The following is a 280,812-nucleotide window of genomic DNA, read 5'->3' as shown; positions in this document are numbered from 1 at the left end:
AACTGCCAGACTACGGAACTGAACACGAAACCCGCCCTGAATCTCCTGCTCTCTGCTGCCCTTCCCCGCAGTGCAAGCTCGTGGTTTTAAAGCGGGGCTGCACTGCGGGGAAGGGTGGCAGAGAGCAGGAGAATCGGGGCAGCCATTTTTCCCCACAGACAAGTACGAGACTGAGTTTGTAACAACGGAAAGGCAGAGAGTACAGTTTTTTAAAAGTGCATCTTAGGGCTCCTCCACATAGAACACATGGCTGCCCCAAACTACACAAAAAAAGTGGCGTTTCTCGTCAGCTGCAAGCAGGGAGTTTCAGGGCTGGTATTTCAGCGCAGGAGAGAGCAGGAAAGGAGTGAGCGACTGGTCCTCACCAGTCGCTTGTTTTCTGATCGGCCAGCCCAGTCGGTGTGCCTGAGAAATGTTGGTGAATCTCCGCCTTGCTAGATTTGCGTGCCATTTCCCTAATTTGCATGCGTGGATCGGATCGGGTACGGACAGGATTTGCAAGAAGGTTAGTGAATCGGGCTGGGGTCGTAAAGGGGGTCGCAAACCGATCGGTACACAATCGGTTTGCTTAGTGAAACTAGGCTTAGGTGCCTAACTCTCAATTACGTCTAATTAAAGTCAATTATGAGGTGCTAATTAAACCTATCAATTAAGTTAGGTGCCTACATCGGCTAGGCGCACTGATCTAGGCAAATTTTGGGTGGACTACGAGAGGTTGCTGAAAAATTCTCAGCCCAACCATCAAAGTTGGGGCAGTCTTCATCGAGGGTTATACACTTAGTCCAGCGATTTTCTACTTTTTTCATTCCGGATTTTTCTGACAGAACAAAAAAAAAGTGGAAAATCACTGGACTAAGTGTGTAGCCCTCGATGGAGACTGCCCCCAGCTTTGTTGGTTGGGCTGAGAACTCTTCAGCGTCCCCTCGCATATAGAGTTTGCCAGTTAGCTTTTCCAACCATCCAACCAATAAAACAATCCAAATATTAAAGTTAGATGAGAACATTCAGTACTTGTCAGTATAAACGAGGGGGCGCCGATAGGTTCTCAATCCAACCAAGAAGACAATGACCTGGATATGGTTTAATCAATGATATGAGACAATGTCAAAACATAGAACTTCATTTCAGCAAATTGGCACTTAACGAAATAAGATAACATTTTTCTGCTGCAGTGGCAAAATAACGCTCAGAATTTAGGAAGTTAGTTGCTTGTGCTGAGAACTTTTCAGCACCCCCTCGTATGTAATAAAAGTGAGCCAAGTATAGGAAAATCAAACCATTGTGACATCACTGATGAGGTTGGCTCTTATTGGTTGAATGAGGCATTGTGACATCACAATCTCGGCTCTGGTACCAGAGACTGAAAGTCTTCACACTGTGAGGGGGTGCTGAAAAGTTCTCAGCCCAACCGAGAAGAGAATGACGTGGATCTGGTTCAATCAATGACCTAAAACATTGTCAAAACAGAGAACTTTGTTTCAGCAAATTGGCACTTACATGAAATAAAGATAACACTTTTCTGCTGCAGTGGCAGAATAACGCTCAGAATTTAGGAAGTTGGTTGGTTGGGCTGAGAACTTGTCAGCACCCTCTCATATGTAGACGTGTGTGTGTGTATGTGCAAGACGGACTTTAAGTTACCAGGCTGCATATAATAATCATAATAATTTATTTATATGCTGCCATACTGGGAAGGTTCTAATCGGCTATCAACAGGAAAGCAATACATACAATTCCAATAAATACATCAAGATAAAATAAACATGTGAATAAAATTGGAAAGATATGTTAAAAAAGCAAAGAACGTTAAGCTACGAGCCTGTTGGATAGTTGTGTCTTTAGCAATTTTCTAAAATCTAAATAAGAAGAGGCTTTTAATATCATTTTGCCGAGCTATGTATTCAATTTGGCGGCCTGAAATGAAAACGTTCTCTCTGGCCACATCTTCATTATTAGTCCATCTTATTTTTTATTGAAAACTGTGATTAGTCAGTGAATGTTCTGCAATTACACTTTTCAAATTCTTCCAACTTTCTATAGAATTCAGTTCAAGCAGACTTCTAGTCCTGTGGCAGCAGGGCTTCTAGTCTAGCTGAGATTTTATGGTTCATAGACAGTAACGCGGAAGACAAAGGCGCGCGCCGACAACTGAGCGCAAGATGGAGGTGCGCACCGAAGAAAAAGACTGTTTTTAGGGGCTGCGACGGGGGTTTTTGATGGGGAGCCCCCCCCCCACTTTACTTAATACATATCGTGACGGTGTTGTGGGGGGTTTGGGGGGTAACCCCCCACATTTTAGTGAAAACGTAACTTTTTCCCTAAAAACAGGGAAAAAGTTAAGTTTTTAGTCGGAGCTGTTACCGCCGGGGCTGGCACCAAAACCAACACTACGCTTTTGTAAAAAAAAAAAGGGGGGGAGGGTTAAATGAATACTGTCATATGGCAATGGTCTCACTAAAATGAAAGTGGCTTCAGTAAAGCAGCTCTGCATATTTCTAGGACATGCTGCCTATCACTCTACATGGCTTGTTAGTAAGAATACTTCCTTTAACTCAACCTCACAAAGGTCACAATTCTCCCTTGCACTGTAACACCCCCCCTATTTATGTCCTAACATGGCCTCCTCTACCCTAAGGACCAGTGAAATGTCAGGAGGAAAAAGGAAAGGGATTGGGACTCATATTGCAGTTTTTATATATACACAGATACGTATTTTGTACCTGGGGCACTGGAGGATTAAAGTGACTGGCCCAGGGTCACAAGGAGCAGCCCTAGGATTTGAACCCACAACCTCTGGGTGCGGAGGTAGCAGCTCTACCATTAAGCCTCAACAGCCTACATGAATCCTTTTGCATCACTGGGCTGCTTGCACGTAGAGGTCTTGCTGCTTCGTCCTTTGAACTGCACAAGTGCATTTCATAGATGCTAAGTAGCAAATGCTCCTCTCATGGCCATGCCCTCTTTTGAGTTGTACGCAATCCAATTTAGGCTCCCGTTGTTACAGAATGGTTAGGGTTACCATATGAAACCTCCCCCTAACTCATAACCCCGCCCCATTCTGTGTCCAGCCCGGTTCCGCCTCCAGCCACGCCCAGTTCCGCCTCTAGCCCCGCTCCATTATGCCTTCCAGCCCCGCCCCCAGATAGCTTCCTCTCTCTGCGAGGAGCTCCGGCCGCTTATGGAGCGTGCGCAGATGTGTGTGACAGCAAAAGCTAGACAAATGCTGGGCTGCATCAGAAGGAGCTTTATCATTCGTAAGCCTGAAGTGCTACTGCTGTTGTACAGATCAATGGTAAGACCTCACTTGGAGTACTGTGTTCAGTTTTGGAGGCCACATTATCAAAAGGATGTGAAGAGAATGGAGTCGATTCAGCGAATGGCCACTAGGATGGTCTCAGGACTAAAGAATCTCTCATATGAAGAACGTTTGAGCAAGCTGCGCTTATATTCTCTCGAAGAGCGCAGGGAAAGGAGGGACATGATAGAAACATTCAAATACGTCACGGGCCGTATTGATGTGGAGGAAGAAATATTTTGTCTTATGGGTCCCATGGCGACAAGAGGGCATCCGCTGAAGCTCAGGGGGGACACCAGGAAGTATTTCTTCACCGAAAGGGTAATTGATTGATGGAATGGTCTTCCACGTCAGGTAGTCGAGGCCAGAACCAAGCTCGACTTCAAAGGATGATGGGACAGACAGGTGGGGGGGGGGGGGGGTCGCTCCAGAGGAATGCTTAAATGATGGAGGGAGGGAAGAGGGAGGGTTCTTGAGTGGGCAGACTTGTTGGGCTGTCGGCCCTTTTCTGCCGTCATACTCTATGTTTCTATCCGCGCATGCTCAGAGGCTCTCCAGATGTGGCCGGAGCCCGTAGGGGTTTTCCAAAACCCGAACAGAGAGGGACATGTCCGGGTTTTCCCAGATGTCTGGCCTAAGAATAGTGCATAGCCCAAATCATAACTTGTGCCAATTAAGTTATTGTTATAGCTCCAATAATTAAATCATCGGGGCCCATGAAGTAATTATTTTGGGCAGAGGAGCAGTGAAACCTTTTCTGCTCTCTGCCAAGCAATTAACAGTAATGGTCTCTCTTTTTCAGTGCTGTGTGCACTTAGGGCTGAGCAGTGTAAGCAGCCTCTCTGATTGGATGGAGCAGAACTCAGCAATGGTAGCAGAGCCAATTGGGCGCAGTTTCCTCCCTGATTAGATGCAAAAGGAATCTAAGGAATGCAAGAGGACCACAGCATGCTGAAGATGAGGACAAAACTGTTACATTCTCCAAGGTCTTTATAGCTAATCTCATTGCTGAGAAGGCTCCTGACCCAGGTCCCACAGCATGCACGTAGGAGTAAATACCATTTTATTGCTTCACATTCTTGAGGAGAACTGCAGCATAGCCAATCCAGAGAGGTTGATGATGGTTTGATTCTGGTATCATAGGTGCACAAAAGATTGAGCAGATTGTAGCCTTACAATTTTTTATGTCGCGCTATACCTCTTGTATAGCACCATGGCTGAATCTCTACATAAAAGTAGTTAAAATAAATCCCAATAAATAAATATATTAAGTGCTGCTATTTGGCTAGGTGGTGATGCTAAGTATATGTGGAGAGCACATGTTGCTGGTGGCTATACATACGAGAAGGGTAGATTCGGTAAATGGTGAATTCCATACAGGCAGCTCCACTGGTGTAAATCCTCGTGCCTAACTCCTGTCAGAAGTGGAAATGGAGGCAGTCTATAACTCTGTGCCTAAATCCTGGGAATGCCCATGACCCACCGTTGGCCATGCCCTCTTTGGAGTAGAACATGAGGTGCATGTATTAGGCACGCAGGTTATCGAATGGGGCACAGATTAGTGCTCATTAAAGCCAATGATTATCAACAATTTGGTCGATTACTTTATGATCTGCACCTAAAATTGTATGCCTAACTTTGAGCGAGTTATACAGAATATGTAGAGAATAGCGTAGAGAATGACACGGGGAACAGAATTTGTCCCCGCGGAAAACCATCCCATGTCCTTCTTTAGTGTCTGTCTCAACCTCAGTCCTTCTACTCCAGCATTCTTCAATGCAAGGCTTGAGGGTCAGTGGCTGAGCCCATTCATACTCGGATTCTTATGTGAGCCAAGTATAGGATAACGAAGCCATTGTGACATCACTGATGAGGTTGGCTCTTAGGCATTGGTGGAATGAGGCATTATGACATCACAATCGCAGCTCTGGAATGTTGCTACTCTTTGGGTTTCTGCCAGTTACTCGTGACCTGGGTTGGCCACTGCTGGAAACAAGATACTGGGCTTCATGGATCTTTGGTCTTTCCCAGTATGGCAACGCTTATAGTCTTATGTTCTAACCATCCTATGTCATTCCATAGTGTCTATCTCAACCTCAGTCCTTCTACACCAGCATTCTTCAGTGCAAGGCTTGAGGGTCAGTGGCTGAGCTCATTCATACTCTAATTCTTATTTGAGCCAAGTATAGGATAATAAACCCATTGTGACATCACTGATGAGGTTGGCTCTTAGGCATTGGTGGAATGAGGCGTTATGACATCACAATCTCAGCTCTGGAATGTTGCTACTCAACATCAGTCCTGCTACACCAGCATTCTTCAATGCAAGGCTTGAGGGTCAGTGGCTGAGCCCATTCATACTCTGATTCTTCCCTGTCTCCTTAAAGAATGACATGGGTTTGGTTTCCAACAGTTAACTGTGGGGACGAGGACAAATTCTGTCCCCATGTTATTCTCTAGGTGCCATATAAGAATGTGGTTTGTTAAGATGCCTTTTTCAGGCATAAATTAAAAAACAGTGTGGATAGTAACCAAATATTATTGCTATACGTGTGGTTAGATCATGGGGTGGGCAACCTTTACACAGGAAGGGCTGCACAAATGTCTGTATTATCCCTAGCAGGCCACATACAGAAAATGAAGAAATATGCCATATAAGTCACTACCAACACTGAATGCGATGACTGAATTAATATAAATTATTACCAGAACTTCTCAAAACATACTTATTCCGCGAACAGGACCCTTAACTCTCATTCCCCTGCAATAAACCAACTCCCGCCCCACCCCCCTCCTTTCTCTTCCCCTTCCCTCCTTTGGTTTCTCTTCTCCCTCCCTCTTTCCTTCCATTCCAACTCTGATAAATTTCTGCTAAAACTCCAACATTTCCTTCCTTGTTGCTTGTAATTCCGACAAAATGTTGTAAATCCGTGTTCAGATCGGATCCTAATTTAATTGATGTGAACCGCCTAGAACTCTTTGGGTATGGCGGTATACAAGAACATAATAATAATAATATATTTGTCTTTGCAAACAGTAGCACTGATAAACAAATCTTGCCTCAATGTATTCATCAACGGTTTCACTGACAAAACTCTGGTCAATGACATTCATGTGGGCCATTTTCTATGGACTTGTGGGCTGCATAAAATTCAATGGCGGGCCACAGGTTGCTCACACCTGGGTTAAATGGAACATTCTCAATTAGCCCAAAAGAAAAGTAGGGCAATCTTGCCTTGCTATGGAAACAGAACAAACCAAAAGGCAAGAGAGATGTCCTTTTAACCAACAGTGCCTTTATTCCTTAAATGTTCATCCCAACAAGGATCCACGTTTTGGTGTGTATATATGCCTTCCTCAGGGTCTGTGTGCCGTATATGGTGATTCAGTGTAGGATGGGCTGGGGTGGGCATCAAAGGGAACTCCACTGATATGGAACATGAGGATGTTACTAGCCAGGCTTTACGGTAGATATCCTGCAAACAACGGGATGGTTGGATAGGCTGGAGTGAGCTTGGACGGCAACTTCAGCATTTGGAACCTAGGACAGGGGTAGGCAATTCCGATCCTCGAGAGCCGGAGCCAGGTCAGGTTTTCAGGATCTCCACTATGAATATGTATGAGATGGATTTGCATTCACTGCCTCCTTGAGATGCAAATCTATCTCATGCATATTTATTGTGGATATCCTGAAAACCTGACTTGGCTCCGACTCTCGAGGACCGGAATTGCCTACCCTTGACCTAGGACAATACCAGACTTTACAGCCTAGAAATATCAAAGAAGAGACAAGTTAATCTAATCATGTATTTTTAATGGGTATAACTTATGGGCAGACTGGATGGACCGTTCAGGTCTTTATCTGCCGTCATTTACTATGTTACCATGTCTTGACCGTTTTCTATGTAAGTTAACTTGTCTTGACCCGTTCTGTGCTTGTTAGGGAGAATGGAATAGAAAACGAATTACATAAATAAATAAATAAAGATTTTGGAGTGGAGTAGGCTGAATTTGCATTTTAGCTTAGATTGGACTGTGAGGTTATATGTGGGGGTCTATGTAAAGTTTTAGCAGGATCAACCAGGTTTGGAGTTTTGGGGGGAGGGGTTTATATTTAATTTGAATGTATTTTATGTGTTCTTGATTATTACAACATGCTTCACATTTCGTTAGAAAAGTGTATAATCAAATGCAATAATAATTAATTAATGTATTCTAAATTTGGTCTTATTCCCTTAAGTTTTTGCACAGTTATTTTGCATCAGGTATGTGGACATTCTAGACCAGGGAAGGGCAATTCTTGTCCTTGAGGGCTGGAATCCAGTCGGGGTTTCAGGATTTCCCCAATGAATATGCATGAGATCTATTTGCATGCACTGCTTTCAATGCATATTAATTGGGGAAATCTAATCTAATCCTTAGGTTTGTATACAGCATCATCTCCACGTTCGTAGAGCTCGGCGCGGTTTACAGTAGAAGAAATAGGAAGGAACTACAACAGAGGGTTAGAGGTAGAAGTGTGAAGAAAATTTAGAGGACTTGGGATGCCAAGATATAAGAGTTTCCTTGATTCCTAAGTAGGAGGGAGACTTACATTTTTGAGAAAAGCCAGGTTTTCAGATGTTTGCGGAAAACTTGGAGAGAGCTCAAGTTCCGAAGAGGGGAGGTAAGGTTGTTCCAGAGCTCAGTGATTTTGAAGTGGAGGGAGGTCCCTAGCTTTCCTGTGTGGGAAATGCCTTTTAGCGAGGGGAAGGATAGTTTTAATTTGTGGGAGGATCTAGTGGTATTAGGGTTTGAGGAATTCCAAGAAAGAGGGATAAAGAGAGGGAGGATACCGTGTAGGATTTTGAAAGCTAAACAGGCGCATTTATAGTGGACCCTGGTGATTATTGGAAGCCAGTGGAGCTTGGCCAGGAGCGGGGACACATGGTTAAATTTACTTTTAGCGAAGATGAGCTTGGCCGCGGCATTCTGAATCCGTTGGAGTGTGTGGAGGTTTTTCTTAGTTAGGCTTAGGTAGATAGAGTTGCAATAGTCCAATCTGGAAAGGGATGATGGATTGGACAAGGAGGATAAAATGTTTTTGATGGAAATCCTGAAAACCCGACTGGATTCCGGCCCTCAAGGACAGGAGTTGCCCATCCCTGTTCTAGACCCTCTTACGCACAACTTCTTTCTAACATTTCATTGAGTTGTAAGGAATAAAAGGTCTCCTCCCTCAGCTTAGCATATGGCTCTTTTTCACATTGCTCATAAAGGTTTGGACAAATTCCTGGAGGAAAAGTCCATAGTATGTTATTAAGACATGGGGGAAGCTTCTGCTTGCCCTGAATTGATAGCATGGAATGTTGCTATTCTTTGGGTTTTGGCCACGTAGTAGTGACCTGCATTGGCCACCGTGAGAACGGGCTACTGGGCTTGATGGATCATTGGTCTGACCCAGTAAGCCTATTCTTATGTTCTAATTTGAAGCCTCTGGTCTAGGGGTCCTGAACCTAACCGATACTTGTTCAAACAACTAAGGCTACAGTTTTCATAGGGATCCTTTGTGATGTAATACGTAGGAAGTTATATTATTATTCCTAACCAAGGATAACATGGGGGACTTTGTAAATTAATTTCTTGTAGAATGCTTGTAAAATGGAAACTGCTCTTGCAGGTCAGGTTATACTCTAAGGATGTTCTGTAAAAACGAGTGGAGGATGGAAAGAAAAGTCGATCTTTGAAGTGAATAGTATGATGTGTCAGCGGGCGCTGTATCAACAGGAGAACAAGTGTGACCTTTAGCAGTTGAACCAAAGACAGTGATTAGAAAGGCCTTACAGAGAACAGGTGGCAAGGGAGAGAATCTAACGTCTTTGATGTCGACAGCCGTTCATTACAGTGGAAACTGTTTCCGATCAGCCTGTGGTGGTGACTCACACTGAGCAGCAAGTGTCACACTCCTAGGGGCACATTTTCAAAAGCTTGGCTGGGCCTAGAGAGAGAGAGAGACAATTTTCAAAGCCTTTTCCAGGGTAAATCAGTGCTTTATCTTTAAAACCCGTCACCAAAATCAATAATGGAAGGAATAATGGAGGACCCAGTATTAAAATTTAATTCAAACATTTCTTTTTTTCTTTTTCTTATGATTGTCGCATACCTCCATTTTTGTAACATAAGCTAATTGCTACAACTTAATACAGTACTTAGGGGAAAGTGGAGGATTTTTTTGCTTATGATTTATTTAATATAGTAGTACACCAAACTGGCGTTCACTTGAAATCTGAGTGTAGAGAATGACATGGTAGCAGAATTTGTAACCGTCCCTATGGATAACTGCAGGAAACCATTCCTGTGTCATTCTTTACGGAGAGAGGGAAGAATCAGAGTACGAATGGGCACAGCCACTGACCCTCAAGCCTTGCATTGACGAATACAGGTGTAGAAGGACTGAGGTTGAGAAAGACACTAAAGAATGACATGGGATGGTTAGAACATAAACGTTGCCATACTGGGACAGACTGAAGGTTCATCAAGCCCAGTATCCTGTTTCCAACAGTGGCCAACCCAGGTCACAAGTACCTGGCAAAAACCCAAAGAGTAGCAACATTCCAGAACTGAGATTATGATGTCATAATGCCTCATTCCCCCAATGCCTAAGAGCCAACCTCATCTGTGATGTCACAATGGCTTCATTATCCTATACTTGGCTCACATAAGAATCCGAGTATGAATGGGCTCAGCCACTGACCCTCAAGCCTTGCATTAAAGAATGCTGGTGTAGAAGGACTGAGGTTAAGATAGACACTGAAGAAGGACACGGGATGGTTTCCCATGGTTATCTGCGGGGACGGTGGCACATTCTGTCACAGTGTCCAGTGGCATAATCAGGGTGCCCGGGGTGGTGGTGTCCCTCCCCCGCCCTCATCTCCACCCCCTGCTCCTTTCCCAATCCCCTCTCCACAATCGCCCCCTTGTCTTCCCTTCCCCCATACCTCTAGTTGTTCACCGCCTTGAGCAACAAGAACTTCAACGTGCTCCTCGCAACCCTGTTATCTCTCTTGCTGACGTCACTTCCTATGTGCGGCACCCGGAAGTGACATCATCAGGAGTGATGACATGGTCGCAAGGAGCACGCTGTAGTTGTTGCTCATGGCGGTGAACAACTAGAGGTATGAGGGAAGGGGGTGTGCGTATGGTGAGGGGAGGAGTGGGAAGAGGCGGGGCAGAGCGGAGGATGGGTGCTGGGGCCCCCACCAACATGACGCCCAGGGCAGATCACCCCCCACCCCACCCCCTTACTATGCCACTGACTGTGTCCTTCTCATTCTTTTTTTCTTCTCATTTAATTTCAACACCACCCCATAAAAGGGTCGTTAATGGCCTATAATAACAGGTTAGTAACCTATTCCTAGAGGCCATTAACGACCCTTTTATGGGGTGGTGTTGAAATTAAATCTTAAAAATTGCCCTGCGTTTGAGGCAATGCCACAACCCGGGTACTTTTGCCTGTACAGCAGGGAGGTGTCATGGGACGGGTTTAAAGAGAGGGCTGGAACAAAGGGCACTTCTTGTATTTTCCAAAGTTTTATGCGCATTGCTGTTGTTGAAAAAAACGTATCTGCCGAAAAAAGCGTTGAATGTTCACGTGGTCACTTTTCCCTTAGGCATTTATAAAGAGAAAACCAGTGGGAAGTCCACAGGTACAATGAGAGACCCAGGGAAGTTTTGGAACAGCAGCCCGGATGGGGGGCATCCTAGAAGCAGCACAAGCCAGAAGGACTAAGCCCAAGGGTCCTGCCAGAACCCCAGAAGAGGAGTTGGTTAAATTTTTTTTCTTTGCTTATTGTTTATCCCAGGGTTGTATGATGTCGGTCCTTGAAAGCTGCAATCAAGTCTGGTTTTCAGGATTTCCCCAATGACTTTGCATGAGACCTATTTGCACGCACTGCTTCTGTTGTATGCAAATAGATCTCATGCATATTCATTTGGGAAATCCTAAAAACCCGACCTGGCAAGGGCCGAGGTTGGACTCCCCTGATAATCCAGCGCTATAACAGACTAGCACACTTGGAAAAGTCAACTTCCTTTCAGATTTAATTTTTGTAGCATCTTGTAATAAAAGGCACGACTAGAAAAAGATACTAACCACAAAATGATATTCAGAAATTCCTAATATCAGAAATCAAGTACTTTTGTTCTTCAATTTATGACCGCGGAAGAGACCTCAGTGTTTCTCAGGAGAATTCCTGTGAAACCATCTATGGCAATAATAATATTGTCATAGAGAAATACATCCTTGGTTTCTATGTGAAAGGAGGTTGACTTTTCCAAGCGTGCTAGTCTGTTATAGCGCTGGATTTGTAACTGCATACTGCGGTGATTTTGCAATATCAGAAGAAATTATCAAGATAAGTGCTCTTTTTGTCTTCATAAAACACAAAATTTTGAAAAATTAAGAGTGAAAAAGTGATAAAAGTGAAAATAGTGAATTTGAAGCGGGGCTATATGTATTTCTCTATGACAATATTATTATTGCCATAGATGGTTTCACAGGAATTCTCCTGAGAAACACTGAGGTCTCTTCCGCGGTCATAAATCGAAGTACTTGATTTCTGATATTAGGACTTTATGAATATCATTTTATGGTTATTATCTTTTTCTAGTCGTGCCTTTTATCTCTGTATTACAAGATGATGCTACAAAAATTAAATCTGCTAGTGAGGAGATGCAAATTCCAGTGAAAGTACTTCAGTTAGTACCTCAGTTGTGAAAGACAGTCTGATTTTCCATCAAAAATTGAAACAACTGGAAAATCGTTTGCATGTAAATAATAGTCTACGTTTTTAAAATTTCCCTTGTTCATCTTTACTTTCAGCTGAAATATTGCTTTTGGGGAAATTTTAAAACTGGAAATATCTGAGTCAGTTGTATTTCAGAAGATTATATACCTGCCATCATCTCTAGCAATGTCATCTAGAGGAGTGACGGATGTAGCCCCAGCATTAGCAACTGGGAAACTCACTGCCTTATATAATTTCCACTTGTTCAACTTCGTTGGTAATTATCTTGTCAGAAAGAGATAAATTGCTAGTTTTAAAGAATTACTTTAAATATAAAAAAGCTATTTTTTTGCGGGCAGCCAATTCAAATGTTTCCAGATGTAACGAGAGCCACTCAGAATCATAGGAAACAGTTCTTGACCCTGAAATCCAGGGTTTTAGCTTTTGGAGCAACTCTGTTTTCCTGCGTTTTCCCCTGTAGATGTATTTTACATTAGCAGGGTAGACAATTTATATTTTTTGATCATTTTCATTTGGAGAAATTTCTATTGGAACATGAAAAAAGGGTAATTAAAACAGAAAATGGATCTCAATGTTTATAGTTAGGGGACATGATTGAACCATTCAAAATACTGAAGGGAATAGACTTAGCAGATAAGGACAGGTTGTTCACCCTCTCCAAGGTAGGGAGAACGAGAGAGCACTCTCTAAAGCTGAAAGGGGATAGATTCCGTACAAACGTAAGGAAGTTCTTCTTCACCCAGAGAGTGGTAGAGAATTGAAACGCTCTTCCGGAGTCTGTCATAGGGGAAAACACCCTCCAGGGATTCAAGACAAATTTGGACAAGTTCCTGCTAAACTGGAACGTACGCAGGTGAGGCTGGACTCATTTAGAGCACTGGTCTTTGACCTGGGGGCCGCCGTGTGAGCGGACTGCTGTGCAGGATGGACCACTGGTCTGACCCAGCAGTGGCAATTCTTATGTTCCATCAGGAATTATATCCTCACAAATCTCTCCTTGAAGTGGACTTTAGAATTAGTTCCTTTCTATTTGTAATATTTCTTGTAAAATATGTTTCACCAACGTTATTCTTTTTTTGTATATCTATACTTCATATGTATAATTGAAATTACTAAATAAAAAAACAAAACAGCTTTTTACTAATGCTGAAACTTGACTTTCAAAACTTAGTTGGTAATCAACAATTACTCCAAGGTATTTAAAAGTCTGTACTGATAAAATATTTTCCAAAAATAGTTATATCTATCTTTGGCTGTGGATAATGACCTGTTATCCAAATTTCTCAATATTGTGAACTAATTTATGATCTGTGAGCCATTGGGTTATTCCTATAAGGGCCTTCTCTAATTGGATCAATTTTGGCAACAACAAGTATATCGTCTGCATAACCATACACTCGAAATCCAAATTCCTGAATTATAGTAATTAGTGAAGCAATAAAAATATTAAATAGGAACAGTGAACGAAGTGATCAGATTTGCAGATGACAAAAACTATTCACATTTGTTAATTTGCACTACCCTTTTTATGCAATGGGACCTTTATGCGAAAATAGTACAACTTGTGGAAAAATAACCCGTCTTAGTGGTAGCCTATATTAATAACTTCCCTTTTTAGTTTCTCTGCTATGGCCTTGTGCTCTTCTAATTTCTTGACAATATAGCAGTCCCAACTAACTCTCTGAAGGGCTTTCAACTAGAGAATGACACGGTGACAAAATTCATCACCGTTCCCGTCCACGCAGATAACCGCGGGAAACCATCTTCATGTCATTCTTTAAGGAGAGAGGGAAGAATCAGAGTATGAATGGGCACAACCACTGACCTTCAAGCTTTGCTTTGAAGAATGCTGGTGTAGAAGGACTGAGGCTGAAACAGACACTATAGAATGACAGTCTCTGGTATCCAGAGCAGATATTGTGATGTCATAATGCCTCATTCCACCAGTGCCTAAGAGCCAATCACATCAGTGATGTCACAATGGCTTCATTATCCTTGGCTCACATAAGAATCAGAGTATGAATGGCCATAACCACTGACCCGCAGCTTTTTTTTGAAGAATGCTGGTGTAGAAGGACTGAGGCTGAAACAGACACTACAGAATGACAGTCTCTGGTATCCAGAGCAGATATTGTGATGTCATAATGCCTCATTCCACCAGTGCCTAAGAGCCAATCACATCAGTGATGTCACAATGGCTTCATTATTCTTGGCTCACATAAGAATCAGAGTATGAATGGCTACAACCACTGACCCGCAAGCTTTGCTTTGAAGAATGCTGGTGTAGAAGGACTGAGGTTGAAACAGACACTAAAAAATGACATGGGATTATTTCCCGTGGTTATCCACGGGGACGGGAACGGTGATGAATTTTGTCACCATGTCATTCTTTACTTTCAACAAATTATTGCCTCTGTGGCAGGCTTTTATTCAAACTCTCTCTCAGCCTTCTTTATTAGCGCCTTGCATCTAACTTCCCAGTGCTTACACTGCTTCCTGTTTTCTGCATTTAGAACAGATCCCTTTTTTTCCATTTTTGAAAGCTGTCCTTCTGGCTGCAATAGCCTCTTTCAGTTCACCTTTTAATCATTCTGGCTGTCATCTGACCATCCTTCCACCTAGATAGGGTTACCAGACACCCGGATTTACCCAGACATGTCCTCTTTTTAGAGGACATATCCAGGCCTCTGAACTGCTTTTCGAAACCTGGCACTTTGTCCGGGTTTTGAAAAGCTTCCAGCTCGGGACTGCGTTGGGAGGGCATCTGAGCATGTGCAGATGCAACTAGGTGATGTCACATGCATACACACATGCGTGTGATGTCATTGTGTCTCTGAGCATAAGAACAGGTTAGGGGGCGGAGCTGGAGCGGGACATGTTGTGATTTGGGCAGAATGGGGAGGGGCTGGGTGGAACTGGACAGGCCTGGGGGAGCGGGTACGGATTTTACAATAATAAAATCTGGTAATCCTACACCTGGACTTCCAAGATGGCATGATTAGGGTTATTGTACGGCTCCAGAAAAAGGAGGATGGATTGTAACATCCAGGTTTTACTTCCATTGAAAGCTATTGAAGTAAAACCCGGATGTCTCAATCTGTCCTCCTTTTTCTGGAATTACAAAAAATGTATATATTATACCACACAACACTGAACCAGAAAAGTGTATTTAGTTCCAGAGGCCTTAGAGTTGGAGCCTATGCACAGACTGGAAAGATCTGCGTAGTAATGCTCCTATTTGCTCCAATCATTGGCCAAAGGACCTGGTGCTCACACTCATTTATAGCCTAATCTTTTCCAATATTTTTTTTAAACTTTTTATCTTTTTTTATAAATTAAATTTTAAATATTAACTTTTATATATAAATTTGTAACTTCCTCCTCTTAAAATCTACACCAGTGTCTTTCAATTTATAGTTTCTTCTAGTATTATGCGCTTATCCGGTCTATTGAAAAAAATGACAAAAACCCCCCACTTATCTTGGGCAATATTTGTCTCCAGTGCTTGTCTCTGAAAAAATGCCGATGCGGCCAGCGTTTTGCGGACACTGTTGTTGTCCACTGCTTCAGGGCTAGCACTAAGGCATCCAATTCTGCAATTCAAAAAAATAAATTAGCTCTCTATACGAATACATCCTCACAAATAAATAAGAGTATTACTTACATAACTTAATTTCCTCCGTCAAAATTTTCAAACACCCTCCAAACTGGCGACAGGGTTTTTTTTTATACAAGCCATATGGTAACCCTAGGCATGATGGTCCTGGCCACATTAATGTATATTCAACAATTTTGCTGGTTTTACCAACCTGTAGAAGGGATTTGTGGTAATGTTTTGCCATGTTACAGCTACACTTCAGTAAATAGACCTCATTGGCATCAAATAGAGTCATACAAGACATTTTAGGGCTCCTTTTACTAAGGTGCGCTAGCGTTTTTAGCGCACGCATGAAATTACTGCACGCTACACCGCGTGGTACGCTTCTAGAATAATGCCAGTTCAATGCTGGCGTTAAGGTCTAGCGCGCGCTATTCCGTAAAAGGAGCCCTTAGTGTTTTGGGCAGGGAAGTGTATTTGTATCTCATGCCCCTTCTCTCTCCTTTCCATTCAGATTGCCAATATCTTTTGTTCTCTCTCTGTTTCTTCCTTATCATAGATCCTAAGAGGAGAACTGCACTCTTCCTGGCGTTTCAACCCCTGGTAGCCTACATTTGCGTTTCAGTGATTTTTTTTTGGTGCCCTGGACAGCCGTCCCTCCCACCCAGCCTTGGATCAAAAGAGGACAGTGACAGACTGAAAGAAGCATGTGAGGATGCACAGTGAAGGGAAAGCCACAGATCGCCAACTGGAGTTTATAGCGTGGATAAGGCAGTAGGAGAGAAGCAAATTGTGTTTCAAAGGCCTCTGGAAGTGTCTCCATATAGCTTAATCCAGTCCTGCTTTCCATAATAGAGAGTTTTTTCTCTTTTCAGATACGTGACGGCTGATGAGAATGAGAATTAAATTCTAATAACTGAAGATCTCCTGATGAAAATGAGTGAAACGGAGACGCTCCATTGAGCGGAACAAGAGCAAGCATAACCCAGCCAGGAGCCGAGAGCACCTGCTGAGTTACCTTTACAGCCGGGAGCCGCCAGTACGACCATAACGGCTGAATTAAAAAGCTAAGTACTATAGGCTTTATAAAGGCAGTAAGCTTTAATATTGATAAACCTCAGCATGAATAAAGTTGTATCTCCTTGCATAAGAACCTCCTTGCATTCGTTATGAATCTGTCTCCTCTCAGTTTTTCTAAAACAAGAGGTCATTCAGAAAAACTGAGAGGAGACAGATTCATAATGAATGCAAGGAGGTTCTTCTTCACTCAGAGGGTGGTGGACACCTGGAACGCGCTTCCCGGAGAGGTGATAAGACAGAGTACAATTCTGGGGTTCAAAAAGGGACTGGATGACTTCCTGGAAGCGAAGGGGATAACAGGGGTTTACCTTACAGGACATTGAGCGAATAGGGTATGGACATTTTAGGTTAGGTAGGGAACACTTTCAGGTCATGGACCTGGGGGGCCGCCGCGGGAGCGGATTGCCGGGCACGATGGACCCCTGGTCTGACCCGGCAGAGGCAACGCTTATGTTCTTATGTATGTTCTTATCTCCGTTATGAGTAGCACTTGATAGACCACTATCACTATATGAATTATTAAATAAAAACAAAAGAAGGTAATAAAAAGAAAAAAAAAAGATAATAGCTTTAGATATAAAGAGAAAGGCAATTGGGACTAATGAGAGTTCACAAAGGGCTCTTCCGACAGGACTAGTTCCAAAGACAGACAGACGTGAACACTTGAGGTCCTTCAGCCTTACGAATAAAAAAAAAATCCTAAGTTAAGAGGGTTTTGAAAAAAGATTTCTTTCTTATGCCTCGCTCATTGGTCATTGACATAACATTTTCAGGATTAGCTTTTAAAATCAACAGAACACAAAGTTTCAAGCTGTTCCTCATCTAAAATGTTTATTATTTTATTTTTGGAAAGTACTATGGCACTGAAGGAAACAGAGATGGGCTTCATTTTGAAATCTTTTGCAATTTCTGCTCTACATATAATCCTGCTGCTCTTGACTTCAAGGGGGGAGAGTTTATAGGTACACTTCCCACGGTCGTAAACAAATAATACTCTGCAGCTGGCCACCCTGAGGCACCATTCGCTGACAGGATCCATCTTTCTTGTTTTGGCAGTCCCACATGATGTGGGGAGGTGATGACAGTGGGAAAACGGAGGCACCTTGGTTAATGCTGAGAGTCCTTCAACTTCCCTCCTCCGCAGGTATCAGTGCTGTCTCTCTCTCTCTCTCTATTTTTCCAATTGCCTTTCAAATAGGGTTACCAGATTTTCCATCTTAGTCCTACCCCTAGGCCCGTCCAGTCCCACTCATCCTGCCCCGTCACGCCCAGGTTCTGCCCCCATCACACCTCTGATCCCGCCCTCAAGCCTCCCCACCCTGCCTGCTCTCATCATTGTATCATATCCACGTACGCGGACGCCCTCCTGCGTGAAGGAAAGCTTTTCAAAACCCGGCCAAAGTGCCGGGTTGTGAAAAGCCGTCCAGACCCCCGGATCTTAGAAACCAGCTTGAACATAAGAGAATAAATCTGTGAGCCAAGACTTAACCTCCCCTTCCTTCTTTAAAACTCTATACAGTGGTGCCTCGCATAAAGAACGCCTCGCACAGCGAACGATGCACACAATGAACTTCATGTCATGATTCATACAACGAACTTCGTTTCACACAACGAAGTCGCCCAAGCTTCCACGATCGGTGCCGATGTATTGCATCCTTCCGCGCAGGCACTGCAGGCAGTCGTTAGTCACTGCGCTTAACGCGTTTCACATAACGAACTTTTCGCATAACAAACTTGCTCCTGGAACGAATTAAGTTCGTTGTGTGAGGCACCACTGTAATTACGAACTCAATTCATTATTGCTTCTTTCTTAAAAATACTTCAATAGTGGATCTTTGTTTCCCACATTCTACATATATTATCATCCACCCAGCAAAGTAACGACATAACTTATCTTGAATAGATGCAAATAATCCAAAGCCCAACGGGACCCATTTCGCCCTTTTTGTAGGCTTTCTCGAGGGTTGTTGCTGATGCTGCATCCATCTGTAACATATAGCAATCCATTAAAATCATACGCACTCTAAGCCTTATCAGCTTCTGACTCACAATCTCAATGAGGCATCCTGTGTCTTCATCTTACAGATTTAACCTCATATAACATCTCGTACATAAGAACATAAGAATTGCCGCTGCTGGGTCAGACCGGTGGTCCATCCTGCCCAGCAGTCCGCGCCTGCGGCGGCCCTTAGGTCAAAGACCAGTGCCCTAACTGAGACTAGCCTTACCTGCATACGTTCCGGTTCAGCAGGAACTTGTCTAACTTTGTCTTGAATCCCTGGAGGGTGTTTTCCCCTATTACAGTCTCTGGAAGAGCGTTCCAGTTTTCCACCACTCTCTGGGTGAAGAAGAACTTCCTTACGTTTGTACGGAATCTATCCCCTTTTAGCTTTAGAGAGTGCCCTCTCGTTCTCTCTACCTTGGAGAGGGTAAACAATCTGTCTTTATCTACTAAGCCTATTCCCTTCATTATCTTGAATGTTTCGATCATGTCCCTCTCAGTCTCCTCTGTTCAACATTCTTCTTAAGTGGGGCCCATTCACACATCTTTAAAAAAATCTTTCCATTGCCTTTAAGTTTGAAATAAACAGCTCCCAGTTCCATCCCCTTTAACATTTGACAATATTAAAGGGGATGGAACGGGGAGCTGTTTATTTCAAAGTTAAAGGCAATGGGGTGATTTTTCAAATGCTTGGAAACAATCACCCACTGCATCGCAGGGAGAATCAAAAATCACCCGGGGAGATTCTTATACTTTAAATATTTTCTTGTGTTCGAATAGTTTATCAAGTTTATCAAGTTTATTAACAAAATTTGATTAATCGCTTATTGTAATCACTAAGCGATGTACATTACAATATATAATAAGGTAAAAAGAAGTTCACAATTTAACAACAAACATTTGACTAAAACAAACATATAGTTGGGAAGGAAACAATAAAAGTTACAATTTTCGTTTAAAATAAAAAAGTGGAAAAAAACAATAGGTAAGGGTACATAAAAATCTCAGCTATTAAAAACATAATCTGCTTTAGACGTTGAAGGCATCTCTAAATAAATAAGATTTTAAAGATTTTTTAAATATTAAAATGTCTTTTTCATTACGAATATATTGGGGAAGGGCATTCTTATAATATAAAGCTATAGTTATTATAAGTAAAAGCACAGCAGGAGTGAATCTGTGATATTGATTACTCGGGAATTTAGTCACTATTAAAGGGGATGGAATTGGGCGACGTCATTTCCTAGGCACGAGTCCCAGAACTGACGTCAGAAAGAGTGCCGAGGATGACGTGGGCAGCAACCTCACGCCGGGGAAGTAAAAAGATACAGGGGAAGGGAAGGCAAGGGGTGTTGGGGGTTGGGAGGTGGAGAGGAAGAGGGGTGCCACGCTCTTAGAAAGACAGCACCCATGGTCATCCGTCCCTTACTACGCCACTGGTCGGGGGGGGAGGGGGGGAGACAGAGAGTGAGCATTTCTGCATTAATCAGTTAGTGCAGCTACATTACTACGTGGTAACTGATTAAGGCAGGATTATCACATGAGCCCTTACCCCCGACAAAATAGGCGTCAGTAAGTGCTGACCTGGTAATTTTTTTTTAACTGGCTGCACGCTATCGGCGTGGAAACTGGACTCAACACTGGCAGTGTTTCGTCAAAAGCCTTCATTACTGAGGGATGGTTAACAAGACTAAGAATGTTATGCTGCCTCTGTATCGCTTGATGGTGCGACCTCATCTGGAGTATTGCATTCAGTTCTGGTCTCCTTATCTCAAGAAAGATATTGTGGTGCTAGAAAAGGTTCAAAGAAGATCGACCAGGATGATAAAGGGGATGGAACTCCTCTCATATGAGGAAAGACTAAAATGGTTAAGGCTCTTCAGCTTGGAAAAGAGACGGCTGAGGAGAGATATGATTGAAGTCTACAAAATCCTGAGTGAAGTAGAACGGGGGTACAAGTGGATCAATTTTTCACTCCGTCAAAAATTACAAAGACTAGGTGACACTCGATGAAGTTACAGGGAAATTTTTAAAAAGCAATAGGAGGAAATTTTTTTTCACTCAGAGAATAGTTAAGCTCTGAAACGCGTTGCCAGAGGATGTGGTAAGAGCGGCTAGCGTAGCTGGTTTTAAGAAAGGTTTGGACAAGTTCCTGGAGGAAAAGTCCATAGTCTGTTATTGAGAGAGACGTGGGGGAAGCCACTGCTTGCCCTGGATCGGTAGCATGGAATATTGCTACACCTTGGGTTTTGGCCAGGTACTAGTGACCTGGATTGGCCACCGTGAGAACGGGCTACTGAGCTTGATGGATCATTGGTCTAACCCAGTAAGGCTGTTCTTATGTTCTTATGGTATCAGGGAGATGTCGGGATGTGAAAGGGATGTCAGGGGGAGGGGTGTAGGGCTCCACAGCTCAGCTGATCCTGGCAGTAGGAATCCCCATCAGCTGAGCTGCCAGGAATCTCCAAAACCGGAGATTCCTTCTGCCGTGATCGACTGATGGGAAGCCTACAGGGTTTGTTTGATTTTTTTGCTCTTTGGATGGTGGGAGGGGGTCGTGATCACTGGGGGAGTAGGGGAATGCCTTAAATCCTCCAGTTGTCTTCTTGTCAATTTGGGCACCTTTGTGGAACTTAGACGCAACTCAAACAGGTCTAACTGCCAGCGTCTAAGTTCCCTCTAGGAAAGCTTTCATTATGGCTGGAGTACATCCAGGTTTAAGCCCGCCCAGGAAGCTGGGGCTGTTTATCCTTGAGAAGAGAAGACTGAGAGGGGATTTGATAGAGACTTTTAAAATATTAAAAGGATTTGATAAAATAGACCAAAAAGAAGCATTACTGAAATATTCTGATGTGACACGGACAAGAGGACATAGACTGAAACTGAGTGGCAGCAGGTTTAGGACAAATGTCAGGAAATTCTGTTTCACACAGCGCGTGGTGGGTGCTTAGAATGCGCTCCCGGAGGAGGTTGTGGAGACTACAGTTCTGGGATTCAAACGCAAGTTGGATGCACACCTTCTTGCATATCATATTGAGGGATATGGTAAATCCGGGTCTCCAAAAAGGAGTACCTAAATGGGCCGCCGCGTGTGCGGATCGCCGGACTAGATGGACCTCGGTCTGATCCGGTGAGGGCGTTTCTTATGTTCTTATGTTAATTCCCGCCCATAACACACCTCCCAACACGTCCCTTTGCTCCCTGGATGCACAGCAGCTCAGAAGATCTGCTGCACATCCAGAAATTTGGTTTTGATTCTCGGCACTTGGACATCTTTGCCAACTTAGGCTGGTTTTTGGATGTTTTAAAGTTTCGATTATGAGCTCCATAGGTTTTTAGACCTTTAGAAAAGTTTTGGTGTTCCTTAATTGAGCTGGTAAAGGATTCCACCACGGAAGGTAAAATTTTTCCTTTTTCTGCTTTATAGCCCTCCTCGGAACTTGTTTGCCTTATATTTTGTTTTATTGTTTCAGTTAATGATGTCATTCTTAGGGTTAACCAGACGTCTGGGGAAAACCCGGACCTGTCCTCTTTTTAGCCCCGACGGACTTTCCAAAGCCTGGCAGTTTGTCTAGGTTTTGGAAAGCCTCAACAAGCTCTGGCTGCATCTGGAGGGTCTCCGACACACATCTGCGCATGCTCCAGGCCCTTCAGACGTGGTCAGAACACATCGGGAAAGAAAGGAGGCTTTGAGGGGGCAGGGTTGGGGGTATAATGGGGTGGGTCGGGGTCATGTATCCAGGGTTTTCCGAACTAAAATATGGTAACCCTAATCATTCTTGAACAAAGATATATATGTCCTGGAAAGCTTCTGCTCTGGGGCAGAGTGTGAATAAGAAACGTATATTAAATATACGTGGAGTGGCATAATAAAAAAAATGTCTAAGTCCCCTTTTGGCCTAAGGCCTTAAACGTTGAAAGTAGAAGCAGGGAAAATGTCCATTATCAAAAAAAACGTCCAAAAGGAGGTTTTTTTTTGATAATGGCCTGCCTCTACATTCAGCTGTTTAAACGCCCAAACCACCACTACATCTACAATAACACCATATAATCAACTTAAAAAAAGCCTAAGTCCCAAACGTCCAAAACAAGGGCTTTTAGGCGAAGGAGGAGCTAGTCCTTCGCCTAAAAGCTGGATTCTGTAACCGGTGTCTATCAAAAACAACACCGGTTACAGAATCCCCCCCCTACAACGATTGGGGCAGGAGGGAGGCCAAGCCCTGCGGCACCCCCAAACCCCGTGACACAGGGCAAGAGGGAACCCTGCCGTGATGCCCACCCCGAAGTGCTGCAGTTCGGAGGGGGGGGATCACCATCATTGGCAGGAGAGATGAACCATCTCTCCTACAGCGAACGTTGCAGTAGGGGGTAGGCAGGTTGCTGGGGCAACTGAGCTGCAGCGATCAGCACTTATACCTGTTTTGACTTGGTCTAAGTCAAAACATATAAGTGCCGACTAGGCAACATGCCTAAAGTTTTGGCTATATCTGCTGCACACCTAGGTCTAGGTTGGCCCACCGTCCGCCTTTTCCCCTCCTCTAAAAACGCCTCTTTTCTCTCTGTGCGTTTAGAGGCAGGGGAAAGGCCTAAGCTGGTTTAGATATGTCTAAAATCAGCTTTGATTATGGGTACTTGGATGATCAGGCTTTTTGATCGTCCAAATGCCCATTTAGGCCACTTTTTATTTTTTTTTTTTAATTCTTTATTCATTTTCAAACTTACAATAAGTGTGATAAAATGTCCAAACAAATTAACAATATCTATATCACTTAATAATCATCAATGGTAACAGTGATAAATACTTAACTCCCACCCTTTCCCCCCTTACCTATCAAATAATCAATACTTATACAATATATAACTATAAAATTCCCCCCCCTTCCTCACAATTGAACTTGTAAATTTAAGGGAAAAGAAAATTTCATCTAATCAGTACTATACTTTGTTAATGACTCCCAAACATCTTGAAATTTCTTGAAACTACCCCGCTGTATTGCCAGAAATCTCTCCATTTTATATATATGATATAAGGAATTCCACCAAAAATTATAATTTAATCTACTCCAGTTTTTCCAATTATATGTAATTTGTTGAATGGCAACACTAGTCATTATGAGTAATAATTTGTTAGTTTGTAGAAATCTGACTTTTTGCTCTCATTGCCATACCAAATAGCACAGTATCATATGATAATGCCACTGGGTTATCTAATAAACAATTAATTTGGTCCCAAATTGATTTCCAGAAATTCATAATAAATGGACAATAGAATAATAAATGATCTAAAGTCCCTGCTTCGAGATGACAGTGCCAGCATCTATTAGACTTAGAGCTATCCAATTTTTGTAACCGAACAGGGGTCCATAACGCTCTATGTAACAGAAAAAACCAAGTTTGTCTCATAGATGCTGACACTGTACATCTCATCCTCCAAGACCAAATTCGTGGCCATTGAGATGCAGTAATTTGATGCTTAATCTCAATGCTCCAAATGTCTCTAAGACCAGTGTTTAATTTCTTTTTAATAAGTCCATTTAATAATTTATACGCTGGGTGGCCTGGTGACCCAAGAAGTCTGCCTGAAAACATAGGAAATCCATACTATAATGATTATTAAGATTTTTCCAGTCAGGGAACCCCGCCTGAAAGGCATGCTTCAGCTGCAACCATCTAAAACTTTCAGATCTATTAAGTCCATATTTATGTTGCAACTGTGAAAATTCAAGCATATTACCATTAGAAATAACATCATCTAATATACATATTCCTGCAATCATCCAATGCTTCCAGACGAGCCTTTCTCCACCAATTTGAATCTTGGAGTTCACCCATATAGATTGATTTGTAGATTTGTGAATTGGAATAGTTGTTAAATTATTTACATACCACTTTGATTATGAGTACTTGGACGATCAGGCTTTTTGATCGTCCAAGTAGCCATTTAGGCCACTTTTTAGACGTTTTCTTTTTTTGATTATGAGCCCCATAGTTTATAGTTTATTAAAATTTGATTGAATGCTTGTACATTAAAATCTAAAATAAACAAAAACTGTACAAGACAGACTACCGTATTTTCACATAGATAACGCGCACCCGTGTAAAACGCGCACACGGGTATAGCGCGCAAAAAAACACACATTTATGTACAGAAATTTTTATATACCGCGCACACCCGTATACCGCGCATGCTGCCCGACTCTCCCGTCGCCGCCTGACTCTCCTTTCGCCCGCCCCGACTCTTCTCTGGCCACCCCGACTTTCCTTTCGCCCGCCCGACTCTCCTCTCCCCCTTCACCCCCCCAGGACCGCTCGCACCCCCACCCCGAAGGACCGCTCGCAGGCACCCGCACCCCCACCCCGAAGGACCGCTCGCACACACTCCCACCCGCACCCCCACCCTGAAGGACCGCTCGCACCCCCACAGCCTCCTGACCCCCCCATCATGTAGAAGCTCCTACCGGTGTCCTGCTGCTTCCTCTTAGCGGTCCCGACTCCCCGACACGATCGGGGCAAGAGGGAGCTCAAGCCCTCTTGCCCCAGCCAACCGCGGCACCCCTGACACGATCGGGGCAAGAGGGAGCTCAAGCCCTCTTGCCCCAGCCAACCGCGGCACCCCCGACACGATCGGGGCAAGAGGGAGCTCAAGCCCTCTTGCCCCAGCCAACCGCGGCACCCCCGACACGATCGGGGCAAGAGGGAGCTCAAGCCCTCTTGCCCCAGCCAACCGCGGCACCCCCGACACGATCGGGGCAAGAGGGAGCTCAAGCCCTCTTGCCCCAGCCAACCGCGGCACCCCTGACACGATCGGGGCAAGAGGGAGCTCAAGCCCTCTTGCCCCCCCGACTCCCCAACTCCCCGACAATATCGGGCCAGGAGGGAGCCCAAGTCCTCCTGGCTCTTGCGAACCCCCCCCCCCCCGCTAGTTGTTCGGGCCAGGAGGGAGCCCAAACCCTCCTGGCCACGGCGACCCCCTAACCCCACCCCGCACTACATTACGGGCAGGAGGGATCCCAGGCCCTCCTGCCCTCGACGCAAACCCCCCTCCCCCCAATGACCGCCCCCCCCAAGAACCTCCGACCGCCCCCCCAGCCGACCCGCGACCCCCCTGGCCGACCCCCACGACCCCCCCACCCCCCTTCCCCGTACCTTTGGTAGTTGGCCGGACAGACGGGAGCCAAACCCGCCTGTCCGGCAGGCAGCCAACGAAGGAATGAGGCCGGATTGGCCCATCCGTCCTAAAGCTCCGCCTACTGGTGGGGCCTAAGGCGCGTGGGCCAATCAGAATAGGCCCTGGAGCCTTAGGTCCCACCTGGGGGCGCGGCCTGAGGCACATGGTCGGGTTGGGCCCATGTGCCTCAGGCCGCGCCCCCAGGTGGGACCTAAGGCTCCAGGGCCTATTCTGATTGGCCCACGCGCCTTAGGCCCCACCAGTAGGCGGAGCTTTAGGACGGATGGGCCAATCCGGCCTCATTCCTTCGTTGGCTGCCTGCCGGACAGGCGGGTTTGGCTCCCGTCTGTCCGGCCAACTACCAAAGGTACGGGGAAGGGGGGTGGGGGGGTCGTGGGGGTCGGCCAGGGGGGTCACGGGTCGGCTGGGGGGGCGGTCAGAGGTTCTTGGGGGGGGCGGTCGTTGGGGGGGGGGGGGGGGTTTGCGTCGAGGGCAGGAGGGCCTGGGATCCCTCCTGCCCGTAATGTAGTGCGGGGTGGGGTTAGGGGGTCGCCGTGGCCAGGAGGGTTTGGGCTCCCTTCTGGCCCGATATTGTCGGGAAGTCGGCGGTCCTTCGGGGTGGGGGTGCAAGTGGTCCTGCCGGGGGGGGGGGATGTATCGGACGTCGGGGAGTCGGCCGGGCAAGAGGGCTTGGGCTCCCTCTTGCTCCGATCGTGGATGCGGGTGCGGGTGGGAGCGCGTGCGAGCGGTCGTTCGGGGTGGGGGTGCGAGCGGTCCTGCTGGGGGGGGTGAATCGGGCGGGGTGGGAACTATGTTTAAAAACTTTTGTATACCGCGCTCACGCATATAACGCGCGAGGGGTATGCGCGGTAGGTAAAAACGCGTATAACGCGCGCGTTATATGCGTGAAAATACGGTAACTTATGGAGAGTGGGGTGGGCGGGGTTTAAAAGAAATGCATCAGAACGATGCATGGCCATGAGTTCATGTAGTAGCCAGTGTTTCTAAACTCTGGACACAGTGAAGGAGTTTGCTGAATACTGGGGTTGCTCAAGCACTCGCAGAACTGGTTCCAGCACTTCAGACCCGACAGTGTTTCAGGAGAAAACCTATATTGCATATCTGATGGAAACATAACGTTGGAAGCATCATGTCTCTGGTTTATTAATACACTTACTGATGCTTTTTCATGTAATAAATAATAAAATCCATATTAAGAATAAATCATCTTGCATTTAGCTGAGGAAAGAGCTTAGAAAATAAAGGTCTTATGCCCCCTTGTGGTGGTTGTCTGTAATATATAGTTCAATTTTTCCTGACTTCTATTCTCACAAAGCTTTTATCTGGTATTTTGCTTTCAGGAAATATACAACAACCACAACCAGAATTTGTTATTTCTATAGCTTAAAGTATAGAGAACATAACTGGGTCGATGATAGCTCACCGAATAAGTCACCAGCCTTGAGAAACATCAGGCTCCTGACTGTGAGCGCTTGAGATTCCTGGTTTGTCTCTAGACTATGCATTATTGAATTTACAGACTTGTATGATAGCCTAATCTTAAGGATTTTAGTGATTTCTATAGCTCTACCAGGTGTATGCAGTGCTGTACATTGTTCATGCAAGAGACAGTCCCTGCTAAGAAAAGCTTACAATCTAATTATGACAGACACACAGAGGGGGATAAAAGGTGGTAGGGGACTATTAAGGGAATGACAGACAGATATGATGGCTGGGTCAGTGTTTAGTTTATAACATTTTATTGAAGGAAACAAGTAAATATACAATAATATAATACAATTAGATATGCATTACTATTAAATTCACAATTATGTTATTTCCATACATATTTCTATCATTCCTCCAAAATATATTTCCATATGACCTATTTCAACCCCCTACACCCCCCCATTCCTTCCCTCCCATCCCATCCCCTTCCCCCCATTCTTTTTAATTTTATGTTCAATTTATTACATTATAATACATTTCCGTATAACCAATCCCATCCTACTCATACACCCCCTAGTTCCCTCCCCCCTTGAATGGAAAGTGACACAAATACCAGGTATTAGGATGCAATGAATGTTTCCAAAGCTTCAGTGTAAAACATGAATAATCATACTTTGTGCTCTAGATGAAAGATTTTGACTATAAGGGTCCCAAATTTTCAAAAAGTGATGAGTTCGTCTAGGTCTAGGAAATCTACGAACCTCCCAAACCTCAAATAACAATAAATGATGGAATTGATTCCTCCAATGCCAAAAACTAGTAGGATCTTTCTGTAACCAATATTGCAAAATACATTTATGACCAATCATACATGCCTTTTGAAATAAAATGCATCTCCATTGTCCATATACCCCACAAGCAGCAGCTTTCCCAAAAAACACCCCCTTGGGGATTCCACTAATGAACTATCCCATAATGAACCCAAATATAATATAAATATAATAGGATGGCAGACCAGAATCCTCTATAATAAAACCCTAAGTGCGCATGCGCACTTAGGGTTTTCTGATCGCTGCCGCCGTGCTGTGTCCTTCCGTGCCAAATTCCATTTTGGAACACAGAGGCAGGTAACATGCCGGCGACTCTCCCCTCCCGCCCTCACTCACCAACTGCTGCCGACAGCGCTTCTCCTCTTCAAAGCAGCCTACAGAAGATAGCGGCCCGCTGTAGCGAACCTCACAGGCCGCTCTGCATCTTGGTAGCATGTTCCCTCTGACGTACGTGATCATGTCAAAGGGAACATGCTACCGAGGTGCAGAGCAGCCTGCGAGGTTTGCTACAGCGGGCCGCGATCCTCAGTAGGCTGCTTTAAAGAAGAGGAGGGCAGACTTAAATGACAAGGAAGCCGCATGCTGGACAGGGAGCAGATAAGGGGTGCTGCTGGACAGGGGGAGCAGGGAAGAGGGACAGGGGATCAGGTAAGGAGTTATGCTGGACACAGGGTGCAGGGAATTGGTGCTGCTGGACAGGGGAGATGTAAAACAAAGGGAGAACGGCTGTTGCTGGACAGGGGGAGCAGGGAAGGGGTACTGCTGGACATGGGGGAGGTAAAAGGAAGGAAGAAGGGCTACTGCTGGACAGGGAGAGCAGGCAAGGGGTGATGGTGGACAGCCGAGGAAAGAGAGACAGAAAGAAAGACAGACAGAAAGCAGCCAAGGAGAGAGAGAGAGAGAAAGAAAGACATACACACACATGTATTCTAGCACCTGTTAATGTAACGGGCTTAAAGACATAACATAAGAACATAAGAAACGCCTTCACCGGATCAGATCTAGGTCCATCTAGTCCAGCGATCCGCACACGCGAAGGCCCAGTTAGGTGCTCCCTGTTGGAGACCCGGATCTCCCATATCCCTCGATATGATTTGCAAGAAGGTGTGCATCCAACTTGCACTTGAAACCCTGAACACTAGTTTCTGCCACAAGCTCCTCCGGGAGAGTATTCCAAGCGCTCACCACTCGCTGTGTGAAGCAGAACTTCCTGACATTTGTCCTGAACCTGCTGCCACACAGTTTCATGCTATGACCTCTTGTCCGTGTCACATCTGAAAATGTCAGTAATGCTTCTTCCTGCTCTATTATGTCAAATCCTTTTAATATTTTAAAAGTCTCTATCAAATCCCCCCTCAATCTTCTCTTTTCGAGATTGAACATTCAAGTTTTCGGAGGCGTTCTTGGTAGCTCAAATTCTCCATACCTTTGACTAGTTTAGTGGCTCGCCTCTGCACCCTCTCCAGCAGAGTTATATCCTTCTTGAGGTATGGAGACCAATGTTGGACACAGTATTCCAAGTGTGGTCTGACCATCGCTCTGTAAAGTGGCATTATGACGTCCTCCGTCCTACTCGTGATCCCCTTTTTAATCATGCCCAACATCCTGTTTGCTTTCTTTGCAGCCGCCGCACATTGTACTTAATAAGAGGACATTGCCACAATGCATGAGATAGTGTATTATAGAGCTTTATCACATTTAATACAATTGAGAGAACTAAGCCCGCTTGAAAAGCTTGCACCTGTGAAAAATACACCCTATGTACATTCCCTCCAAACATAGCCCGTAATAATTTTAGGCAACCAATGAATAGCTTGATTAAAATCAGGAAGCGATATTTGTATCCCTAACTCATCTTACCATTTTTGTAAAATGCTATCATATGATTGATCTGGAAGTAAACTCCACCACCACTTATGCAACAAAGATACAGAAATTGGAACATCTATAAAGTGGTCAGTGTTTAAACACAGCTTTAAATAAGGGGGCTTTTAGTCTGGCTTTAAATACCACCAGATATGGAGCCTGATGTAGTGAGCCAGGCAGGTTGCTCCAAGCATGCGGCACAGCAAGCTAGAAGGGATGGAGATGTGAGTTGACGGTAGAGGAGAAGGGTACAGAGAGGTGGGGCTTATCTGACAAGCGGAGTTCCTAGAGAGGAGTATAGAGAGTAACAAGAGAGGAGACATACTGAGGAGCTGCAGAGCGAGTACACTTGAACATCAGTAAGAAGAGTTGGAATCATAGGCGGAGAGGGACAGGGAGCCAGCGAAGCCACCTGAGAGGAGTAATGTGGATATAATGACTCTGGCGGAATATGAGGTGTGTAACAGCGTTCTGAACAGATTGAAGTGGAGAGATATGATGTATCAGTAGACCAGCGAGAAGCACCTTGCAGTAATCCAGACAAGTAACAAGGGTGTGGATGAGGATCTTGGCAGCGTGCTCAGAAAGGAAAGGATGGATTTTATCAATATTATATAGAAAGAAATGACAAGTGTTGGAAGTCTGTCAGATATGAGAGAAGGAGAACGATAAGTCAAACATGACCCTGAGGTTGCGAGCTGAGCTGATGAGACAGGGAGGATGAGGGTGTTATCCACTACTGTAGAGAACAGGGGAAGGGGAGAGGCAGGTTTAGGAGGAAAGATAAGACGTTTAGTCTCGTCTATGTTTCACTCTAGTTGGTGGCGAGACATCCAGGTAGCAATGTCAGAGAGGCAGGCTGAGACTCGGGCCTGGATTCCCGTAGCAACTTTTATTTAGAGAAGACAATAGAAGGTGCTTGTCTGTCATGAACACACCAGTGTTTTCTTCCTGCAGCTGCTGAATATGAGATATACAGTCAGTGGCATACCTAGGGTATGTGGCACCCGGGGCCCATAATTTTTTGACACCCCCCCATGTAAAAAAATATTTTTTGTAATAACCATGAAACTGAATAAATGGTCATAATAGAAACAGGCAGTGAAAATTTTCTTTTATTGAACCTCATATATGTAACCATTATTCCAAACATACCATAACATAACATAAATTATGTCTGAATTGTCATGACATCAGAAGTACATGTGGAGCAGTTGCAGGTGATGATTGGGACAGTTCTGATTGTGTTAGTTCGGTTTTATGTGTTTTTTGAATAGAAGGGTTTTTATTTCTTTTTGAAGGTTTTGCAGTCTGTGGTCGATGTCAATTGGTTGTAGAGTTGGGGGTCGAGTGTTGCAGCTCGAATGGCTAGGAGGTTGTCGAACTGTTTTTTTCTTTTGACGTTTTTGGTTGGAGGGTGTGTGAATGAGTGCGTGAGTTCTCCTATGTCTGGTTGAGGTGGATTGAATTATTTAGCTGAAGAAATTAGTTACCCCCCCATTCCACACACATTAATTCTCTTCCATTTTTGTTCCCATTATAAAAAACACTGATAAGTTCCCAGAAAAAAAATACATTAAAATAAGAAGTGAAAACAAAGGCCCCTACAGATGAGAACATAACATAAGAATAGCCTAACTGGGTCAGACCAATGGTCCATCATGCCCAGTAACCCATTCTCATGGAAGCCAATCCAGGTCACTAGTACCTGGTCAAAACCCAAAGAGTAGCAACATTCCATGCTACCGATCCAGGGCAAGCAGATGTTTCCCCCATGTCTTAATAACAGACTATGGACTTTTCCTCTAGGAATTTGTCCAAACCTTTCTTAAAACCAGCTACGATATCTGCTTTTACCATAACTTCTGGCCACTTCATTTTTAAGCTGGGATCTTTCCTTCCAAACAGAGACTTTGCTAGATGTCAAATACAGCACAAGGTAACTTCACACGGACTTAGCTGTGCAGGAAATGTGAATCTCCTCATACACCCACCATATAGTGCAAAAATGTGCAAAGGTCTGGTTTTTTATTTCGATCACTACGTAGACCTAATGCCACACAAGCAGCGCTGTTACAAACATATTCTGTAGGTCAGTGCTAAGGTTAACAAAGTTTCCTTCCTTGGACCAGAAGGAGATACTGACAAACCACTGGAAGAGATCCCAAAACAACTACCCAGGAACAACACCCAAAGACCCACTCAGTGTGTGAACCAGTGGAGTGGACTAACTGGGGGGTGGAAATGGGCCCGGAGTTTACTCAGCAGAATTTCCCAGATCACCTCTTCCTCTCAACACATTGACAAGCTGCCACCACCACCACTAGGAACACCTCACCGGGTAGGCCAGCAATGCTATAAACTTTATAAAACACATTATTATATTTTCTTATAAAGCACATATTTTAACTGAACTCTGACATTTTCAGCCTTTTCATTCACAAAAATAGAAGGAAGAAAAGTTCCCATTTCCTGCTGTCTCATGTCCCCGGCCTATACAATATTTTTCTTCTGCAGACCCTTCAAAAATCTGACCAAATCCTCATTTCACTTGCATTATAAAGTACTGAGGATGCCATCTCTTCCCAATCCCAGGTCCTAAAGTCTAAGACAGTAGCGCAAACTAGTGCTGCCAGAATCAGGAAAAAAACTTTCGATTCGATTCAGCCTATTGAATTGGTTTATCGATTCGATTTTCCTGCCCAATTGGGTTTTTCTTCAAACATCCTGGTGGGTTTATTTTATAGCTTTTTCATCCCCCTTTGGCTTCTCCTAACCACACTGGCGCTGTGGTGTAAATAAAATAAAGAAACAAAAAAGACTTTTCTTCTCTCTGTTAAATCCTAGCTCACGTTTGCGGTCTAACACCAGCTCTGGCAGGATACACGTTTCAAATCTGACATATTGTAATCACAAAACAGAAAATAAAATTAGTTTTTCTACCTTTTTGTTGTCTGGTTATTTTTCAAATCTTGTTGGTCCAAGGTTCTGGTTGTCTTCTGATAACTTGCTTGCCAGGGTCTCCTTTTTTCTTCTTTCTCCGTGCTAACCATCCATCTGCCATCTCTGTCCTCCCCTTCCGTTTCCCTTCTCTCCCCCGGATGTCTGGCATCTTTCCTTTTTTTGTCTCCCTCCACAGATCCACCTTTTCTTAACTACCCTTTCATCCAGCAGCTCTCCCTCTTCCCCACCACCCCAGGGTCCACCATCTCTCCCTTTCTTTTCCCAACTACCCTCCTAACCAGTATCTCTATCCCCCCCTCCACACCATCCCTTGTGTCCAACTTCTCTCCCTTTCTGTTCCTTCCCTCCCTAAAACCCATGTCCATCATCTCTCTCTCCTCTATTTTCAGACCCATTATTTCTTCCAGTCCGGCATATGCACGTCTCTTTGAACCCCTCCCCCTTCCCTCCGTGTATTTCTACACCAGGGCCCCCCCTCCCCTGAAGGCCTGTCCTCCCCTTAAAGGTCTGCATCCCACCCCTGAAGGCCTGTCCCCCCCTTGAAGGCCTGCCTGCCTTCTCCCCTTGAAGGCCTGCCCCCCCGAAGGCCTGTCCCCCCCTTGAAGGCCTGCCTGCCTGTTCCCCTTGAAGGCCTGCCCCCCCGAAGGCCTGACCCCCCTTGAAGGCCTGCACCCCCCCGAAGGCCTGCATCCCCCCGAAGGCCTACACCCCCCTCGAAGGCCTGTCCCCCCTGAAGGCCTGTCCCCCCTTGAAGGCCTGCCTGTTCCTCTTGAAGGCCTGCCCCCCCTTGAAGGCCTGCCCCCCCCTAAAGCCTGCACCTCCCCGAAGGCCTACATCCCCCGAAGGCTTGTCCCCCCTTTGAAGGCTTGCCTGCCTGTTCTTCGTGAAGGCCTGTCCCCCTGAAGGCCTGTCTCCCCCCCTCAACAAGGTCTGCCTGCCCCCCCCCCCACCCTGAAGGCCTGCTGCCCCCCCCCACTACCTCGAGAGACCGCTCGGCCCGGCCCCATCACCACCACGAAGCACTGCTCATTCCCCCGGCCTCCACGCTTCATTTCCCTGGGGAAACAGCCTGCAGCAAGATCGCACGATGCCAGCGATCTTTGCTTGCTTCGGCTGTTTCCTCCGCCACGGTCCCGCCCCTCCTCTGACATCAGAGGAGGGGCGGGACCGTGGCGGAGGAAACAGCCGAAGCAGGCAAAGATCGCTAGCATCGCGATCTTGCTGAAGGCTGTTTCCAAACGCGACACCCGGTTCAGGGGGGGGAACCGGACTGGACCGGGAGCACCCCCTCAGGGCTTGGCACCCGGGGCTGACCGCCCCCCCACGCCCCCCCTTGGTACGCCACTGTATACAGTATATACTGTACTATGCTGCAATAAAGGCTGTACAGTCCTTTTAGATTATGGAATGAATAAACAGAATACAGAAAACACAATTAAAAAATTTTTTTTTTAGCTATTACATTATCCAAGTTTCCAAGTTTATTCCAAATTTGATATATGTCTATCAATGTGTACCTAGATGGTTTACAATATTATAAAATTTAAAAGGTTAAAAAAAAAAAGGAAAAGCTTTAAAGTAATATATATCTATAGACTGGACATAGTCACACAGAATCAGGAGGATCTGGGGCTAGGCAAGAGAAAAAATACATCGAGATAAAATAAATAAAAAGAGTGGTAAAGGGGGAGGGGGAAAAAAACAAAGGTTTATGTTTCTTAAAAGTGGTTGGTATTCATTTCTGAGTACTTTTCTTATTCATACTCTGCCCCAGAGCAGAAGCTTTCCAGGACAGTCAGGCAGCGATCTTCAGGCCTCACTGATGTTCTCTCTTGTGTCCTAAGAATGAAATCATCTCAGCAAATGAACCCATGGCGCCACGTTTGGAAACAACCTACTTTTAGGATTTACTTAAGATATTTATTAGGTACAAGCAGTCTAAAATTAAAAAGAACATATTTTTACTGGAGCTCATTTAGGTTCAGGATAAAGAAGACTGACCATATAACAACAGGCATAAGAATCGCCGCTACTGGGTCAGACCAGTGGTCCATCACGCCCAGCAGTCCGCTCCTGCGGCGGCCCTTAGGTCAAAGACCACTGCCCTAACCAAGTCTAGCTTTACCTGCCTACTTTCTGGTTCAGCAGGAATTTGTCTAACTTTATCTTGAATCCCTGAAGGGTGTTTTCTCCTATAACAGCCTCCAGAAGAGCATTAGTTACCTGTGTCAGCAAGAATTACTTTCAAATTTTTGTGTTTAAGGTTTTAAGAATAGGTTCTCCCAAAACATCTTTCAGATATGTTAATACAGCAGGTGTCTCAATGTCATCTACAGTCTTCTCAGCGTTTTTCCCTTCAATATCCCACGTTAGCAATGGTTAAATTGATATCAATGAGGAAATGAGTATTTTGTTATACCTTCTATTTGGAATAAGAACATAAGAATTTAAGAGTTGCCGTACTGGGACAGACCAAAGGTCCATCAAGCCCAACATCCTGTTTCCAACAGTGGACAATCTAGGTCACAAGTACCTGGCAAGATCCCAAAAGAGTAAACAGATTAACTGAAATTAGCAGCTATTTAGGTTTATATAAGGTTGTAAAAACTTGGCTGTTTATGGAATCATTCAATAGGAAGCTCTAGAACAGGGGTGTCAAAGTCCCTCCTCGAGGGCCGCAGTCCAGTCAGGTTTTCAGGATTTCCCCAATGGATATGCATGAGATCTATTAGCATACAATGAAAGCAGTGCATGAAAATAGATCTCATGCATATTCATTGGGGAAATCCTGAAAACCCGACTGGATTGCAGCCGAGGAGGGACTTTGACACCCCTGCTCTAGAATGAGAGGGCACAGGATGACGTTAAGAGGTGGGTGAGGGAAGAGAAAAAGAAAATTCTTGGACATAGGTGTGTGGAGTGGGAGGGAAAGAGATGGTATACACAGGGTAGAGGGAGAATTGTTGGACATGATAGTGGTGGAGGGGAGGGAGGGAGAAATATTACACCGGGAGGGAGAAGAGATGACCCAAAGAAGGGAGAGATGTCAGATTCCAGAGAAGGGTGATGGAAACTAAATGTGAGCTTAAATGGCTTTTGAGAATCCTTGAAAAAGCTATTCAGCGAAACATGTTGGATGATGACCCATCAAAACACATGGGACATTGCCGCACCGACTATCACACACTGACAATCCTGCGCAGGACTTTTGCATGCTGCCTAAAAACTGTTCCTGTTAGTGCTCAGAGTGGGGGGGGGGAACCCCCCACTAAACTCGCAACTGTTCAAGCTGAAAACTGCCGATTACCCGAAAACCGAAGGAAAACGGCAGTTTCCAGTGGCAATGCAATGGGGGGGGGGGCTCTCTCCATCGCACTCCCCCTACAGGAACGTGAACACTTGTCAGTTTACTGGGGAGTTCCCCCCAAACCCCCATTCACAGCGGTAACAGGAACAGTTTGAATGCGGTGCGCATAAGTCCTGTGCGGGATTGACGGCGCACCAATGTCCTGCGTGCTTTTGTTACGGAACCTCTCAGACTGTAGACAAGGGCACTTTAAAAAATAAGTTAACACTATTTATTAAAAAAAATATTTAAAGTATTTAAATCATTGCACACTAGATGAAAGTTTGATATATCTAAAGCAGAGGTGCCCACACTTTTTTGCCTTGTGAGCTACTTTTAAAATGACCAAATCAAAATGATCTACCAATAATAAAATTTAGAAAAACACAAAGCACACTGTACGCAGAGAAAATGTTAATTATAATTTATATTCAGGGTTTTTTTTCCAAAGAGGTCAAGGCAGATGACTTTAAAATATGCAATGTCACCTCAGTAAAAACTATACAGAAATAGACAAATATACCCCCTCCCCTTTTACTAAACCACAATAGTGGTTTTTAGTGCAGGGATCTGCGCTGAATGCCCTGCACTGCTCCTGACACTCATAGGCTTCCTGTGCTAAAACCTGCTATCAAGGGAACCATAGTGCAAAATATAGACAGTAGATATAAATTCTCAAAATGGGCACATTTTGATCACTAAATTGAAAATAAAATCATTTTTCCTACCTTTGTTGACTGGTGATTTCATGAGTCTCTGGTTGCACTTCCTTCTGACTGTGCATCCAATATTTCTTCCCTTCTTTCTGCCTCCTGCATGCTTCCTCTCCTCCAGACCTCATTTCATTCCCCAACCATCTCTCCCTGTCCCTCCCATGAGTCAAACTTTTTCTTCCTCTCTCCCTGCCTCCCTTCCCTTTCTTTCTCCCTCTCCCTGCCCCCTTATTTCTTTCTGTCTGTCTTTCTCTCTACCTGCTCTCCCCAAAGCCACCAAAGCTGATTTCTCCTTGCTTCCCCACAGCTGCAAAACCTGCACAAGTGCCAGGTCCACAAGCCTTCCCCCCCTGGACATCAATTCTGACATTGAAGAGGAAGTTTTGGGCCAGCCAGGCAGTGATTGGTTAGCCCGGAACTCTCTCTCAAAATTGATGTTGGTGGGGGAGGGGGAGGAGGGAAGGCTTGTGGGCCTGGCACTTGTGCAGTGACTGCACGGGCTTGGTTTTGCGGCGTCAGGGAAGCAGGGAGAATGCAAAGGCAACGCGAGTCGATCGCAGAGCCCAGGATGGGCTCTGCGATTGACTCACGTTACCCTTGCGATATACTGGTCAATAGCGATCAACCTTTTGGGTACCCCAATCTAAAGGAAAAATACATATAATATATATATAAATATGGATCTGTGATGATAAGACACATAAAGCTAAATCAGAGTGAGATATTTTGAGCGGTGAGTGGTGATGCTGAGATCCTGAAGAAAATTAATTGAATATGTGTGAAATAAATATAAAAATTGAAGTCTTCATATATTATATGGAACACCGTTGAATATGGAATATTGTTGAATTTGAGATTTCCTATTTTCTGTCTTTTGTGGTGTATGCTTTGCAGAAGTTCCTCAAGTATAAACATACTAAGTTAATGCTCTCAGCTATAGTTTTCTCAGTTAAAAAAAAAAATTTAAATTTTGAATATCATCCACATAAATTCTTTACTGGAGTCTCAGGCCATGTAACAAAATGCATAAAGGCCATAAGAAGATATTAAACAAGTATGGTTTACGTTGCGGAACCCTGAGGTACTCCACTAATTAAACCCCCCCCCCCCCCGCAAAACTGCGCAAGAGGATTTTAGTGCGGCACGCTGAATGCTCTGATGCTCATAGGAAATGTATGACTGTCAGAGTAGCGCAGAGCTTTCAGCACGCCAGCTGGCACAAAAAAACCTTCGGTGATGGGGAGTAGTCTCTTAACTGCACTTCCCCCCATACCTCTTAAATGCTTCTGTTCTTCAACCTTTCCTCTGCTGTAATTTCTTAGTCCTGCAAACAGGAAGTTATGTCATAGGGAAGGCTCAGGGTTGGGCCGAGCAGAGGGTAGGGTCCCGGTGAAGAATAAAAGCATTTAAGAGGTATGAGATAGGTTTGTGTGCGGTCTCTATTATAGTATGTCTCAAACTTTTTTAGCTCCAGAATACTAAACGGAGTGCGTGTTTTTCATGGCACATTATAATTGAAATTATAAAATTGCAAAACCAAAAAAAATAAAAAAATTAAATTTGAGAGTTATTTATTGAAAGTTTTTCAAGCTATGTGTGGGTAACTCTAACAACGGTAAAATTAAAGTAGATAGAACTGCTAATGAAAGTGATGGATGTGCTTGTTTGTGAGTAACTCAAAATGCAGCTCGATTGTCAACACGCAAACATGGATTTAATCATCTACCATCTGCATCTTTTTTAAAATTCTTTATTCATTTTTAAAACTTTCAATAAATGCAGTATAAGATAAAATCATTTTACACTTTAGCATCACTTAATATTCTACAAAAGTCTAATTCACATCAAATATTCCTCCCTTCCACATACCCAACAATTGTCCTTAAACATAAGAAACCATAAAGTATCCCCACCCCATTCCCTCAACTTGGACGTATATGTTCAAAGGGAAAAAATAATATTCATTCTTTACAATATTTTGTTAATAGCTCCCAAACATCACTAAATTTCTTAAAATGCCCCTGCTGTATAGCTATTACAAACTCAATTTTAAAGATGTGTCATAAAGAATTCCACCAAAAATTATAATTAAGCCAATTTTTCATAATATGCTGTATGGCAACCCCTGTCATAATGAGTAAAAGTTTATTATTATTAGAAGATATTTGGCTCTCTTTTTTATTGATTTAATTTCTGTCAGAGCTGAAAATCCAAGTTCGCAAAAATAAGAAGATCCAAACGGTAACAAAGCCGTGATTGCTTTGTTGCTCAAGTTAGGGTAAGTACTGCATAAAAAATTAAAATAAAATTACTTGCCATTAATTTTCAAGGACCAATCACTTTAGAATTAAATCTTTTTATTAGCCAACAAGAAAACCCTCAACATTACAAAATATACAATAATGATAGTTGTCTGGGTGGTTATATCCTTAATAAAGTTGTATCCTTAATAAAATAAAATTCTGGAATCTCTCGTGGCATATCTGGAATCTCTTCAGGGCACACCGTTTGAGAGACACTGTTCTTTTGTATGCAAGCCTTTTTCATGCTTAGGAATTGTGGATATCCCCAGACTGAATAGGAGGTGTTCCAAGATCAGCCTGAGAAATGCATTTGTAAGCTAAAGTGAAGTTAACGTATGTCCGCATGAGCTCCACAAGGACTAAAATACTGCAGGTTGTCCTCTAGTCTAGAATGTTCTGTATTGTTTTGGGAAAGATTTATGAAAAGTAATTCAGCCCTTTTTTTTTTTTCTTTGTAAGGAATGACATGCAGACTATGCTATTATGAATGCTACGATTTATCATAGCATACCACTGGAGTTCTGTAATCAAACCCAGAAAGGACTATTTAGGCTGTTTTGAACAGCAGTGCCCATAAATCTGTTTCTATGAACTTTTATATGCTCTGCCTGTGCAGGAATTGTTGGCAGACAGCTGGATGGAGGAAAGGCGATTGTGTAACAAGACCATAATGTTAGATATGAGATCCCTTAGGTGTCTTCAGACCGTGCATGATTATGACAAATGTGGTTTAAAAAAAAAAAAAAATCCATAACAAAACCCAATTTATAAAGCAGAAAATCACTATAAGGCTGATTGAAACCCTGCTGGCTCTGCCCGTCCTAGTGAATAAAGCCAAAATATATAGCCACATATCAGCATGAATAATTTCAATCGATTCCAGAAACAATAAAGCAGCCAGTTCTTCAACATTCCATTTGTGAGCAAGGTCTTTCTCATCATCTCAATGTCACGGGCCCTTTTATACACCATTAGGATAACATTCCTTCATCCCACTCTGTTAATTTTCTTCCTAGGCCATGTGTGTATTAAGCACTTGTCCCCCTACCGATAATTGGGTGCTAGCAATCGGTTATTGGCATTAATTAGCAACCATTTGGATTTGCGTGTGCATCTTGCTTCTTGCTATTCCACAAATCTTTTAGTATGTAACTGAAAAGGGATGTGGATGTGGGCGGAGCTTAGGCAGGTCAGGGGTGTTCACTAAAGATGCGCGCAGTATCATAGAATTCGGATCGCCAGGTCTAGTTTATTCATGAGGATTCATACCAGGTTTCAGTTGGTGTAAATCCTCACGCCAAGAGTTGGGCACAGATCCCAGCACTACACACTATTCTATAAGTCAGCGTCCCACAAACATTTTGTTGCTCCAGCACACAAACGGAGCAAATGTGGTTTTTTTTGTGGCACATCCACAACCCCACCTTGCGCCACATGAACCTCATCTCATTTACCTTGAGCTCAAGGTCATGTCTGGCAGGCCTCCGGGCATGAGCAGATGTCGAGGCAAATGATATCGCAAGCATGTGCGCGTTGTTAACACGTCAACATCCACGGAGGCCCTCCAGACACGGGGAAAACAAGACGAGGTTCATTTGGGGACGGAGAGGCGCCAACGCTAGAAGTTACATATCATGTATCCTTCCATCCCTGGTAGCACACCTGGAATCTCGCCACGGCACAGAGTTTGCAATTCACTGCTCTAAGTGGTACTCAACTCAGAGTGCCGTTTCTAGAATAGCATTCAACGCATTTATTTTTGGCACCCGAATTTGGGCACCATTTACTGAATCTAGTCATTTATGTGTGAAAATGGTTTATTTAGTCAATCAGAGTGGAGAGGGACTCAAAGTACAAGCCAACAGGAAGCACAGATAAAAAGCACAAAGGGCCTTCAAGTTCCAGGCAATCCAATTTCAGCTTATTGATGGACCCGACACGGGCCGTGTTTCAGCATACCCGCCCGCTTCAGGGGTCGTTCAGCTCAATGAAATGGAAGAAAAATGGATGAAACAACAACAATCCAATCAAAAAATACCAAATTAGAGAACCTTTCACAAGTTACTCGAAGTGAACTTTCATTTCCAAAACTTAAGTCTATGTTGAAAAGGCATTTTTTTTTAAATTTGGCATTTAATTTGATGGGTTTTTTTTTTAGATTGTCAGTGTATTCAGGAGACCATAACATAAAGAGGTTTGGGGGTTGGAGTTTTTTCTCTTCAATATTTAGATTAGGTCTTTCCTATTGATTATGGTGTCCTTTTCTTGTTTTAACTGATTTTATTGTATTTTCTAAGCCGCGTTGACCTGTTGTAAATTGCAGGATATCAAATTGTAATAAAATAGAATTAGGAGGTAAATATGCAGTAAGGGTCTGATTCTATAAATGGTGCCTATCTTGTCGGCACCGTTAGGCACGGTAATCAATCATCGGCTACGCATCATTTATAGAAACACACCTGGTAGCCCCTAAGCATTCTTAGGCTCCAGTAAATGTTAAAATCTTAGGTGAACTGCTATTTAGGCCAGGGTTTTCTTGGCCTACATGAGTGCACCTAAGTGAAACCACCCTCCAAATCCATCCCAAATCTGCCCCTAACCATGCCTACTTGCCAGTAGGCACCTTGGTGAAGATGTCTATTTCAAAGTGGTAGGCACCTATCGAGTTAGGTGCCTACCAGCTAATTAATTTTAAATGTTTTTTTTTAATGTTTTTATAATGGAGCTTTCAATTATCAGAGTTGATTAAGCCAATTAAACTAAATTAGGCACCTAGATCAGCTAGGCGCATCGATCTACAAACGTAATTTAAGAACATAAGAATTGCCTTACTGGGTCAGACCAATTTTCCATCTAGCCCAGTAGCCCATTATCACAGAGGCCAATCCAAGTCACAGGTACCTGGCATAAACCCAAATAAGAGCAGCATTCCATGCTACTGATCCAGGGCAAGCAATGGCTTCTCCCATGCCTGTCTCAACAGCAGACCATGGGCTTTTCCTCCAGGAACCTGTCTAAACGGTTTTTTTTAAACCAGCCACATTAACCGCTCTTACCACATCCTCTAGCAACGCATTCCAGAGCTTAACTTGTGCCTGTCTCGGATGCCCGAGTAAACCACGCTATTCTCCACCCATAACCTTGCCTACTTTTCAGGTAAACATAGAAACATAGAAGATGACGGCAGATAAGGGCCATAGCCCATCAGGTCTGCCCACTCTACTGACCCACCCCCAAGTCTACTATCCTAGGGATCCCACACCTGATGGCAGGTTTCCTTAGCTTAACCCTCTAAGGGATTCCACATGGGCATCCCATTTGCTCTTAAATTCTTGCACGCTGTTTGCCTCGACAACTGTCACTGGGAGCTTGTTCCAAGGATCAACTACTCTCTCGGTGAAGAAATATTTCCTGGTGTCGCCATGAAATTTCCCGCCCCTGAGTTTGAGCGGATGCCCTCTTGTGGCCGAGGGTCCCTTGAGAAAGAGAATCTCTTCTTCCATCTCGATACGGCCGGTGATATACTTAAACGTCTCGATCATGTCTCCTCTCTCCCTACGTTCCTCGAGTGAGTAGAGCCGCAAAGTTTTCAGCCTTTCCTCGTACGTGAGATCCTTGAGCCCCGAGACCATCCTGGTGGCCATCCGTTACACCGACTCTATTCTCAGCACATCTTTTCGGTAGTGTGGCCTCCAGAATTGCACACAGTATTCCAAATGAGGTCTCACCATGGTTCTGTATAATGGCATTATGACTTCAGGCTTCCTGCTAACGAAACTCCTGCGGATGCAGCCTAACAACTGTCTTGCCTTAGATGAAGCCTTCTCCACATGATCAGCAGTTTTCATGTCTGCGCTGATGATCGCTCCCAAGTCTCGTTCTGTTGAAGTTCTAGCTATGATCTCACCATTTAAGGTGTAGGTTCTGCACAGATTTCTGCTGCCGAGGTGCATGATCTTGCATTTCTTAGCGTTGAAGCCCAGCTGCCACGTCGAGGACCAAAGCTCCAACAAATGTAGATTCTGCGTCATACTGTTGGGTGAATAGCTGTCGCTCACTATATTGCATAGTTTGGCGTCGTCCGCGAATAACGTTATCTTACCTTGAAGCCCCTGAGTTAGGTCCCCTATGAATATGTTGAAAAGGAGCGGGCCCAAGACTGAGCCCTGCGGTACTCCACTGGTCACCTCCGATGTTTTAGAGAGGGTACCGTTAACCACCACCCTCTGAAGTCTGCCACTCAGCCAGTCATTGACCCATGTAGTTAGTGTTTCTCCCAACCCCATTGATTTCATCTTGTTCAACAGCCTGCGATGCGGGATACTATCGAAAGCATAGTAACATAGTTTGCTGAAGTCCAGGTATACGACGTCCAGGGATTCTCCCAAGTCCAGCTGTTTTGTTACCCAGTCAAAGAAGCTGATGAGATTGGATTGGCAGGACCTACCCTTGGTGAATCCGTGTTGACTGGGATCCCGTAGACTCTCCTCATCCAATACTGCGTCTAATTTACGTTTGATTAGTGTTTCCATGAGCTTGCATACTATCGATGTGAGACTCACCGGTCTGTAGTTTGCAGCCTCTGCCTTGCAACCCTTTTTGTGCAGTGGAACAACGTTAGCTGTTTTCCAGTCTATGGGGACTCTCCCCGAACCTAGGGAGAGATTGAAGAGTCCTGATAGCGGTTCTGCCAGGACATCACGCAGCTCCCTGAGGCGTCGTTAGGCATCGCTAGACACCTTGACTTAGATGTCGCCAGGTGTCCTAAGAGTTCCATGTGGAACTCTTAATTAGTAAGTGGTTGAAAACTAGCACAGTCAATTACCACGCCGATTAAAAAAAAGTGGCACATGGATTACAAAGTTAGGTGTTGCTAGGTGTCCTTGATTATTTATTTATTCAGTTTTCTATTACTGTTCTCTCCAGGGAGCTCAGAATGATTTATATTAATTTATTCAGGTACTCAAGCATTTTCCTATGTCTGTCCTGGTGGAATCACAATCTATCTAATGTACCTGAGGCAATGGAGGATTAAGTGACTTGCCCAGGGTCACAAGGAGTAGCATGGGTTTGAACCCAGAACCTCAAGGTGCTGAGGCTGTAGCTTTAGCCACTGCACCACATTCTCCCCTAGTGACACCTAATGTAGGCGTCTTGCACATAATCCAGCCCTAAATCCAAAAAGCGTTGCACTTTAGTAAAAGGTCCCTATAATTGTAAACTGCTTAGCTATACTCTGTGTGCAGAGGTGTAGCTAGGTAGGGTGCAAGGGGAGCCGTCACTCCCCCAAATGGATTTTGAATAAAATGGTGCCTATGCAGATCAGCCCTTCAGCTTCACACTGACGCCTACTTTACAAATGGTCTGCTTCACCTGACGTCAAAATCTGGCTATGCTTTTGCCTGTGTGTGATTGGCAGTATATCAAGTCTTGCAAGTGGTTGAAGTCTATTAAAAAAAAAAAAAAAAGACGTAAATAAAAATGTTTGAAAAGCAAATATCTGTAGGTGGGATTGCAGCAAGCAAAAGTATCTGCTTATTGTCATAAGAACATAAGAATAGCTTTACTGGGTCAGACCAATGGTCCATCAAGCCCAGTAGCCCGTTCTCATGGTGGCCAATCCAGGTCACTAGTACCTGGCCAAAACCCAAGGAGTAGCAACATTCCATTCAGAATCCTACAGAATAGCAAGATTCTGGAATCCCAAAGAGTAACAAAAGATTCTGGAACCCCAAACAGTAGCAACATTCCATGCTACCGATCCAGGGCAAGCAGAGGCTTCCCCCATGTCGTAACAACAGACTATGGTCTTTTCCTCCAGGAATTTGTCCAAACCTTTTTTAAAACCAGCTATGCTATCCGCTTTTACCACCATCTCTGTCAACGCATTCCAGAGCTTTACTATTCTCTGAGTGAAAAAATATTTCCATGTAAAAAAAATTTATAGGATTCGGTGCGCCCTTAAAAATCTGTTTTTCTTTTGCCCTCTATGCAGTTTTCCAATAAGGAAATTAAACAAGGATATGTGTTTCAAGTTTATTAAAAAGGGGAACAATTAACATACTTGTTGATGACAAGACTTAACATACATAAAAAGAAGAGGAGAATGGGAGAAATACAATTTAAAAAGAAAAGAGTACAATTAAGGTTAAAGACCAAAGGGCAGTGAGGGAAATCATATTCAAAGTTGAATGGGATCAACAAGGATATCGGCTAGGTTAGACCCTGAGATCATTTAGCATTCATATGCATCTCTAAAGAGGAAACATTTGAGGTTTCCCTTATATTTATCTAAATTTTGTTCAGCCCTTAAATGTAAAGGTAACGCGTTCCAGATGGTAGGGGCTGTGGTTGCGAGTACTAATGATTTTTAAAGATGGGATGTGAAGAAGGTGCTGAGATGCTGATCTTAAGTTCTCGAATGATCATGAGGGTTGAATGAAGACAGGTTTCTTTGGTGTGTACGGTTTTTAAAGGAAATGAAAGCAATTTTATATGTCATTCGATGAGGAACTGGCAACCAGTGTGCACTCTTTAGCAGGGGGGGGGGGGGTAATGTGATCTCATTTCTTCTTGTTCATGATCATTTTTTTGGCAGTGTTCTGCTCATTGTTGTACTGTTCAAGGAAACTATAGAAATTGCTATCGTCTAAGCACTGGAAAAGCTGAGCTCAAGTCTGGCTTTTCAATTTCTCTAGCTTTCCCTTTTTGCTGTACAGAAGGTCTGCCTCTCTAAAGCCGAGCAGTCTGAATGTCAACGTTAACTTTTTAAAAATGCAAGGTTTATAGCGGTCTCAGTTGCACTTTTAATGACAGCAAACACTCGCATACAGAGCTGCAAATCTTTACTGCAAAGCAAACATTTAATTTGGATAGCTGGCTTAACTTTGATCATGGGCTGTTTTCGCAAGCCTTTGTCACAAATGCTGCCGTGCCAACTTAAACCCTAACCATTTACCGAGAGATTGGGCTCAGAAATCACCTCACACAGACAGATGGCCTGAATGGAATGCAAATGTTGACACTGCTGGAGAGATGAGGAAACCAGAGCTCCAGCGAGAGCAGAACAATTATTTAAATAGAAGTGGGGAAAGGAGGACAGCGTGCCAAGGCAGGGCTGCTAACTACCTGGAAAACGACAGGCCACCGAAAAGACATTTTCCTCCAAACACGGTACGTGGGCTTGTCGTGCCGCTGGGGCTTGCGCGCATCTGTGAAGCTGAAAGCTATGCCCTCAGTAGTTTCATTACCGACAGGGCCTCCCAGGGCGGACAGGTTGCAGCGGAGACGTCAGACTAACGATGTACCACCCATCTGGGCGGCAGCAGCAGATGGGCAGTGCTGGAGGCGGAGGATCGCGTTTGATGCGACAAAGGCGACAACATCGAATTTATACTGTGCAGAAGAAAAGTCCGGCAATCTACTTCTGTATTCTGCCACGAAAACTTGACCATTTTCATCAAGTCACTAGGACTCGAGCATGAGCCGATAACCCCTAGCAAAGACAGGTGCGTGTCTTCCTTTTCCCTCCCATTATTCTCTCCTGGCATACAGCCATTCCCTATACACAGTGACGTAGTATGGGGGTGGTCCTCCCGGGGTGCCATCTTGGTGGAGGCACCAGCACCCATCCTCCTCTCTGTCCCTGCTCCTTCTCTGCCCCCCCACTACTACCTGACCCTTCCCTCGTACCTCTAACGTTCACGATGCAAGCAGCAATCCCAACCTTCTGCGTCGGCTTGTCATCTGACATCATTTCCTGGATCCGCACCTAGGAAGTGATGTCAGATGAAGAGCCGATGCTGGCGTGAGCAGCAGGTTGCACCGCAGACGTTAAGGAGATATGGGGGGGGGGGGGAAGGGGCATGCGTGTGTGGCAGGAGGGGGCAAGGAAGGAGTGGATGGGGGGTGGAGAATAGGGCAGGAGAGGGGTGTCACCGTTCTCACCCTCGCTAGGCCACTGCCTTTACACAAGGGAACCTGCTATACTCTCTCACCAGGGCCTACGAGTACAGTGTCTACCACGCTCCCATTCCAGGGTGGACCAAGGAGACAGCTCTCCGAAGTCAGCAGAATAAATCGGACATCCCAGACTTTAGCCCAGGGTTACTCGATCTCGGTCGTCGAGCTCCACAGGCAGGCAAGGTTTTCAGGATATCCACCATGAACATGCATGAGAGAGATTTGCATACCAAGGAGGCAGTGCAGGCAAACCTCTCTCATGCATATTCCTGATATCGTGAACGTTAGATAATGCTGCAGAAAATTAGTGGCTGGCTCTGGTGACCCACTCATTCCAGGTAAGTCCCACTGAATATCAACCCTCTTATTCTTATACAGTATACATATATGTGATGACATGATAAAACATCAGATACAAAATGGAATTTGACAAAAGTCAATATTCTGTTAGGCTTTTGCCACTTTTACTTTCATGAAAATAACGTTACAAAATGCAGCTGAGCTCTCTTTATCAAAGTACTTCCAGCAAAAAAGCCAGGCTTGCAAGCATGCTTATGAAAGATGGAGAGAGAGAGAGGGAGAGACAGAGAGAGAGAGAGACAGAGACTTTCTCATTAGTATAAGACATATTCCAGAATGAGAGACCAGGAAAGGGTTCAAGATCCTAGATAAGACCTAGGAAAATATGTCCAAAACTGACATTATGCATTCGGAACTCAGGCCATTTTGAACAGTCCATGGAATGTAACCGGAATATTTGTTTCCACCTCAGCCCTGGCAATTTCACTCAGATCCTTGGCATTCAGCACAAGAAGGAAAGCTGGCTTCTGTCCTTCACCAGGGCTTACGACAATGCTCAGCAGAACGCCTAAGGGACAGAAATAAACAGTGAGGAATTTCTACATAGTATCATAGTAGATGACGGCAGATATAGACCTGAATGGTCCATCCAGTCTGCCCAACCTGATTCAATTTATTTTTTATTGTTTTCTTCTTTTTAGCTATTTCTGGGCAAGAATCCAAAGCTCTGCCCTGTACTATGCTTCAGTTCCAACTACTAAGTCTCCGCCAAAGCTCACTCCAGCCCATCCACACCTTCCCAGCCATTGAAGCCCTCCCCAGCCCATCCTCAACCAAACGGCCATATACAGACACAGACCGTGCAAGTCTGCCCAGTACTGGCCTTAATTCTTCAAAATTTACTATTATTTTCTGATTCTAGATCCTCTGCGTTCATCCCACGCTTTATTGAACTCTATCACCGTTATCCTCTCCCCCACCTCTCTCGGGAGCGCATTGCAGGCATCCACCATCCTCTCCGTAAAGAAGAATTTCCTTACATTGCTCTTGAGTTTACTACCCTTCAGCCTCAAACTATGCACGGATCCAGGAAGTGATGTCAGAGGAAGAGCTGACGCAGGTGCCAGCAGCAGGTTGGGGTTGCTTCTTGCACCGGGAATGTTAAAGAAGGTGGAAGGGAAGGTTGGTGGTGGGGAAGGGAGTGGGGGGGGGGGGGGGTGCTGGCATTCCCACCATGGCGGCATCCGGGGCGGACATCACTACCCTGTACTCTGATAAATTCACTCATACCTAAAGGGTATAAGCCAGGAAAAAAAAACAGGGGAATCATTGATAGGAAAGGGAAAAGGGGTGGGATTTGAGAGGCTGCATTTACATATTATATACACGTCTTTACTTTGTACCTGGGGCAATGGAAGGTTAATAATAATAATAACAACAACAACTTCATTCTTATATAACGCCAGACCATAGCAGTTAAGCGACTTGACCAGAGTCACAAGGGGCTGCGCTGCACCAGGAATCAAACCTAGCTCTAGCAACTTCCCTTTCTAGTATTGCCTGCAAATTTTTCCAGCTGGTAGCATACGGGGATCTGAGGCTTTTTCTTCCTGTTAGTATAAAACATGATAAAATTAAGAAGCAGAAGATAAGCGGAGATTATAACGAGAGAAAAACAAATTTGAAATTAAAAAATAAAAGTGAACGAGGGATTTCTTTAAAGAATTTAATCCTTTCATGGAGGAAAAAAAACAACGTGTAAAGCAAGAGATGTGAAATCAAAAGACACTGTGGAGCAACAACGTTCCTGAAATGGACTTCATTGAAAATTTAAAAGTTCCAAAAGTCAACATAAACAATCCACATCAAAGTAAAATAATCCACATAAAAACCTTAAAGACCTTCCAAGCAAGAGATACGAATCATAATTTTTGAATTTGAACTCCAACTGGGAAGTATAGTAGTGATAGTATATGAGATTTTCCCGATATTCTGCATAGTATTTTTCGCGATTGGGGAATCAAACCTAACTCCCCTGATTGTTAGGCTATGGTTCCACTTATCTGTTCAGTGATCATGTCCTTTAAAACAACCTTTTGACAGCTATGGACTGGCGGAAATAAAAGAATTATTCTGTGGACCAGCAAACTACTAAGACTGAAATAAAAAAAAAAAAAACATCTCCACAGCTCGGTCCCCGTGCAAGACACACTGTGCGCTGTCCCGGCAAACAAGTGCAGCTGGCACTGAAGATGAGGAGCAGCCAAACCAGAAGGAAGATGGACATGCGCTTGCAGGGGACTCTAATTTTTCATGGACAGGCAGGAAATCTTTGCGGACCGGCACCGGTGGTTGAAGAACACTGTTTTAAAATACTTTACAGTATTCAATATTTGCCCATTACATGAAACATACGACTGGTCCTTTGATGAAGGCCTATAGATGTGGGGTTTTATTTTTAGCAAACCAAAGAAAAATCCAACAAGTCTGCAGTAAAAAGCGAACACTATTTAAAGGTTAATCAATAGATAAGAACACAATATTTATATGATATTTTTGATTGAAATACTTGAGGGAAGGTTGGGTGGGAAGAGAATAAATTTATGTATTTACGATGACAATGGAAAGAAATTCAAGTGATGTGTAAAAGTTTTAAATGATGTGATATTGTGTACTTGTTGTAAGATGAAAAATGAATAAAGAATTTTGAAAAAAAAAAAAAGCGAACACCCAAAACAAGAAAGAAACTGCAGATGGGAATGTAGAAGGGCATGAATCTTTATTTTAACCATATAATTTTGTAATCCTTTAATCATGGAATATGGATCCTACATGGTCCGTGTTTCAGAGAAACACCTCCTTCCTCAGGGGTCCGAGATGTATCACTTGTAGAGGGTGATGCAGAAAACAATGTAGTAATATGGTCATCAAAATTTTCAAGTCTGATGTGGAAAAATCTCCTTCCCATCTGCAGTTTTTTTCTTGTTTTGGGGTATTTTTTTAGAGCTTGATATTTCGTTGTAGCAGCCCCCACCAGATAATATCAAGCACTTTATTCATTGGAATTAGGTCTGCTTTTTGGCTAAGCTACACTAAAACAAGTCCTCCAGGAAGAGACTGAATTACCACTTTCTGGACAACCTTTTGACAGCCACAGGCCTGATCCCACCTCCGAGCACACAGACAACTTTTATTAATGCACCTTATTTCAGCACAGTGAACAGACAAGTTACAGTATCTCGAAACCTTATGCAGAAGTCTTTTTGAAAATCTTGCCTGTTCAGTTCACTTATTGGCGTTTGCTTTCAGACTGTACTTTCTGCAATTCTTTTGTATAAATAAAGCAATGTCTTCATGTACCAGTTCTATTATGAACTAGTGGTTCCCCAAGTCCATGGTCTCAGATCACTTCTATAGCTCTTGCATCAATTGATAAATTCCCTTATGTGCGAAGAGTTTGTTTTGCTAATTGATGGCATGCTATCAAACTAGATAACTAATATTGCCTTTCACAATAACTATCATTCAGGAAAAATAAATGTCACTGCTCACCGTCTGTAAGCCAAAATAACTGGAAGAATAGATTCTTCGGTGTTCAGGTACAATCCCCATGAGGCATAGAAATGCCCTTTTTTTAAAAACATTTGCATTTCTGTTGAAATATGTCAAGATGACAGACGTTTAGCTGCGGCATGGGAAGCAAACTTAAAAAGTGCAACGAGGTCTGTGGGCGTGTTCAACAATCCAGAGTTTCTGGCAGGAGGTGGCTACCTTTTTGGGTATAACTATGAACACCGCAGTCTCTCTCTCACGCCTGGTATGTTATTCTGTCATTTTACTTAGTTAAATATGCATTCAGCTCAGGAAAAATCGTTTTTAAGCAAGTGTTATGTCGTAGGGAAGAAATGTATTATGAACCACTGGCTGTCTGGTCAGCCTCCTTCGGTATGGTATTGGAGGAATAAAATGCATACTCTGATGCGGTGGGAGGCGAGAGCTGTAGCTGGTTCCCGGAATCGACATACAACTTTCCTTCAAGTTTGGACTCCTTATTTGAATGTCCCGACTCTGCGAGAGGCCGCAGTCAGATTCTGAATAATCTGTGACTTGATGATTTGTGTTTTCTGGAATGTTTACTTGGGTTGCCTTCTGTATCTCTGTGGAATGAGAGGGGGGAGGGTGGGGCCGACGGGCAGAGTGGTCCTTTATGGTTGGGGGGTTTGGGGATGGGTATGGGTTCTTGTTACAGAATTTATTATCTTGGTTGGATGTCGTATTTTTCATTTTTTAAATTAAAAAGTGCAACGACATGAACATCTGAAGTTCCTTACCATCATCCTCATCCACAGCATCTGGCTGTGAAACGAATATGGGCTCTGAAGGGTAGCTGCCCGGTTCCTGCCATACCCACATCTCTTTCGTTTTAACATTCAGTTTAGAAAGCTGCAAAGATGACAAGAGAGGCTTCATTAATTCACTAGTTGACAGATGGACCAACTAACTCTTCACTTTTCTTTTGCTTTTACCCTGTCTGGAACAAAGTGGTTCAGTCCAAGCCCAAATGAGTAGGTGTAAGGCTTTCCAGAATATTTCTTATAATTAATCTGTGGAAACTCGAAGGCTGAAAAATAAAGCATAGGAACAATGTTTCGATGTTTCAACATCTTGGGTTGCCTCTCTGTTAAGTGTAAAGTAGACATCTTACCTAGACGAGGCCCTGAGAAAAGCACTTCTGGTTCTAGCCAGATAATTTCATCACAGCGCAGCACTGCAGTGGCTGTTGTGTAAGGCAAAGTAACTAAATTTTTGCCTGTGTCATGCTGTGGGGAATTAAAAAAAAAAAAAAAAAAGACAAAAATGCAGTTGCAATCAACTGTGCAATTATAGTTAAAAGAGTTAATAAAATTAACAGTAAATCATGATTTTATATTAGCTGATCCAAAGTATGTTTACTATGTGAGCAATATAATAACGGGGAGAATGTGGTGCAGTGGTTAAAGTTACATCCTCAGCACCCTGGGGTTCAAACCTATGCTGCTCCTTGTGACCCTGAGCAAGTCACTTAATCCCCCCATTGCCCCTGGTAGATTAGATAGATTGTGAGCCCACCAGGATAGGAAAAAATGCTTGAGTACCTGAGTAAATTAATGGAAACTGTTCTGAACTCCCCTGGGAGAAAACTATAGATAACTAAATAAATAGAGTGATACCCAGAGCTGATATTGTGACATCATAATGTCTTCTTTAACCAATGCCTAAGAGCCAGCCTCATCAGTGATGTCACAATGGCTTGATTGTCCTATATTTGGCTCACTTTTACTACATTTTAATTTCTAGAGTGGAGTAGTGGTTAAAGCTCCAGCCTCAGCACTCTGAGGTTGTGGGTTCAAACCGCAAACTGCTCCTTGTGACCCTGGGCAAGTCACTTAATAACCCCCCATTGCTCCAGGTACATTAGATAGATTGTGAGCCTGCTGGGACAGATAGGGAAAAATGCTTGAGTACCTGAATAAATTCATGTAAACCATTCTGAGCTCCCCTGGGAGAATGGTTTAGAAAATTGGATAAATAAAATAATGAAGGAAGTAACAGTACTGTTAGATGACAGGAGGAAACTTATGCTGGTTGAACAGGGCATAGAAAATGTTCCCACCCTTTCTTCAGCTTTGGAGAGGAGGTGGAGAATGAGTGTAGCCTGGTGAGACCCATCCTAACAGTAATTAAAGAGAAGTTGTTCCTTCACAGCCTCCTTCTGACAGTAGGAAGTAGATTCTGTAGAGTAGGGGTGCCCACACTTTTTTTGGCTTGCAAATTACTTTTAAAATGACCAAGTCAAAATGATCTACCAACAATAAAATTAAAAAGACAACAACACAACGCACACTGTATGCAGAGAAAATGTTAATTATCATTTATATTTGAGGTTTATTTCAAAGAGGTCAAGGCAGATGACTTTAAAATATGCAAGGTTACCTCAGTAGCAACTATAAAAAAAATAGACAAATATACCACTTCCCCTTTTACTAAACAACGATAGAAGTTTTTAGCACAGGGAGCTGCGCTGAATGCCCTGCGCTGCTCCCAACATTCATAGACTTCCTGCGCTAAAACCCGCTATTGCGGTTTAGTAAAAGGGGGCCATAGTGCAAAATATAGACAGCAGATATAAATTCTCAAAACGGATACATTTTGATCACTAAATTGGAAATAAAATCATTTTTCCTACCTTTGTTGTCTGGTGATTTCATGTCTCTGGTTGCATTTCCTTCTGACTGTGCATCCAATATTTCTTCCCTTCTTTCTGCCTCCTGCATGCTTCCTCTACTCCAGACCTCATTACATTCTCCAACCATCTCTCTCTGTCCCTCCATGAGTCAAACTTTTTCTTTTTCTCTCCCTGCCCTCTCCCCTTTCTTTCTCTCTCTCTCCTTGCCCTCTTCCTTTCTGTTTCTCTATCCCTGTCCCCTTTCTTTCCCTCTCCCTGCCCCCTTTCTTTCTCTCTCTTCCTGTCCCCCTTTTTCTTCTGTCTTTATTTCTCTTTTCCTGCCCCCACCATGCCACCGCCGCCGATTTCTCCCTGCTTTCCTGACACCAGGCCAGGCACATACAAGCACCGGGTCCACAAGCCTTCCCCTCCTCCCGACATCAATTCTGACATCAGAGAGGAAGTTCCGGGCCACCCAGGTAGCGATTGGCTGGCACGGAACTTCCTCTCTGATATCAGAATTGACGTGGGGGGGGGGGGGAGAGGGGGAAGGCTTGTGGGCCTGGTGCTTGTATGTGCCTAGCTTGGCGTTTGGGAAGCAGGAAGAACAGAACGCAAAGGCAACACGAGTCTATTGTGGCTCTGTGATCGACATGCGTTGTCTTTGCAATGTACTGGTTGATCACGATCGACCTTTTGGACACCCCTGCTGTAGAGGGTGCCCATATTATGCGCTCTGTGAAAATGCACGCTACATGGCCATTTTATAATGGAAAGTATGTGCCTACTCTCTTTAGAGAATAATAAATAAGGGGTTCATTTTCAAAACAGAAAGACATCCAAAAAATGACATAAAGTGGCACTTTGACATTTTTCTCACCACAACATCCAAGTTGCCATTTTCAAAAGGGGCCTTAAGCAACCTGGGTCAATCAGAGCCTTAGGACTCTCCCTGGTGCATCCCGGATGCACCAGGGAGGGGAAGGCCCATCATTTTGAAGAGGCGGGCCTGCTGGCCGGAGGGAGTAGGCACCCTTCCGGCCAGCCATCGTGGGCATTTCTATGGGCGGAGCTTGACTTAGGCACCACTAAGTACAATTCTTCAAAAACTTGGATACCGGAGGCCCCCTGACCCCTCCTTACTACACCCACTTCACAGAACCACCAATCCAGGAACTCTGGAAATACAAGCTTACTTTGCTAGCACATTACCTTATTGATATTTAGAGGGAGGACGTATCTCCGGACTTCTGGCTGAGGAGCCTTCTCAGCATGTTTCTTTACTTCTTCCCAGTTACCACGCAAATTAGCTAAATATAAGTAATTATAAATAAACTCAAACCTGCAGAACAGAGAATCAAACATGATTACTTCAAGGTACCTATTCAGGTTCATAAATAAAAACAAAGATTGGAAATAAAGTGTTATCTTTGTACCTAAAATATTCCTCAGGTCATAGAAACATGATAGCAGATAAAGGCCACTTGGGGTCAGAGTGGCCATTTTGAATTCTGGCTAATCTGGAATGGGAGCGGAGGAGGACTGCTCCTGCCCTGGTCCAAGATCATCAGAGAAAACACCAGGTTTGTCTTGAGGGGGGTGGGAATGGGGAATGTCATGATATGGTGTTTTGTTTTGGGATTTTTTTTGTGTGGGTGGCTACTGTTGAAGGTGGGTCTGCTCTGGAGGGATTACCTGTTGATGGTGTCTGATCTTAATGTGGGGGTTGACTGTGGGAGAGTTTACTGTCTGGAGGATTCAGAATTGGTAGGGTGTCTGGATTAGGGAGGATGATCTTGGGGGTGTTGGATGTTATTGGGAAGGGTCATGACTGGGGAAACTACTATCTGGTGGGAGATCCTTTTTGAAGGAGTTGTGTTGTTGTTTTCAATTTTGCACTGGGGCCTGGTACCCACACACTACCTGCCGAGTATGGAATGAAGGCATCTACTCTGTATGGTAAATGAAGGGCAGATGCTGGGCATATCCTTTATTTTTACTGCATGATATATGTAAACTCTTGTTGCACTTTAGTGTTCCATAGTTCTGGAAGCGCAAATGAAAAAAAATCTCCCATAAAGCATCAAATAAAAACCAAAAAAAGAGGCCAAGATCTACACAAGCCAAAGCTCAGAATACCACAGCAGATCAATTATTCACTTATTGTAAATGTTATAAAAATGAATAAAGAATATTAAAATAAAAAAATTGTCCAAGCAGATAAAGCAGGTTTATTATGTCAACTACAACACATAAAAACAGATTAAAAGCATAACTGGACATGGCCATATTTTTCTCCATCACAGGCAGCATCGTGATTGTATATGTCTATTGTTTTGGATTTTGTCTTCCCCTTTTTATCATTGTAAAACGCCTAGAATTTTGGATAAGCGTTTAATCAAATTTTAAATAAAACTTTGTAAAAACTTGATAACGAAATAATAAAATAAAGACATTCAAATAAATAGTGATCAGAACATTAAAAAAAACCAATAGATTATCAAAATTACAGAACACATACACTAATTAAATAAAAACTTATAAAATAGTGAACAAAACATAAAAACCTGAATGTCACAATGGAAATAACTAAAACAGATATAGATGGATGAAAAAGGACACACACCCTTTGAACAGTTTGACTGCAATTTGTACACCAAATCTAAACTATTTCACCTCTACTTTTATACTTAGAATTGTGATTCTTCAAAAAAGGTATTGAACGTGAAAAGTGGCAGTGTGGTGGTAATTCCTTGATTGAAGATGGCGACAGTCATTAGATACAAGGTCATCTGATGTAATTTCTCAGTAACTGAAAAAGTGTTGATGCAGATGCATCTTGAAATGTACCCTATGAGGAAAGGATGTAACAGCATTAGGAAGAAAGGAAGGCACCATATGCAGTAGGGTGTGTCAATTTTGGAAATATAATTTTAAAAAGCTCTAGTGAAAAATATGGTACAATTTCAGGTGGAAAATCAACACCTGCCAGAGGTTGTGGTAAGAGCAGATAGCGTAGCTGGTTTTAAGAAAGGTTTGGACAAGTTCCTGGAGGAAAATTCCATAGTCTGTTATTGACAAAGACAGGGGGGAAGCCACTGCTTACCCTGGATCGGTAGCATGGAATGTTGCTACTCCTTGGGTTTTGGCCAGGTATTAGTGACCTGGATTGGCCACTGTGAGAATGGACTACTGGGCTTGATGGACCATTGGTCTGATCCAGGAAGGCTATTATTATGTTTTTAACTAGCTTTAAATGTTATTTACTTACTTGGAATTTCTAGGAAATTATGCATAAATACACAAATTACTGAAATATGTTTAAGTGCTCTGATGTTAGTTTTTATGTGGTTGCATTGCATATTAATGACTTTTGTCAATTCATCTTACTTTTTACCAATATTGACACTAAAACATTAGCTTCATTTTCTCATTCACAGGTTTTCAAATAGCATCATCGTAGTAATAATCTAATACTGAAATGTCCAAAAGAAAAACAAGACTGCAAGTTTGGACTCATTTACATCAGACATCTTCAATCAACGGATTATCACGTAGCCAAGCATTCATCTCCAGGATGCGAGCTTCTCTGCCTTGGCCTTTACCCTCGACGGAGGATGGACGAGAATATCACCTGCTCACCTGACGGCTTCAACTTCTCTCCCAGAGCCACAAAGTCACTTTTGACATGTTCGCAGGGGTACCTGGCAGGATCGTTAGTGCCAATGTGGATGAGCAGCATTGGATAGTAGTCATCAGGCTTGATGAGTCTCGGTTACTAAAATGGTATGTGGTCTTCATTATAAGGCATATGGGGACACAGATTTAAAGATCTTAATCTGTATACTTTGAGGAAAGGCGGGAGAAGGGAGATTTGATAGAGACATTTAAATACCTATGTAATGTAAATGTACATGAGTTGAGTCTCTTTCATTTGAAAGGAAACTCTGCAATGAGAGGGCATAGGATGAAGTTAAGAGGTGATAGGCTCCGGAGTAATCTGAGGAAATAGTTTTTTTTACAGAAAGGGTGGTAGATGCATGGAAGAGGTGGTGGAGACAGAGACTGTGTCTGAATTCAAGAGGGCCTGGGATAGGCACGTGGGATCTCTGAGAGAGAGAAAGAGATAATGGTTACTGCAGATGGGCAGCTCTATGACCTCACAATGCAGGTGCACAGAGCCTTAGCCTATAGGAAGAGAAGATGCAAATGGTAAGAACCTTAGCCAATAGAGAGAGGGGAGATATGATGAGACGTTTAAATGCCTACAAGGCATAAATGTGCATGAGTCGAGTCTCTTTCATTTGAAAGGAAACTCTGCAATGAGAGGGCATAGGATGAAGTTAAGAGGTGATAGGCTCAGGAGTAATCTGAGGAAATAGTTTTTTTACAGAAAGGGTGGTAGATGCATGGAAGAGGTGGTGGAGACAAGAGACTGTGTCTGAATTCAAGAGGGCCTGGGATAGGCACGTGGGATCTCGGAGAGAGAAAGAGATAATGGTTACTGCGGATGGGCAGACTAGATGGGCCATTTAGCCTTTATCTGCCGTAATTGTTGAATGTACAGCACAGTGTACACCTTTCAGCCCTTTAGAAATGATAAATAGTAGTAGTGCCTATTAGGTGTTTCTTTTGTATTATGCTGACATTGTATTATACCTGTATTATCTGAATGTTCTTCCATGCTATTATGGTATTATTTGGGGAGAGTGTGGTGCAGTGGTTAGAGCTAAAGTCTCAGTACCTTGAGATTCTGGGTCCAAACCCACACTGCTCCTAATGACTAGAGAATGACACGGGGACAAATTTGTCCCCGCAGGAACTCAATTTTGCCGTCCCCGTGAGTTTTGTCACTGTCCCTTTCCCATTCCTGTAAGGTCAGCCTTAATAATAATAATAACTTAATTTTTGTATACCGCAATACCACAAAACAGTTCAGAGCGGTTTACAGGAGAAGAGACTGTACAATTACAATTAATCTCACAAGTCTCGAGCACTTATGGTTTTAAAGTGTTTGAGGCTTGTGCAGATGAGGACAGAGCTTGAAGGGATGGGGCAGGGACAGGAAAAGAACTCGCCGGGACGGGAAAATGAGATCCAATGAGGATGGGGAAAAATTTGTTCCCATGAAATTCTCTTCTAATGACAAAACTTAGGCACTAGTAATGTAGGCCAGGGTTTTAAAAGGACTACATTTCCAGCACCTAGGATTGTTGTAGAATCACGCCTAGCGGGTGCTAAGTGCCCCTAAACACGCCTATTAGGCATGTGGCATCACTAAGCACTGCTAGGAACCCAGGGAGGCACCTAGATTTTTTTAATCGGTTTTTAATTTCATGATCAATTATTGTGCTTTCGATGATATTGACAGGAGTTGCCATTCAACAAATAACGTATAACTGGAAAGATTGTACAAGGTTGAATTATTGTTTCTGGTGGAATTCGGTATGTCATGTGTTTAAAATGGAAAGAGCGTTGGCAGTTCAAAATTAATAAATTTAAGGATGTGTGGGGGCCATTTTTAAATTATTATAATGAATAATTTACACTTTTCCCAATTTTAATTCTTACAGGTGGATCGGGGGGAATGGATTTCTATTAAAGCACAGTTACTTACCGTAACAGGTGTTATCCAGGGACAGCAGGCAGATATTCTTGACTGATGGGTGACGGCACCGACGGAGCCCCGGTACGGACAATTTTAGAGTGATCTCACTCTAAGAACTTTTAGAAAGTTCTAGCTCGGCCGCACCGCGCACGCGCGAGTGCCTTCCCGCCCGACAGAGGCGCGCGGTCCCTCAGTTAGTATAAGCCAGCTAAGAAGCCAACCCGGGGAGGTGGGTGGGACGCAAGAATATCTGCCTGCTGTCCCTGGATAACACCTGTTACGGTAAGTAACTGTGCTTTATCCCAGGACAAGCAGGCAGCTATTCTTGACTGATGGGTGACCTCCAAGCTAACAAAAAGAGGGATGGAGGGAAGGTTGGCCATTAGGAAAACAAATTTTGCAAAACAGATTGGCCGAAGTGACCATCCCTTCTGGAGAATGTATCCAGACAATAATGAGATGTAAAAGTGTGAACTGAGGACCAAGTAGCAGCCTTGCAGATTTCCTCAATAGGAGTGGAACGGAGGAAAGCTACAGATGCTGCCATTGCTCTGACTTTATGGGCTGTGACAGAACCTTCCAGTGTCAGTCCGGTCTGAGCATAACAGAATGAAATGCACGCTGCAAGCCAATTAGACAACGTACGTTTAGAAACAGGACGTCCCAATTTATTCGGATCAAAGGACAGAAAGAGTTGGGGAACTGATCTGTGGGGTTTCGTACGCTCCAGATAGTAAGCAAGAGCCCTTTTACAATCCAAAGTATGCAGAGCTTGTTCCCCAGAATGAGAATGAGGTTTTGGAAAGAAAACAGGTAAAACAATGGATTGGTTGAGATGAAATTCAGAAACAACCTTGGGGAGAAACTTTGGATGTGTACGCAGAACCACCTTGTCATGGTGAAAAACCGTAAAAGGTGGATCTGCAACCAGTGCATGAAGCTCACTGACCCTCCTGGCAGAGGTAATGGCAATAAGAAAAAGCACCTTCCAAGTGAGAAATTTGAAAGGAGAGGTAGCTAAAGGTTCAAATGGAGGTTTCATTAAAGCGGAAAGAACCACATTGAGATCCCAGATAACCGGAGGGGCTTTAAGAGGTGGTTTCACATTGAAAAGCCCACGCATGAACCTGGATACCAGGGGATGAGCTGAAAGAAGTTTTCCATGGACTGGCTCATGAAAAGCTGCAATGGCACTGAGGTGGACCCTGATGGAAGAGGACTTCAGGCCAGAATCAGACAAAGAAAGAAGATAATCCAACAACGTCTCCACCGCTAGGGAAGTGGGATCAAGATGATGAAGAAGACACCAGGAAGAAAACCTCGTCCACTTTTGATGGTAACATTGTAGAGTGGCTGGTTTCCTGGAGGCATCCAGAATGGAACGAACGGGCTGAGACAAAAGAGTATCAGTCGAGTTCAGCCCGAGAGATACCAAGCCATCAGGTGTAGAGACTGGAGGTTGGGATGCAGAAGGGTTCCCTGCTGTTGCGTAAGCAGAGAAGGAAACAGAGGAAGAAGAAAAGGTTCCCTGGAACTGAGTTGAAGTAGAAGGGAGAACCAATGTTGCCTGGGCCACCTCGGAGCAATCAGAATCATGGTGGCTCGTTCCCTCTTGAGCTTGAACAAGGTTCTCAACATGAGAGGTAGAGGAGGGAAGGCGTACAGGAACAGATTCGACCAGTCGAGGAGAAAAGCATCTGCTGTGAGACGGTGTGGAGAGTAAAGTCTTGAGCAGAAACGGGGCAGCTGGTGATTGTGAGGAGCTGCAAAGAGGTCTATCTGAGGAGTGCCCCATTGAGTGAAGATAGACTGTAGAGTTACAGGGTCGAGTGTCCACTCGTGAGGCTGGAGAATTCTGCTGAGTTTGTCCGCTAATGAATTCTGTTTCCCCTGAATGTAAATAGCTTTCAGGAAGAGATGATGATCTATGGCCCAATTCCAGATCTTCTGGGCTTCCTGGCATAACAGGCGAGAGCCTGTCCCACCCTGTTTGTTGATGTAGTACATCGCAACCTGATTGTCTGTGCACAACAGAAGGACCTGAGGAAAGAGAAGGTGTTGAAAGGCCTTGAGGGCGTAAAACATCGCTCTGAGTTCCAGGAAATTGATTTGATGCTTCTTTTCCTGGGCTGACCAAAGACCCTGAGTCTGGAACTCGTTCAAGTGAGCTCCCCATGCGTACAGAGAGGCGTCGGTGGTGATGACTAGTTGATGAGGAGGCTGATGGAACAGAAGACCTCTGGATAGATTTGAGGATACCAACCACCATTGCAGAGACTGACGAAGAGATGATGTCACAGATATGTGTCGTGAGCAAGAGTCCGACGCTTGGGACCACTGGGTCGCAAGGGTCCATTGAGGAGTGCGCAGGTGAAGACGGGCATGAGGTGTGACATGAACTGTGGATGCCATGTGTCCCAAGAGCACCATCATTTGTCTTGCTGAGATGGACGGCAGAGGAAGTACCTGGTGACATAGAGACTGAAGGGTCTGAAGCCGATTGGATGGCAAGAAAGCTCTCATGAGGAGTGTGTCCAGGATCGCTCCAATGAATTGAAGTCTCTGAGTGGGAATGATATGAGATTTGGGTAGATTGATCTCGAATCCCAGAAGTTGCAGAAACTGGATGGTTTGGTTGGTGGCCAGAAGGACCGCTTGGGCAGAAGTGTCTTTGATCAACCAATCGTCCAGGTAAGGAAATACCTGCAGGTGGTGAGAGCGCAGAAAAGCCGCCACCACAATGAGACATTTGGTGAATACCCTTGGAGATGAGGCAAGACCGAAGGGCAGCACCTTGTACTGGTAATGACAATGATTGATCATGAATCGGAGATATGGTCTTGAGGTTACATTGATCGGTATGTGAGTGTAAGCCTCTTTGAGATCGAGGGAGCATAGCCAGTCGTTTTGATTTAGAAGGGGATAAAGTATGGCTAAAGAAAGCATCTTGAATTTTTCTTTTACTAGATGAATGTTGAGATCGCGAAGGTCCAGGATGGGTCTGAGATCTCCTGTCTTTTTGGGAACTAGAAAGTAACGGGAGTAGAATCCCTGCCCCTTTTGATCTAGAGGAACTTCCTCTATAGCGTTCAGAAGGAGGAGGGATTGGACCTCCTGAATAAGGAGGGCTGATTGAGGACTGTTCAAAGCAGACTCTTTTGGCAGGCTTTGAGGTGGGAGAGTCTGAAAGTTGAGAGAGTAGCCGTGGCGGATGATGTTGAGGACCCATTGGTCCGAAGTGATTACTTCCCACCGGCTGAAGAACAGAGAAAGTCGACCTCCTATTGGTTGAGGCAGGAGAACAGGAACAGGGATACTGGCTATACTGCGGAGAAAGAAGTCAAAAGGGCTGTGACTTCTGCTGAGGAGGTTGTTTCGCAGGTTGCTGCTGTTGCTGCTGTCGGGGAGGCTGACGTTGCTGTTGCCTCTGACGTCGAGGTTGTTGAGCAGTGGTAGGCAATGGACGGGCTGTGAAACGGCGTTGATAAGCCGATTGCTGCCTGTATGGTCTCGGTGGAGGAGGCTTCTTTTTATTCTTGAGCAGGGTATCCCAGCGCGTCTCATGAGCCGAGAGCTTTTGGGTGGTAGAGTCCATGGAATCCCCAAAGAGCTCATCCCCTAGGCATGGGGCGTTGGCTAACCGATCTTGATGGTTAACATCAAGCTCGGATACCCGAAGCCAGGCCAAACGGCGCATAGCCACCGACATAGCTGTCGCTCTGGATGTAAGTTCAAAGGTGTCATATATGGACCTAACCATAAACTTACGAAGTTGGAATAGAGACGACAAGCAGGAGTGAAAAGATGGATGTTTTCTTGAAGGAAGATACTTCTCGAAGGAAGCCATGGTGGTAAGGAGATGCTTTAAATAAAAAGAAAAATGAAAAGCATAATTACTAGCTCTATTTGCTAACATAGCGTTTTGGTAGAGCCTCTTACCGAATTTATCCATGGCCCTTCCTTCTCTGCCAGGAGGGACAGATGCATATACACTGGCTCCTGAAGTCTTTTTAAGGGTGGATTCGACAAATAAGGATTCGTGTGGAAGTTGAGGCTTGTCGAACCCAGGAATGGGAATTACCTTGTATAGAGAATCCAGTTTACGTGGGGCCCCTGGAACAGTTAAAGGAGTCTCTAAATTTTTATAGAAAGTTTCCCTCAAGATGTCATGAAGGGGAAGCTTCAAAAATTCCTTTGGAGGCTGATCAAAATCAAGGGCATCCAAAAAAGCTTTAGACTTTTTGGATTCAGCCTCCAAAGGAATGGACAAAGACTCACACATCTCTTTCAAGAAATTGGAGAAAGAGGAAGTGGTCTGCTTGGAGGATGGGTCAGGGAGAGCCGAATCCTCCTCCTCTGAGGAACATTCTCCTTCAGAAAGAAAGGGTTCCTCTGAGTCCCCCCACAGATCAGGGTCTCTGACATGGGAAGAATGGTCCCGAGACTCAGGTGTCGATGTTTGCATGTGTCGGGTTTTGCGTACCGACTTACCCGACCTCATCGATACCGAGTCAGGCGATGTTATCGGTCGCACCGGTGCCGAAGTCTGTACCGATTGATGGTGAGCTGTCGGCTCCGGTGCAAGGACTGGCATCGATACCGATGAAGTTAGGTGAAGCGGTACCGAGACAGTAGAAGCAGGTAAAACAGGTTCGACAACCGGTACCGACACGGGTTGATGTACAACCGGTACCGATGGCTCGGTGCGGACTGGCACCGGAAGGTTCGGTGTCATTATAGCAGGAAGGAGTCGTTCTAATTGCTCCTTAAGCTGCACATGAAGGATGGCCGTAATGCGGTCATCGAGGGATGGCACCGGTACCGCTTTTTTCTTCTGCGGTACCTGCGGTGCCGCTCTACGCCCCGGAGATGAGGAGCCCGATGTCGAGGGACTCACCTCAATAGGGGCGGAGCGCTTCCGCTGGCGTCTAACCGGCGGCAGGACTGGGCTCACTGCACTCGAGGCCGGAAGACGTTCCAGCGGGGAAGGCTTCTTAGCCGGCTTACCTGACTGTTGGGATGCCGGTGTGGAATCACGCGGCGTCGAAGACGAGGGTGCCGACTGAAGCGGTGCCGAAGCCGGAGTCGAAGGAACGGGGTCGGACATCTCGGCACCGAATAACAAACGCTGTTGAATTAAGCGATTTTTTAATGTTCTTTTCTTTAAAGTAGCACAGCGGGTGCAAGAAGAGGCCTGATGCTCAGGACCCAAACACTGCAAGCACCAGTTGTGTGGGTCCGTGAGAGATATAGGCCTAGCACACCGCTGGCACTTTTTAAAACCCGGTTGAGGGGGCATGAAAGGGAAAACGGCTTCCGCCAAATCGAAGGCCGAGGCTTCGATGGTGGCAGAAGGCCCCGCCGGGGAAAAACCGAAATTGAAGAAAAAAGAAGTTTTTTTTTTTTTTTTTTTTTTTACCAAAATAAAAGTAAAGTAATAAAAGAAAGTAATAAAGTCAAAAGTTTACGCGAGCGGGAAGGCAAGTTATAAAAAAATTTCAACAGCCGTTGAAAACGCGTCTTCTTAGCTCCGCGGAAACTAAGAAACTGAGGGACCGCGCGCCTCTGTCGGGCGGGAAGGCACTCGCGCGTGCGCGGTGCGGCCGAGCTAGAACTTTCTAAAAGTTCTTAGAGTGAGATCACTCTAAAATTGTCCGTACCGGGGCTCCGTCGGTGCCGTCACCCATCAGTCAAGAATAGCTGCCTGCTTGTCCTGGGATAATAATATATATGAATGATAAGATATATTCATGTGGTATATTTTTTTGTTGTATATGGAAGTGGGAGGGGGTGGGGGTTATATCTTTTTGTTGTATGATATGGTAGATTTTCAAGTGATATTGTATTCTAATTGTTTGATATTTACTGTACACTTGTGAATTATAAAATGAATAAAGAATAAAAAAAAAAAATTATTGTGCCACTTAAAACCGATTAAAATAATTGTTAGGTAACTTGCTGGTGCCTAACTTTAGGTAGCCCTTCCAGAATTTGCTCCAAGGGGGCAGTTCTGTCACTAGGAGCCTCCACTTAGGTACCCCAAGGCTGGGCAGCTTTTGAGACATTAACAGTAAACAATAGTCTTGCATATTCCTCAACTAAATTGCCTTCCAGATTTCCAGTATGAATGAAAATTTACTAGTGAATATCTGAGAGCTCCTGTCTATTACATAGTGACATAGTAAATGACGGCAGAAAAAGATCTGAATGGTCCATCCAGTCTGCCTGACTGTACATGCTCTATAAATTAATAATTTTATTTAAATAGTCCTTTTTCTTAGATATTTTTGGGCCGGAAACCCAGAGTCCTGCCCGGTAGTGTGCTTAAGTTCCATCTATTGGAGTCTCCGTCAAAGCTCACTCCAGCCCATCTTAACCATCCCGGCCATCGAAGCTCTCCCCAGCCTGTCATCAACTGAACATCCATATACAGGACACAGACCGTGCAAGTCTGCCCAGTACTGGCCTTAGTTCCTTCAATATATACCTATTTTCTGATTATTTATCCTACCAAAGAATAAGGTTTGTTTGGACATCTGCTAAGATTCCTTCACAATTTTCTGTTTCATATCTGGTTTACAGCTAGCAATGGATGTGTCATTTTCTGATTTGTCTTTATAGCATTACCCTTTCCAGCAGCAGAGGTCTGCAACAAGACAGCCAGCATCTTCAAATGTATTGATGTGATGGAAAATGTTAAAAGCAGAGGTCCTGTATTTGAGATTAAGATATTCTCCAGTGTGTTTTTCTGCTACATGAATCCAGACCTTGAAAACAGAAGATAATTTTGGTTTTTTTTAAATTCTTTATTCATTTTTAAAACTTCAATTGTACACAAACGATGATGCATTTATTTAAAATATTATCATTACAGCACAATATACTTAAAAGAATAAATACAAGACTTATTTTCTCCCACCCCCTTTTCAATTAACCAACACCTCATAAAAATACTTGTAATCAACCCTTCTATACTTCTTAACAAATGCCAAAACATACCCCCCTCCCATCGGATATGTATTTTTCCTCAGTTATACAAATAAATCAATCTTTACAATATTTAGTTAATGGTTCCCAAACTTCCATAAATTTTTTATAACAACAGAAGATAATTTTGGATGTAGTTAAAGAAGAGATAATTTTTTTTAAAATTCAAGCTGCATTTTCTACTTTTATAAACGGCCTGATGGGCCGCCGTGGGAGCGGACCGCTGGGCAAGATGGACCTATGGTCTGCCTCAGCGGAGGCAACTCTTATGTTCTTATGATTAAATCTTAGATAAAAATGCAAGGACATGTCCTTTACACTTACTCCCATTGTTTCATTGGATTCAAAGCAATCCATATAGTTGGTTCCCCAAATAGTCCAAGAAGAAAGGAACTTGATCAAGTTAATTTTCACCGGCTGTTCCACAAATACTATATAATTGGGACTCAAACCAAAACTGTAAAAGCAGACAAAAGTTATGTGTGTAAGATTAAATATGCAACATCTTCTACATAATAAAATATGTCCTTTGCACATTTGTTAAAAAGTGAAGTTTTGTTTTCATCCTATGAATTTATGAAATTGCAAGATTTGCAGTAGGGCTGACTTTGAAGCTAGGGCTTCCTAAATCTCTTTGCTAAGAGCCAATAGTACATTTTTCCTTCTTGGTGACATCAGCAGCTGGTGTGTCCACCACAGCTATCATGCACCTTTTCCAAATATGTATGCAACCATCACTACGAAGAGTGACACATAGCCAAAAAAGGAACGAGTAGAATATTCTCTTTAGCAAGAACAAGGACAGGGCTTAGATACCACAAAAAACCCAGATCCATGCTCCCCTTCCTGAATATTCCGTGAGAGGAGGCGTGGCTTAGTGCTTAGAACTGCTAACACACTGCTCTTTGTGACCCTGGGCAAGTCACCTAATATTTTGTTGTCCTGGTACCATACAGGGGCATAGCGAAGGTGAGAGGCACCCCTCTCCTGCCTTCATCTCTTGGCCCCCCCGCTCCTTCCTTGACTCCCCCTTCTGCATGCATGCCCCTCTTCCCTTCCCCTGTACCTCTAGTTGTTCACCGCCACGACCACCGTCAACGTGCTCCTCGCGACTGTGTCGGCTCTCCCTCTGAGGTCATTTCCTAAGCGCAGCACCTGGAAGTGATATCAGCGGGAGCTGATGGGGAGGGGAAGGGAAGGGGTTGCGCGTGCGGTGGGAGAGGTGTGGGGGGGGGCAGAGAAGAGGAGGGGTACCGGTGCCACCAACATGACAATGCCTGGGGCAGACCACCCCACACCCCCCCCCTCGGTATCATAGTTAAATTGTGAGCCTACTGGGACAGATAGGGAAAATGCTTGGAGTACCTGACTATTATTCAAGGTAAACCATCTTGGGTGAATCTCTTCATTAAAAGGCAGTTAATAAATACAGTGAGCGAATTCTTACACAGCTCAGAATTTTCCAGATCAAGTTCTGCCTTTGCTTGTAGAAGAGCAGCTGCCAACAGTTGCTGGCGCCCCAATAAGACCTATGGTACGCCCCCTACTGAAAAAAGAGCTCCTTTGATGAGGACAAGCTCGAAAACTACCGACCAATCTCCACCATTCCTTTCCTGGCAAAACTTAACTCAACGACTGGCTAACTGAAAGGAATTATCAATCAATCTGGCTTCCAAGCTGGGTAAGGAACAAAGACTTCTTGTGTCCTTTGACAGGGGATCTGCCTCAATACTAGTGTTACTGGATTTCTCAGCTGCCAAGTAAGGATGGGGATAGGAGGGCGCGGACCGCCCCAGGCGCCATCTTTGCAGGGGCGCCAGCACCTATCCTCCTCTCCATCCCCTAGCGAACCTCTTGACGTGTTCACTGGCGTGAGCAGCATCTTCTGCTTGCTGCTCGCGCTGGCCTTAGCTCCCTTCTGATATCACTTCCTGGTCGCGGGACAAGGCCCTGACATCAGAAGGGAGCCGAGGCTGGTGTGAACAGCAGCTGCTTGTGCCGGCGAACATTTCAAGAAGTGTGTGTGTGGGGGGGGGGGGGAGTTCAAGCAGCGGGGTAGAGCAGAGGGGGGGAACACAGTGTGCAGCAATGCCAAGTGCCATCACCCTAGGCATCAACCTCCCCAGTTACGCCACTGTAGCAGCCTTCGACACTGTGAATATAAGCCAACTTTTCAAAATTATTGGGGGTGTTAAACCCAATGAAAATGACCCCTCCCAGGACACAGTCAAGGAGTTTGTTCAACATTAGGGGTACTCTAGCACCTACAGAGCTGGCTTCTATGTCACTGTGAATCATAATATCATGCCTACAAGACTGGCAGAAACAGGTATCTAAGGTACAGTATTTACATGGTTCAGATCCTATTTGTCAGACGGACAAAAATCAGTTCTGTTCTGCAATAGCACATCATTACCTCAGGCACTGAATTGTGGGGGTGAGATAGGGCTCTATACTGTCTCCCATGTTACCGTATATACTCAAATATAAACTGACCTGAATAAACCAAGGTAACCTTTTTCCCCCCATATAAACGGGAGGGGGGGAAGGGAGGGTGTTAATATTCAAGTGCAGTGCCTTGTCTTGCCTGCCAGGCTCTGAACCCTTTTCCCCCTCCTTTGCTGCTCAGCATCCAGCTCACTCACTCTTTCCCTCCCCTGCCAGTCTCTGCACCCAGCCCCCCTCCATCACTGCCAGGTTCTGTACCCTTTCCCCTTCCCTCCCAATGCCTTGCTGGCTTCTGATGGGCCTTTCTTGAGACCTAGTGGTCCAGTGGTGGCTAAAACAGGAGGTTTCCTTCCTGCCTCCTGTCCCAGCTGATTCTAATTATTGTTATCTCCCTCCTTCCTCCCCTGCGCACCTTTAGTTTCCCTGGTGGTCTAGTGGTGAATCGCGGCAGGAGCGACATTCCTTCACTCCTGCTCGTGCAGAGCCGTTAGCTAATTGGCTGCCATTAGTGACTTTGCCCGTGCCCTTTAGTATCTCTGGTGGTCCAGTGGTAAATTGCGGTAGGAGTGATCTTCCTTCACTCCTGCCCATGCAGAACCGCTAGCTAATTGGCTGCTGCGAGTTCTCTCAAGACTGCGAGAACTCCCGGCAGCCAATTAGCTAGTGGCTCTGCACGGGCAGGAGTGAAGGAAGATCACTCCTGCCTCTGCAGACGCTAGCTGATTGGCTGTCCATGATTGGCTGGCGCCTCTGCACTACAGGGCATGGGCAGAAAAGCTAACGGCAGCCAATTAGCTAGTGGCTCTGCATGGCAGGAGCGAAGGAAGGTCGCTCCTGCTGCGATTCACTGCTGGACCACTAGGGAAACTAAAGGTACGCAGAAGAGGCAGGAGGGAGATAATAATTAGAATCGTCTGGGACAGGAGGGATCCCTCCTGTCCCAGCCACTGCTGGACCACTCGGTCTCACCGCAGGCTTGGCAGAGGCCTGCAAACAGGTTTGGGAGGGCGGTGGATCTGCACTGACCCAAATATAAACTGAGACCCCATTTTTGGGCCCCAAAATCTCGGTTTATATTCGAGTATATACGGTATTTAATATCTACCTTAAGCTTCGGGCTGAGCTTTTTTGATCAATGTACACTAAATTCTCTTTCTACGCCAATGACGTGTAACTACTTATACCCATTGAACCAGATCTACCCACAGCCTTGAGTACACCGACTGCCTGTCTAACTGCAACTCAGGAATCTATTTATTTAAAAAATTTCTAACCTGTCTAGATCTAAGCGCATATAACAAACATACAAATAAGTAAACATATCTAAAACATCTTCAATCAAGATCTGACCTAGGTCAATCAAGAGAATGCCTCCACAAACAAAGTTCTTAAATTTTTGAAAAACAGAATGCAACCTCAGCTGTCCTGTTAGATTGTTCCATAATAAAGCACCTTCCATTGATAGTATAGATGTTCTCATATTAGCATAATGTACATTCGCTAATCAATTTGTTGATAATCGTAGCTTTCCCTTTGATCTTCATGAATGGGCAAACAACAACAAACTCTGACTGAACCCAAGCAAAACAGTGATTCTTTGGGTTCCTAACACAAGTGGACAAATACCTGACTTCAAAATATCTTTTGGGAAGTATGAACTCCCCCTTAAATTGCAGGGCAGGAATTTTGGGATACTGCTAGACCCATTTACTCACTTTGATCCCGCACTCAAACAACCATTAAAATTTGTGTCTATCATCTTCAATAGCTACAAAATCTCTCTCCGTATATTGAAAAAACAAGTCTGATCACAGTGGTTCATGCCATGATATCAAAAGCAAAAATATAAATGGTTCCTAGTTCAAACAGCAAGTGTGTACTGTATTGAAAAAGAGAGGAAAAGGGATCTCATGAACTTGTGCCTACAAAATCATTCCGAGACTTAAAAGTTCCAGATTTGAATCCTAGATCACCAGAAAACCCTCAAATTTTATGTGCTCTTGAATGTGAAAACTCAAACTAAATAACAGTGAAAATCATGACTAAATGTAACTAACTATTCATAAACCTAATATATTAATCTTGCCCTTAATAAAAAAAAAAAAAAAGAGATCAAGAGGGTCATAATGACATAACATACAGCAATTTGATAATCTAAAGCTAAGCACTTATCACACAGCCGCGTCCCAACGGGACGCGTTTCACCTAACTTCAATCCACTGCTTCCCAAAGCGCTTATGCGGACAAACCCGACAAGACAAATGCAAGCAGGATGTTAGCCTGTTGGATTAAAAAAGTTAGTTTAAAGCGCTCTGAGGGAGGGAGTGGGGGGAAGCCCCCCCCCCACTTTACTTAGAACAGTTGCCGCTGCCGTTAGGGGTTGCATTGACTGTGAAAGTTATGGAGGATTTGCACAGAGAGTCGTGATGGATTGCCTTTGATGCAGGAAGTTTTTCACCCCGTCAGGGTGGGATGTTTATCCACGAGGCCTGGGTAGTGGGGCTTGCGATTAAGCCTGATTGGAGACAGCTGGGACTTCGTGGACAGCTAAGTTTTTCTTTTTTCCTTGCTCAAGTTGCAATATTTCTGACTGTGCCTCTGGACTGCAATCTTTTTTCACACAATGTTTGCATGTGAGATTTTGGCGTGCTGGATGTGAGGTGTTTTTTGGGGGGCTGCTACTGTGCCTCAATTTTTCACCACTGTTTTTGATATAGTGAAGACCCATTAGAGGAGTTTTTTTTAGCCATATGACGCTTAACTGAGGCTTTTTCTCCACTTTTTTTTCTGTGTCTTCTTTTTTTCAGATTGTGAGTGTATGTGTGATGTGTGGGTGGCCTTGCAGTGTACAAACAAGTCCTCACTCATAAAGGGAAATCTTCCACAACTTTAACTTCTTTTCTTTTTCAAAAAATCCAGACAGACAAGGATAATGAATCTTAATCTTTTTCTTTATTGTATTCTGGCTTGCCCCAACTTAAAGGCCCGACAGGACCCGTTTCGCCTCAAAAGGCTTTTTCTAGGGTACCATGGGGAGCACACAATCATACGTTCTCTCACTCTCAGGGCAGGAGCCTTTAAGTTGGGGCAAGCCAGAATACAATAAAGAAAAAGATTAAGATTCATTATCCTTGTCTGTCTGGATTTTTTGAAAAAGAAAGAAGTTAAAGTTGTGGAAGATTTCCCTTTATGAGTGAGGACTTGTTTGGATGCGAGAAGTTTCTTCACCTCACCTCTGTCTTCATCATCTTTGTTGCTTTAGTGGCCTTGCAGTGTCCCATAAGATCCCTGAATGTTCTATTTAGGGTGCATTTTGAGGTAAATGGTGATTATTTGTGTCCCTATCCTAAGTTAGTTTGGAGTGGGGACCCCCCCACCCCTTACAGAGGAAACTAATTTTTCTCTAAAACACTGGGGAAAATTACACTTTCCTCTGTAATGGGGGGGGGGGGGTTTGTTCCCCTCCCCAACGGCAGCAGCAACTGTTCTATGTAAACTGGGGGGGGGGGGGTTTCCCCCCAAACCCCCCTCGGAGCACTTTAAACTTACCTTTTCATCCGGTGCGCTGACGTCCTGCGCGCATTTGTCTTAGCGGGTTTCCCACACGCGATTGTCCTGCGCACTTTCATCTATGAACCGAATAAACAGGAAATGAAATGAGTCACTGAGAAAGCACGGCAAGCTTCTTTGTTACCTGTGAACATAGGAAGGCTTGAACCTGTCGCTACAGGGGAACTGCACAACAGTTTTTGCCTTGGTTATTGGGTCTTGTTTATCTGAAATAAAAGAAACTTAATGAAAACTTACAAGCTGCTTCATGACTGAATTTTTCATAGCATTCTCTAAAGCTTAAATAAAAAAAAAGTCAAAGGACTTTCTAGTTCCCTAATAATGGCAGAGTGTCTTTATTTATAAAAAGTAATTTCCCTAATTTACTCTAATCCAGCCCACCCAGCTTGGCCACACAAGTTCAAAACTCTCAGCAAAAGACCCTACTTTGGCAGTCTTCTATTCTCAGCCTGGTCTCTAGAGGACCGGTCTTCCCTATTCTGAGCCTCAATTTTCTGTTCTCCCCTCTAGCAAATAGAACAGAGAAGCCATTTCTAACCAGTCTGGGCCGCACTCTCCTGGCTCAGCAGGCTAGCTGTAACTAGAGAGTTGCACGGGGACAGAAATCCCACCCATCCCCGCCAGGATCCTCTCCGTCCCTGCCAGTCCCCTCTCCGTCTCAATCTGTCCCCGTCAGGATCCTCTCCGTCCCCACCCTTCCTGGCAAGGAATTACCTCCATCCCCGCCCGTCCCCACCAGGATCATCTCCGTCCCCGCCAGGATCCTCTCTGTCCCCACCCATCCCCGCCAGGATCCTCTCCGTCCCCGTCAGGATCCTCTCCGTCCCCACCCGTCCCCGTCAGGATCCTCTCCGTCCCCACCCGTCCCCGCAAGGAATTACCTCCATCCCCGCCCGTCCCCACCAGGATCATCTCCGTCCCCGCCAGGATCCTCTCTGTCCCCACCCATCCCCGCCAGGATCCTCTCCATCCCCACCCATCCCCGCCAGGATCCTCTCCGTCCCCACCCGTCCCCGTCAGGATTCTCTCCATCCCCACCCGTCCCCGTCAGGATCCTCTCCGTCCCCACCCATCCCCGCAAGGAATTACCTCCATCCCCGCCCGTCCCCACCAGGATCATCTCCGTCCCCGCCAGGATCCTCTCTGTTCCCACCCATCCCCGCCAAGATCCTCTCCGTCCCCACCCATCCCCGCCAGGATCCTCTCTGTTCCCACCCATCCCCGCCAAGATCCTCTCTGTTCCCACCCGTCCCCGCCAAGATCCTCTCCGTCCCCACCCGTCCCCATCAGGATCCTCTCCGTCCCCACCCGTCCCCATCAGGATCCTCTCCGTCCCCACCCGTCCCCGTCAGGATCCTCTCCATCCCCACCCGTCCCCGCAAAGAATTACCTCCATCCCCGCCCGTCCCCGCCAGGATCCTCTCCGTCCCCACCCGTCCCCGTCAGGATCCTCTCCGTCCCCACCCATCCCTGCAAGGAATTACCTCCATCCCTGCCCGTCCCCATAGAAAGCAGCAATTACTTCTGACAGGATCATCAATTCCACAGTTTCTTTTGTGTTTGCGCTGCTGTTTTCCTTCTGGAATCTCTTTGGTGGAACTAAGGAACTAAGGAACGAAATAGCTGAGCCACTTAGACAAATATGCAACCTATCCTTAAAAACTGGAGAGATTCCGGAAGACTGGAAAATAGCAAATGTCACGCCCATCTTCAAGAAAGGCTCAAGGGGAGACCCAGGAAACTACAGGCCGGTGAGCTTGACCTCGGTCCCGGGAAAGATGATGGAAGCGCTGATTAAAGACTGCATCTGGGAACACATCGAAAACACTGGGCAGCTAAAGCCGAGTCAGCATGGCTTCTGCAAGGGCAGGTCATGCCTCACTAACTTATTATACTTCTTTGAGGGGGTAAGCAGCCAGGTGGATAAAGGGGAATCTATAGACATCATTTACCTTGACTTCCAAAAAGCCTTCGACAAGGTACCACATGAAAGACTGCTAAGGAAGCTATGGAACCACGGGGTGCAAGGGGAGGTCCACCGATGGATCAAAAACTGGCTGGCGGACAGGAAACAGAGGGTTGGATTAAAGGGCCATTACTCACACTGGCAATGGGTCAAGAGCGGAGTTCCGCAGGGGTCGGTGCTGGGACCGCTCCTGTTCAATATATTTATCAATGACCTGGAGGCGGGAACAAAATGTGAGGTTATTAAATTTGCGGATGACACTAAACTATACAGCAGGGTCAAAACCATGGAGGACTGCGAAGACCTCCAAAAAGATCTGACAACGCTGGAAGAGTGGGCCAAAAAGTGGCAAATGAGCTTCAACATAGGGAAATGCAAGGTCATGCATGTAGGGAAAAAGAACCCGATGTTCACTTACAAAATGGGGGGATCACCGCTAGGGGTGAGTAACCTTGAAAGAGACCTAGGAGTGATGGTAGACACATCATTGAAGGCGTCGGCACAGTGCGCCACAGCCTCAAGGAAGGCGAACAGAATGTTGGGCATCATTAAGAAGGGTATCACGACCAGGACGAAGGAAGTAATCCTGCCACTGTATCATGCAATGGTGCGCCCGCACCTGGAGTACTGTGTCCAGTACTGGTCGCCATACCTCAAGAAGGACATGGCGGTACTTGAGAGAGTCCAGAGAAGAGCAACTAAGCTAATAAAGGGTATGGAAGACCTCTCATATACTGACAGACTGAAGAAGTTGAGGCTTTTCTCCCTGGAAAAGCGGAGACTTAGAGGAGACATGATAGAAACCTTCAAGATCATGAAGGGCATAGAAAGAGTAGACAGGGACAGATTTTTCAAATTACGGGGAACCACAAGTACAAGGGGGCACTCAGAGAAATTGAAAGGGGAATGGTTTAGAACAAACGCCAGGAAGATCTTTTTCACTCAGAGGGTGGTAGATACATGGAACGCGCTACCGGGGGATGTGATAAGCAGAAGCACGCTACAGGGCTTCAAAGAGGGTCTGGACAGGTACCTGGAGGACAAAGGGATTGAGGGGTACAGATAGGAGTAGAGGTAGGTAATAGGGATAGGATTAGAGGATTAGAGGCAGTTACAAAATTAGTCATGGACACTGTTCAGGCAATTAGGCCTGATGGGCCGCCAGGGGAGTGGACCGCTGGGCAGGATGTCCCTCTGGTCTGACTCAGCGGAGGCAACTTCTTATGTTCTAACCCTTTTTTTGTTTTCTGTTCAGGTAATTAACTTATAAACCCCCTCTTTTACTAAGGCTGACGTGTCCTTATATTATATAGACGAACCCTGCTTCCAAAGCCTTCCATCCCCGTGGGAGTCCTGTTGGCTAGAGGCTAGAGGGGGGTCTCCTTGGGAGTCCCGTGGGCCAGAGGGTGGTCCCCATGGGTTAGGGGGGATTCCCGCGGGACCCACGGGATTCCCGCGATCCCCGTTCCCATGCAGACCTCTAGCTGTAATTGCTTGAAACAAGCCTTCTCTATTATGTACCACAGACTCCAGCCTCTTAATGTGATCCTGTGCGGGAATGTTATTATCAGACACTAGCAAATTTCTATACAGTGTTCCCCCACAAATTCACGGCTCGCAGACTCAGTCTTTCATGATATTTTCCAACCGCCTCTTCCTGGTACTAAAGTCAGGCTATATCAATCAGGAGCTGCTTTGACACGCCAGACAGCGTGTCAAAGCAGCTCCTGAATGGTGTAGCCTGACTTTAGTATCAGGAAGAGGCGGTCAGAAAATACTAAGCATGATCCAGCACCTGATTTTCAACAGCTGCCCTCTCCTGCCTTCGATCCATCACTAAACCGTATTTGCGGTTTTTCAAAATTCGCGGGTGCTCCTGGAACGGAGCCCCCATGAATTTTGGGGGGAGTACTGTACACTACCTCATGCCCTGTAATCCCCATCACCTCCAGTCTAGACATCAACACACTGATTTAAACTTTCAAAAGCTGCTGTAATATCTAGATAGACCAAGGTATAGGCCATCCCTTGACTGAAATCTTGTAATTTGACATCAAAACTAGAATAACGGCCTCTGTTCATGTGCTTGACAAAACCTAGACCAACACAGGTCAAGATATGAATGATTTTCAATAAATGTCTACCGGGCAAAAACTGCCCTTTAAGGATCTTTGCAACAAATGGAAAAGGATGACACTGGATTAAGGGAATCCTGCTTCAACATAGGATGAGAACATGTGGTATTTTCAGCGACGGAGGAACGAAACCTCGAGATGATGATATTTATTTACTGGGATTTATTAACCACCTTTATGAAGAGATTCACCCACGGTGGTGTACAGTAGGCATAATTCAACATCAAACTTACAATTTTGTTAACAGCATGACAGTAGTAAAAAGACAAAATATTTGCTTATATACAATGAATGAGGTAAAGTCAAAATCAGTAAATTGAAACTTAATAATAGGACTGCCATGAAACAGTTTCAAAAATATACTTAATAGCACTGAAATTTACATGAGACAGATATAATACGTACTAAAAAGAAGACATAATATGTATGCAACATCTAATAAGCACAAATCAGAACATTCAAATAACACAAATATGACACTAATGCTTTTCTATAATACAATTATCCTATAGTCGAGGCGCCAAGTGCAGATATTAGATGGGGATAAGATGGGTGATACGGAGTGGTTTGGGATAAACAGATGGGAGGCTAAACTCAAGGCAAGTTGTTTATACAGTTTAACAAGGTCTAAGGAAATAAAGGATATATTCACCAGACATACTAAGGATAAGCAGATAGCAAGCTTCTGTGCTATTGACATCACTAGAAAACAAGGGATCAATAACACTGAGAAACCTTTAACGAGCTAAGAACTTGAATGAGCTCTTCATCTCTAAGCAGGTCAAAACTGGGGATAGAGGGAAAAATGAAAACCCGTGTGAACAGACCTGCTTCTAGCGGAGGGATTTTTATAATATTGTAGGCAAATGAAAAGGCCTTGCCAAAACAGTTGCCAATGTTGTACACAGTTCCGTCATTTTCAATGTGAGGATGGGCTGTTACGCCATTGACAGAAATGTAGTTACAGAGATCCACCTAAGAAAGAAAATGGATAAATATTTTAACCAGAAGCTCGTAAAGCAGAACTAAACTGAGTTTTGTAAAGCCATTTTAACATATCTGCCTTAGACTACTTCCTGTTGCATTTAAAGAATTCTGTCACTAACCGTAAAATTCATATCTGCACACAGTATGCTACATGCCTGCAATTTGTTATAACACAAAAAGGCCCTTTTATCAAACTGTGGTAAAAAGTGTAGATCTCCAGGAGCTGGTCTCTTCCTTTTTCAATTCTCTTTAGCTTTCTAGGAGAGATTAGAGAAGGAACTAGAGGGCTTTTCTCTGCTGAATGAAAACCTAGCAAGGGGCCTTAGGGCTAGATTCACTAAAAACTTACTGATCCTGTAACAATGATTGCAGAACCAGTTTTACTGGTTTTGCAATCGTTCCCTGACCCGATTCACTAAACTGCTGCCCAATCAATCTATCTGATCCGATCCAACTCATGCAAATTAGTAAAACCCCATGCAAAATAGCCAAGCGATTGATTCACTAACAATTGCTTGGCTATTATGAATTGGGTTTTACTATCCTAAAACCCAACTGCTGCAGACCTGCCTGTCTTTTTTATTCATTTTTTTCCATGGCACAGATAATTTGCATGTGTTACACATGCAAAATATCTGCCCCATTAAAAAAAAAAAAAAAAAAGAGAATAAAAGACGGGCAGACCTGTCAAAAAATGCCCCCCTCCCCTGACAAATGCAACGTACCCCCCCCCGCTACCTACAAATGGCAGGAGGGATGCTGACTCCCTCTTGCCATCGGCGCTCCCCTGAACCCGAACCGCAATAAAAAAGTGGCAAGAGGGATGCCAATTCCCTCCTGCCATCAGCGCTTCCTCCCCCAAAACACTAACCCCCACTCCCCCTACCTTAAAAGTTGGGAGCAGGAGGAGTGCTTAGTCCCTCCTGCTCTGTAGGCCTACAACAATGGGAGCAGGAGGAACTGCAAAGTCCTCCTGCTCGTTCTTTTCTGCCCTGCCGATGGGAATGCGGGCTTTAGGCCCTACCCCAGAGCATCATGTGATGCATGGGGAGGGGCCTAAGGCCCTGATTGGCTCAGACGCCTCGGGCTCCTCCCTTGGGAGGGGCCTGAGGCACCTGAACCAATCAGGGACTTTCTTCAGCTCAGCCCTAAGGAAGTCCCCGATTAGCTCAGGTGCCTCAGGTCCCTCCCAAAGAAATTGTCTAGAGGTCCTGAGCTGACGTCTGTTTGGAAAAATGGTTCCTATATTTAAGCCCCTACAAAAAATTGCATCACACAAAAAAATTCACCGAAAACGCTGAAGTATATCTAATACAATAAACAAATCTGAAAAAAGGCATGGAAATGACGTCATGGGTCAAAGGATTTCAGGCTGCCATGTAAGCTAAGTGTTGCTGCACAGCAAAATTTGTTTTTTTTTTCTTCCCTGAAAGGGACTTGGGGGTAATGGTGGACATGACAATGAAGCCGACGGCACAGTGTGCAGCGGCCGCCAAGAGAGCGAATAAAATGCTGGGGATAATCAAGAAGGGTATTACAACAAGAACGAAAGAAGTTATCCTGCCGCTGTACCGGGCGATGGTGCGTCCGCATCTTGAGTACTGTGTCCAGTATTGGTCACCATACCTTAAGAAGGATATGGTGTTACTCGAGAGAGTTCAGAGGAGAGCGACACGACTGATTAAGGGGATGGAAAACCTTTCATACGCTGAGAGATTGGAGAAACTGGGTCTCTTTTCCCTGGAAAAGAGAAGACTTAGAGGGGATATGATAGAGACTTACAAGATCATGAAGGGCATAGAGAGAGTAGAGAGGGACAGATTCTTCAAACTTTCAGAACATAAAAAAACAAGAGGGCATTCGGAAAAGTTGAAAGGGGACAGATTCAAAACAAATGCTAGGAAGTTCTTCTTTACCCAACGTGTGGTGGACACCTGGAATGCGCTTCCAGAGGACGTTATAGGGCAGCGAACGGTACTGGGGTTTAAGAAAGGATTGGACAATTTCCTGCTGGAAAAGGAGATAGAGGGGTATAGATAAAAGATTACTGCACAGGTCCTGGACCTGATGGGCCGCCGCGTGAGCGGACTGCTGGGCGCGATGGACCTTAGGTCTGACCCAGCGGAGGCATTTCTTATGTTCTTATGTTCTTATGTAACAGTGTTTTTTGGCGAAAAAAGGATTCCTTGTCAGCAGTTTGGAGCCAGAGAAGGATCGTTCGAATTATTGGTAATTTTCATAACTACCTCTTGGGATGCCAGATAAGTCAAATGCTTGTGCACATTGGTGGCTGCTGCTTCACTTTGAGACTATTAAAGCATTGATAGTGGAGTTATTTTGCCTAAGAACAGGCAGCTTTGCCGATGTATATTCTTGAGGTTTTTTTTCTATAAGGATTAGCAGTCTCTATAGTCACTAGTGATGTGCTGTCTATGGGACACATTTTTCAGATTTGCTTATATTTAAGCACCATTTGTAGAATCACACCTACTGATGCCTAAATCAAGTTATGCGCCAGTAGGCATCTACGACTTATCAAGCTGCGTTAGGGTTTTTTAAAAAAAAAATCGCTGGCTGCTGCGGTAAAAGATCAGACGCTCATAGAATTCCCATGAGTATCAGAGCTTTTACCGTGGTGGCTGGTAATAAACGCGGCTTGATAAAAGGGGGCCTAAGTGTTGATATTAGGCCAGGGTTACCCTGGCCTAAAATACTGGAGGCTAACGTAGGTGCCTAATGCTTTCCATGTCCAAATTCAGCCCCTATCCATGCCTACTTTTGATGCAGGCGCCTGGTCAATTTCAGCGTGGAACTTAATTTTTTTTTTTTTTTCCAATTCTTTATTCATTTTTTCATCTTACACCAAATGAACAATATTACATCCTTTAATTCCTATACATCACTTGAAAATTATTTCATATTATTATTTCAATACATATTTTAAATCCCTCCCACACCCACCCTTTCCACAAATAATGTAAATCAAACATATCATACATGTAATGTGTTCAAAATAATAATAAAACAATAATGAATCAATATATCCCCCCTTCCCCATTATTCTAAATATACTTTAGTGTATAAAGGTGCCTACTCATTACAATATGTTGTCAATGGTCCCCAAATTTTTCTCAGCGTGGAACTTAAATTAATAATTTTTTAATTGGCTTTTAATGGCATTTTCAGTCACACCAACAAAAAAATTTTAAGTTCCATGCCAAAACTGATTAAGCGCCGCCAATCTAAGCGCCGTTTATTGAATCAGACCTTTATTTCTTAAATATTTAAATATACAATATACGGTAACTAAATACAAAAGAGAAATATTTGTACCTTCTTGACTGTCTCCAGACTGTCTGGGTTGACTTTTGTGATGTAATTGGTTTCTGTGCAAGCATAAAAATCCTCTCCCACAGGATACACATTAACCAAAGCATTGTCAGTGACTTCCACACCTTTGAAGTAGGAAAAAAACCTGTGAAATCAATGTTAGCAAAATGTTGTCATCACCAAGTAAACCATCTGTCATCGTTGACTCAATAATATATGTCAACAAGAAATTTAAGGGCTCTTTTGCTAAGGTGTGCGCTAAATGCCAATGCGTCCATAGACTATAATGAGCGCGTAAGCATTTAGCGCGTGTTAAATCGGCTAGCACACGTAAAAGACCCCCTTAGTGAAATCCTATAACCTGGAAAATATGTTCTTGCAAGGATCCGGGTAAGCAAATGTTCCAAACTCTGTAATCACAATCCTTTTTTCAGTCATAGCTCTTACATACGCATCTGTCCGAATGAACCTAAAAAACAATATTCAATAGATGGTCATGTTCCAGTGACTTCACTGAACTGTAAAAAGTTATTAAATGCATGTTACATACGAGTAATTTGGTGGGGTTCGCAGTAGAGTTGTGCGGGGACAAAAATCCCGCCCGTCTCCACCAGAATCCCCACCTGACCCCCCTGCCCGTCCCTGCGAGGAATCGCCTCTGTCCCTGCCTGTCCCCTCATAAAAGTTACCTGTCTCCATAAAAAGCAGCAATTACTTCTGACAGTTTTGATTCTTTTTTAAAGTCTTAGTTTAATAAAATACAATATAAACAAATAACAGTGAACAGAAATAAGAGATGCATACTTCACCAGAAAGAATTAGAATAGACATTATGTCATGTGACTGTAGGGTTGACCATTTCTTGTTAAATGAAAGAGTTGGAATTTTTTGGCAATATAAAGCTCATATCTCTAGAGCAAACAAATCTGGTTCCACCATCTGGTATAGGTAACTTGTGAGAAGTCCTTCCAAGATCCACAAATGGTTTTTAATACAGCAATGAGTAAAGAATCAAACAATACAGCATCAAAATCATTTCAAGCAGAATTGAGAGAAGCACTTTTCAGGACAATGGTTATAAAAGAAAAATGTGCCAAAACTGAACTGGAAACCCCAAAACAAACTCAGCAAGTACTTCATTTTGTACTAAACACAATTGGTGGCATAACCATGAGAGGGGGCTGGGCCTCCTACTTAGAGCTTAGCCCCCTTCAAAATGAATATCTCCCTTGCTGTAGCTGGTGGGACATTTTGTTTTTTCCATCATCTAGGTCCCAGTTTCTGCTTTTATCTATCTTCTACGAATTCTCTTTCCAGGCCTCGGGAACCCCGGTTCCAACCCTGTGGGAGTCCCATGAGCCTGGAGTGAATCCCTGTGGGAGTCCCGTAGACCTGGGGTGGAGGGATTCCCACAGGAGTCCCGTAGACCAGGGGGAACCCCGTGGGATTCCCGTAATCTCCGTCCCCGTGCAGACTTTTAGTTCGCAGTGGAGAGCAAATGAAAATCTCTTTGTATTATTATCTAAAAAAACAAAGCCACACTGGGCCGGATTCTGAAAAAAGTCACCATAAGTTAGGCACTGGCAGGCACCTAGGTCACGCCTACTTAAGTATTTAAATTGGTTTTAAGTGGTGTGATAATTGGTTGTGCAGCAGAAAAAACAGGGGAAAACAACACCACAACCACAAATATGCCCAAAAAAGAGTGGAGTTGTCCAGAAGAAAATGATGTGCACTAAAGAAGTGTCCTCCAATATGTCTGGTGATTCGAAGATCTTTATTGTTCAAAAATCAATAAAACACATTCATCGACTTGACATGTACATGTTTCGGCCATCAAGGCCTGCCTCAGGAGTCTAAAAGTATGAATGATGAATACTGGTACTCAAGGAGATATACGACCAAAAATCAATCAAAAAGGAATGTCATCCTCTGCTGGCTCTAGTGTGGAGGGAAGTTTCATGGTGACTCCAGGAAGTACTTCTTCACCGAAAGAGTAGTGGATCATTGGAACAGACTCCCACTCCAGGTGATAAAGGCCAGCAGCGTGACGGATTTTAAGAGAAAATGGGATACTCACGTGGGATCTGTAAGGGAGTAAATTCAGGGGAGGGGATACTTGGAATGGGCAGACTTGGTGGGCTATAGCCCTTTTCTGCTGCTTTTTTCTATGTTTCTATGTTTCTATTTTCTTCCGGACAATTCCACTCTGTTTTGTGCATATTCGTGATAATTAGTTGTGCCATTAAAAACCAATTAAAATCTATGAAAAAAAATTAGGCGCCACTAGGCAGCCTCTGGGACTGGTACCTGGATCCATGGCGCCTAGTGATGCCAAAACCCGAAAGAGGGCATGTTTAGGGGCGGTGCTGGACTTCGGCATCACTAGGCACCCCTGGCCACAATTTTGCAATAACTGGCCGCCAGAACCGTAGGCCTGTAAAACCCTGGCATACATTTCTGGTGCCTTGGCAGTCAAGATTCCGTAAGCGGCGCCTGTCCGTGATTCGCATGGGACAGGCACCCATTTTCTAAGTGCCTGCCGTGACAGGCGCCACTTACAGAATCAGCCCCACTGTGTATAAGCTTTCAGGGCCTCCTTTTAAGCTTACCTTCTGTGGTACGTGACGTGTCCCTCTTTAAAGTCAAACTTGTGTAGCAGCGCTTGGCCATCAAACAAATGGTAATACTGCTCGGAACCCACTTCAAACAAACCAGGTCCACATCTCAGCAAACTGCCAGTCAGCCAACTGGGAAGCCTGCCTAACAGAACAGAACATTGAACACCACCAAAGCAGCTCTTACCCCCCTCTTTACAAAGGTGCGCCTAACATGCGCTAAATGCTAACGCTTGCATGTTATCCTATGGACGTGTTAGCGGTTAGCGCACATGCTGATTTAGCACGCGCTAAATGTGCGTTAAAACACTTTGCGCACCTTTGTTAAAGAGGGCCTTACTGTATGATTACACAAAGCATCAAAAAAAATTTTTTTCGGAATCATCCGACAACACAGCACATTTTTCACGCTGATTTCAGGTCTGTTATTAGTTTTTTTTCAATCAAGTAAACTTTTAAAGTTATACTTCCCAGCACTGCTATGGAGGGATGTCTAAGATCACAAGGAGCTGCGGTGGGATTTGAACTGGGCTCCCCTAGATCTCAGGCTGCAGCTCTCTAGCCTTTAGGGTACTTCTCTACTCTGTTAATGTGTTATGGAAGCTAAGCCTTCTTCAGAAGGGTCCACCCAGATTAATGTGATCGGGTTGGAGCTACTGGGAAATTGGCAGAAACAGCACCCACAAAAACATCACTAACTTAGAAAGTAGAAGAAAACAAAAAGCAGCAGAGAATGCATGGAACCAGGGCCGGATTTTCCTATAGGCTAACTAGGCTTCAGCCTAGGGCCTCAAGATCAAGAGGGGCCTACATTCAAATTGTTAGCAAAATTAAAATTACACTATTCTAAAAACAGTGAACACTAACACACTGAACCGAAAATAAGGAGAAATTCTATGCTTCGGGATTGGAACCGACTCCGGCCGCAACGGGGCGCCGACTCAGCTTCTTCCTTTCTTTATCTCGCCCTGGGAGGAGGATCGGGGAGGGAAAGACGTCAGTCCGGAAACAGCTGGGCAAAGCCCAGCCCCGCAGGGAGAGAGGTAAAACGTGGATCCGTGGCGGCCCAGACTGGCATCGGGGGGGGTGGGGTGGGGGGTTTCAGTGGAAGGGGGATGGGAGGCAGGCAGGCTGGCATCGGAGGGGGGAGTGGGGGGTTTAATGGAAGGCAGGCAGGCAGGATGGCATGGGGGGATGTTCAATGGAAGGGGGATGGGAGGCAGGCAGGCATCGGAGGGGGGTGAGGTGAGGAAGGATACACTGGGGGCACTATGGACATAGGAAGGGGCAATGTTGTGTGTTATGTTTGATTAGTTATTGTTACAAGTACTATATATGGTGCTGAGAATAAATGTCCAAATAAGTGTTCTCGACTTTTTTTAATTTATTAACCGTGTCACATTTTTTATAAAGGTTAGTACCAATAACAACATGTTTCATTTAACATATTGATATATATATCACAGTAATGATGTATTTTATTATCTCTCATGTAATTTACAAACTTAAAAATGGGAGGTGAAAGGGCCTCAGAAGTGGAATAACCTAGGGCCTCTTTTCATCTAAATCCGGTCCTGCATGGAACAGGCTTGGCAACTCAAAGTGCTAAAAGAAGCTTACCCAGAAAAGCTCAGCTAACTCACTAGATTGAACCAGAACGTATTAATTACACTTGTGCATAGAATCCAAATGAGGGGAGGTAAGAGGCAAATAATCTGCTGCTCAAAGCCTAAAGCCAGTTTAAAAGCAGTTTAGCACTGGGCTAGCATGTATTAAACTGTGCAGATTTTCAAAATAGAGGTGCCCGATTCAGGTTGGGTGAATTGATTTGAATCGATTTGTTTCCAGAAAATACTGATTCATGAGTGGTGGCACCAGTGCTCTTGCTGCCGATCTATTTTGCAGAGGCCCGTTTGGGCTTTCCCTCTGCTGGAGTCCTTCCATCTAATGTAACTTCTGCAAAGGAAATGCCTGAGTGGGCCTGTGTGAGCAGATCGGCAGCAAGGTGAGCCCACATCTCCCTGGCTTCTTCTCTTTTGTCATTTTTTTTTTTTTTTTTTTTACTGGTTAGCTCTTTCAGAACACTCCTTCCTGGAATCGATCCTGTCAGCCTTCTTCCCCCCTCCAACAGCATTTATCTAATTCCCCCCACTCCGCCCCGGCATCTACCTTTAATTCAATGTGATTCATAGAGCTACCTTGCCGCTAGTCTGGGCATCTTCTCTCCATTGCAGCCGCCCCAGTGGAAACAGGAAGTTGTCACTGAAGACAAGCCGCAGTGGACAGAAGACACCAGGAGTGGCGGCAGAAGAGCTATGTGGATTGCTAGATTCACAACCGCCACTGGCAACAAATTTTACAACAAAATAAAGGTAAATGCAAGGGTGGGGGGTGGGGGAGGAGGAGGAGATGGAATTGGGGGAGAGGGAATGGATTTTGGGAAGATGATGGAGAGGGAAGATGGACTTGGTGGAGAGGAAGAGATGAACAACGCAGAGATAGCAGAGGGACCCAACAGTTGAAGGCAGTCTACTGACACCTGAATTCATATCAAGCCACGACATTTAGCAATTCAAGGGATTAGGGCAGTGTATCGCAAACTGTGGGCCTCCTGAGATTTCAGATGTGCCGCATCACACTGGGGAGGAGGAGAGGCGCCAGCACCAGCTGACTGCTTACAGGACGTGCTTCTCGCAGCGAGAGGCACGTTCTGTAGGCAATCAGCCAGCATTGTGTCTCTCCTTCTCTCTGGCCCTCTTCCCTGCTGGCACCACCCCATGTTTCTAATTTTAAAGCTATATTATAGATTGGATGTTCCTATTTTTGACATGATATTGCCTTGGTTAAATAAAATGTTTAAACTTAAAAGGCTGTGTCATTGAAATCAAATTGAAAAGTCGATTCAATGGGGCAAATTGAATTAAAATATTTTTCCTTGAATCGTGCAGCACTAGTTCAGAAGAGTCAAGCATGGGTATTAACGTGTGCACCTAAGATGACCGCAAATGGTGTTGAAATAATATTCAAATGAATGTCTTTTTTTCCCCAATTCTTTATTCATTTTAAAAACTTACAATAAGTGTAACAGCATATGCAACATTTTATACTCAAATACCACACTTAATATTCTATTAAAATCCATATCAGAATGTATCCCCCCTCCCACCTAATCCATCAGAATCTTCAACCTTGAGAAAGTCTATCATAAACCCCATTCCTATATACCTTAATTCATTATCAAACCAAGCCCCCTCCCCCTCCCGGATGTGCACTTATAAAGGGTAAAATAATATTCAGTCATTATAATATTTTGTTAATGGCTCCCAAATCTCCTAGAATATTTTAAACTTTCCTTTCTGTGTGGCTATTACTCTTTCCATTTTATATATATGACATAATGAATTCCACCAGAAACTATAATTAAGTCTCTTCCAATTTTTCCAATTGCTTGTAATTTGTTGTATGGTAACCCCTGTCATAATAAGTATTCAAATGAATGTCAATGAGGTCAGTAGCATTCTTTTTCAGTGCTTAAACGGAAGCACTGAAATGCACAGAATCAATTATCGGTGATTTTTGGTTATCAGTTCCAGTTAGCAGCTAATTTGCCCATTAGCTTACACACGGAACTGGTGCTATTCCATAACCTGCATGTGTACCTTTGTGTACCAAGTGTGAAAATATGAACGCAAGATTATAGAATGAGAAAGATTCCTCAAAAAGATAGCGGGGGAAAAAAATTATGGAGAAGACAAACATTGATTTTGGAAATCTCTCTGCTCTTTTGGAACAAACTTTGTCTGCAGATACTGAAAGAGCCACTCTCTTAGTATCTTTCATCTTTGAGCAAGATCTAAATATGATTCCAAAATTTCAAAAACTCTCAAAAATTATTTGGAGATGAAAGACTTTGGATATACCCAGATGTTTTGAAAGTTACTCAAGAAATGAAAAGATTTTCTTTCCTTACAGCAAAAGACTCTTAAATTGGGTGCTACATTTCTTCTAGCATACTCCTGTAAATGCCTGGTTAGGTATTTGGGAATTAAATATACTTTTTATGCTCCAGCCCACTTGAGGGAGTTCCTAAAAGTTAAAAAGATCATAAAGGAATGGACTTTTAAGCTAGAATATTGCAACCGATAGCACACTAGGCCTTTTCCTTTTTTTGAGTGTTTCATACCTTTATATATCTCCATTATATTGTGATTACCACTCCCCCATATAGTGGTCTAAGGAAGGGGTAAATTTATATTGTTTATATTAGAAAATTTGTTTTGAATTGTTTCTTTCTCTGTATTACATGGAGCTAGATTTATTCTTGTGAATTTTATGAAAATCGAATAAATAAATATTAAAAAAAGATTACAGAATGAGGGGGCATATACTGAAGGGAAGATTGAGGTTGTGGCACTAGCGGGGAGGCCAGGCCCCTCCAGCAAAAGACATCAGAGTCACAGATGGACCTTTTCACTTGTATCTAATATATGGCAAGTATTAATGGTGAAGGGAGAAGCGGCTGAAAATTTGCGTATTAAATGCAGCGTATAAGATAAGTAACAAATGACTTTTTTTGGAATATATTTCTTGCTGCTGCACAGTGGACAGTGTTTCTCAACTATTGAATGTTACCAATTTGGTTATTATTGAAGCATATTGATATAGTTATTGCTAAAAGAGATATTGAATTGAGTGATTACAAAAAAAAACCTGTTAAAAGATGAAAAAAGGAAAAAGAAAAGAAAGAGAAAAAGATAAGTCAAAAGATGGTTGGTGGTTTTTTGCCTGTGATTATAATGGGAGTAATATGAATACTATATACTGACACCAGATGGTGCTATACTCTGGGTATGAGGCTTTTTTTCCTACCATTACCATACCTTGTTAAGGTTTTTGGTATCATTCTCTTTTGGATAGTGGTTTATTGATTGTTTTTTAGATGTTCTAATATTTAGACCACTATTTGTGAAATATAAAGTATTAATGGTGAACAAACCTGTCACATGAGCAATTATGGGTGAGGAAAACTCCTCTACTGTATCGTATAACTTCTTGTAACCACCAGCTGGATGCTCTACACTGGAAAATGGAAACAAAATAAGGTTGCATATAATGTTTGAAAGGTAGTTTTTTGCAGGAAAAAAATGTGTGAAAAAAATTTAAACATTTACTCTGTAAGGATCCCAACTGCCTCCTATTGTAGTGGGGGTCAGGCTTACCAGCAGGTTTGTACATGGGAGAAATGGTGTTAGTCCAGTTTTAAAGGTAACTAGCTGATGCCCCTGCGTTGCACGGGTATTTAATTATAGCAATAACACTGTAAATGGAATCAAATAAAGATACTTTATAGTGGTGAATGAAATTATTTTTTAACAGCTTTATAAAAAGTACAATATTCAAATTATAATGTGAAATATTTGACAAAATGAATACAATACAACTAACACAAAACTTGATTATAAATAACATTTTTAGTTTCACCTCCAGGAGCAAGAACATATAAATTCTTGGGTGAACCCACCCTTGAGCAAGCAACATAGAGTTGTCCATGGGAAAAACAGGGGGATCTTAAATCCACTCCACAGTATGTAATAGTCTGTCCCTGTGATTTGTTGATTGTGATAGAGAATGCAAGTCTCACTGGAATTTGCAATCTCTTAAACTGAAAAGGAAGATCTGTTGGAATAAGTGGCATCCAAAAGTTCCAGTATTGATTAAAACAACTCAATATGTGGAAACTCAGGTTGAAAAGAAACTCCATGCAGTTTGTTCCCGGTTCAGAATGGAACCTGTGTTCCTAGTTCAGGAAATGTGAGTACTCATGTAATGTAATAACATTATGAACTGGGGTGCATGAAGGAAACAGTTACAAACACAGTTAGAACATACAAACTCTATATGTATGGTGTCCGTGGTAGAATAGAAACGATGTCCCTAGTGATTATAGTGTCATAGAAAGTGTTTTATAGTTGGAATTACGGTGAGAATGGCAGCTTTTTACATCCTTTCCATTGACATGAATGGGTGAAATCTGATGTTCTGTTTGTAGATCCGCCCACGTGTGCAGGTGGGCTGCGAGACCCCCAGAACATATCACCCCAAGTAGTTGGAATTACTGTGAGAATGGCAGCTTTTTACATTTTTCCATTGACATGAATGGGAGAAATCTGATTTTCTGTTTGTAGCTCCACCCACGTGTGCAGGTGGGCCGCAAGACCCCCAGAACATATTACCCCAGGTAGTGAGGGATCTGCATACCAAGTTTCGTTCAAATCGGTCAAGCCGTTTTTGCATGATCGCAGCACATACACACACACATATACATACATACACACATACATACCTCCGATTTTATATATATAGAAGATATATAGAAATAAAAAAGCATAAAGGGGTCGATGTTCAAAGCAATTTAAATAGGCAGGAGCCTCTCCTGACAACTTAAATTGCTTCCCACCACCTAAGTGGGGATATCCAGCTAGGGTGACCAGGTTCCCCTTTCCAGAAAGGAGACTTTTTGGTCAGTCCTGGTTTTAATATTACATCCTGAAGCAGTGTCGTATTTGTAGTCCATGATTCTATCCTTTGATATCAGTGCTGCAAGACCTATAATGCACTAGGATGAGTCTGGCAGAAATCCAGGACTGGCCAAAAAGTCTCCCTTCCGGAATGGATAACCTGATCACCCAATATTCAGCAGCATTTAACTGGAGAGTGCCACTGAATATCCCCACAGACCACCCAACTAAAAAGTGGGCAGGTCAGGGGTGATGGCATTGGGAGGAGCCCCAGGTTATGAAGGTGTTGGCACTATTTAGTGCCAGCACTCACATAGGTAAGCACATAGGTAATCTGCATTTATATAGCCTTATATTTTTAATTAATTTTTAATTTAATTAATTTAGATTATGTAATATGTATTAGAAATCTTACTTTTTCTTTTCTATTTAAATGGAGTTCTTTTCATAATTTTGATTGATTATGTTGTAAACCACTTTGATCCTTTTTTGGCTGTATATGCTTTATATAAAGATTTTAATAAACATAAGCAGCCTAATTTAGGACAGCTCAAAAGCTGGACTAAATTAGGCCACTTAGCTAAGTGGATGCCAGCAATGAATATTGGGCTGACACCCACATAAACTAAAAAAAAAAAAAAAAAAAAAAAGCGCAAAAAAAAAGCCCTGGGGCCTTGATCCTCTCCAACAATGTCCCCTCTTTCTCTTCCCCTCTCCCAGCCCTTGGAAAGATCCCCCCCCCCAGAAAGCCTCCCCAGCCAGGTCCCCTTGACCCACCTGTATTCCTGGTGGCCCAATGGAGTTATTGGGGGCAGGAGCTTAGCCCCCTTACTCTTGCCATTTGCAGCTGCTGTTCAAAATAACTGCCACGGCAGTAGTACCGCAAAAGGTCATGGCAGCCATTTTGAACAGCCGCTACAAGAAGTAGGAACGAGGGAACAAAGCTTCTGCCCCCAACAACCCCACCAGGCCACAAAGGATTCAGGTAAGTTAAGGGGTGGCCCACCTGGATGGCTAGGGGGTGTGGAGGCCTTCGGGGGAGGGGGGCTTATTTTCACAGGCTGGGGGGAAGAAGAAAACATGATACCTTTTTTATTGAATTAACTTAATACATTTTTTATTATCATTCAAAAGAAACCCTTCTTCAGATCACAAATGAGCCACATTATCCTATATCCTCCAACCCTTTGCCCAATAAGAAAAACAATCTTAGATCACACATTGGGTCTTAAAGCATCAGGATTAGCAAAAGCACACAGCAGAATTTGGAAATTTCATTTGATCATTTTCATTTACCTATTTCCAATGTTTGATAAGCTAGTCTCACCATAACAGCTCAAGACGAGCTACAATTAAGTGATAATGAATCTCATCATTTGCCCCACCCCCATTCACTTTTTGTTTCTTTGTCTTGTTTTCCTCTTGTCTTGTTTTCCTCTTGCCTCCCACTCATGAGGTTGGCCTGTTTGGGGCTTTACCATGCTGAGCCATGTAGCAGTCACATTCACAACAGGTGGGTCTGGAGGACAGGGATATTTTTAAAAGAGTGAGCAGGAGGTCGGTCATTCAAGCATATATCTTTAAGAAAAACGACACCAAGAAGGAGACCCCCCATTCCCTTTTTTGTACCAATAGTTGAGAGACAGGCAAAGTTGGAATTTTAATGAATTTAACTGGCAATGTATGAAATAATAAAGAAAGCGGTGGTAGGATAAAACATCAGTGCATTTGGATTAGAATTAAAAAATAAATAAATAAATAAAAATCAGCAGACACACAGTGATGTGGAACACAGTAAAACTTTAGGGAATCAGCCCTGAATATTAGCTTCTTGAAATATTCTGCAACTCTTCTATTCACACTAATGAAAGAAAATAGATTTTAATTCAATTTTCCAGCCTCCGTAATGTTGATATTTTTATGATACTTACATGTTTGACATTTTCTCCTTTGTGAAGAATTTGAGCTTTCCAAACTGATTTTCAAAGTGTGGGAATTGGAACCCATGTGTTTGGTATTTATAAGCGCTCCAAACCCTTCCACAAGAATAACAGCATTATCAGAGCATCAGCCAATCAGGCTGGAAAAGAGGAACAGAAGTTGCTTTCAGTAACAGAATTTGTTTGGTACTTTCTTTATCAACTTTTTATTACCATCGTCTTTCACACAGCAAAGGCCTTTGAGCATTCTTTAGAATGCTAAATCCTTTCCAACTCAAAGTGGATTAGAGAAATGGAAACAAAGAAGGATAGAGAGCGAGATTTAAGTTACATAACATTTGAGGTCCGCTGAAAAGTTCTCAGCAAAGTTGAGGCAGTCTCCATCAAGGGCTATCCATTTACCCCCCCTTTTACAAAACCACAAAAGTGGTTTTTAGCGCCGGCCGGCATGCTCCCAACGTTCACAGGAATGTTGGGAGCAGCGCAGAGCATTCAGCATGCCGGCTGGCACAAAAAACGCTTTCACAGTTTTGTAAAAAAATAAAAATAAAAAGGGGGAGGGGGATTTAGTGCAGCAATTTTCCATTTTTTTTTGTTCTGTCGGAAAAATACGGATCGAAAAAAAAAGGAAAAAATTGTTGAACTAAGTGTATCGCCCTCGATGGAGACAGTTCCATAGGTCGTAAATAGGATGAGAAAAAGAAGGTTCATTTAAGGAGTAATAAAACAAATTGAAGGGCTTATTTCTAAAACCCTCTAAGTCCAATGCAACTAATATGGACTTAGTGGATTTTGGAAATTAGCCCTTCAATTATTAGTACGGTGCTGTTTCTAGGATAGGATCACACAGAGAAATTAAATCATATCATGTGTTCCAAGTCATGAGTTTATTTGACTAAAATATCTCTATCTATCTAGGGGAGAGTGTGGTGCAGTGGTTAAAGCTACAGCCTTAGAACCCAGAGGTTGTAGGTTCAAACCTACACTGCTCCTTGTGACCCTGGGCATCACTTAATCACCACCGTACCCCACTGTGATTCCACCAAGCCAGACAGGGAAAAATGTTTGAGTACCTGAATAAATTCATGTAAACCATTCTGAGCTCCATTGGGAGAACAGAATATATATACTGTATTTCTTTTTTTTTTTTAATTCTATGTCGTCTCTGGTAATCATACTAATTAAAATACTTGATCATGTAAGCAAGACTATGCAAGCTTGAAAATGAAAATAGGAAGATATTTGATGTATTAAATTATATATTTATTATGATTCTTTGAAGGAATGAATAAATGTGTATAAAGGCGAGACAGTTGACGTAGGGTAGCTAGATTTTCAAAAGCTTTTGACAAAGATCCTCATGAGATTCCTCAGAAAGTTAAAGAGTCATGGGATAGGAAACAATGTTCTGTTGTGGATTAGGAACTAATTATTGGACAGAAAACAGAGGGTAGGGCTAAATGTAATTTTTCTTAATAGAGGTAAATAGTGGAGTGCCACAGGGATCTGTATTGGGACCAGTGCTATTTAACATATTTATACATGACGGCTCAGGGGTAATATGATAGAGGTCTATAAAATACTGAGTAGAGTAGAAAGGGTAGATGTGAATCGCTTGTTGACTCTAGGACTAGGGGGCATGAGATGAAGCTACTAAGTAGTAAATTTAAAACAACCGGAGAAAATATTTGTTCACACAATGTGTAATTAAACTCTGGAATTCATTGCCATAGAAAGTTAGCTTAGCGGGGTTTAAAAAAGGTTTGGATCATTTCCTAAAAGAGAAGTCCCGTAGGCCATTATTGAGATGGCTTGGGGAAATCCATTGCTTATTCCTGGGATAAGCAGCATAAAATCTGTTTTACTACTTGGGATCTAGCTAGGTACTTGGGACCTGAGTTGGCTGCTGTTGGAAACAGGATACTGGGCTTGATGGACCTTTATTCTGTCCCGGTAGGGAAATTCTTACATATGTTCTTATGATCTTGAATTTGGAATGACAAGTGAAGTGGTTAACCCCTTTAACTAAGCTGCAGTAGAGGCTTCTACTACGGTCTGGAGTGCTAAATATTCCGATTCTGCTCCCGCGCTCTATGAGCGTTGGAGCACTTAGCACTCCAGGCCGCAGTAGAAAACTGTACTTCAACTTAGTAAAAAAAAAAAAAAAAAAGGAGGGGGGGTAAACTCTTCAAAGCTGTTAAAACACATGCAGACAGTGCTAAATTGCAGGAAGACCTTAGGAAATTGGACACAAGAAATTCATTGATCTGACTATTTCAATGGTGATAGGAAGTTTTCCATAACATAAATTAATTTGAAAACCTCATAGGACTAGAAAACATATCTGCTTTCAGTGTGTTTGAAACAGATGCCTCTCTCTTGGGATGTTGAAGTGGAAAAAGGCAAACACATTTTTTTAAAATGTGGCCAAAGATATAAACTATTCTGCAACATTCTTTTATGACATTTAACACATATTTCAATTTAATTGATGAATACCACTGAAGTCTCCCAAGCCCCTGCTTTTGCCTGGGGCTATGTATTCCAAGAATGCTGTTTGAAAAGAGCTTTTCTTACTGCAGTCAAAGTCTCTTTCCTTGACTCTTGATATAGTAAGGAGCAATGAGGCTGGGAGTTCCAGTAAGGTCTGAAATTGGGGTGTCCACAACAAATATGCATAAAACAAATCCATACAAGTTTGTATATAGTAGGCCTCCACATGGTCAAGGGGCTTCTAAGTCTAAATGATCTTAAGGTGGCCAAACAGGTTGAAAAGGTGACAGCGAAAGCTAGAAGTATGTTTGGGTGCATAGGAAGAGGTATGGCCAGTAGAAAAAGGAGGTATTGATGCCCCTGTATAAGATGCTGGTGAGACCTCATTTAGAATATTGTGTACAATTCTGGAAACTGCACTTTCAAAAAGATGCAAACAAGATGGAGTTGGTCCAGAGGAAGGCTACTAAAATGGTTGATGGTCTGCGTTATAAGGCATATGGAGAAAGACTTAAAGATCTCAATATGTATACTTTGGAAGAAAGGTGGGAGATGTGATACAGACGTTTAAATATCTATGTGGTATAAATACACGAGGCAAGTCTCTTCCAATTTTTTTCCAATGTAAAAGCAAACCAAAACTAATAGTACATGGTTTAGTGCATTTCTCAGTGTGAAGGCAAACCAAAGAGCACAATGTCCATTTCTAAATAACAAAATAAAGCCAGCAAATAAGAAAAAAAACAAATCAATCAAGTAAAGCCCTCAAAATATCACATGCAAGTAACTTACACTCTCTTTTCCAAAGCCATGTGGCAATGGCACTGAAGACCATTAATTCCCAATGGGCTTCAGTGAAATTATTGCAGACCACCGTGGTAATCGGATTTGTAAAACTGGGCCTTACTGTTTTTCTCTGTCATTTCCATGAACCTTGGAACCTATACAGGCAATCCTAAACATTAACATATAGCACATGGCTTATTGCCTTTTCTGTGATAAACCAAACAGGACACACTTCAGAAAAAGGAGGAAGGATTGAGACATCAAGGTTTGGGGCAGTGGCATAGCCAGCCAATTTTGGGCAGTCTCTCTTTCCCTCCCTTCCCACCCCCTGTCTATGCAGCAAATTCTTTCCCTCCTTCCCCACATACAGCAGCCCGTTTCTCTTCCTTCCCATTCACCCCATATACAACAGCCTCTCTGTTTTCCTCCCTTCCCATCCAGAAACCTGTTTCCCTCCCTTCCCATCCACTCCCCATCCAGAAACCTGTTTCCCTTCCTTCCCATCCACCCAAGTACAGGAGCCTGTTTCCCTCCACCTTCAGTACATCGTACCCTTTCCCTCCCTTACCATCCACCCCTCCTGTACAGCAGCCTCTGTTTCTCCTTCCCTCATCTCACGCAGTATTTGTTTCTACATGAAATCTCGGCAGCCATTTTAAAAATATCTTAGCAGCGAGTTAAGTAGCAGCAGAAGGCAGGAAACACTGTGGATCTTTCCTGCCCCCCCTGAAGAGGCCACTAGACCATCAGGATTATAAAGGTAGGTCTAGGGAGGGCTGGCTTATCCCCATTACTGAGGGAATCAGTTCCCATTCCAGCAGCAATAACAGAATGGTTCACCACTACCATATTACTAGAACCGCAAGGCACAGGCGGAATAGAAATCACTAATGTAATGTAATGTAATTCCTTGATACAGTCCCCATTACCGTAATAATGGTTACTGTGTTACTCTCCAGTTACATTTACCTGGCAAAATCCCAAGATGCTAATCCTAGGAATAAGAAGTTTTTCTCAAGTCCATCTTAATAATGGCTAATGGACTTCTGTTTTAGGAAATTGTCCAAACCTTTTTTAAACCCTGCTTTATCACATTCTCTGGCAACAAATTCTAGTCTAATTACACATTGAATGAAGAAATATTTTCTCTGGTTTGTTTTAAATTACTACTTAGTAACTTCATTGCCTGCCTCCTAGTCCTAGTATTTTTGGAAAGAGTAAACAACCAATTCACATCTACCTGTTCCACTCCATTCAGTATTTTAGACCTTTATCATATGCCCCGAGCTGTCTCTTCACCAGGCTGAACAGCCCTAGTCCCTTTAGTCTTTCCTCATAAGAAAGTCATCCCATCCCTTTTATCATTTTCTGTCAGTGTCTCCTGAGAAATGAAAATCATGCTTACAGATAGATTTTAGCTATGACCCTGTTGAACATGACATCACATATATCAGATCAAAGTAATTTTAGAGTCTGTACTAGACACATACTTCATCTTCCCTTCAAGTCTGCTTCCAACTGATGTCCCTTATTACTGCTACTGGACATTTTTTGCAGAATTACAGTGTTGGCAGTATTTTGTAGACAAAGAACATACAGTCCTTGTTTAATGAGGCTTACAATCCAGTCAGCAGACACCAGAGAACAGATGGCGACAGAGGACAAAGGAGGAACCATAGATCCTGAAGTGGTTTCAGCACATTAGGCCAACATTTGTCACCTTCTTCCCTTTCAGCCAATAGCAGATGGCCAGGTTGTAAGTAGTAGAAACGTTTATTAATTAGAGGATAGAAAAGCAAAACAGCTGCAGTTATAGAAGACAATGATTACTGCTGTTACCATAGACAAAACCACCATTTTTGTTGAAAAGTATGGAACGACGAACATTAATTGGAAAGGGACAACTTTGGAAATCATCTCCCAGTTTTCATCAAAGATAAGAGCTACAGCATACAGTATATGTCTTGTAACCTGAAAACCTGATTTTTTTAAGAAATACAGTACTCGATAGATCACCATTGATTACAGTATAGATCTATGGTAACTATATTAGTATGATTGGGTCAGGATTATCTGTAATGTGTATTTTTTTTCAAAATATATAATCTGTTTTAGATATTATATGCAGGCTTTTAAAAAATACGACTGTACTAGGATCATATGTAACATTCTTCTTAATATGTAGTCTGCTCAGGACTGTTGATTAGAGTGGAATAAAAATCTTTTAAACTAAATTAAATCAAAGGAAAAAAAAAATGACAAATGCATAGGAAACCCTGCCAAGAGTTGAGAAAGCAGAAATCAGAGATTGGTATCAACAAAATTTTGAAAAGTAACCCCCTTTTATTAAGTCGTTTTTTTATTGCCAGTTGCAGTGGTAAGAACTCCAACGCTTATAAGAATTCTTTGAGTGTCAGAGCTTTTACTGCCACACCCTGTGATAAACCCTAACATAGCTTGATAAAGGGGGGAGGGGCATAAATGACCAAAGGTAGAAAAAATAATTTTATTTTTAAATTTAGGAAAAGCCATCAGACAATATCTTTTTATTGGACTATCTTAATATATTATTTTGACTAGCTTTTGAAGGCCCAAATTCCTTCCTCATGTCAGGACAGTATTGCATTTGTTATAAAGAAAATTTCAAATTAATGGAAGAGAGTAAGGGGTGAGTGGGTGGAGAGGTACAGGGAGTTCAGTGAAAGTTCACCTAGGTTCAACTTCTCTCTTTCAAACATCCCCACTGAGGTACTGCCTTCTCAGAAAGCAATTGGGGTTGGCTCAAGGGATAGTGGAGCTCTCAACCAACTTTTCAGTGCCCTGCCCTTTTTTACCCACAATGACACCCGTCTCCTTGTGCTTTGGTATTGTTCTCACCCCTCCCCCTGCAGTCTTGCTAGCTGCAACAATAAAGCACAGTTACTTACCGTAACAGGTGTTATCCAGGGACAGCAGGCATCTATTTTCACATATGGGTGACGTCATCGACGGAGCCCGGATGCAGACGCCTCACAAGCAGACTTGCTTGAAGAAACTCGAAGTTTCGAGTCGCCCGCACTGCGCATGCGCCTTCCCGTCCAGCGCAGGGCGCGTCTCCTCAGTTCAGATAGCTAGCAGAGAAGCCAACCAGGGGAAGTGGGTGGGTTGTGAGAATAGCTGTCTGCTGTCCCTGGATAACACCTGTTACTGTAAGTAACTGCGCTTTATCCCAGGACAAACAGGCAGGTATTCTCACATATGGGTGACTGCAAAGCTAACCAGAATGGGAAAGTGGGAGTATTGGCAATTTAGGAGAATAAATTTTGTAATACTGTTTGGCCAAACTGTCCATCCCGTCTGGAGAAAGTATCCAGACAATAGTGAAAAGTGAAGGTATGAATCGAGGACCAAGTAGCAGCTCTACAAATTTCCTCAATAGGTGTAGATCTGAGGAAAGCTACTTAAGCTGCCATTGTTCTGACTTTATGGGCTGTGACTTTACTATGAAGGTGTAATCCAGCCTGGGCATAGCAGAAAGAGATACAAGCCGCCATCCAGTTGGAGATGGTACGCTTAGAAATAGGATGGCCCAACTTATTTGGATCGAAGGAAACAAAAAGTTGAGGAGCAGTTCTGTGTGGTTTGGTGCGTTCCAAGTAGAAAGCCAAAGCACGTTTACAGTCAAGAGTATGAAGAGCTGATTCTCCAGGATGAGAATGAGGCTTTGGAAAAAACACTGGAAATACGATGGATTGGTTGAGATGAAATTCCGAGACCACTTTAGGTAGGAATTTAGGATGAGTATGAAGAACCACCTTGTCATGATGGAACACAGTGAATGGTGGGTCAGTAACTAAAGCTTGCAGTTCACTGACTCTTCGAGCAGAAGTGAGGGCTATGAGAAACACCACTTTCCAAGTGAGATACTTCAGATGAGCCTTATCAATTGGTTCAAATGCAGGCTTCATGAGTTGAGCAAGGACAACACTGAGGTCTCAAACCACAGGAGGCGGTTTGAGAGGAGGTTTAACATTGAAGAGTCCTTTCATAAATTTGGAAACCACCGGATGAGCAGAGAGGGGTTTCCCTTCAATAGGCTGATGGAAAGCCGCAATTGCACTGAGATGGACTCGGATAGATGTAGACTTGAGGCCAGAATTGGATAAGTGCAAAAGGTAGTCCAAAACAGAAGATAAGGAGGAATGTTGAGGCTCCTTATGATGAGAAAAACACCACGTAGAAAATCTAGTCCACTTTTGGTGATAGCATTGTCTAGTGGTAGGCTTCCTAGAAGCTTCTAAAACATCTCTTAGAGATTGAGAAAACTGAAGAGGAGTTACGTTGAAAGGTACCAAGCTGTCAGGTGTAGAGACTGCAGGTTGGGATGAAGCAGAGATCCTCGATTCTATGTAAGCAGAGAAGGAAAACTGGTAGAAGGTATGGCTCCCTGGTGCTGAGTTGAAGTAGAAGGGAGTACCAAGGTTGTCTTGGCCATCGAGGAGCTATTAGAATCATGGTGGCATGATTGTTCTTCAACTTGACCAGAGTCTTGAGAATGAGAGGAAATGGAGGGAATGCGTAGAGGAAGAGATTCGTCCATTCCAGAAGAAAAACATCTGCCTCGAGGCAGTGAGGAGAGTATATCCTGGAGCAGAACTGAGGCAGTTTGAAGTTGTGGGGAGCCGCAAAGAGGTCTATCTGAGGGGTTCCCCACTGTGAAAAAATGTGATGAAGAGGCGAGGAATGTTAAGTCCATTTGTGAGGTTGCAGAAGATGACTCAAGTTGTCCGCCAAGCAATTCTTCGCCCCTTGAATGTAGACAGCTCTGACGGATTGCCCAGTCCCAAACCTTCAGAGCTTCTTGACAAAGGGAGGCAGATCCCGTCCCTCCTTGTTTGTTGACATAATACATGGCGACTTGGTTGTCCGTCCGGATGAGGACTACCTGGTTGCGAAGATGTTGAAAAGTGTTGAGAGCCTTGAAAATCGCTCTGAGTTCCAACAGATTTATGTGACATTGAAGATCCGTACTGGTCCAGTGGCCTTGAGTACGGAGACCATCGAGATGAGCGCCCCAAGCATAGGTTGAAGAGTCTGTCGTGAGGATCTTCTGATGAGGTGGCATTTGAAAAAGCAAGCCTCTGGAAAGATTGGAAGAGAGCATCCACCAATGGAGAGACTTCTTCAAGGAAGGAGTGACTGAAATGTGTTGAGAAGGAGGGTTGCAAACTTGCGTCCATTGAGATGCCAGGGTCCACTGAGGAATTCTGAGGTGAAGTCTGGCAAAAGGAGTCACGTGTACTGTGGAGGCCATGTGACCCAGAAGTACCATCATGTGTCTCGCTGAGATGGAAGACACTGTATGACAGAGTTGAAGAAGAGCTTCCAGACGTTGTTGTGGAAGGAATGCTCCGAGTTGGACAGTGTCCAGAAAAGCTCCAATGAATTGTAGATTCTGTGAGGGCTGAAGTTGAGATTTGGGAAAGTTGATTTCGAATCCCAAACTTTGTAGGAACCAGGTAGTCCGTTGGGTCGCTACAATAACCTCTTGAGATACGGAATCTTTGATGAGCCAGTCATTGAGGTAAGGAAATACCTGAAGACCATGTTTTCAGAGAGCTGCCGCTACCACTACCAGGCACTTGAACACTCTGGGAGACGAGGCCAGGCCGAAGGGTAGTACTCTGTATTGATAATGCAGATTCCCCACCCGAAATCTGAGGTATTGACGGGAGACCGGATTAATGGGGAAATGAGTGTAGGCCTCCTTGAGATCCAGAGAGCATAACCAGTCGTTCTGCTAGAGAATTAGATAAAGAGATGCCAGGGACAACATTCAAAACTTTTCTTTGACTAGAAATTTGTTGAGAGCCCTGAGATCCAGAATGGGCCGCAGATCGCCCATCTTCTTTGGAACAAGGAAGTAACGGGAGTAGAACCCCCTGTTCTGCTGTTCCAAGGAAACTGGTTCGATGGCATGGAGAGAAAGGAGAGCTTGAGCTTCCTGAAGAAGGGCGGTCTGGGATGGATTGGAAGGATACTCTTTTGGAAGAAGCTCTGGTGGAACCTGAGTGAAATGAAGAGAGTATCCTTCCCTGATGATGGTAAGCATCCAGAGGTCGGATGTAATTATTGTCCATCGGTTGTAAAAATGATGGAGACGACCTCCTATAGGAGACAGAGACAGAACGGTAGAGGTTATGCTCTGTTGTAAACAGTCAAAAAGGCTGAGAAGCCTTAGGTGTAGCATAAGGTTGGGGTTTCTGTTGCTTCCGAGGTTGCTGTTTTTTCACAGGAGGACGATTATAAGGAGCCAGCTTTAGAGCAAAATGCCTTTGATAGATAAGAGCAGGGCGTGCAGGCTTAGCAGGAGCTGGCTTTGGCTTAGGTCTAACTATAGAAGCAAATGATTTTTCATGGTCAGATAATTTCTTGGTGGCTGCCTCGAAGGATTCATCAAAGAGGTCGTTGTCCTCACAAGGAATGTTAGCCAAGTGGTCTTGAAGGTTAGAGTCCATGTCAATGGTACGAAGCCAGGCAAGACAACGCATAGCTACAGAGCAAGCAGCCGCTCGGGCAGATAACTCGAAGGCATCATAAGATGATTGGAGGAGATGCAGACGTAATTGAGATAAAGAAGCAATGACTTCCTAAAACTCAAAATGCATTTGGGTATCCAAATAATGCAAAAACTTTGGTAGAAGAGAAATAAGGAATTCAAAGTAAATGATGAACTGAAAATTATAATTGAGGACTTTAGAGGACATCATAGCATTCTGGTAGATGCAACGTCCGAATTTGTCCATAGTTTTCCCTTCCTTTCCAGGAGGGACGGTGGCATAAACCTTGGAAGGATGGGACCTTTTCAAGGAGGACTCGACGAGCAGGGATTGATGAGATAACTGAGAGTTGTCAAACCCTTTGAGATGCACAGTCTTATACCTAGAGTCCAATTTTCCTGGAACAGCTGGTATGGAAAAAGGTGTTTCCATGCAACGCCCAAAAGTCTGATTCAAAAGCTTATGAAGTGGAAGCTTAAGAGACTCTGCTGGAGGTTGAAGAAGATGCATGACTTCAAGATACTCCTTATAAAATTTGGAGCCAGTATCCAATTGAATATCCAAGTCTACAGTTATCTGTCGGAGGAAAGACAAGAAAGATAGCTGATCTGCCAATGCTTTGCATCGAGGAGGACGTCGAGGCAGCCTGTGTCGAAGATGAAGCTTCGGCAGGGAAAATGGCATCAAAGGAACCTGGTGATTTGGACCAGGCAATCAAACAGGGACATCCTCGAGGTCCGGCATCAGAGACCTCGAACGAGGAGTCGGTGGTCTGGTCGAGGTTGGAGTAGATCGAGGCTTCGAGGAAGATGGTCTGTCGTGAGACGAAGAACTATGCCTGGAAGGAAGACTTCGCCTCGGAGACGTGGGCAGCCGATGCTGATGTATGAATAGGACTAGAGGCTGTAGATCGAAGCTCCAGAGGCTTGGTGGAAGAACCTCGATGCACTCTCAAAGACTCTGCTCCTTGTATAGAGTGTGAGGATTCTCGTCGAGGCACTCGCAAAGAATCTGCTCCTTGCTTTACGTGCTTGGATGCCAGACCTGTAAAGAGTGTGTTAGTTCAGACTGGGCAAAGGAAGCGGCTCGACCTCGCAGGAGTCTGCTGAATGCCCAGGCTGGATAAGAGGAAGCAGTTTGGGTCCCATGTTAGTAAGGAATTGAATAAACTGCTTCTCTAACATGGTCTGGAAAGAAGCCGGCAAGGATGGATCCGCGTCTGAAACCGGACCACCTGCTTTGGCTGGAGGTTCTGAGGTAGTGTGAGCGTGCTTCGACCTGGGAGGCTTAGACACTTTAATCACCACCGGTGGAACCGACTGCTGAGCTATCTGACCTAAGGAAACATGGGAAGATACACCAGATGATATCGAAGCAAGAGCCGCTGCACACGATGAAGGTCTGATGAGGCTTGAGGTGGAAGCAGTAGGCGCAGGAGCCTCGATGGGAGTCGAGGCCGAAGACGCCTTCGAAGTCGAGGGATCCGTAGAAGACTCCATCTCGAAGAGTTTGTCCACCAAAATGCAACAATGCTTAAAAGCACGAGGCTGAAATGTTTGGCAAGGCAGGCATGATCTAGGATGATGTTTCGGCCCAAGGCACTTGAGGCAGTGTCTGTAAGAGAGACCGCACATTGACACTTGCTACACCTCTTGAAGCCCGTAGCAGGCTGGGACATAGAAGGAAAATTAGCCGCCGCAAAATCGAAGCCCTCAGGCTGCAGCCGAGCAGCCTGTCCCGGAAAACGAACGGAAGAAGAAAAATATTTTTTTTAAAAACTAAAATAAAAGAAATAAACTAAAAACAGCGATTCGTGAGGAAAAACACACAAACCGTGGTTGAGAGAAGGCACAAAGGAACAAAGTTAAACACAGAGAGTCAAAGACGGACTTCTCGGCTCCGCGGAAAACTGAGGAGACGCGCCCTGCGCTGGATGGGAAGGCACTCGCGCATGCACGGTGCAGGCGACTCAAAACTTCGAGTTTCTTCAAGCAAGTCTGCTTGTTAGACGTCCGCATCCGGGCTCTGTCGATGACGTCACCCATATGTGAGAATACCTGCCTGCTTGTCCTGGGATAAAAGATATTTCTTCTGTTGGTCCTGCCTCCTCTGATGCTATTTCCTATGGGAGGGATGCTGGCTGGAAGCTGCCTCTTTTCACATTACTGTTCCCAGCTGGTTTGTAGAACTACAGGTAGATGGAAGGAAGTGATGAGGAGCAATGGAGTGGGTGGAGAGACTAGAGATGCCAAACTTGCTGGGAATTGAGGGGCAGAAATGCTTAACAACTGTACTAGGTGAGGCACTGGTAGTGAACTCAGTGGGTGAGGATTTTGGCACCTTTTATTGGCCAGCACCCTGAGCCGGTGCTTCATCTGGTCCAAGAATTCGGGCTTACAGCTTTCCTGGAGGCAGCCTACTTGTAGTTGCTGCATTAGGTCACATCTGTACCGTCTGCTGGCGTCAGAGAAATAAATACAGGGGAGCTGAAGGCAGCACTAGTCCCCTGTAAAGTCAACTATGAGCTGTTTTCCTCTGGCACCATCTGCTGGCAGGATGACTGACATAACCCACTTGTCTGGATGATAAGGAATAGAAAATAATAATCAGTTGGTTGTGTGAACCATTTTCAGGGTTAAAAAAAAACCCCAAACTAAGCATGTGACTACTCTAAAAACTTACTTGTAAAAGAAAGAAATGGAATCAGCTAGTTTAGTTCTAAAAAGTTTCTAGAAAATGAGTGGCTGTTCAAAATTAAAGGTGATTACTTAAAATCAAGTCAAATAAAAACCACACATTTTAATATTTCAGAAATATTCAGCAGCAATGTTTTGAGCCAATAACATCCCAGTACAAAGCCTTAGACCAATTGACTGCTTGCTTTCTCTTCACAAGGTAACTATTTTTAAAGTTTTGGTGTAAACTGATCCTCCAATGTTTAATCATGCCCAATATTCATTTTTTCCTAACAGGTATATTTAACATTGACATATTTAAAATCGACATTTTTACTGTTTTGACCTCTTGAAAACAGAAGTTGCTGTTTTCAGTTTTTAATGGAGTCAAACAAAAACAAACATTAAATACCAGAAAGATATTTACTTATCTTAAGTTAACATACAGGATCTTCATTTCAATAGTACGAGAATATTCTGCTAGTTAGCATAATAATAGTTTCACAAAACCAACCAACCAAAAAACCTACACTCTCCTTAAACAGGAGAAATTGGCTAGTACATTAGCAATTTACCAGTTCAAGTGTGGGGGAAAAAATTAACAAGACTACAGAAAATAAGGCTTCAAGTACTATTAAAGCCCAAAATAGACGTTACAAATGGAAATCATTTACAGTATAAATAAAGAGTATTTACATGAGTGCAAAATACAGCAGATATATCAATTTGTCAGTTTAGAATATAACTTAGATAGGTACACATCAATTACAAGTCTTGTACCTTATAAAATGTTTATGAACATTCAAAGCAAAACTAGGCACTAGCTTGCATATGCTATGGCTTATAAAACTTTCAAATATTAACACTGCTGTTCATACCTATAGCTATTCTTTGGCTATTCTATATAGTACTTCCTCTTTTTACCCTTCATTTGATTTTTACTTGAAAAACAGCAGAGTGACCAATATCTGTAAATTTAATACTGCAGTCAACACTGGATGAAAAGTGATAACCAACTAGAACTGTGTTTGTATAACAGATACTTTGACAAAGAACAATACCCTAAAATGCTGCAATTCCCAATATGTAGCAAACCAATGGTCCTTTTACTAAGCTGTGGTAATAAAATGGCCTTAGTGTGCCCTTACACAAGTCATTCCTGTGTGCCAAGGCCATTTTTTTACTGCAGTCATAAAAACTCCAAATTTCTATTTATTTCATTAATGGCTGTGTGGGAAGGGTGGGTGGGAAGGGTATAAATTTATGTATTTAAGATGATATTAGAGAGAAATTCAAGTGATGTATACAAGTTTTAACTGATGTAATATTGTGTACTTGATGTAAGATGGAAAAATGAGTAAAGAATTTGAATAAAAAAAATTAATGGCTGTGTACTAATATTGCTGTTTGCTCAGGGTCATAGGATCACTTACCGCCACCCGTTCTGCAGATTATATGGGTTCCTGCATTATCTGTGCATTGACCAGCTAACATGCAATAATGCATATGCACTAAGACCTGGATTCTAATTACAATAAAGAGCTGAACTGGGATTTGAACCTGGATCTCCTAGTTCTTAGTCTACTGTACTAACCATAAGGCTACTCCTCAGATCTGCGGCTGCTCCTCTGAAGAATGTCCATAGTACATTAGTATCCCTTGACGGTTCCACATTCAGGGGAGAGGGAGGAATAAAGGAAATGTTATGCTTTTTTCCCTCCAGTGGACAACTGCTTGAATTAGAGCACCTTTTTATAATCTGGATGCAAAAAGTACCAGGTCTAAATAATAAATGTCCAGAGTTGGATGTCCATATTTTGAGTAAAACATGCCCCTTTGCCATACTGATTTAATGCAGCGTTAGATGATCCATAAACCTGAATGTGAAACTTAAAAACTGCGGTAAACTTAAAGAGAAGGGGAATAAAGAGACCTCAGACAACCAACATAAATTGATGTGTCTTACTGGGGCACTTATCTTTCATCGGTCAAAAATCTCTTAGTTTTTAAACTATTTACTCGCTGTGTTCAACTGCATCCTATTGCAAAACAATTCTAAGATGAGAACATTGAACTCAATGGTTGCCATGCTGTGTCACTCAGCTGGGTTCTTCAGGGGTTGTGTTTTTATCATTCCCAATGTTGCAGTGATTCAAACTTCCAGCACTTCACTTTTCAGGCAGGATACAAAGTCCTAATATTTCACATGGACACAACTGCGTTACTCCAGTCACTTTTATCAATTTTACCCACTGTTGTGTTGCTGTGAAGAAGCCAGCTGAGTGAAACAGCATATTGGAATTGTTTTGATTTTAAAGGCACATGAATAACAGAGCGCACTGCAAGTAAATGATGAAAACCAAAACAAGGGTTTATGATGGATGAACGTTATAAGATCCCCAGTAAGATACATACATTGATTTATGTTGGCTGTCTGAGGTCTTTTTTTCTCTTTTACCGCAGTATTTAATTTTGTCATGCACATTCTGGCTCAGGTTTATGGATTGAGTATTGGGTATTTTTCTCCCTTATTGTGGCAGTGTTAAGACAACCGTATTCTGCCTTTGTAAAATTGGGATTTGGATGTCTAAATGCCAGTTTTCAAACATTCAAAACAAGAATAGATCTTCTAAAATAAATACCAATATTAGTTATAGACAAACAAAATTCAAATATCAATATCTCAGACTATGAAACTTTGGTTTACGCAAGACCAGCATTGGTTGCTTAATTGTGGGTTTGTCTCCAAACAATTTTGCTTCACTTTCAGTTGATGGGAATCGACTCTTGTAGATTTCTGGATATTCTTTCTGAAACTAAACAAAATAAATAGAAGCAAAGATGCTTAAATCTTCAATAACAAAAATACCTCCTCAGAAAAGCATCTTTAGTTGATTTGGTTTGTTTTTCTTATCAAGAAGTTAATGTTTTAATGTATTTGAAAATTCTTCTTAGACCCACATGGTTTGTGCTCATAGGTATCAACAACATAGCAGCCAAGTCTACTTATCTAAATCTTATGTAGCTACTGTACAGTTACATACAAAATAAAAATCACAATAAACCAATGGGTAGAAATCCAATTTTACTTTCATCATTGCAAACTACAGCCATAGAGGGAGGGAATAGCTGCACTGGTAGACTGAAGCCACAAGTGAAAAGATAGTGATGGCAAAGTTAGGAGAACCCCACTCCATCTCCCCAGTAGAGATCTTTTGCAATCTCTGGTGGTCTAAGGCAGTGGTTCCTAACCCTGTTTCAGGTTTATTCAAAATTTGATATGCCGCCTTACCAAATATCAAGGTGGTTTTACATAATATAAAAAAGAAACTATCAAAAATACATTAAAAACAGATTTCAATACAACAACAATCAGACGCACTGACAAACAATGACCTACTGATACGTGGGGTAACTGGGCAGAACTACAATATTTTGATAGAAAAGAATGGGGAGAGGGTAAAACAGATGGTAGGGGAAACAGGCAAATTATCTGAAAATACAAGGCTAATGGACTACCAGGCTAGTCGGGATTTTGGGATAGTCCTAATGAATATGCATGGGGCAGATTTGCAAGCCTGTCACCTCCATTATATGCAAATCTCTCATATGCATATTCATTAGGGCTATCCCAAAAACCTGACTGGCCTGGTTGGGAACCACTGGTCTAGGGGGTTCTGCTTTATGAACTCTTCCTGGCTACAAATTGGTGGCTCAATGATCCCAGGGAGGATGATTAATGCAGCTTGCGAGGTTGATTGTAGGCTACATTATTCATGTATTGCAGATTATTGACTCCTATGGTAAACTAAGGTGCTGTTTTAAAACTGGATTGTTGATAGCTTCTTAAGTAATATATTTTCTGTTTCAGGAGTCTTAGGGTCTCTTCTATTAAACTGCGCTAGTGGTTTTAGCGCGGGGAGCTGTGCGCTGCTCCTGACGCTCATAAGAACTCCATGAGTGTTGGGAGCAGCGCGGGCCATTCAGCGCAGCTCCCTGCGCTAAAACTGCTAGCACGGTTTAGTAGTAGAGGGGGTTAGAGTCCTTTCTTTTATTTCTGACAAAAATGGTGCAGCTTGGTAAGTGTTATCTTTGGCTTTTCACAAGCTAGATAAAGCACAGTTACTTACCTGTAACAAGTGTTATCCAGGGACAGCATGCAGATATTCTCACATGTGGGTAACATCAGCCACATAGCCTGGTATGGACAGTGCTAAACTGTACTGTCACTTTAAAAACATTTTAAGTCTCGAGATCTGCCCATACCATGCATGTGCCAGTGCCTTCCCGCTTGTCGGCTCGTGGGACCATCAGTCCAGTAAAAAAAAAAGAAAAAGCTAAGAAGCCAACTAAGGGAGGTGGGAGGGATGCGAGAATATCTGTCTGCTGTCCCTGGATAACACCTGTTACAGGTAAGTAACTGTGTTTTATCCCAGAACAAGCAGGCAGTATATTCTTACAAGTGGGACTCCCTAGCTGAAAGTAAAACAAGGGAGGAGGGAAGTTGGCTTCCTGTAGAGAATAAATTTTGTAAAACTGCTTGGCTGAATCAACTATCTCATCTGGCATGATTCTCTAAGCAGTAGTGAGGTGTTAAAAGTAAGAACTGATTGGAAATTCCCGAATCGTCATTACCACCTTTTGCACAAGTTTACTACCTTCCGTCTAAGACTCGAGACATTCAACATGTGGCAAACCAAGAACCAATAGACATTTCAGTAGTATTAGAATCTTCAGATAGGGAAATGTCTGTTTCAGCTACTTTACTAGTGACACTTGCACTTAACCCCGATAAGAGTTGGCTCTGGAGAATGTTTTATAAATATAGGCAAAAAGAATTTTTAGGCTATAAGGTACAAATGTTTCCAGATCTGACAAGGGAGACCCAAAGGCACAGAAAATAATTTCTTTTGTTGAAACCTGATGTTCTGGCTTTGGGGGCAACCTTTTTTCTTAGACACCCTTGCAAATGTGTAATTCATTATAAAACTCAGAAGTATGTTTTCTTTGAACATCTTCAGCTGACAACTTTCCTGTCCCTGTCCCGATTGGAGAAGGAGAGTGCTCAATAGAATAAATGCCCTTTCTCTCCGATAGCTTATGATTTCATAAAGAATATTTTTCTTGCTTAAAAGAACTCGCTTTTGAATACATCTTGGATCAATTGAGGACTTGAGAAGATTTATGTTAATATATTAAAGTTTAAGTTTATTTAGTATTGCTGTTATGGTTATTTTTCTTGTTATGAATCCTCTTTCTGTACAAGTTAATCTTTTTTTTTTTTTATAATTCTTTATTCATTTTAAAACTTTCATCAAGTGTACAAAAATTGCAACACAATAACATAGATTTAACCACTTGTACATCTTATCATTATAACTTATAGTTGTAAATATAACCCTCCCTCTCCCATCCTGAAATCCTTTTAGTAATTTTTATTTTTCATATAATAGAAACCCTCCCCCCCACCCCACCCTTATCTTACATATTAGGAAAATGGCATCAATCATGACAAAAGGACGTTAATGGTTCCCAAATTTTAATGAAGTTTTTATAATTTCCATTTTGCACCGCTATTGACCTTTCCATTCTGTATATGTGGCAAACTGAATTCCACCAAAATTTAAAATTGAGCCTACTATGGTCTTTCCAGTTATTAGTAATATGTTGAATGGCTACTCTGGTCAAAATCAATAAAAGTTTGTTATTACACATTGATATCTGACTCTTTTTTCTCATAGACATACCAAAAAGTACAGTATCATAAGTTAATGCTAAGTGATTTTCCAATAAACAATTTACTTGATCCCAGATTGAGTTCCAAAAGGCTAAGATATGGGGACAATAGAACAAAAGATGATCTAAAGTCCCTATATCCAGATTACAATGCCAGCATCTATTAGACAAAGAACTATTTAACTTTTGCAATCTAACTGGGGTCCAAAAAGCTCTATGTAACAAAAAAAAACCAAGTTTGTTTCATAGACACTGACATTGTACATCTCATTCTCCAAGACCAAATTTGTGGCCATTGAGATGCTAAAATATCATGCTTAATCTCAATGCTCCAAATATCCCTAAGAGTATTTTTAGGCTTTTTTTTAACCAATTCACTAATAGTTTTATACCAATGTGCGGCCTGATGACCCAGAAAGTCCGCCTGAAAACATAAAAATTCTATGCTAGGTTGATTATTCAAATTTTTCCATTCAGGGAACCCTGCCTGAATGGCCTGCTTCAATTGCAACCAACGAAAAAATTGTGATTTGTGAAGCCCAAATTTATGTTGCAATTGTGTAAAATCCAGCAGCTTACCATTAGTAATTACATCATTTAAAGTTCTGATACCTGCAATTATCCAATGTTTCCAGACGATCTTAAAACCGCCAATTTGAATCTTGGAGTTTAGCCATATGGATTGATTCGTTGAATTATTAATAGTAATTGCTGTTAAATTACTGACAAACCGTAATGTTTTCCAAGTATCCATTAGAATTCTATTTTCTTTGTACAATCTGGGCATCTTGATACTGAGCACATGAGAAAGATGTAAAGGAAACATGAGTCGCCATTCCAAATATAACCAATCAGGAGTATACTCAATGAGATCCGGGAGGACCCAATTAGAGAATGACACGGGGAAAAAATATGTCCCCGTCACCGCCCCACTATCCTCTGCACCGCCCCGTCACCGCCGTTCCCTTCACCGTCACCGCCATCTCTTTCACCGCCCCGTCACCGCCACTGCCATCCCATTCACCGCCCCGTCACCGTCCCCGCTGCATCCATATAAGCCTTAGTACTGTAATATTTAGCTTATTCCTTTCTTATAAATCAAAGTTCCTGCTGCTGAACTAGAGAAAGAGATGTTCAGCTGGCAGGGCTTTGTTTATAAATTTTTATCAACACAACTAATATACTATTTTATCCTAAAGCAAAAAATAAATAAATAAATATAATTTTTTTTTCTACCTTTGTTGTCTGGTTTCTGCTTTCCACATCTTCTCATTCAATTCCTTCCATCCACTGTGTGTCTTCTCTCTGCGTCTTCCACTAGCTGTTACTGTGCCTCTCCCTTCACCCCCCCCCTCCAATTGGTCTAGCACCCATCTTCTTCCCTCCGCTCCCCCATAGTCTGGCATCTGTCTTCTTCCCACTCTGTCTTCCACATTTCTCTTCGGGGTCTGTTCCTCTCCACCCTCCTTCAATGTCTGTCCTATTCCTTTCCACCACCACCCTTCCCTCCCTCCTTTACCATCTGTTCCTTTCTACTACCCTTCAGCTCCTCTCGCGTGGCCTATCTATCTACCTTCCTCCCTCTTATTTTCATGGCACGTTACAATGTAATTTGTGCAAGCTACTGGAGCCTGCAAGCTCGGTCCCTGTCCCATCCCCACAAACCATCTCGCTTCTGTGCTCCTATTTTCTCCATTTCTAATATCTCCCCTATGTATCTGTCATTGCCCCCCCCCTGTGTCCATATACCATCCCCATGGCATGTCCCCTTTATGTCACTGTCCCTATGCCCCATGCACATAATTTTCCCTCTTTCTGTTACCTTCCTGTGTCCAGATTTCCCCTATCTTCCTCTTCCATACCAGTGTGTCTCTTCTTTTCAACCCCATCTAGCTTTTTTCCCTCTTTCTTCCCCTCCCCCCCTTGCTTCTAGCATCTGGCTCACCTGCCTGTCCTTCCCTTTCTTTCCTGCTGTGGGTTTTTCTTTCCGTCTTCATCTCCTTGGCCCAGAATCTTTTTCCCTTTCACTCCCTCCTTCCAATTTGAGCCGGGAACACGAGCGATCGCACGGTCCCCGCAGCCACCACCCGCCTGCCCAATCGATCCTACTGTTTAGCCAGCTCTCTCCCTTCTCCTCACCTTAGTTTGTAGGTTTTGTTTTTTGGTGACCTGCACGCGCGGCTGCTCAGTGTTCAATCTTCTGCTCTGCTGCAACTTCCTGTTTCCGGTTGCGTCAGAGCAGAAGATCGAAACTGAGCAGCAGCGGGTGCGCAGTTCTCTGATAGTGTGCGGGTCGCTGAAAAAGAAAACTTACAAACTAAGGTGAGGAGAAGGGAGAGAGCTAGCTAAACAGTAGGATCGATTGGGCAGGCGGGTGTGTGCTGCGGGGACCGCGCGATCCTTCATGCCTCACTGCGGGGACAAGACCATTCACCGCCCCATGGGCGGTGAATGGCCTTGTCCCCGTCGCCGCAGCGACTGCTAGTTTTCGTTCCCCGTTTCGGCGGGTGACCCGCGGCTAAAATGCGGTGGCCGCGGGTAAACCGCCACCGTGTCATTCTCTACACCCAATACATACCTTGACGTAAAATATAGGCTTGATGGTACCTATAAAAGTTTGGAAAATTTACCCCGCCCTCCTTAATTGGTCTTGATTGTATAATTGAAAACTAATAAATAAATAATTTAAAAAAAAGAAAAAAGTAAGAACCGAGGACAAAGTGGCAGCCTTACATATGTCCTCAGTGGGAGTGTTACAGAGATGAACTACTGAAGTTGCCATTGCTCTAACCTTATGTGATGTGACATGACCTTCTAGTGTCAGCCCAGCCCGAGCATAGCAAAAAGAGATGTGGAGATTGTCCTTTTGGTAATTGGAGTTCTAAGTCTGTAGGGATTAAATGATCAGAACAGCTGAGTGGATTTTCTGTGAGGTTTTGTGCAATCCAAGTAATAAGCAAGAGCATGTTTACAGTTCAATGTGTAGAGTGCAGCCTCACCTGGGTGAGAATATGGTCTTGGAAAGATGACAGGAAGAACTATAGAATGGTTTAGATGAAATTCCGAGACGATCTTCAGGAGGAACCTGGGATGAGTGCAAAGAACCACCCTATTGTGGTAGAACGTTGTATAAGGTGGGTCTGACACAAGTGCTTGAAGTTTACTGACTTGATTAAAAATTATACTTTCCAAATCAGATATTTGAGAGATGGAAACACACGTAGCTCAAAGGGTTGCTTCATTAGTATTGAAAGCAGAATATTAAGATCCAAAGCAACTGGAGGAGGTTTTATTGGCGGTTTTGTATGAAAAAGGCATTTCATAAATCTAGAAATCAATGGATGCAGAGAAAGGGGCCTGTTATCGAGAGGTATATGAAAAGCACCAACAGCACTGAGATGAACTCTAACTGAAGTGGTTTTGAGGCCAGAGTTGGAAAGGTGTAGGAGATAGTCGAGGACAAGTATCCGGGTGTAGCGATTGTCAGTTCCACCAGAGGGTGAAATGAGTCCATTTGAAGTGGTAACAATGCTGCATGGACAGTTTTCTGGAGGCTTCGATAATGGCTGATACTGGAGTGATAGTGTAACCTATTCTGGTCAATAAGGAAAAAAACCATGCTGTGAGAGTCAAGGAACCGAGAATGACATGAAGAAAAGACCCCTCATTTTGAGTGATTAAGGATGGAAAAAACTGAAGTGTTCCTGGACTCAGAGTTGAAGAAGAGAGAACCATGGTTGTCTCGGCTATCGAGGTGCTATGAGGATCATGATAGCCGGTTTTTGGTGGAATTTGAACAACATTTTTGCTATTAAGGGAAATGGAGGGAAAGCATATAGAAAGTTGTCGGTCCAGTCAAGAAGGAAGGCATCTGATGCCAAACAATATATATTCTGGAACAGAACACTGGAAGTTTGTGATTATGAGGTGAAGCAAAGAGATCTATCTCCAGAGTTCCCTAATTGGCGAATATCTGATGTAACATGGTTAAGTTGAGAGACCACTCGTAAGGTTGTAGGAATCTGATCAGCTTGTCTGATAGAATGTTTTTTCTTTCCTGCTAGATAAACCACTTTTAGGAATATGTTGCGGGGAATTGCACAGGACCAGATTCATATTGTTTTTTTTGACAAAGGAGGCGAGATTCTGTTTCCCCTACTTGTTGACCTAGTATAGGGATAGGCAATTCTGGTCCTCAAGAGCCGGAGCCAGGTCAGGTTTTCAGGATATCCACAATAAATATGCAGATGCTCTTAAGGTGGTGTCAAAAACATCAAATATGGATCTGGCCATCAATTTTCTTGTTTCTTTTTTGAGTTCAATAATTTTTATTAAGTTTTAAGAAAAAATCAAAAGTACAAAAATGACAAAAACAAACCAAATGTAAATCCAAATACAGGCCTAAGTACAAGACACAGCCAAGACATCTAACTGTCATCATCAAGCATAACATCTAGTCAAGTACATTGCATAGTGAGGAATCGACAGTATGGAAAGAACAGTGATTCTGAAGTATATGTAAATAAATAAATAAATAAGAGAGATAAAAGAAAAGAAAAAGGGTGAGAGGAAGAGAAAGAAGAAGAAAACAAAGAAGAAGAAGACAGGAGTGTCTATGAGGTCGAACGAACATAGGAATCCAAAAATTTCCAAGGTGAATTGCATGGTAACAAGTTCATGGAAAGTCGGGCTATGTTTCTCTTTTCATACGCATATGAAATTCGCCTCCAATTTTCTTGTTTCTAATAGGCCATTTTTGTGAGATGTTGAAAATTCTGTAGCTGATCATCTGTGAGGTATTGCTCAAACTGTGCAAGTTGTTAAGTTAATAACTTCATACAGAAAGTCATGTAAAAATTATAACTCAAAATCCTGCTGGTGAACATTGAATTCTGAAAGAGTCTCCAGCTGAACTTGTCTAAGGTCCTCCCTTCTCTGCCTAAAAAGTGCTAGCATAAGTTCTAGAGTTGCTAGCTTTTTTCAGGGCAGACTCCTTTAGTGACTGATGCTGGAGTTGTGGTTTATCAAAACTCAGACATGATTGTACTCTATACAAGTCTATTTTTCTTGGGGCAACAGGGACCAAAAGTGGTGCTTCCCAATTCTTATGCATAGTCTCCTTCATGAGAGACTGAAAAGGGAGCTTTAGACAGTATTTTGGCATCTGATCATAGTCTAATGCATTGAAGAGCTCTGCTGCATGAACTTAGTGAAGGAGAGGTGGTGATCTCCTACGAGGTGGTGGAGGAGATGGATCTGAAGAGAGTTCATATGATTCATCGGCAGAGTTCTGGGCACTCAGATGAAGAATGATGCGATAAATCAGTCATACTCTTCGATGTGATGTTATGGTGAACATAGAAATGATTGATGGAGAGAGCATCGAGGCTTCTGTTGAGATGGAGAACAGTGTCAACTATGATGCCAAGGAGAGTGTTACAATGTGCTAGAAAATACACGACAACATTGATGGGATGATCTCGAGGAAGAGCTTCAACATCTGAATGATGTTTCTTTCCTAGGTCTTGAGCGGCGTCGGTGGGGGAGTGTGAGATCTGGCTCTCGATATCTGTGTCGAGCACTGCTCAGGCTGGGCTGGTACCAATGGTGTCATTACAGTTATTTGATCTGCCCAAGACTGTACCATGCTAGCCAACTCCCTTTCCACCATCTCCCTGATTTATTCTTGAAGCAAGTGCACCGGTACCAGGATGGTCATCAGTACACATGGTGCAATCGGTAATGGGTGTCTAAGCACTGGTGACCTCTATAAAGAGGCATGCCTCCTAGGAGACAGTACCAGTAAGTATGGTGACCTCAATGCTAAGCACTGGTGTTTCGAGTGCACCAATGTTGTGGACACCTGGGACGACACTGATGTCCTCTTGGAGGGGGAAGCATGTCTATGTTTCTTAGAATTTTTACTGAATCACCTGATGGTTGTTTGGGTGATGAAGTCAATGTTGATCGAGGCATCGATGTCAGTGCCAGTTTTGATGCTGAAGATGATGCCTGTGTGTCAGTGTTGGATGTGGTAGACATCGCCGATGCTCTCCATGTTGTCATGAATAACTTGTTACCCAAAGAGTGGTTCATTTAGGTTAGAAACCACTCTTTGGGCTACAACATTTTATTGACCTCAATAAAGTCTTAACATCTTGTACATCGCTTCTGCAGTTTCTTTTGAGTTTTTGCTGTTCGATAATCACTATAAACCTGTTGGATTTCTCCTTTGTTTTGTCACAAATAACTTTTCAAACTGGAGATGCCTAGCCTTTAGTGACCGTTTCTAATATTTGGAGCAGTGCAGACAACTGTCGACATTGTGGTCAGGACCCAGACATTAAACATACCAATTATGTAGGTCAGTGACTCAAATGGCCCTGTTGTACAATGAGCACCAAGGCCTCGACATGGAAGGGAAGACCGCTAATGTGAGATCGAAGGACCCAATGGTCCAGGAAAGTCGAGTAATACCGAAACCGAAAATCGTTCAATGCCCTTGGCATGAGAGAAAGTTTGAAGTGGCCCAAAGTTCTGAAAAAAACAAACAAACAAAAAAAACCCAATCTTTTGAAAAAGGAAAAATTTTCTAAGAAAATAACTAGAAATGAAATAAAAAGGAACATTACTATGATAAATAAAGAGAGAAGGCAGAAAAATGGAAGTTTTGGCTCTTTGGAAGATCTCCAAAAAACATAGCTTCTTAGCTCCTTGGAAGACTAAGAACTGATGATCCGCGAGCCGACATTGGGCGGGAAGATACCGGCATGGTACGGCAATCTCGAGACTTAAAATTTTTTTTTTGTAAATCTTTATTTTTTTTCATTTCTTACATCAAGTGAAAAATACATATTAAATACAATTATTTCATATCACTTGAATTACATTCAATTACTCTTATAATATAAAGTAAAGAATCCCCTTTTTTATCAGTAATTCTACCTCCAAATACATTAAATTGAATTACCCTCCCTGACCCCCTATATATTCTATCCATGGAGACTTAAAATTTTTTAAAAAGTGACAGTACACTTTAGAACTGTCTGTATTGGGCTCCATGGATGACGTTACCCACATGTGAGAATATGCTGTCTACTTGCCTGGGATAATAATTCCTAGTTCACCTTATATTACCTCTTACCTGCTTAAGCTTTTTCTTTTTGTCTTTAAGAGGTAAAGTTGTGTCCTTAATAATACTTTCCAACAGCTCCACAATTGCAGTTTGGGAGGTAGACACCTTTTGTTCTTCAAATTCCTGAGAGCTTATCTGTTTACAGAATGAGTAAACTGGCAATGTAGCACCCAGTTCAATCTCAGGATATTTAATCTAAAATAAAACATAAGAACATAAGAAGTTGCCTCCGCTGAGTCAGACCAGAGGTCTATTTTTATGAATGATAAGAATATTTACTAATAAAGCAAACAAAATTCTAACATTTTCATTTAAGAGCCCTGTGGAATTAGAGACAATGCATTAAAATTAATTCTCTAATAAGTAAAATCCTTCTGATACTATTTCTTATATGGGATTGAAACTAGAAATCATAACCCAGTAGATGTATTACTTTCACCCCTTTTTCCCCTCAAAATTTATTTCTATAAAATTATCATTCCCCCTTTATCTTTAAAAGTTAAATTAGTAAAGAGATTAAATAACTTCAAAAATATTATTTTATTTCATTTACTAAGCTTTCTATAATTTCTTTAAGCAATTTTAGTTTATAAATTATCAATACCTGAAACCTAAATTATGTATTTCCTTTTAATACATCCAATGGTATTCTTCAACATTTTCATATTCTCAAAATTACTTCAACATAAGCTTTAATTTAAACTATCATATAAATCAATGTACATCTCCTCATGAAATACCTAACAAATATTTGATCTCCCTATATTAAAAGGATGATCTAGTGTGGTCATAGGTCCCATTATGGATTAGTGCTCCTAAGTCAGGAATTTAGGGAGTATTAAAGTATTTTCCAAATAATATGAGATGGGTTTATATTCTTCTGTTCCACCATCAGAAACTGACTCCATTAAATTACTGGCAAGACAATCAATTCCCCAATATCTTAGGCTGACACTTGTTGTTTTAAAGGATTGTCACAGGATCAGAATAAGATACAACATGAGTAACTCAAAGTTGGCTCAAAGAATTATATCCAAATTTAAGACATCCATTTTCAATCTTATCTTTGAGCCACTTTTATCAGTGAAGAATGAGAAAATTCAATGTATCTCAGTTTACTTCGAAAAGTTTATCCACAACCCAGTAGATTACATCAGCACACTCTTCCCCTTCCTCTCTGTTCGCCGCCACCGCCACAAGCTCTGACAGGGTATGTATTGGATCATCCCAGATCTTATGGAAAATGTCCCAGATTGGTTATATTTAGAATGGCGGCTCCTGTTTCCTTTACATTTGTCTCATCTTATTAGTATAAAATTGCCCAGGAAATATAAAGAATATAGAATTTTGCTTGATACCCGGAGCACTTTACGGTATGTTAGTAATTTATCACCAAATCCAATTTCTAAATCATTAAATCAATCCATTTGGCTAAACTCCAAGATTAAAATTGGCGGATTTAAAATCGTTTGGAAGCATTGGATTATTGCAGGTGTACGGACTTTAAATGATGTTGTTTTAAATGGATCACTGCTTAGTTTTTCACAATTGCAACATAAATATGGTTTAAACAAATCACAATATTTTAAATGGTTGCAATTGAAGCAGGCTATACAGGAGGGGTTCCCTGAATGGAAAGTTCTTAATTCTCAGTATAGTTTGGAATTCCTATGCTTTCAGGTGGATTTCTTGGGTCACCAAGCCGCACAGTAGTATAAATTGTTGTATGGATATTTGAATAAAAAACACAAAACTGGTCTCAGGGATATTTGGAGCATTGAGATTGGGCACCAAATTTCTGCTTCTCAATGGCCACGATTTTGGTCTTGGAGAATAAGAACTAAAAGGTCAGCATCTATGAGGCAGACTTGGTTCTTTTTGTTGCATAGAGCTTTTTGGACCCCAGTTCGTTTACAGAAGTTGGATAGCTCTAGGTCTAAAAGATGCTAGCATTGCAGTTTAGAAGATGGGACTTTAGATCATTTAATTTTTTTCTGTCCCTATATAAATGCCTTTTGGAAGTTAATTTGGTCCCAAATTAATTCATTGTTAGAAAATCATGTTGCCCTTTCCTATGATACTATTTTATTTGGTACATCTATGAGATTTAAGAGTCCAATTTCAGCAAATAATAATAAACTTTTACTAATACTGACGGGGGTTGCCATTCAACATATTACTGGAAATTGGAAGGATTATACTTTGGTGGAATTCAGACTGTCATATTTATAAAATGGAGAGAGTGCTTGCTATACAGCAAGGAAATTATCATAATTTTAAAAAGATTTGGGGGCCATTGATTACATATTCTAATGATCAGATACCTTAACCACCCCTTTTTTTATTATATAAGGTTATAAGTAGGGTGGGATTGGGATATATTATATTTGTTTTAACTGGTTTATTACTAATGGGTGGGATGGGTGGGGAGGGATTCTTTTATGTTTTGATGATTATAAGTAAGAATGTCAAGTGATTTGTAAAATTTATTTTTGATTGAATATTATACACTTGTTGTAAGATATGAAAACGAATAAAGATTTAAAAAAAAAAAAAATAAGAGCCCTGTGGAGCTAACTGGTTTCACTAATGGAGGTGGCCGAGAAAACAAAAATAAGTGCTGAAAAAGATTAAATTTTGAAATATTCTAAAACTAAAAAATTAAAGTTGTTTATGAGAATGAAAGAATTGGCATTCCCCGATGTTTCTAGAGGAAGGTAGACACGGAGGAAAATGGTTTTATTATAGTATTCTGGAGTTCTTCAAATGAGTGCTACTTTTTAAAAAAGTTCCTGTGTAAATGTATTGTAACATTTCAAATAGGCGTGTGTCATCCGACTACTTTTTTTGTAACTAGAATTCAGACGATAAGATTAATAGAAATCAGTTATGTAATTTGTCTTTTGGTTTTCCATATACAGTTTTTCCTTTCTCCTTGAATAATTTTTGCTTCACATAAAAAACTACCTCAATTTTATTGGATTTCCCTATTATGGTGGACTATAGCAATGTTTCTCAACTTGGTCCTGGAGTACCCCCTTGCCAGTCAGGTTTTTTTTTTTTTTAAATTCTTTATTCATTTTTACATATTACAACAAGTGTATAAGAAAAATCATTCAAACTTATAAATATACACTTGATTAATTTTCATATCATTAAAAATATAACTTTTCAGCCAATACCTATATTCTATAATACAGTGGTGCCTCACACAACGAACTTAATCCGTTCCAGGAGCAAGTTTGTTATGTGAAACGTTCGTTGTGTGAAACGCGTTTTCCCATAGGAATACATGTTAAAAAAAATAATTTGTTCTGTAGCATAAAATATGCTAAGATGACATAAAAAAAGATAAATTTTTGGTTATTATTTTTATTTAGATACATCTAAAAACATAATTGTTTTTTAAAACAACACACATTTTTTAAATTTAAAGACAGACTAAGTAGAGTCTAATTTTACAGTGAGAGGGCAGAGTCTCAGCGGCAAAAACTGGGACTTAACTGTTCATTTTTTTTTTTTCTACCGTGTTTCCCCGATGATAAGGCAGGGCCATCAAATAAGACAGCCCCCCCTTTTTAGAAAAAAATGTAAAATAAGGCACCCCCCGCAAATAAGCCACCCACCGATACCTGCGCTTACCCGAATCGGGTGGTACGGTGGGTGACTCCGTGTGGTCCCTGGCACCCCCGACACGATCGGGGCAAGAGGGAGCTCAAGCCCTCTTGCCCCCCCGACTCCCCGACACGATCGGGGCAAGAGGGAGCTCAAGCCCTCTTGCCCCCCCCGACTCCCCGACACGATCGGGGCAAGAGGGAGCTCAAGCCCTCTTGCCCCCCCGACTCCCCGACACGATCGGGGCAAGAGGGAGCTCAAGCCCTCTTGCCCCCCCGACTCCCCGACACGATCGGGGCAAAAGGGAGCTCAAGCCCTCTTGCCCCCCCGACTCCCCGACACGATCGGGGCAAAAGGGAGCCCAAGCCCTCTTGCCCCGCCGATTCCCCAACTCCCCGACAATATCGGGCCAGGAGGGAGCCCAAGTCCTCCTGGCCACGGCGACCCCCTAACCCCACCCTGCACTACATTACGGGCAGGAGGGATCCCAGGCCCTCCTGCCCTCGACGCAAACCACCCCTCCCCCCAACGACCGCCCCCCCCCAAGAACCTCCGACCGCCCCCCCCAGCCGACCCGCGACCCCCCTGGCCGACCCCCACGACACCCCCAACCCCCTTCCCCGTACCTTTCTGTAGTTGGCCGGACAGACGGGAGCCAAACCCGCCTGTCCGGCAGGCAGCCATCGACGGAATGAGGCCGGATTGGCCCATCCGTCCCAAAGCTCCGCCTACTGGTGGGGCCTAAGGCGCCTGGGCCAATCAGAATAGGCCCGGGAGCCTTAGGTCCCTCCTGGGGGCGGGGCCTGAGGCACATGGGCCCAACCCGACCATGTGCCTCAGGCCCCGCCCCCAGGAGGGACCTAAGGCTCCCGGGCCTATTCTGATTGGCCCAGGCGCCTTAGGCCCCACCAGTAGGCGGAGCTTTGGGACGGATGGGCCAATCCGGCCTCATTCCGTCGATGACTGCCTGCCGGACAGGCGGGTTTGGCTCCCGTCTGTCCGGCCAACTACAGAAAGGTACGGGGAAGGGGGTTGGGGGTGTCGGCCAGGGGGGTCGCGGGTCGGCTGGGGGGGCGGTCGGAGGTTCTTGGGGGGGGCGGTCGTTGGGGGGAGGGGGGGTTTGCGTCGAGGGCAGGAGGGCCTGGGATCCCTCCTGCCCGTAATGTAGTGCAGGGTGGGGTTAGGGGGTCGCCGTGGCCAGGAGGACTTGGGCTCCCTCCTGGCCCGATATTGTCGGGGAGTTGGGGAATCGGCGGGGCAAGAGGGCTTGGGCTCCCTTTTGCCCCGATCGTGTCGGGGAGTCGGGGGGCAAGAGGGCTTGAGCTCCCTCTTGCCCCGATCGTGTCGGGGAGTCGGGGGGGCAAGAGGGCTTGAGCTCCCTCTTGCCCCGATCGTGTCGGGGAGTCGGGGGGGCAAGAGGGCTTGAGCTCCCTCTTGCCCCGATCGTGTCAGGGAGTCGGGGGGGGCAAGAGGGCTTGAGCTCCCTCTTGCCCCGATCGTGTCGGGGAGTCGGGGGGGGCAAGAGGGAACCAGGCGGAGAGAGGGCAGTTAAGCGCAGTGCCTGCGCGGAAGGATGCAGCTCGGGCGACTTCGTTGTGTGAAACGAAGTTCGTTGTACGGATCAAGACATAAAGTTCGTTGTGCGCAGCGTTCGCTGTGCGAGGCGTCCGTTATGCGAGGCACCACTGTATTTTGAATATTATGAACTATTCCTAGTATCTAAACAATTGATATCAAGTTAGAAAACCCTCCCAACCCCTTACAAAAGTTCCATTCCCAATACATCAAAAACAGTTAAATACTCTTATACATTATAGGATTTAATATTTATTACCCATCCACACCCCTCCATGTCAAATATCTTACTTTGGGAAAACGTTATTACTCATTACAAAAATCTATTAATGGTCCCCAAATCTTCTGAAATTTACCAAAATATCCTTTGTGTTGCTATTGTGCGCTCCATTTTATATATATGACACACAGAATTCCACCAGAAACTGTAATTTAATCTGCTATGATTTTTCCAATTGAATGTAATCTGTTGAATAGCAACTCCAGTCAATATAAATAAAAGTTTGTTATTATTTGACGAAATCTGACTCTTCGCTCTCATTGACATGCCAAATAAAATAGTATCATATGTCAAGGCTACCGGATTCTCTAACATCCTATTGATTTGAGGCCAAATTGATTTCCAAAAATACTAATATAAATGGACAATAGAGTAAAAGGTGATCTAATGTCCCAGCCTCAAGATGACAGTGCCAACATCTATTAGACTTAGAGCTATCTAGTTTTTGTAAACGAACAGGGGTCCAAAAAGCTCTATGCAAAAGAAAGAACCAAGTTTGTCTCATAGATGCAGACACTGTACATCTCATCCTCCAAGACCAAATTCATGGCCATTGAGACGCATTAATTTGATGCTTAATCTCAATGCTCCAAATGTCCCAAAGACCAGTTTTTGGATTTTTATTCACAAATCCAGATATTAATTTATACCACTGTGCGGCCTGGTGCCCCATTAAATCTACCTGAAAGCATAAGAATTCCAAACTATATTAATTATTAAGAGTTTTCCATTCAGGGAACCCCGCCTGAATGGCCTGCTTCAATTGTAACCATCTAAAACAGCGATGGCGAACCTATGGCACGCGTGCCAACTGTGGCACGCGAAGGCCTTGCAGCTGGCACGCGGGAAGGTCCGCAATTAAGATATGCGGCGCGGTGGGAGGCGAGTGTGCCTGTGTCTGCTTTGCAGCTCACCTGGCAACAGGGCCAGACTGGCCATTGGGAGGACCGGGCATTGTCCCGGTGGGCCGCGGCCCATCCTCCTGTGCTGGCTGCAGTCCTGTGAGTGGATGTTTAGCCTGCCTGTCTTCCCCTTAGTATCCTATGAGCCAGGCAGTGTGTGAGGGGGAAGTGGGGGGAGGAAGAGAAGCTTCACACTGAGTCTGTCACAGGAACTCAGTGAGGCTGTAGTGTGACTCCACATGTGACATCTGTAATCAGGAACAGTTCCTAGTGCTCCCATGCTAGAGAGGTAAGGATATGGATCTTCTTTCCCCCCCCCTCCATGTCCCATCTTCTCTCTCTCTCCTCCCCATGTCACATCTTCTTGTGTGTTGGCTGTTGCACTCCTTACTTATTAGTGGCTGGCCGTGCCTCTCAAGTGTGCTTCTGCATTTTAGCCTTGCCCCTGGACTTCAATGGGCGGGGCCTGCGTGAGGTCATGTGATTGGGCTGCTCAACCTAAAATGCCCGGGCCTATTTTTTGTCCCAGTCCGGCCCTGCCTGGCAATGTGTTCCTCGCGGCTGCCTGAACCGTCGCGGGGCTGTGAGAAGCAAAGTCTCACTCCCCGCCTCCGCCTCTGAACCCGCCCAGGTACTCGCCTACAGCACCGAGCGTTCTTCTGTCACGCCCTCCCACCCTGGCGGGAGACTTGAGGAGAACAGGAGACGCAATCTGCATTCTACTTTGCCCTACCTGTGCTGCCTAAGTTTAATTGGACCAATATTACTAATGTTAATTATAAACTTGCCTGGGCTCCTTTTTAAAAACCTATTAAATTATCTGGCTATTTGTCTAGGGGTGTCCAGGTTAGGGTTGCACAAGTCCGGTTTTCACCCGGACAGTATATTTTTTTACCAAAACGGATGTCTACAATTAGTAAAATTCCCCAATCACATATTTTTTTATGGGGACGGATTTGTATACAGCACTTCATTAGATTTTTTTTATTATACAAATTTTATCTTTTTGTAGGCTTGAAGTCTAGAACAAAGAAAATGAGTACAGCAAAAAAAGCAAAAACAGATAGTGGAAGACCATTCTAAGAGGCCTGGACAGAGACATATGGAGTGATTGAACGCAGTGGGAAAGCATTATGTATTATGTGTAATGAAAGTGTTGTGTCTCGCACATCAAGTGTCAAACGTCACTTTGAGACCAACCATAACAGTGTTGCTGAACTTGGTTTAGCTCAAAGAAAAGAGTTCCTTGTAGGAAAATTAAAGAAATATCACTCCCAGTCTCTTAGTTTTAGCATCTATCTTTCAAAAACTAATCATCTTACAGTTGCCAGCTTTCAAATTTCACTGTGCATGGCAAAACATGGTAAGCCCCTCTCTGATGGAGATTTTATCAAAAAGGCAATTTTGGCTGGGAGTAATTCACTCTTCCATGATTTCCAAAACAAGGATAAAATTGTGCAGCGCATCTCTGAGATGCCGCTAAGCAGAAATACTGCAAAAGATAGGGTTCTGCGAATGGCTGCTGATGTTAGTCAACAGCTTACTTGCGACTTACAAAAAGCACCCTTCTACTCCATGTGCTTGGATGAAAGTACAGATATTACTAACCATGCAAGACTAGCGCTCATTTTGCGTTATGCTACTGGTGACATCATGAGAGAAGAGCTGGTAAAACTGCTGTCTTTGCCTGGAAGAACACAAGGGATAGATATCCACAATGCTGTGATGGAGGCTTTTTCATCACTAGACATAAGTCCAGAAAAAGTGGTTTCAGTTACTAGTGATGGAGCACCTAGCATGGTGGGGACAACATCAGGATTCATTCATTTCTTTGCTAAGGAAGCAAAACATCCACTGATTAAATTTCTTTGGCTCTCTGCGCCAAAGAAAGCAGCAAAAAACTTGACGATGTCCTCAAAGATGTAACAAAAATGGTGAACTTCATCATGGCGCATGCTCTTAATTTTCGACAATTTCAAGCCCTTCTTGATGAGGTTCAGGCACAATATAACATTTTACTGATGTACAATAATGTCCGGTGGCTGAGCAGAGGACGAGTGTTAGAGAGATTTGTGGCCTGCTTGGAAGAAGTTAGGCTATTTATGAACGAAAAGGGGGAAGACTATCCTCAATTCACCAACATGGCCTGGCTTACCAACCTCATGTTCTTTACAGATTTTACTAACCACTTTAATGTACTAAACAAAAAATTACAAGGCATGGGAAAAACAGCAGAAAGCATGTTTAGTGACATCAAAGCTTTTGAGAGAAAATTGCATGTTTTTGAAAAAGACCTTGAGAGTGGACAGCTAAAATATTTTCCCAACCTAAAAATACATTTGGATAATTCTACAACATTTGTGGACAGTCATAAAAAACACCAGAAAATCCACAAAGCATATTCCACCATTGTAGCCGAAGCAAAGGAGAATTTTAGTAAAAGATTTTCTCAGTTCCGTAAGATGGAGACAACCTTTTCATTTATAACTTCCCCAGAAAAGTCCACATTTGAAGATCTTGATCTTTCCTGCTTACAGTGGTTGGATATTCAAAATTTGGAAATGGAGCTACTGGAATTTCAAGAAAGCTCTATCTGGAAAAGTAAATTCAATGACCTGCGTGCGGCTCTTGAACGTATTGAGTGTGAAAGGGTGACAAATGAAATCACTGCTAGCAGTTCTGAAAATGAAATCCTAAAAGCGTGGAATTCTCTGCCAGACAATTTTAAGTCCATGAAAGCACTTGGGATTGCTCTTCTTACTTTGTTTGGGTCATCCTATGCTTGTGAGCAGCTGTTTTCGGCTTTGAATCATATAAAATCTGATGCTAGAAACAGATTAACGGATGACATGAGTGCTGCATGTGTTGCTCTGAAATCAACGCACTATGAGCCAAGGATTGACAAGTTAATTATCAGCATGCATGCAACAACAAAAATCACATTAATTTTTTTCAGAGCATGCCCAATGCATATGTTTACATGAAGCACTGTTTTCAGTTTGCAGTTAAGACACTTTCTAAGTTATTTAAATATTATTTAAAGATGTTATTTAAAAAAGGGACTTTACATGGCCCTGTTGTATTCCAATCTGGAATTTCCAATAAAAACGGTTGGTTTAATTGAAAGCTCTTTTGTTTTCTTTACATCATATTATTAGAAATGTAATGATTTAACTATTTTCAAATTTGATTGTAAATTTTACAAAAAAACATGTATAGACTCTTTGGGAATACACACCGAGTCTTGACACAGTTAACAGTTTTAAGAAGTTTATCTTTTTTTTTTACTCAGGATACATTTGACATGTTATGTGAATAATACATTTAAAATATATTGTGTAACTGAATCAAATTCTTCCTAAATTCATTAAATTGAATGAAATCATTAAAACATTATAAATTGCCAATAAATTGAAATGAAAACCAAAGGATTGTGAATCAAATTGATTCTCTGACAATACAAAGATTCCAACCTTTAAAAATGATGTTACATAGTTCAGGCAACTTTATAAAGAGTTTTTAGATACTAAAATCTTGTTATTAAGGTTTAATTGACGTGCTGGCACTTTGAGGAAATTATTTGGTTTTGTGCGGCAGTTTGGGCACTTGGGCTCAAAAAGGTTAGCCATCACTGATCTAAAACTTTGTGATTTGTTGAGACCAAATTTATGTTGCAATTGTGAAAACTCAAGCAGCTTACCATTAGATATCACATCTTCCAATGTATGTATTCCTGCCAGCATCCAATGCTTCCAGATAATTTTAAAACCGCCAATTTTGATCTTGGAGTTAAGCCAAATCGTTTGATTTGTTGATTTATTTATCGGAATAGGAGTTAGACTATTTACATATCGTAGAGTTTTCCATGTATCAACAAATATTCTATGTTCTTTATATAGCCTAGGCATTTTGATACTAAGTACATGACCAAGTCGCAAAGGAAACATGAGTCACCATTCTAACCAAAACCAGTCTGGGATATTATCAATGGGCTCTGGGAGGACCCAATACATACCTTGATGCAAAATATAGGCCTGATGATACCTAAAGAAATTAGGAAAATTTACCCCCCTCCATAATCGTCTTCTGCAAAGACACTAAAGCAATTCTAGGAATTTTACCCAGCCAAATAAATTTTGTTAGAATAATATTTAACTTTTTATAAAAAGACCCCTGAAAAAAAACTAGTAACATTCCCATTTGGTAACAAACCACAGGTAAAATCATCATTTTAACAGTTTGTACTCTCCCCCACCAAGATAGGTGCAGAGGATTCCATTGCTCACACATTTCTGTTACCTTCTGTAATAAACATTTTTCATTGTATCATCCACTGTATTTTTTGATCCAAACTCCTAAATATTTTAGACCATCTTCCTTCCATACAAAAGAAAATGTATCAAATAAACCTTTTGTACAATGTACATTAAGTGGAAGAACTTCTGATTTATTCCAATTTATCTTATAACCTGAAAACTTTCCAAATTTCACAATCAACTCAAGCAAGCATGGAATGATTTTTTCTGGATTTCTCAAATAAAGCAAGATATCATCCACACATGCAGATACTTTATATTCTCTATCTGAATGCGGAATACCCTGTATCTCCTTCACCTGTTGAATAGCTAATAACAAGGGTTCCAAAACAATATCAAAAAGCAAAGGAGATAAGGGACAACCTTGTCTAACCCCCCTCTGCAAATTAAAACGTTCTGAAAAATTATTATTAATATACAACCTAGCAGCAGGGGAGCTATACGTTTGTATTATTTGTATAAATCCTGAAACTATACCAAACCATTCCATTGCTTGATACATGAAGGTCCATTCTACTCTGTCAAAGGCCTTCTCTGCATCCAAGGACACAGAAAAAGCCGGCTCTTTCATGGCTTTTGTTAAATACAGCATATGAAATGCCAACCTAGTATTATTAGAAGAATGTCTTTGAGCAATGAATACTGTTTGATGCATACCTATAATGAAAGGGAGAGCTTTAGCCAATCTTAAAGCCAATGTCTTAGCTAAAAGTTTACCATCTACATTGATTAAAGAAATAGGCCTATAATTTGAAACCAAAGTGGGGTCTTTATTTGGCTTTGGTAAAACTATAGTTAAAGATTCTGCCATAGTGCCTGTAATACAACCCTTCATTAGTTGAGCCTGATATAAATTTAATAAATAAGGCAATAGGGTATTTTGAAATGATTTATAAAACTCTACTGTATAACCATCTCCACCTGGAGCGGATCCAACACCAGGATGCCAGTCAGGTTTTCATGATATCCACACTGAATTTGCATACACTACCTCCATTATATGCAAATGTCTTTAATGCACATTCATTGTGGATATCTTGAAGACCTGACTGGCAAGGGGATACTCCAGGACCGAGTTGAGAAACACTGGACTAGAGCTAGCATTTCCTTTGTTTTTCTTCTCATTGTTCAGCATCAAGGGGGGAGGGAAGAACAACAGAAAAGAGATAGAGCAAAATGTTGGACCGGACCAGGAGAAGAGACAGAAGGAAATAGGAGGCTGGGAAAGGAGTGAGATGGGAAATGGGAGAGATACAGAATAAGAGAAGATGGACAATTGATAGGTAGCTGAAAATTTAAAAAGGAGAAGGATGAGAAAGAGGGCAAGATTTGAGTGGAGAGAGGAAAAAAAGAAAAAAGGAGAAAAGTTGAGAGGGAAAAATCAATATGTTGGAGACAGGGACTGGAGCAAGAGAGAAGAGGAGAAAAAAAATGGACAGCAGACTGGAAAAGAATTAGAAGATAGACAAAATCAGAAAGAGAAACTGGGACCAAAAGCAAAATGACCAGACAACAAAAGGTAGAAAAAATAATTTTAATTTCTATTTTGTGATTACAATATGTCAGATTTGAAATATGTATCCTGCCAAAGCTGGTGTTAGACAGCAAGTGTGAACTAGGACCTAAAAGAGAGGAAAAGTCTTTTATTTATTTTGTAGCAGGCGTGGGGTTGGAGAGGTTGCATCTCTATACTTCTATTAAGATTAACCCTCTCCGTCGCTGGGGCCCACAGTGAGCATCAGCAAAGGAGGGGGCAAGTATCTTAATAAAAAAATCTGGCCCACAACGTAGCCTGCGTTTTAGATTTCGGCCCCTTATGTGATTTGAGTTTGCTTTAGAGCATTCCATAACGCTCAGTGTTCCAGGAGACTGATATGTAACTAGGTCTCTAGAAAAGGACCATTGATTTTGAGTGTTAAGCCCATTTTCACAAGCTCCCAAACCTAGGACGGACACATCCTTGTCATTATCTTGTGCGGGACAATTTAGAATGGAAGTCCCTGAATCAAATTAGACCAAACTATCCACCATAAGAAAAATTCCTGTAGAGGAGTGACATTGACCATATCTGTTGTATTCCCGTTAGCTTTTTTCTCAGACTGCTTCAACTGACATTATGAAGTTGACAGAGAGAAGCTAGAACTTTCAGGGATGCATGTAAATAGATTATATTTAGTTGAAATGGCCAACCTCCTTAGGATGCATGTAAATATAGTGCACTTAGCTGAAATAGTAAACCTAGGATTATATGTGTATATATGTAGGATGTTTGACTTGGTATAAACATATGCATATAAATAAGATGATCGATATGCTGGTAATATAAGTAGGATGACTGATTATGGTATAATTATGCCGGCATTAAAAACTCTATCGCAATATCTTTACAGAAGCCCCTTTAGCCCATACATTGTAATACCTCACAGAGGCTCTTCATAACTGTATTGCAACATATTCACAGAAGCTCATGTAAATCACTCTGAATTGACTCTCAGTCATTAGCAGTGGTATAGAAACTCTTCAATAAACAAACTGCTTAAGTATTAAATAAAATACTGTACAGTAGAATCTCAGTTATCCGGCACCCATGGGGATTGGTGGATACTGGATAACTGTAGTTTCTGGTTATTTGAGAGGTAATGTACAAATAGTTGTCCCCTTTTCCACCTCACTCTATCATCCCCCTACCCCCACTTGTAGGTCCAGCAACTTCTTCACTTCCATCTTAGTGACTTTCTCGTCACCCTTCTCTCCCACAACCTCCCTCCCTTACCCGAAGTAGCAGAGCCAATCCTGACAACCCCCTCCCTTCCCAAAGCAGTAGAGCCGGTTCCTCCCTCTATTCCTGAAGCAGCAGAGCCGGTCCTAACAACCCCCCGTCCCCCCTCACTCACTTGACGATGTGGTGGCAGCCAACAAGCAGAGGTAGTGCCGGAAAACAGACAGCTTCTGGCCAGCCCTGGCAGGGCCTCTCCTCTGGCCAGTAGCTGCCCGTTTACTGGTGCTACCTCTGCTTGCTGGCTGCCACTCTATCGTCAAGTGAGGGAGGAAGGGAGTCAGGACCGGCTCTGCTGCTTCAGAAAGGAGGAAGTCATCAGGACCAGCTCTATTGCTTTGGGAATAGAGGGAGATTGGTGGCTGCCATGATGCTCCGAGAGCTGGAAGGAGATTTATGGCTGCTGATGATGCCTCTTTGGCTAGAGGGAGGAAGGAGGTTATTGGGTCAGGAGCACCACTTTGGACACTTAGGAGTGTGGGAGACAATATATATATATATTTTTTACTGACAATTTTTTTGCCGGTCAACTGAGATTCTATTGTACAATGATAACCCATTTAAGTTCTTAATACCATATATTACCTGAACTTTTTTAAGATAGTCTATATGATCCTCTACTGCATTAGCCAAATAAACTGGTACTTGAAGAATTTCCTGATGATGATCCATTAGGAAAGAAACTAATCTTGTGGCAAGCAGCTCATCGAGATCTACTTCTTCTGCACAGCATAACACACATCGAGAAAAAGTCTGTAACATCTGAAAATATTATAATAAATGGTCAAAATGAAAAATTGATCTTATTAAACATAGAGAAAGCAAACATTTATTAAAAAATAAGGCTCTCAGTGGTTAGCAGCATAAGTTAGCCAAACAAGTAGGTGACATCTGATTTTAGTTGAGAGACTCGGTGCAGAGTGCTAGAAACACAGGTATACACAGTTTACATGTATTCAATAACTGATCATAGCTAAAAGGTAAAAATAAAAATTATTCCAACCAAATAGGGGTGGCTTCCTCTCTTAAATATTTAACTCTGATAGATGTTCAGCAAATGCATGACAGTAACTTGGACAGCTTCTCAATTAGCAGATTTTCAAAATAAAGTACTCAGCATTAGGAGTCAATTTGAGACAGATAAAAAATGAGTAATATCTGCTCACATATTTCCTAGAAATGTAGGGAAGATTATAATTACACATTGATATACAATGAAGATGTGAGTGAGACCAACTGGAAAAACGTCAAACTGACAAAAAAAAAAAAATCCCACTCTACAAAGCATAGGGTATAAACAGGGGGAAGAAAAGGATCTCAGAAACCTGTTTGGTAACAGGGAATAATCTCAGCCACGTCTGACAAGGTTCCATGTTTCATTCATTGATCCTGAAAAACCTCCTCCTTCCTATTTTATTTACTTAAAGTAATTTTAATCATTTTATTAATGATTTATCTTAAAATATTCTCCATTAAATATTCATTAAAACCATATTCATGTGAATGGTATTCAATATATTCTTTTATTTATTTATTTATTCAATTTTCTATACCGTTCTTCCAGGAGAGCTCAGAACAGTTTACATGAGTTTATTCAGGTACTCAAGCATTTATCCCTGTCTGTCCCGGTGGGCTCACAATCTATCTTGTGTACCTGGGGCAAAGGGGGGGGGGAATTAAGTGACTTGCCAAGGGTCATAAGGTGCAGCGTGGGTTTGAACCCACAACTCCAGGGTGCTGAGGCTGTAGCTTTAACCACTGCGCCACATGGTACTTATCTTAAATGTTGCAGGCAGCCACAGTGTGAAGGGACCCTTGGAACTGAATGCTAACCTGAATAATTATGCAGCAGTTTATGTGACACTTTGAGAAAGCCAGTAATTGTGGCAAGACGGGTCATGTCTGAGATCCTTTTCCATCCCCCTGTTTATACCCTATGCTTTGAAGATTGGGATTTTTTTTGTCAGTTTGGAGATTATAATTACACCTATCCCTAAGAATAAGAAGCTAATCAAACTATAAAAAGATTAGATTATCTTGCTAATATCTTTTCTAGTAGATAGGTATGTCATTTTGGACGGTAGGGTACTCTCCCCATGCTCGTGAGTCATGCAGAATGAATCAACTCCAGTTTGTTTGTTTTTTAACACATCTTCCTTGACTAGAGGGCTCTGCTGCCCCTTCAGTTTGTACCAAAGCAGGCGATAGCCCTATATAGAAACACATGAGAAAGAGGGGTATGGGAAACTCCCTGAACTACAACTCTTTTCTGCTCTGAAAATATAACAAACATGTTAAACATTGAAATTGAATAACTGAAACACTGAAATAATCATACCAATCAAACATTTTTGGAGCTCAAACATTCCCCCAATGTGTTACAGCAATAGATTATTCTTCAGAACCTTAAGCTTTTGAAAAAAAAAAATTTGATAAAAACCCAAGATGGCAGCTGCCAGTTAAATCACACCAAAAACAGCCCATAGAAGCTTTCCTGAAATGCAATGCCGCCAGCTAAATCACACCAAAAACAGCCCATAGAAGCTTTCCTGAAATGCAAAAAAAAAAAAAAAAAAGGGTTTTGGAGGTGGAGGAACTTAACTCTAACCCAGAAATCCTCAGAGTTAACTTTTTCTGTCCCCCCCCCCCCCGATTTTCCCCATAGGGAATAAACGGAGTATGCTATGTGGCTTCTGGTGCTTGTCTGTCAGCTTGTAGCAGCCTGCCTGCAGGGAAAGGATTTCTGCCTCAGAGACTACTGGAAACTAATTCACAACTTGAAATCTTCTGGCTGCCGATCAGGACGACTGATCAAGAACTGCAAACTCTGAAAATCCACACGGCGCATCGGGGGAGATAATTTGCAGCCAGTTCTGATACTGAAAGGGTTATTACACAGGGTCTCCAGAGCCTGCACTCAAACCTCTCAACAGGTAAGCAAGCTTCCAGGGGAGCAGACCCCGAGCTTTAGATGGATGACAAAGCAAGCTGGCTCCACAAGTACTCCAAGAGATTGGCTTTCAAGTAGCAGCCGGTCCTCATGGGTCTGCATTCCTTCCCCGAATCCATGCAGGAAAAAAGTACTAACGGACAAAAAGACCATCCTCTATAATAAAACTCTAAGCGCACATGCGCACTTAGGACGGCATGTTCCCTGACAGCATGATGTGTCCCTCCATGCCGAATTCTATTTTTGAACACGGACGCAGGGAACACGCCGGTGACTCCCCCCTCCCGCCCTCACTCACTGTAAGGCCCGCTACTGCTCTTTGTTGTCTGCCCTCCTCTTCAAAGTAACCTGCTGAGGATCGCTGACTGGCTGTAGCGAACCTCACAGGCTGCTCTCCACCTCAGTAGCACGTTCCCTCTGACGCGATCCCGAGAGGCGGGATCGTGTCAGAGGGAACGTGATACCAAGATGGAGTGTGGTCTGCAAGGTTCGCTACAGCCGGTCGCTTTGAAGAGGAGCAGCAGCGGTTCATGCCAGTGGGCCAGAAGAGACCAGGAAGCCGGGTTTGGGAGCAATACAGGCAGGTAGGCAGGGGGCCAGGGCAAGAGGGAAAGGAGGCTGATTTGGGGGGGGAGGGGTTTGCTGGGGGGCAGACAGCAATCATGCTTTGCTCTGGGAGGGGGGAATGAGGCTACGGAGCAGGCAGGCATGGAACAACAGGTCGCTAGAGGGAGAGGGAAAGGGGACTGCTTTGGTGGGAGGGGTATGCTGGGGGGCAGACAGCAATCATGCTTTGCTCTGGGAGGGTGGAATGAGGCCACGGAGCAGGCAGGCATGGAACAACAGGTCGCTAGAGGGAGAGGGAAAGGGGACTGCTTTGGTGGGAGGGGTATGCTGGGGGGCAGACAGCAATCATGCTTTGCTCTGGGAGGGTGGAATGAGGCCACGGAGCAGGCAGGCATGGAACAACAGGTCGCTAGAGGGAGAGGGAAAGGGGACTGCTTTGGTGGGAGGGGTATGCTGGGGGGCAGACAGCAATCATGGTTTGCTCTGGGAGGGAGAAAACAGAAGGGGGCCACGGAGCAGGTAGGCATGGCACAACAGAGAAATACAGGCAGGCAGGGGGCTAGGGAGACACAGACAGAAAGAATGACAGACAGACAGACAGGGGGCCAGAGAGACAGACAGAAAGGAAGACAACCAGCCAGCGTCCAAGGAGAGAGAGAGACAAAGAAAAAAAGACAGACAGCCAGCCAGCGTCCAAGAAGAGAGAGAAAGAAAGACAGACAGACACACTCATCTATTCTATGTATCGGGCTTAAAGACTAGTAAAATAATAAAAACAAAGCAGAGCAGATCAGAACACACCATCTCAGTTTGCTTGCAAAAGGAAAAACTGAAGAGGGAGCCATTCTCCACTGGTGAATAGGAGGAGTTGAAATATGAGCGACACCTTTCTGCAAAGTTCACGACTATAGGACGACAACAGCTTTAGTACAGAATCCTATGTCTTTGCGACAGAATTTAGTTGTGGAATCTGTTGACGGCCAGAGAATGTGATCAAGGCAACTAGCATAACGAGATTTAAGAGAGGCTTGGAAATGTTTCTTTTTAAAAAAAAAATAATTTCTTTATACATTTTAAATCATACAAGTGTATAGAAATACAACATTTATAACTTCTATAACACTTGAAATTCTTTCTAATATCATCAGAAAAACATATATCCCTTCCCTCCCACCCTTCCTTAAATATTACAAACAAAACTTATCATGAATGTTTTTATAGGAAAAGCCCATAACAAATTATTAATCAGGTAGACTTAGGAGAGCTATTACTCATCCCTGGGAATAAGCTATGAGAAATAGATCTACTTTCCGAGATCTGCAGGTAACTTGTGGCCCAGACTGGCCACTGTTGGAAACAGAATGCTCAGCTCAACAAACCTTGGTCTGACTCAACAGGTCTCTTCTTAAGTTTTATCTAATCTAAACTTCCATCTCTATTTCACTTGAAAAAGTATATCATTGTTTCATGTGCTGAGTAGCTTCTTCCCCCTGGTTTCGGTATTCAGCTTAAAACAAAACTGCCCCCGAGTATAAGGCACTGTAAGTCTTTATTCACAGCTACCCAAGGTTCTTCTCCAAATCTATCTCCATTTTTATTCCCATTTCATTATAGTAACAGTGCTATGACTCACAGAAACAGATAATACCCATATGTTCTTAAGCCAATTAACAGGTGTCATGTTTGAGCGATGGTGTTTACGACTTTCTTCTCAGAGGTTGTACATACTGCCTGTGTAACATCCCTAGCATCATCTATTTTAAATAGTTGGCTCTGGGACTCAAATTATGATTCCTGTATGAAGTCCACATTGATGTTGATGAGTCTTACAAATATAAGGATTTCATAGAGTTCAATTACCGAGACAGCCCCTCAACCAAAAAAAGAGTCATGTTTCCTGCCAAGCAAGCAGTAAAAGTTTTATTTATACACAGATTTAAAGAAAGCTCTTACCAGAGATCTAGTTCCCATTGCATCATGAAGTCGTGGCATATCGACATTTTGGCTGATTCGAGCAATCATACGCATTAGAAGTTGAAGCTTTCTACGATTTGGTGGTGGAAGCAACAAACAGCACAGCTGCAATGCTTCTATAGCAACACTCTCTAAGTGAGGCTGTAGTAGTCCTAGAAGTTAGAGAATTTAGTATTTAAATAATTTTATTACATTTACTATATAGTATGCTAAGATATAAAAACACTTGGCAAAATAGTGAGTTATATTTTTCTAAAATGCTCATTTTTAAATTTGGGAGAGAAGGCTGGTTTCTCAGACTCATGTCAAGAATGTTGGTTCAGTAGAGAGGCAAGTTTAAAAAAAATGTTAAAATGACCAGCTCAGTACGTTAAGTTAGGGTAACTTCTGTTAGGTATCAATTCAAGAGTGTCTTGATGTAACTCCCCCCAAAAAACAACACATTAGTTTGTGTACTTTAAAACTGCATTTGTTAGGGTAAGGTTTACAATTTCTTTATAGTCTAAAAATGCAACTGCAAACAGGGCAAAAGTCTACCTTACTCAACAATAAGTTAATGATCAAATAGGAAATAGTATAAATATACATTTTTTTGAAAGACTGGATGTAATTTTTATCTGCAGACTTTATATCAGTTTTCAGGAAGGAAAAGTTATTCTGAAATTATCTGAAAAATTGTGTTCCAAATTCTGCATTTACTATTTGTATACATACTTTTCTCATGTTAACTTATGCATATACTGTATATACTTGAATATAAACCCATCCTAATATATACTGAGATAATCTTTTTCCCCCAAAATAGGCTGACTTGAATATAAACCAAACTCACAGCAGTCTCACGTCAGCCATTTTGAGTACAGAGTGCTCTTGCCCTGGACCAGCAGAGCTTAAGGTAGGCCTAGGGAGAGGTCTGCAATGGTCTGAGAGTGAAAGGACTCAAATATAAAATGAGACCCTCCAATTTTGGGGCCATTTTTTGACCCAAAAATCTAGGATTATATTTGAGTATATACAGTACTTTGGAGAAGTCAAGAGTGGGCAAGTAAGTGTGCTCCTGCCCTCTCCCCAAGCATCTAAAAGTAAAGTTTATGCATGTGGTGGAACTATTACATGAAGCCACAGATGAGGTAGGCTATTTTCAGAGATCACAGTACTGCCACAAGACCCTGTTTTATGTCCACCAATGGCTTTGGAAATTGCCCTCTAATAGACAGAAGATGTTGACACACAAAAACAATGCAGTTAGATAAGATTTCTAGCATCTTCAATTTATGGGGCAGAAAATAAAAGGCTGTCCATGTTAATGACATAATTATCTGACTTATTAGAGAGCAACCTAATCAACAAGCTCCCCCACTTAAAACTATTTTAAAAACTAACATTTAGCAAAAGAAACTAGGAAGCACAGCACATAGTTAGCACAATAAGCCAGAAACTCCATGCAAACATGCATCAACCTTACTTTGTGTGCCATGGCAGCTTTGTGTGGTAGTTGGCAGAAAGGAAGCTGGGGCTACAAGATTTTCTGAAAGTTCCATAATACTTGGGTTGAGTTTTTGGAGAAATTCAATATCAGATTCAGTAGTCTGTCTTTCTTCTGTGGAAGTTGCATTGGTCCCACCTAGTTTCCTCTGTACAGGCTGAACCACATCATTTGGTTTTATGGTGATTTCTGCAACTGGTGTATTTATTCTACAACATTCTTCTACATTTTGTGACCTGCGTCGATTTACTTCCTGTTGTCCACTATATAATTCTGGATCATGTACACGTCTTGAAAAGGCTCTACTAGTATAGGCATTGGACAGTTTATGGCGACTGTTGTCTGAACAAAAGTCAAGCACCAACTCCGATTTATATCCAAATCGGTCTTCATTACCTTGATTTGATAATAAATTATGTTCAGACTGACAGACAATATTTAGACTTCTTGTTTTATGAAAGCCCAAATTATCTTCAGCAATTCCCTCCATCGAGAAGCACCTTGGCCTGAATTTGAGATGTGATTTAGAGTCATCACTTGTGACTGAAAGATTTTCACAGCTTCCTCCCATTATGTCATTAGCACTGGCCCTTCTACACCCAGAATTAGAATGTATTTTTCCGATGCATCCTTTTGGAAGTTCATGATCATTTGTTAGATTTTCTGAAGAAACAGCATCTATCGGTTGATTTTCTTCTTTTGTCTCTCTGCGAACTAAACTAAGTAGAAGGCATTCTGTTGACTTGAAAGCATTTGTATTGCTCAAGTGTAATGCTTTTGTAGGCTGCGGACCACAAGCCTCGTCTTGAATTTTACGTTTCCCTCTGCATCTATTTGGAACTGTTATGTAGCCACACATAACTATCAGAAAATGAAATACAAAATTGAGTTGAAAGAGGTGTGAAAGTGCTCAAGAAGGAAATACAAAAGAAATGAAGAGTTAACTAGCATCAGACATTACTACAGTTAAAATTGGTTAGCGGCATACAAAAGCATTAGTTCAACACAAAAACAATGGCTGACATTCAAGATAAGTGCATGCCTTGCCATATCCAAGTCCAACACCACAGTGATCTTAAACACAGGCTATGTATTTAGCAATGTAATGCAAAACTCAAACTATTCAACAGTGAGGATTATGTATATGAAAACTTCAGATTTACAAGTAAGATTGAACAGAAGTCTACAGCCATGCAGGATGCAAAGTGGATCTCAACTTCTTTATATTATTTCTAGTGGTTAAATCACTATGTGTAATCTAGACTAAAATCAGTGTGATCCTTTTTACACTGTGCAAATTCATCAAATTAATAACAAGTTTAAAAAACCCCCAACCTTCTTAGATTCCAAAGTGGTTTGATCATAAAATTTATTTTGCTAGATATGCAATACAAGTATGGTATGCAATCTAATCATGCCCTTTGTTCAAAGACATTTATTTTCAAATAATGTTCCTCAATTTGTGCAAGACTTGGAGCCAAGGAGGAAAATTCCCAAGCTCAATCAGGAAAAAAGTCTGTAGATTGATCCAGGGGCAGAGTCAGAAGTCCATTTTTGGAGGGTCCAAAGGTGGACTGAGGGGGCCAGGTATTCTCTTTCCCTTCTCATTGCTGCCGCTACATTAAAATATACCTTTGTTGGTGGGAATTTCAAGCCTGCCAGCCAAAGACATCTGAATGAGTCCTACTTGTGCAGCCAAAGCAGCACACTTTAGTTGCACATGTTGGCGCTAAAAAGCATGCTCAGTTCAGTCAGCTTCAGTGATGAAGTGGAGCAAGTAAGTTTTGGAGGAACGATGATGTTCCCAGAATATCGACTGTTTAGCTCATGAAAGTGCATTTAAGCAGGTCTCTTGTAAGTATAATGACTTTATTAGCATGCAAAATACCTAGTATATAAAATGTAGTTCCTGTTCAGGAGTAGCAGTAAACTACTAACTGGGTCCAGAGAAGAGCAACTAAGCTAATAAAGGGCATGGAGGACCTCTCATATACTGACAGACTGAAAAAGCTAGGGCTTTTCTCCCTGGAAAAGCGGAGACTTAGAGGAGACATGATAGAAACCTTCAAGATCATGAAGGGCATAGAAAAAAAATAGACAGGGACAGATTTTTTAAATTAAGGGGATCAATAAGTACAAGGGGGCACTCAGAGAAATTGAAAGGGGAGAGGTTTAGAACAAACGCCAGGAAGTTCTTTTTCACACAGAGGGTGGTGGATACATGGAACGCACTACCAGAGGATGTGATAAACAGGAGCACGCTACAGGGGTTCAAAGAAGCTTTGGATAGGTACTTGGAAGACAAAGGGATTGAGGGGTACAGATAAGAGTAGAGGTAGATTATAGGGATAGGATTAGAGGTAAGTTACAAAATTAATCAGGGACCACTGTTCAGGCACTAGGCCTGATGGGCCGCCGCGGGAGTGGACCGCTGAGCAAGATGGACCTCTGGTCTGACTCAGCGGGGGCAACTTCTTATGTTCTTATGATTCACAACTAATGGGAAAGGCCATATTATTATTCTCAGACTCCCATTAAAAAGTTCTAACCTCCACCATCCCCATCCCCCTCCCCCTCCAGAAACATAACCCCATCACCACGCCTCAAAAACATTCAACCCCACTTCCCCTCCAATATTCATGAAAAGCTCCCCATGCTAAACTAGCAGGATAGTTCTTTAACTCCTACTAGCTTGGCATCCTCTCTAATCTGGTGTCACTTTGAAAATCTGAACCACAAGTTGGTAGAAAGCAAGATCATATTTTTCAAAGTTTTTCATTGAGTACATCTAGCCAGTTAGGTTTTCAAGATTAGCACAGTGAACATGAATAATAGATTTGCATACAAAGAGACAGAAGGAGCGACATCAGAGAGCATGAAGACATCCCTGACTGCACTGCTATCACCAATGGGTCATAATGTTTTGGTTCTGTGATCACTCAAATATCAAGGGATAGAAAATGAGTCTGTCATTAGCAGATATGACTTCTGATACTTGTTGCTTGTCTCCAATTTAACTTTGCTGAATTAACCATTATACTTTATAGAATTCTGATGGTCAATCCTTGTTAGCAGCAGAATTGGGGGGGGGGGGGAGTTTGTAGTGAACTTGGTCAGCAAATAGATGTAATACATCCCTAGAGAGATTGTCAAACAATCATCTGTAGGAGGAAGAGAATAATGGTAAGTTCTAGGGCTGTACTATTCCTTACATTAGGGATGACATCACTGAAAAACAGTGGTCTCTGCTTTCATCTGCTGGTTAGGGAGCATAAACCGACTTGTCTGGACTGGTTTAGCAGGATAGAAAGATTAGGTTCTTACCTTGTTAATCATCTTTCTTGTAAACCCACACTCTATTCCTGAACCTTAAAGTAATTAATCCCTTCTCATGAGAAATCTTGTAGGAAGTTTCATTTGCATACCTTTGTTCCTCCTCTTACCTCTGGGCTGTCCTCCAATTCCTCAGTGTGTAACAAAGCAGACAGTCATTCCTGGAGAGGACACAGAAGAGGGGTACAAGGATATTCCATGAGAAACGTGTCTGATCTGCTCATATCCGTTAACAGCACATCAATCAATCAAATATTTGGAAAACAGAACAAACAAGTGAACAATTAGAACCCAGTCTACACTAACAGTGTGGGGGGCATGTATATAGACCCCTAGGATGGAACAACATAGTATTCACAGATCGCATTCTTGAGGTTGGACAAAGAAACAAGAAGTCCAACTTACTGGTACTTATTGAGGCAGACAGCAGGTGAATCACTGCTGTTAGGGCTCTGGCACATGTGTCAATCGCTCACGTTTGCATTCAAATGATTTGCACCTCTGTGCAAATCATTTGCATGTAAACTTGATAGCGCATCGATCACTGCTGGAAATTCAGCCAACAGCAATTGAGCTAGATATCGACTCAAAGTGCCTAATCTAGAGCATCCTGTGGGCCAAAACGACATACGCCAAAACCTTGCTCATGACCCTGATAATGTCATATAGTGCATTTGCCACATAATCCATCCCCTCCAGCACCAGCTGAGGGCATACGTTCTCCTCCTCAGTAGGAATCCGCCATAATCTGGTATAGCAGGCATATGCCACAAAAGAGGCTTCCGCTGCTGTTTTGATCCCCAAAACTAGCATTTCAAATTGCCTCTTAAGAACCTTGCAATCTTGTGCATCCTTAAACACCACTCCCCCCTCATTAGGGAGGGAGGTATGTTTAGTCATTTGAGCCACTGTGGAGTCCACCTTTGACTGACTAAACAGCTGCTGAAACGCCAGAGCCATAGGTTTAAGTTTGGACATAGTTTTAGCCACCTTCAGGGAGCCTTCCGGAGTCTTCCATTGCTCAGTGACCAGAAAGGTGATGTCCGGATGCGCAGGAAAAAAGATGGCCTGAGCATTTGAGCCACTCATTACCATGCACTGTGAGGTGGATAGCTGTTGGGGCTCCAACTTTAACTCTCTGAGTGCATATGTAATAACATGTGGGACGGTAGCAGACTTGAAAAGCCGCTGCATCAATGGATTTTATCCCTGGTCGGGTACAACTATCGCCTCTTGACTCCTGGTCTCTGACAGAGAACTGGAATTCTCCAGGAAAGCAGCTGAGCCCTGGGACAATAAAGGCATGGAGTCTGACCTCCAATCCTGCTTTGCTTGATCACTTAGGCTGAGAGACGTTTTTCTCTGCGTCAGGGAGAGAGGAATCTCTCTGGTTCAATGCCAGCGTGCCCCAGGCAGCACTGTGCATCCCCTGGTCCATCAAATAAGCTTTCCACAGGAGATTCACAAACTCAGGGGCAAATCCTTGAACAGGCCGCCCCATAGACCCCTGCAGGACCTCAGAATGGCTTTTTTTGGGCCACATATCATCCATGCACTTGCATTTCATGCCTTCGCTGTTTGTGGGCTCCGGAAGGGATTGTCTCCCTACCACTTGGACCCCCTGTGGTTTCCCAGCACTATAGGACTCAGAGGAGGCTGAGCTTGAGGCTTCTGCCCCTCTCTCGCAGGCCCTGTGGCTTCCGGTACATGGATACTCCTCAGCCGACAATCCAGTTCAAAACTGGCATGATATATTGCCAAGATGGCGTCCGTTTAGGACGTGGGCTACAGTGCCCTCCATACTTATTGTTTTATTTTGGTTTCTTTTGTTCCTTTTATTGTATTTTTTTTATTTGATATTTTCCCTTGGTTTAATTTTATTTTATATTTTGAAACTGTTTAACATATAATATTGAAGTTTGGACTTCAACCGTTAAACTGTATCCGTTAAACTTTACACTGATGTGAGACCTTACTTTTACCAAGGTCTTTCCTACTGGCTTTGCTTCTTTCCTCTTCAAGGGCCATGGTTGAGGCTCGGGCTTGGGTGCTGCTTGCACCGGCTGTCTCCTCCTGGCACTGGGTCGAGAGGGCTGTTCGCAGTGGGCTGTACCGGCTGTTCTCTCCTCTTTCTGTTGGTGTGGCTGAGTCACGGAGGCTGCTACATGGAGCGGGTCCTGTTTGGTGTCTTCGGATTTTCATGGCTGATGGCTCTAATGGCTGGACTGGAGGTGATGGCCTGGTGCGGAGCGGTGTTGAGGGCCTTTTATCCAGCTGCTTCTGGTATTTGCATGTTCCAGCTCACAACTTGTATTACATTACATTACATTAGTGATTTCTATTCCGCCAATGCCTTGCGGTTCAAGGCGGATTACATCAAGTTATCAAGAATTACATTAAGTTTGTAGGAATAGCATAAGCGATGTCATAATATTTACTTAAGAAGAACCAAAGAGTTGTCGAGATCTTAAGGTGATAAGTATTGGATAAAATAGTAGCATTTTGGACTTTGTTGGGTAGTTAGATGCACATTAGAGTGTATTAAGGGTATCAAGAAGGTTGGAGGGGGTAAGGTAGGGACTGGTCGTGCTAGATGGGTTTTATGTATTTTTTGAAGAGTATGGTTTTAATATCTTTCTTGAAGGTTTTGTAGTTTGTGGTCGATGTATATCAGACTGAGTCCATGAGGAGGAGGATCTATAGCTTGCCATGCTGAGATCCAGTGCTAACTGAAGGAGCTGCAATGAAGCTTCAGCCTGACTGAAAACTTTCTGTCTCAAATCCTTGGGGGCAAATTAAAAAGCAGTCGGCTCCCTGAAAACCAATGGGATTTACATAGTAGCCAAACAGCTTGTGCTCAAACCTCAAATAAATCAGGTGAGCTGGCTCCCAGGGGAACAGGCAAAGCAGGCAGGCTCATCAGGTATACCTTAGGGGTTGTCCTGTGAGCTGCATCCCCTCAGGTATACCTTAGGGGTTGTCCTGTGAGCTGCATCCCCTCACGCTGCATCCCACCCTTGCGGAGCCTTTGTCCTCTCCTAAGCAGAGTGGCCCCAAATATGGAGTTCTCCTGGCACCAAACGGAAGAAAAATATCCAAATATAATAAAACCGAACATAGTGTAGGGGGTGTTTCTGGAGGGGGGGTTTGGCGTCTGTGGGTCTTTGTGAAGTAATAAAACCGAACATAGCAGATCAACACACCCTCAGTTTGCTTTCAGAAGGGAAAAACTGAAGAGAGCACTATACTCCAGTAGTGAAGGAGGAGGAGATGAAAGATGTGATTGACATCCTTCTGAAAGCAGTTCACGAGACTGATTGATCACCTAACGTAGACTCTTGCGTTTATGTTAACAGAATTCCCCTTCATGTGTCATTCCTGACATGCTAAAACACCGTTGTAGACATGACACTAATAGAAAAGTTACTGTTGGAGAGGGGGAGAAGAGGAACAAATTTGTTCAAACACAGAACTTAAAATCTTCTTCCCTCTGGAAAGCAGTCTAAATAACGCTTTTGTATAGTAACAGTAAATGGCTATAAAGCAGTATATATTTATAGCAACTGAGTAATTTTCAAATACTGTTTTCTGAGTCAAAACAAAAATATTATGTACATACCTAAGACATTCACAAAAAGTTCATAATACTCAAAGGTAAGCAATGGTTCAGGAAGGCCAAGAAAATAATCTGCAATTGTCCTGAATACATCCCGTTCAAAACCAGCATATGTTGGTTGGCTCATGTCATTATTTCTAGGCCCTAAATGGTGAAGAATAAGAAGTATTTAATATAAGCTTTTTCTGCAATCATTTCACATACTTAAGGACACTGTCAAAGTTAGAACAACTTTGTCCAGTCTAATGTTTCTGATAAGGTAATCCAATTCAAATCTAATAGTACCAATATGACAACCGTGTAATTATGTACATTAATCCTGAAAAGAATTCCAGAATAAGCTGTATTTAGGAATATACTATGTAAATATTTTGCTACATGTTATTGCCAATAAATGCTTCCATAAATGAAATAATGAAGTCATTAGCTAGAGCAACCATAAAATGGTAATGAATTTATCATCATAACATACACACAAATTTTATACACATGGTTGCCTATAATTGCTGTTGTCTAACTGACACAATTATTCTTTTGGGAGAAGATACTTCCAGCATAGCACACCACAGATGTAGAATCCTTTAGAAAATTTATATTATATTAAATGGCAATGAATAAAATAGAGTAGGTGTCATGTTAGTTCACTTTAAAGGATAACAAAACATAAGAAAAAAAAATAAGGTTTGATACAATTTAAAAAGAAAATCAGACTTGATAGGGAATTACAAGAAATGAGGAAACATCATAAATTATGCCATATACAAGTAAATAATGTTTTTTCTTGGCAATGAAAATAACACACAAAAACCAGGGGAGGAAAGATCACTAACAGATGAAAAATAGGTGACAAAGAAAAAACAAAAACACACCATCCCTTTCATCATAACCTATCCCTGCAACATATACTATCTAACTCATATTACCAACCTGAAACACAGAAACATGATGGCAGATAAAGGCCAAATGGCCTATCCAGTGTGCCCATACACAGAATCTACTGTCTCTTCCTCGCCCTAAGAGATCCCACGTGCCTGTCCCATGCTTTCTTGAATTCAGACAAAGTCCATCTCTACCACCTCTACCGAGAGACTATTCCACATACCTACCACCCTTTCTGTAAAAAAGTATTTCCTTAGATTACTCCCGAGTCTTATGTCTCTTAACTTTATCCCGTGCCCTCTCACTTTTCAACTGAAAGACTTGCCTCATGTATATTTATGCCACGTAGGTATTTAAATATCTATCATACCTTCCCCTCTCCTGCCTTTTCTCCAAAGCAGCCTGTATGACTTTTTTTCTCCCCATTTGTGTAGAAGTATTTAATGCTTCACTTACCTGAGGGTTTTGATCACCCAGCCCCAACAATGGGAAGATTAGGTTCTTATCTCAATAATCTTCTGTTAACATAGCATACCAGTCCTGATAATAGGTGATTATCCCATACTTGCAAGTTGACTGCAAAAGGATGAATCTACATTTTCAGCTCCACCTCCTTCTCCAGTGTTGTGGAGCCCACTTCAGTTAGTACCAAATTAATTGAACAGCACTAACACACAGAAAACAAGAAGGGAGTACGGGGTGACTTCCTGCAAATACAGCTCTGTTCTGCTTTTAAAGAAATATTAAACAAGGTTACACACATTAAATCACTTAGGGTGAACGAACCAAAACCACCCACCAAAAACATGCATTAACCTTATGGAGCTCAGAGTATCTTTCTCACTGATGCATTCTCTCTCCTTTTCCTTTGGGTTTTTTTTTTACATTACGATTTGTAATATCTGACTGACAACAGAAAATCTTCAGCTGTGGATACTGTGCATTCTGATCCAGAAAACACACAGGCAAATCCCAGACTGATAGGGTTGGGTGTCAGGACTCTTATGCAGAATATTATCAAGGTAAGAACCTAATCTTCCTTTCTATTACACAAAAGCATACAAGTCCTGGAAATAGGTGACGTACCAAAGCAGTGTCCTGCATCTAGGGCGCGACAGATGAGATCCAAAATCAGTATCTCCTCTCACTCCTACATCCACCCTATAAAACTTTGTAAACGTGTGAAGAGTGAACCAAGTAGCTGCTCTATAAATTTTTTCAGGAAAAACTGCCCATACCGCCACTCATGAAGACACCATATCTCTGGTAAAGTTCACTCTCAAAAGCTATCAGAGGCTGTTTCCCACAGCCAATGTACGTGAAGATATAGCCATACGGATCCATCTAGAAATGGCCACCTTTGAAGTAGGCCTGCCTCTCCTAGAAGCATTTGTCAGAACAAAAAAATGATCAGAAAGACAAAAGTTATATGTCACTTCTAGGAATTAAAGAGCTCTTCTCATGTCCAGTAATTTCAACACTTCATCCCTCTTCTGGGAACCCGTGGACTGAAAAGCGGGTAACCTGACCTCTTGATTAATATGAAATGCAGAGACCAACTTTGGTAAAAACCAAGGTACGGTTCGAAGTGCGACTCCTGCTTCTGTAATTTTGAGAAATGGATCTCAGCAAGATGGTGCTTGTATCTCCGAGACTCAATTCACAGAGATGATGGCTACTAAAAAGAAAGTCTTCATCATTAAGATTCAACAGAGATGCCTCCCACAACACCTCGAATGGCGCCTTGCTGAGACCCCTCAGTATGATGTTCAAGGTCCATGAGGGAAACAGCTGCCTTATCAGGGGTCTCAATCTGACTGCTCCCTTTAAGAATCTGCCAACATCTGGATGCGAAGCCAAGGGTCCCCTTTTCCATACTGGCTCTAAAACACAAGAGACTCGCCACCTGTATTTTAAGGGACCCCACTGCCAGCCCCTTTCCCAGAGTGGCCTGCAGAAAAGCTAACACTACTGACACTAGTGCGTACACAGATCTACCTGATCCTTATCGCACCACTTTTGAAACAATCTCCATGCCTTAGCATATGCTGTGATGGTTTCTTTGCCCTGAGGAGGGTAGTGATAACCATCTCCAAATAGCTTTCCTGCACTAGGGCTTCATGCTCAAGAGCTATGCTGTAAGACCAAAGCATTCTGGATTCTCTCAGGGAATTGTACCACGTGAACTGGTAGCCTGAGACATTTGTACTTTTGAAGGTGCACCAAGTCCCTGTACCAAAGCTGACATAGCCAATCCGAAGCCATCAGGATTACCAGTCCTTGATGGCTTGCTATCTGACAAATGACTTGGCCTCTCATGGGTCATGAGGGAAATACGTACAATAGATCCTGTGCTGACCATGGCTGGACCAGGGCATCTAGGTCTTCGCTTCCTGTCTCAAATCTGCTGAAAAGTCAATCTGCTTTCTTGCTGTCCACCAACACCATGAGGTCCATCACTGGATGCCCCCAGTGCCCTACTATGCAGACAAATGCCCTTTGGTACAGTGACCACTCCCCTGGGTGTAAATTTTCCTGCTGAGATAAGTCGATTTATACATTGTTTACTCCCACTACATGTGCCACTGATATTACTTGTAGCTGGTGCTCTGCCCACTGGAACAGCAACTTGGCCTTCAGATTTAGAGGAGCACTTCTGGTGCCTCCCTATGGATCGACATAAGCCACAGCTATGGCACTGTCTGAGAAAACACGAACCGCTTTGCCTTACAGTAACTTCTCCAGAGTCAGCAAGGCTAGTCGAATGGCCTGCAACTCGAAACTGTTTATGGATCACTTCTTCAGTGATGGAGTTCAACGGCTTTGGACTGGGCGCCCTAGGTAATGCCCTCCCTAGCTGCAGAGACTGGCATTGGTTGTCAAAAGAATCAGAGAGATCTGGAGTGGAACATCTTTTTTCTAGGGACTCTGGCCTCAGCCACCAACTCAAGCTCCGCCAGGCTTCTATCAACCATGCAGGTTTCTAGAACGTATCCTTCTGGGAGGACCAGTGAACAACAAGGCATGCTGGAGAAGATGCATGTGCGCTCTTGCCCATGGAACCACCTCTATGGTCGCCCAGAATATGGAGGTAGTGCCACACTGTAGGAGCAGACTGCCAAGAAATCTGTGATCTCTCATCAGCTTTTGTTTGCGTGGTTCAGGAAGTATACTCCCAGGTACTCCAGTTTCTGCATCAGCTCTAAATGACACTTTTTGGATGTGGCCCTAATCAGCCAATCATCCAAGTAGGGGTGCACCTGAATTCCCCTCTTTCTGAGGTAGGCCAATACCATTATCTTGGTGAAGGTGCGAGGCACTGTTGCCAGCCTGAAGGGTAGGATGGAGAACTGAGAGTGCCTCCCCAAAATGTGGAATCTTAAGAATCTTGTGCATTCTGGATAAATCAGCATATGGAGGTAGGCCTCTGTCAAATCTAAGGCTGCCAGAAACACTCCAGAAACTGCTGCAGTGACTGATCGTACTGCCTCCTTGGCCGCCTTCTCTGGTCATCGAATCCTCAAAATGATCCCTCAGTTGATAGCTGAATTTGAGCCGGTATCCTTCCCAAATGATGTCCAGGACCCATCGGTCTGAACTCATCCGCACCCATGCCTCCCAGATTCCATTAGCCTTCCTCCTATCCATGGGAGGCTGGCTACCGTCCTGGTGTTATTGGGACTTCCTGGAGGCTGTGGAGGCTTCCAGAGGACTATGTATGCCTAGAGGTGCCAAATCTCTGACTGGACCCCTGCCAAGTGCTCTGGACAGAGACAAAACTGTGTGGAGCAACAAAAATTATTCCAAGCAGACCCCCTAGAGCTTTAAGATCTGATATCCAGAAGCATCTTTGGTTTTTCCAAAGAGCATCTGTCCCGTAAAGTGGAACCTGCTCAAGATGGCTTTAGAAGCCAAATCTCTCACCTATTACCTAGTCCAAAGCATTCTGCGGGTGGAGATGAAGCAAGCCAAGGTCTTACTTAGGGCTTTAATAATGTCATACAGAACATCCGTCACATAGTCAATCTCTGCCATAATCAGCTGGGGACACACTTCATCGTCCATGATAGAAAGCCTACGGACTCTGGTATGACAGGCTTAAAAGGCTGCTGAGGTCATCTTAAAACCCAAGACTAGGGTTTCAACTGACACCTGACTACATCATCCACTCTGTGATCCTGTGCATCTTTCATTACGATCCCCCCTCACTAAGGAGGGAAGTACACTTAGCAACTTGTGCTACCAGGGAGCCACCTTATGGCTGGATGAATAATAGCTGAAAATCAGGAACTAAGGGATACAGATGTGTCATTGTCTTAGCTTCCTTTAAGGAGCCCTCTAGGACCTTCCAATGCTCCATAATTAAAGAAATAAGGTCTGGATGCAACAGGAAATATGAAGTCAGCGCTTGTAAAACACTCAATCAAGCACTGCGCTGCAGCTTCCTGAAGCGGTTCCAGATTTAATTCCCTCAGTGCCTCTGGAATAAGTTTTAGTAACGCTGACGTTTTGAACAGGCAGTGCACCATAGGATCTTCCACTTGATCAAGAGGAACTAATATCTCCTGGCTTCTAGCCTCTGCCAGAGATTCAGACTCTCCCAGGAGAGAAGTCTTGCTTTGAGACAGCAACAGCATAGAGTTTGACCTCTAGTCTTTCCAGTCATTATCAAACTGGTACTCTGGCTCTTTTTCAGCAATCTCTGCTGTCACAGGTGTACTTGGAGAGACTATGGCCCCTTATGCAGCTACCATCACCTCCTCGGCCGACGAAGACTCCTGACAGTTTAAATAGGCTTTCCATAGCAAGCTTACAAAGTCCAGGATAAATCCCTGACTAGGACTCTCCGAGGTGTCCATCTGCCTTGAAGTCTTTTCCTGGGCACCGCAGTGTCCATGCACTATCTGTGCTTCACCTTCACTCTTTCCCCAGGCTCCAAAGGGCTTCCCTTTCTCAAACAGTGTCTTTTGCGATCCCCCAGCCTTACTGTTGCCAGATGGGGCAAAGGCCACAGCTCCCGTCCCTCCCTCATGCCCCACAGCACACGACAGCTGTTCAGTCAGCCATCCATTACAAATTTGGCATGAAATAGAGATATCTCTACTAGAGAAGTCTATCTCTAATGATTTTTATTCAAATCAGGTGGTTTTGGAGGCAGATGGAGGCTTTTTATTAAAATCAAGAAAATCCAAGATGGCCGCTGCTAAAATGTGGTTGTGACAAAAAAAATGGACCAGGAAAATCCACCCAAGGGTCATAAGAATTCTGGGAAGGTGATTTTGTAGGTAGGGGACCTTAAATACAGCCCCAGAAAACTTTAAAACCACTGAATTTAGACTCCCCCCCCTTTGATTTTCCCATAGACTTGTATAGGAAGTACTTACTGTGTGAGTGCTAGGATATCCTGCTGCAGAAGTTAGGAATTGGAGAGGACACTACCTCACTGAGCAATCCAAGCCCACATGTTGAAATCTTCAGGCTACCAGTCAGACAAAAAATTTGACCGAGACCTCAACCCCTGTGGATCCACATATGAGCGGAAAGGAGGAATTTATGCAGTTGGCACCCATTAAATCCTGCTGGACTGAAACCAGGACCAAACAACCTGCGCTCAAGCACCTGATGAATCATGATGCAAGCTATCTTCAAAGGAAACAAATCCTGAGCTCAAAACGTTCAAAGCAGGCCGACTGGACAGGAACCCAAAGGTTATCTTGCCAGCTACAGACTTATGACACAGAGTTTGCATCCTCTCCCAGGCAGAGCTGTCTCCAGGGTCACCAGGGGTCCACTCCAGCACCAAAAGCCTCAAACTTAGATGGAAAACCCCAAAAAATAATCAGAGTAGATCAGAAATATCCTTCCCAACTTGCTTGCATAAGGAAAAAACTGTAGGGGGCTCCAGAGCCCTAGAGGAGGCGGAGCTGAGAAATGTAGATTTCATTCTCCTGCAGTCAACTTGCAAGTATGGAATTTTATTTATTTATAGTATTTATATACCACTTAGGTTATGTGGTGTATATTCAGATACTCAAGTATTTTTTCCTATCTTTCCTGGTGGGCTCACACTCTATCGAATGTACCTGGGGCAATGGGGGGGATTATCTGACTTGCCTAGGGTCATAAGGAGCAGCATGGGATTTGAACCTACAACCTCAGGGTGCTGAGGCTGTAGCTCTAACCATTGCGTCACACATCTATTGTCAGGACTTGTCACTGTGTGTAACAGAATCTAGTTTAAAGCTCTCTTTAGTATGTTAGCCAGTCTGCTGCTGAAACCACTTCTTCTCTTTTTTGATAGATGGGCACTATCTCTGCTCAGCAGCTTTTGGAAAATCATCCCATGATCCAAGAAACTAAAATACTCTTTAAGACATCACCTCAAGAAATCTTTGTTTCATCCCCATTTGGTAGAGTGGAAAAAAACCAACTGAGGAGACCACAGCATGTAGGAGCATAGATCTGAGCTCTGTGAGAGCTTTTCTGTCCTTTGTATGCCTGCTTGCTATTTTCTACTGAAAAATACCCAATAAGACACAAAAACAAAAATAAATGAGTGGACTAAAGCCATGGAAACAAATAACTGGACAAGGAAAACAGCTCAAATTAGCATTTATTTATTACCTGGCAAGAGACAAAAAGAGGAGAAAATTTCATGCCAACATCTTAATGCCACCTAGCTATGTGAATTTTAGGAAAATTCTAGAACATGGAATGTTATAAGTTACACCAATTAGTATGACTATTGAAGATGCTTATCTTTAAAGAAATCTAGCCTGCTATACTAAAAGTAAATGATATAATTGCACTGTACATTGTATTTCCACAATACAACAAGCTAGAGGAATAGAATAAAAAAAAAAATAGTTCTAATGTATATGCTGTTCAGATTAGGATTAAACCAGGAATGAGCTTTATTTCTTATGGCTCAATTTTACAAATTGGAACATAGAATTAGTAAAGTCTACAATTCACAGAATTTAAAAATTCAATTTAAATACAGAAGGGGTAATTTTATAAAATGACTCCTATACCCAAGTACCAAAAAGGAACCTATTTAGGGGGCCTTTTTACTAAATCTTAGCATGTGCTAATATACATTATTATGAAGTGAGTGTACCATAGCCCATAGGTGCAACATTTCATGTGTGCTAAGCTTTAGTAAAAGGGTCCCTTAGTAAAATAGGCTTCCAGAACAAGCTCCAATAGCATGCAAATACCAGCATAAACATTTACATGTACTTTGCATGTGCACCTGTGTATTAAAAATATAAAAATAAATAAAGGCACATACATCTCAACATCACATCTGCTTAAACCAAACTCTCGGTATTCACAACCTGTGATTTTGTTGGAACATATACCAATGAGTGTAAACAGCACCATTATTTTATTTTTAAAACCAAACCTTTTTCTGGACATAAAGCCAGTTTTACATGCAGAAAAACTAATAAAATGCCCCACTTAAGTACATATCTGAATTAAATTTTACACAACACTTACAATTTGCTAGGCACTTCATAGCAGATAAAACCCAATGAGGAAGATCATCTATAGGGAAACAACAAAATTTTCAGATTTCTTAATATTGAAGCAGTAAATCAACAATAAGTGAAATAATCTGAATAGGTTATATTAAAAGCTGGAAAACTCCCGGGCATCCAGGCAATTAAAATTTCATCTGACACTTCCCCAAATACAGGGGTCCTTTTACTAAGGTGCACTAACCCATTTAGTACATGTTAACGATCAGTGCATGCTGAGATGCCTATTTATCACTAATCATTAGTGTACCTTAGTAAAAAGACCCCATAGTCTTTGTTATGCTGTATTGAAGATGTGTCAGCCTGGAGCTGCTGAAGGAGATGAACATGCAGGTGTGACCTGATATAACCCTGCTAGTTCAGAAGAGTATGGTGAAATAGCTCCTTTTTGGCAATCAGAGCAAAGACATGTCAAAAACAATTCTTGATTCACAAAAGCCCTACCATGCCGCCTGAATTAAAGAGTATGTCTGGGAGAGGAAGTAGTTGGAACAAGAATAGGAATAAGCTAGAAGTAGTAGTAAAGATAAAATAAAGCAAAACAAGAAATCTAAATAAGCTACACAAAGAAAAATGCACACAGTTTATAAACTGCATTTTGAGGGTAGGTCCAATTCAAAGTAGTATATACCCAAGTGTAAAAATTAAATACAATAAGAAGTAATAAAAACAAGAATAAAGAATAAAATTTAGAAAGAGAACTTGTCTGGCTTCTTAAAATTTTGAATGGCATCTATCTTTTCATCACTGAATAATTATGTTCCATGTTAAAAATTAACTTGACAGATATCCCATTTAAAACGATTCCATTTTTATAATAAGTAAATTAGGATAAATGTAATTCACATTAAAAAAGGTAAATATTGCACCAACAACTAAAATGGTCTCAATTTTATAGTATAAAAAAACCTGCACTAAATTTAAAATTTGATATACCGTATTTTCACGCAAATAACGCGCACCCGTATAAAACGCGCACACGGGTATAGCGCGCAGAAATCACGATGATATGTACAAAAACTTTGGTATACCGCGCTCACGGGTATACCGCGCATGCTGCCCGACGCTCCTTTCGCCCGCCCTGACTTTCTGTGCGCTGTCCCGACTCTCCGTTCACCCCCCCCTGACTTCCGTGCACTGTCCCCCCTTGAAGGTCTGTCCCCATCCTGAAAGCCTGATGCCCCCCCCCCCGACGTCCGATACATCCCTCCCCCCGAAGGACCGCCGACTCCCCAACAATATCGGGCCAGGAGGGAGCCCAAATCCTCTTGGCCACGGCGACCCCCTAACCCCACCCCGCACTACATTACGGGCAGGAGGGATCCCAGGCCCTCCTGCCCTCGACGCAAACCCCCCTCCCCCCAACGACCGCCCCCCCAAGAACCTCCGACCGCCCCCCCAGCCGACCCGCGACCCCCCTGGCGACCCTCACGACCCCCCCACCCCCCTTCCCCGTACCTTTGGTAGTTGGGCCAGAAGGGAGCCCAAACCCTCCTGGCCACGGCGACCCCCTAACCCCACCCCGCACTACATTACGGGCAGGAGGGATCCCAGGCCCTCCTGCCCTCGACGCAAACCCCCCTCCCCCCCAACGACCGCCCCCCCCAAGAACCTCCGACCGCCCCCCCAGCTGACCCGCGACCCCCACACCCCCCTTCCCCGTACCTTTGGTAGTTGGCCGGACAGACGGGAGCCAAACCCGCCTGTCCGGCAGGCAGCCAACGAAGGAATGAGGCCGGATTGGCCCATCCATCCTAAAGCTCCGCCTACTGGTGGGGCCTAAGGCGCGTGGGCCAATCAGAATAGGCCCTGGAGCCTTAGGTCCCACCTGGGGGCGCGGCCTGAGGCACATGGTCGGGTTGGGCCCATGTGCCTCAGGCCGCGCCCCCAGGTGGGACCTAAGGCTCCAGGGCCTATTCTGATTGGCCCACGCGCCTTAGGCCCCACCAGTAGGCGGAGCTTTAGGATGGATGGGCCAATCCGGCCTCATTCCTTCGTTGGCTGCCTGCCGGACAGGCAGGTTTGGCTCCCGTCTGTCCGGCCAACTACCAAAGGTACGGGGAAGGGGGGTGGGGGGGTCGCCAGGGGGGTCGCGGGTCGGCTGGGGGGGGCGGGCGGAGGGTCTTGGGGGGGGGCGGTCGGTGGGGGGGGGGGGGGGTTGCGTCGAGGGGAGGGGGGCCTGGGATCCCTCCTGCCCGTAATGTAGTGCGGGGTGGGGTTAGGGGGTCGCCGTGGCCAGGAGGGTTTGGGCTCCCTTCTGGCCCGATATTGTCGGGAAGTCGGCGGTCCTTCGGGGTGGGGGTGCGAGTGGTCCTGCCGGGGGGGGGGGGATGTATCGGACGTCGGGGAGTCGGCCGAGCAAGAGGGCTTGGGCTCCCTCTTGCTCCGATCATGGATGCGGGTGGGAGCGCGTGCGAGCGGTCGTTCGGGGTGGGGGTGCGAGCGGTCCTGCTGGGGGGGTGAATCGGGCAACGGGCGGGGTGGGAACTATGTTTTAAAACTTTTGTATACCGCGCTCACGCATATAACGCGCGAGGGGTATGCGCGGTAGGTAAAAACGCGTATAACGCGCGCGTTATATGCGTGAAAATACGGTAAGCAGACGTTTTCGCCCCTACTTCTCAGATATACTTACTATTACATTATTTTCTTTTTCCTTCAATAGCATTTCATAGACATCTTCCAAAGAGTAAAGACTTCAAACTTAATAAAGTAATTGCACAACTACTAACATAGGAGCCAGCTTTTCCAAAATTATTGGGGATGCTAAACCCAATAAAAATTAAGGGCTCATTTTATCAAGGCGCGCTACGGGGGTTAGCGCATTGGACATTTCATCATGTGCTAACCCCCGTGGCAGCCTAAAATCCTAACACCTCATCAATGGAGGCGTTAGGTACTAGCGCGGTATTCCGCGCGTTAAACCACAACCACGCATTTGTAAAAGGACCCCTACGTCACCCACAGAGCTGGCTCCTATGACTACTAGTTTCATATTTCCAGTCACATATATAGCTAATTAGTTCCAACTACAGAGTTGCTTAAAAAAATATACACTTTTCCAGTATTTAAGATTACAATGTCTATTGCCAGCCACGCACCAAATAACAAAGCTTTACTGCTTATACAATTAAAATTTTCTTTGGCGTATATGAAGCTAGTGATCTCAGTGCAACACCCATCACATTCCGTACATATCACATTTTCAGCTACAGAAAACACTTTACTTCATGGTTTATAGATTAATAAAATTAGGACAAATATTTGAGGATATCAAATAGTCTAGCTGATTCTACCAAAGAGCAACTGGTAGCAATCCTGAAATTAGGGGCCGGTTGACTGGGCTTTGCCAGCTGACACAGACCTTCACTTCATATTTCTGGTTCTGAATACTTAAAATGTGAAGGAGGCTCTACAAGTTCTTATCAAGCTGTGATGGAACATGTTGAAGAAGGTATGAGGAAAGGTGTGTTAGGGCCGGGGGCCCTTAGGAGACCTCTATGCAATTGTTAAAACAAAATCAAAATAATGGATTATTATAAATTTAACAACAAAGTATACTGCTGGAGAGAGAGCTTAAGCTCCAATAACAGCAGCTGTTATCTCTCCAATCCAATCCAATCCTTAGGTTTATATACCGAATCATTGCCAGTTTACATAATTAGTGTAAAAGAAGAACGTTAGAGATGAAAAAGGAGTCCAAATAAATTGGCCCACCTCGATACTAAGAAAATGATTCGATTTTTGCAATCAACCAGAGACTGTTGGAAAAGATAAGTTTTCAGGGATTTCCTAAACAGATGAAGAGAGTTAAGTGATCTAATCTCATAAGGAAGTTCATTCCAGATAGTCACAAAAATATAAACAAAAGATTGAGAAATATATCCCATAGATTTAACACTCTTAACGGAAGGGAACGAGAGTTTAAACATATGAGACTATTTTGATCTTATAGGCCGTAAGGAGTTAAATAACTAATGATGTGAAAAAAACCATGTATAATTTTAAAAATTATACTAGCGCACTTAAATTTAATTCTAAGATGAATTGAAAACCAATGGAGTGCTTTCAACAGGAACTTGGTGGTTGCGATGTAGATGATTAACTTCACAAAGGTGAGAATCATATTTAAGAGTCTTTGATATTAATTTGGATGATAAGGATACTGCGAAAACCTTGATTTATAAAATGATAAATTTTATTAATGGGGTTTTTTTCGTTGTAGGGATAATAACCCTGAAGAAACCCTTGGGGTGAAACATGTTGGCTTTTGTATCCCTTAGAACCCGACCATTCTAAAGCTAAGTGTCATATAAGCCACAAAGCATTAAATATATAAATTATAAAATATTTATTATCGACGAAAGATTGTCAAGTGATTAATTAATGTATTTTATGAATATTTATTGTTCACTTGTTGAAATTTTTTGAAAATGAATAAAGATTTACAAAAAAAAATATATTTATTAATTTGAAAAATATAACCAGATTCAATATTAAAAATCAATATGAGACCCAGTGAAGATCAAATGTATAAAGCCAGATACTATGAAATATATTTGAGTATCCTGGTGGCATTTCTGAGGGCCTAGGTGACTAACAATATATGTGAGGGGGATTAAGAGGTAGTCATAGTTGGACTACTTTCGAAGTACCAGATTATATACTCTCTCATTATTAATTAGACACGCTGTTCACATAATTCAATAATGGGGAAGCATGATCAAACTTCTTTTTTTCCAAAGATCAATTTGGCCGCCATATTTTCGACTAATTGCAACCTCTTTAAATTACCCTTGCTCAAGCAGATGTATAAAGAGTTGCAGTAGTCCAACATGTATATGTGGAGCACATGTAAGCGTGTGCATGTACATAAGAACATAATAGGAGCTATACTGGGTCAGACTAATGGTCCATCTAGCCTAATATCCTGTTTCTACAGTGGCCAATCAAGGTCACAAATACCTGGGAGAAACCCAAATGTACGTGTGTCACAGCAGTTGATTACAAAGAAACAATCACAAGTCATTTTTTCTGTTCTTCCAGTATTCACTAGAAGTGCTTTCTTGTCCTGACCACAGGGGAATCACTCATGTACACTGTTCATATGCAGTCCCCTTGGATCTAGTGCCTCATAAGAAGCAGAAGCGCTATTCATACAACCTTTAAAGGTAACTACAATTGGATTAAAGACTCAATGTTTTTACCCTAACAGGGACCAAGGTCTTCCATTAATTGATGGTTTTGAATAACTATTTTATACTATATCATTGGTGAAATATGACTGGCATCTGTTTTGATATTAGGGGTTTAAGGTGTTTCATTTATACTTAGTGTTTGCCTTTGTTTACACCATTTGAAAATCTAGCAAAACATATATTGAACACTGAAAAAACTAACCTGATTTATTCTGCAGTGTGACAACTCCATGTTTACTTGTGTGTGTCATACTATACATTATATAGCAAGGATTTATTTGTGCAGGATCCAAAACTTCATCCAGTGATGGTAGACCTAAAATCTTCTGCATACTAGAAGAAAACACACAAAGGGTTAACATCACAGTCTAATTTCCTGCAGTAATTCAAGAAGTGAATTTTGCAGCAAAAATTAAATACGAAAATGGGCTGCAGATTTTTCTGATATTACAACTTATTTTTACATTAAGAAGTTTAAAGTAGTAATTTTTCAGGATTTCAGGATGGGAGAGGGAGGGTTATATTTACAACTATAAGTTATAATGATAAGATTTACAAGTGGTTAAATCTATGTTATTGTGTTGCAATTTTTGAACACTTGATGAAAGTTTTAAAATGAATAAAGAATTATAAAAAAAAAAAAAGAAGAAGTTTAAAGTAGTTTTAAAACCTTACACATGCATTTGAATAACTCAGTATATCGCAAACCGTGTGCCGCAGCAGATTCCAGGTGTGCCATGAGGCGCTGGCACCTGCTGCCTGCTTACAGAATATGCCTCTTGTGGCAAGAGGCACGTCCTTGTAAGCTGTCAGCTGGAGCCGGCACCTCTCCTCCGTCAGTAACCCCTACCGGTGAAGAAATAAGTTCAGGGCCTCTGCTGGAGGGCCTCCATGCATATGAAGATGTCAACGTGATGACATCACTCATATGTGCGACATCATCGAGTTGACGTGCACGCACTTTTGGATGCTCTCCAGCTGTGGCACTGAGTTTAATATGCCATAGCGTCAAAAAGTTTGCGGGAAATTGGAATAGTTTATTCTGAAACAGCAATTCAGTGATAGGGAAAGGAAGAATTTGGTTTGTGGTGTGATAGAGATCTCTCTCTCCTGGCTATTATCCTCTTCTTCCTCCCCCTCTTCCATCTCTAGCTCCCTGTCTTTTATTCCCTCTACCCCGTGAATCCTCTCATAATTCCTTCCAAGAGTCTCCTCTCACCAACAATATTATGGAATGACTGGATTTTTCAGCATGATACCTCAAAGGCCTGATCAATAATGGATATTTACTAGGGCTGAACATCAGTTAAACATTTTAAATCACACAATTAATTGTGATTAAAATTTTTAATCATGCAATTATTCATATAGAGCACCCCCTCACATTTTCTCCTGTATAATGCAATATATATTTAATTTAATATATAGGAGAAGTATTTCACTCTTTCTTTCTCAACCCCCTGTAGTTGGACATCTCCGATCCCTCCCTCTCCCCCTAGCTGAATATATATATCACACACACTCCTCCTTCCCATGATCCTGTCTCCATCTCCTCCTTTTCTCTAATCTTTCATAGCCTGCCAGCAGTGCTAGCGATTAAAGCAGAACGCTGCCAGCTCTAGTCTCTCTAGTCCCTGCTACACCAGAACAGCTGATGTAACTTCCTGTGTAGCAGAGATGTAACTTCAGTGTAGCAGAGATTGAAGAGACCGCGAGAGACTGGACCAGGCTAGCCTGTCGGCAGTGCTCTACTTTAATCACTAATACTGCCGGCAAGCTATGAAAGGTTAAAGGGAAAAGGGATGGAGGGGGGATATAGTGGACAAGGGCAGAAGCGTCAGGTGGTGGGCAGCAACAGGTAGAAGCAAGTGGCGGAGAGCAGCAGCAAGGGGGGCTCTCTGGGGGGTGAGCAGTGGCAGCAAAGCAGCTCTCTGGAGTGCTGACAGTGATGGCAAGGGTGGCTCTTGGGAGTGGGGGCAGTGGCAGCAATGGCAGAGGTAGCTCTCAATATGGCTCTAAGCCAACGTTCCTCCGACATATCATTTCTGGTGCACTCCACCGGATGTGAAGTCAGGCAGAAGACTATCATTCAGATGAAAAATGCCATGACTGGGAAGGAAGGTAGGCAGGCCTGGCTGCATTAACCCTGTTAATTTTTTTTTTTTAAACATCATTAAACAATTAATGCATTTAAAAAAAAGTGCTCTGAGATCCCTATAACTTATGAGGTAGTAATTTGTGGAACTGTGTTGCATGTAAGGGATCCCTTAGATAAATATAAAAGGCGACTTTTCTTAATTATGACAGGTACAGCTGTACAATTGATCACGTGCAACTGGAAAAATTGGGACCTTCTTAGCTTTACGTTCTGGTGGGCAAATTTATGTTTATTGTATAAATATGAAAAAGCAAATGCTGACTTGTCAGGGAACACAAAAATTTTTAAATTAATTTGGGGCCCATTGATGTCTTTTGTAGAATTATTATAGTTTAAATTATTTGTTGTAATAAAGGCACATCCAGGGGAGGGAGGTATATACTTAAATGATCTTCTGATTTATGAATTTTCTTGAGGTAGAGGAAGGGAGGGGTTTTTTAATATGCTGATGAACTGTTTCTGATAGCTTATAAGTGCTTAATTTTAGATGTATGACAAGTAAGCTATATTGCACTTTTGTAAGAACTGAAAATTTAATAAAGAATTTAAAAAAAAAAAAAAGTGCTCTGGCTAATCATTCCTTTTAAGGTGTTTGAATTTGACTTTGAAAAAAATTCTATAGAAGTTTTACAAGACTATTTACATTGAAGCTTATTACATTTAAAATGTTTCAAATAAACACACTCTGGCCCATAAGAGTTCAAATTCAGTGAAGACTTACTGGATCAAAATAATGTTTCTCCAGATTTCTTCCACATCTTCTTGGCTCACATCCCTATATTGTGCATTCTGCTCACTTTCCTCTTTTCTGTCAATGTCCATGTACTCTATGTTCTCCTACAAATAATTATGTAGAAATTGGGTTATATTTGAACTAAATTGTCAATCAGAACTTTATAGAAAATAACCAATACCCTAAGAACATTTTACTCCCAAATATAAAGAGAATGTTCTATTGTGATGTTCAGCAAGGCATGAATTGTCTTATTAAAAAAAAAAAACCCCACAATTTTATAGGCACAAACACACTTTCAGGGCCTACATAATCTACCACAGAGTTCTTTAACTGCTGGTCCGTGGACCAGTGCCAGTCTGCAGAAATTTTCTGCCGGTCCACAGGGCCGACACCTCCATCGGGCCCAAGAGATTGTTCTGTAGCTGCCAGTCCTCGGTAGGATCAATGTGTTTTCAGGCCGGCTCCCTGAGTGCTGCAGTGCACAAAGCCGTGGGAATAGGTGTGTGTGTGTGTGTGTGTGTATATATATATATAGTGTGTGTGTGAGAAAGAAGAAATTGGGACTATAAAGGACTGGCTGCCTCAAGCCCAACATTCTCCTAAATATTCAACCCCTTCAAGAAATAAAGGCAGCACAGTAAAACCAGCTGCCATCTTCCTTCTCAGTGTATCTTTCCCTTCTCTGTGTCCCCGATACTTCCCTGTCCAGCATCTCCCCTGCGTCCATCTTCCCACTTTTATCATCACCATTCTACATCCCTAACACCTCTCCCTGTGTCCAACATCACTCCTTTATGTCCCCATGCTCCCCAAGTCCAGTATCTCTCTGTGTTCTTATTTCTCTCCCAAGTCTAGCACCTTCCCTTGGTTCCATATAACCCCTCCCATGTCTGGCATTGCCCCTCTGTCTACATACCATCCACATACAGCGTCTGTGTCCCTTTCCCTATTCTCTTCCCCATGCCTATTATTTTCCTCGTTTTTGTATACCTTCCTCTGCGTGTCTCTTTCTTCCCTCCTTCTGCAGTGTTCAGTATTTCACTTCCTCTTCCTTCATCCTCTTAGTTCAGCATCTCTCTTTCTCTTGCCTTCATCCCCCCTCAGAGCCAGCACCTATCCCCTCCCTTGCTTCTAGCTCCAGGCCCACTCCTGCAGCTCCAACACATTCCTTCAGCATCTGCCCCCATTCCTGTGGGTACAACGCATCTCTCTTCCCTCCAGCTCCTGCTTGCTCTTTCCCCTCCAGCTCCAGCTTCCCCTCCCTCCAGCTCCCACTCCTATGGGTCCACCTCCAGCCACCCCCTTCACCTGCTGGTCCAGCACATTTCTCCCTTCCCTCAGCTCTCCTCCTATGGGTCTAGTAGCTCTATCCCTTCAGCACCAGTTAGTGAGCCAGCCCCCTTTCCTTGGGTCCAGCACCTCTCTGCCTTCCCTCCAGGATCCCCCCCTCTCCCTTCAGTCCAGCTCCACCTTCCCCCCAACAGGTCCAGCACCTCTCTCCCTTCCATTCCCTCCTCTAATGGGCCCAGCACCTCTCTGCCTTCACTTCAGCTCTAGTTGGCTCCCCTCCTACAGCCCCAGCTCCCCTTTTCAGGTCGTGTCCAGAGGCTCCTTCCCTCACCCTCCTGCAACATACCTTTGGAAGCCAGCCAATCCCCACACAGACCTGCTCCTGGTCTGCCTCTGCCAGGTCCCCCTTTGTAATCAAGGACCAGGAGGAACCAAACTCATTTGCCACTCTGCCTATGCAGTGCGCTCCCTAACCAAGGAGACTCTCATTGGTGGTTAGAGTCACCCAAATCAGGCAGATCCAGAGGAACTTCCATGCATATTTTATAAAAGAGCCGTCTTCTGCATACAAGATGAACAGTTTATGCACAGCTTTCAAAAATTACTCCCAAAAAGGTAAAATCTCTCACAAGTAGGTAGTGCTACTGCAGAATGAAAGATAACATGGAAAGTATTGAACCACCTAAAAATAAGAGATAGATAAGAACACCATCATAAAATGTTTATTACCTTTGATGCAGAAAGGCCATGCTTTTTTGGAATCTTTTTGGAGAAGGGTGTCAGTTTAAAAAGGTTCTCTCGCTCTTTAGAAACATTTTCATTGCTATTCTTTTTCCACAGTGGATGTCGACTTGGCACAGTTTTGAGTGGAGAATTTGAAGGAAATCTATAAAAAAAAAAAAAAGTCAGTGCAAAAAGTGCATTCCCTTCCATTAGGAGCTACTGAATCTAAACTGTTTCAAGTACACAGACAGATCATAGCTTTTTCTTTCCTTTAAATTTCTAAGTAATATAAAGAAGCTACAATTAAACTTTCTGAGCAGGAAGTTGTAGTCCCAACAAATGAAATTCGGAGCACCTTTACAAAAGAACCCCCACCCCCCAAAAAAAATCCCTAATTAGTTAACCATTGAACCTGACAATATTCAGCTAAGCGAGCAAAATCTTAGTTATAATGGACTGCAATTATAACACTACGAGGCTCATTTTTCAAAGCATTTAGACACACACAGTTACATTGAAACCTATGGCACTTTTGTGTGACTAAATTTTCAAGTTTCAAATTTTATTCAAAATTTGATACATACGCTTATCAAATATGAATTACAATACTAAAATGGGGGTACAATAACATATATGGACAACTTCAAAAAGATGTACAATACTAGACTAGTACAAGCTGGGAAGGGGGAAGAACTACAATGATTATAGTGCAAGAGAAGCATATAGGGTTAGAAAAACAGGGAGGGGTAAGAGTAAAACTAGAAGTATGGCTATAAATAAAATAGTCAGAAAATTAAACAATAGAAAATATAAACGATACGATTAAGTGCTTTGAAAATGAGCCCCTATGTAGCACAATTTTTGTTCCTGGGCAGTAAGTATATGGCTCATACCTAAAAAATATAGAAAATGTGTTATTTCCATAAAATTGCTTTTGTGACCAGGATAGTCAAATTTTGCAATTTACCTATTTAACATGCAAAAATGCTGAATTTTCATAAAGTCATAAAGAGCAACATATGAATCACAACAAATATATTGAAGTTAAACAAAGATGACTACAGAAGATTTAGAAGTGAGTAGTTTTTCAAGATCTATAATTATATTTTAAGTTACTTTCATGAATCAGCCCCCAGATATAGTCTCCCATCATGTTCTCGTTATATTGTCCTTGGTAGCAGCATTATAAGTCCAGTATATCCTGGTGAAAGTGCTCACCTTGCTCCTCCAAGTATACTCCTGTTTTCCTTGAATGTCTCAAAATGAGTTTCAAGGACATGGACTTTGAGAAGACATCCCACAGCCCATTTTACTGTAATTCTTCACCAGATTCTTAACCAACTCTATGTAGTTTTTGGCCATGTGATTGCCTAGAAGCCCCGAACCACTGCAACAAAGCTGTTCCAAGTCACTTTCTCCTTCCTAGTTAGCTTCTTGGGAACTTCCTTACACTCCAGATCTTCTTTATCTGTATAAAGAAGACACCAGCTTTGATTTTTGCCTCGGACAGATTAGGGAAGATCAGGGCTGTGGAGTCGGTAAATAAATGTTCCGACTCCGACTCCTCCGTTTTTTGTACTTCAGACTCCGACTCCAGGTACCCAAAATTTCCTCTGACTCCGACTCCTCGACTCCGACTCCACAGCACTGGTTAATTTTCAGATCGTTAAAATGGAATGTCAAGTTGAGAGAAATGAGCATTTTCGACACCACCTTCTTTTTGCTTTTAATCAAGGTTCTAAGGCCGCAGAAGCTGCTCGCAACATTTGTGCTGTGTATATAGTGGGTGCTATGGTTCACGGAAGTTTCGCCCCCCACATTTCGCCCCCAGCAATTCGCCCCTCACATTTCGCCCCCAGGTATGTTTCGCCCCACACATTTCGCCCCCCGGATGTTTTGCCCCCACACATTTCGCCCCCGCACATTTCGCCCCTGATTATGTGTACTGCACATTTCGCATTGGGCTAGTTTAGCGCTGGCCACTGCGGTATTAGCTCCAACGCTCATAGGGGAGCCAGAGAGAGAGAGTCGGGGAGGCAGAGAGCAGGTTGTGGCGGAGAGCCGGGGTGCCAGAGAGAGAGTTGGGGGAGGCATAAAGTAGGTCACGGCGGAGATTAGGAGAGCCGGGGAGGCAGAGAGCAGGTCACGGCAGAGAGCCGGGGAGCCAGAGAGAGAGAGTCGCACCCACCCCGACTCTCCCTTGTTGAGCCGCGGCCTGCCAGAGCCCGCCGAGACGCTCCCTTGGTTCCTGCGGGAGGGCCGCCGCACACGCCACGGGAGGGAGGGGTTGTGCGTCGCCGGAGGCCCAGTACCTTATCGCCGGGTGGGAAGGGGTGGTGTGGCTGCCGCCGTCTCATCTGCTCAGCGTGGCTGGCGTCTCATGTAAGCCGAGCACCTGCGGTTTTCTACTCTGGAGATGTAAGGGCTTGCGATAGAGGCAGGAGGAAGGAAGAGAGAATCCTTTGCCTCTTTGACTGTTCTAAGCAACCTGGTACAGTGGTGTAAAATCCACCCCACGCCGCCCTCACTTTGTGGGAGGTGGGGGCCGTGAACCCTGCACCACAGTGGCCGAGGTAGAGCCCTGCAAATGCGTCCTTCCCCTCCCTGGGCGGCCCGGCTGTGTGGGAGGGGGGATTGGGGTTTCCGACCCTGGCGGCCGCGTCGCTGTCTCCCAGCCGCCCTGCTCCGGCCCCGGGCAGGGCGCGATGCACTGGAGAGCCGGGGAGCCAGAGAGAGAGTTGGGGGAGGCAGAGAGCAGGTTGATTTCAGGGCTGCAGGGCTGGCAGGACAGTCGGAAAGGGTCTCCCCCCCAGGGCCTAACTAGGTACTGGATCCAGTGGGGGGGGGGGCCTTCATGGTAGGAGTACAGCCCTCTCACTTCTGCCTTCTAAAATGGCTGTTGTCCTCTTGCAGCAGCTAATGGTATTAACAGGAAGTGCCGTGAGCAGCTGCGAAAGGTCATGGCAGTCATTTGGGAAGGCAGGAGCGAGAGGGCCATGCTCCTGCCACAAAGATCAATGCTGGACTGCTAGGTACTTTGATAGGTCTCAGGGGGAGGAGGGGGGGGGCATGGGACATGTGGCTCACAAGCTGTATGTTGCCGACCCTATCTTAGACGCAGAAAGGGGAGGTGGGAAGGGAGACAAAGTTAGAGTGAGAGAGAGAGAGAACGGAGGAACGCTCAGGGGCGAAATGTGCAGTACACATAATCAGGGGCGAAATGTGCGGGGGCGAAATGTGTGGGGGCAAAACATCCGGGGGGCGAAATGTGTGGGGGCGAAATGTGTCTGGGGGCGAAATGTGTCTGGGGGCGAAATGTGAGGGGCGAATTGCTGGGGGGCGAACCTTCCGGATCCCGGGTGCTATAGCTGAAAGAATCGCTTGTGATTGGTATGCCAAGTTCAAAAATGGAGTCGGTAGATAAATGTTCCGACTCCGACTCCTCAGTTTTTTGTACTTCTGACTCTGACTCCAGGTACCCGAAATTTCCTCCGACTCCACAGCCCTGGGGAAGATGTCTTGGAAGTACTCAAAGGCTGCCAACTCCTTATCTAGATCTCTAACAAATTGTTTCATCAGGCCCAATTTCATGTGCAGTTGTGGCATCAGCATCTTCCATGGGTCCACCAGCGGTTCCCATTTGATGTTTCTACCCACCTTTGGTAGTGCTCCTTTGTGTTCCTGCTGTCCCAAAGGCAGAGATAGCAGGATAACAGGTAAAACCGCCTTGAAGACCTATTAAAAATGCCACCATTTTGAGTGAGCTAGGGAATGAATTTCTGAGGTCTCACCACAAATGAGTTTTATATTTTGAATGAAAGCTTAGCCTTATCACTCTTTTCAGTATTGTTTAATGAAATTATTTGTGATCTTTGGCAATAGTTATTTCACCCCACATTTTTGTTGTTTATCATTTTTTATTTTTCAGTGGGGATTTTTTTGTCTTTTTTGATTTTGTGTTTGACACTAATATTAGCACATGGCCAGAAACCTAACTAGTCAAATGCCCATTTTACAGCTACACAAAAAATGGGCTTGGAATGCAAGAAAATCCAATGTTAAAGCGTGCCAAGATCACTTACTACAAGGGGGTGCTGAAAAGTTCTCAGTCTAACCAACTTTGTAAATTCTGAGCATTATTTTGTCACTGTAGCTGAAGAAAGTATTATTTTAATTTTGCAAAGTGCCAATTTGCAGAATCATAATGCTATGTTTTGACTGTTTCAGATCACTGATTGAACCATGTCAACAAGGTGTGGAATTTTAAAGTGTAGAACCCTAAGCCGTCATGAAGTCCCTATCCTCGCCAAAAGAAATCCATGAATGTATGATGCAAACATTGAGTGATAATTGTCCATCATATTACAGTGAAGATGTGGTATGCAAACTTTCAATGCAGGGAGGCCTCAAACGGTGTCAGCTCCTGAAATTGTTGACCATGTCCATGACCTGATTTTGGCAGATCGGTGAATACTGGCTAAAACAAATTGCTGAGACACGACAGATATCCAGGGAATGTACTGGGTGTATAAATCCATGAACAACTGGATAGGCAGAAGTTGTCAGCCAAGTAGGAGGCCCAAATGTTTGAATGCTGACGAGAAATGATATCGAGTGGACACTTCCAGTTGATAATGCAACATTTTCAGCAAGTTGGTGCCAACTTTTTAGAGCTAGTTACTGTTGACGAAACATTGTTATACCACTATGATCTTGAAAGAAAACAACAGTCTAAGCAATAAAGGCACTAGGGTTCTCCAATGCCAAGGAAATTCAAGACCCAAAAGTCAGCAGAAAGGTCATGGCCACAATGTTTTTGGATCAGGAAGGTGTTGTAATGACTGACTATCTTCTAAGGGGCCAAACAGTTAATGCAGAATACTACTGTTAATTTGCTGTGCTGATAGGAGGCATGGAAAAAAAAAGGAGAGGGAAGATGCAGAAGGGAGTTCTCTTTTTGCAAGTCAATGCACCTGTTCATAAGGCTGGTGAAACGATGGATGTTTTGGCATGGTTGGGGTTTCAATGCACAAACCATCCAACCTACTCACCAGATATTGCTCCATCTATTTTCTGTTTCCAAACCTTATAAAGAGTTTGAAAGGGAGACAATTTTCAAGTGATTCAGAGGTGATTACAGCAGCGGACGACAGAGTATTTTTTTGGGAAGGATTATGAAAACTTCAGACATGTGCCAAGTGTGTTGAACTTGGATGTGAATATGTGGAATAACTTGTAAGATTTATAGCTCCACATCATTCCCTTCTTGGTTGGGATGAGAACTTTTCAGCACTCCTCATAGAGCAGCTTATTTAAAAAGGACCCCAATAGGAACAAATTGTGTGCCGGGACATTAACAATTGTTAGCTATATTTATTGATGCCGGTTAAACTTATATACAAATACCTGTATAGCTGAGTACTGTCTTCAAGATTTTCTGACCCCCATCTACCTTTCACATCTTCAATGACATGGTTCTTCAAAAATTTTCGTAGTAGTTGTATAGTTTGCTGTCTAGTAACTTCTGGGCCAAAATTGCTATTGTTCCTCAGTAACTCAAGAAGACAGTCAATAGCTTCACAGGCAGTAAAACAATTTCCATAGAGTCTGAAGTGTTGTCTGTGTTTCTTTAGTGGTATTCCAGCCCTGAAATGTTGTGTTATTTCATTCCACTATAAAAGAGAACAAGAAAAATGTATTGTCAGACCAAGTCCTTAGTACAAAATCAGTGCAAATAAATCCATATAAAAAACAAACATTTATTCCAAGTTCTATACAGTTTTTTGTTTTGTTTTAAGTTGAGACTACTATTGAAAACCATTCCTGGACACCCTATTATTTCCGGTTGAATCTGTTTGTAGCCATATGTAGTCAATGTCTTTGTTAGTAATAGTTTCTAAACTTCCTGAGTTTTATATTTTTGAATACACTTCTCCATCTGTATTTGCTATGATAGGGAATTAACAGAACCGCAAATACAGAAAACACGCAAATAACTTTTTCATATGTTATTCGCCGTTTTCTATTAAAAACCATCGTGAATATGGTGAAACCGTGAATAACATGGTGGGAGACCTGGCCTGTTCCTGAAGGAGAGGCAAAACATAGTGAAGAAAGTCCTGGGAATCAGCGAATTTCTCTATGCAAGTTGAAGTAATTTGGGGGGAGGAGCCAGCAAGTTAAAAACCACGAATACAAAGGGAGAAGTAGAATGTCAAATTCAGATTCTCTTGCTCTCTAACCATGGTAGTAAAAGAATGGGAGAATGTTTGAAAAGCAGAAAAGATCTTATTTCATTAAAAAAGGGAAAGATTCATGGAGGTTGACTCTATACCAGACAGATTAAATCTTTGAAATGATTTAATTCTCTAGGTAAACATTCTGAGTTTTCCATTTCAGGTCTTTCTATGAAATAATAGCTAACACAAGCAAACTGGGACTCATTTATATCCAATCTCTTACCTAATAATTTCCTTTAGTCCTGCCAGACCAGTCCAGAATTTTTGGGATTACAGTACAAGTCCAAAAAATTGGAACCATGAAGAATCCACTCACCAACCCAAATCTTTTTTTTCTCTGTAAATGCAAGTGTATCTCCCTCTGGCTTCTGTCTCCATCCAGCATTTCTGTCTTCCTGCCTCTCTTCCACTTACCCTCTTCTTGCTGCTGTCCTTGGCTTCCTAAGTATGGTTATATAAAGGCTGATGCAGGACCATGCTCCTGTGTGTGTCGCTCCTACATCTACTGCTCCTATTCTCTCTAACATAAGAACTCAATCATAGTGGAGTGGGGCTGGCAAACCTAGCAGCAACGCATGGAGGATCATTGTCCCATACCAGCTGTGCTTAGGAAGCTGAGGGTAAAGTGTGTATATGTGTGTGTGTGGTGGTGGTGAGGAGATAGAGAAACTGGATGGGGGGAGGGGGGGAGAAGACAGACAGATAGGGTGAATCTTAAAAGTAGTACCTGAGAATCTGGAAAATCCAAACTGATCCAATCCCTGAGCAGTCTGAATTTTTGGACTTGTACTCTATATCCAACTGACCAGCAGATGGAGACAAAGTAGTTTGTGATTTGCCTCTTAAAGACACCGTGCAGCTGCAGAACACTCAGCATTTTTAACGAAAAAATAAGGAGGATTTGAAAGTGATAATGTGTTTTTCAGAAACTGAGGGGCAAATTCTATAAATGGCGTCCTGATTGGAGGTGGTGGTAGGCGTCCTACTGCTGTCTAACCAGTCAATCGGAACACACATTTTATAAAAAAACCAAAAAAATCCCAGAGGCAGGCTGCCTACATTGTAGGCGTTTTCAAGAACCTAGGGAGGTGCATAGGGCTGCTTAAGCCCAACCAAGGCTAGGCATGGTTTTGCCCAGAAGTGGCTTTAGGTGAGCTTAGGCAGCCCTAGGTGTCTCACTAGGGCTGCGATAGGCGCCTGAAATGTAGGCTAGCAAAATGCTGGTCTATATTTCAAATAGACGTGGCTGCTGACGGAATCTCCCTGCCACGATCAGTTTAGCGGCTGCGGCAGGGGACCAGTCCCCCCCCCGTGAATTTGACCATCAGGAAGGATGAACCTCACCCCCGAAAGTCCGTGGCATGAGGAGTGCTGAATTCCTTTTTCTGCCACCACCCTGAGACATCCCCGGCAGGAGGGATGCCCACAGCATCCTGCCGCCACCCCCTCCCCGGAAATATCCCCCAGTAGGAGGGATGCCCACTCCCTCCTGCCGCTAGCCCCATCATCCTCCCCAAACACTCCCCAACTCCACCCCAAGATCTCGCAATTCCCTGAATGCCCCCCATACCTTTATTCAATGGTCGGCAAGAGGGATGGTCACTCCCTCCTGCCGACAGGCCTGCCACTGTAAAATAGTGGGCCTTTCCCTTCTCAGAACTGGGATGCACCGGGGAAGGGCCTAATGCCCCTCTCATAGGAGGGGCCTTAGGCATCTGGGCCAACAGGAGTCCTAGGCCTCCTTCTCAGTGCATCCTGGGATGCACTGGAGTGGCCTAAGATTCCGATTGGCCAGATCCCTAAGGCCCCTCCCACGGAACAGCAGTGTGCCCCGAAGAGATTTCAGGTATGCCATGAGATATTCCAGAATTTTACTTTATTTTTAAAAATTCCCTTCATAAGTACTTTTAAACCTTGGTTTGCGAGCATAATTCGTTCCAGAAGCATACTTGTAATCCAAAGCACTCGTATATCAAAGCAAATTTGCCCATAGGAAATAATGGAAACACAGATAATTCGTTCCACAACCCAAAAACTTTAATACCAAAATACTAAATGTACTTGTATTGCAAGACCTCGCTCATTTAGAACAGTCACTACACTCCCGCAGCATCAGAGAGAGAAGAACCATTGGCTCAGTTGTGATGATGTGACACATGTATACTGTATGTACTTGTATTGCAAGACTTTTCTTGTTTAGAACAGTCACTACACTCGTGCAGTGTCAGAGAGAGAAGAACCATTGGCTCAGTTGAGATGTGTGTACACTGTATCTACTTGTATTGCAAGACATCACTTGTATATAAAGCTAAAATTTAATCAAATGTTTTGCTTGTCTTGCAAAACACTTGCAATCCAAGGTAGATGATATGTACATTGCAGACGCAAGTCTATCATGTTATCAATGTCTGTGTGCGTAAGGATACACCCACCCAGACAAGGAACATTCTTTGACGTGATTGGTCCTTGGATTTGCCTTGAAAACTAACGGCAAGTAATTTTAGTGTTATTTTTTATGCAATAGTTATCCTAACTTGAGCAACAAAGCAACCAAGGTTTTGTTTCCATCTGGATCTTCTTATCTTTGCGAACTTGGATTTTCAGCTCTGACAGAAATTAAATTGGGAGGGGTGGGGGGGGGGGGGAAGAAGACTGCAGATGGTGGATGATGAAATGCGTGTTTGCTTGTTGACTACCGAGCCGCGTTTTGAGTTAATTTGGACTCAAAAACAAAACACATCAATCACATGGATTAGCAATTCTATTGTCTACTGTATTCTAGTTTTACCGTTGTTGCAATTACCCATACATAGCTTAAAGAACTTTAATAAATAACTCTCAAATTTAACTTTTTGTTGGTTTTGCAATTTTATAATTTCAATTATGAGCCACAAAAAACCATTTGCTCAGTTTAGTGTGCTGCAAAAAATATTTGCTCCATTTAGTGTACCGGAGCTAAAAAAAGTTCGAGAGACATTGAGCTAGAGGATTGGTAAGGGTAGGTAAGTGTGGTATAAAGATAATGTGAGCCTAGGAGTGGATGGGATGAGGAGCAGAGTGGGAGACTCCAATTCACCAGTGGACAGTGTTAGCTATGAAACAATCTTCCAATGCTATTACAGGCAGTCCCCACATTAGAGATGCCCGACTTAAGTATGACTTGTACTTAAGAATGCGGTTGTGGCTTCATTTGATTTCACTGAGCAGTATTTTCAGGGGCATAGACTGCTACACTTCTCCTGTAACAAATTCAGGAATGATGCATGGCCACATTAAGAACAGTGTGTGGTTGTGCATGCTGTACCTTAGAGCAGTGTTTTTCAACCGCTGTTCCGCGGCACACTAGTGTGCCGCGAGATGTTGCCTGGTGTGCCGTACGGTCAGGGCCGCCATCAGGGCAGTACCACCAGTCCAGCATTCAGGGGCCCGGAGCTGACAGGGGGCCCGGGCTCCCCCAGGGTCCTAGGCTACAGTCTAGGGAGAGGGGCGGTCCGCCCCACGTGGACAGGAGAGAGCTGGACGGGGGACCCGCGGAGTTCAATACATCTCGAGCCGCGAGGCTCGTCTTCTGTTCCTGCCTGCCCTGCAGCTAACATATAGCCGATCGCAAGCGTTCCCCGATGTCAGCGCTGACGTCGGAGGGAGGGCTTAAGCAAAGCCTGCCCTCCGACGTCAGCGCTGACGTCGGAGAATACTTCCGTTCGGCTATTTGTGCGGGGCAGGGCAGGCAGGAAGCAGAAGACAAGCCTCGCGGCTTGAGCTTCGTTTTGCTGAGAAAGTTGCAAAGATGGGCTGGGAGGCAAACACGGAACACAAAAGGGGGGAGGGAGTGCGTTTTGGACACAAGGCATGAACTTGGGAGAGAGGGAGGGAAAGAGATGCTGAGGTGGGGGAGGGAATGCGTTTTTGGACACAGAAGGCATGGACTTGGGAGAGAGGGAGGGAAAGATGCTGAGGTGGGAGAGGGAATGTGTTTTTGGACACAGAAGGCATGGACTTGGGAGAGAGGAAGGGAGGGAAAGAGATGCTGAGGTGGGGGAGGGAATGCGTTTTTGGACACAGAAGAAATGGACTTGGGAGAGAGGAAGGGAGGGAAAGAGATGCTGAGGTGGGGGAGGGAATGAGTGTTTGGACACAAGGCATGGACTTTGGAGAGAGGAAGGGAGGGAAAGAGATGGTTGTGTACACGGGGAATAGAAGAAAGGAGAATTTTTGGTCATAGGGAGGGAGTGAGGTACAGATAGTGGCATACCAGGGTGGGGGGGGGCGGTCTGCCCCACCCCGGGTTTACGTCCCAAGGGGGTGCACAGCTGGCCACCCTCCAGTGTTGTCCCTAGGCCGGCAAACTGCGGCTCTTTAGCCACTTGAGTGCCACCGCCGCCATCGGGAACAGGCCAGCGCCAAGTTCTCCCTGCTTTTCCCTGTGGGGCCGGCCAACTCTCGCCACTCGCGTCAATTCTGACGTTGGAGAGGACGTTCTGGGCCAGCCAATCGCTGCCTGGCTGGCCTAGAACGTCCTCTCCGACGTTAGAATTGACGACGGGTGGCGAGAGTTGGTCGGCCCCGCGGGGAAGAGAAGCAGGGAGAACTTGGCGCCAGCCTGTTCCCGATGGCGGCGGTGGCACTCAAGTGAATTACTTTATATATAGTCAATATAGGCACAGAGTTAAATTTTTTAACATTTTCTAATGGTGGTGTGCCTCGTGATTTTTTTCATGAAACAAGTGTGCCTTTGCCCAAAAAAGGTTGAAAAACACTGCCTTAGAGGAAACACTGGTAAGGACAGTTGGCCCTTTTGTCAGCTGGGAGCAGCAAAAATCTTAAAATCTACAAGTTCTGAGCGACATACAAATCCGACTTAGAATAGCTTTAAAAACATAACTTGCTCTTAACCCGGGTATTGCTTGAATATATTTAACACTTTATGACACCTCTGCTAGCAATTCATTGACTAATCAATGGAGGTATTAAAGGAAAAACTTAGGGCCAGGAGCATAAAACAGGATCAGCAATTCATTGACTAATCAATGGAGGTATTAAAGGAAAAACTTAGGGCCAGGAGCACAAAACAGGATCAGCATTATGATCACTACTTCTTGTGGGCTCCACAGGTTACATGCTTAACTTGATCCTTTATTCCAGAAAGAACATCCTACTATACCACAGTATCCGTTTTTGTAAAGTCAACTTTTTTTTGTTTCCAAGATATTTTATTGAAAAAATATACACAAAAATACAATAAATGTTCAACATATTTTGGTAACATATAAGCGCAGTGCAAAAAAAAAAAAAAGAAAAAATTGAAATTATACTATACATAAAGAAGGATTCAGTGTACAGTGGTGCCTCGCATAACGAACGCCTCGCACAACGAACGCTGCACACAACGAACTTCATGTCTTGATTCACACAACGAACTTCGTTTCACACAACGAACTTCACACAACGAACTTCGTTTCACACAACGAACTTCGTTTCACACAACGAAGTCGCCCGAGCTGCCGATGTATTGCATCCTTCCGCGCAGGCACTGCAGGCAGGCTTAACTGCCCTCTCTCACTGTATACAGTCGTCCTTTTAAGATAAACTCAATATTTTTTATATATCATGGCTTCTAAAAAAAGCAGGAAGGTGATTTCTGTTGAAATGAAACGGGAAATAATTAGAAGGAGTGAATGTGGGGTAAAACAGTGTGACCTCGTCAAAGAGTTTGGCCTCAGCAAGACCACCATTTTCACCATTTTGACAAATTTATCTTTTTTTATGTCATCTTAGCATATTTTATGCTGCAGAACGAATTATTTTTTTTAACATGTATTGTTATGGGAAAACGCGTTTCACATAACGAACTTTTCGCATAACAAACTTGCTCCTGGAACGAATTAAGTTCGTTGTGTGAGGCACCACTGTATTTCAGAAATTAATTTGGTTGTGATAGAGAAAGGTCACAATAATTAGATAAAAGGGACCAATGTTTATAAACTGCAGTAGATGTTCCCAATTTTTCTATCATCATTTCACATCTCTGATGAAAAAGAATTGAGTTCCACCAAGCACTAGCATTAAGAAGATGTGAGGTTTTCCAATTAGAAAGTATTAACTTCTGAGCAACTGCAATTAAAATATCAAATAATTTCCTATTCTCAGCAGAGATATTAATGTCTGAAGAATGTGATTTGAATATAACAATTGAAAAGGATATTTGATTTGAAATATTAAATATCTTTTGTATAATTACCCAAACTTCTTTCCAAAAGGAATTAATAAGAGAGCATTCATATATCATATGCATGAGAGAACCAGGGAATTGTTTACAATTCCAGCATACATTAGATCACAGTTCTTCAACTGCCGGTCCGCAAAAAAATCTTGCCGGTCCGCGAAGGATTCGGGTCCCCGCTGCAACGAAAAGTGCCCGCGTCAGCTGACTTGCAACTTCCTGTTGCCGTCGCTGTGCCGGGACTCCTGCCGCGTATGCTTCCTGCCTTGTCTCCGCACCTCCTGACCAGCAGTGGTAGCTCTGTGTGCTTTTAATTTCGGCACAGAGCTGCCCCTAAGCAGTAGTTTAGCGCGGTTTCATGAGGCAGCCTCGGGGCCTTTGATAGGCCGACCCGCTTCGATGATGCAATGTGGGCCGGCCTAGCAAAGGCCCTGAGGCTGCCTCATGAAACCGCGCTAAACTACTGCTTAGGGGCAGATCTGTGCCGAAGTTAAAAGCACACAGAGCTGCTGCTTGCCTAAAGATTCTTGGGCCGCTGAAGGAGGGCAAAGAGCAGCTATCCTGGAGGTTTCCCTTCCTCTCACCTTTGCAGGTCCCTTTTTTCCACCTTTTTTTTTTTCTTCAAACGGCAATGGGCCCCAGCATTGACATCAAGTTCCACTGTTCCTTGCAAGCGGTTCTGCTCGGACAAAGCTTCCCCTCTGATATGAGCCACCCTCAGGGGAAAGAAAGTGACCCGCAAAGGTGAGGGGAAGGGGGGCAGATGATGGAAGTTGGGGGGGGGGGGGAGAGAGAGAAGGGGCAGATGATGGAATGGAGGAGATGAGAGAGAGAAGGGGGACAGATGATGGAAGTGAGAAGAAGGGAGAGAGAGCAGAAGGCAGATGGATGTCAGCTGAGAGGGGAGAGCAGATGCTGAATGGAAGTGGAGAAAGAACACATAATGGATGGAAGGAGGATATAAATAAAGGGAGAAGAAAATAGTAAGATAATGGAAGGATGAGGGAAAGGGGTGACAAGCTGTGGGTAGACACAGTGAAAAAAGGGAAACAGGACTAAATAGTACGAAATAATTTAATTTAGATGGAGGCAGAAAATAGAGAAGGAAGACCAGAGAAGAAAAGGGAAGAGAGAGCAGAGAACAATATCAGATCTGAGTGGAGGAAATGAGAAGAGAGAGATGCTAAAAACCACAGGGGGGAGGGAAGGACAGAGATGCCAGACCATGAGGGGAACAGAAGGAAGATGATGGATGCCAGACCAAATTGGTGGGGTGGGTGGGGAGGGCAGGATGAGAGATGGCAGGGAAAGACAGACAGTGAATGGAAGGGGCAGATGCTGGACTGAAGAGACAGAGAAGGTTATCATGCCGCTGTACAGGGCCACGGTATGCCCTCACCTGGAGAATTGCGTCCAGCACTGGTCACCGTACATGAAGAAGGACACGGTACTACTCGAAAGGGTCCAGAGAAGAGCGACTAAGATGGTTAAGGGGTTGGAGGAGCTGCCGTACAGCGAAAGATTAGAGAAACTGGGCCTCTTCTCCTTCAAACAGAGGAGATTAAGAGGGGACATGATCGAAACATTCAAGATACTGAAGAGAATAGACTTAGTAGAGAAAGACACTATTCACTCTCTCCAAGGTAGGGAGAACAAGAGGGCACTCTCTAAAGTTGAAAGGGGATAGATTCCGTACAAACGTAAGGAAGTTCTTCTTCACCCAGAGAGTGGTAGAAAGCTGGAACGCTCATCCAGAGGCTGTTATAGGGGAAAACACCCTCCAAGGATTCAAGACAAAGTTAGACAAGTTCCTGCTGAACAAGAATGTGTGCTGGTAGGGCTAGTCTCAGTTAGGGTGCTGGTCTTAGATCAGAGGGCCGCCGCGTGAGCGGACTGCTGGGCATGATGGACCACTGGTCTGACCCAGCAGTGGCAATTCTTTTGTTCTTAGGGCAGACACTGGATGGAAGAGAGTGAAAAGGCAATGAAAGCAGAAACCAGAGATGACAAAAGGTCGAAAAAAATAATTTTATTTCTATCTTGTGATTCAAATATATCAGATTTGAAATATGTATCTTGCTAGACATAACTGGGGAGTGCAAAGCCCAGGCAGTGCTTCTTTAGCTTCCAGCTGGCTTAGGGCTCTCTCTGACCAGGGGGCCAGTTGCCCTAGTTCCACTCCCCTAATGCCATTCCTGTCATGTGTGACTGTGGTATTCTGTTATATGATATTTGTGTAGCATTCTGTAATAATTTGGCTTATTCAGTTTTCTTGATAGTAGAGGGGATATATGTGAAGGGGAGGGAAGACACGGGTTTTGTTGATCTTTGCCCTGTATTATTTGTATTTATAAAATGACAATTGTATAGAATATTGTTTCTTTTTATACTTTAATAAAATATGTTCAATATAAAATCATAACTATTTGAGGCTTGTGCGGATGGGATCAGATGGTTTGTGGGACCGAGCTCGCGGGGATGGGGCAGTGATGGTTTTAAAAAAAAAATTTCAGTCTTAGTAGTTTGCCTGTCCACGAAATAATTATTTTATTTCCGCCGTTCCATAGGTGTAAAAAGGTTGAAGAACACTGCATTAGATGACACTAGACAAGCCATAGAAAGTTTGTGTGGAGTCCATACTAGCTTATGGTACAGAAAAAACAAAAACTGAATAGAGTGCCAACATCAACTATAGATTGCCTAGGTCAGGAATTTCCCATGTCTTTGGGGGGGGGGGGGCTTGAGCCCACAAAGTTTCACTGCTTTGTATGTATATCCTTTTCCCATCTTTTAAAAAGGCATTCCATTGCTTCTGTCCATCTAAAAATTACAGGGGTAATTTCAATGCTCTCGTGCTTTGCACACCCTAATCTGGTCTGGGACAAACATGGACCTTATCCACATGCCCTTAAAAATCTGCTCACCATTGGGGTGAGCGGGATCTGTGTGGACAGCAGGAGTTAAAATTACGATCTCTGTGGGGCTGCGTTTTTCCCTCTCCCAATCCCAACCACAATGAGAAAAAACAATCAGCAAGTGTAGACGTTAAAACATGGACACCATGGAACTAAAGGCGCATAGTCTTAAAAAGAAATCGTCCGTGAACCTCACAGATCTTGCTCACTCTAAGAATCCTTGTTTTAACTCCCACGGAACACACAGATCCCACTGGAGGAGGTAAGATGAGGATACATTGGGTGAATGAGATCCATGAGGTACGCGGGAGTTAAAATAAGGATCCCTGCAGACCCCATGCCACGGCCGCTTTCTTTTTAAGGTTGTGTGGTAGAAAGGTCTGTAGAATCCTCCTTTATAGGTCTGTCGGAGATAAACTGAAATTAATAACTGCAGCTGTCAAAACCGAGGTAAGCAGATTTTGAAGGGTGTGCTGTTAAGATCTGCGAGGTCCACGTTTTACCCAGTCCCATCTGGACTGGGCCAAGAGATACAAGCAAGATACGTTTCTACCTAGGGCCACTAGTCCACTGCTATCACTATAGTGGCAATGGATGTTAACTTTGAATGGCCAAACTATTAAAAAGAAACAACCTGCATCAGGAGGTGGCATAGCCCCTTCCCACCCTGGTGACAAGCCCTAGCAGCTGTGGAAATTATTATATATTTTTTTTTTCAGCCCGAAGAGATTGCTACCAACAAGATCAATCAAGGACCTTATCAGTTTTTAAGTTTCCCTTCATTATATGTATATGATGCCTCTCTTCTGTGAGGCATAAATGTATTCTTTAACTCGAACACTGTGTAGAAGTTTTAAGTAAGGAAGTGAGGAAATCACATGCATCGGCTGCATTGCAAAACAAAACCAAACCACATTGTGGTTTGTTGCCAACTACCAGCTTGTCACAGCCACAAGCCTATTACATGAGCTCAAAGCGAAGACTCCGGTTTTGATGGGAGGATGCCCGGCCGCTCTCAGGGACTGACCTGGCAGCACGGGTCTCCTTCGTTCAACCTCAGCTCGTCTAAAGCCACAGCCAGAGCTGGGGGCGTGAGACACGAACCGTCTCTTACCAGCCTCGTAGCTCGGTAGGGTCCCGGGGTAGCGCGACTCGCCATCTCCGCCGAAACGAAAGAGAACCAGGCAGAGGAGATACAGCCGCTCAGCACCGTCCCGAAGCCGTGCGCTTCATGCCGCGCTCAAACCGGCAGCTAAAGGGCCGCTCCGCTTCCCAACCGCCCGAGCTCCCTCAACTTCCTGCCCGTTTGAACGGCGAGCTCGAGCGCGCAGGTGGAGGTGATTGGAGAAAAAGAAAGGGCACGTGACCTCAGGAGGCTGGGCTGGCGGAACGCAGCCCGCAAAGTGGGGGCGGCGCTGACGCCGCTGTCGGGGTTACGTCATGGGACCACGCCCCCCTCCCCACAATCCTCACTGCTGGGGGCTCACGTGGAGGAATTTCGCTTTGGGAAGTGTTGCGCAGTATTGTGCGCTATAAATGCAGGAAGAGAGAGCCTAGGCGGATCTTAGCGCTCCCGCGTCTTTCAGAGCCCTGGTAGCATAACACGGGATGTCTTTTAACTTCCTGGTTGTGAAAGGCTGAGGCAATCTCCCTAACCCCCCCCTCCAAACAAAACATAGTTGCTTCAACAGATTCTATCCCAGCAGGACCGGCTCAACATACTACTACTAATCATTTACATGTTACATTAAAACATGTAAGAGACAATCCCTGCTCAGTAGAGCTTGCAATCTAATCAGTGGGCAAACAGGACAAGTAGGGAGTTTCTCAGCAGGCATGCGTGCTTTTCCAGCCAGTGGAGTCAGGAATTAAAAGCAAATTTGAAGAAGTGGGCTTTTAGCCCCGATTCTTGAGTACTGCTGAAAGGTCACTTTGGGAAGCCAAAACTTAGAGACTTGAAGAAAGCACAGATGGTTTATTAGCATAGGTATGTGACTCCCGAGCTCCAAGCTGGTTTCAGAAGTCCCGAAAAGAGGATCTTACAGAGATATTTATACATTCTTCTGGCTATACAACTGAATTCTAGAAAAAATTGTTCACATGTTACTTTTCTTAACAATCATTGGTCCTCAGCTCACACTAGCAGGTCACCAGCAAGTCACTTATCTAGGCCCTGCAGTCTTTCTGTTAAATGTGGTTTATGCTGATATAGCCATAAGAAGTTAGAATGTCCACGCTAACACCCAGTACAGGCAGGCTAGAACATGAGATAAATTAGGTCTGAAGCTAAACAATTCAGCATTTTATTAAAGAGAAAACTTAGTTCAACACTTAGGAAAACCAATCCCAGACTCCTTCACTGCCAGGGATGGAGCTCTTTATGTAATGACTTGGGCAGTTTGTTCCAGGTGTGTGGTATAGTAAGCGAAAAGGAACTAGTCTGGTGTTGGCAGTATAGGAGAAGGGTTCAGATAAGAGGGGCTTGCCCAGTGAACAGAGTTCACTGGACCAAGTGAGGCCAGTGATAAAGGATACCAAAATCCCAGTGCAGTCTACTTTCAGACTTCAAGAGTGATAGATGCCAGGCTGAGATTTTGGCACTTTTTATCTGTGTCCTGTGCCAATACCTCACCTGCTTCAGCAAAAAGGAAGAGAGGGGTACACAACAAATCACAGGGGTGGGGGGAAGATACCTGTGATGTTAGGGATTCCAAAGCAAAAGTTGGTTCATGGTGCCATAGTCCCTTGAGTCAGTCCTGTATCATTTTAATATTCTGATCTTAAGTAAAGAATGTAGATCTTTTATTTAATGTTTGAAATATTTCATTTGTGTGGCGTTATAGTTTTATATCAATGATATCTGGGTATTATTAGGGGCAAACACCATTCTGTAGTTGGCTTGATCTTATGTATTTAAATAAGTTGTCCATCTGCATTGAGAGGTTTTTCCCTATTTTACTTCTGGATTGTAGCCTTATACAGCTTGACCATTTCTCATCTTTGCCTCTGGCAGATAATGAAATAATGAGAAATGTAAACAGATAACCACATATCTCGGAGGGGAGACCAGAACTAGGTATCAGGATGAGCAATACCAGCATCTGACTTTTGCCTTGTCTGCCTGGCCTGCTGAAAATAATCTTTGCTTATCTAGGATTCAAGCTATGTAGGATACCTTGATGGCTGTTACTTGAGTGGCAGAGGAGCAAAGGAAAGTAGGCAGAGGGTATATAGTTTGATAGATGTTATATAGCCAAGAGGAGGCATTTCCTGGATAAGTTGTGTATTATTATTATTTTTTGGTAAATAAAGAATGTGGGAGGCAGTTGCCTTCTGTCTTTTGCCTGTCTCTGGTGTACTGTTTCTTTCTGACCCAACCTCTTGGTGTTATTATATGGAACTTGTGTGTTTGACAGTTATTGCAGCATTTGTTGGTGGTCATTTATTATGGAAGTAAGTCTAATGGCTGGGTAACACATGGGGACAAACTGGAAGGGGCTGGGAGAGAAGGGACTAGATTAGCTGATGGATTGGGGATAACTAGGTACATTTGTCCCTGGTATGGGCTGGTGTATAGCAGTCAAATGTAAGTATTACTTTCATGTATTTTCTAAAAACAATCATGATTGTCAGATGTCAAAAAAAAAAAAAACTTCATAATAAACTCCATAGATAATTTCGAATGATTCAAAGTGTTTAACCAGTCCAGAAATTACTTAAATAACTGCACAGTAGATATCCAAATACAGAAAATATAATCAATAAATCTGTGCCACAATTATTATCAAGTTTCAAGTTTAATAAAAATTTGATTAATCGCTTTATCTGAATTCAAAGCGATGTACATTTTGATAAAATTACATTGTTAAAATTATTACTACAATAAATAAAACAAACTCAACTTAAGACAAATGCAACAAAATTGGAAACATAAGGAATTGGGGGGAGAATTTACATTGTATTAAAAGTCTGGAGAGACATATAGGGAAAGTACATAAGGGAGGGTAGGGTGATGGAAAAAAGAGATAAAAAAATGATTTCTCAAATCAAGTTATAATTAATTTATAAATGCATCATTGAAGAGAAAAGTTTTCAATTTACTTTTGAATTTTTCTATGTTAGTTTCTTCTCTTAAGTGACTAGGGAAAGAATTCCAGGTTTGGGGAGCAATAACAGAGAACATAAACTGACGGCACGTATTTATTATTTTTAAAGATGGGATAGATAATAAATGTTGTTCTGCAGATCTTAATGTTCTGTTGGTAGTGTAAGGTATTAATAATTTGTGAATAAAAGCTGGAGTTTTAAAAAAAAGAGATTTGAAAGTAAGCAGACCAAGTTTGTATAATATTCTATGGGCAACTGGTAGCCAATGAGCTTCTTTAAGAAGGGGTGTTACATGGTCGAACTTTTTAGCTTTACAAATAAGTTTAATAGATGTGTTTTGTATCATTTGTAATCGTTTAATTTCTTTTTGTGCTATTTTTTTTAGACCAAATGGATGAGTATAAAAAAAATCTTCCTCAGATTTGACAATAACAGATAAGAACATAAGAATTGCCACTGCTGGGTCAGACCAGTGGTCCTTCGTGCCCAGGAGTCCACTCCCGCAGTGGCCCTTAGGTCAAAGGCCAGTGCCCTAACTGAATCTAGCCTTACCTGCATACGTTCTGGTTCAGCAGGAACTTGTCTAACTTTGTCTTGAATCCTTGGAGAGTGTTTTCCCATATAACAGCCTCCGTAAGAGTGTTCCAGTTTCTACCACTCTGGGTGAAGAACTTCCTTACATTTGTATGGAATCTATCCCCTTTTAACTTTTAGAGAGTGCCCTTTCGTTCTCTCTACCTTGGAGATGGTGAACAACCTGTCTTTATCTACTAAGTCTATTCCCTTCATTATCTTGAATGTTTCGATCATGTCCCCTCTCAGTCTCAATGGAGAAGAGGCCCAGTTTCTCTAATCTCTTACTGTACGGCAGTTACTCCAGCCCCTTAACCATTTTAGTCACTCTTCTCTGGACCCTTTCGAGTAGTACTGTGTCCTTCATGTATGGCGACCAGTGCTGGACGCAGTATTCCAGGTGAGGGTGTACCATGGCCTGATACAGCGGCATGATAACCTTCTCCGATCTGTTCGTGATACCCTTCTTAATCATTCCTAGCATCCTGTTTGCCCTTTTTGCTGCTGCCGCGCAATAAGCAGACGGCTTCATCGACTTGTAGACCAGTAGTCCCAAGTCTCTTTCCTGGGGGGTCTCTCTGAGTACTGCACTGGACATCCTATGTTCATGTATAAGATTTTTGTTACCAACATGCATCACCTTACACTTATCCATGTTAAACCTCATTTGCCATGTCGCAGCCCATTTCTCGAGCGTGTTTATGTCATGTTGCAGGTCTTCGCAATCCTCCTGCATCTTCACTTACTCTGAATAACTTCGTATCGTCTGAAGATTTTATCACCTCACTCGTCGTACCAATTTCCAGGTCGTTTATAAATATGTTGAAGAGCACTGCCATGTCTTTAAAGAAAATATTGATGACTAAGCAAGAAATAATTCTGATGTAATGCTAACTTAGCCAGAGACATTAAAATCTCAAATGATATATGCTCAGACTAAATTTTGTATTTAAAGTAATTTCAATAATAGGTATGGCAGAGGTTTTGGGATATATTGTATGGTGGAACCACGATTCTCTAATCAGCATCTGTCATAAGCACCGGTTAGAGAATCGTGGAACCATGTCGTCCCCTCCCCCATCCAGATGGCTTTCCAAAACCCAGTACTTTGTCTGGGTTTTGAAAAGCACTGACTTTGGGGCCGCATCTGGAGGGCATCTGTGCATCACACACATGCGCACATGCTTGTGATGTCACCGTGTCACATTCACGCATGCACAGATGCCCTCCAGACGCGGCCCCAAAGAGACGAGGTTTGTGTGGGGCTAGGGTTGGGGGGGCAGAATGAGGCAGGGTTGTGGGCGTAACAGGGCGGGGCCGAGGACGGAATGGGGCGGGGCCACACATCTTTTTTTTTTTTTTTTTGTAGGCAAAATCTGGTAACCTTAGCCAGGCAAAGATAGGCCTGTTTTTTATGTGGTCCTACTTGTCTGGTTAGAGATGTGGGCACCAGCAAATGAATAAGTCCTGGCTCTGCCCAGACTCCATCCAGAATATGCTCCCAGACTACCCTAGGGCTTCTGGCCAGTGTTTGTTTACATTTATTAAGTTCTTGATATACCACCTTTCAAAAACCAATCAAAGTGGTTTACAATCATAATACATGAAGAGGGATTAGAAAAGAGCCACAATTCATAACAAGAAAGGATAACAGACAAGAACAGAAAGAGTAAAGCTTAGGGAAAAAAAAAAAGCTTAAAGATTTGGCTACCACCAGCAGTGCCCCTACCGTTACTATAGGCCAAACCAATTATGTGTTGCTGCAGACAGTGTTGCCGGATATTTGGCGGCATTGCCCAATTAAGTGCCTCTGAATATTCCTTCCTGACCCTCTCAACATGATTTAATTGGGCAGACCTACACTAAATGGATAACGTTTAGGGCCACTTTTTCTCCCACCCCAACCCTACCCCTGGTCATTTAGGAGTCATTTTACGAAAGCTTAGCACATCCTAAATGATAAGACACCCATTTTATATTTATGGGAGTCTTAGAAGTTAGCATGCACTAAGTTTTAGTAAAAAAAAGCCCCTTAGTGATTCTTAAATGGCTAGTGCTATATAAGAATATAAGCGTAAACATATTACATATTTGCCAATCACATTTTTTGCCTTGCATACACAAACACACACACATTTTTGGAACAGGTAAATTTGTGTGCTACTAAGGGCCATTGCACAAGCCTATATTCTAAAAGCTCAGAGGTGCTTGCAGGATCAAAATGTTATATCAGAGGGAAAGCTCAGGGCCAGCATGAGCAGCAGGTATGAATTACTGCTCACTGCCCGTGAAGAACTGAAAAACTTCAGAGGTACTGGGGGGAGGGGTTGGGGGAGTACAGTTAAGAGAGCCCCCAGTTGCCGGGAAAGGAAATAATCAGGCGGGAGATAGGACTCTCGTGCCCACCTACTTTGGGCTCAGGCCTACCCAAAATCGGGTGTCTGGCTAAGCCCCTGCTTGGAAATATGGACTATGGAAGTTAAGTGGGTATTGGTAGAATATCAGTTAGGCCACATACTAGCACATGTGCGTGCAAAGTGTGCACATATGCATCTGTATGTTAATGTTCGAATCATTTTTGTGTGCCATGCATTCCTAAATGTTGGTGCCTAGGCTATATAGACTTTCCCCCTAAATGTCACCTATACGTAGATATCTGGATTTGTCAAGTAAGAATTAAGCAGCTAGTGATCTACCAGAAGAGGTTATAATGAACAAAATCAAGCTAAGGTAGTTTAAATTAATTGCCTGTATTTAAAATACTTAAGAATTTAGCTGGAGAATAAAAAGACACTTTAACTTGAGTTTTGTTTCCATGAGGACAAGCTGTTCTTTTTTAGTTCCCATGGAAACTTGTTCCTTACATACAAGGAAGGGATTTTTTTTTTAAAATCTTTTATCCTCTAGGGAAGGAGATGACATTTGTGGGGAATCCACATGAAGAAACCTAATGATGGTTGATTGACCTCCATTCGGACTGATAATCAAGGATTAATTTGTAGCCATAAAAAAAGTGGAAGTGAGCTGGGAGAGAGGGTGGGCCAGGAAGAAGCAGTAGGAGAAGAGGAGCAGGGGCTGGCTTAGGAACAGAATGACTGTTCTCAGGTCTTCTCCAGGCTAGGGTTACCAGATGTCTTTTTTGAAGACTGTCCAGGTGCATGGATGTTTTTTTTTAAAAATGGGGGAGTCTGTCCAGGTTTAACCAGCACTCCCTGCTCCCCCACCTACCCCCTCCCCAGGCCTGGCTGCTGGAATTTAATCTTCGGAACAAATGAATTAAGATAAAATTTTAAAATAATTAGGAGATAGACTAAACTATGAGACTTACCAATACAAAAGGAAAGGGGGGGGGGGGAGGAAAAGTGAAAATACATAGAGATGGAAAATAAAATAAAGGGGCAGGGAAGATTAACTATTCCCTCTAACTACATCCTGTTTGTCTGTCTTGTCCGTTTAGAATTTGCAAGCTCCTTTGAGCAGGGACTATCTCCTTTGTGACTCTATGCAGCACTGCATATGTCAGGTAGCGCTATAAAAATAATTAGCAGTAGTAGTAAGTTAGGGAAGGCTGATCTATGCACAGAACCCACTCTCTTGGTCTGTTTTGTACTTGCCCTCATTGCCCTGGCAGCAGCATACTAATTAGGAAAATTCCTTTCATTAACAACACGTAGAGGGCCATTTTTGATGACATCTAAGTCTGACTTTGGATGTTTTCAGTAGCGTGTCCAAATATTGAGTAGAGAAAATGTCCATTTTTGAAACTGCAAAATGTCTTATCTTGTTTTTTTCAAAAATGACCATTTCTAGAAGTGTTTGCCCTTAGTGTGTCTACCTTTTTGGGCCTTTTTTGAAAAACAAAGCATCCAAATGCAAAATGCACAAAATAAGTTATTGGGAGTAGGAGGGACCAGCAGTTTTGGTAGACTGGCCATAAAGACATCCTAGCTGAGCAGTGGGGCAGCCTAGGGGGCACTACAGTGAACTTCACATAAAAGGTCTCAGGTACATATCTTACCCATAACCCCCTTTCATTGTATAGGGAGCCCTCCAAAACCTACCCAGAACCTACTGTGAACGCCTGTCTACCACCCCAAAAGTCCTTATGCCTACAGGTATCACCTATATGTCAGTATAGAAGGGTTTTGGTAGACACATACTTTCTACCACAAGTGTACTAGTTAGGGTGGGATATGGGCCTGGGTCCTCTTCTCTGGGATCCACTGCACTATCAGGCCACTTCAGGTACCTGCTTGTTGCTCTACTAGGACTGACCATAGAGAGAAGCATGTACAGTGTTTATTCACATCTTTAGAGGGTGGGAAGGGGGGTCAGTGATCACTGGGGGAATGTCAGGTAGGAGGTGGGAATGCATTCATGCCCCCAGTGGCCATCTGATCAGTTTGGGCACCTTTTAGCACATATTTATTATTAAAAAAAGGTCTATCCTCAAACATCTAAATGGTGCTCTGGATATTTAGTAAAATGTATGATTATCGCTACAAAACATGCAAGTCCTAAGCCCGCCCTAATCCCGCTCAACACACGCCTCCAACATGCCCCCATGAAATTTAGATGCACTGCTGAGAAACGGCATAGAAAACTATCTAGAAAGTAGTTTTCAAAAATGACAATTTGGACATTTCAGCGATCCAAACGTCCAAGTGACTGCCTGGCAAAATCTAGCAAACACGGTTCTAGACAGAATTGCATCAATAAAAACCAGAAAACTGAAATGGCATTAACTGGAGGAAAGAATACGCACTAGCAGTAAGTGAAGCAAAAGAGTCACTATGATAGCCTGATTGCCCTGTCTAAAAATTCCTCCAAGTCTCTCTTTAACATCTACAACTCACTGATCTCCACCAAAGGCATAACAGAAGGTCCAGCCTTACAGCAACCCGACGCAGACAATCTGGCACATTACTTTCAAGAAAAATTCAGATTACTCACGCATGATCCAGAAAATACAACGAGAATGATGGGATTCCAGCCGACAGATATGATCAAAATTCATCTCAGTCAACCCACAGGAGATCTCAAGCTGGCTGAAGAAAATATCCCAAAAAACATTGTTACTTAGATATAAATATGCCCAGCTGTTAACTCATGCTCCCCCTAACTTTCTGTTATGGTTGACAAACCTAGTAAATGCATGCTTAGAAAATGGACTCTGTTCCAAAACAATATCAGCTATAGCGTTGACACCCATTCCTAAAGCCGCAAACCTTGACCTGACTAAAGTAGAAAATTTCAGGCCTGTTGCGGGGATTCCATGGCCTGCCAAACTACTAGAATTCTGCATTAGTGCGCAACTAGCCAAATTCATAGATCAAACAAATTGATTCCATGAATCACAACATGGCACAGCATTGAGGGGCAGATTCTGTATAGAATGCCAGGTCTCAGCAACCGCCTAAGCAGCTGCTGAGAATTGCACACCGGCGTCCTATACAGAATCACATCTGTCCTAACAGACAGACTCCTAACTCCGCCAACTAGCCCGATTCTCTAACCGGCACCCATGACACAGGCACCGGTTCCCTTGCCATTAGCTGGTCATGGCAAGAGAATCCCCCTGCCGCAATCAGCTGAGTGGCTGTGGCAGGGAAACCCTCCCCCCCTTGAAGTCAGCTGGGTAGGAGGGATGTCCACTGTCTCCTGCCCCTGAACTCCACTCCATTGAAGCAGCCAGGCAAGAGGGATGCCCACTTTCTCCTGCCTCTGAAACCCCCCCTCCCTTGAAGTGGCTGGGCAGGAGGGTTACCCACTTCCTCCTGCCCCTGAACCCTGCCCTGTTGAAGTGCCTCTGCTGCCCTCCTGCCGCCATCCCCTCCCTCAGAACCCCCCTCCTCCCAGAGGCCCCGATACCTCTCATAATGGAGTCCCTCTGACACTCTCCTAGGGCTGCAGACCCCATACCCCATACCCTACCACCACCCATCCATCCCCCCAACCCCACCGTACCTTATATCTGAAGTTCCTGTCGGAAGGATACTCACACCCTCTGGCCAGCAGGCACCACCATTCCAAAATGCAGATGATATCTTCATTCGTTTTATAGCCAAAGAATCTTGTGATGATGCCCTACATTACTTGAAAAACATTATTGAAGTCCTGAGTGAATGGATGATGAGAAACTTCCTCAAACTGAACAAATCAAAGACAAGAATATTAAAGTTCAGAGACCATAACTCACTACCTAGCAAAGAACTAAAATTGGCTACAGGCAAGAGACTAAAGATAGAAAATTCCTCCAAAGTACTGAGGGCTACACTAGACTTGAACTTAACCTTTAACACACATATCACCTCTCTGGTGAAAAAAAATTCTTCTTTAAGATGAGACAACTGAGGACAATAAGACTAGTCCTAACCCAGGCCAGTTTCAGGACAGTAGCACAATCTATCCTAACACCATACCTGGACTACTGTAACTCATTATATTGTGGCATTACAGTCAGGGCCGCCATCAGAAATTTCTGGGCCTCTTACTGAGCAATCCTATTGGGCCCCCCACGCACCCCTTCCCCCCCCTTCTTCCATGGGCCGAATACACACATACTTTTCTGCTAATGCTCCACCTAAGCCAGTCCCGTAAAATCTTCTCACGTCCATTGGGTGATTTGGCATAGAGGAGATATTCATAAAAAGAACGTCCGTCAAGATCTTTACTCATAGACTGTGCCATTTGCTTTAAATCATCTTCCATCATTAATCCAAATTGCACAATTCTTTCTCTGTCTTTGTCCTGAATGGCATCTGGCCACATTGCTGGATCCTTCCAGTCAACAAATTTATGAGCAGGCGTGGAGAACGCATTTTTAAACAAATGTAGTTTATCCTTGTACTCCTTATGTAATTTTAATCATCTATGGATATGTTTGTATGTTTATTGTTCAAGTGGTTTTATTTATTTCCCCAAATTTATTTTTGTTATACGCATTGAAAATATTTGATATTGCGTTTAAATCAAAATCTCAATAAACTTGAAACTTGAAACGAGTGCCCGTGAGATTGTGGGAGGGTTAAATACTCAAAACTTAGAAGAATAACAATTTACTTAAAGTTTTTGCTACGCCAGCTTTCTGGTATCTTTACATACAGTGGCGTACGTAGCATATGTAACACCCGGGGCCCATCATTTTTGGCACCCCCCCATCAGTAAGAAAAACATGATTTTTAGTAACAAACCACACGTCACACATGAGTACCTAGGAAAAGGCAGCATCTTACATATTGCAGTGAGCAGTACATCAATACACCCATTGTAAAACTAAACAAGCCAGACCATCAATCCTACACCGTCAATCCTAACAGAAAACCATGTCTTTCGAACAAACAGAACACAGAAAACACCTTCGCCTAAACTAAACTAAACTTTAGGTTTGTATACCGCACCATCTCCACAAGCGTAGAGCTCGGCACGGTTTACAGGGTTAGGTTGAAAAGGAGCTACAATGAAGGGTTATAGGAAAGGAGTTAGGAAGATAAAGAGGGACAGGGTACCAAAGAGCAGGAGGTGTTAGATTTTTGAAAAGAGCCAAGTTTTCAGGTGTTTGCGGAAGGATTGGAGGGAGCTTGAAATTCTGAGCGGGGATGTACCTTGCAGTTAATTCATGATAATCTAGCATACATTAGCTTTTTTTTTTTTTTTTTTAAATATTCTATTTATTGTTTTTAACAACTCATGTAAATACAAAGACAAAAATGTTTGTATAATTATAAACAGCACTCTAATCCAATCAAAACCAAGGCCTTGTTTCTTATAACTTCAGTTCTATAACAAAAAGAACCAAAGCTGTTTTATCCCCTTCTACCTACTGCTCTACCTCTTCCCTATTACCTCGCCTTCCACCCACTAATCCCCCTTTTAAAGACAGGGAACAAAAGTTCTGGGCCGAGTCTGTAGTTTGTTCAGTATTTGACTCCTAGACAAGGGGAATAAGTTATTCAAATAAATGTATCCATATGTTCATGAATTCCTTGCATTTCCCATTAGAATAATAAATTCATGATCTTTTCCTAAATTCATGACCTTTTCCTTTTCCTAATAAATTCATGACCTTTTCCTAACAGGCCCTCTCAGAATTTCGCTGTATATTGAAATTTTCGCTGTATATTGTAATTGTCGCTGTATTTTTTTTTTTTTTGTAATTCGCGACTTTTTCCTAACAGGTCCTCTCGGAAATTTCCTAGCAAACTGTATATTTTATATATTCGCTTAGCAAACTGTACAGCTTACATTTCCGCTTTCTCAAAGTTTCTGTACTCTATATTTCCTCTGACTATCTGCATATTGTAACTCGCTGAAATGTCCAGCTCTCTCGAATGTAAACCGCCTAGAAGTCGCAAGATTGTGGCAGTATAGAAGAATAAAGTTATTATTATTATTAATATGCCAATCTCAACTCCCAACACATCTGTATATCACAAGGCTAATCTCTAATCAGTAGCAATCAATCACACTAAAGCTCATAGAAGATATAAGAATTTATAGGATTTTCAGATGGCTGTTAAGAGTATATAATTATCAACCATCTCAATTTTTAAAACGTGATTTATAGATGTGATTCGCAGCAATCCCTAAACTCTAAACAGGCTGCTTCAGCCTTGTCCGCCAAGGAATTCCTTCTGCCACGTAACTGATGACATCATCAGTAACACGGCAGAGTGAATTCCCCAGCAGAGAAGACCAATGCAGCCTGTTTAGAGTGCAGCCAGCCCGACACTGCTTTGGATGAAGGTATATAGGGCTTGCTCGCGATCGGCGGGGTTCAGATGGGAATGTATGGAATATGTCATCACAAACTAACTCCTCACTCTTTTACAAAACTGTAGTGTGGATTTTAGCCACGGTGGTAACAGCCCTGACGTTCATAGAATTCTGAGCATCAGAGCTGCTACCACCACGGCTGGCACTAAAAAACGCTCCACAGTTTTGTAAAAGGGGGGATAAAATAGAAATACACAGTTTCAACGCTCTAGCTCAGAGGTGCCCAAACTTTTTGAGCTTGTGAGCTACTTTAAAATGACCAAGTCAAAATGATCTACCAACAATAAAATTAAAAAACACAAAGCACACTATACGCTGAGAAAATGTTAATTATCATTCCTATTCTGGGTTTTTTTCAAAGAGGTCTAGGCAGATGACTCTATGCATTGTCACCTCAGTAACAACCATACAGAAATAGACAAATATACCCTCCATCCTTTTTATTAAACCACAATAGCAGTTTTTAGCACAGGGAGCTGCACTGAATGCTCAGCGCTGCTCTTGACGCTCATAGGCTCCCTGCGCTAAAAACCACTATTGCGGTTTAGTAAAAGGGGACCATATTGTAAAATATAGACAGCAGATATAAATTCAGAACTGTGCATAGTAAGTGAAAGGAAGTTTTCATCTCTGGGAATTTACCCAGTTAACTATTAAGTTATTTGGGCAAATTCCTTTGAAAACTGTGGTAATACTGCCTCCACTTTACTAAATTTAAAATAAAATCATTTTTCCTACCTTGTCTAGTGATTTCATGAGTCTCTGGTTGCACTTTCTTCTTCTGACTGTGCATCCAATCTTTCTTCCCTTCTATCAGCCTGTATGCTTTCTCTCCTCCACACCTCATTCCCTCCCCCAACTTTTTCTTCCTCTCTCCCTGACCTTTCTTTCTTTTTTTCTGTTTCTCTTCTTTCCTTCTGTTTCCCTGCCTGCCCCCTTTCTTTCTTTCTCCCTGCCGTTCCCCAAGCCACTGCCACTGCCGCTGCCATCGGGGAACAGGACCCACCAATGGATAACAGGCCCCAAAGCCGAAGCCGACGCCGACGCATGCTCTCCCTGCTTCGGGCCGATCAGTCTTCCTCTCCCCGACGTCAAGTCTGCCGTCAGAGAGGAAGTTCCGCCCAGCCAGGCAGCGATTGGCTGGCCCGAACTTCCTCTCCGACTGCAGAATTGACGTCGGGGAGAGGAAGACTGATCGACCCGATAGATTAGATCGCCAAGACAAAGTGAGTCCTGGGTGATCGACTCACTTTGCCTTGGCGGGCTACTGGCGCCCCTGCCTTAGAACTCTGCCTAGGACCCTGGGGGAGCCCGGGCCCCCTGTCAGCTCCGGGCCCCTGAATGCAGGACTGGTAGTACTGCCCTGATGGCGGCCCTGATTACAGTACAAATTCTCAAGAGACTACAACTACTACAAAAAATGGCTGCCAGACTAATTTTCAGAATGAATCGGTATGAAAAGGCAAGTCCACTATTAGAACAACTGCACTTATTGCTGATGGAAAAACAAATCCAACTCAAGATAGCCTGCATGGTTCACAAAGCGATCTATGGAGAGAACTCAAATGGACTAACTTCTGATATCAAAGTCCCACAATCCTTTCTTGAGTTCACAAATTTTGCAACGTTTTAAATTATCCTTCCCATCGCCTCAACAAGTTTGGTGGAAGAAGATGTTTGAGGCTTCCATTGAACACCACGGAACAAACTGCCAACAGAGATAATGGTTACTGCAGATGGGCAAACTAGATGGGCCATTTGGCCTTTAACTGCCATCGTGTTTCTATGTTTCTATATCTAAGACTACCCATACCTATCTGGACTTCAGGAAGAAACTAAAGACATCTCTATTTAACCTACCTCCTATCCTTCACCTCTTCCCTTTAATGACCACAAGATCTAATTCTTATTGTAAACCGATAGATTCCTTGTAGAGAATTGCAGGATATAAGACACTGTGTTGTGTTGTATTTACAACATCTTTTGGACATTTTTCTTTTTTTGAAAATGAGTACCATATTCTGCTGCAAAGTTTTATTCTTTACTCAGTCCCTTCTAACTTAGGGCACTTTGACAGACCAGAATAGCACCATACAGAACAGCGTGGCATAAGGATGACCAGGGAATGAGAACAGGGATGTTCGGTTACCTCATACGATAGCCATCATCGGTCTGAATTCAACAGTGCCCGCCTGAAATTATATCAACAACAATACTTTGTTAATAACTTTTTTTTAACGTAACAGTTACTATTTGACAAAAGTTGAAAGTATATTGATAACAATAAATTACTACTTATAATGACTGGTGTTGCCATTCAGCAAATCACATTTAATTGGAAGGATTGGAGGAGATTAAATTACAACTTCTGGTGGAACTCTTTATGCCATATCTATAAAATGGAAAGGTTTATTGCATTACAGCGGGGTTATTTTAAGAAGTTTCAGGATGTGTGGAATCCATTAACGAAGTATTGTAAAGATTAATTTAAAATTGTTTCCCTTATATTTATCAATTAAGGTGTAGGGAGGGGGGGATTTTTTTATTACATGTTTTCTATGATATGATAATGGAATATATGGGAAGGAGGGGTGGGATAGGGGTAGGGATAAGAATTTATGAAATGTATCAATGATTGTTTGTAAGTGATGTATTTATTGTTAAGGTGAATGAATATATTTTAACACTTAATGTAATCTTGAAAAGGAATAAAGAATATAAAAAAAAACCAAAACACCAATATATACCCTAGCTGAAAAAAAAAAAAGAAAGAAAGTATATTGATATTTGCTGTCTAGAGCAGTGATTCCCAACCCTGTCCTGGAGGACCACCAGGCCAATCGGGTTTTCAGGCTAGCCCTAATGAATATGCATGAGAGAGATTTGCATATGATGGAAGTGATAGGCATGCAAATTTGCTTCATGCATATTCATTAGGGCTAGCCTGAAAACCCAATTGGCCTGGTGTTCCTCCAGGATAGGGTTGGGAACCACTGGTCTAGAGACTAATACAATTTCAGGCAAACAGCCTAAATTCCAAATGAAAGCTAGATAGCACATTTGCAATAGATTTTTATTTAACAGCCTCTTAAAAAAATTGTAAAACAATGATTTTTATGTATTAATAGTGTTCAATCCAGGTTTTAAATTTCTTTCTGAAAATATGCTTTTCCAGAATCTGTCTTTATTTTTTTTATTGCATCTGAATGCAATTAGTTGTGATTAATTGAATTGAAAAGAAATTAAATAAATAAACAAATAAAATAATTGAATAATTCAATCTCCTTGTAGGTGGAGATAGAAGCAACTCCCTGCCACTTGATGGCAATGTTGGTTTTCTTTTAAAGGGGAAAACTTAACTAGATCCCAGAAGAATCAGTAGAAAATGCTTTTAAGACACATGAATAGGATAGTGTTTTGACAAGTGTAGTTACAAAAACTGAGTTAGAAATGTCTTTATCTGTACCTTGTACTCATGGCCAAGATCTGAATTATTTTGATAATCAACAGAAGTCATCAAGCAAGGTGTTGGCATCTGTCTTCTGGGTCAAAGATGGAATTTTGCTTGTAGATTACCTGGAAATGGGTACAACGGCAAAGTACTACGTTGCACTTCTCGACAAACTGAAACAGCAACTGGTCTCCAAACATCGAGGCAAGCTTTCGAAAGTAATCTCGTTTCTTCAAGACAATGCCACTCCTCACAAGGCAGTCATTACGCAGCAGAAATTAACAAATCTTCACTTTGACATTCCGAAACATCCAGCCTACTCACCTGATTTGGCCCCCTTCTGACTTCTCCCTCTTTCCTAACCTCAAGGGAAGAAAGTTTTCAAGCACTGAGGATGCCATGTTAGCTGCACAACCAAAATAATTTTTCTTGGTTGGATTAAAGAAATTAGGACAATGAAGTCATAAGTGTGTGGAGCTCAGTGGTGAATAAGTAGAGTATATAAATATTTGGTATGCTGTCAAAAGTGTGGCGGACAATGGCGCGTTGACAATCCTGCACTGGCATTTGAGTGCAGGAGACAAGTACATCGCCGCTTCCGCTGCTTTGAGGTATTCCGTTTTATGCTCTAAGGGTGTGTGTGTGTGTGTGGGGGGTGGACTACATTTAGAAGTCATTGCGCTCCTGTTGGGGAGGGAACTCCCCAGTACACTGAAAACACCCGTTCTCCTTCCTGTTTTCGGTCTTCGGGAGTTTTCAGTGTAGTGGAGGGGGGGGTGTGGAGTCCCCCCCACACCTCCCCAAATGGTAGTGCGAGGACTTCTAAGTGTAGTGGGGTTTTCCCCCACACCCCTCTTAGAGCGCAAAAGAGAAGGCCTCAAAGCAGCGGAAGCGGCTGCACACTTTTCTCCTGCGCTCAAATGTCGCTGCGGGATTGTCTTGTGCGCCATTGTCCTCCATGGTTTTGACACGTCACCAAATATTTTCAATCCCGTAGCTTGTTGTTTTCAATCCAAGGACTTATCAGCACCCCTTCGTAGAAGCTAATGCGTGCTTATGTGAATGTACTAGGCATGATCGTAAAGTGGAGTACGCAATTGTGTTTTGGATTTATTGTGGTAGTAAATAGAAATAAAACAAAAAATAGAAAAGAAAATAAGATGATATCTTTTTAAATTGGACTAACAATACAATTCAGTGGTGGCAATAAGTGTTTTGCTGACCAACACTGGCGTTATTCCTGGAAATTCAATGCCACACCATTCGGGGCTCTGGCATTGAATTTCCAGGTATATGGAGCTGTCAAAGACAGCCGGTTAAATGTGATATTCAGCACTGAACCTGCATAAAGACAGGACTGATTTTATGTGGTCCTATTTATGCAGTTACTTTGGCTGGTTAAATGCTGGACATTGGCAATTAACTGGCCAAGCATTCCCAGAATGCTCTCAGTATAGTTGGTTTCAAGTTGGATGCTAACTGGATATTTTCAGCAGCATTATTCAGTTAAGTGCTGCTGCATATGACCGGTTATCCCCAAACAAGCGATTTAACCTGCCAGGAGCCTTTTCTAGCAGAATAAATCATTACATTACATTACATTAGTGACTTCTATTCCGCCTGTACCTTGCAGTTCTAAGCGGATTACAGTATAAGATAGCTGGACATTTCCAGGAAGTTACAATTTACAGTATAAGATTGCTGGACATTTCCAGGAAGCTGTCATTTAGGGGACACTTACACAGTAGATGCAGGGGACGCTAATACAGTGGATGCAGGGGAATTACAGATTAGGGGAGTTAAATACAGGTAAAGGGGAGAGTTAGGATCACTAGAAGGGAAGAAGAGGTTTAGGGTTGGTTTCTTGATAGGGCTGATAATAGTAGAAGGGAGGAGGTTAGCTGGTAGTTTGCGTGGAGGGGAAGAAGCGAGGGGGGGGGGGGGAGGAAGCAAGGGGGGGGATAAGAAGGTTGTATAGTTTGTTTGTTTTTTTCTTTATCATGCCCAACATTCTATTTGCTTTCTTTGATGCCATCGCACATTGTGCCGACGGTTTTAGGGTCCTATCTATCAGTACACCCAGGTCCTTTTCTTGTTCGCTCTTACCCAGAGTTGCACCTGACATTCTATACTCGTAGTCCATATTCTTACTGCCTAAATGCATTACTTTGCACTTTTCCATGTTAAACTTCATCTGCCATTTCTCTTTGAATATCGACCCCTTTCTGTTTCTCTTGACTCCCAACCTATCTTGCTTGTACTAGTCATGTACAGTGTGATAAATGCATGGTTCTATAGCTTTGCAGAATGCTGAAATGGCTTACAAATGGATTGTTTGGGTAATTGATCCCTGTGCTTTATGACTTATTTTCCTTGTTCAATGAATATAAGGCACAGATAGACCAAAGGGAACAGTAAATATCTTCTTTTTCTTTTTGATCTGTGTTTTTTGTGATTTGACTCATTAAACAGACCAAACAGCATTTTAGTAAAAGTGTACAAAGCGGAACATTAGAGATCCGGGCATCACAAGTTCTGCTAGTATTTTAGAAAAGGACCTGCTGCTGTAGAGCCTGCTCTGAAATAAAGACATGCATTCAGAATTTACATGAGGCCAGAGCATTTATTTCCCAAGCATCAACACTACAATATCAACATGTCAAAACCAGTGGCGTAGTGAGGGTGAGTGGTACTCGGGGTGGTGGCACCGCTCCCCCGCCCTTTTCTCCGCACCCCCGCTCCTTTCCTGCTCCATTGTGCGCACGCCCCTTCCTCCATACCTCTTTAACTTTCCTGGCGACATCAGCATCACCAACTTGCTGCCTGCATCGGCTTCAGATCTCCCTCTGATGTCACTTCCTAGGCATGAGGACCAGAAGTGACATCAGAGGGAGTGCCGAGTTCCTTCTGCTGCCACCACCCTGATACATCTTCTGGTAGGAGGGATGCCCAATCCCTCCTGCCGCCACCCTCCGAGACATCTCCCGACAGACTCTCCTGCTGGAACCCCCCTCACCCCCTCTGAGACATCCTCCGGCAGGAGGGATGCGCACTCCTTCCTGCTGGAAACCCACCCATGCCCCCAAAGATCACTGGCAGGAGAAATGCCCAGTACTTCCTACTGGAACCCCCACCCCCCTAAGATCATCGGCAGGGTGGCCTAAGGGATCTGACCAACTGGAATCTTAGGCCACTCCCAGTGCATTCCAGAATGCACTGGGAGAGAGGCCCAAGATTCCAGTTGGCCCAGGCACCTAAAGCCCCTCCTACGGGGGGAGCCTTAGGCACATGGGCCAATCAGTGCCTTAGGCTCCTCCCTCATGCATCCCACAATGCACCAGGAAGGGAAAGGCCCGCCATTCTGTGGAGGCGGTCCTGCCGGCCGGAGGGAGTAAACATCCCTTCAGCCGGCCAATGAAAAATAGGTACTGGTGGGGTCCAGGTGGTCTTGGGGGCGGCTGGGGTGTGGGTATGCCTTCAAGGGTTTTTTTTCCCAACAGGAGGGAGTGGGCATCCCTTCTGTCAGGGGATGTCTTGGGGGGCTGGTGGCAGGAGGGATTGCGCATCCCTTGGGGTGGTGGCGGCAGGAGGAATTCGGCACTCCTCATGTTGTGGACATTTGTGGGTGGGGGGGGGCTTTGGGAGTTTTGGCAGGAGGGAGTAGGCATTGAAGGGGGTATAGATGGGTTCCCTGCCACAGATGCTAAACTGGTCGCAGCAGGGAGATTCCCTTGCTGCGATCGGCTCAGTGGCCGCGCCTATTTGAAATGTAGACCAGCATTTTGCTGGCCTACATTTCAGGCACCTATTGCGGCCCTAGGGAGACACTTAGGGTCACCTAAGCTCGCTTAAGGCCACTTCTGGGTGAAACCACACCCATGCCTAGCCTTGGGTGAGCTGAGACGGTCTTACAAACCTCCCTAGGCTTGTGAAAATGCCTACAATGTAGGCTGCCTGCTTCGGGGTGTTTTTAAAAAAATAACGTACATCCCAATAGGCTGGTTAGATAGCGGTAAGACAACTACTGCCGCCTACAATCGGGATGCCGTTCCCCTAAGTGAAAATTCTATACAGGTCATTCTGTACAGAAGTGTCTGTATAGAATACTAGTTTAGCATGCAATACCTAGCTTTGGGCATGAGCACTTAAGCCAGCCTTTGTTTACAGCAAACTACTCATGGTTAGGTGCAGAAATGCATGCATTCTATAATTACATACTTGAATCCTGGAAATGTTCCGACCCACACTACCTCTGGACACCCCCCCTATGGAGTTACACTTGAGATAAGTTAGTCACGAAGGTTATAGAATGGGAGCGTATGTCAGATTCACTCATAACTAGTAATGACAGCCAATTAATGCTTGTTAACACCCATAATTGATTATCTCCTATTTAGCCCATTAGTTTATGTGTGAATCTGAAAGCAGTGCCTAAAATTGACCGTGACCAAATTTGGGCAACCTATACAGAATCCGGAGGTAAGTGCTTCTGCAAATAGCGTGTACTAAAAACAAGCAAAATGAAACAAAAATTAAACATAAAAAGCAACAAAAAATAAACAGGAAATAAAGCAAGGTTTGTTTTTTTTTGCATGCACACTCTTGTTTGACCAGTAGGTGTTGCTGTTGTGTGATGGTCTGTCCGTCCATGTAAGCAGGGTGTAAGAATAAAATTGGGTTGCCGGTACATTAGTGTGTAGTACTGAGCTGGACCTGAAACCAAGGCTTTTTACCATAAAAATGTATCAGTGGACCAAGAATGTCCTTTGCATAAGCAAATTCGCAACAACATCTGTAGAATTTTGCATCCAAAATCTTATTATTCTACAGTAGTTCTGCTGCAGTTTTGCAGTATAAACTAAGACCCTCTATTATAAAATAATGAAAATTGATTGCTTATTGTTTAATTTACTAATTAAATATTGAAAACCATATTATTGCAGCTACTTAATTATTTATACTGAATCAAGTCAAAACATCGGATGCTCTTTAAATATTCCTGATATGATGCTAGTGAGAGAATGTTCTTTAACATACTATTGAAATACAATACTCACAAAAGGACCAAGTAGCTTTGATCTGCATGTGTTTGTTCACTGATAATAGTTCAGTACTTCTGTAGAATGCATATAATAATAAAAAAATATGCTTAAATTCTATCTTTTCTTCATCTACTTGCATTTTCTTTCCAGGCATTTAAATGTGCTAAAGTTCTTACTGGTTAGTTCTTTTAGAATGATCATTATTCATCTGCCTGTTCAGCCTATATATATTTAGACTGGTCTGAGGCGATTTCTGCAGGAGTTACCTGTAGACTTTGTAGTCTTTTCAGCCATTTTCTTTTTCAAAATTCCATTATATGTAATATATTTATGTTTTGAAAAGTGTGTATCACTATGTAGTAGCACCTACTAAGGAGGAAGAGGTGGGGCAGTTACCAGTGCCAGAAATGATATTCAATTCTGATGGAGAAACTCAAGCAAATCTCTGTAATGCTGGAAGATGTATTGTGTCAATTTGACAAATTGAACAGTAGCAAATCACCTAGACCAGATGGTTTACATCCCAGAATGCTGATAGAATTGAAAAATGAACTTGCAGAGCTATTGTTAGTAATTTTTCTTTAAAATACGCATAGTCCAGAAGACTGGAGGTTGGCCAATGTGATGATGATTTTTAAAAAGGTTCCAGCGCTGGGCAAAATGGTAGAGACTATTATACAGAACAAAATCACAGAACATATACATAGCCTCAGCACCACCACTCCACCGCACTAATAATTTCTCATAGCGGGAAGAATTATGTGTAGAATCTTCACTGGCCCTTTAGTTCTTATTTACTAATTCTTTTTTTTTTTTTTTTTACAAAACTAACATTTCTAAATGTGCATTTCTATATTTTTTGATAAACCACTTATCTTTAGTTATTCACTTTCAATTAATTTTAATTTGACCCGGGAGAGGTAGACCCGACTTGTTTTGCAACAAGAAGAAACATTAGTAATAAAACTCTTATCAAACATTCCTCCCATTGAACACTAAAGGTAAGAACTAGCTTACCGCGACCGCTTTTATCATCTGATGCCCATAAGTTTAAAGAGCAAGATGGCAGTGGCATCTTAAACAGCCCTTAAATATACAAATTTCATAAAACAGCTAACTTTCCCTGCATCCCATTGGGTAAGAGCTATCAAATCAGAGGCCCACTCTATCTCAGCATTCAGCCCCTTGATTCTGCAGTATCAAGTTGATATATACACCATTGCTCTTTTTAATTTAGAGAAGGCATTAAATCTAAAAGAGCAACGGTGGATGTATCAAACTGATACTGTTCAATAGGTATTTCTAGGTTCCATGGAGACTCACATATTTGTTCAGAAATAGAGTTAAAAACTTGTAATCCATTCTGAGCTTGTATAGTGTTTTTCTTTTCTTTTGCATATCTTACTTTGAGCTCCTTTTACTATGCTGCACTAGCGTTATTAGCGCACGCTGAAGATTAGCGCGTGCTAACCCCCACGCTACGCAGAAAAACTAACGCCAGCTCTATGGAGGTATTAGCATCTAGCGCGTGGGCCTTGTAGCATGTGCTAAGCGTGTGCTAAAACCACTAGCCGCAGCTTAGTAAAAGGAGCCCTTTGTATAACATATATATGAGATTTTTTTGGCTTCAATTATTGTGAATGTTCATTGTTCCTGTTGCTATGTTTTCTTTTTCTCTTTGTATTTTTAAGGTTGTGGGTTCAAACACTGTGCTGTTCCTTGTGACTGAGCAAGGCACTTAATCCTCCACTATCCCAGGTACATACATTAAATAGATTGTGAGCCCACCAGGGCAGATAGGGAAAATGCTTGATGTACCTGTGTGCAAACCACTTTGAGTGTGGTTGTAAAACTCCCAAAAGGCAGTATACGAATCCCTTTCCCACTATAAAAGCACTGTGGCTTTTTTTGTTAGCTGATATTCATGTATGCAGAGGCTCTTTTGCTTGGAGGTAAAATATGGTCTTTCATTATTTAAATTATTATTCATATTCTGGCTTGGATACCAAATAATTTCCAAGCTCTCTGTGGGGTATAATGAAGATCCAGATTTTAATTAAACTTGTAGGATGCAAATGGATGCAAAAGCTAGATTCTACGAGAAAGGAACCTGCAGCCATTGTTTCTAAGTATAAGTGCTAGTCAATTTATAATGTTAGTAGGAAAATTATATTACAATGAAATGAAGTTTATATTTTGGAAAATAATTTGAGAAATATGTTGCTTTTGATTGTAATTTTTCAGAGCATATAATCCTCACATTCAGTATCGTCAATTGGCTTTTTAAAAAAAATAAATAAATAAATAAATTCTGGATTGTATATCAGGCTGGTATAATATGTGCACTGTAGACCAGTCTCTGGACTCCTTTATTGTAGTAAGAATCTGTATCATGCTTGTCCGTAAGACAAAATGGGAAACATCTCGGTACTATTTTCTCTTGTTACCTGTACACAGTTTAGGTAAGCATAAGACTGGTAATCTTGACTTTTTTTTTTACATTCGTACAGTGTTAGAGTGAAATGGTATAGTGGCCATGTTAGTCTACCTTCCAAGGTAATATCCAGAAATAAAGCAAAAAAAACAAATATGCATTTTATGACGAGCTTTTGATGGGTCACTTTCAAAAGTTCATCATAAAAAGCGTGGAGGGGCATAATAAAAAACAAAAACATCTAAGTCCCCTTTTAACCTAAGGCCTTAAACGTTGAAAGTAGAAGCAGGGAAAATGTCCATTATCAAAAAAAATGTTCAAAAGGAGGTTTTTTTTGAAAATGGCCTGCTTCTACGTTCAGCTGTTTAAACGCCCAGACCACCACTACATCTAAACTTATATCCTATAATCAACCAAAAAAAGCCTAAGCCCCAAACGTTCAAAACAAGGGCTTTTAGGCGAAGGAGGAGCCAGTCCTTCGCCTAAAAGCTGGATTCTGTAACCGGTGTCTGTCAAAAACAACACCAGTTACAGAATCCATCACCCCATACGACATCGGGGCAGGAGGGAGCCCAAGCCCTCCTGCCCCGCGATCCCCCTGACTCCCCGATTACATTCAGGGCAGGAGGGAGCCCAAGCCCTCCTGCCCCGTAGCCCCCCGAACCCCCGATTATGTTTGGGGCAGGAGGGAGCCCAAGCCCTCCTGCCCCGCGATCTCCAATCCCCCCGAGTCCAATGGGGCCAGGAGGGAGCCCAAGCCCTCCTGGCCACGCAACCCCCCCACCCCCTACAAGATCGGGCAGGAGAGTGCCCAACCCCTCCTGCCCAGGTGGAACCCCTACCCCTCACCCCCACTAAAATACAGGTAGGAGGGATCCCAGGCCTTCCTGCCCTCGAATTGAACCCCCCCATGACCACCCCCGAACCCCCGATTGGCCCCCCCCCGCCGACCCACAACCCCCCCGCCGACCCCATGACCCCCCCACCCCCAATCCCACCCCCATACCTTGTAAACATTGGCCGAACAGACGGGTGTCAAACCCGCCCGTCCGGCAGGCCTGCCGGCTCCGGAATGGGGCCGGATTGGCCCAGGCTACTCAAACCCCGCCCACAGGTGGGGCCTGAGGCGCCTGGGCCAACCAGAATAGGCCCGGGAGCCTTAGGCCCCTCCTGTGGGCGGGGCCTTAGGCACAAGGGCCCAACCCAGCTTTGAGAATCCCTAGTGGGCCTCGTTGGTTCACATTCATACAACCAAACTTTATCTATTTATTTAATACATTTATATACCACTTTAAGTCTAGGCGGTTTCCACTATCAAAAACAATCATAAAATTCCATAAAATAGACAGTCATAACAACACACTATCTACATAGCAATAAGTACATGAACATAACCATCATTCACTGTTCGCGTACATATGGCGGTCACATAGCCAATGCAAGGTGATGGCAATTTATTTTAAAGACCAACTATAATGAGGTTTATTTCAGAAAATATAGAGACCTCAAAAATATCCTCATTCAATTGAAATTCATATGAGCTTAAAGAACTTCCTAAATTCTAAACGATATGAAAAAGCTAAGTTTGAAAACTAATTTATTTCATAAAATTAATATATAAAACTAAGATTATTTAACATAAGGAGGAGCAGGGATATGACCAATGAGGAGGCTAACTACACTATGAACTCTGTATCTAACAGACTTGATTCTATACAGATGTAGCCACTGAGGTCTTATCCCATAGTTAAAAAACTAGAGAAGTTGAGAAACTGAGTATACAACAAAAGCATGATGAACTTTCTATTATGAACTTTAGAGGTATATTAGAAAAAAGGATTTCTGAAGTTCTTTAAGCTCATATGAATTTCAATTGAATGAGGATATTTTTCAGGTCACACATCCAAGGCAGCTTGGAATCATTAATACCTTTTACATATAGGCATTGGCAAATAATTGAGCCTTTAGTGGTTTGTTAAAGCTGACACATTCTGTGAACAGTCTCAGATGCCCAGGAAGATTGTTCCACAGATGTACACCAGCAATACAAAACATTTTCATTTTTGAAGTCACGTTTCATGCTTCCATTTTCTTTATTGCTGTTAGTTTCAGCCCTCCCTCTGATCTTAATGTCCTTCCCAGTTTGTATAGCTCACGCAATGCCCCCAAATAAGCTGGGGCCGACCTGTACAGAACCTGGTGGACTATCGTAAGAACTTTTGTGCTGTACTCTCTGCACTTACTGGGAGCCAGTGAAGCTGTTTCAAAGCCGGTGAGATGTGTGCCATTCTTGGTGTGTTTGTAATCAGCCTGGCAGCCAAGTTCATTACTAGCTGCAAAGCCTTATTCTTTGTGTGAGTCAGTCCTAGGCTAAGTGAATTACAATAATCCAGTTTTGGCAGGATTACCCCCTGAACCACCATCCTAAAATCAGTTTTCAGTTACATTTTTTTGACGTTGGCTGAAAGTAGGTGATAAGTTGTGGCTGCAGTTATGTTTTTGGCCGAAAGTGTTCAGACAGTTTTGGTAGCAGTTTCGGTTTCCATTGGCCTCCAGCAGCAAACAAATGGATGGTTAATTATGCAAAAAGTACTTCCTGAAAGTTAGGGCCTCTTCTATTAAACTGCGCTAGCAGTTTCTAGTGCGGGGAGCCGCGCTGAATGGCCTGCGCTGCTCCCAACGCTCATAGAGTCTCTTTGAAAGTAACCTGCTTCCTCTTACTTTTATTTATTTTCTTAACAAAAATTTGGTTGCCCTTAAAATAGCTCCTTTCAGTTTTTCCCACTATGCTTCTACGAGGGGGATGCTGAAAAGTTCTCCGCCCAAACAAGAAGGGAATGACGTGGAGCCATGGAACTTGCGCGTTCTTTCACATATTCACCCCTAAGTTCAACACACTTGGCACATCGTGTCTGAAGTTTCTGTAAAAAAATACTCTGATGTCTGGTCACTGAAATACTGCTCCGCTGCCACAAATCACCTCTGAATCACTCGAAAATTGTCATCCTCTCAAACTCTTTATAAGGTTTGGAAACAGAAAATAGTCGGAGCAAGATCTAGTGAGTAGGGTGGATGGTCTATGTACTGAAACCCCAACTGCGTCAAAACATCCATTGTTTTGTCAGCCTTGTGAGCAGGCGCATTGTCTTGCAAAAAGAAAATTCTTTTCCTCAGCTTCCCTCTCCTTTTATCTTTCAATGCCTCCTTTAATCAGTTCAGCAAGTTACAGTAGTATTCTGCGATTACTGTTTGGCCCCTTGGAAGATAATCATTACAGCACCCACCAGTCATACTTCCCTCAGATGTTGTCATCCAGCTAATATCTTCTTGAGAACTACAGGTAGTTTTTTGGTTTTTTTTAAAGTCTGGAACCTTTACTTTAGAATGAACCCTCTTCCTGAATGTTTTAATATTGAACCACACCATCTGGTGATCCCTGGACAGCAAAAAGAACGTCTTACATTAAGTGGGAAGCTATCTAGATATTGTCTCTGAATATTGGAAATACCCAGGTATCTTCCTACTGCCAAGTACCTGGATATTCATTGCTGATGCTGGATAGAGGCTAGCACTGAATATTGGGGCATAATTCAACAGGCAGTGGCCAGTGTTTAAAGGAACATTTTATTTATTTACCATTTATAGCCTAAGTGGTTTTACATTCAGGTACTCAAGCATTTTTTCCTGTCTGTCCTGGCAGGCTCACACTCTATCTAATGTACCTGGGGCAAGGAGGGGGGGGGGATTAAGTGACTTGCCTAGGGTCACAAGGAGCAGTGTGGGATTTGAACCCACAATCTCAGGGTGCTGAGGCTGTGGCTCTAACTCCTGCACCACGATGCGTCATGGGGATTATTGCCCTGTGTTCCTGAGAATCAGACAGTTTAAAACCAAACTGATTGGGGAGGAGGGGCATGTCAAGATGGCAGACTGCCTTGCGGTTCGTGCTCTGAAGAGGAAAGCTGTTGTATTTATTCTTTGGTTTTTCTTATTTAGAAAATGCCTTATACAAACAGAAAAGGCACTATGAAATTGAATCTTTCTCAGACACTATCACCTCTTCAACAGTCCCTCCACCGCATTGCGGTTAGGGTTTTGAGTTCAACACCATGAGGATGTCCGGCTGTTGGAACAGAAGAAGGAACGTCTGTCCCCTTTGGGCTTGATATATTGTTGTCTCCCCCGGTGGTTCAACACCAACCGTGCCCAGCATTAACACAGAATCTGACAGTTGTTTCATCTGAGATGGAAGGCCCTGAGGTTGAGGCTCTGAGCGATGGAGTCACACCGGTTGAATCGAGTGTTGATTTGGACGGACGAGGGCTGAAAGCAACTGTTGAATGTCCTGCGGTGGTAACAATATGGAAGGTGATTCAAAGTTCGAATGAAACGGTTCGCAAGTCAGTTCAAGAAACTGCTCTCTTAGCAAGTAGAGCTGATTTATTATCACAAGCTTTGGAATCCTCTAAACTAGAGCAGGTGAAAGCTTGTGAACAGTTTATAGGAGACATAAAAGAATTAAAGAATACATGAGCTCTTATGAAGCTTATATGGTGTTACATCAGAAAATTGAGCATATAGAGCAGTGATTCCCAACCCTGTCCTGGAGGAACACCAGGCCAATCGGGTTTTCAGGCTAGCCCTAATGAATATGCATGAGAGAGATTTGCATATGATGGAAGTGATAGGCATGCAAATTTGCTTCATGCATATTCATTAGGGCTAGCCTGAAAACCCAATTGGCCCGGTGTTCCTCCAGGACAGGGTTGGGAACCACTGATATAGAGAATTATAATAGAAGATTAAATTTTAGAGTTCTGAATTTTCCTAGACCTGAGGGAATGACCCCTGCGGATTACAAACAAACAAACAAATCTTGTGGAAGTTTTGAAATTTTCCTCCTCCAATATTCCTCTGTTAAATAAGGTGTATTATTTGCCTGTTTCCTTAAGAAGCTCAGGGACTCCGTTTGGAACCTGAATTCAGACTCATTTGAAAGGAAATATATTGCAGGATTTGTTGGCATTATTGGCAGAATCGATTTCTGAAGTCTCCAATAGAGCCACACTCCTTGTATCATTTGTTTTTGAAAGTGATCTTGACTTGGTTCTCAAACTGTTCTTCCAGAATTCACAAATGTCCTGCGGACCAAAGATTTGGATTTATCCGGATGTAACGAAAACTATTCAAGATAAGAGGAAGCTGTTCTTAGCTTTGAGAGAGGAGGCCTACTAAGGCCATTGGTGCCTCTTTTCTTTTAGCCTATCCATGTCATGGATACACTTAAGGGGAACGGTTAAGCAGGTGGGCGGTGGGAGAGTACAGGACAATCAAGCCATTGTGACATCACTGAGGAGGTTGGCTCTTATTGGTGGAATGTGGCGTTATGACATCACAATCCCAGCTCTGCTTCTCAGAGACTGAAACGCTTCACACTACTACTATGAATTATTTCTAGAGCGCTACCAGGTGTACCGAGCGCTGCACAGAGTCGCAGAGAAGACAGTCCCTGCTCCAAAGAGCCTACAATCTAGACAAACAGGGTGTCATGGATATTGCTGCTGAACAGCCAATACAGCCAGCAAGGTTAGGGATGGGGAGGGGCAGACACAGGGTGAAATATGGACCTAGCCAGTTAGTGGAAACAGCTAGAAAAGCAGTGAGCTAGGTAAGCACAGAAAATTAGGACAGAAAAAAAAAGCAGCCCTAACTTTATGCACCAAGTTTAATCAGGCTCCTGTCTGATTGGTGAGCGCCTGCTTGAACTCACCTAGGCAGACCCCCACCTCACCACTTGCAATTCACCCTCCCTCTCCCTGAAAGAAATGGAAGGCTCTCCCAGTCCCCCCTGATCTACCAAAAGCTTCCCTGTAATCTTCTGGAAATGACCAGAATCTCTTCCTTTTGTAATCCGCCTAGAACCGCAAGGTATTGGTGGAATAAAAGAAACTAATGTAATGTAATGTAAATGTGTTATAAAATATATGGGGCTGAAATATGGGTTGTTGGTTTTTTTTGAACCTCCACATCTAAAAACCTTTCGGGAAGCAAAGAAGATCTCTGCTGTTCCAGTATCATTTAAAGTTTGATATTGTTTGTATGCCCTTTCAATTCAGTCTTTGATGTTTTCCTTAAAAATGTATTCCTTAAGTTCTCCTTAACTAATAGCCCCTCTTGTTGTGGTCTAAGGAGTAATATTATCTTTATTTTTCTTATTTGTTAGGAAAATTAACCCTCCCTTTTATAAAAATAGTGTGTTTTATAGCGCCAGCCATGGCAGTAACAGCTCCGATGCTCATAGAATTCCTACAAGCGTCAGAGCTAAAAGCCACAGTACAGTTTTGTAAAAAAGGTATGTGTATGGGTTCATAGACAAAATCGCGCCAGACAACGGCGCGCAAACAATTGAGCGCAGACAACTGAGCGCAAGGTTGACGGCGCGCCGAAGAAAAGCACTATTTTAAAGGGTTCCGACGGGGGGTGTGGGTGGGGAACCCCCCCTATTTTACTTAACAGACATCGCGCTGGCGTTGTGGGGGGGTTTGGGGGGTTGTAACCCCCCTCATTATACTTGAAACCGAACTTTTTGCCTGTTTTTTAGGGAAAAAGTTCAGTTTTAAGTATAATGTGGGGGGTTACAACCCCCCAAACCCCCCACAACGCCAGCGCAATGTCTATTAAGTAAACCCCCACACCCCCCGTCGGAGCCCTTTAAAATAGTGCTTTTCTTCGGCGCGCCATCAACCTTGCGCTCAGTTGTCTGCGCTCAGTTGTCGGCGTGCCGTTGTCTCGCGCGATTTAGTCCCGTCACCTGTGTATGCATGTAAATGTTTCCTGAATTTATTCTGTTCATGTTTCTAAACCAAGTATATAGCTTGTAAAAAGGTTTATATTAAAAAAAAACCCCACCAAACAAACCCAACAAACTGAGCATTCTATTTGTCTTGCAACAAAACGTTATAGTCTTCTCCTATGAAAGAATTGAATGAGGTCATCTTGGAGCATCTGAAAATTATCTGAAGATTATGTTGCATGTGAGCTTTCTAAGCCACCTGGGTCCCCTCTTCATTTCATCTGAAGGAGGATTTGTGCTTTTTCAAAAGCTTATTTATGGCAACATCTTAAGATAATTCAGGTGTTTATCCAATAAACTCTCATAACCTACAAAGAATTCAGTTTAATTCAGGATCCATACTGCTACTCCCTTTTGTCCTTTCCCTATATGTTCTTTCTCTTACGTGATAAATTGTAGTTCTATCCTTATTCCCATTTTGTTCCTGCTTGCTTTTGTAATGTTTCTAAATGTTTTGAATTATGACTATTGTTTTAAAGGATGTATAGTTACCCCATATATGTTTATAATATAATGTTCAGCGCCTAGAAGGCCGATTGGGCAGTTTATAAATTTTTGAATGAACTTGAAACTTGAAGAACTCAATATTACATCATTTGATAATAGGACATTTTGTCATAAGTGGCAAGGCAATGTGTAGGGTATATACTAAAAGAGTACCCACATTTACATGCTTTTTGTAAACATTTAAATATGTAAATACAAGGGGCATTTAGTAATTTATCTACCAGAGTATGAAAGAAAATACACTTCTCCCTCTGTATTTGCGGTTTCAGTATTCACGGTTTCGATTATTCACGGCTCCTCCCCCCCAAAATTACATCAGCTTGCATAGAGAAATCACTGATTCCCAGCACTTTCTTCACCGTATTTTGCCTCTCCTTCAGGAACAGGCCAGGTCTCCCACCATGTTATTCATGATGGTTTTTAATAGCGAATAACATATGAAACAGCAATGGAAAGGGCCTTTCCATTGCAAATGCAAGCAGTGTCTCACATCTGGCTCACCACACAATTGTTTCCCACATACTCACCTTTATAGGACCCCCAGGGACCCCTGAAGAAGACTTTTTGTCGAAACGCAGACCGTGTTGGGTCCTGTATCCCTAGCGGACTAGGCCCTTTAAGGCTCTTATGTGGATGATTTACTTTTATGTGGATGGAATTATTTTATGTGGATGATTTCAGTGTACCTTTGGAACTTTGACACTTTCAAATAAAGTCCATTTAGGAACATCGTCACTCCACAGAGTTTTTTTTTTGTTTTCTTTAGATCACCTAAGTCACAATGTATAAGTTCTGTTCAGGAAGTCTCGTCAAACTTTTGATTATCAAGTCTAGGTTGGCTTACATCCCACCCACCTCCTGCCATAACCACTCCTCCAAAAATGCCCCTTTCAGCTCTGGGCGCACAGTGGGATTCAGAGGCCTAAAAAGTCTCTGGATATGTCTAAAAATCCATTTCAATTATCGGCACTTGGATGATCTATATTTTAGATTGTCCAAATGCCGACTTGGGTGGGTTTTTAGATGTATTAAACTTTTGATTATGAGCCCCATAGTAATGTAGTATTTATTTATTTAAAAAATTTCTATCTCGCTTATCAACTAAGTGGGCAACAGGTAATACATACATAAAAGTAACAAACATTACTTATCAATTAACATATTATCAAATAAAAACCTCAAGGAGAGCCATCATCTTATCTTCAATTCCATATAGCAGGGGTGTCCAACCTTTTGGCTTCCCTGGGCTGCATTGGCTGAAAAAAATGTATCTGGGGGCCGCACAAACGCGTAAACGCTGCAGCAAGACAGAGGAAAGAGCCGGCAAAATGGTAAACACCTGGGGGCAGCAGAGGAAAACACTGTATCGCCCTCGAAGGTTGGACACCCCTGCCATATAGGGATACTCTGTTAGCTATCTGCATTTAGACAATCAAGAACGGAAGAATGTCATAAATAAGGAGGTCTTGAACAATTTCTTGAAAGACTTAACATCTGTACCAGTTCTCAGTATCCCTTTCATTGAGTTCCAAAGTCTTGGGCCTTTTTTTTTTTTTAATAATGTAATTCCCGATTCCTTTCCTCAATTAATCTCATAGTTGTTTCTGACCATAAATTTCAATTTGGAGAATAGTACTATTGTAGATGACAGCAGATAAAGAAGACCTGTACAGTCCATAGCATAAGGCACAGGTGTCAAAGTTGGTCCTCAAGGGCCGCAATCCAGTCGGGTTTTCAGGATTTCCCCAATGAATATGCATGAGATCTATTAGCATACAATGAAATCAGTACATGCAAATAGATCTCATGCATATTCATTGGGGAAATAGTGAAAACCCGACTGGATTGCAGCCCTCGAGGAGGGACTTTGACACTCCTGATATACTACGTCTACATACTTGATCTTGATTTGTCCTTGCTATTGTCAGGACACAGTCTGTAGAAGCCTGCCAGGCGCTAGTCTTCTCTAACTACTGAGGTTGTCATTGAAGTTCCACTGTAGCCCATCCAAATCTATCCAGTCATGATCAGGGCTCAGACCATAGGAGTCTGGGTTGCCATCTAAGCACCAATAAGCATTTATAGTAAATGGTGGCAGATAAAGATCTGCATGGTCCATACAGTCTGCCCAACGGAGCAGCCAGAGCCACATCGGCCACTCTGTGCATGTTATACTCTCTCATGATTGAACACTGGCATCACAAACAGGGCGGCTGGCAAGCTCTTGAAGCCCACCCAGTCCCGTCTTTGCTATTTTTGGGACTTAGAATTGCAGCTGAAGCCCACTTTAGCCCATTGTGATTTCTCTTTACCTTTTTTGGGGACACAGACTGTTGACCTTCCTTCCCAGCTACTTCTGTCCATCCTAATACATCAACATCTATGTGGTCATTTAGGCCCATACACTATAAATAGTGCCTTAACAGCTAACTCCAGCCCCCGATCCGTCATGCTATATATGGGACACAGATTGTAGAAGTCCGTCCGACATAATCTTCCTTCCCCACTGCTGGGCTTCTATTTAAGCACCAAATTTATAAACAAAAATTCTTGGATTTGAATATTACAGAATGGCAACTAATGGATGAACGCAGAGTCATTCTTCAAAGCAAAATGCTTTGCTGAGACGGAACTGGAAGCCAAAGAAAATTCTGAGCCTTACGAAAGAGACAGAGCTGAAGAGCAACAGAAAGAAAATCATTCTGCCGTACGTGAACATCAATCAAATCATGGAAGAGGAAGTGACCAGTTAACCCTCGACAAAAAGATTTGTCTGAACAAATCAAAGACTAAATGAATAGATGCCACAGTAACACAATTATCAATAGGAAAGCAGAGAAAAGAAAAAAAAAAAAAATTTGGCTAAAGCTCTGCATAATATCAGTGTAGTGATCAAAACAATTCCCAGGAAACCATCGCTGAAACAAAAGAACTAATGTATTCTGTTGCCTTTGTTAGCATAAAGGAACTAGATTATGAAATAAAGAAATCTAAATCATATAGAAAAAGAAAATTCCCCTAGAACAGAAAATCCAAAAGCTTTAGGCTGATGTGAGCAGTTTGGAGAAACTGAAAGAAGGATTAATTAAAAAATGAGAGCAAAGCTTAATCTCATTAACAAGAATAACTCCGAGTCCCAAAGCATCTTAGAAATATCAGAAAAATTAAGAGCAAAGAGCTGTGGCACTAGCGAGAAATTTCTTTGACATCAAAACAAACATACAACCAGTTTAGAACAAATCAACACCAGTTCTACAGAAGCCTCAAAGCTGGTCAACAAAACAATGAAAGCAATGCTAGACCTGATAAAGAAAAATACTTACATTTTGGCAAAACATTGTGAGAAACTCAATTCAATAGGGAAAATTGTCTGAACAACCTGTGCAAACCAAAATCTACTACTAATGCACAGGACTCCAAAACCGCCTTACTGGGTCAGACCAATGGTCCATGAAACCCAGTAGCCTGTTCTCACGGTGACCAATCCAAGTCACTAGTACCTGGCCAAAACCCAAGGAGTAGCAACATTCCAGCATCTCAAAGAATGGCAAGATTCTGGAACCCCAATGAGAGCAACATTCCAGAGCTTAGATTGAGATGTCATAAGGTCTCATTCTACAGTGTCTCAGAGCCAACCTCATCAGTGATGTTACAATGGCTTGATTGTCTTATAATTGGCTCATATGAGAGCATAAGAATAGCCTCATTGGGTCAGACCAATGGTCCATCAAGCCCAGTAGCCTATTCTCATGGTGGCCTATCCAGGTCATTAGTACCTGGCCAAAACCCAAGGAGTAGCAACATTCCAGCATCTCAAAGAATAGCAAGATTCCAGAGCTGAGATTGTGATGTCATAATGCCTCATTCCACAGTGCTTCAGAGCCAGTCTCAACAGTGATGTTACAATGGCTTGATTGTCCTATACTTGGTTCACGTATGAACATAAGAATAACCTTACTGGGTCAGACCAATGGTACATCAAGCCCAATAGCCTGTTCTCACGGTGGCCAATCCAGGTCATTAGTACCTGGCCAAAACCCAAGGAGTAGCAACATTCCAGCATCTCAAAGAATATCAAGATTCCAGAGCTGAGATTGTGATGTCATAATGCCTCATTCCACAGAGCTTCAGAGCCAGTCTCATCAGTGATGTTACAATGGCTTGATTGTCCTATACTTGGTTCACGTATGAACATAAGAATAACCTTACTGGGTCAGACCAATGGTACATCAAGCCCAATAGCCTGTTCTCACGGTGGCCAATCCAGGTCACTAGTACCTGGCCAAAACCCAAGGAGTAGCAACATTCCAGCATCTCAAAGAATGGCAAGATTCTGGAACCCCAATGAGAGCAACATTCCAGAGCTGAGATTGAGATGTCATAAGGCCTCATTCCACAGTGCCTCAGAGCTAACCTCATCAGTGATGTTACAGTGGTTTGATTTGTGCCATAGGCTCACAGAATTGTCATCATGCCCGGTAGCCCATTCTAGCGGTGGCCAATCCATTAGTCCTGACCAAAACATAAAGAGTAGCAACATTCCATGCAAGCAGTGGCTTCCCTCCATGTCTTTCTCAATAACAGACTATGGACTTTTCCTCCAGGAAATTGCCCAAACCTTTCTTAAAATCAGCTCTGTTTTAATAGAAAAGGGAGTTATGAAACTTCCTCAGTGTGTGTGAACGGGCTCTGTGGCTGCCAACGTTCCATTACTCTGAATGGCTTTCTTTAAACACTCTGTTCTGGCTGTCATGATTCGTTCTGGTGTTGATCCACCAACTGCACGGCAGAGCAATCTCTCGACTCCTTCCCTTCAGCACAAAAAAATGTTCCTTTCCGATTCTGACACTCTATAGCTCTTTTTTTTTTTTTTTTTTACGAGTAGGAGGGGAACGCTATGTTTCAAAATTAGACTTTTTCACCCAATTTTTGTTTTAATAATAGAGCTTCTCTGTTTTGCCAAAAAGCTTTCTTGACAGCATGACATGGCACTAGCTAGAGAGAGTTGAGAGCATAAGACGTATAACAAAGGCTTGTTAGGTTGATTATAGCGCCAACACACTGTGCGGTACTTTCATCCCATCCACAATAACATAAATGAGTTCATCGTGGCTAATGTTTGCACAAATGAACATGGAAGGAATTTATATTTGATAATAATAATTGTCACAGTAACCTGCTGCCTCTTTACATTAATCTTCTTTGTTTCTTTGCCTCTTCTTGAAAGCAAATGAAGTTATCTTTAGCGAAATGACAAGAGGAGATAAATTTAAGTTTTATGAATATACGTAGTTAATCTTGAATTATAGAGTGATTTTTTAAAAATTCATTTTGTTATGGCACTTTGTTTCTTGTCCTTTTCGAAGAGCTTTACCCAAGGAGGCACACGGCACCAACATGGGGACAACATTGCAATGTATTATTAAAAGCAAATTTAGACATATTTGAGGTGTCAGGTCAAAAGCGCGCCGGGACAAAGGCGCGCCCAGACAATTGAGCGCAGCGCGCGCCGCCGCACCGCTCTAAATTACTGTTTTTAGTGCTCCGACAGGGGGGCGTGGGGGGGAACCCCCCACTTTACTTAATAGACATCGTGCCGCGTTGTGGGGGCGTTGTGGAAGGTGTGGGGGGTTGTAACCCCCCACATTTTACTGAAAACTTCACTTTTTCTCTGTTTTTAGGGAAAAAGTTCAGTTTACAGTAAAATGTGGAGGGTTACAACCCCCCAAACCCCCCATAACGCCGGCGCGATGTCTATTAAGTAAACTGGGAGGGTTCCCCAACAAAACCCCCCGTCGGAGCCCCTAAAAACTGTAATTTAGAGCGGTGCGGCGGCGCGCGCTGCGCTCAATTGTCGGCGCATGCTTTTGTCTTTCGCGCCGTTGTCTATGAACCATATTTGATGCTCAGGCGTGAAAACCAAAAAAATACTCAACATTAGGTTCAATAACAATTAGACGAGCAGACCGAGGTCTAAGGGCTCCTTATACGAAGGTGCGTTAGGGCCTTAACGCGCAGAATAGCGTGCGCTAAATTGCCACATGCGCTAGCTGCTACCGCCTCCTTTTGAGCAGGCGGTAGATTGCGTGACGGCCATGCATGCGCGGATTTCCTCTCTGCCCAACACAGCTTTTCAAAAGCCATCCGGATCCCTGGACATGTCCGGGGAAATCCATTCCAGACGTCTGGTAAGCCAGTTGGAAAGAATCATATTGGAAAACAAAGAAATAACTAAGTATTGATTTCTGCACTTATCACACATTAACCCCTCAAGAAGTTTTTAGCGCTGGCCGGCGTGCTGAATGCTCTGCGCTGCTCCAACAGTCGTAGAGCTCCTATGAACGCTGGAGCAGCGCAGTGCATTCAGCGTGCTGGTGGGCGCTAAAAACCTCTTGTGCGGTTTTGTAAAAGGGTAAGTTTTGCTGTTAAAAAGTGCGGTAAATGCCAAAAATAATCACGCTTTAATAAAAGGGCCCCTCAGTTCCTAGGCTACTATTTGTCATATTTATCTTCCTTTATAACAATGTCACGATAAGAGCACCAGTACTTAGTTATTTCTTTGTTTTCCAATATGATTCTTTCCAACTGATTCAAATTCTGCATTCAGGCCGTGGAGCTCCTGAAACTTAAGGTACACTACTTAGAACAATTTGCACCTTTTTCAACCTAGCATTTGTCATTTAAAGTGTTCTGCCACTTCTCTTTACAATTATACAGTCAGACGTCTAATTATCTTGCATTTATTGTAATTGCACTTTCAGCTTGAGGGGTCATTGGAAGAAAACAAAAACAAAAGTGATAATTATGCTGGACTCCAGGGATCATAAAACACTAGGGAACATAATATACTGAAACTGTATGTTTCATCACTTGTATCATGCAGTTGTCACATATTTCTGCCAAGTTCTGTCTGATGTGTTACAATCTTGAGGAAAGTTAAAATTATGTAAAATGCATCATAACAGGTGAATGGATGATGACTGATAAAGACCAAAATGACTTATTCACTCTGCCCAGTTGAGATTTGTCACTTGTGCAGAGGTACATACAAATTCCCGTATACAGCTCAACTCAACGTCTTCCCACGTTTTTTTTAAAATCCAGTTTTCCCACATTCCCGCAGCATGCTCAAAATTGTTTCCATAGTGGTCTCCATCACATCAACTGCTCATAAAGAGCCTCAGGGTTTGCTATGTTCAGTTTAATCTCTTATGAGATTAACACTTAAGCCAACACCTCAGCCCACTGCCAGGTTAAAATTCAACCTCCCCTTACACGTGTTTTCATCTCTCAATTTTCTTAGAGGTCTCATTCAACTCAGACAGTGATGTTTATGAGCACAGCTGCTGTTCCATCAGACCAATATTGGAACTCTACCCCCTGGGATGACCTTGTTTCTTTTTTAATAATCTTTGTGTGAATGAAGTGACCCATCTTAGGTTCAATGAGTGCAGCCATGGTGACTGTAATTTATAGACAGATAGGGCTAGATTCACTAAGCCCAACCACTTAGCGATCCTTTTATGACCCGATTTACTAACCTCTGTCCCGATAATCCGCCGATCTGCGAATGCAAATGAGGGGGAACGGCATTCAAATGCAGGCAGGAAGCGATTCACTAAAATAAAAAAGCAGTACCGGCTGGGCTGGCTGATCCAAAAATAAGCGACTGCTGAGGACCAGTTGCTGAGGTCCTTTCCGACTGCCCTGCCTTCTGCTGCCCTGCTCCCTGACCTGCTTCTCTGCTCTCAGCCCCGATCTCCTGTTCTTCCCCTGCCTGCCCCGAATCTCTCCTGCCCTTCCCTGCACTACGAGCCCGTGGTTTTAACACTTGGGTTTAAAGCGGGTTAAAACCACGGGCTCACGAAGAAAAAAAGAAACAAAAATAAAGTTTAAAAAAAGTTTTTTAAAAAAAGGTCACTGCTCTTAAGCCCCTCTGGATCCTAGTCTGCCGACTCTGCCTTCCTACTGCCGCTGGAATGACTGGAGCTTGAGAACATATGTCGCTGCAGACACCTGAGTTATTTTTGGCAGTAGTGTCTGATTTTATTAAGCAAGTTCTTCCTACCATGTTCTTTTTTTCCTTTTCAGAAATGGGAAGTGGCTGCAGGGATCTAGGCTAAAGCTTACTACCAAGGGTGGAGATCTTTGGTTTAGTAAAACTGGGTCTCCGGTTTTGTGTACTAAACCGAAATATGGGAAACGGGTAATGGACGGCTTTTAGGATCCTCAGGATTCCCCTTTGCCCTCTGTGAGCCCCAACGCTGACTTGAGATGCCGGTTTTGCCTCACCGGGGAGGGGGAGGTTTGACTCATGGTGCCTGCCCTTCCCCGCACCGAGCCTGCTCTTAAGCATGCGCAGACCATCTATGCAAAATGCATTGGGAGGGGGAAGGCCCATCATTCTCAGCACGCGGCCCCATAGGCAGGAGGGAGTGGGCTTCCCTCCTGCCACTTTTGCATCAGAAGGTACGGGGTGATATGGGGGGGGGGGATGTTGCCTGATGCCAGAAGTGTCGGGTGATGTGGGAGGGGGGTCCAGGAATGTTGGGAGATGTGGGGGGGTGTTGGGGGAGGCCGGGGATGGGTGTAGGGCTCCAGCTGATCTTGACAGGGGAAATCCCCATCAGCTGAGCCAGCAGGAATCACCAAAACTGGCTCAGCTGATGGGGATTCCCCTACCACCATCAGACAAGGTAGTTGGATATGTCTACGAAACTTGCTTTTGTGCGTTTTTCATGTGGACGTTTTTATTTTTGAAAATGGCCGAAAAAGGTAGACGTCCTAACGACCAAAAGGTCTACATAGGTCATTTTCAAAAATAAAAGGTAGACGTCTGGCAGCTTTGGAAATGAACATTTTTTTCTGCTGGGTTTGTGAACGTCTTGCCCAAAACACCCAACCTCAGGCTTAGACATCCTATCAAAAATGCCCCTCCACGTATGTTAACCTGTAACCCGTTCAAAGTTTTTTGGGGAGAACAGGATAGATAACAAATTAAATAAAATAAATAGTAAAAGGGCCCCTTAGTTAATTTCTCAGGGTGAGCCCTTTGATACCCTGAATCACGGGATCTTGCTTCATTGTCCATCTACATTAGGGGTGCAAGGTAAGGTAATTTGCTTCTTATTTTTGGCAGGTAGGTTCTTTGAGTTCAAAAGGATTGATTCCATCTTGCATAGGAGGCATGTGGGCTTTGAAATAACAGAGGAAAGAACAGAGCCCTGGGGTCTTTTTAACATTTGTTTGGCATCTGTACCATCTCTGGTTGAGGTGTGTAGAGCGAAATGCCATGTGTTCACAAATGATATTCTGGTAGTCTTGTGCCTGGAGGAGAAACAAGATGAAGCTACTAATTATCCTAAACAATTGTTTGGAAGGTTTGGTTAGACAAAAATAAATTGAAAATAAATCCGTCAGAGTGTGAGGTACTAAGACTATATCTAGGAAAAAGAGGCTTTTATTATTCCCTGTAGAGGCGAAGTCATCTGTTGTAACATAGAAGTTAAGTTAGACTCAGACTCGTCTTTCATCCCCCCCAAAAGTCAACTGTTCTGAAGGTTAGTTCTTTTTTGTTGGCATCAGTTTTGCCAGTTTTGTATTTATGAAAATAAGGGGAGAGGCTTTTTTTTTTTGCCTGTGATTGAAGAACGAGGAGCATAAATACATATACTAAAGATAGCTGCCACGTATTTCTGAGATTTTTTCCTACCTCATGTAATTTGGGGACCCTTTTATCAAAGCGTGGCAGAGATTTTTATTGTGGGCTGGAGAGGTAAATGTTCCAACACTCATTCAATTCCTTTGAGCATTAGAGCAGAGCATTAGCAGACCCATAGTAAAAAGCTTTACCATGCTTTGATAAAAGGGGGCCGTTATTAGGGATTTTTGAGATGACTGGTTAAATATTATAATGGATTTTATGCTTTGAAACTTTGAAGTACTTAAACCAGCCAGTGCAGTAAAAAAACAACAACCCCTATACTGGTTGCTTAACATGGGTAGGGCAATGAGTGGGCTTGATTAGAGCAAATTGGAGAAGTGGGCATAGGTGATGGCTAGCATTGTTCCTCTATATCCATATCTTAATCTGCCCAGTATATCCTCTCCGTGTCCCTATCTGCCCCCTTGTATCTAGCATTGCTTCTTTGTGTTCCTGTCCTTATGCTCATTCTATGCCCTATGGGGAGGGGAAGGTCCATTTCAGATGATGCAGGCAGCTAGGAGGAGGAAGTCAGCATCCCTCCGGATCATTTATCTGAGGTAAGGGGGAAGGGGCAGCAGAGATGGGGAGGGGGGTTACTTGCCAGCAGGGGAGAGTGGGCATCTCTCCCACCGCAGGGGGAGGGGATTGGGTCGAGTTGGGTCACAGAGGGATTTTAGGGCAGCGGGAGACTGTGGACATCTCTCCCGCTGCAGGGGGGGGAGGGTGTTCGCCGACACTGCTGCAGGGAAGGGGTGTTGTGATGCAGTAGAGAGAATGGGAATCTCTCTCACTGCATCATAACACAGGGACTTTCTAGCAGTCTCTGATACTGATCGGCATCCCTGGACCAGTCGCTTATTTTTGTCGCCAAAAGCCGAAGCTGCTTTTTTGAAAATGGCTTGGTATTTTTTAAGAATCCACCGGAGGGCTCATTTCAACGTTGAAGAGCCTATTTGCATGTCAGTGTCGGAGACTACTAGAAACTTCGCTAAAGACGGAGATAATCTCTTTTGATAATCCACCGCTAAACTGCATACAGGCTAAACCTCCGGAAAACAGTTTACATTACATTACATTACATTAGAGACTTCTATTCCGCCTGTACCTTGTAGTTCTAAGTGGATTACAATTGAACATGGCTGGACATTTCCAGGAAGTTACAAATTTTAAGGAAAGATACATAGAGATGCTAGAATAAGAGATAGGGTTAGATACATAGTGGAGGCTAAGAGGGTGAATTTAAGGAAGTGGAGGCTAAGAGGGTAAATTTAAGGAAGGGGGGATATTTGAGGAAACTTGTAGGGAGGGAGGAGATTAGGGTTGGTTATATGGTGGAGTATACAGGGAGGGGGATAAGCGGACAAGATAGTTTCTTTGAATAACATAGTTTTGATTTCTTTTAAAAAAGATTTAAGGTCACATGTGGTTGTCAACAGAATAGAGATGGAGGGTCTAGATTCATCGCCTGCGTTGCTAGGAGGTCATCATACATCTTCTTGCGTTGAATGCCCTTGAGTGGTGGGTAGGAGAATGGGATCTGTGTTCTCCTTAGTCTGGGTGTGAAGTTTCGGTTTAGGCGATTGTTCAGGTAGGTGGGTGCAGTTCCATTTATTGCTTTGAATAATAAACAGTAGAATTTGAATTGGATTCGGGCTCGTATTGGTAGCCAGTGTGAGTCTAGGAAGGCATTGGTGATATAGTCAAATTTTCCAAGAGAATAGATCAATCTAAGGGCTGTATTTTGGATGGTCTGTAGCTGCTTTATCAAGTTTAAGGGGCATGGTAAGTAGAGGATGTTGCAATAGTCCACTAGTCCTAGGACAAGGGATTGGACTATGATCTTGTAGTGGTCTTTGTCAAAGAATTTTCTGATTTTACGCAGGTTGCGCATTGTGAAAAAAGCTTTTTGGGTGATTTTGTTGATTTGGACTTGCATTGTACAGCATCTATCTATCGATACTCCAAGGATTTTTAGGGATGGCTGTATGGTGTATTTGGTGGTGTTTAACTCAAATTCTGTTATGGATGGGGTTTTATCCTTTTCAAGTAATAGAAATTTTGTTTTCTCCGAGTTCAGCTTCAGTTTATGGTCTAGCATCCAATCTTCCACTGCTTCCAGAGTTAATTTTAGGTTGCCTAATGAGGTGGGGTCTTGGGTATCGAAGGGGAGGAGTATGGTTATGTCATCAGCATAGATGAAAGATAATACATTTAGAGTATCTAGAGTGGTACCAAGGGAGGATATGAAGAGGTTGAAGAGTGCTTAGGGAGCTGAGTGATGTCTTGGCGGAGCCACTGTCTGCGCTCTTCAACCTCTCCCTTAGTACAGGCAGCATCCCGTTGGACTGGAGGACGGCTAACGTCATTCCACTCCACAAGAAAGGCTCAAAGATGGAGACAGCAAACTACAGACCAGTGAGTCTAACATCGATAGTGAGCAAACTAATGGAAACTCTAATCAAACACCAATTAGATAAGATCCTGGATGAGGAGAATCTACGGGATCCCCGACAACATGGATTTACTAAGGGGAGATCCTGCCAATCCAACCTGATCAGCTTCTTTGACTGGGTAACGGGGAAGCTGGATATTGGGGAGTCCCTGGACATCGTGTACCTGGACTTTAGCAAAGCATTCGATAGCGTACCACACCGCAGGTTACTGAGCAAGATGAGTTCTATAGGATTAGGTAACACATTGACGAAATGGGTTGGGAGCTGGCTTGGAGGTAGGCTCCAAAGGGTGGTGGTGAACGGCACCCCCTCCGAAATGACGGAGGTGATTAGTGGAGTACCACAGGGCTCAGTCTTGGGCCCAATCCTATTCAACATCTTTATAAGAGACTTGGCAGAAGAGCTTCGAGGTAAAATAACATTATTCGCCGATGACGCCAAACTGAGTAATGTAGTGGGCAAATGCACAACAGACGAAGATTCAGTGCCCGACAACATGATGCACGACCTACTCCTACTGGAGCGATGGTCTAGGACATGGCAACTCAACTTCAATGCCAAAAAATGCAAAGTTATGCACCTGGGCAGCCAGAATCCATGCAAGTCTTATACCCTTAATGGCGAGATCCTAGCAAAAACGGTAGCAGAACGAGACTTGGGGGTAATCGTCAGTGAGGACATGAAGTCTGCCAATCAAGTGGAGCAGGCTTCGTCCAAGGCAAGACAAATCATGGGCTGCATACGAAGGGGTTTCATCAGTCGTAAGGCGGAAGTCATTATGCCATTGTATAGATCCATGGTGAGGCCCCACCTGGAATACTGTGTGCAATTCTGGAGGCCGCATTATCGCAAGGATGTGCTGAGACTGGAGTCAGTGCAAAGAATGGCCACCCGGATGGTCTCGGGACTCAAGGATCTACCATACGAAAAACGGCTTGACAAATTACAGCTATACTCGCTCGAGGAGCGCAGAGAGAGGGGGGACATGATCGAGACGTTCAAGTATCTTACGGGCTGCATCGAGGCGGAGGAAGATATCTTCTTTTTCAAGGATCCCACGACAACAAGAGGGCATCCGTTGAAAATCAGGGGCGGGAAACTACGAGGTGACACCAGGAAATTCTTTTTCACTGAAAGAGTGGTTGATCGCTGGAATAGTCTTCCACTACAGGTGATTGAGGCCAGCAGCGTGCCTGATTTTAAGGCCAAATGGGATCGGCACATGGAATCTATTCACAGGGCAAAGGTAGGGGAGGGACATTAAGGTGGGCAGACTAGATGGGCCGTGGGCCCTTATCTGCCGTCTATTTCTATGTTTCTATGTTTCTAAGAGCATGGGTGACAACGGTGACCCTTGAGGAACTCCACAAGGGTTAGACCAGGGGTCTGATTTAAGATCGTTTGACTTAACTCTGTATGTTCTAGTCTTAAGAAATCCTTGGAACCAGTTGTAGACTCTTCCTGAGATCCCTATGGTGTCTAGAATCTGTAGTAGTATTGTATGATCTACCAGATCGAATGCCGCAGAGAGATCGAGTTGAATTAGCAACATCTTTCCTCCTTTGCAGAGGTGCTGTCGGGCTGTGTCTAGCAATGTTGCCAGTAATGTCTCTGTGCTGTGGTTGGATCTGAATCCCGATTGAGAGGGGTGAAGTAGGTTATGGTCTTCCAGGTAGTTGGTGAGGTATTGTGCCTCTAGACCTTCTGTAATTTTAACGTATAGTGGGATAGAGGCGATGGGTCCGTAGTTGGAGGGGGTATATATCGGGCCTATGAGATCCTTCAGTAGGGGGGTGATAAGAATCTCACCTAGTTCATGTGGAAATTGACCTTCCGTGAGTGTGATTTGGATCCAATGCAAGAGGTTGACTTTGAATTTAGAGGTAGCATTTGTTAGGAGATATGAGGGACAGTTATTTAGATCACATGATGCTTTACTGTATTTATTGTATAGACGGTTCATGTCTGTCCATTGGACTAGTGGGAAGTTGGCCCAGGTCCTGTCGGCTGCTATGGCTTTCTTTGTTGTGGGGTTTGTTGCTATCTCATCGAAGTAGAATGGTGAGTTTTTGAAGGTGGCTCTGATTGTGGTGATCTTGCTTTTGTAGTGATCAGCTAATTGGGAGGCTGTTGGTGGGTGATTTCCTTGAGTGGCTAGTAGTGGTTTGGTGTCTGTGAGGTTCTTTACCAGTTTGAAGAGAGCTTTTGTGTCTGGGGCTTCATTTCCTACTAATTTGGTGTAGTAGGCTTTCCGTTTTTCCTTAAGTTTAAGCTTGTATTGATAGATTAGGTGCTACCTTGGTTTGTTCTTGGTTTGGTTTTGTTTTTTTCCATGCTCTTTTGAGCTGTCTACAGTGCCTTTTTAGATGGAGAAGTTCAGTGTCGAACCATTTGTCTGATGGCCTACAGATTCTATTTTTTTGTTTTAATGGGGCTAGCTCGTTCAGTGTTGTTTCACTTAGTGTAAGCCAGTGGCGAATGGATTCTTTTGGATCTGTGGAGCCGATTGCGGGGTCTATTTTGTCCCAGAATGTGTTTGGTTCGATTTTTTGGCGAGTTTTGAAGGAGGTTTTGTGGGGTTCGTATTTGTTGTTGTTTTGGGCCCAATTGATGTTGAATGTATATTTGTAGTGGTCTGACCAGAGGGAGGGGTGCCAGACGCCATTAGAGATGTGGATATCTGGGGCGTGGAGGTTTTGGATTGTGTATGCTGCAATATCAAGTTGGTGTCCTTTTTCGTGCGTGGGTTGGGGATTGAGAATTTGGTATGAAAGGGCACTGAGGTATGAGATTAGATCATCGACTTGTTTTGAGGTGTGATCTTCTACGTGAAGATTGATGTCTCCGAGGAGCAAATTGTGAGTTGAATTTAGAGATTTCTGAAAGATGAAGTCTTTGATTTCATGTTTGCTGGCGTTCCATTTTCCTAGTGTAATGTAGCAAATAAGGCGTGTCAAGGTGCTAGTGAGTGTGTGATCAGATATTTGGCAGGCTAGAAGGTCCAAGTGGGGTGAGGAGCGTTTGTCTATGATTTTTAAGTTGAAGTTTTTTACTAGAATAGCTAGTCCTCCCCCTCGCTTTTTGTGTTGGCAGTTTAGTGACAGCGTTGAAGTTTTGAGAATCTGGGCCTTACTGAGGTCTTTTTTTTGACACTTTTAAAAGATAGTTTCCATGTTTATTAAAATTTTACTACTTCGCACCTAGGGGGAACCTTCAGAGCGGCTTTCAATCTAAAGCAATTAATAGTAACAATAAAGCTAACATAAAAATACATGAAATTAAGGTCAAGGAAAAGAACTGCAAAATAGAAATAGAAAAGTACGGGAGGGGGAAACACATTGGGATTAGTCATGATAGTACAATAATAGAGTATAGCTGTGTTTGTCAGCTGTGGTTATAACCCATTATCGAGTTCATTTCATGACTTTTAAATGGGAAATGAAATTCTGTATAGGTGCATGAAGTCATACCCGACTATGGGCTCCTTTTACTAAGGTGCGCGGGGGCTTTAACGCGCGGAATAGCGCGTGCTACATTGCCGCACACGCTTAATGCCAGCATTGAGCTGGCGTTAGTTCTAGAAGCGTAGCGCGCGGTAATTTCCTGCGTGCGCTAAAAACGCTAGCGCAGCTTAGTAAAAGGAGCCCTATGTTTTCCCAGGTCGCCAAAAACTGTGCAATTTCTCCAGCGACTCAAGCTCAGTTACTCCTGTAGGCTCTTTGAGTTTTAATTATGCAGGATATCTTTAGGGAGGGTTATCCTTATTAAGCCTGTTTAGGAAGGACAAATAAAAATGTTTGCTAGCAGACTTATTTTCAAGGTGAAAAAGACAGGCTGTGGTCAATCAGACATCTGGGTGGACTCTCTTTTCCCTGCTCTTATGTCCCCTTTTTCTCTCTTTCTCTTTCCATCATACCTCCTTTCGATCACTTAATCCTCCACTGCCTCAGGTACATTAAATAGTGAGCCCACTGGGACAGATAAGGAAACGCTTGAAGCACCTGTATGTAAAGCGCTTTGAGTGTGGTTGTAAAACTATGAAAAGACAGTATACATGTCCCAATTCCTTCCCCTTTTCCTACTGTTCTATTTCTCCATTTTCTCTCTTCAGCCTCTATTTTCTTTTTCTTCTCTCTGTCTTGCCAGTTAAGTGCCCTTTTACTAGGCTGTGCTAAGAAATGGGCTTAGCACACCCGTACAGGCCTTTCCTGCACACTAAGCCCATTTCTAGCGCAGCTGTCAAAAAGGGCTATTCTTAATTTTTTTTTAAATTTCTGGCCACTGGCATTAAATTTCTGGATTCATTTCAGCCACCCCAATATTCATCTGCCAGCTGGCTGGCTGGCTAAGGCCTAGCGGCCGATAGACCTGCCTTTTAAGTGGGTCTATCTGGCCACGTGCCTTAGCCATTAAGCCGCTTAATAGTGCCAATTTCCAGCTATGTTATGTGGCATAGTAAAGGGGGAGGAAGCGGACTGCTCCAGTCGCCATCTTCACAGAGGTGGGGGGGCACTGGCGTCTCTCCTCCCCTTTGCTCCCCCTCCCCTGGTGTTCCTTCTTAAATGTTCACTGGCTTAAACAGCATCTTCTACTTGCTGCGTGCGCCAGCATTGGCTCCCTTCTGATGTCACTTCCTGACCAGGACGTGACATCAGAAGGGCGTGACATCAGAGGTGAGCCAACGCCAGCACGAGCAATGGGTGGAAGATGCTGCTTGCGCTGGCAAAACTTTCAAGAGGTACGCGGGGTGAGAGGGCAACAAGCAGTGGTGAAGGGTTGGGGGGATGCCCAAGCAGTGGGGAAGAGTGAGGGGGGCACACAGTGCAGTGATGCCAGGCACCGCTGCCTTGAGCACCAACCTTTCTTGCTACATCACTGTGTGGCATAGCCGGTCACCAGTCAATCCACCAAGTAAATATCAGCAGTTAGCTGGCTTAGCCGGCTGGCAGCTATTTCCAGCTGGCTAAGTACTACTGAATATTGGGCAGACTGTGCTTGGCATGTGCAGATGCTAAAACTAGAGTGGAACACTTTAGCATGTCCCATACTAGGCAATTTATGCTGTGTGTGGTGTGCGTTAGCACCTTATGCAGCTTAGTAAAAAGAGCTCCTAAATTAGCTCATTTATTTATAAAATTATGAGAACCTTCGTTGCATAAGTATTTGAGCCATCTCTCTTATTTAAAGTCCAAATAAATATACAATACACAGATCACACAGAATAAAGAGAAGTGCAATTTATGTGGTGAAAGAGTGCTGAAGTGTAGTTAAAGTTTTACTCATAGTGGCATAGTAAGGGTGGGTAGGGGGTGGACTGTCTCAGGTGCTGTCTTGGTGAGGGTACCTCTCTGCCCCCCCCCCCCCCAGCTTGGCTCTTCACTAGTGAGAGCAGTATCTCCATTCTGTTGCTTGTACCAGCCTTGGCTCTCCCTTTGAAGTTACTTCCTGGTTGCCGATCAGAAAGTGACATCAGAGGGGAAGCTGAGGCCGGTGTGGGCAGCAGGTTGGAGATGCTGCTTCCTCCAATGAAGAGTTAAAGAGGTACAGCTGGGGGGGGGGGGGCAGGGAAGGAAATGAGCAGGGGGACAGAGAAGAGGGCAGAGTGTCACTACCTCAAGTACCTCCTATTCTCTACACTTGCTAGGCCACTGCCTATAGTATTTACCCCTGACACAGCCATCCAGGCGAAATGTGGCCACTTCAGGTCTTTGCATTGTAACATCCTCCACTTGTGCTGTGGACTCTATTCAGTAGTCATGTAGTTGTGGTATTCGAGTGGCTCAGCCCAACACCCGGCCAGAAATGGAGGAAGCTCAGATCATGATTGTTGAATTGAACTGTCAAAATTTCAGGTGAGGAAGGGAAGTAGGCCTAGAAACCTAGGGCTTGATATTCCGCCGCCGCCTGGATATTGAATGCTGGACCATATCAAGGCACCAGCATTGACTATCCGGGCATATTCGGCCAGATAAAGCATAGCCAGCTAAATGCGATATTCAGTAGTTCACCAGCTGCGATGAACCACATAAAGATAGGACTCTGTTTTATGTGGTTCTGTTTATGTGGTTATCCTAGCTGGTGAAGTGCTGAATATTGGCACTTAACCAACAAAGTGCAACTCTGCCCTAAGATCGCCCACAAAATAGATAGTTTCGGCTTTGACGTTAACTGGGCATTTTCAGCGGTACTTTCCTGTTAAGTGCTGCTGAATATGCCCGATTAGCCCTAGACCAGGGCCATAGTGAGCTATGTGAGGACAGTGTGTCTGCACAGGACACAAGGAAGGTGGGGGCTCCACAATTGCGTCATGTCCATTGCTTTCCCTGCTTGACTGCAACACAGTGGGCGGGATAGGAGCTCTAGGAGTCATGTCGCACAGGCTGTGTTTCTCGCTCGGAATAGTCCTGCCCTGGACAAGTGATTTACTACTACTACTACTATGAATTATTTCTAAAGCACTACCAGATGTACGCAGCGCTGTACAGAATCACAAAGAAGACAGTCCCAGCTCAAAAGAGCTTACAGTCTAAACAGACAAAATAGACAAACAGGATGTCATGGATCCAGTTAAGGGGAACGGTTCATCTGCTGGCTGGGTTGGAGAGCAGAGGGCAGAACAGGACAATTAAGCCGTTGTGACTTCACTGATGAGGTTGGCTCTTATTGGTGGAATGAGGCATTATGACATGACAATCTCAGCTCTGCTTCCCAAAGACAAACAGGATGTCATGGATACAGTTAAGGGGAACGGTTAATCAGCGGGCTGGGTTGGAGGGCAGAGGGCAGTACAGGATATAAGAACATAAGAATTGCCATCTCCGGATCAGACCCTGGGGCCATCAAGTCCAGTGATCCGCACACGCGAAGGCCCCGCCATAGTTTTAGTCCCCATATCACTGTATGCTTCTCAAGCAATTGTAACTTCACTGATGAGGTTGGCTCTTATTGGTGGAATGAGGCATTATGACATCACAATCTCAGCTCTGCTTCTCAGAGACTGAAACTCCTCACACTACTACTACTACTACTACTACAAATTATTTCTATAGCGCTACCAGACGTACACAGTGCTGTACAGGGTCACAAAGAAGACAGTCCCTTCTCAAAAGAGCTTACAATCTAAACAGCCAAGACAGACAAACAGGATGTCATGGATACAGTTAAGGGGAACGGTTAATCTGCTGGCTGGGTTGGAGGGCAGTACCCGTGCACTGACCCTGTAAGTGCCTCTCGAGAGGACGATGTACTGAGTGGCAAACGTGAATAGACTATGTACTGTGGCAACTTCTTGTGCCAAATGTTTTACTTTTATCAGGCCAAGACGAAAACATTTTTTTATTATGCCGAGTGTCTCCTTTTTAGAGCACTTGCTACACTGCAAAATCTGACCATACCCTGCTATTCACACTCCAGAGAGCAACATGAATTTGATACACTGACGCCTCTGAAGAATATGATGGATAAGCAAGCTCAAGCACTTAACAATTAAAACACAAATAAGGGGGGAAAAGTGTATCGGCTAATCAGAATTCATCGGCTCTAGGAGTTTAATTCCACGGTGCTGTACTTTTATCTGTCAAAGCATTCATGCAATTAACAGAGAATATATCCCAGTGTTTCCATGGTGCTGAAGCATTCCAGTGTAACCAGCCAGCCCACACAGGACCTCTAAGCTATAAAATATTAATTCCCTACAAGCATACGTTTGAGAAGCTCAACACTTAGTACAGGTTATAATCATTTGGACCCAACAAATTGTTTAGTTAAATAGAAAGCTGCCAAGTAATACTCAGCTCCTGAATATTTTTAAATGCTACTCATAGGGGCTAGGGTTTCCAAGAATATATGCCTATTATAAATCATTTTTATTAGCATGGAGAGCAGAGAAATGCTAAGTAATAATAAAAGAATGGAATGATATTTACCAATGATGTGTTCTCCCAAGTAAATACTTGTAATTTCATGTCCTACCGTTGAGGATGGGCGAGGGGGCAGACCCAGCTGAGTTAATATTTGATCTTTGGAACTTTAGGTCAGCTCCATAATCAAAGTCAGGCTTCGAGTGGGATTCCAAAACAAAGAGGTGAGCGAGAAGCATTTTGTTTGAACAATTGCCCTTTAGAGAGAGAGAGAGGACTCCCAGTGTCTGTGGAGCATGTGTGTGGTGGGGAGGGAATGGGCTTTGACCTTTATGTGGTTAAAAGAATTGATTCACTGTGTTCCACTGAGATAATGGAACACATCCGTGCTGCCAATGCCGTAAATGAAAATATGTCATTTCTAACTATTGCATTAACGTAGAGTTGCTTCTTTATCAGTAAATTTAGAAAAGATAGCATATAGTACTGAAACTCATACAGAAATGAAAAACCAAAATAATGACCTAGATCAGTAGTCTCAATCATAAACTCAAACCCTTGCAGGGCCACATTTTGGATTTGTAGATACTTGGAGGACCTCAGAAAAAATAGTTAATGTCTTATTAAATAAATGACAATTTTGCATGAGGTAAAACTCTTTATAGTTTATAAATCTTTCCTTTTGGCTAAGTCTTAATAATAATATTGTCATTTATAGTTAAAGAGACATATGATCAAGAAACTGGTTTATTTTACTTTTGTGATTATGATAAACACTAGTGTTTAAGCCCGTTACATTAACGGGTGCTAGAGTAGATGTCTGTCTGTCTGTTTTTTTTTCTTTGTCTCTCTCTCCATGGACGCTGTCTGTCTGTCATTCTTTCTGTCTGTGTCTCTCCCTGGCCCCCTGTCTGTCTGTCTTTCTTTCTATCTGTCTCCCTGGCGCCCTGCCTGCCTGTATTTCTCTGTTGTGCCATGCATGCCTGTCTCTCCGTGGCCCCCTTCTGTTCCCCCCTCTCAGAGCAAAGCATGATTGCTGTCTGCCCTCAGCAAACCCCTCCCCACAAAGCAGCCCCCTTTCCCCCTCCCCTTGCCCCCTTTATGCCATGCCTGCGTGCTCTGTGGCCCCCTTCTGTTCCCCCCTCCCAAAGCAAAGCATGATTGCTGTCTACCACCAGCACATCCTTCCCCCCAAAGCAGCCCCCTTTCCCTCTCCCCCTGTTGTGTCATGCCTGCCTGCTCCGTGGCCCCCTTCTGCTCCTCCTCCTCCCAGAGCAAAGCATGATTGCTGTCTGCCCCCAGCACATCCCTACCCCCAAAGCAGCCCCCTTTCCCTCTCCCTCTGCTCCCTGTTGTGCCATGCCTACCCCTGTTGTGCATGCCTGTTCTTACCCTCCCTCCATCCCGGCTTCTTGGTGTCTTCTGGCCCACCGGCATGAACCGCTGGTATGGATTACAATAAAATTACATAGAAGAAAGCAATCCTTCCTTAGTTACGTACATAAGAACATATGAATTGTGCTGCTGGGTCAAACCAGTGGTCCATCGTGCCTAGCAGTCCGCTCACACGGTGGCTCCCAGGTCAAAGACCAGTGCTCTAAATGAGTCCAGCCTCACCTGCGTACGTTCCAGTTTAGCAGGAACTTGTCCAACTTTGTCTTGAATCCCTGGAGGGTGTTTTCTCCTATGACAGACTCCGGAAGAGCATTCCAGTTTTCTACCACTCTCTGGGTGAAGAAGAACTTCCTTACATTTGTATGGAATCTATCCCCTTTCAACTTTAGATAGTGCCCTCTCATTCTCCCTACCTTGGAGAGAGAGGGTGAACAATTTGTCTTTATCTGCTAAGTCTATTCCCTTCAGTATTTTGAATGTCCCCTCTCAGTCTCCTCTCTTCAAGGGATAAGAGCCTCTTATAATTGCCAATAACTCAGAATGAGCTCAATAGTGCTTGGCCATTCAGAGGAGTCCTAGCTTTTCAGCTCAAAACTGAGGGAATTTATGGTAAACTGTTCTATACAAGCTGCAAGCAGCACAGGGGGATTTGTAGGGGAGCAGTCAGTTAATTTCCTCAATGGATGGAATAGTTTCCTTAGATGTGGTTTATCTATCTCTATCATTTCTGAATAGTATTTGCGCTTGTGCTATTTGATCTGATGATTATATTACTACTACTACTATTTATCCTACTAGACTACCAGATATTACATCCAGGTATTCAGACAAGGGATTGAGGGTATCAGTTAGATTGTAAGCTCTTCCGTGCAGGGACCGTCTATAAATGTCAAAATGTACAGCGCTGCATATGCCTTTCAGCTCTATATAAATGATTAGTAGTAGGAATAGAGTTTGGGGATTGGAACCATGGAGAGGGGGATAAGGGGACCTGACAGGTCCCCTTATCTTATATAAATCCTAGTGGATATTCAGCTGGGGACTCACATATGTGTGTTATGTGGGTCCCAGCTAAATATTGGCCAGGACCTGTATAGGTACTGAGGCCAGGACCTGCCCATATTCGGTGGATATTCAATGCCTACGTCTGGACATGCTCTGACATTATATATCTGGGTCTAATTTAGCTGGTAGCAGTGAATGCTTAAAAAATGCCAACCATTGCCTGCTGAATATTGATCGATTTGTTTTCAGTCACTCTATTATTCTGTGCTTAAATTCTGCAGTAGGCCTTTGTGGAGATCATTTTTACTTGTTGCTTAGTTAGCAACGTAGGCAGTCAACAATGTTATTAGTTATTTGATATGTCTGATTTCAAGAGAAAAACTGAATTGTAGACATTTACTGTAAGCTGCATGCTAGGTATTGTCAGTTTATAATGATATCATTGATTAAAGTTGTAGTGATGCTTGAACTCTCCTCAGTACTTGGGCTCAATTATCAAATAAAGATATTTCTTTGTGCTTCCATTCCCTGCAGGGGCATATGGGCTGGGTCCAAGGATTTTCATATGGGGAGAATTCAGTAAAAAAAATAAGGTATTTAAATACTGCCTATCAAATTATTTAAGCGGTTTACAATCAGGTACTCAAGCATTTTTTTTCCTGTCCGTCCAAGTGGGCTCACAATCTATCTAATGTACCTGGGGAGATGGAGGATTGAATGACTTGCCCAGGGTAACAAGGAGCAGTGTGGAATTTGAACCCACAACCTCAGGGCGCCGTGGTTGCTCTAACCACTACACTTATTGTTTATTGTTTATTCAGATTTTTGATTAAACGCTTTTTCGAAACTACAAAGCGTTGAACAAGATTTAAAATTAACATTTGAACAAAAATTTAACAAGTAAAACATGCATTTCTATAATAAAAACTACAAGACTGACAACAATTACATACTAGGTAAAAACGGACCGAAAGGCCCGTAAACACGAATAGGAAGAGGGGGAGAAATACAATCGATATAGAAAATGTGAGAAACATTTAAGGTAAACACAAAAGGGGATTGGGAAAATAAATGTAAAAAACAAGAATAGGTTAATTACTAAGATATAATTGATCAATTAAAAGCATCTTTAAAAAGAAAGCACTTTAAATTGCTTTTAAAACTTTTTAAGTTTTTTTTTCCATTTTTAAGTGTAAAGGAAGAGTATTCCAAATCATAGGGGCTGTCACAGAAAAGATTGAGGTACGACGTGTACCAATTATTTTTAAAGATGGAATGTTAGGATTGTATTGAGAAATAGATCTTAAAGCTCTCGGAGGGTCATATGGGATCAAAAGTCTGTCTATAAATGCTGGTGTATTGGTCTATAAAGTTTTAAATGTCAGAAGGGCGATTTTATAAGTTACCCTGTGTGGGACAGGCACACCTCTTCTTCCTCCAGTAATTCAGTGAAAGGTTACCAAAAATTAGGTGCTGGGATGATTCATGCTTAGTGTGAATTCTGTGACAGTAGTTATGCGTGGAATTACCTTTATAGAATGCTAGCTTAAATCCTCATCCTCAGCCCCTCCCCCCTTAAAAGTTGAATTGTAGATTTAAGAAAATAAATCCCATTTATTCAATTCATGTTGTGGGCAACAATTAAAAAGAACGAAGATTACGGATTTGCTTCTCTGTTTGTGATTATATTTCTACTTAAAACACATCATTGATCATGGAACCACTCATTGCATATTCTTGTGTGCCCATTACTGTGTATGCTGTGCAAACTTGCACATATAGGTTATAGAATAGTGCCAGTTACACACTTAGGGGCCAATAATCAAAAGACATAGACATCCAAAAGCAGCATTTGGATGTCCTAATTACCAGGATGTTCAAGTGCTGATAATCAAAACCATCTTTCTGCACATCTAGCAAGGTGTTCCAGCCTCTGCATGTTCAGAGCACGGGATGGGTGTGGTGGAGGCGTGTTATGGGCGGTCTCAAGGACGGGTTAGACATGGATGTCTTGCTGCGATAATCAAACATTTTGCAAGACATCCTGGACAGAACTTATATTTTGGACTATTGGGGTTGCAGACAGGTGGGTATTGTGAGTTTTGAGGGGGCTCACCATAACATATAAGGCACCCTTTATGTAAAGTTCACAGCTCTGCTCTGTTGCCATGTTTGGGTGGCCATGTTTGGGACTGGCCCCTCCCATGTCTTGTTCTGGGCGTTTGTGACTTGGACGAAATTTTGTTCAAAAATGTGGTATAAAGATAAGACATCCTGGCGGTCTGGGTGTCCCAATGGCCTGGACATCCAGATAGAGGATTAAAAAAAAGATAGAGGATTAAAAAAAAAAAATAAATTTCTAGATGTATGGTGGTTTGCACTTAGGAGCAGATTCTTAAAACTTACCTTACCATTAACGATAGTCACTTTTACCAGCCAACAGTTGGGTCCGAAGTTTGAGGATCTCCGAGATGAGACCTTGGACATGGAAGAAGATAGAGGGTCCATTTGTAAAGCTCCATCTAGATGGGGTCCCCCCGGACCAATGAATCCGGTTATCCAAACCTTTAAGCATTTGGTGTTGAGAGAAGTGCAAATGATTGAGGAGGGTGAGACTTCCAAAGATTATAAAGCCAATATTACACGTTCACAATATCAAGGCATGTTGGATCTAGCACGTAACAAGGACAGTATAACTAAAGAAGATAAGGGGGGGGGGGGGGGCGACGACGATTATTATGGATATGAAAGATTATGATCAAGAAGCAAGAAGACAGTTACAAGACCGAGTGGCCTATGAAGTATTGGGGAGTAACCCCATAGAAAGGTTACAACAGAACATTACACAATGGGTAGAAGATCACTACAAACAGGGGATGATTACAAAAAAAGAATGTGTGTTTCTTATTGAGAGATATCCAAGGACTCCCAGCATTCGGTTTGTCCCGAAGGTACACAAAACCCTCTGCAACCCGCCTGGGAGGCTCATCGTTAATACTAGACAATCAGTATTGGAACCCCTATCCAAATTTATTGATGTTTTTCTAAACAAGGAAGCTGCTAAGGTTAAATCTTATTTGAAAGACACTTTGCATTTTTTGCGTACATTACAATCGGTAGTGATTCCGGCCCACGAACTATGGATGGTGACATTAGATATCACATCCTTGTACACTCAAATACCACAGGACCAGGCCCTGGAAGTCATTCTCTCCACCCTTGATAGTAGACCTATTCCCCAACATATATCTACTGACTTTCTCATGAAGTTGGCTGAATTGGTCATTTGTGAAAATTATTTCCAATATCAAGGGGACTTCTACGAACAAGTCCAGGGGGTGGCCATGGGGGCCACTTTGGCGCCTTCGGTGGCCACCCTCTTTATGGCTAAATATGAGGAACAGTATGTGTATATGGTGGAATACTTCAAAAAGGTATTATTATGGACTAGATTTTTGGATGACATATTCTTTTTGTGGCAAGGTACTCAGCAGGAGGTGTTGGAATTTGTTGAATATCTAAATGCTAGAGATAGATAAGTCCAGTTTACTATGGCTTCCAGCCATGAATGTATTGAATTTTTGGACTTGTCTATACACTTGGGTGAAGGGTTTTTTTTTTTTAACCACACTTTATAGAAAACCTGTCACTAGGAACACCTTTTTACATTTTGACAGTTTTCACCCCTATAAATTGAAGTTCAACCTGCCAGTTAGTCAATTTTTAAGAATACGCAGGTTATGTTCCACCCTTGATGAATACAAAATTCAAGCCAGATCACTGCAGAAGCGTTTTCGACAACGAGGTTACTCTAAGAAGTCCATTAGATTGGCATACTTGAGAGCATGCTTTGCACAGCGTGAACTTTTATTACAGGAAAGGGAAGGGAAGGGGAGGAGGAGAATGCTCAGGATAGTCTAGTATGTGTTATCCCATATTCGCCAATAGCAGGACAATTTATTCCGATTATGAGGAAGTATTGGCATGTCCTGGATCTATACCCCCCTCTGAAACAATTTCCGATGGTAGCTTACAACAGGGTAAAGGCCAAAGGTTACATCTTAATAAGAATAGGAATAACAGGGGGAAGATACTTATCTGCATACCGGCTGTGGCCGATGCCAATGGTGCAATGAAACTATAGAGGGCAGTATTTGGATAGTTCCCAATAAGGGATATACCATCAAGGCAAAAAGTAACACTAACTGCAATACTACAGGGGTAATATATGCAATTGTTTGCCCCTGTTCACTGATATATATATAGGACGTACCAGCAGGGCAGTGAAAACCAGATTGAACGAACATAAATCTCGTATAATTACTCAGAAAGAGCAAGCACCATTGGTACACCACTGGATACGTAAGCAACACACAGTTGAAGATATGAAATGGCGTGTGATTGAAACAGTGGAGGGTAATATGGAACAAATTTTAAACTTCAAAGAGCAAGGCTGGCTTCACCGATTGGGTACGGTGGCTCCAAACGGTCTAAATTCTGAGGTTGAATGGGCCACATTGATCTAGTTCCTCTATGGGGGAGGGGCGTTAGTCTTGGGAGGAAGTACTATAAAAGGAGCTCTAAAGTGAACCGCCCCCGTTTTGCAAAAAAACTCTGAGTAAGATGGTGGATATAATGGCTCTGGTAAGCACTGAAGGGTGTGTTAAGGTGGAAGGTATTGAGTTTGGGTTGAGTTTATTTAGTAAGATATAAAGTACTGAAAGCTTTTTTTTAATATTTTACAGGGGGATCCTTGATAAAGCAAATTGTTGCAAAACATGTCGGATCATGTAACCCAGTAGCATACTAAGCTAAGTATACAATTTATTTGAATATGTTTAAATAGAATAATCTTAAGGAAACTTCTAAAACTTCTAAAAAGATTATGGTGGATAAAAAAGTTAAAAGGTTTTTAAAAAAGTTTACCTAAATAACTGCAATAAAAGAATGTGGGCCAGCGAGGAATAAAATCACCGGTATCCCTATCACTATTGAACATTACTAAGGGTGGAGGAGGTGTACCTGAGGCCACATTTTGCCAGATTTGAAATATATGAGAGCATGTGGAGAGGGATGTTGGATACTGTGGAGGTTGGGTGAAGTATTGGAGTCTGGCGGTTCACAGTCATTCGCGCGCAGGACAAGTCCTCAGTGACATTTGAGCCCAGACAATTGGGCACAAGACTCCAGCCGGAAAAGTTAATTTTAAAGAGCTCCGATGGGGGTGTTAGGTGGGAACCCCCCAGTTTACTTAATACTGTTCGCGCTGCCGTTGGGGCGGGGGTTGGGGGGTTGGAACCCCCCATTTTAGAGGAAATTTAACTTTTTCCTGATTTTTTAGGAAAAAGTTAAGTTTTCTGTATAATGTGGGGGGTTGCACCCCCCAACCCCTCCGACAGCAGCACGAACAGTATTAAGTAAACTGGGGGGTTCCCACCTAACACCCCCCCATCGGAGCTCTTTAAAATTAACTTTTACAGCGGCGCGCTGGAGTCTTGCGCGCGATTGTCTGTGCCAAAATGTTGGCGCTTTTGTCCCGTCACCGTTTCTGGCTGTGGCTAATCATAAAATAAAATTAAAAAAAATACCCCATCCACATAAAATATAGTAGTTTTGATGACCAAAAATTACCAGTTGGTCCAGGGGTGCCAGTACTGTGCAAAGGGCATCTCAGACGTGCGCTTCTGGCTGTGGATCATCAAAAAAAATTTTAAAAAGTACACCATTCACATAAATTAGAGTAGTTTTTGAGGAAAAGATATCAAAAGCACGCTTCTTGAGCGCATGTATCAAAGGCTTGTTGAAAGCTGACGCTCGCACCTTCCCTCTCCTTTCATCCAATAGTGCTGGCACGTCTATGATTGACACAGTGACGCAGCTTTTGCTGGTTGTTCTCCGCCCCTCATATCCACCCGTGCCATCAATATATGCCTACGGCGTCGCTTTGCTCAGCACATGTGCACATTTACGCCTCTTTCTGTGGTCTGTTCTGCCCACGTGCTGATCGCTATCACCAGCAGCTCATTTCATGAAATCAGTGTGGGCAGAACTAAATTCTCTGTTACCTCCCCTACCATATTGTCCATCCCTTTTCCCAACCTTTTTATTTTTATTGTAAGCTGCTGATTCCCTCTTTCCTCATGTTTTCAATCTGTTTTTTTTACGTTTTTTTGGTTTTCGTCCCTATTTAATTTTTAATTTGCTCATTTTAAATTTTAGATTTTTTTTAAATTGTAAACCGCTTAGATTTACCTCCTGGTTTTATATTTGCGGTATATTAAATAAATGGAACTTGAACTTAAAAACCTGTAGCGCAGCTTGATAAAAGGGGCCAAGTTTTATGTAGCTAACTTTGCATTTACTCTTTCTTCCATCTTCCTAATTAGGCCTGGTTCTTTTTTATGTCATGGTTTTGCTGTTAATTTCCCTTTACATTTCAGAGGCCTCACTTACATTTTTTTTCTTTCGTTTTGTTCCATATTAAAAATGTTTAAAGAAGACCTTCAGACTCTGAAACAGTTATGAGCATGGGGATCTCTGTGAGAGAGATGCAATAAAACTTGGGCCGAAGAAGTTTTACCGAGCAGCTCGATAAAATATTTATGTGCATATTAAATTGGCAATTAGAAACCTAGCATGCTATGCAAAAAAATTATTCAGGAGTCCCAGTAAATTCTTCCCCCAGTAGTGTGGCTGTAGTAATATTGTAGACATAATGGGGGCAATTCTATAAAGGTTGTCAAATGTTTGGATGCCAAGAATTAATTGAAGCGCTATGAACCAGCCCGTTTTTGGAGATCAACTTGATCCTGCCTGTTGGTTCAGCTTTCGTTATCAAAAATTCATTATGTTGATGCCTGTGGTTTTTTCCTTGGCTGGTCCAGGACTATGAAATAATCTACCAGGAGATATTTGGATATTAACATCTGAAAATTGAAAATCCTTTTGTTCTTTTGCGTTTTTATGAACTAAAAAGGCTCTGGGCTGGTTTTTTGATGCTGCTATACTTACTGTAGTTTTGATGGATGTTATTTTTTTATGATTTTATGTTTAGTTTAGTCCTGCTGTATGATTTGTGATTTGTTTTATTGTTTGTCTTGTTCTTTTGAACTTTTTAAATTATGCGTGTTCCTCACCTAGTTAATAGGCAAATTTTATAAATAAAATAAAAATAAGTTTAGAAATAAAAGATGCGTGTGCTAAGCACTAATCCTGGGATTTTATATATGGCACCCAAATTTGGGTGTACTGCCAAGATGCATGTGCATTTTAAGGTGGAGGAGTGGCCTAGTGGTTCGAACAGCTGCCTCAACACCCTGAGGTTGTGGTTTCAATTCTCACTGCAGGTTCTTGTGACTCTGGGCAAGTCACTTAACACTTCATTGACCCAGGTGTAAAATACATACCTGTCTAAAATGTGGAAACCACACAGAAAAAGCAGCATACAAGTCCCATCCCTCTTATCCTTTAATAGGTTACCAAACCATCAGTGGCATAGCTGGGGAGATTGGCACCTAGCATTGCCATACCATGTGTCCCGTCCCCCCACCCCCTGCTTGAGCACCACTCCACCCCCACATACCTCTTGAATAATACTCCTTCTAAGTCTTCCTAGCTCATGCGATGATTCTCCGGTATCTAATGAGAGGTAGAAGTGATTCCTGATTATTCTTGCTCCATCCATACCCTGGTACAAAATGATGCCTGTAACCCATACTAGTAATACCATGAGACTACAGGCAGAGGTCAGAAGCACCATTTTGTATCTGGGCTCAAGGATGACAGTTCTATAACAGGTATCTAGATAGCGCTTGATTGGAGCCTATTCTGTAAAGGAATGTAGGATCCTACCCTCCTTTAAGAACACCTGTAAAACTGGGTATTTATGCATATATGAGACCGGGGGCTTATGTTATTATGATCGCCTAAAAGGTTTTTCGGACATGGAAGTCACCTGATGATCTTTTAGGAAGGCTATTTCTCATAATTTAGTAAGAACAATCATCCTTCATGCTACCTTTCTGATGCGTAGAAAGAAAAGATGAGTATACAGTGCTAAAGACAAACGGATGAAGTTTGACTGTGCCTCACGGCTGTAAAGAGATCTCTGACTTACTTTATTAAAGTGGTTGCTTCTGAAAATCAATGAGCTGAGACACGCAGCCAATATTTGCTGTTACTATGGATATCTAAATGTAAGCCAGGACAGGATGGGATGTTTAATTAGAAATAACATTTTCCTTCAATTTTTGGCCCCTAATTCTTTGCAAAGTTTGTTTAAACTACAGGTGTTATCCCCTTTACTTCTTTCAGGTGTGAAACGTGCTGACATGGAGGCACATTGTTTTGTCGTCACCACCTGGACACAGTGAAGAACTTATTTTATTTATTTAGATTCTTATCCCGTCCTCCCAGTAGCTCAGAACGGTTTACAAGTAAACATTCACAATGGAGTGAATTGGACATACAAGATTATACAGTAGATTTGGAGATAGGTTCAGAACAAATGCTAGGAAGTTCTTCTTCACCCAGAGGGTGGTGGACACCTGGAATGCGCTTCCAGAGGGGGTGGTTGAGCAGAGTTCGGTTTTGGGTTTCAAAAAGGGATTGGACGAGTTCCTGAAGGGTAAGGGAATCCAGGGGTACAATTAGAGGGTTACTATACAAGACAAAATGCTCTTGAGTAATAGATCACTACAGGTCATTGAGCTGGGGCGCCGCCGCGGGAGCGGACTGCTGGGCATGATGGACCTATGGTCTGACTCGGCAGAGGCTATGCTTATGTGCTTATTTAAATACTTGGACATACAAGACTGCAGCAGTTTAGATATAGGGACTATACAGTAAATTAAGAACATTAGTTTAAATATAAGTAGTTTAGTTTAGATACAAGTTATTTGAGTATAGGCTGAGAGTGGACTATACAGAAATTTAGGCAGAAGATTAGAATCGAGAAAGAAGGGTAGAGGTGGGGTTTAAGGGGGTTGGGTGTAGACTGAGGGTGACCTTTAGTTGAAGAGGAGGGTCTTTACCATTTTCCGGAATGTCATTAGTGAGTTCTGTAGTCTGAGTTGAGGGGGGAGTTGGTTCCAGAGTTGGGGAATGAAATGGCTGTAGGAGTGTTTGCGGGCGGTGTCTGAGAGGAGGGACCATATTCAGCTAGGGAAGGATAAAAACACTAGAATGGGCCTCCCAGTGCCAGAAGGATAGAGTGAACCATGTATTTTTCTGTGCCATGTTTTAATTTTTCTATTGACTGGAAATAAAAAGGAACATGTGCAAAAGAATAAAGAATAGGAATAACTAACTTTACTTTCTTTTATTAGAAATACATTTGTGTGTTCACATATTAGTCTCCACGACATCTTACAACAGAATAATATTTTGAACAAAGTGTATTGCCACCTGTTCTGCTTGCTGAAATTGTGTTTTTTTTTACAGCAAGCACATAAGGCCAATCATGTGAGAGACATAATAATTGTATCTCCTTTGTTTTGTGTTAATTCAGAAATATTGGTAAGACAGTAGGTTACTGTCCAACATTCTATAAAAACAGAAATTAGGGATGGAATTAGGCATTTTGGCTGGTGAAATAAGGCTTCCTGATCATTATTAGAGTCTTTGGAAGCACAGTGGTACCTCTTAATCTGAATGCCCAACTTGGAATCAGAACTTTTTTTTTAAAGTAAATTTTGACATTGAATTCGAACGCTGTTTTGAAATCCGAACTGCAAGCGTTGCTCAGCCCAAAGCGTCCCCTCTGACACAGCTTCCTATTTCCACCTGAGGGAAGCTTTGGGCTGAGCAACACTTGCAGTTGCCGTTGTTGATCTTGCTGTCTTTGCCGTTGGGGGGGGGGGCCCGATCTTGCTGTCTTTGCCAGTAGGGGGCCCGACCTTGCTGCCTATGCCAGTGGGGAGCCTGATCTTGCTGCCTTTGCCAAGGACCAAGGAACGGATTAATCCAGTTTCTATTATTTTCAATGGGAAAAATTTTCTTGGAACTCGAACGGGGTTCTGGAACAGATTATGTTCGGATTCCAAGGTACCATTGCATGTACAGTGAGAAAGCAGATCAGATAGGGGATCGGGGCAGGTTATCTTCACTACTTGTGATTTTTAAGAACAGAGTAGATAAACATTTGTCTGTCTGAGAAGATATATAGTAGATAGTCAGTGGTGCAACAAGGGTAAGAAGCAAATGGGTGGGGGAACCCCTCCCCCATCCTCTTCTCTGCCCTCACACGCTCCTTCCTCACCTCCCCCCCTGCTGTGCACACTGCTTCCCTTCCCCCATACCTCTGTAACATTCCTGGCGCGAGCAGCGACCCCCAACATGCTGTTGCACCTGCGTGGGCTCTACCTCCGACATCACTTTCAGGAAGTGATGTTAGAAGAAGAGCCGAAGCAAGTACGACAGCAGGTTGGGGGTTGCTGCTCACACCAGGAAAGTTACAGAAGTACAGGGGAAGGGAAGTGGTGTGCGCAGCAGTGGGGGGTGGGGGGTGGAGGAGCCGGGGGGGGGGGGAGACAGAGAAGAGGATGGGTGCTGCATCCCTATGAAGACAGCGCCCGGGGTGGACTCCCCCCACCCCCTTACTACGTCGCTGGATAGAGTATATAGGCAGAGTGATGGAGGTTTCAAAAACTCACACTCTCAAAATTCAAAACACAGCAAACATACAATCACAATGAGAAAGACAAAGCCCCAAAATAGAAGAAGGGCAGTAATCATGGAATATGTATTCACAAAACCAGGGTCGAACACCTAAAATTGCTTTTACGTCAGAAATTACCACAAGGTAGGAAAAAGCCTCAGAGCCCCTCCTCCACCAGCTGACACAGCGGCTACAGAAAACAGTCACTGGCATAAAAATCCTCCCTGAACAAACTGCAAATTTCTAACTGACTGCAGCCAATCACAGAGTGGTGCGACCAGGCAGGAAGTGCAGAGGTTGCGCTCCTGCATTGTGCATCACTCTTCTAAGACAAAGGCAGCCATCCAGGAAACTGTGCTGGATCACAGCCACTAAAAAAGGTATCGGGGTGGGGGTTGTGTGTGTGCAGTGTATTCAGTCCTTAAGATGCACCCCCTTTTCTACCCCATTTTTGGGGGTGGATAAAGTACGTCTTATGGTCCGAAAAATACGGTACTTTCTTATTTTACGTTAATCAGATTTTTCTATTCTGCCTGTACCTATTCAGTTCAAGGTTGGATTACATTACAAGAGATTGGGTCAGTTACCCATGAAGTTATAATGGACGGTTTGACATGGACATTCAACAGAGTTGCTAGTACAGGTAGATATAACAATTAATACAGTTAGGCCATAGTTTCAAATATATAGTTACAAGTAGGTCATCATTGGTTCTTCGTTTTGACCAAGGAATTTCATTAGATAGTTTAGAAATGGGCTTTTTCAATTACTGTTTCAGTTACTTAAGGGTTGGCCCCCTCTTTTGGTACAGAAATGCTTTTAGAAGTTTCCTGAACCTGAAGTAGTAGTCACAAGATTGTAGTGTAAGTGGTAGTTGGTTCCAGCATTTTGCTAATTGATAGCTTCTCTGTAATCCTCTTATTAACAAATCAACTGTTAATAAAAGCCAATTATATAATGACTTGTACAACTTTATTCAAACTACCATCCTCAGAACATATCACATACTGGACTCGGTCTAAATTACAGCTGACAGCTTTAACAGCAAGGACGATACCTTTGATAAAGCAGCACCGCTGATACAGAATGCCATTTTGGAGACAACACTGGCAGGGTTGGTGCAGATTTCTTCTGTCCTAGGACTACTTGACCACCAGGTACAGGGATGCTAGTCCCCCAATGCTGGAGGGGAACCTTTGGGGGGGGTGTCTGCTTGGGAAGGGTGGGAGCATGATCAAGTGGTTGGAGTTCTGAGCAGGATGGTAGGAGTGTGATTGGGGGTTAGGGGTTTTGATCAGGGCTAGGAGTTGAGTGGGTGGAGGGTGAGTAGGAGTTATCAGATGTGAGGATTCTGATGGGGGATGAATGGCACATGGCTCTTTATATTCTGACTCAGAAGCAATTGGCCACAGGTTTGAGGCCTGATTGTTCCTGGGCTGCTGATATACCGTATTTTCACGCATATAACGCGCACGTTATACACGATTTTACAAACCGAGTATAACCATGCGCGTTATATGTGTGAGCGCGTTATACAAATTTTTTTTTCAGTGCGATCCGGCATCCCCCCTGCGAACCGGCATCCTCCCTCCCGCTCGCGTCACCCCCCTCCCCCGCGATCCTACATTCCCCCAGCACCGCAAAGACATCGGTCGCTTACCCGATTGGGCACCGGCACCAGCACCAATGCACAGGACGTGCCAGTGCCAGTGCTCGAATGTCCTCCCTCGTTGGGCTGGGCTGGGCTGGGCGGTGCGAGGGAGATCCTTCCTCTTCCCTGTGCCGGACTGGACTGGGCTTTGAGCATTTGCACATGCTCAAAGCCTTCTGGTCTCTCTGTCTCCGAGATTCTGAATCTGAGAATCTCGGAGAGAGCGAGACCAGCCCAGACCAGCCCAGCCCAACGAAGGAGGATCTTCGGGCACTGGCACTGGCACTGGCACGTCCTGTGCATTGGTGCTAGTGCCGGTGCCCAATCGGGTAAGCAACCGATGTCTTTGCGGTGCTGGGGGGATGTAGGATAGCGGGGGAGGGGGTGACGCGAGCCGGGGGGAGGATGCCGGTTCGCAGGCCAGAAGAGGGAGTAAGCGGGAGTGGCGGGAGGAGGTTATAGCAGCATGCGCAGTATACGCGTGTGCGTGCTATATAAAAAATTTTTTACACAAATGGTTTGGACCCGCGCGCTATACGCGTATGCGTGTTATACACATATGCGCGTTATATGCGTGAAAATACGGTAATGCTGTTTGCAAGGTGACTCACAAAGAGTTATTGATTTATCATGGGGAACAGCAACCCAATGTACTGAAATACCACAGGTTGCTGACTTCTGTGGTAAAATCAAAGTGCAGTAGACATACGACTTTTATCACACCTTGATAACTTCTCCCCTTCCCCATGATCTTATCAATAAAGTAACTGGACAAATACAAAGATTGACGAGAAGAGGAGACAAAGAGTAATCATGAGGCATTTACTTCTCCATGAGAAGGCCTTATTGGCGTTCTTGAAAATTGACTACAATGGATCTATCCTTTAAAAAAATGCATTAACCCAGGCCAGAACCTTACTACCAATAGTAATGGAATGATTTTCTGTGTCAAAGGCTGATGAAAGATCAAGAAGGATCAAAACTGTTTAACTCCCATGATCTAACACTACAGACATGTCATCGATCAGAGCCATCACAAACCAGCCCAGCTGGATCTAATAATGCATGGACTATGTAAAAATAATTCTTTAGCTGGGGGAGAATACGTACAAACGTAAGGAAGTTCTTCTTCAGCCAGAGAGTGGTAGAAAACTGGAATGCTCTTCCGGAGTCTGTTATAGGAGACAACACCCTCCAGGGATGCAAGACAAATTTGGACAAGTTCCTGCTAAACTGGAACGTACGTGGGTGAGGCTGGACTCATTTAGAGCACTGGTCTTTGACCTGGGGTCAGCAGTGGCAATTCTTATGTTCTTAATTATTATAGCAAACACTGATAAGTTAGAGATGGGTCATTAATTTTTAACAATTCCCTGGTTCAAATTAAGTTTGTTTTAAAAATCAGATTAATTTGTGCTTCTTTTAGAGCAACATAGTATTTTTTTGACCTCAGAAGCAATTTTTGTCAAAAGAAGTGAAAGCACTTTTCGAAATAAATTGATAAAAGCCAAAGAACAAACAATGACCTTTGGCAAAATTGAATAACCAGATAACCATTTCTTCCTCCAAAGGGAAAATTAATTTGTCCTATTTCACATCAGAATTGAAATAGGACAAGTTTATTTTCCCTTTGGAGGAAGAAGCTGTAATTTGGTTATTCAATTTTGCCAAAGGTCGCTGACATCTGAGGATAAAACACCCCAAGGAATGCCCAGATTCTGAGTGTTTCCTGCGAGGTGATAACACAATACAAGGGTAAATCAAAAGCAATGGCAAAATACATTTAATGTATCACTTTTCCACATAATTCCCCTACAAGATGACACATTTGTTGTATTGTTCAACTAGCTTCTGCATTCCTGCAGAGAAAATGTTTTTTTGGCTGCTCCCAAAGCCAGATGAGCACCGCTTCCTTTACTCCGTCATCAGAGGTGAATCTGCCACCTCAAAGCATCTCCTTCAGTGGACGGAAGATGTGATACTCGCTAGGCGCCAGATCTGGGCTGTAAGGAAGACATTTGAATCCAAGCTGTTGCACTGTCTCTTCTGTGGCTGTTGCTATTTGAGGATGTGCATTGTCATGGTGCAGGAAGACTGTTACGGACAACGTTCCTCTTCTTTTGATGAGAACTGCAGATTTATATTCATTTCACAGCAATGAACAGTCATTTGCACTGTTCACTGTACACCTGTGAGCTTGGAAATGCACCAAAATAATAATAATAATAATTTTATTCTTATATACCGCTATACCAAAAAAGTTCTAGGCGGTTCACAACAAGGTGAGCTAATACATAGGCAACTTCATGTCACAACACACAAGGTAACTTATGTCAGTTAAATAAATTACATCAGAAACCTACTCTGACAACATAACTTAGACACTCGGGAGAGTAGGCTTCGCCTAAGTTAAACAAACCTTTTATTCAAAACGAGGCTCAGAGCTACAGGCCCGGCCAGGAACGCCAGAGCTTCTGTATTCAGCTATACAGCTGACCTGCTATAATCATCGGCTCCTCTTACAACCAGCACTTACCCAGGAAAAAAACTCCGCCCATGGGAGAAAAGCTAGCAATAGCTTAGGTTTTTTTCTCCTAAGGGCGGAGTTTTTTCCTGGGTAAGTGCTGGCTGTAAAAGGAGCTGATGATTATAGCAGGTCAGCTGAATAGCAGGCCGAGGCTCGTTATCAATAAAAAGTTTGTTTAACTTAGGCGAAGCCTACTCTCCTGAGTGTCTAAGTTATGTTGTCAGAGTAGGTTTCTGACAAAAAAAAAAAAGGTTAACATGATTTTCTTGGAGGAGGGCTGAGATTTGGAATTTCTTCTTCGTTGGAGAAGATGGATGTCTCCACTCCATGCTTTGTCTTTTGCTCTCCGGGTCCTAGTGATGCACCCATGTCTCGTCGCCGGTGACAGTTCTCTCCAGAATGCTCAGATCTTCTTCCTACTGTCTCAGGAACTGGATCACAACCTCTATACGCTGTTGCTTGTGCAGATCAGTAAGCCGTTTGGGAACCTAGCGTGCACGGACTTTCCTGTATCCCAAGTCATCAAGCATTATGGCAAATGCAGATCCATAGGTGATATCCAGATTTGCAGCCGATTGAGACACTTCCGTCGGTCTTCTCTAATCAAGGCATCCGCCCTGTCAATGTGCTCTTTTTGTGTGCGATGTTGATGAGCGACAGGAACGACCTTCATTGGTTACACCTGTTCTTCCTGCTTTACAGATTTTTGCCCAGTCATAAGCCTTCCGGTATTGGACCTGATGGACTCGTGTTGCAACATCAAAATTCCCCGTTTGTTCAGCAGGGGAAAGGAATTCGGATAGGGCCTGGATGCCCTGGTTATTCCATGGCCAAAGGACAGGTTGCTCTACATCTTCCCTGGGCGGTCTCTGATCGGCAGAGTGCTTCAACGGATTGCTTGCCATAAAGGATGGGTGGTCTTCATAGCCCAAGATTGGCCACATTACCCTTGGTGCTCCTATAACATTTACACACTAATTATATGTATAAATCATTAGAATAATAACATATATGTGTACACATATAGATGTAAATAAATGCCCTAGGCTGGGTCAGGGGAACATCTTTTTGGATTGGGGGGGGGGGGGGGGGGCAAACGAATCAATCTACAGCCTTGCCTCCAAGTTCTCTAGTTGCTGATGCTGTGTTGGACAAAATATTTGTTGGGTCATGTGGCCTAAGTTGTCAACCGCATTCTGCTTTGTAGATACAATAATTGCAGATGACCTTTGATTTGCTTAATCATTGTAGTCTCTATGGGGATTTAGTATTAAATCTACAATTTGGAAACTAAATACACTGGGGTTACCACTAAGTGCATGCATCTTGCAGCTGTGAGTACTTCGAGTCACAAGCCTGCCGTGATTTCTTGATCCCAGTCATGCTGGTAGAGGTTTATTCTTCTCAAAGACTGGGGATATTGATTACCCTTAGGAAATGTAAATTAGCTTGGTTAACACAGAAGAGACAAGTCTATCTTAAGAATCTTTGGAGCTTTTTAAAAGTCTCTCTGTCTTTCTAGCAACTGCAGGGAAGTTCATGAAAATAACTGCCTGATGTGTGGATACTGTCAGCACCCTGAGGCCTCCCACTATTCCAGTCAAAACTGTCCCCGTTTTCCATTTTTTCCTTTCTTTAAAGTTCTCTTTCCTTCTTCATTCTAACGCTCTGCTAAAAGACGCCCCTTTTTCTTCTACAGACGATGGAGTCTTAGTTGATTAGGGTACCCTTTAACCCTTTCAGGACCATAAGGATCGTAGGCCAATTTTTGTGGTTTTGACGACATTTTTATGGTAAAAAGGGCTTGCAGATGCCAAAAAATGGATTTTTTTTTGTGAAATATCATTATTTTTTTTAAAAAAAATCAAACTTCTGGCTTATGGACAGTGTGGCAAGTGAATCTTCTCGTCAATCTGGCAACGACGCTAATGAATGAATGTCGGAACCAGTTTGTTTACATAAAGGCAGTATCATATGGAATCCGTACATATCAAATTTAGAACTGTAGACTATCCCAATCAAAATTTATAGGATTTTAAAGTTATGGGACAAATATGTCCCTTGGTCCTGAAAGGGTTAAAAAAAACATGAAAAAGGAGCTCATGATACATGAGCTTGTACATCCTCCATTCTTTTAGGGGGGATTTTTATAAAAGGATACCTAGGCAGTCGCACAGATAGGGCTCCTTTTACAAAGGTGCATTAGGGCCTTAACGCACGGAACAGCGTGGCTAAATTGCCACTAATGCTAGACCTTAATGCCAGCATTAAGCTGGCATTAGTTCTAGAAGCGTAGCGCAGGTTGAGCCTGCAGGCGGATAGAGTGTGAGCCTACCAGGACAGATGGGGAAAAATGCTGGCACTTCTGCACGTGAGGCTATAAGTGGTATAGAAATACGAAAAATAAATAAATAAGGGCTATTGTGAACAGGTGGATACAGTAAGTTTTGGGTGGGTTTTGGAGGGCTCACCATAAAATATAAGCAGGTTATGGTGAGATCTAGACCTGATGTTCACTGCATCACCCCCTAGAGTGCCTTTCTGCTCTGCTCTGCTCCGACATCTGTGTGGCTAGTTTGCGAAGGATGCTGGCTGCTTGCATGTCCCAATAGCGTGTTTTTAGGCATTTTTCATTTGGACATGCTTGTATTTGATATTAGTCAACAAAGATAGACACACTGAAGGCCAAAACGTCTAGATAGGTCATTTTTGAAAGATTAAAAAAAAAGATAGATGTCTTGCGGTTTTGAAAATTGACATTTTTTTATTCATTTTCAAATCAAAACAACAAGTGCACAAAAATACATTATACAAGTAATTCCAATATAGCACTATAATATCTAACACATAAAATCTAATAGTGTAATAACCCCCACCCATCCACCCACCCTTCATCATATTTTCAACTAAAATAGTTACATAACATATTATAACATATCTTATAAAATTACTCCCCAACTCCACCCTCCCCCTTGAATATGCTAAATACAGCTAAGAAAGAAAAGAAAAGAACTGATGACTATTCATCGCAATACTTTGCCAATGGCCCCCATATCTTTACAAAGTTATTATATGTCCCTTTTTGTATCGCTATTGCTCTTTCCATCTTAAAAATATGGCATAATGAATTCCACCAGAATGTGTGATTAAGATTCTTGTAATTTTTCCAATTATTGGTAATATGTTGAATAGCAACCCCTCTCATGACTAATAAAAGTTTGTTATTATATGACGATATTTGACTCTTCTTTCTCTAATCTAATCTAAACCTTAAGTTTATATACCGCATCATCTCCATGAGTATGGAGCTCGACATGGTTTACAAGAACTTAAAATAGTGGGTAGAGAAGAAGAAAAATGATTACATGAACTTATATGTAGAAAGGGGGAGAGAAAGGGGGGAAGGATAGAGTTACAATTTGCTGAAAAGCCAGGTTTTCAGTTGTTTGCGGAATAACTGAAGGGAGCTCAGGTTCCGCAGCGGGGTGGTGAGGTCGTTCCAAAGACCTGTGATTTTGAAGAGAAGGGATTTTCCCAGTTTGCCTGAATAGTGGATGCCGCGTGGAGAGGGGAAGGCTAGTTTAAGCCTTTGGGCAGTTCTGGAGGAGTCGGGACTGGAGATGTTGAAAGACAGTGGGATAAGAGGAGGCAGGATTCCGTGAATGATCTTGAAAGCCAGGCAGGAACATTTGAAATGGATTCTGGAGATTATTGGGAGCCAATGAAGTTTCTCATAGCCATTCCGAATAAAACAGTATCATAGGAAAGCGCAACATGGTTTTCCAATAAAGAGTTTACTTGAGACCATATTGAATTCCAAAATAACTTGATATAGGGACAATAATAAAGTAGATGATCTAATGTCCTTGGTTCCAGATTACAGTGCAGGCATTTATTGGACTTAGAACTATCTGATTTTTGTAAACGAACAGGGGTCCAAAACACTATGTAAAAATAGAGTGTTTTGGACCCCTGTTCGTTTACAAAAATTAGATAGTTCTAAGTCCAATAAATGCTGGCACTGAAATCTGGAATCAGGGACATTTTTTTCTACTGGAGTTTTGGACGTCTTTCCCAAAAAGTTCAAACTCAGACTTAGACATCCTATCAAAAATGCCCATCTATGCCACCTTCTAATTCCATGTCTGCAGAGCCGTATCCTAATTCTGTGCCTGTGCTAACTTTTGATTGGAACTCTGAGCCAGCTCAGAACTCCATGCTAGGTCTTGCCCAGCTGAACCCTGATCCAGACTCTGTGCCTGCCCAGCTGGAAACTAATCCGGCCTCTGTGCTTGCAAGAGTATCTATTGGTGGCAGAACTTGGATCTGGTGACTCTTAGGAGTATTCAGACGTCATACATGGAAGAGAGTTGATGTAATGGAAAAAAAAGAACACTGGTATATTTGACCTCAAGTTTGGAATGCCAGCTAGCTCCATATTCCACCAAGAGAGTTGATCCAGTCCTGGGTTTATGCCACTGTATGAAGGAACTAATAGACGTGGTTTTCTCAGGGAGCACAGGGAAATCAGAACTACAAATCACTGCATTCAATTGGGGTACCGTAACCTGGCAAGCCCTACTCATAAAATAACAAACACTTCCCTGAAACTGAACGGCCTAGATTATCCTATCAACCCCACCATAAAAATACTTGGAGTCATCCTAGACAGATGCTTGACCTTCGAAGACCATACCAATGCCCAGGTCAAAAAATGCTTCTGCACCCTCTGGAAACTTTGCACCATCAAACGCCACTTTGACCACCTCTCCTTCCGTTTACTGGTCCAATCATTAATCTTAAGAATACTGGACTACTGTAATATCATATACCTGGGAGCCTATAAAAACACCATCAAACGTTTAAGAATAGTACAAAATGCTGCTGTCCGCCTCATTTTCGGCCTCAAAAAATATGACCACGTTAGCCCCTACTACACTAAACTCCACTGGCTGCCGGTGGAGGCAAGAATCATCTTTAAATTCGCTTGCCTCTGCTTCAAAATCTTAGCAGGCTCTTCACCAATTTACCTATCTGAGCACCTTGAAATTGCTGGCCCCTCTCGTACTCGAAATACCTACCTGTTTTCCTTTCCCTCCCTGAAGGGCTGCCTTTACAAAAAATTCCTCGACCGATCCCTAGCATTCCAAGCAGGCAAATGGAACAAATGCCTCTCTACTCTCATCTCCAATTCCCCCCCCTATCAAACATTCAGGAAATTAATCAAAACCTACCTTTTTGACAAATTCCTCTGATCTACCCTCCCTCCACCTTCCTCCTCCTTTGACCTCGACTCACCCCCTGACTCTTTACCTCCGTATGTAACACTACCATTTGTAACACCGCTGTATGTAACTTATAGCGAATGTAACTACTCTGAATATATAACCTAGCTGTAAAAAATAACTTCACCGTAAAGTTAACGTCTAAAATGTAAATGTAACATGACTGAAAATGTATAGTCTATTATGTAAATGTAACATTAACGAAACTGTAACTTCGCTGTAAATGTACAGTCTCTTCATCTGTTAACCACATAGAACTTCCATGGTAATGCGGTATACAAGAATAAAGTTATTATTATTATTATTATTAATTGGGTGAATCTGGAGTTGGCAATTGTATAGGACCATGGTTCTGCCTCCAAGACATAATATGGCTCCCCTTTGCAAAGGCTGAGCAGGACTTGCACATCCCCCATCCCTCACTGAAGATCTAGATTAATCCTCAGAGGTTCCAAAAAGATTGTTGATGGCAAGTCTGGCATGCACCAAAGGATCCTCTAACCAAGTGTATCGCAAACTGTGTGCCGTGGCTAGATTCCGGGTGTGCCGCGAGACGCCAGCGAAGAGGAGAGGCACCGACGCCGGCTGACTGCTTACAGGACGTGCCTCTCGTGGTGACAGGCACGTTCTGTAGGCATCCAGCCAACGCCGGCATCTCCTCGCCGGTACCTCTGCTCCTCTAAGCACCTCTCCTGTTGCAGCACCCCCAGACTGGCAGCTCAGGGCCCCGTCTGGAGAGTGCTGCATCATTGCATCGATGTACGCACATTTCTAGATGCCCTCCAGCTGCGGCACAGGGTTTAGTGTGCCGCGGCGTCCAGACATTTGCGAGACACTGCTCTAACCTGAAACCTAGACAACTCCAGAGAACGCTACGTGGAGGGTATCATAATAAGAAAAACACATGGACACTCTGCTCTTTTCAGGAAAGAAGAATTTGTTTTATAAAATCTATATAAATAAAGAAATAATTCAGAATGTGTCAGGCATGTGCATGGCATCTGAAATGATAATGCTGTGATTACAAAATATGCACACTTTTAAGGTACTAATGTGAGCTTTATAGACTATCATACAATCCTGAGAGGTGGGGATAACTCAAACATTTTACATATTATATGTCTAGCAAACAAGCTCTTTTGGCAAGGAATGCATTGTTAAACCCTTTAGAGGATTATTTACTAAGTGTGTAAGTAAACCTTTTGAAACTGTTCCTATGACAACTGCATACATTTCAGCTCTGAGTCACCAGAAACGTTTGAAGGCGCTTGGTCCACAGAGAACATGCTCTACCTCACTAAAGAGGCAGGATTAACTGACAGGGGGTTAATCCTCCCTGAGGTTTGCGCCTCTCTTGGGCAAAGAGTGGAGTTTTCACAAACATCTACTGTTACAAAAGGGAATATATGTGACCTAATTTTGAACAGTTGAGTTCTAAATTGCCATGGCCAAGGACAATATAATTAGAATGCCCATAAGAACTCTGATATATTTTGACCTCAAGTTTGGGATGCCAGCTAGCTCCATATTCCACCAAGAGAGTTGATCTAGTCCTGGGTTTACACCACTGTATGAAGGGATTAATACAGGGTTGCCCAAGTCCGGTCCTCGAGATCTACTGGCAGGCCAGGTTTTCAGGATATCCACAATGAACATGCATGAAAGAGATTTGCATACCAAGAAGGCAGTGCAGGCATATCTCTCTCATGCATATTCATTGTGGATATCCTGAAAACCTGGCCTGTCAGTAGATCTCGGGTACCGGATTTGGGCAGCCCTGGACTAATAGGTATGTTTTTTTCAGGAAACACAGTTGGGAAATCAAAACTACAAGTCACTGCATTTAATTGGGGTACCGTAAACCTAATTGGGCGAATCTGGAGCTGACAACTGTCTGCCTCCAAGACATAATATGGCTCCCTTTTGCAAAGGCTGAGCAGAAAAGTTTTGCCTGTATCCTTGAGCAGGATTTGCATATCCCCCCATCCCTCACTAAAGATCTAGATCAGGAGTCTCCAAAGTCCCTCCTTGAGGGCCGCAATCCAGTCGGGTTTTCAGGATTTCCCCAATGAATATGCATGAGATCTATGTGCATGCACTGCTTTCAATGCATATTCATTGGGGAAATCCTGAAAACCCGACTGGATTCGGCCCTCAAGGAGGGACTTTGGAGACCCCTGATCTAGATTAATCCTCAGAGGTTCCAAAAAGATTGCTGATGGCAATATATATCTATATTATATCTTAGGATATAAGTGGTATATAAATAAATAAAAATAAATAAAGTAAAATAATGGGGTGGTGGGCGGTTCCTGTAGATCAGGGGTGGGCAACCACGGTCCTTGAGATCCACAACCCAGTCAGGATTTTAAGATTTCCACAATGCATGAGATCTATTTGCATGTAGGCAAACCCAGACATGTCCTCAGTTGAGAGGACTGCCCGGGTGCTCAGGTGGACTTTCCGACATCTGGCAGTTTGTCCAGTGGTTGGAAAGCTCTAGTCGCATCTGGAGGGTCTCTGAACATGCGCAGATGACGTTTTACCCGTCCGTGCATGCTCGGAGGCTCTCGGATACGGCCTGAAGGTCAGGGATTAAAAGAAGAGGCTGGCTGTGGGGCGGGGTTAAAGGCAGAACAGGGCAGGGATGGAGGCAAAACAGGGCGTGGCTGGGGCGGGTACAAAGCGGGGCTGGGGCAGAATGGCATGTGGCCATGCGTCCAGGACTTTTGGATGCAAAATCTGGCAACCCTATTTGCATGCAATAGAAGTAGTGCATGTAAATCACTCTCATGGATGCTCATTGGGGAAATCTCGAAAACCTGACTGGGTTGCGGCCCTCAATAATAATAATAATAACAGTTTATATACCGCAATACCGTTAAATTCTATGCGGTTTACAAAAGATTAAGCGAGGTACAAATTGATTGAATTTAAGAGGGGAGAAGAGGAGAGTTAATAGGACCGGAAATGCGTTGTTGAGGAGAAAGAGATTAATAGGACAGAGGAATCACTATGGAGGAGAAAGAAGATGAGTGGGTCAGTTGTCTAGATACTTTAGGAACAGTTGAGTTTTTAGACGTTTTCTGAATTCCTCATAAGTAGTGGGCGAAAGCAGTTGATCTAGGTCTTTACCCCACAATGCTGCTTGATGTGAAAGAAGGTGTTCATGGTGTTTTTTCAGTTTACAACTTCTAACTGGGGGGGAAACGAAGTAGGAATGAGAGCTTCTCTTGTGTCTGTTGGCAGAGAAGGAGAAAAGGTCAATTATGTATTTAGGGGCAAGTCCGTTTAGTGCTTTAAAGCAGAAGCAGGCAAATTTAAACTTGATGCGTGCTTCCATCCGTAGCCAATGTAACTGCCGGTAGTAGGGAGATACGTGATCGAATTTCTTCAGTCCGAAGATCAGTCTGACCGCTGCATTCTGCATTAGTTGTAAACATCGCATATTTTTTTTGGGAAATGGCTAAGTAGGCGATGTTACAGTAGTCAAGTTGACTTAGTACGAGGGATTGGACCAAGGTTCTGAATGCCGACGTATCGAAATAAGCTTTAATGGATCTGAGTTTCCAGAGAGTGAAGAAACCCTTTCTGATTAAGGAGTCCACCTGGTCTTTCATGGTTAGGCATTGATCTAGAGTGGGCTGGATGGGGTAATTAAGTTCCCTAGGTTGCCCAGCCCTGCTTTAGATGCCGCTTTATGGCCCTCCAATCTACCTTCAGCCCAGAAATGGTTATTTATCAGGTTAATTTTTAAAGCAATGATAGCTTTTTGTTTACAACTATGTAACATCCAGAGCTACTATCCGAATAGATAAGTGCGATATGATCAAAATGCAATCTCCAAACTTGAAGTCACAGCTCCCTCTAAAGATTCAGCCCACGTGTAAAAATTTCCACTGACCGAAGCTATTGATTAGAAGTTGCAATCATAACTAGGAAATGAAATTAAGAAAATTATACAATTTTTATTGCTTTAATAGTACTACATAAATGGGGAGTGTGTGGCACAGTGGTTAAAGCTCCAGCATCAGCACCCTGAGGTTGTGGGTTCAAACCCACACTGTTCCTTGTGACCCTGGGCAAGTCACTTAATCAAACCCTTTGCCCCCAGGTACATTAGATAGATTGTGAGCCCCCCAGGAGAAACAAACAAAAAGAGGCAAATGAGATGTCGTGAGTCAACCCAACAGTTACTTTATTAATGCAAATAATAAAAAGACATGAATATCTATAGTTGACAAGTCTTTCTATGAAAGTCACAAGTCTAAAATGAGGACCATTCTTTGTGTAAAAGGTCTTCTAATGTGTCCCGACTAGGATCCCAGTTTCAGCTTCAGAGGATGCCTTCTTCAGGGAATTATGTGATCACTGACAAAAAAAAAATGAACACAATCTATGCGACCATGAAGCCCAAGTAGAAGTTTATACGTGCGCAGGACCAGCGCTAGGCAGCCACCTAGACTACCTGGATTTGAGAAGCAGAACTAACACTAACCTAGAAAAGGAAAAATGCTTGAGTACCTGAATAAATTCATGTAAGCTATTCTGAGCTCCCCTGAGAGAACAGTATAGAAAATTGAATGAATAAATAAATAGTGTGAAAAGCTTCAGCCTCTGTTAACCAGAGCTGGTATTGTGACATCACAATGCCTCATTCCACCAATGCCTAAGAGCCAACCTCATCAGTGATGTCACAATGGCTTGATTGTCCTGTACTTGGCTCACTTCTACTACATTTTGATTTCTAGAGTGGTGCAGTGGTTAAAGCTACAGCCTCAGCACCCTGAGGTTGTGGGTTCAAATCCACACTGCTCCTTGGGACCCTGGGCAAGTCACTTAATCCCCCCCATAGCTCTAGATAGATTGTAAGACCACCAGGACAGACCGGGAAAAATGCTTGAGTACCTGAATAAATCCATGTAAACTGTTCTGAGTTTCTTTGGGAGAACAGTATAGAAAATTGAATAAATAAATAAAAAAAACTGCCTAAAATCAATGGTTAATTGCAATAAGAACCAATGGAATCTTGTTGCTGCAATTAGGGCTTTTTAAAACTGCAATACGGCATTTCCTCCAAGGTATTAGCCTCTTTATTAGTCTAGGAAAAGAAGCAGCATACCTTCTTTCCTAAATGCCACAGTCCTTTCTAAATATACAGAATAAACGTATCTGTTTAATTATCCCTTGTAGCACTGCCAATTCCATCATGGTTAAAATGAAAACGGTCTGACACAATGTAGACATTGCTGTAATCAGGCCATCCCTCTAAAGCAGTGGTCTCAAACTTGCGGCCCGGGGGCCACATGCGGCCCGCCAGGTAACAGTTTTGCGGCCCGCACTCTGTACTAGTGCTGCCCGCTCGTTGCAGCGTCCTCTGGCTTCCCCCCCTGGCCTCCCGCTCTTACCCTCAGCTAATAACCGCAACCTACTGAGAGGATTGCCGGTGCTGTAGCGATCCTTGAAGGCTGCTGTCGTCCTCAGCATCACGTTCCCTCTGCTGCGATCCTGCCCCTGATGTCAGAGGAGGGGCGAGACCGCTGAGGAGGAAACACGCTGCAGAGGCCAATGGCAGCCTGCGAGGAACGCTACAGCACCAGCAATCCTCTCTGCAGGCTGCGGTAATTAGGTGAAATTAAGACCGGGAGGCCAGGGAGGAAGCTGGAGGATGCTGCAAAGAAGGGGGGAACTTGCAGGGGGGGGGGGGAAGTTAAATTTATAAACTATACCTTATGCAAAATTGTCATTTCTTTAGTAAGACATTAACTATTTTTTCTGCGGCCCTCCAAGTACCTACAAATCGACAATGTGGCCCTGCAAAGGGTTTGAGTTTGAGACCACTGCTCTAAAGGCAGCCATGGTGTACAATTGTTTAAAAGGGTTACAGAAGTTTTTGCCTGCTACGAGGAAAAGGAGACATCTTTTACTGTGTTCATAATCTTTGACTACCATGGGTGCTTTATCTTCTCCAGAAGAATGGTTTTTTCATATGAAACTCAATACTGTTGTAATTTAAGCTAGCTGGACAGTCGCCAGACTTCATGATACAAACTAGAGCTGCGAAACAAAAGAAAAATAAACACTCAATAGAAATGTTTCTCAACACAATAACATTATAGTTCAGTCCTGCAAGTGTACGAACGTTGTAATTAGTTCTTTTTCTGTCTGGAGTCAGCAGAACAAACAGGTTTGTTCAGTGCAGAATCATCACAGAAGCCTTAAAGTAAATGTCAGCAGATAAAGACCGGCATGGTCACCAGAGTTGAATCTAATACTCTGCACCGGTTCCACTTCTTCAGGATTAATACTGGTATAATTTACCTCCATCTTTTCCTGCCAGTTTTGGGGCACGAACTGTAGAGAATGACATGGTGACACAATTTTGTCACCTTCCCTGTCCCCACAAATAAACATGGGAAACCATCCCGTGCCCTTCTTTAGTGTCTGTCTCAATCTCAGTCCTTCTACACCAGCATTCTTCAGTGCAAGGCTTGAGGGTCAGTGGCTGAGCTCATTCATACTCTAATTCTTATTTGAGCCAAGTATAGGATAATAAACCCATTGTGACATCACTGATGAGGTTGGCTCTTGGTAGGCATTGGTGGAATGAGGCATTATGACATCACAATCTCAGCTCTGGAATGTTGCTACTCAACATCAGTCCTGCTACACCAGCATTCTTCAGTGCAAGGCTTGAGGGTCAGTGGCTGAGCCCCTTCATACTCTGATTCTTATGTGAGCCAAGTATAGGATAATGAAGCCATTGTGACATCCCTGATGTGGTTGGCTCTTAGGCATTGGTGGAATGAGGCATTATATAGCAAAAGAAACTCGGATATGTGAAATATCAATGAATATACTGTGCCACACTTTCACAAGAAATGATGATGTCACAAATAAGTGAAGGCAGTGCTGCTTTAGTTTAAAGCGGTGTATGTTTCAAAAACGGAGGAAAAAGCCTCAGACAAATGCCCTCCCACCACCACAATGATCAGAGGAGGCGTTTTTCACGTCCCGTTTAAAAGTTTGATCGGATTCTGTTACACCCTGAGGCAGCAAGTTGGTGAAATGCTGGCCATCGTCGGTGTACCGATCATAGATAAGTTGAAAGTTTTTTTCATCTATCATTTGCAGAGACAGCCCTGCTTATAGTTTACGTAATAGGGAGTGCAATGGAGGTTTTCTGCCAATGAGGTTACCACCCAACCACCTTTATCCACCATTGTGGTGGTGGGAGGGCATTTGTCTGAGGCTTTTTCCTCCGTTTTTGAAACATACACCCCTTTAAACTAAAGCAGCACTGCCTTCACTTATTTGTGACATCATCATTTCTTGTGAAAGTGTGGAATGAGGCATTATGACATCACAATCTCTGCTCTGGAATGTTGCTACTCTTTGGGTTTCTGCCAGGTACTTGTGACCTGGGTTGGCCACTATTGGAAACAGGATACTGGGCATGATGGACCTTTGGTCTGTCCCAGTATGGCAACGTTTATGGTCTTATGTTCTAACCATCCCGTGTCCTTCTTTAGTGTCTATCTCAACCTCAGTCCTTCTACACCAGCAAGCTTCAATGCAAAGCTTGAGGGTCAGTGGCTGAGCCCATTCATACTCGGATTCTTCCTCCTCTCCAGTGGTGTAGTGAGGGTGAATGGTGCCCGAGGCATTAGCGCCCCTCCCCCACCCTCTTCTCCAGCCCCGCTCCTTCCTGACCCCCCCCCCACCTTGCTGCATATGCATTCCCTTCCCTTCTCCCATACCTCTTTCATTTTCCCAGCATGAGCAGCATCATGAACTTGCTGCCCGTGTCATGTCGGCTCTCTTTCTGATGTCATTTCCTAGGCGTGGGACCCGGAAGTGATGTCAGAGTGAGCTGACACCGACACAGGTGACAAGTTCGTGTTACTGCTCGTGCTGGGAAAATGAAAGAGGTATAACGGAAGGGAAGGGGCAGAGGGGGGTCAGGAAGGAGTGGGGGAGGGGGACAGAGAGGAGGACGGGTGCTGTTGCCCCTACCAAGATGGTGCCGGGGGTAGACCACCCCTTCTTACTACACCACTGCCTCGCTCATTAAAGAATGACATGGGGATGGTTAGAACATAAGAACATAAGAATTGCCATACTGGGACCAAAGGCCCATCAAGCCCAGTATCCTGTTTCCAACAGTGGCTCACCCAGCTCCCAGGGATGGAGAAGGTGACAAATTCTGTCACTGCAGGGATGGGGATGATGACACATTCTGTCACCATGTCATTCTCTACATAGAAGTCTGGCACTGATCCTACTTCCCAACTGCTGAAGTTGCTATTGAAGCCCACTCCAGCCTCAATCCTGATCAGTTCTTGTCATCTATGAGACCCAGGTCGTCGAGGTCTGACTGGCATTGGTCTTAATTTCTAACCTCTGAAGATGCGTCAAATCTGTATGTACTGCCTCCTTGGCATGCAAATCTCTCATACATATTCATTATAGGTATGCTGAAAGAGACTCGACTCGTGCGCACTTGCATCACGCAGATGTTTCGATACCTATGTGATGTAAATGCGTATGAGTCGAGTCTCATTTGAAAGGAAGCTCTGGAATGTTAGGGCATAGGATGAAGTTAAGAGGGGAGAGGCTCAGCAGTAATATAAGGAAATACTTTTTTTACAAAAAGGGTGGTAGATGCGTGGAACGGTCTCCCGGAAGAGGTGGTGGAGACAGAGACTGTGTCTGATTTCAAGAAAGCCTGGGATAGTCATGTGGGATCTCTTAGAGAGAGGAAGAGATAATGGATGCTGCAGATGGGCAGACTGGATGGGCCGTTTGGCCTTTATCTGCCATCATATTTCTATATTTCTATAAGAATTGCCATTCCCAAATACCTTCAAAATAGAACAAAACACAAAAAAAACCCTCTCATCAATACTGGGCAAGTTTCTCAAATAATATCTTCATATAACATTTAAAGGCTTTTAGATATTTAAATGTGCTCATAAGCTCTTCAGCAAGGCGCCACAGCAGCCGTACAACGTCGCTGGAAAGGTGTTTGGATTTTAATCATAACACATTGCATGGAGCAAGGAATCTTGCTTCTACTGGAGTGGCAAATGTTATGGCTCTACAAAACCTATTTAACAGTAGACCACTTATCTGAAAAGGTCAGTTCACGGCTCCGCTAAGCTACATCAGGAAGCTGGAAGAATAAGCTTTTTGTATTGATTTTATTTGCAGTGTGCAGTGCCTGAGTCCTTTGACCTACATCAAGTGTAATCAAATAAAATCAATATAAAAAGCTTATCCTTCCGGTTCATAGACAACTCGGCGAAAGACAAAGGCGCACGCCGACAACCGAGCGCAAAATGGAGGCACGCGCCGAAGAAAATTACAGTTTTTAGGGGCTCCGACAGGGGGTTTTGTTGGGGAGCCCCCCCAGTTTACTTAATAGAGATCGCGCCGGCGTTGTGGGGGGTTTGGGGGGTTGTAACCCTCCACATTTTACTGTAAACTTACCTTTTTCCCTAAAAACAGGGAAAAAGTAAAGTTTTCAGTAAAATGTGGGGGGTTACAACCCCCCCACCCCCCACAACGCCCCCCACAACGCGGCGCGATCTCTATTAAGTAAAGTGGGGGGGGGGTTCCCCCCACACACCCCCCCCGTCGGAGCCGTAAAAACTGTAATTTTGTGCAGCGCGTGCCTCCACGCTGCGCTCAATTGTCTGCACGCGCCTTTGTCCCGGTGCGCTTTTGACCTGACACCTATCCTTCCAGCTTCCTGATGTAACTTAGCAGAGCCGTGAACTGACCTTTTCAGATAAGTGGTCTACTGTTAAATAGGTTTTGTAGAGCCATAACATTTGCCACTCCAGTAGAAGCAAGATTCCTTGCTCCATGCAATGTGTTATGATTAAAATCCAAACACCTTTCCAGCGACGTTGTACGGCTGCTGTGGCGCCTTGCTGAAGAGCTTATGAGCACATTTAGGGTCTCTTTTACGAAGCCGTTTAGCGCAGGCCGTTGCGGTAACGACCCCAAAGCCCATAGAGATTTAAAGGGCTTCGGGGCTGTTGCTGTGTGGCAGCCATTAGTGCAGTTTTGTAAAAGAGGCCCTTAAATATTTAAAAGCTTTTAAATGTTATATGATAACATTATTTGAGAGACTTGCCCAGTATTGATGAGAGGGGGGTCTTTTGTGTTTTGTACTATTTTGAAAGTATTGCCCCCCTCGAGTGGATTGTAATTTAAAATCCCCGGTCTGTTTGCTGTTTGGATCATTCCCAAATACCTGGCAGAAATCCAAAGAGTAGCAACATTCCAGAGCTGAGATTGTGATGTCATAAAGTCTCATTCCACCAATGCCTAAGAGCCAGCCTCATCAGCGATGTCACAATGGCTTGATTGTCTTATACTTGGCTCACATAAGAACATGGAATCTCTTAGAGAGAGGAAGAGATAATGGTTATTGTGGATGGGCCGACTGGATGGGCCATTTGGCCTTTATCTGCCATCATGCTTCTCTGAAAACCTGACTGGATGGGCGTACCTTGGGGAGTGGCTGGACCTGAATCAGAAAGACAACTACTTGGCTTAGCTTTTATTATAATATCTTTGATTTCTTTAGATATTATTAAATCAAATAAAGATAAATAAAGATGAAGCAACATCAGAGCAACTAAAAGTTCATTGGTTTTTGAGTCCAGCCCAAACAAATGTCATCAATCTTCTTCCTGAAGAACTCCGCAAGAAGCTTGCAGTGGGATTGATGAGGTTTCTCAAACTTTAATATGCTGGGAAGGTTTTGTTTTAACACAGTTTACTATATCAAATAAAACCTTAGGCTTGTTATTATCGTGAATAATTTTATCTCAGAAAGAATTCTTTATAGATTCCCTAATTTTTTTCATGGTATTTCCTAAGGTGTAGTCTGTCGGCTACTCTGTCTTCATTGCTTGCAGAACTTCACCCTACCTGTTCTGTCTTCTGTTTTTTCTTTCCCCAAAGCTCCTCAGTAAACTAACATGAACTCTATTAAACATAAAACGTCAATAGCCTGCGAGAGAGACTCGTTCCAGCTGACAAATCTTGTTCTGCAGATGCATGATTATCAGCACAATCACTTGATGAATAATTTTTGGGTGACAGGGCTTCCCAAACCTGTCCAAATTATGACAGAAACGGGCTTATATTGGAGATCCGGTACAAATTAATTCATATTCATGCATATTAATTGTAGATACCCTAAAAACCTGACTGAATGGAAATCCCCATTAAAGGTTTAGGAACTCTGTTCATTGGGAACCTAGGCCCTCTTTTACTAACCGATTAGCACGCACCAAATACTAACGCGTATGTGTTAGTCTAAGGACACATTAGTGTTTAGCACACGCTAATTTGATTAGCGCATCTTAGTAAAAGAGGGGGCTAATTTTTAACATTCTTTTTTTTTGGGGGGGGGGACTTGGCCATATCTGCTACTTTAGACTTCCAGCTCAGTTAGAACCAGGACTGGGATTTGGTACTATGGCCCTTCATTCACAACTATGTGGAATTTTTTTTTCCCTATAATAAATATCCCCTACCCCTCAGCTCACTTAGGCCATTCATTTCAGCAGTGGTTCTTGATTTGGAGCTTGCGGAATCTTGACCTTTAAATCTGGTCAGATGGCAATTTTCTAACGGTGCGCCTATATTTAGGGGCCTTAGAGGGCACCTATGTGGTACCTATTTGACAAAGAAAAATAGGTCTCTGCTTTCCTCTATAAAATAGTAACATAGCTGGCAAAATACACGCCTGGAATTTAGGTGCGAGCACTTCCACCAGCTTTAGAGTGTTATATAGAGAACTACTCTTTAAGCCCGTTACATTAACGGGTGCTAGAATAGATGTGTGTGTCTGTCTTTCTTTCTCTCTCTCTCCTTGGCCGTTTTCTGTCTATCTGTCTTTCTTTCTTTCTGTTTCTCTCTTTCCTCGGCTGTCCACTACCACCCCTTGTCTGCTTCCCCTGTCCAGCAGCAGCACTTCTCCCTTTGTTTTACCTTCCCCCCTGTCCAGCAGCACCTCTTCCTTGTTCCCCCTGTTCAGCAATAGACCTCCCTTTCTGTTACCCCCTGACTCCCCTCAGAGTTCCTGCTACTGCCACCAGTGCCGCTGCTGCTGTTCCTCCTCCTCTGTCACCTGTCGCCTCGCGGCAATTCCCTGGTCCCATTCCCCTCAGAGTTCCTGCTCCTGCCACCAGTGCCACTGCTTGTCCTCTGCCGCCACCCGTTGGCCTGCGCCACCTCTGTCGCTGCTGCCCCTCTGCGCTCCGGAGGCCCCGGGCATTTCCTCCCAAGCTAATAAAACCCTAAGCGCGCATGCGCACTCCTACCTGCCTCAGAGCTACGGATCACGGATCACGCAGGTAGGAGGGCGCATGCGCGCTTAGGGTTTTATTATTAGTGATGACATGGGGACAAATTTGTTCCCGTCCCTGTGGGATCTCGTTATCCTCGCCCTGTGCTCATTCTATCCTTAAGAACATAAGAAGCGCCTTCTCCGGATTGGACCTTTGGTCCATCAAGTCCGGCGATCCGCACACGCGGAGGCCCTGCCAGGTGTACACCTGGCGTAATTTTTAGTCACCCATATCCTTCAATGCCTCTCGTAAGGAGATGTGCATCTAGTTTGCTTTTGAATCCTAGGACGGTTGATTCCGCAATAACCTCCTCTGGGAGAGCATTCCAGGTGTTAACCACTCTCTGAGTGAAGCAGAACTTCCTGATTATAGTCCTGAACTTGTCCCCCCTTAGCTTCATTCTGTGTCCTTGTCCCTGTCCCATTCCTGCAAGCTCTGCCTTAACTGCACACACCTCAAACACTTATGCTTTTAAAGTGTTTGAGGCTTGCGCAGATGAGGACGGAGCTTAGGCATTGGTGGAATGAGGCATTATGACATCACAATCTGAGCTCTAAAATGTTGCTACTTAGGATTTTAAAGTGTTTGAGGCTTGTGCAGATGAGGATGGAGCTTCTGGGAATGAAGCGGGGTCAGGGAAAGAGCTCGTGGGGACAGGACGGGTAATTGAGATCCCACAGGGAGTGCTTTGCAGCTTTATGCTGGAGATAAACATGTAATTTATAGCATTCCCAGTAGCGTAGTAAGAGGGGTGCGAGGGGGGGGGAGCGGTTCAACCTGGGCATGGTCTTCCTCAGGGTGCCAGCACCTCTCCTCCTCTCTGCCCTCTTCCCACTCTTTCCCCTGCCACACACATGCACCCACCACTTCCCTTTACCTTTTTAACTTTGATGGAAGTGGCGATGAACTTGCTGCCCGTATTGGCTTCAGCGCTTTCTCTGACATCATTTGCAAAGCCGACACAAGCAGCAAGTTCAGCACTACTCAAACCAAAGTTTAAAAGGTATGGGGAAGTAGCTTGAGCACGTGCGAAAGGCGGGAGGGGGGGGCAGTGAAAAGGGCAGGAGAGGGGTGCTGGTCACCCTCGCTACGCCACTGAGCATTCAATAAGTGTGTAAGTGTGAATCCATATGCACTTATTTACAGAGTAGTGCTCAGGCAGAATTTTGGTATTTACATACTTGTGTGCATACATTTGTGCATATATACCATTATTCTAATCATTTATGTCTGTATTTGGTGCATAAATGTTAATGTCCGTTTTAGAGAATTGACCACTAAGTGCATGAAGTTGCATGAAGACGGGATTCCTCCTCCCTCCCCCAGTGGCTGTAAACACGGACTTTACAGCAACTCTAACCCAACTTGGGCCTGGTGAGTGGAAGACTTGACCTAGCAAATGAGTCCAGGTCCTCCACATGGCAGTGCCCAATAGTTCCACTGAGCTATCAGGCTGGTCAATTTTCCCATATTCTGTACATATTTTTAAATTTATGGCTTATTCCATATGGGTTTGATGCTTAAGTCTCAGGGATTAATTTGTGATTTTTTTTTTAGACATTTATTTATTTATTTTTATTTTAACAAACTTAGGCCCTAATTTATTAGGCCACATTAGGGTTTTTTTTAAAAAAATTGCCAGCCGCTGTTGTAAAAGCTCCAGTGCTCACAGAATTCCTATGAGCATCAGAGCTTTTACTTCAGCGGCCGTCGATAAAAAACCCTAATGTGGCTTGATTAAAAGGGGGTCTTAATATAGTAACATAGTAGATGACGGCAGATAACAACCCGAATGGTCCATCCAGTCTGCCCAACCTGATTCAATTTAATTTTTTTTTTCTTCTTAGCTATTTCGGGGCAAGCTCTACCCGGTACTGTGCTTGGGTTCCAACTCCTGAAGTCTCCGCCAAAGCTCACTCCAGCCCATCTACACCCTCCCAGCCGTTGAAGCCCTCCCCAGCCCATCCTTAACCAAACAGCCATATACAGACACAGACCGTGCAAGTCTGCCCAGTACTGGCCCTAGTTCTTCAATATTTACTATTATTTTCTGATTCTAGATCCTCTGTGCTCATCCCATGCTTCTTTGAACTCTGTCACCGTTTTCCTCTCCACCACCTCTGGAGCGCATTCAAGGCATCCACCACTCTCTTCGTAAAGAAGAATTTCCTTACATTGCTCTTCAATCTACCACCCCTCAACCTCAAATTATGTCCTCTGGTTTTCTCTGGAAAATATTTTGTTCTACGTCAATACCTTTCAAGTATTTGAACGTCTGAATCATATCTCCCCTGTCCCTCCTTTCCTCTAAGGTATTCATATTCAGGGCTTCTAGTCTCATATGTCTTCTGGGCAAACCTCCTATCATTTTCGTTGCCCTCCTCTGGACTGCTTCAAGTCTTCTTACATCCTTCGCCAGATAAGGTCTCCAAAACTGAACACAGTACTCCAAGTGGGGCCTCACCAATGACCTGTACAGGGGCATCAACACCTTCTTCCTTCTACTGGCTATGCCTCTCTTTATACAGCCCAGCATCCTTCTGGCAGCAGCCACCGCCTTGTGGCACTGTTTTTTCGCCTTTATATATTATTATCTTCTAATCTAATCTAATCTAAACCTTAAGTTTATATACTGCATCATCTCCATGAGTATGGAGCTCGACACGGTTTACAAGAACTTAAAATAGTGGGTAGAGAAGAAGAAAAAGGATTACATGAACTTATGTGTAGAAGGGGGGAGAGAAAGGGGGGAAGGATAGAGTTACAATTTGCTGAAAAGCCAGGTTTTCAGTTGTAAGTTTGAAATAAATACATAGTAAGTTTGAAATAAATACATACTGCCATAAGTTCACAAAGTGCCTCATGAATTTTTTGGGACTAATCGCATCTACTCATAGAGGGAGTGAGGAAAAGTACATACAATGGCCATTAGCGATCTGTACAAAGGGGAAGGAAAGGAAGGGAAAGGAGATTGGGAAAGGTGAGAAGCAAGTAGCTCTATACAGTGGCATAGTCGGGGGGGAGGGGGGGACCGCCCCGGTTGCCATCTAGATGAAGGCGCAGGCACCTGTCCTCCTCTATGCCCCCCTTGCTCCTTTTCCACCCCCTACTGCCACGCATGCGTGCCGCTTCTCTTCCTCCGTACCTCTGTAACGTTCCTGGCGCAAGCAGCAACCCCCAAGCTGCAGTTAGGCCAGCGTCAGCTCTTCCTCTGATGTCATTTCCTGGACCCGTGCCTAGGAAAGTGACATCAGAGGAATTGCCTGCACTGATGCGACAGCAGAAACGTTACAGAGGTACGGGGGAAGGAAAGCGGTGCGCATGCAGCAGGAGGGAGCGAAGAAGGAGCGTGCAGAGGTAGGGGGAGGGCCAGAGAAGAGGGCAGAGGAGGAGCACCACTGTCCCGGGTGCCTCTCACCCTCTACACCACTGGCTCTATAGGTAGGCAGACACAGGAACAGTGAAAAGAACGACAACTTTCTTCAGCTATTTGCACCTGCTTATGGTTTATTAAAAACTTTATATACCGCATATACAGCCAAAAAGGATCAAAGCGGTTTACAATATAATTCAAACAAACTTGAAAAGAACTCCATTCAAATAGAAAAGAAAAAGGAGAGAAAAAAGAAAGAAAAATATAATAATAAAAAAAGCATACTACTCTATAGCATTCAAATTACCAAATAAATTTTAAAAATTAATTAATTAATATAAGTTAAAAATTATAGAAATAAATATATGAATAAACACAGTCCCATATTCATTTCATCAATTTAAAAAGGCCAGTTGAAAAAAAAATATGCTTTTAGATGTCTTTTAAAATTTGTAAAAGACTCCTCCTTTCTCAGTTCTACAGGCAAGCTGTTCCATAAACTTGGGACTAAATGAAAAGATGCACATTCTCTAGTCGAGGCAAGACGGGCCTTTGAAATATGCAGTCAAAGCATCCCATCTGGCATGTTGAATCATATGCTGTTTGCCCACATCTGCGAAAGTATCGGATGGATGGGTGGATGGTTTCCAGTGGCATTTAGGGTTCAGTAAAAGGCAGTGATGATTTGCCATCAATTTCTGTGTGGTACAATTCCGGAATTTTTCAAGAGCAAGATGACTAATTATTATCAACCAAAAAGATCATTGCGTTCTGAAAATTCTGCTCTGTTAATAATAATAATAATAATTTTATTCTTATATACCGCCATACCCAGAGAGTTTTAGGCGGTTTACATCAGTTACAGTAGTATCTGAGTTGACACGCAGATTTACAAACAGTTTGAACAATTTTAAACAATTTATCAGCAATACACAATTTATCAGATACAAACAAATGTTAAAGCAGGGTTTATAGCATTTTATCATGTAAAGACAATTTATCCGATATAAATAGTTTATCGGATATAAGCAGTGTTAATCGAACTTTACAGAGGATGACTGGCGGAGGGGAGATAGGGGAGAGGGGAGCAATTAAGGGGAGGAGAAGAGCGGGGGCGGGTGGGGGCGTGTAGTAATGTAAGCGGGGGGGGGGTTGTTAGGGGTCTTGTTTGCCGAATAGGTAGGTTTTGAGTGATTTTCTGAAGCCGAGGTAAGTGGGGGCCTCGAGTATCATTTGTGCAAGCCATGGGTTGAGCTTAGCTGCTTGGAAGGCGAAGGTTTTGTCTAGGAATCTTTTAAGATGGCAGAGTTTTAGAGACGGGAAGGTGAACAACTGAATTCTACGGGATTTCTTATTTGTGTTGTAGAGGCTAAAGGCATCTCTAGGGGGGTAAATTCAAGGGGGTAGGGTTGTTGGGGTGGGCAGACTTGATGGGCTGTGGCCCTTTTCTGCCGTCATCTTCTATGTTTCTATGTTTCTATGCCAATCCAAAATATGTAGAAACCAGTGCAATGACTTTTTGTTGTGCAGGGCTAAAGTCGTGGAACGCACTTGTAGGGCAGAGAGGGAAATGTGCTGATAGAGGTACATTTAGGAAACTACTTTAAACACAACTGTTTGTAATTGCCTTTTTATAGGGTCTGACGTCTTCTGATTGTAGATTTTCTGAGGATTTTGATCATTGATGTTCATGTGTCTTTTGATTTGTTTTAAATTTTATGTACGTAATATTTTTGTTTAAGACGATATAGAAATATTTTAAATCAATCCATCCAATTTTGCACATTTTGTGGAAATGAAAATCACTCCCAATCCACTGGGTTGCTGGAGCTTTGTTTATTCTGCCTCTTGCTAATTGTCCATTCTACTCCTATGGTCCCTCATTATGCTCTTATCCGTGTGGATGATGGTTTTGTCGTATAGCTTTCTGAAAATATTTAAAAAATATATTGAACTAATTAGAAACTCTCTTTTCCTTTGATGACAGTTAAATAGTATTATTAAAATATATAAACCGGCAGTATCATGAAATGGGAAAATTCTCAGCTGTAGCAGTCTCAACTGATATAATGGCTGTCTGCAGAGGGAGAAACGCCATGGATCTCTCGCTCAGCTCTCAGATCTTTTTCCCTGGTCATATTCCCTAAGCCAGCATAAGACCCTTGCACAGCTTCATTATGTAACGCTAAACAGATTCTAAATGATCACGTGTACGGCGAGGTTTGAAATAAAAGTCCCGTGCCTTTGAAATATGGGCTTATAATCTGTTGCATAAATTGAACATTTTTTTTCCTGTGTGAATTGCATTCACCTGTGAACTGATTGTGCTAGTGTCAGAAAATTGCAGACTTTTCAGAACATGGTTGCCATAGAGATTTTGTTTCATGGATCAAGTTCAAAACTAACATTTCGGTGGCTGCTTAGAGTGGGCACTGATCTAACCTGCTCCCTCAAAATCTAATTTTTTCTCCATTCTTGAATGTCACCTTGTATTGTTCAGGGCATCACCAATGGGGTTTTTATTTTTAATTCTATTTTTCAGGCCTTTAAGTATCCTATTCCATGTGAGAGTTTTGCTGTCAAGATATGCTGTCAAGCATTTAACCCCTTGACACTAGAAACCAGCATTTCTCAGGGTGGTGAGCTAATGGAAAATATATTAATAGTTATTATAGTGGAAGTGCCAGAACTGTATGTGACATGAATTACAAAGGCAATTAATTCCTTTGTAGTATAAAAAGAATGTAGTAGAATCTGAGTAATGTGCACATAGAGGTTAATTCTATAAAGTAGTTCCTAGTTCGAATTCTATTCAATAAGGGAAAGTAGGCGTCTACTTTCCGATATAAAATACCAGTGTACAGTAGTAGGGCAAATATATGCTTATAATAGATGTATCCACTTACAGCAGCCATAAAGCTTGCATCTAGATTGCAAAAAAAAAAAAAAAAAAAAAAGCATATAAAGGACCAGATTCATGCTATATAAAGGGTGCTCAGGGTGGACTGCCAGAAGAACTAACAAACTGAGTTTGGAAGAGGTTGGACTGGCTGTCACTTGAAGACCACATGATGAAGCATGGGATGAACACAGAAGATCTTTAATAAGAAAACAAGGGGTATTTATTGAAGAACTTAAGCTGGTACTGGGTGGACTTGAATGATCTGTGTCCTGTATATGGCCATTCAGTTGAGGATTGGCTGGGGAGGGCTTCGATGGCTGGAATGGTTTAGATGGGCTAGAGTAAACTGTGACGGAGACTTCAGTAATTGGAACCTAAGCACAGAACTGGGCAGACCTCTAGGTCTCTGGCCCTTAAATATCTAAGAAAATAAACAATCTAATTTATATAATGAATTTTAATGCGTGTACAGTTGGGCAGACTAGATGGACTATTCGTGTCTTTATCTGCTGTCATTTACTATGTTATTTTGGTCATATCGTGAGAAGAGAGAGATCATCATGTTTGGGAAGATCAAAGGACTTAGGCGAAGAGGGCGACCTGCAACTAGGTTGCTGGACACATTGACAACAACCACACTGGAGAACCTTGTTGGACTAGCACTAGACTGACCTTTTTTGGATCTTTAACCCAAGTTGCTAGGACTCAAACCAATTCAACGACACCTAACACTCACACGCTCAGGGTTCAGTGCCCTTTAAAGAATAGCATAGAGGCCCAGATTCTACTGTACAAACAACATTTAGATTGGTGTGTCTAGCCAATCTAGGCGCCTAACTTAATTATTTAAAAAGCTTAATTGGTGCTGACAATGAGCAATTAGCAACTCATAACTGACAAATAAAAATTAATTGGATGGTAGTCGCCTACCGCTTTCAGGTAGTCGCCTAGTCCAAGGTGCCTACCAGAAATGGTTATGGGCTGATTGTAGGCATGTTTGGCACAGTAGATGCCTATTTTGTACTTGGGAGCTGGTAGATGCCATACTTAGGTGCTGGTAGTTAGGCTAAGAAAATTCTGGCATAAATAGGGAGTGACTAAGTTTAGGAAGCCTACTGGTGCCTAAGTCCACTTTAGGCACAACTCATTAGGCACAACGTTTCATTCTCCAGGATTCATGGACAGGCTAATTATTCCTTATTGCTCTTGAAGAACATTTAGATCTAGTAATCAACATCTCTTAATTATTCCCTCCTTAACGTCACGTATTTTACGATACCACACGCAAAAAGATCTTCTCAGTGACAGCACCCACTCTATGGGACTCATTGCCATCGACCCTCCAGGAAAAATTCTCCTTAGACAAATTCAAATCTAATTTTAAAACTTTTCTATTTAAAGACGCCTACAATTTGTAATATCCAGAATTCTAACCTACAATTTCAAATGAAGAGCACCCCCCTCCGATTGTACTTACCTTTTTTGTACATCCATTCTATCAATAATTGTATTTCACCCCCTCTCCACGTGTATATTGTAACGGAGCCGGTACCTGTGCCTTCAGTGATGCCAGTCTCCGCTCACCTGTACGCCACCTCGACGTGCTTCCTTTAGGTAGGAAGTCCTGCTGGAACACTCTTCATGACTCAAGAAATATAAATGATATGAAAAATGAGTTCATGATGCAAAATCAAGTGCTTTATTGACAATTGGAATGAGGGAGTCAGTTTTCACTCCCAGTCCTGACTCCCCAAATATAGGAAAAATCCATAAACAAAAATATAGCTGAATCCAAAACACAAGGCTCAGCTATCCCCTTAATGCAGGTAAGTAACGTTATCATAAAGTCCAAATAAACATCCAAAATGCAGGTTCATTAAACTTCAATAGTCTTTCAACAATATAGCAAGCACTGCTGGTAGTGCTGTAATCAAGCCCTGAAGTTCAGCTGGCTTCTTCCCACTCAGTTTAACTGAACTGATGTGGGGGAGGGGAGTAAGTGAATCCACTATAAAACTTTTCTGAATAACAGAATGCCACGAATGGCCCCACTAACCCTCCTTGTATGGAAAGTGGATTCTCCCCAATTATCTCCTTACTTCCCTCAGGTTATTACCACAGCCAGAAAGAAAACTAATTGAACTTCTGGTCTTCAGGTATTCAAAGTTTAGCACAAAAAGAAAAACGTTTTTTTTTTCTCTTTCTTTTTTCCTCCTGCTTCCCTCAAGCAGGGCAATCACAGCCAGCACAAGTCATTTAAAGGAATACAAGAATCAAACATCCCTTCTCACCCAGAGTAAACCCAAACCCAGGAGGATTATAAATCTGACAACTCTCAGCCCTGCCACTTAGCTCATTTCCATTGGCACCTCTTCAGGCAGGCTGACAGTTTCTCCAAACTCCATAGATTCTTCACTGGGTATCTGGTTGGACCAAGGGTCTGTGTCAGGCTCCTGCATTTCCCAGTCACAAGACTCAGGGACACCTTCAGCAGGAGAGATCCTTTCCAGGTCTGGCCTCGAGTAGACTGCCCTCCTCCTTCTCAGAGCAGCCTCTAAAGTACCTAGGGGAATCTGACCTGCCCTTGGAGGGGGAGGAGCTTTCTGACAATTTCTCCTAGCTGTCTTTGGGAGCTTAATCATTCCCTTCAGCTGGGAGAAGCCAGGGGAAGGGAGCTCTCTCTGGGGCTGTTGTGGGCTGTCCCAACTCTCCTCTTCTCCTCCCTGGAGCTCAGCCCCGACTGAATTAAAGGGCAAGCTAGGTTTTTCCTTAGGCTTGGTCACAATCCTATCCCCATGATTTGCCCTCTGGATCACTGGACCAGGCTTGACTATAGCCTGCCCTGGCGAAAGCTGCATTTTAGGGATAGGATTGTGACATACCCTCACCTTTAAGGGCTGCCCATCCTGGGATCCTAAATCTCTTTCAGTCACAGTTTGCATTCTCGATAGACTGTCCACATTCGTACTCAACCGCCCTGGCCGATGCAGTACCCGGAACCGGAACGTCTGAAGGGCTAAATACCACCGAGTGAGGCGAGAGTTGTTGTTCCTCATGGTATTCAGCCACTTCAGCGCAGCATGATCGGTTATCAAAGTAAACTCCCGTTCTTGTAAATAATATTCCAGGGTCTGCATCGCCCATTTCGCAGCAAGACACTCCAATTCTACCGTCGCGTAATTACGCTCATTGGGGTGTAGCTTCCGGCTTAAATACAATACCGGGTGTTCTACCCCTAGTACCTCCTGACTCAAGATCGCCCCTAATCCAGTGCCAGAGGCGTCTGTTTGCAGGATCAGAGGTTTGGCTAGATCAATGGACCTCAGGACCGGGTTTGTACACAAAGCCGTCTTGAGGTCCTCTAGTGCCTCTCGGCCCGCCACCTCCCATCTCAGTGTGTCCGGCCTATCTTTCCTCAACATATCAGTGAGGGCTGAAGCACGGGTGGCGAAGTTGGGTACAAATCGCCTGTAGTACCCGACAAGGCCCAGGAACCCTCGGAGCTGTTTCTTTGATGTGGGGCACGGAAAGTTTCTCACACATTCCACCTTATCGATGAGGGGCCTAATTTGCCCTCTGCCCACCATGTACCCCAGATACTTCACCTGTCTTTGTCCTAGATAACATTTTTTTGGGTTGACAGTAAATCCCGCCAACCGCAATGACTCTAAGATGGCCCTGACATGCCTTAGGTGTTGGCTCCAATCCTGGGAATGTATCACTATGTCATCGAGGTAGGCATCAGCGTAGGCCTGGTGCCCTCTCAGTACCTCCATGACCCCTCTTTGACATGTAGCCGCGGCCCCATGAAGGCCGAACGGCATGCGCCGAAACTGATAGAGGCCCCCAGGGGTGCTGAATGCGGTCTTAGGCCTTGCACTGGACGACAGCGGAATTTGCCAATATCCTTTTGTGAGGTCAATAGTGGAGAGGTATTGGGCCTGTCCTAATTGATCTAAGAGCTCATCCACTCTGGGCATCGGAAACGCATCAAATTGCGATATCTCATTAAGCTGCCGGAAGTCAATACAAAACCTGGGGGTGCCATCGGCCTTGGGAACGATCACAATAGGACTTGACCAAGGGCTCTGGGATGGCTCGATCACCCCCAGGGTTAGCATTTCCTCCACCAAATTCTGCACCAATTCTTTCTTTTTTTCTGCTAACCTATAAGGTTTTACCCTCACTATCTTCCCCGGGGTAGTGAGTATCTCATGGGTCACCACTTTGGTGCATCCCGGTACTGGGGAAAATACATCCTGGAAGTCCCGGACCAGGGTCTCAAGCTGTTTAGCTTGGTCCTCCGACAAACTGGTCCCAATATTGACCCCTTCGGACTGCATTAAATCAGCTATTTGAGGCCCTAAGTCCTTGTCTTGCTTTTGTTCAGCTATTACTGCCAACACCTCTCTTTCCCGCCAGGGCTTCAGAAGATTAACATGGTAAGTCTGTACCCTATTCTTCTCATCCCTGACTCTATAGTCTACCTCATTGAGCTTTTCCACAATCGTAACGGGCCCTTTCCATTCGGCGAGGAATTTGTGGGGGTCCGAGGGTATGAGGACCAATACCCTATCTCCTATTTTAAGTTGACGGGACTTAGCAGTCCGGTCATAATAAAACTTTTGCCTATCTCTACTCCACTCCAAATTGTCCTTCCCTATCCGCGCCACTTGTGCTAGTCTCTTCCTTAACTGAGTCAGGTAGGATATAACATTAGTCTCCTCCTGCTCCTGGGACCCCCACTGATCTCTAATAATGTCCAAAACTCCGCGGGGGGTTCTCCCATACAGCATCTCGAAGGGACTGACCCCAAGGGAGTCTTGCACTTTTTCTCTGGCCGCAAACAATACTAACGGGATGAACAGGTCCCAGTCTTTCCTATCCGGGCCGGTCACTTTTTTTAACATCTGTTTAAGTGTCTGGTTGAATCGTTCGACCAACCCATTGGCTTGTGGGTGGTAGGCTGAAGTTTTTATGTGTCTAATTCCGAACCCTGTCCAGAACTTCTCCATTTCTCTTGACAGGAAATTACTCCCCTGGTCAGTAAGTACCTCCTTGGGGAATCCTACAGTGCAAAACAGCCCTACCAATTCTTTCATAATAGCCGCCGAGGAAGATTTCCTCAGCGGGAAGGCCCATGGATGCCTAGTGGCCACATCCATGACGACTAGAATAAAATTATGCCCCCTAGGAGTCCTCTCTAGCGGTCCCACCATATCCATGGCTAACCTTGCTAGCGGTTCCTCTACCCTAGGGACCGACACTAACGGGACCCGTGGGGGTTTCTTGAGGGATAGTTTTTGGCAGATGGGGCAAGACTGACAAAAGCGTGCCACCTCCTGGGATATGCTCGGCCAAAAAAACCTCCTCAAGACCTGAATTTCGGTGGCCTCTGCCCCTTTGTGACCCGCTAGGGGATGGTCGTGCGCAGATTGCAATATCAACTTGCGAAATCCTTGAGGTACCATTAGTTGTTCCTGGGTCTCTTTCGAGGGCGGCCCTCCCCTCCTTCTCAGAGCAGCCTCTAAAGTACCTAGGGGAATCTGACCTGCCCTTGGAGGGGGAGGAGCTTTCTGACAATTTCTCCTAGCTGTCTTTGGGAGCTTAATCATTCCCTTCAGCTGGGAGAAGCCAGGGGAAGGGAGCTCTCTCTGGGGCTGTTGTGGGCTGTCCCAACTCTCCTCTTCTCCTCCCTGGAGCTCAGCCCCGACTGAATTAAAGGGCAAGCTAGGTTTTTCCTTAGGCTTGGTCACAATCCTATCCCCATGATTTGCCCTCTGGATCACTGGACCAGGCTTGACTATAGCCTGCCCTGGCGAAAGCTGCATTTTAGGGATAGGATTGTGACAATATGTTTCATTTTTGTTTGTGTTTTAATATGTGATATCTCCAAATTTTACATTTTTATATTTTTGTACACCGCTTAGATACTTATTAAGTGGTATATCAAATTTTAAATAACTTTGGAAATTTGGAAACTTCTATAAATGGCGCCTAACATAACGTAGACATGTGATAAGCGCTGTGTTCCTCAGCGCTGTTTATAGAACCGGGTCTATAGTGCTGATTTGCGCACCCAAATTTGAATGCCAAATTTAAATGCTGAAACCAGGTGTAACTCCTGGCAGCCAATTTGGGTGCGCATCTATGGTATTCTATAAGACTGCGTGTAAATTTGTGGAACACCCCTGATGCACCTATGCCCCTCCCATGACCGCATCACCTTTTGGGTTGCATGCAATGAATTTGGGCGCTAATCTTCGGAGAACAGCATGAAACAAGATGAGGACACAAATCCAAAATGGTGTCGATGTCAATAATTGATTGTTAGCGCCCAATGATTACCGCTAATTGACTCATTACCCAATTTAGTTGCGCGTGCATCTCAGGATCAAACCCTTATAGAATCCAGATAAAATTGTAGTATTAATTTATCTGCATAATTGTGCAACCCGCTTACTCATGCTCCTCCCAGGATCCGCCCATCTGTATACCCACCTGTATGCTTATATGAACAAAGGAATTTTATCTGAGAACACCTGTTTGCAATCAGTTCTCATCATACAACGCTATTGCTTGTGGATCCAATGAGCCTCTTGTTCTGCTGATTTGTACCACCTGAGACTGAAATATCCTTTTCCCCTTGATGTGAAATCTTGAGTATAGATTGTGCTCTTCTATCATTTATAATGCATTCTTATTATCCACATTCATGGATTCACTTATTCACGCAAAATAAAGTGTAACCCATTTTCGCTATTCACAGGCATTTTTATTTATTCACAGACAAGGAAAATGTGCGTCCATGAGAATAAAGATATTCATAGAGCTGTGTGTGAGTATTGTTACATCAAATGACTTAAAAAAAAAAAAAGAATAGTGTTCAAAAATATATTTATAAAACACAGAATATACAACCCCCCCCCCCGTTTACTAAACTGCGGTAACGGTTATTAGCATCGGGAGCCACGCGGAATGGTCCACGCTGCTCCCGACGCTCATAGGAACTCTATGAGCACCAGGAGCAGCGCGGAGCATTCTACGTGGCTCCCTGTGCTAATAATCGCTTTCGCGGTTTAGTAAAAGGGGGGGGAGGGGATAATAAGCAAGCTATTCTTTACAAGAAGGGTACCCTAAATGATGAATTTATAGTGTTAGGTAGCAAAAGTGTACAATAAACAGGGTCGCACAGGAACCTAACCCCCCTTTTTCCCGTAGAATCGATGTCTCCATATTTACATTTTCAATATTTATTTATTTAAAACATCTCTAATCCGCCTTTCTCCAAGGCAGCTCACAAAATTTTCATACATAATAAAATACACATTTCAAAGGAGACATACATTAAGTAGGGAAAGCACAGAGCAGAATAGTATATCACATCTTCCACAGAACAATGTCTAAGCAAATCTCAAGTAACATTATCCTTCAATGTAGTACATAGCTTTCCAATAATCACTCAGAACACAAGTTATATATTCACTCAAAGAAAGCCTGAACAAACAGATGGGTTTTAAGCAATTTCCTAAATTGCAAAAGATTTCCACAAAATCGCAACGTTCCAGACAAAGCATTCCACATCGATGGCCCAGCTATGGAGAAACAGGACCTCTTTGTTCATATATAATGAGTATTGTTCTCTCTTTTTGTGTCCAACAACCTGTGATTCTCAGGTCTCAGCTTTTGCATTTTTTTTTCCAAATAGTCTGGCAGACAATCGTAAACATCCTGATGTATAAGTTTCAGAACTTTAAATTTACCGGTAATGCGAAACACCTAGATCATCCAACCGGGGCTCCCAGTCCTAGCACTGTATGTACATAGATGAGCACCCTGCATGCTGAGCATCTGTGTACCCACCTTCAAACCACATACCAGCACAATTAGGCACCATTTGATAGATAGAATATCGGAGTTGATGTGTATATTTGGACACATATGCATGTACTGTATATGTCTGTGTTGTCATCATTATCACGTGCTCTTGGTGCCTAGAATTAACCCCATAGCAGGAGGGAATTGGAACGAGGTTACTTGCATTTAAACCAAGGGGTAAATATTCAGCTGCAGGCAGTCAGGCCCTGATTCTATAAAAGGCACCTAACTCCTAGGCACTGTTGAGCGTGACTGTCAATCATCCGCTACGCGCCATTTATAGAATCGCACCAAGCAGCACCTAAGCAGTCTTTGCCGTCGGTAGGCATTGAATCCTTAAGCGCACTGCCACTTAGGCCAGGGTTTTCTTGGCCTACATGAGTTCACCTACGTTAGGCGCCTACGGTGCCTAAGTCAAATCCGCCCTACTGGGACAGACCAAAAGTTCCGGTGTACCGGGCAATGGTGCGTCCGCAACTTGAGTACTGCGTCCAATATTGGTCACCGTACCTTAAGAAGGATATGGCGTTACCCGAAAGAGTTCAGAGGAGAGCGATACGACTGATTAAGGGGATAGGAAACCTTTCATACGCTGAGAGATTAGAAAAACTGGGACTCTTTTCCCTGGAGAAGAGGAGACTTAGAGGGGATATGATAGAGACTTACAAGATCATGAAGGGCATAGAGAGAGTAGAGAGAGACAGAAAGAGAGAGAGAAATGGAGACAGAGAGAAATAGAGAGAGAGAGATAGAAAGAAAGAGAGAGAGAAATGGAGACACAGAGAGAGAGAGATAGAAAGAGAGCAAGAGAAAGGGAGAGAGACAGAAATAGAGATATATTAGAAAAACTGGGACTCTTTTCCCTGGAGAAGAGGAGACTTAGAGGGGATATGATAGAGACTTACAAGATCATGAAGGGCATAGAGAGAGTAGAGAGGGACAGATTCTTCAAACTTTCAAACACTACAAGAACAAGAGGGCATTCAGAAAAGTTGAAAGGGGACAGATTCAAAACGAATGCCAGGAAGTTCTTCTTTACCCAACGTGTGGTGGACACCTGGAATGCGCTTCCAGAGGACGTAATAGGGTAGAGTATGATACTGGGGTTTAAGAAAGGATTGGACAATTTCCTGCTGGAAAAGGGGATAGAGGGGTATAGATAGAGGATTACTGCACAGGACCTGGACCTGTTGGGCCACCGTGTGAGCGGACTGCTGGGCGCGATGGACCTCAGGTCTGACCCGGCGGAGGCATTGCTTATGGTCTTATCATGCCCAGTATCCTGATTCTAACAGTGACCAACCCAGGTCCCAAGTACCTAGCTAGATCCCAAGTAGCAAAACAGATTTTATGCTGCTTATCCTAGGAATTAGCA

General features: G+C 43.1%; 2 protein-coding genes across 4 annotated transcripts; both read right to left on the bottom strand.

The window, feature by feature from the left end:
- Nucleotides 1–47,732: 47,732 nt before the first annotated feature.
- Nucleotides 47,733–96,995, bottom strand: RPE65 (retinoid isomerohydrolase RPE65). Its single transcript, XM_033916906.1, has 15 exons — nt 96,874–96,995; nt 91,966–92,114; nt 88,513–88,595; nt 83,511–83,661; nt 81,260–81,367; nt 80,902–81,043; nt 77,409–77,556; nt 72,605–72,686; nt 66,787–66,919; nt 66,103–66,242; nt 55,080–55,209; nt 52,368–52,482; nt 52,189–52,283; nt 51,994–52,105; nt 47,733–48,230 (listed from the first exon to the last, which is right to left on the bottom strand). The coding sequence occupies exons 2-15, from the start codon at nt 91,974–91,976 to the stop codon at nt 48,079–48,081; spliced, it is 1,602 nt and encodes a 533-aa protein (XP_033772797.1). The 5' UTR covers nt 91,977–92,114; nt 96,874–96,995; the 3' UTR covers nt 47,733–48,078.
- A 10,006-nt stretch (nt 96,996–107,001) lies between these two features.
- Nucleotides 107,002–180,110, bottom strand: DEPDC1 (DEP domain containing 1). Of its 3 annotated transcripts, none has more exons than XM_033917212.1 (12): nt 179,658–180,110; nt 168,663–168,928; nt 163,263–163,419; nt 161,229–161,344; nt 158,552–158,682; nt 153,111–153,158; nt 144,732–144,872; nt 137,759–138,640; nt 136,273–136,445; nt 131,388–131,564; nt 117,348–117,533; nt 107,002–107,283 (listed from the first exon to the last, which is right to left on the bottom strand). In XM_033917212.1, the coding sequence occupies exons 1-12, from the start codon at nt 179,787–179,789 to the stop codon at nt 107,143–107,145; spliced, it is 2,550 nt and encodes an 849-aa protein (XP_033773103.1). In that variant the 5' UTR covers nt 179,790–180,110; the 3' UTR covers nt 107,002–107,142. The 3 variants fall into 3 exon arrangements, with proteins under 3 accessions (XP_033773103.1, XP_033773104.1, XP_033773105.1); XM_033917213.1 differs by having other exon boundaries at nt 179,745–180,109; XM_033917214.1 differs by lacking the exon at nt 137,759–138,640.
- Nucleotides 180,111–280,812: the final 100,702 nt, after the last annotated feature.

This window comes from Geotrypetes seraphini, chromosome 12 (genome assembly GCF_902459505.1).
Source record: "Geotrypetes seraphini chromosome 12, aGeoSer1.1, whole genome shotgun sequence".
Lineage (NCBI taxonomy): Eukaryota > Metazoa > Chordata > Amphibia > Gymnophiona > Dermophiidae > Geotrypetes > Geotrypetes seraphini.
Note: the sequence above shows the minus strand (reverse complement) of the source record. Positions and strands in the feature narration are given on the sequence as shown.

Excerpts from the sequence above, each read along its gene's own strand:
- RPE65 (XM_033916906.1), bottom strand. Across the intron at positions 77,557-80,901 it reads GTCTGGAGACAGTCAAGAAG|GTGGATCTCTGTAACTACAT; the intron begins GTACAAATATTT and ends TTTCTTTCTTAG. Across the intron at positions 72,687-77,408 it reads AATCCCTCCGCTAGAAGCAG|ATAAACAAGACCCAATAACC; the intron begins GTCTGTTCACAC and ends CTTTTATTTCAG.
- DEPDC1 (XM_033917212.1), bottom strand. The coding sequence starts at position 179,789 with ATGGCGAGTCGCGCTACCCCGGGACCCTACCGAGCTACGAGGCTGGTA. Across the intron at positions 153,159-158,551 it reads CACACTGCAGAATAAATCAG|ATGATCTTCCTCATTGGGTT; the intron begins GTTAGTTTTTTC and ends GTTTCCCTATAG. Across the intron at positions 136,446-137,758 it reads AAGCTGCCATGGCACACAAA|GACTACTACAGCCTCACTTA; the intron begins GTAAGGTTGATG and ends TCTAACTTCTAG.